This window comes from Cryptomeria japonica, chromosome 10 (assembly GCF_030272615.1).
Source record: "Cryptomeria japonica chromosome 10, Sugi_1.0, whole genome shotgun sequence".
Lineage (NCBI taxonomy): Eukaryota > Viridiplantae > Streptophyta > Pinopsida > Cupressales > Cupressaceae > Cryptomeria > Cryptomeria japonica.
In genome coordinates this window covers 280,865,729-281,154,086 of record NC_081414.1, presented here as the reverse complement: position 1 = coordinate 281,154,086, position 288,358 = coordinate 280,865,729, and the positions used below count along the sequence as shown (strand labels likewise).

Sequence of the window (288,358 nt, the reverse complement as noted above, 5' to 3'; positions counted from 1 at the left end):
CCGATATTATGCCAATAAAAGTTTGTTCTTAATTTCTTGGTTACTCTCAAACTACTAGCCAAGTAACCATTCCATTCCTATGCCTAAATCCTTAGTTTTCCTACATTTACATCTTCTATCATGACTACTTCCACACAAAATGTTAATCCTACACATGTTAGTCATGGGTACAATCTTATTAATCAATATTAATACATACCTCCTTTCATGAGTCTTTTATTTGTTTTATGACCATCTCCCATACAAACATACTATAATGTTCCCCCTCCTTATTCTCAACCTCCACTTACAACAATATTACTTCTCCATCACAATCCAATATGTTGAATTCCAATCCATCCACTGAAGCAACTATCAATAACCTAGCTCAAACTATTTCATCCTTACAATACCAATTACCTTCTTTAAATCAATCCAAATTCAATGTTCCCATATTTGATGTAGCAATCCCATTATTTGATGACATTTTCCATGCGGTTCCTCCTAAACATTTGGAAATTATTCAGTTAGAGTTATACAATAGAAAAAGTGACCCCTTGACTCATGTGAATAATTTTCAAACCTTGTGTAGTGATTTCTCTCATGATTAAAGACTCGTAGAAAAATTATTTACTCGATCTCTTAGGGATAAAGCCTTGCATTGTTATTATTCTCTGTCTCCTTATTCTATTGCTCCTTTTCAACAATTGGCTATTTCTTTCATTCAACAATTCAATATAACATTGGTCCTAAGATTACTTTGACTAATTTGATTCATTGTAGGAAAGGAGTTAAAAAAAAGTGATTGATTTTATTGACAGATATAAACATTTGCATTCACAATTTTCTTATCCCATGCCTGAGCATGATGGTTCAAATAATTTTCATTGATAATTTACAAAAGGATATATTAGAGATAAGATTCTATTTCCCGAGTTTACTTCTTTTACGCAATTGTGTGCAGTTTTTCATAATTATCAACTTCAAGTGAGTCAAGTTGAATCATCTTCTTCAATGGATCCAGTTGATAAGAATGAGAGTGAGCTCAATAATTGGTTATGAAGTTCAAACACAACAAATGTTTCATCAAGATAAATGACAATATCAACACTCAACTAGCAAGCATGACACCAGGTGTGGCCCCCTTATTAAAATACTTTAGAAAAGGATTAACTCCTCTCTCTGATTCTTTGCATAGTATAATGTTGAGGTGGATGACTGCTAATGTGTTGCAATTTCCACCCATAAAACAAATTGACTATTCTAAACCATTTCTACCTTCCCATGGTCCTAAATATTTTTCCCAATATCCTTGTCAACTAGGTTATGACATTGAGAAATGTTACCAATTGAGGAATAACATTCAAGAATTTATCGATAGCAATACTATATCCATAGTTAGTGTGAATTATAAAGGGAATAGGTTTGTAGCTCCTCTTAACCAAAAACTCCAAATATTCACCAGTTTTTTTCCTTCTCATTAAACCCATATTGTCGAGTGCGAGCCACTTGCATTCTGGCGCGGTCATGACCCGAAGGATCCTCAAAGAGAATAGTCCAGAATGCAACAAGAGTAAAAAAATGAAAGCAACAACATAAAACATATAAAATGGGAAAATCAAACATCTGCATCATCATATATTCATCATAAAACATCTGGCAACATCTGAGTTACATGTAGGCTAGCATGCCTGGTTACAGGCCATATCCTAGAATATAGACCATCTAGAACTCCAAGAAGTATCTGAATTACAATTTTTTAATCTAGATCCTCATACAAATATGATATATCCCAAAGGATCACATACAACAATATATATACCATCCACGACACATCTGGGTTGGCTAGAAAAGATTACATTTATCAAGGAAGGAAAATGAAACGTGTAAAATAGGTTGTCCCCAAAACATGAAGATCTCATTCACAAAGAGAAAACCTGAAGTACATAACACAAAGAAGGGTCGACCAAGGGCTTAACAACATCATGTGCGGTGCCAAATTTTTTCACAACCCAAGGAATCGCTCTACATAGAAGAAATCTCCAACATAGACAATAAGCTTAAAACTGCTTTGGAACCAACAAATAGACACTCCGAAAGCAATAATTTTTTGGAAAACAATCCAAATGAGCTTGAATCTCTAGAATGATGAACAAGGACAAGCCTAGAAGCCAAAAATCTGATCCGTAACGAAAAAGAAACAACTACCAGAAAATGTTGAAAGTAGCACAAAAACTACAACTAGAACAAAACTAAAAGCAAATATTTTTGGTTGATGCAAGATTGCTCATAGACCGAAGATGCTCCTGCATCAGACTCCCCATGTAGACAAATATGTTTCATGAGAGGCAACTCATGAACATCAAAAAGGATTTGGGATATAGACCCCATGCTCATTTCTGATCCAAATGTCTTCTTTGTCTGCAAACTTCTTCCTAACCTCTTTCGGAATCTTAGCCAAATTCTCTAGCTTCTGCTTTTCTTTATCTCCCCTTACTCCATACCTACACACTATCTCTAACTATTTCTTTCTTTCTTCTTCAAATCTGATTTATTTCCACCATAATATTTTCATCTGGTCTGCCACCATCACCTTAACCTTTCTTCCATCTGGTACCACCTTTCTATTAGAACTATCCACTTGATCCTTCTATAAGTCCATGCCACCATTCTGCGTATCCTCTGCAACTTGCTTCTCGGCATTGCATTTATTCATAAGACTCAAATTCTTCACTGCCTTCTCCTTCTCCTTCAAAGAATCCAAAGTAAACTCCTGCCCATCCTTCTCAATAGTGATCAAGTTTCTTCTACAATCATAAATAGCTCGTCTATCAAACTGGCAAGGTATACCCAACAAAACATGACAAACACTCGTAGGAAAAATGCCACACAAGACTTTATCCTTGAAAGGTCCAATATTAAAATTTACCAAGCACTGCTTTCTCACTTCCACCTTATGATCATCTTGCAACCAACTCACCTTGTAAGGGCTGGGATGCTCAAGCCTCTTCAAAAAAAGCTTCACTATCATCTCCTCTGATCAATACCATGTTATGTACTTACAGTATCCATAATAACCTTATAGCACATACCACCCGATTTACAAATAGTCTGGAAAATATTCTTCCTTTGAGTAGGTCTGGTATCTTCACTGTTCTGCTCCATCAAGACTCTTTTGAACAAAAAGGACTCTCCCTACTCCATTCTAACACATTCTCTCTGGTAAGTCTAGCTTCTAGATCCTCATTTTTCATGCAATTCCTTGCCATTGCTTTCTTACACTCAAAATATCTATGTTTAGTTTCTCCACACTTAAAACATCTACCTAAAAACTATCTACTACTACTACCGCTATGTTTTCTCCATGTCTTCTGATTTGGTTCTTTACTCCTTTTAGATTTTGGTCTTTCTTCAATATTCTTCTTCTCTATACTGCCATTCACCTGCCTCTTATATCTCTACTTTCCCCTAGTATTATTATGTTGTCTTCTTCTCACTTTATCCTCTTCTTTCAGAGCATATTGATAAGCCTCCTCAACTATAGAATTCTTTAGCATACTCATCTCATCCTAAATGTTAAATCGAAGTCCATTTATGTATCTAGCCACCTTCTTTCTACCCATTTCCCAATGACTAGATTTGATCATCACCTTGTAGAATTCCTCTGTATAATCCTTCACACTCATGTCCTCCTGCTTCGAGTTCTGCAACTTCTTGAAGAATTCCAATTCATAATCTCCTTGAATAAATTTATCCTTCAATCTCATGACCATCTGCCTCCATCGGGTGATTTTAATCTCACCATTCTCCACACTATCTCTCTGTAATTATTTCCCCCATAAAGAAACATTCCCTTTCACCTTAGTTTGTGATAATCAAACTCTCTATGGGTCCTTAACATCTTCAAACTTGAAGTAATCCTCCAATTCTCCGATCCAATCTATCAAATCTTCCAGATTCAATGAACCCAAAAAGTTACAAACCTCAACTTTATGAACTTTTCTTACTCATGCCACCACTCTAAGAAATCTATCTTCTCCTTTGTATGTCAGTCCTTCAGCTTATTCAACCTCAAGCTCTTCTCCTGCCTCTTCAAATTCATCCTCCAATTTTGGATTCCTCCGTAAACCAACCAACGCATTTCAGATCTCATTCCTCATCTCATTCTTGAAATCCTCCATCATCTACTCTACCCTCCTAGGGTTCATCGTTCTCGATGACATCTCCTCCTTTTATTTGGTACAACTTCCTCAACTTGGCAATCTGAATACAAGGTTTCAATTGCCTCTCTATTGGCATTCTATTGAACACACTTGTAGACTGCCTCAAATCGGCGACCCGTTCACCCAAAGGAATGCCTCAAAGTTCACAACTATCTTTGATACCATCTGACGTAGCCATGACCCAGAGGATCCTCAAAGAGAATAGTCTAGATCATGTGGTAAGAGTAACACAATAGAAGCAACAACACAAAATATTGAAAATGAGAAAATCAAACATTCACATCATCATATATTCATCATAGAACATCTGGGTTACATGCAAGCTAACATGTCCGATTATAGGCTACATCCTAGAATACAGACCATTTGGACCTCCAAGAAGCATCCGAATTATAATTTTTGAATCTAGATCCTAATACTACTTTGATATCCCAAAGGATAACATATAACAATATATATACTATCCAAAACACATCCAGGCCGGCCACAAAATATTACATTTACCAAGGAAGCAAAATGAAACATTTAAAATAGGTCGACCCCAAAATATGAAGATCTGATCCGCAAAGAGAAAACATGAAGTGTGAACCACAAAGGACATTAGAATAGGGGCGTAACAACATTGTGTGTGGTGCTAATATGTTCTGCAATCCAAGGAATCACTCCTTATGAGAAGAAATCTCAAACATAGATGATAAGCTCAAAACTGCTTCAGAACCAAGAAATAAACACTCTAGAAGCAATAACTTGTCGGAAAAGAATCCAAATGAACTAGAAATATGGAATGATGAATAAGAACAATCCAAGAAGCCAAAAATCTAGTCCACAACAAAAAAGAAACAACTACCGAAAAATGTTGAAAGTAACACAGAAATTGCAACAAGAACGCTTATAGACCAGGGATGCTCCTGCATCACATTCTCTCCTAATGACCTTGGTGTAGTTTCCTAAATTGTAGTCCATTTTTATTTGGTCCACATTTTGACTCTGCTCTTAGTGTTCATGTCCCAAAGCTGAACTAGGACCTAATTCTTCCCATGCCATTCAAATCTTGCCTTATTTTCACTTTATCCATCACATGGCCCTTTTGTTTGGCCCTAAAATGGGGTAGGACTAGGGCGTGGCACTTTGGTAGTCGTTGGGACCAGGGTGTGGAAGCTTGATCCTCTCAATTATGATCTCAATTTGGCCCTCCTAACTGTCACAATGAGTTGACGGGAATGCGATCTCTATGTCGACCTATGTTAGAAAATTAAGATGTTTTTCAATGGCAAAGTATATAAGGAGGTCCATGTGTCTCATTTAGATATAAAAGGATAATAGGAGAATCATAAAGTATCCATTCAAGCAATCTATTATTCAAGAATTGAAGCATTCATCATCAAGCATCTCTAGAGGTCTTCAAGGCTGCATATTCTTCATTCATCTATTGTGGAGAAACATTACATCATTCATATACAAGCATGTGTGTGTGATTAGAGTTTTTTCATATTCATGCCATTTCATACAACATATGTGATTACATTCAAGAAGCAAAGCATCATTACCAGTCATTGTAGATATGAGGTATACCTTTCCATTATTTATTTTTGGTATTTACAACATTTCATTCAAGTTTAATTCCTAAATTGGGGTTTGAATTAGGAAAACCCCTATTCCTAACATATTTTCCCTTCTTTTTGTGTGCGTGAAACATGTATGGAGTTGTGATCTTCAGAATGGGCATTGTTTAAAGTGAAAAATTGATCCCCCATTGGAGTGCAAAAAGTTTGGAGGATCAAGGCATGGGTGAAATGGTCACTACTTTTTAGGAGCTCTTTCTAGGAACAAGTCCAAATCTTCTTGCATTGCTCAGATCCAAGTTTGTGGATCGATCCAGTAACTGTAGCTTACTATTTGTGTATTGTTACCTTTATTTTCAACACTTTTACCCTAATTTCAACAAATTTGATTCAACTCAATCCCCAATATCTCCAATCAAAGTACTCAGTCCTAATCCTTTCCATTTTGTGACTAGATCTATTGGATTGAACCCACCTTTGAATGTAATGCTTTTAACTACAAAAATTAACGGTTTTCATACATCTAATGGTGGAAACCCTAATTTTTTACCATTACATTTTGGTGAACCCAACTCCTTACACCTTTAATTATGATTTATGTTCTCAAATCTAACTGTTTATGCAAGTTCAAATTCAAATTCCATTTACAAGTTTAATTTCCACTTAAATTTTAAAAGTTTAGAGGTTAAATTCACAAAAACCCCAATTTTTAATTCTAAAATTGAGTTTGTGGATTACTTAAATTGGATTAATTGCTTTAGATCTGATTTAGAAATATTTCAAAATTTAAATTTAAATTCATAGATCTCATTTTAATAAAGTTACATATATTTAGAGGTTTAATTCATGAAAACCCTAATTTTTTATTGGTTAATTTGGTTTGTGGTTTGCAAAATCTTTCACTTCAATTTTCAGATTTTATTTTAAAACATTCATAATGGCACTTAATAGGTCTGATTTATTTTCTATTTCACACATGATCGCTTTTCTTTTCACTTATGTTTATCATAATTATTTGTTGGATAATGGCTTCCTTCATTTCAGATTGCTTCTTTTCATCCACTACAATTTGGCATATTGTATTTTTAGAAGCCTATGTTGATTGATCCTCAACCTTCACAAGTCTTGACTAAAACTAAAAGGTATTGTTGTGTGAGAGAATGCTGCCAAAGATGTCATGCTAAGGCCTACAAGATTTCTTCACATACCCTTCCCTCCTCAAAGACACCAAATGTTGATTTGTTCCCATTTCTCCAGCCTTCACGTAACCCTAGGGAGGAATTTTAACTCAAATCAACTAAATTTAAAATGCTCAATAAAAATGATGGTTCAATTAAATTTTTTGTATCAAAGATCCTATTATGATTAACTTAGATGATTATATGAATGATGATAATAATGTTGTTCATGATAAAATTGATAATTTTAATGATTATTATGATATGTATGATCTTGTTAAGATTAATCATGAGTTATCTGAATACATTTTTTAAAAGCATTAACCCTAGCTCCTAGTGATAAATAAAGTGATTCATCATTTACAACATGGTCCTTGTTTGGAACTTGTAGTAGGTCCATGCATTGTGCTCTTGATGTGGATCCTCTTTCATGTTGTCCACCATCCCTAAATGATGTTAAGCAAGATTGGGAGGTAGATGATTTGCTTGACTAGCTTCATTCGTGTCATGATTCTCTTTTGTGTGTTTTCTTGTTAGTAATGTTCCTTCCCTATGATGTGTTGCTTGGTATGTTTTTGTGTTATGTTATCTTTTGATGACCCTTGTTACTCCATTAGTTCAAGGTAATAGCGTAGTCTAATTTATTGTGGCATTCCTCTATTTGTATCTCAATTATTATATATGTTGTATCTATTTTATGTCATACATGTGCTATTGTTTGTAAATGTTCCTTTGTGTTGTCTAATTGGGGATGATGCAAAGCATTGAGATCTCTTTTTGGTATCTTCCATTTTGACTTAAAAAGACATTTGTTTGTTACCTCTTGATCCCTTCTTCCATTTTTTTTAGTTCCACTACCTTTGGGGGATGAGGTCAATTCAATACAATTATATTTGATATACATTATTTATCACAAGTGCATTATTGACCCCAAAGTTAGTGGATCCCTTATGTTCTTTCTCCTATATGTTTTTTGACCATTATCCTTTTATTTGTACTTTATTGAGGGCATACCATTGTGGTAACATGCTATTCTTTCATATGCATGCTACCTAAAGTCTATTGTTCCTGATAAGTCATATGCAATCACTTTAACATGGGGGCATACACTACGCTCAATGTTACACTTTATGCACACACCAATAAGGTGTTTTTAATATTCAAGTTACTTTGCAAATTGAGCCTTTTGATTTTTAATTTATAATTTCAAAATATTTATTTTCATGACTCATAGTAAGCAAAAAATATTACTAGGCCAGTATAGTCATGCTTCTTTCCCTTTCATGTGTTGTCCCTTTTATCTCGATTTTAGAGTAGTGGGATCCTAAAGGCTCTAGGGGCTTGGTGTGTCTTATCTCTTTGGTATCTTGGTGAAAGTTTTTCAATGCAACTTTGTACTTTATCATGAGTATGGGTGTAGTCTCATACTCCTGCTAAAGTGGCGCTAAATGCAACGTCGTAAATTATATCTACATACAATTTCATCCTCACCTAGACCTCACCCTAGTGTTCTATCTTTCAATACCTAATGTATAGATACTAATTCTTCTCACACCTTCTTGAAACCTACATTTTTAACTCCCCTTATTTCTCCTATCCAAATCTGAGTCCTAATTAACAAGACTAGGATGCCCCACCACCCTAGTCCTCTTAGTCAGGACCCAAATTTGGTCCCATCAATAGTCACATCAAGTGGGCAGGAACTTAGGTTCTGTGTTAGCCTACTTTAGAAATTCAAATAATTTTTGGACAATTTAGTATAAAACAAGACCCATCCCTCTCATTTGAAGTGGATGACGTCTATCGAGCTTAATTACACTCTAGCAAATCCAGTTCAAGTGAGCAAGGAACCAAGTGTTCATCAAGTATTCAAGGAGAGGTTAATTCAAATTCAAGCATTCAAGAGGGCATCTATGATCAAAATTCCATGAAGACAATATACATGACATCCTAAACTATTGTGTGAGGATTCAAGCAAGCTTCATCAAGGTATTAACTTCAATTACAAGCATTCAATTTCAAATCTTGCATTACCCTCTAAAGTAAAGCATCTTGTTGCAGTTCAACTCTATTTCGTTTTTAATTATCATTTCAATTTCAAGGTTAATTCCTAAACCATTGTTTGACCCAAGGCAAACCCTTATCCACAACCTGTTTTCTCTCTTTGTGTGTGTAGAAAATTGATTCACAAGTTGTGATCAAAGATTTCGACAAAATAGATGATGACAAATAGGTTCAACTTTTATAAGAGTGAAAAACAAAGGACCAGGACAACCTACCACCTTGGTCTTGAAATTTTGATCAATATTTTGATAGTGGATACTATGTATCTTCTTGATCCAAAAAAAGATCCGACTTGCCTATCCAGAAGTTGTAGGACCAAGGTGACCTACCACCCTCGTCTCGACAATTCAACCTTGATTTTCAGCTAGAGGTTCTTATTCACTTTCTCTTCTCAAATATTTTTTGGTGGCTCTATCTAGCATTTGTAACACTCTATTATTACTATTTTACTCCAATTCTCTATTACCTTACCCTATAACTTTACAATTAAAATTTATTTTTGGCTCTAAAATGGGAGACAACAACCAAGTAAATTTAATCAATATTTTAACCCTTTTCCCTAATTAAATTGTGGCTAGATTTATTTAATTTACCCGCCTTTTAAATGTATGGTTGATTTGGTGAGAATAGTGGTTTTATTATCTTAATTGGTGAAACCTTAATTTTACCACCCCATCATCAATTCATTTATTCATTTTAATCATATTATTTTTGTACAATAAACATAGAGTTCTTAGGTCATTGAGCATATTGTTCTATCTTGATCTCTCTTATGTGACAAGTATTTTGTCTACAGATAATGTATTTATCATATGATATCCCTAGGAAAATAACATCTCCAAGTACTTTAGATAATGATTCGATAGAGTTTATTTTCATGCTTAAGAGCCTTAGAAACATCGCTTACTCATTTTTCACCCAATTAAGTCCTTATGATATAATAGTAGGAATAATTTTATTAAAAATAAGAGGCTAATATAGATTATCATAGAAAGATAAATATTTGAATAATTAGGAAGTCATTATTCAAATTCGAGGAGTATATATAAGATGTCACACCCCTAGAAAATCTCACCCTATTTAAAGGAAATGATAGAAGAAAGGAACTATTTCAACAACTTAGAAATAATTTTAAAAAGTATCTTATAGATAATATTATAGAGAGATATTAAGTAAAAAAATGAAAACATGACCTTTTGTAGAAACAAGGTAAGAAAAAACTTGGTAAGAACTATTAACGTATGTAAAATATATATTAAATATTGGGTAAGGTTAATTTTTTTTTTTAAATGGTAATAAAGTTAAAAAAGGAAACCCTAAGATATTAAGCTTATCTTAATGGGAAACAATATTGTGCACAAGGACATTGTGTTTATAAAAGAAATGAAGCTTAAAGTAATTAGGATCCAATATTTGAGATCCTTTTTTATACTTAATGGTATAACTGGTATTTTAAATGACCATTACTTCATTAAAAAAATTTGTGAAAATAGACATCTACCTGGAGTTTTTAGTTGTATAACTTATAGCACTAACCCAGTGGACTAGCTTTTAATTTTTATTCCATGATCATTTTAAAGTATAGAAACAAAACTACTTAATACTTAAATAACATATTAGTCAGATTTTAATATATATCAAATTAGTTTATATTTTTATATTTAATGACTATAAATTCTATAAAATAAATTCTATTTAAAGGTTAGTGATATTTTATAGAAATAGTTTAATAAATAAAAAGGGAAAAAAATAGGCATTCACTATTTAAATAAATGATTGCTTGTTTGTACATAAAAAATTGTTAGTTAAACCATACCTCAATATTTAATTGCTCATTATTTAAAACTCCACTAAAGCTTTCAAAATACTTCTTCGAAATCATCTCCATGCTTCAAAAAATAAAGGACTCAAATTAATATTAAAAATTCAAAATATATATTTTAGAATAATTTTAATTAAAAAAAAAAGTAAAATCATTATAATTTTTAAAAATTAGAGTATTTTCTTCAACAGGTATTTCATAATGAAGATTATGAAATTGTGTTAATTATTAAATCAACATGATATAAAAATTTAATTATCAAATACTATCATTAACCTATAATAATTGCTATTATGTGAAAGAATATTTATAAAATAGTTTAAAAGAATATATATCATAATTTTAAAAATATTAAATAATATGAAATCCTCACTCTATTATAAAAATTAATGAACAAGATTATAGGTGTCAAATATTGTGCTTACTTAACCTTATGCATAACTCTCCATTGGAAATATAATTACCAATTGTTAAAATCACATTCATATGCTCAGTTTCAAACCTAGTTCCAAACATGTTTAGGCCACATGCGAGAAAGGATTTATTAATTATAGTGATAAAATATTGTTAAACTAGAATACCACTAGAAGTAGATCACAACAAGAATGCTAATTAATCCTAAAGAATTTTTAAATTACCAAACACAAGATCAAATAATTGTGAAGCTCTAGATGCGTAAAAAATATTTTCAGACTCTCCAAATGAAGGATATTGAGTCCGCTAGATTTCCACATAAGAGTCTCTAGTTTGATAAACTAGTTGTAGACAAATGGTTAGACAATAAGAGAGAAAAGGATTATAGACAAAATCTTCAAAAGTCTACCCTTTAAGGTTTATGCAATAGTAATTGTCATTGAAGAGGAAAAGGACCTCTCAACATTGATAGTGGTTGTGCTGATCATTTCACTTCAATCCCAAGAAAAATGCCAAAATAGGTCTATAACTTCTTACCAACAATAAGATTTTAAAGCTTAGGCCAATAGAAGAGGAATGAGAGAGGTGGAAACAACTCTAGATGAAGCTCAAGAGGAAAAGATTGAAGCAACTATGAACAAGTAAGTTCTAGAGTAGACAACCCTAGACGAGCACATACCCAAGAAGGAGCAAGCAACTCTCAATCTATTTGTTGAGCCAAGATGAACAACAACTCAAGTTAGATACATGATAAGGGAAATGAAGTCTTATTATTGCTATCAATTTGGTCATTATATAAGTGAGTGTTGGAAAAAGAGATCAACGCGATTAGTGTGTAGGGTGGTATAGAAGTTTGATATTTGAATAATGGTTGCAGCAACCACATAATGGTAATGAGTTTTTTATTTTATTGATAAAATTAGGGAGAAATAGAATATTTTTAGTTGTGAACAAAGGTTATATTATGAGCCACACCAAGCAAGGTGACAAAGAGGAGATAGAAATTTTTATTTGTCCCTAGTATTAAGAATAATCTCAAGTGTTGGATAGTTGATCCAAAGAGGTTACAAGGCATCAATGGAGAAAGGTTCATGTGTCATTTCTGACAAGAATGAGAGAAATATTATTATTTTTTATTAGATTAATAGAGAAGAGCCCTGATCCCATAACAAAATAACAAAACAATCACAACAATGGAAACAACATGAGGGTGGGTGCAAGAAGTTGAGTCCCATTTTTGGGCAAAAAGTGGAAGTGTTTTCCCTATTTTTCATTTTTTTTGTCGATTGATGTCAAAATTTGAGGTACTTAGAGTTTGAATCTGAAAAAAAATTTAGTACTAGAAAATGTAGTGCTCGGAGTCTAATTTTCAAATATGTAATTTATTTTAATACCCACATGGTAGAAATTGCTTTTTAGTAGGCACATTTAAAAACCACTTTTTCAAAATTCCTATTTCAGGACTATACCACACATGTGTACGACCACCATATTCTGACGTAAATAAAAGAATTTTTGCAAATCCTTCTGGGAAAAGATACCTAATACACCAAATATTGATGAGAATATTTTTTCTTATTTTTTTATTGAATATATTTTTTTTAATGAATTTTTAATTGACTATAAAGTACATTTTCAAAACATCTGGTGTACGACCACCATAATTTGATGAAAAATTCATATTTTTAATTTTTTTTTTTTAAATATTCAAAACAATTGTATGTATATTGATGTCAAATAATTTATTTAAAAAAAAACCTAAAAACAAAAAAGTTATTAAAGTTTTACTAAACCTCACTATTTTACATTTAGGTACCACTTTTGATTAATAAATAATGCAAAAATAGTAAAACTCGTCATATCACTATGAAATTTACATTTTTGAAATTAAGACAGTGAGAAATCTAATGGGTTTTTGTTTCATCAAAAACTACAATCAGGAAGACCTTCAAAAAATTACGGCAAGGCAGAAATCTGGTATTCCAGTGCCTTAGCCATTTTTTTGGAGGTCCAAGCATAGGCTTGGTCCCACCAAGCCTAACCCAAAGCCAAAACCAAGGCATAGGTGTGTTTCCCGCTCCATCTTTTATGAAACGGGTGCCCGTTATTTAAAATTCAAAAAACGGACACCCGTTTTGAAATTTATAGTACTTTAAGAAACGTGTGCCCGTTTTTAGAAATGTGTGCCCGTTTCTAAAAATCGTGCACCCGTTTCTTTATGGTGGTCCGATCCTAAATGGGCACTCATTTTTCAAAACGTGCACCCATTTTATTTTTATGGGTCAGGGCTCCGAAGCTAAACAGGTGCCCGTTTCTTAAAAAACAGGCACTCGTTTCTAGCGGCAATTTTTTTTGCTCATAGACTTCCGCAGAATTGGGACCCAACTTCTTGCACCCACCCATGAAGCACAAACCAACTACCAAAAATCAAACAAGATAGTCACCAAGGATCCCACATAAAAACCTAAGTAGTTATGATAAAAAGATAACTAGAAACTATAGAGTATTAAATAGAGTTGCCAAGGCATGCAGGCTAGTGAAAAAACTATCATAAAATATAAACAAAGAAAAGCTAGGCAATTTCTTAGGGACTGAAATGATGTCCCAATTCTTTTGAAGATCAATAATTGTCTCTTTCCACCTAGTCATCCTCTTTCCATCCTTCTGGTCTAGACACTTTATATCTTCAGTCTAGCTACTTTCTTGATGTTTTCTATATCTTAGATTGAACTATAGAGATGCCCATAACCACCTTGTTTATGATGCCATCCCTGATAAAAATTAAGGAGGTTAAAGTACCCTCAATGTCTTTTATCTTTTGTTTCATGATGACTTCTTCCATCTTAGTCTCATTAATGTTCATTCTCATGTGAAGGTACATAATATGAACTCTAACCTTATCAAAACTATTAACACCATCTTTATTTTTCATAGAATCATTATCATTTTTCTAAACATATGGATGACAAAGAATCAGATGATTACTTTGAGGATAGAAACCTTTTTTTTTTTTCAATTTGTAGTTGCACCTTCCAAGCATAGAAAATGTACAACTAGATAACATCAATTAGTCTTCAAGACTATCATTCAAGACCCCTCCAGAATTTGGCATCTAAGGTATGGACATCTAGGCTCTTGGTTTTAGTACTTTGTCCAAGCAGGATATGATTAGAAGTTTTCCAACCATTGTAAAGAATAGTGGTATATAAGAAGTCTATTTTTTATGAAAGAAAAATAGGTAGCACTTTTAATTGGGCAACTCTAGAAGGAAGCACCGTTGGAGCTTGTGCACAGTGATTTGTGTGGCCCTATGCAAACCATTTCTATTGGAAAGAGTCAATATTTTATGAAGGAAAGTGGATATCTAATCAAGGTCCTTAGGTTAGATAGAGGGGTAGAGTATACCTCCAATTAGTTTGAATTGTTTTGAAAGAATCATGGTATCAAGAAGAAGTTGACAACCAAATACACTACAAAAGAATTGAGTGGCTAAGAGGAAGAATAGGACTGTCATGGAGATGGTAATACGTATGTTGAAAACCAAGGGACTCCCAAATGAATATTGGGGTGAGGATGTTGCAACAAAAATATGTTTGATAAATAGAGATCACACAAAGGTAGTTCATGACAAGCTTCCACAATAGGCATGGAAAAAGTGCAAATACATAGTTAAGCAGTTGAGAGTGGTCAAGTGTGTGGCATATGAGTTTGTGCCAAAAGAGAAGAGACAAAACTTGGATGACAAGTGTGAGAAGTGGATCTTCATGGGATATAGTGTATATTTCAAGGCATATAGGTTGTATAACCCAAATACCAAGAAAATAATTATCAACAAATATATTGAGTTTGTTGAAAATGAGTTGTGAGATGGCTCAATAGACACCTCTTTGGCTATCTTAGTTAGAGTGCCTACTTATGATGAAAATGAAGAGTATGAAGAGCACAAAGGTGGTACTTTAGTAGGAATGGATCCTAGTAATCAGATCCTGAGAGCTCTAGATGCAAACATACAATTAAATAGATTGTTGTAGAGCTCAATTGGACAATCCTCTACACAAATCTGGACCATTGTGCAAATAGCGAATACAAAGAACAACTAGCTCTAGAGACATTTTTCATAGTAGGGGAGTAGTAGTAGTAGTGAGATTTCATACCCCACTCTTGCCTCACTAATGCCAAGAAAGATCAAGAGTCTAAGGAACATCTACCAAAATGAGAGGTATATGAAGACTTTAATAAAAAATTAGATTTTGTATTATTTTTCTCATAGTGATGTAATTTATTTTAAGGATGTTGTATAAGAGGAGAATTTGTGTGATGCCATGGATGAGGAAATAGATGCAATAGAGAGGAATAGAACATGGGAGCTAATTAATTTATCTCCCAGTAAGAAATTTATTGGTGTGAAGTGGGTCGAAAAGAGTAATATCAATGTTGAAGGAAGAATATAGAGGTATAAGGCAAGATTGGTCGTGAAGGGATGCAAACAACATTTTGGTAGAGATTATATGAGACATATGCTCTGGTTGTAAGGATAGAAATGGTACATGTAGTCTTAGCAATAGCAACTTAAGGTAAATGCTAGGTATTTCAAATGGATATGAAGTCAACCTTCTTGAATAGAGTTCTAAAAGAAGTGTATGTGGAACAACCATCTACTTATGAAGTTCTAGGGCAAGAAAATAATGTGTATATATTGAAGAAAGCCCTTTATAGGTTGAAGCAAGCACCATGAGCATGACATATTAGGATTGGCTCATATTTCTTAAGAAATGACTTTAGTAAAAGAAATGGTGAGTGCACTCTTTACATCAACATAGCTGTTGGTAAGATTTTGATTGTTACCTTGTATTTTTATGATTTAGTTTTCATAGGGAATCATGATTTACTAATTGTTGATTTTAAAGAAGTCATGCTAGGAGAGCTTGAGATGATAGATTTAGGTCTCTTAAGGTATTTTATAGGCATAGAAGTGAAGTAAGTGGATGATGACATATTTATCTCTCAAGGAAAGTATGCAACAAAGGTTTTGAAGAGGTTTAGAATGCAAGGTAGTAAACCTACACCAACAACAATAGACATAGGTCTAAGGTTGAGCAAAGAAGATTATAGTAGCAATGTGAATCCAACTATGTATAAAATTCTGGTTAGAAGTTTACTACATTTGATAGTAACTAGGCTTGATATAATGCATTCGGTAAGTCTGATTCCCAAATTTATGGAGATTCCAAAGGAGACACATTGACAAGTGGGTAAGAGAATCCCAAGGTATATGAATGACACCAAGAGATATGGTAATTTGTATATTGCATTGAATGTGTTTAGGTTGGTTGGATATAGATCTAGTGATTGGGTGGGAAATATAGATGATAGAAAGAGCATATCAAGATATGTGTTCCATTTGGGATCGATAACCATCTCACAACTCTATAAGAAATAGCCCATAGATTCCCTTTACACAGCTAAGGCTAAGTTTATAGCAGCAAATGCAATAGCATGACAAGTTATTTGGCAAAGGAGAATCCTAGTAATTTTAAAGGAAGAACAAGTGGATGGTACAACTATATTTTGTGAAAATGTATCATCAATAACTTTGACGAAAAATCTAGTTTTTCATGGAAGAAGCAAGAAGCAAGTATATAGAAATCAGATATCATTTTAGTGAAAATGTATCATCAATAACTTTGATGAAAAATCTAGTTTTTCATGGAAGAAGCAAGTATATAGAAATCAGATATAATTTTATAAGGGAACTGGTTGAGAATGGTGACATAAAAGTCAAGTATTGTAGGTCTTTGTAGCAACTTGCAAGCATTTTCATAAAGCCATTGAGCAAAGACAGTTTCGAATGCCTAAGAAGTAGTTTGTGTATTATTGATTTGGTTGCAAATTGAGCATAGAAGACGGCTCACGACGGTGGGAGAGTGCCAGAAATTTATTTGTCTCTAAACCTGTCCGTAGCCACCTACCTATCAGTAGCCATTTCTTTGAGATCTATCTAGGATCTTCATTACTCTTTCCCCTTGATGCACAACAACAGCAGTTAATTATTTCTGGCAGAGAAGTTAATTTGGTAAGTGAATTTGAATTTCGGAAAAAGGAGGGAAAATTTATGTAGAATAGAATGAAACAAAAGGAAGGATTGTTGTATGCAATCGTAGAGTTTCTGGGCAAAGAGTTAGAAGAATGTTATGAGCAGCAGTCTTTGTAGATGAATGTTTGTGGAGCACCACCAGCAGGTAGCTTCGGACATGTAGCAGAACAGGGAAATCTAACCAGCTTCAGCTTGGTAGTGATTGGTTGCAGCCCCAGATCAGTACAGATAATTTATTTGTAATGAATATTGTAGATATTATTTTTATCATTGAATAGGAAATATAAATTGTCTTCAACCATCTCTGTAGTGTTTTGTGTTTGTGTGCATTGCCAGTTGATTAGCAAGCATAGCAGTAGCTCCGTGTAGTGTTGTTTGGGTGTTTTGGATTTTAATCCATCAGATTGGTATCAAAGTTACACATTTTGTGTTCTATTTTAATTTTATTTCTAATTCCTACAGTAACGCTAATGTTTACTTGTTAGATTTCATAGTCAACCTGTGAAATTATTCATGCATGTATTCCATTTTTTTATTAATTTATAATATCACAAATAAATAAGATTGAAATACTCTATAAAGTTCTAGTAGATGATGCTGAGTTGTTATAGCATCCATATTAACTATATTACTTGTTAGTGAACCGATTCCTCAATCTTTAAGATTTCGCTAGCTCCCTATGGAATGAAGACAAGCTCCTGTAAGTTATTTAGATTTTTTGTAATTGTATGGTTTCTGTTGATGATATCCCATTTATACCAGTACTCAATTTATGGTTCTCTGTGTTGTTCATGGCGCCCTATGCCTACAACAATCCTGGGATCCCAATATACGAACTAGTGATATGAAGTTATATTGATCGAATTCACCTTAACGTTGTGTTTCAGTTTGAAATGGGTATCTTTCATTCCAACGTGATTAGATCATCTGGACATGAACAATTCAAGTAGCCCTCGTGTAGATCTTTTGATCTACATCTGAATATTTTCTAATGAAGTCATGGTGAGCTCCTAACTCACACCAACGGTAGTCTGGTTTAGACGCCTAAGCCTTCTTTCCTTGGTCGCACCCTTATAAAATTCTTGTAAAATGAATGGTGAATTGCGGGCCAACAATATGAAGCCCATGAAGTGTGCTGTTCTGAGTTTTAGCCGTCAAATTCTTCGCTGTTGAGATCATACATGGCAAGACGAAGTATTTGTGACAATTGATCTACGTCCATCGTAGGGCAGGTAGAAATTTAAGAGTAGTCGTAGCTCTAAACCACTCCTGAGCAACCTGGGGTTGATATGAATGGAACACAGAGATGTGCATATCACTTTTATCCACTAAGGCCGAAGACTTCATTGACGCTACAAGACCCCGTATCCCTAGAACATATTGAAGTTACAGCTCGTTGCTATATTGACTTTGCTAACCCCATCCTTCAAGGATCGTGGATATTGAATTTGATCTAATTGAATGGCCCTCGAAACTTATTCCTAAAATTTGCTGGATTTTCCCTTTAAGACTCCAAGGACCAATCATTGGCCCACTTCACTCAGTCGTTAAAATCTTATCTGTGCAGGATGAAACTGAGAAAACTGATGCTACCACTCGATGACTTAGCTACGAGTGAATCAATTGCGAAGCTCATTTCATCAGGTACGGTCACAGTCTTTGCATGCTTCTAAGAGTCATTGATTGACCTGCATAAAACAATCCTCGGATCCCAGTTAGCGGAGAGAGCTCTAACACTCAATAGTTTCGAGTAATTAGATCTTCCACGTCATCCAAAGATTGTGTGTTTCGCTAGCCACATGACGCGTACTAATCAATTATATTTGTTTAGTGGACCAATGTATGAAGTGTTAGTAAGGAGAAGTCGTCTCTAGGTGGAAGGTTTATGGTGGGTCATATATGCTTATTTGGCGAAGGGCCTGAGTATTTTTTAGTCACTTTATGAAAGAATGGAGGACTATATAGCAGATTCCTATGGTATCCGATAAGCTCTTCGCATGAAGATCAAGATTAAGCAAGATCTTTCTTCTGTAGAGTGTGATTACTTATTGACCCACTTCTTGATGCTAAAAAATGATAGCAGTTGACTGCTACTATGCATAGTGCATTAGTGTGTACATTGTGCACATAATTTCATGGCTTCTACCAACGGTGAATCCTCTTAACTATAAGGTTCACCCACACACCCTTCAAGTCCTCCTACTGCTCCTTCTCTCTTCAATTCCTACCTCTAGTGTCACCACCAACTTTTTCTCCACTAGTGTTCGACATGCCTCTACCTCTAGTATCACCACCAACTTTTTCTCAACTAGTGTTCCACATTCTTCTCATCCTTCACATTTATTCATACATGTAGCTAATAGCACTATTCACCCACACGTGTTACAAATTTTCTACTCATTCTAGGACCACCTAACCTTATAGTGTGAATTCCCCTTCCATTACCATGCCATTATTTCTTATCTCTAACCCTTCTAACACATCATTTTATTCCATGTTACTATTACTATTATTTCCACTCTACCTTGGATAGAGTATTGAATGAATTTTACCAACTTAATATTAAAAATATTGGACATATTAACCATGACTTTATTACATATACTCCTCCGCAATACACATTTCTTGCATTTGAGGTCAGTTTGTGAAACCTAAATTTGAATTTGGAGAATGTCTTAAGTAAATTGTTTCCATGAACCATAACATTTTACTTCATTCAATGATTCACACTTTATGTTATATCCATTCTTTTGATGAGCTTCCAATCTTTATGTGGTAAAATAAAGTATCCAGTAGATGATGGTGAGTTACAATCTATCTTTCTTAGTCGACTCATCCTTGGCATCAAATATAGTGATTACTTGAAAATTTTATTTCTTTTATGAATTTGTGTGCCCACCTACATATTGTTGGACTTAAATTGCTTGCATTTAATGGATTGAAGTATGGGGCTTCCTCAAATTCATGTACCAACTCTTCATTTTGAAATTTCAAAATAATAATACCTTTCGAAAAGGGAGTGATGAGAAAAAATCTAAAGTGGTCCCAACTAGCTTATATGCTACTTTAAATCATATATCTTATAAGGGTCAAGGGCCAAGGAAACTTAAAAGTCTTAGATCTAATCACTGGATAATTTTCCTCAAACCAACCTTACCAATAATTTGATAACTCTTCCTCCCATTCATTTGTTGGATTCCTCTAGAGGATTTATTACCCTAAGGGTAAACATAAAAATTCTTTTTGCAATCTCTATTGAATCACCTAACAACATGATCAAATTTATTCTTTTCTTATCACTATATCCATTTTTATAACTTCATTCACCAACTTGATATTTTGTGGCTCCCTATCCTATGTAAATATCATGACATGTAAGTTTGATCCTACACTTGACAAACTTGCCCTTGAAATTTAAATTTAATAATAAATTTTCAAGTCCCACCTATTTCACTAACCATTATGACCCAATATAATACATATATGTATAATTTATTGTTAATGTCATTGACTTAAATTCATAGACAATGTACATTATTTTATATGAAAAATTAATAGAGATAAATCAAGAGCATGAACTGAAATCATAACACAAACAAATAACAATCAGGCACTAAAAAGAATCTCAATTTGCATAAAATTCATCTACGACATCTGCATTCTTGAGATTGATGTTTTTTATATTCTTCTACACTCATACATAAATAGAAAATAGTCAATAGTCACCTTAGGAAAAGTGTTTATCATTTAGATTTCAATGAACTATGTACTCTTAAAACCCCAATGTTAAACCTTACTCCCTTTTTTAGTGTTTTTGTATCTAATTTTATCATTTACTTTCATATTTCCTATGGTTTGAATTCATTTTATTATCAATAAATATTATACTTTAATTATAAGCTTGGGTATGCATTGTGGCATTTGTCTTTAATTGTAGTATGCACATTTGAATAATCTACCTTTTTATGTCTTTTAGATCAATTACCTTGGTTGACATACATGCATATATTTCACATATTGATATGTTTATATACTTTATAATAAATTATCATTTTATCCTTGATAATCTCAATACATATATTGACATACATAAGGATATGTCTTGTATAAAAGATTTGTTCTATCATGCCTTAACTCTTTCTATCTTCATTGAGGTCATTTGTGTGCATCCCTTCCTCTTAGATATTCTTATATAATTTACCCATGGGTTGAAGGATTACCTATGGCTCATGATGGTCATGAGAAAATACCTTGCAAGGATTCATCGTGTGTTAGTAATCAATCCAGCATGATAGCTATTTATAATACTACAACTACTTTTCCTGTACATAAAATTTGTATGTACATTTTTATGATATGTCCCTTATGTATCATGTGTTTTAAATGAATTGCCTTCTTTTATAAACCATGGTATGTATAATATTTACTATTTCTTAATATCTCATGTTGAATCTATAGATAATTATGATAATTTTTATAGAATCCTAATTAGTGTACTAAAAGATAAGACTAATTGTTTTAGACAAGTTGAAGCTACTATCTACAATATATATGGTAGGGGATTAAAACTTCTCTTAGTATATCATTCTAAGATTTGTTTGATGATTTAGTCTTTACCTAGTCTATCAAGACCATAAAATAATAACAATGAATGGGTTCTAAATGATGTTTAGGTCCAACTATAAAATTCTTCCCTAGCAAAGTTATTCATGCTATCTTTGGAAGATGGAATCATGATTCTCAAAGGTAGTATTTTTGACAAACTAATGGTTTGAAAGAAACAAAAAAATGTAGCAATCCTCATAAAATTGGACATTATCAAAGTCCATTTCTTACTTGGGGTTGAATCAAACATTAGATTGATCTAATCTAGGAGCCTTCACACCCTTCACATTTTACAAAAGCCTTCAGCCTCAAGGACCATTATGATTATTGGATGCATTTTAATAATAGCCTTCATATTTTAAAGGTGGCAATATCACTTTTTCAAACTACAAATTATGTAATTGGTCTTGAATTTACAATTCAACAAGATGGTAGACTCTAGTCTTCTTTTTTTTTTAATATTGTGCAATATCATATAATCAAGATATCATGGTTGCTAGGTTTAAAACCCTTAAATCGATACAGGTAAACTACTTTCTAATACCTAAGGTAAAAAAATCACCACATGGCACAATCCTACACTCCTAAAGAGCTATTAGAGTTTCTAGACTCATTGAATTATGTTCACTATATAATTACAAATGAATATGTGGATTGAAAAAACTATTGAAGGATTTCTCATATTCATCAATATGTTGTTGGCCATTGGAAAGTATAGCCCACACCAGCAATAGTAGGTTGCTTTATTTTAAATTATTAAATTAGGAGCTATATATCATGAATAAGGCTCAATATATCACACCCATACACTTCGGGGATGATGTAAAAGATTATAGGATTTTCCAATTTTTTTAATATTATCTCTCAAGAGAATCATTTAGTTCTTGTAGTCCCTAATATTTTAAATGAATATCAATGTCATAGATTTATATGAGTCATGTGACCATTTATAATTTAAATACTCATGCACTCTAGGGAAAATATTCCAATGATTCTTAAAGATAAATTACACTGTTGGACCAAAAAATAATAATCCATGTTTATATCAATTTAGGATGGCTTAAGAAAATATTTTTCAATGGACCTACATGCAACAAGTCCCAGTCTATTATTGTATTAGTATACTTGTGATATCCTTCAAGATTTGGCTAATGTATACAAATCAAATTCTCTTATTATGGAGCTTACCACCAACATGGATTGGGTGTTTACCATAGCTTTCTCTTAAGGGATTATGTCACAAAGCTTATGGATTACCCTTTAAAAGAATACAAAAGTACTTAATGTAAAGCATTGTGAACTATAGATTAGAATGGCTTACCAATTTGGAGTTGCTTGTATCCAAAAATATTTGACTAAGCTATAAATTTAGGATACCAATAGTTTTAGATAGAATACCTCATCCAAAATGAACACTTATCTTATAAATTGGTAAATTACCAATAAGTTATCATGGCAATAAATAATAAATAATAAATTACTATAAGCTTCTAGTACAAAATTTGACATACTTATTCAGTTTTTTCTAATTCTTGATATAATTCTAAGGCTAATTACATTACTTACTAGGGCTAGATTTAATTAGCAACTATATTTATCACCTAAATTTTGCAAATCATCCCATGACTTGTTACAAGATTTTACACAAGTAATTTGAATAAGGCACTATATGATCCTAATATTAGGACATCTTATACTTTTATTTTGTAATAAACTAAATTTTATATGATAATTTGAAATTCATTCTTTTGATTTCAAATGAGAAATTTAATATCACCCTAACATCATTACAAGAACTTTTTTATCAGATTACCTCTACCTATTGGATTTTACATGGCCCCAATATTGTCTTTCTCATTCTACTCGTAGGCACACAAAACAATGTTAGTAAGATTTATCTCAATCATTTTTCTCAAGATTAAAAACTTACTTGTTAGAATATTGTCAAAATTTAAGAGCATAACTTAAATTTAATTTTGAACTACTAATTGTAAGGTATATTTAACATTTCATTGTAAGAAATGTTGGCAACAACAATGAAGGAAAACTGAGAGGGGGGGGGGGGAGAATCAGTTTTCACCAGATCAACAAACTTAACCACAAATGCAAATCTGGTAAACTGCAACAACAACAAAGATAAGAACAACACACAACACCAAGATTTTGCCATGGAAAACCCGGTTAAGGGAAAAACCACGGTGTGAACCTACCCACAATAAGATGATACTTTTTAATAGTATGTGAAAATGATTACAATGGGGAATGCACCAGAAATCAGGCACACTGCCTAGAGCTCACAACTCAAGATACAATAACCCAAAAGGCTACAACCCTTAGGGAAGTCTCACTGATGTACAACAAGATTTGGACTACAATCTGGAATGAATGAACTACAATAATAGCATCTGCAAATGCTTGATGATAGTTTTGGTTAAGCACATTTATCTGCTCTACACCAATCCATGCTCAATACACCACACTAAAAGATGAATCCCTTGTTCACACATACACCACTCTTTGATAATGCAGACACAACCTTGATACCTAAATCACATGACTATACCACCTATTTATACAATTCATCAACCTTGACAACAAGGTCGACTAAAACCTCAACACCCAATTACAAAAATCGACTACCAGACCAATATAATGATATATAGGATATAGCATGGACCTAAACCAAATCTTCAAATATGCAACACCACCAAAAATCATGCCAAGATCAACCACAATACGCTACACCACCAGGAATACCACATAACACGAAGAACATCATCGGTTCAACAAAATCAGCAAAAAATTGGACAATGATAAATACGGATCATCAAATCAAATAGGAAATAATTAGAAAACACCAACAAGCATGTTATAATCATCTGTAACACCTGCACCAACACCACTTATCAAATCTTCATCGATCAACATCTCAACCTCAAAAACACTCAAACAACAACAACTATCACGAAGAAAGATAATTTGCAGAGCACCAAATCACGAACCATCTGAAATGAGGATACACATGAACATACCAACCAATCTCCAAAAAAATCAGCTCAAGGTTTGATCACACCAGAATATACTAGAGGAAATACTAAACTCTGCAAAGCACTGATAAGAAAAACCAAACTGGAAATTGGATGATATGATATGATCAATTAAGCTTTTCGGATCAGCAAAACCAATACAAAAGATATAATGATACTATAAATACTCCTTACACCAAACCATGATCCCAATAAACGAATCTGCAATCATTGGAGCAATAAATTATAGGAATATGTTGACATCAATGACAACAAAATATCCTAGCAGCAACAATCTCCAACAAGGAGGAGATCAATATGTATGGAGACCCAACATAATAACCCAGTCTCTTATTCCTTGTAGCCATCCTAATGAGGGTGACAACAATGTATGTGACGTGTCAAGGGTATAGGACTAGTCCATCATAATAATTTCTCTATTTACGATCTTATCATTGTTCATATAATATATATTTACTCCAAGATTGAGACTTGCAACCTACTATCAATAGATACTTGTGCATACAATCTAGGTGAAAAGATACAATCACTTAGCCACAACTAGACATACACATATTATATGGACATGACTCATCTTCAAATATCATCTTGACTCCTCTCATCTTCAACACTGTCAACCCTTTCTACTTTATGTTAGGAGTAAAATAGGTTCTAAATGGACCCAAAACTATTTAGAGATAATTTTTTCATGATTAGGAACCCACTTATAGAATGCTGCCAAAAGATAAACATGGGAAAAAAATACTAGACCAAAAGGAGCTAAACATTAGAAAACTATCTACAACAAGAACAAGACAAAGCTATAAAACAAATCAACTCATATAATTAATAATAAAAGGTTTTGAAAAATCTCCCATAGCCTTAAGATGATATATCTATAAGCTCTCCTTATTAAGAAAAGTCTCCACCTCAATAGAAGACAAAGGTAAGAAGCATAGAAGAAAGGCATCATCAACTTTGTTGAAGCAAAGAACTAGTGGAGGAGAAGAAACAAGCCCCTTATATCATAATAACACCTCACCTGCACAACCAAATCTACCTCAATGAGAGATGACACCAACCTAATAGGAAAGGTAAAAAAGGGGATCAGTTTGAAAAGATATAAACCCTTAGCTAAATTACCATGAAGGAACTCCACCTCCATAGGAGACCTCTTTGCCTCAATAGGAGTAGAATGATGGGAGGTTAGGATAGAAGCAATATAGGCCCTTTTCACGTAAAAAATAACAACAACAAACAAGGTCCTCTCAAAACCCTTCAAAAAGGAAGAAGAAACCACTAACCAAAAATATAGCACAATAAAAAACTACCCCAAAAAACTTAGGAGAAACAAGAAGACCCTTGAGGGGAGATTCAAAATCTATCCTCACAACAATTCTACACTATAAATAGGGTAAGTCAAAGGATATGAAAATCAAGGTCATATCCACCAGAGTAAAACCACTGAGAATTAAATAGCTGTTCAAAACGAACTAGGCGTTAGTGCACATACAATAATTATCTATCCTTTTAGTGCAATCATTATGGTTTATTAAGTGGATAAAATTGTTTGTGCTTTAACTCCTCTTAGATACAGATAAACCAATCACCTATGAAGTCAAATTAGAGATATAAGTATACATTATAAAATTATAAATGTGGATCATGTTGATATTGTAATCTTTTTCTTTTAGTATTTGATGGGTTACTATCCCAATCATCCACTAAATCCAATATTTGTCAATCCTAAAGAGGTCTCGAGACTCGAGAGTTTGGAAAAGAATCACCATCCTCTAAAGTATGACTAGAAGATAAATATGAATCCTCATAACCAGTAGGGAAAGAAGACTTGTAAAAATTATGTCCATGATTAAAATCCTCTGAAGAACTATCATCATCATGCAAAGTCTCTAAAGTGATGGTGGATGGAGAAGGATGGAGAAGTGGTATGATAGCATTTAGAAGGACTCTCTTCATATCAAATACTCCTCTTATTGAACAACTCGTGAGTGAAGGAATGGAGAAGTCTATATCCTTTGACATCAGTTGGATACCAAACAAATATACAAGTCTTTCTATGCAAATACATAGTCTTGCATTTATTGATTAGAATGTGAGGTCAAGCAAGAGAACCAAACACTCTAAAGTGTGTAACTATCAATTTTCGACCAATCTAATCTTGAAAAGGAGTTACGGCCTTTACAACATTGCTAGGAACTAAATCCTAGATATAAAAGAATAGTTCATGGAAAAGATAGGACTATATGGAACTCCATGTTGTATGTTGATACCTTTTGAAAAAAATTCTTTAAACTAATTTTTAGCATATTCATCCCCATTATCTATATGCAAAAGCTTGATGAACTTCCTAGATTGTTTGTCTACAAAAGCTTTAAAATCTATGAAATTCTCAAAGACCTTGAAGATTTTTGTTTAACAAAGTAAACCAATGTGTATCTGAAAAATTCATCAATAAATTTTAAAGCACATCTGATTATGAAGTTTTTTGAAGGGTATAAGGCATTATTTCATAAAGCCTTCCTGGTCTAGATTTTCAATATATAGTGATGAGTGATTTTAATGATTTTTTACACTGCAACAACAAAATTATTGAATCTCTTCATGATTTAATTTTTAAAATGCTGAAGTTTAATGGTACTTCCATGACCAATAATTCTAACACATACAAAATTTCACAATATAAATGCTCTCATAGTTAAGTTTAAAAAAATTCTTAATCTAAATAAAGATATATTTATAATTTTATAATGTATACTTATATCTTTACTTTGAATTCATAGGTGACTAGTTCATCTGCATCGAAGAGGAATTGGAGCACATACACTTTTATCCGCTCAATAAAGCATAATGATTGCACCAAAATGATAGATAATTTAGTCCATGTGCATTCTAACTTACACCTCCTTTTGCACAAACAACATGGCTACAAGGAAGGAGACATGAAGTTGTGGGATATACAATGATAGAATACTAACTTGGATGTGTCTACTTCCCAACATGTTACACTAGTAGAACTTGAAAGAGAGCATATTTTTAGTGCAAGTGGCAATGAAAATACTTGTAAAAATGTTCCTACATCATTTAACATCGGTGGTAATGATGAGATTGATGGTTTAGAAAAAGTGTATGACATTAAAATCTAATTGTTGAACTTTATATTATTATTTTAACATTAAATCTAATTAATAGACAATGAATGTTTTATAATATTTATCATTTATATTTTAAATGATATTTAATTTTGTGATGATTTTCTTATTACATGAGGTTATACATGGTATTTTTAACATAGTTCTTAATTTTAGGCTATAAATATACATTTATAATTTTTCAATTTGTTTTGTTTGATAAACATGATCCCAAATTTTGCCAGTGAACTTGTTGGCATGATGGGGCAGTGGGAAATGGTGGCCGAAAAGATTGATGACATGGGCTCCAGGATGAAAATGGTGGGTAGCAAGCTTGAGTTGAAAGAGGTCAAGAAAACCTAGGAGGTCCTTAAAAATAAAATTGAGGAGGTCAATTTTACTTGCAGGAATGTGGCTAGCAAGCAGAATGCCTCCCTAAAGGCTATCCACGACAAGATGGAAAGGTGAAGGGTGAAAAAAAAAAGAAAATGCACGAAGTCCTTAGCTATTGGATCTGGCCACATTGCTTCGATGGTTAAGGCCACCCCTAACTCCATGCTGGTCTCCTCAGGTTCTGTGATTGGTTCAAGTAAAAAAGAGTCTTTTTTTTATAAAGTGCTTAGTTTGTGCGAAGATTGGCAGGAAAAGGGTACCCCCACATAATAGACCATAACTTTGTGTTTTTGTTGGGTGGATGCTTAGTGTTTTGGAGTTCCTATTTTTTCTTTGTTTGCTATTCCTTTAGTTTAGTTGTTTGCTCTTAGTTCGCCCTGTTGTATTTTTTCTATGCTTTGGTTGGGGTTTTTTTGCTAGTTGTGCATCCCTCATGAGCTCTTGGTGTCGCTCTGCAGATATGTAACATGTATAGGCCTATCCCACATTTATTAATCAAAACATGATCCCAAATTCTTTTTGTCAAATCTGTGAACTCAGACCAAGATCTATACCTAAATTAGTAGCATAGGATATTATAAATAAAAATAAACATCAAAATATTAACACATTTTCATATCAATATCTAAACTATCATTGAAAATACATTAATATATAGATAATATAATATATGGTAATTGTTTATAATTATGATGTAAAATAAGTGAAAGGAATTTTTCATATTTACTTTAGTAAACCAAAACACATGTTTTTAATATTTAAATATTTTAAATGTCAGTTGTTATATTTCAAAAATATCATACTAATTACTTTTATTCTAAAAAATATTTTCCCATTTATTTTCTAAATGTCTTCTCGTTTGAATTAGGAAAGAAGAGGTTCAATAGGTTTTTAAATAAGAAAATTTTAGATAAGGAAACAAATTTTAAATGAAACATCATATTTGACCCCAACTTTTTTACATTATAAATTGTTTCCAATAAAAATTTAGGAGATATTACATAGTTGTCTTTAGAGTACCAAAATGATTGAAAAAGAAGAAGATATAACATCTTGCCTCTATTATCTCTTACTACAAATATTTTCAAAAAAATTATAGAATAATAGGTATTATTTCCTCTACTTTTATAAAATAATTATGGTTCTTTTTTAACATTATTTTTTCTTATGATACAAATAGTTTAAACAAAATGTTAGAGGAATGTGCACAATTTCCTCGATCTTTCTTTCTATTGTGGGTATTTATTTATTTTTTATTTTCCTTTAATATAAATGTTTTCAAAAAAAATTTGAATGAATGGATAAAAAAATTTCTACTTTTTTAATCTTACGGATACTTCTATCAAAAGCTCAACAATATTAAAGTACCAAAACTCTAGACTCACATTACTTCTTTAAAAAAATATAAAAAAATATATATTATCAAAAGATGAATACGATTTTAAAGTAAAGTAGCTGAAACATTAAGTGTTCCTGTAAAATAAGCTAGGTTCAAAAGAACATTTCATTTGTATAAAATGTGAGATAATATGTAGTTAAGGTTATCACTTTCAAAAATTGCTACTTTAAGCTAAAAAAGAGATGATTAGCAAAAATAAATAAAAATAAATAAATCACAATTTAAACAAAGATAGTCAAGTCTGAAATTCACATCAACATTAAAAAAAATTTTTAAATACAATTAATTTAAACAAAGACACAAGCTCTTCATATAAATATAAATAAAATACTAATTTGAAGAGTAGTGTACACATTTAAAAGTAATTAAAGAGGTTTATAATAATCAATTTTGCTCATTTTAATGCAGTTTTTTAATGTCTAGGAGAGTGCATACGAACTTTTAGGTATAATCTCAAAACGTAAGAAATTCGTTTATTTTTTTGTTTTTTAAGTCAGGGAGGAGGAAGAATACCTGGTATTGGAATACTCGAAAAGCTTACCTGTTGCAGAAAAAATATTCATGAGTGAGAAGAAAAGAATATGCTAGGGAGGCTTTATCTGTTAAATGTCGGTTGCCGGATTGATTTGTAAACTCTTTTGGGTAAGCCCTCACGCTATAAAACTATTATTCTGGTGCATAGGCTGCCCACGACGTTAAATTTTTTGTTCATTTCACTTCATTTGAACTTAGTTGTGTTAATTGTACATGATTGATTTTATTTTTCATAAAATCCACAAAGAGGCTCAACTAACTCTTCTACGGTACTGTCTACATGCCCTTTAAGCTCTGTGGTTGCGGCTATTCTGGTTTCAAAAAGACAGTACGAATTGACTAACATGCGTGTTAGTCGCACGTTTTACACTGTCGATTTTGCAATTAACGGCTGTGATTGACTAACCTGTCACTAACACGCTGTACGAAAGGTCTGCTTTGGAGCTAGAATAGCCATGGCCGAGCTTTGTAGATGAATTCTTATATTGGAGGGAACTAATTATCCAGTTTTAGAATACACAAATATATAAGTTATTCTTATACATTGTAATTTATGTATTGGTGCGTTTTAGAGGTTGGATAATCATTTTTACATTAGAATCTCTTTAGTAAACATATGCACTAAAAAGTGTATTACTTGTTGTAGTCTCTCTGAAATTTTCATAAAGAAATAGTTTTAATATTTAATTTTTGATTGATCAAAGTTGAAAGAAATGCAATGAAAACTAAAGGAAAACATTTACACTAACATATATTATACTTAATTTAATAGAATACATCATTAAAATTAAATCTGATATTAAATTACTAGCAATTGTACCTTGGTGTGCAATGTGTATGCCAAAGAGGTGTGGAAAGTTAATTATGGGAGAAATTGGTCTATTTTTTGAATAAATTTATAAAGTACATGAGGTCGATTGGTAAGCCATTTATAAAATGATTTTGTTTGTGCAACAAAGGTCTCAATGGAGTAGTGATAGCTTCAAATCAACCATGCATCCACTTATAAGGATCTAATCATAATTAAAATAAAACCACAATAAAACCTTTAAATCAAGAAAACAATCAAGTTCCATTACAAATGGGCTCATGTTATATTTGCAATAGGGTGAGAGGGAGAGAGATGTAGAGATGGGGAAAGAATGAGGGAGAGATTGATGGGGGAAGAGAAAGAGAGATAGAAGGGTTTAGAGATAGAGATAGAGAAGAAGATATAGATATAGATAGAAATGGAGATGGATATGGAGAAAGAGGAGAGAAAGATGGACATGGGAGAGATATGGAGAAAAAAGAGGAGAGATGCATAAATAGAGCTCGAAGAGAAATATAAATAGAGGGAGAGAGAAGGAGAGATAAGAAGACAAAGATAGATATAGAAAGTGATACATAGAGACATAGAAAGATATAGTGGTAAAGAGATATAAAGATAGCTAGATATATATAGAAGGATTGGTGAAAGAAGAAAATGTGGAGAATAAGATATAGAGAGGAATATAGAAATAAAGGTCTAAAAAGAGGCATATGGAGAGGGAGAAGGAGAAGGAGAGAGATGGATGGATAGATGGAGACCCATATAGAGATAGAAGTGGGGAGAGGAAGATAGAGTGAGAGAGGAAGATGTAAAAAATAGTAGAGAGATACAGGGAGGCAGAGGGGGAGAGAAGGAGAGAAATATAGGGGGATAGAGAGGGAGTGATAAAGAGGAAGAGATGGAGAGATCTATAGAGGAAGACGGAGAGATAAAGAGATATATAGATGCGAAGATAGATTGATAGAGAGATAGAGATATACTTGGTAAAGATATAGAGAGTGATAGAGAGAAAAAATGATAAAGAGATAGACAAACAGGGAGAAATAGAGATAAACAAATAGAAATGAAGAAAGGGTGAGAGGGTGAGAGAAATATGGGGATATAAAAGGAGAAATAAATATATATTGGAAGAGAAAGAGAGAAATAAAAATAGAAATATACAAGAAGAGAAAGGGAGAGATATGTAGAGATAAAGAGATAGATGGGGGTGAGGAGGGAATAAGGGAGGAAAATATGGGGAGAAATAGAGAGGAGGGGGAAAAGGAGAAAGGGAGGGAGATAGGTAGAGAAGGGAGTGAAGGAGAGAGAGTGTGTGTGTGTTCAATATATACAGAGTGATAACAAGACATATAGATAAAGGGAAATATAGAGAGATGGAGAGGGATAAAGAAAGCGATGAAGAGTTAGGGAGAGAGATTTGGAGATAAAGGTAAAGAAAAATATGGATAGAGAGAGATAGAGAGAGGAGAGATATCAATAAATAGAGAAAAGAGGGAGTGATATAGATAGAGGAAAACATAGATCGATAGAAAGGGGTAGGGAGAGAAATAGAGAGAGATATGTCTAAAAATATATATAAAGAGAAGGTGAAAGAGAGAGATAGAGATATCATACTTCAGATAGATGGAGTTAATAAGAGAGAGATAGGTGGAGATAATGATATATATATAGAGAGAGAGAGGGGGGGAGAGAGAGATATATATGAAGATAGAGATAGAGGGGGAAAGAATGATAGAGAAAGAAGGTGATAAAGAAAAGTAATCGAGATAAATATTTAGAGAGAGGGAGAAATAGAGAGGGGGAAAGATAGAGAGATAGGGAGGAAGAAAGATAGAGGGGGAAAGATAGAGAGATAGGGAGGGAGAAAAAACAAGTGTGAGTATATAAGTGTAATGCCCGCCAAAATACCCTAGATAAATACACCTAATCTAACTACAAATATAAATAAATTTTTTTAAAGCTCATATACTAAACAACACATACATTTATAACATCCATCTAATGTATATCAAATACATCATTGCAAATTAAATCTTTTTCTAACTACAACAAAGCATAGAACATCATAACACAACTACTCAAGCGGAATAACAAATCATATCATTCTTTTCCCCTAGGGTATCTCAATGTCACTAATTTTAAGAGTAACATCCTATAGACTAAGTTCATTTTAGAGCACCAATTGAAACGTTCCTAATCCCCATAATTACACATCCATTCTATTTATTATGAATCTAAATGCATATCCCTTCATAAAATAGTACTAAATCATAATCTAAGATTCACAATGCCTAACAATAGGATTACTAACATACACAAGTATATGAAGTATAATATCAATTCTTAACTATTCTAAGTGCATGATGCCACGTAAGATACCTATATTATTTCCATATAACCCATACATAATAGCATCTCTTAACACATACCATATGCAATATCAACAACACACTTTTATAATTTCCATTCTACTTCAATCTCTAAGATCATTTATGACACTAACAATGCTTCGCATTCACATTCTTACAAGAATAATCTATAATCTAACTTGCAATGAAATCACATAATCTAACATGCAATTAAATCACATGTAGGAATGGAGTGTCATCACATGATGTCCTCATTTAGATGGGAATATGGCCATCCTTACTAGTCACTCATCCTATGTGCTAGCCTTACAAAGAAGGTAATTATGGACCCATTGTAGACATGTATGATATCCTCACAAAGAATAGCAATCCATACTCCTAATAGTCATACAAGCTACCCTCACAAAAGAAGGGTGAAAACAATCCCTTAACAGACATGTGGAGCCATCTCACAAAATAGAAAGTTGTATTCATTCAAATCATGCTTTCTACTAAAAAACAAGAAAAATATAAATTTGTAGTAACTAAAATCTAATCAATTCCATTATGAAATAATTAGACAAAGTTTTAAATAAAAATATGTGTAGAAATAAAAAATGAATAAAATCCAATTTGAAATTAAACTTTTTAAATGTAAACATGCCCATTTTATCTAATTTGTTTACTATAGGCTTTTTAATTTTTCTTTCATGATGTGTCGAGCTCCTATAGTGCTACCATTGCAGGTTGCATTATTGACATAACCATCCACATAAGGGTAAGAATAATAATATTTGGGTTTTGATATATATATATGTATGTATACATGTGTGTGCATCTATATATGTGTGTGTGTGCGCACGTGTCTATGTATGTATGTATGTATGTACATATACATACATATATATACATGTGCATACATGTACATATACATATACATATATATACATGTACATACATGTACATACACATATACATATATATACATACATGTACATATATATATGTATATATATGTACATACATATATGTACATATATACATATATACAATATATGTATATATATGTATATATATGTACATGTATGTACATATATATGTGTGCGTGTGTGTATACACACACACATATAAACACACACACACACACACACACACACACACACACACACATATATATATATATATATATATATATATATGCACACACACACACACACACATATATATATGTACACACACACATATATATATATACATGCACATATATATATATATATGTGCATGTATATATATGTGTACATATGCAAATATATATACATATACATATACATATATATGTATATGTGTGTGTGTGTGTGTGTGTGTGTGTGTGTGTGTGTGTGTGTGTGTGTGTACATATATATGTATATGTATATGTATATATATATATATATATATATATATATATATATATATATATATATATATATGTACACATATGCATGTATATATATGTATATATACACACACACACATGTATATGTAACATATACACATGTATATATATATATATATACACACACACACATATATGTATATACATATATACATGTTGAAGATTGTTGGTAGTATGATGCAAATATATGCTTGAGAGATATTTTAGAGACATGTTGTCATTGATGTCAACATATTTCTCTGTCTGTGATAGTGATGCAGTGAAGTTCAACAAGTTAGTTTGTTCAGCATAGTCATCATGTTGAAGATCAGAGTTTGTGGATTAAAGGTTTTGTCGATGGTTGTCTATAGTTGATTCTGTTCAGGTTTCAAAGGTCCACATGAAGATTTGATTATGGGTATCTATGTTATAGCAGGTATTTCAGTTGTTAGTGATGACAATGTTTAGTATTTTGATTTGCATTGCTCTGTATTGTAATATCTTGATCTGTGGATTTGGAGGAATATTTGGAACATTGATGTGTATCTTCAATTCAAGTGGTTCATGATTTGGAGGTCCACAAGTTATTTTTCAAGATTGACAGTCATTGCAGTTAGTGTTCTTGAGGATTGGTATGATGATGCTAATGATTCTAAGAATGTGTGTTGATGCGAATGTTTCTATTTTAATTCATGATGCTTGTGGATGTTTTTAGATCTTGTGACTTTTGTGTTGATGGTCCGCATTGATTGTTGAGCTCATGATTGCTGATTTTTCTCTGGTGTGTTAGTGTTCTTCATGTTTTTGGCTGACAGGATGCATGTAGCATGTTGTGGATGTTAGAGGCATAATTATTGGAGGTGTGGCATGTGTGAGGAGATGATTTAGGTCCATGTTGTCTTAGCTGACATTATTTTGGTTTGCATGTGATAATGTGTATTTGATCAACAACTATATCATTAGAATTGTTTTATGTGTGTTGAGGCGACCTTGTTAATCTTTCCAAGGTTAATGTTATGTAAAAATAAATATAATAATATTGTGTGAGGTATGGAGAGTGAGTGAATAATGAATTGATCTTTCAGAAGCAAAGAAGAAGTGTGAAGAAGAGAAATTTGTTATGTTCTTAATCGTAACTGTAATTAGGAATTAAGGAGATGTTATTTTCCAGTTTATTACTTCCTAATGTGATCTGAATATGTTTGTAAGGCAGTGGGCCTTCCTTGGGTTGTAGCCCTTGTCGTAATTGAGTAGTGAAATCTAGGCAATGTGCCTAAATGCATGTGCATTCCCTATTGTAATAATTTTACACTTCTAACAAAGTATCATCTTATTGTGGGTGTGTTCCCATTGTAGTTTTTTCCTTGATCGTGTTTTCCACCTCAAAAATCTTGGTGTTATGTGTGTTCTTGATGTGTTGTTGATTTATGTTTTCATGCTTAATTATCAAATATGAGATCAAGTTCAATTTGCATACATTTTGGTGACAACTGATTCACCCCCCTCAGTTATTTTCTCTATTTCAGAGCTATTTCATCAAATGGTATCAAAGCAAGTTCCTTCGAAGAATCTTGACCACTTGAGGTGATCTGAGATGGAAACCTACAAGAAGGATAGTTCAATATTTGATGGTACTAACTACTCTCTTGGGAAGAATCGCATGGAGTGTCACATGAGGTACATTGGTGAATCTTACTCGACTATTACTAAAAACAAGTATACCATTCCTGCAAATGGTCCTTCTATTATAGATGAGATAAAGGAAGTTGAATGTAATATTAGGGCTAAGGAATCATTATTGATTTCTTTGACTGACTCTGAGATGACAAATCTTATGAAATTGTGTACTTCTTGTGAGATCTAGAAGAAGTTAGAAACTTTGTATGAAGGTGACAGTTATGTAAAGATTGAGCACTAAGTTGTAGAGCCTACAGGGTAAATATGAGATGTTAAGGATGGGTGAAGATGAGAACATCACTTCTATCTTGTAGAAGGTGAATGAACTAGTGTGCAATATCAGATGTGTCGGTAGAAAGTTGGAAGAATCAAAGATTGTTGCTAAGGTTCTCATATCCTTACCTGCATCTTACATACATAAAATTGCTGCTATTAAGGAGATCCGGACTGTGATTGATATAACCACAAACATGTGGCTTGACAATCTTTTAGCCTTTTAGTTAAGTGAATTTGGTGACTCTCTTCCTAAGGTAGAATCTGCATTCAAAGCCATTATTTTTGGAAAGGATAAGCAGATATTGTTGGCATTTGCATGAATATTGCATTAATGATATGTTATGTTGTCATTGATATCAATTAAACTGATAATGATATTGTTGATATTGTTGTAATATTGTTACTATAACCGGTAGGAAGAATTTGTGAGGAGAATCGGTAACCAATGTAATAGTGTAAACCTTATCTATTGTTGTAACTAGTAAACCCTACCTATTGTTTTTGATAAACCCTAACCGATTAAGTTTGGTGAATTGGTTATATTGGTTTATGATCTGATGATGACACACATGATTATTGTATGAAGACAATTCCAAGAGATTTTGGCGAGTTGTTGTAACATTTTTTGTCTAGGGAATGGGCAAATGTATTACATCTAATGCAAAGCGCGTGATGAGTTACTAAGTTCAATGAAGTGGTGATCAAGGAGCGAACAAGGTTTTCTTGATTGATGTGTAGAGATTTCTATGTAATCCAACGGTCATACTTGAACTGAATTTGTTTTTAATCTCGATGAGAGTTAGGTTTTTATTGTGTTACCGACCTAATTGATTTGTCTTTAAGGTCAATGAAGTTGTTTAGTTTTAAGAGAGTTGGTAAAGAGATAGACTCAGTTCAGTTGAGTGTGTGGTTTCCGAACCAAATGATGTATCTGTAGTTTGAATAAAGGGAGATAGGAGCATGAAATGGATCTGATCAAGCAAGTGTAGTGCTATTCAGACAGATCAACAAACTCCTGTTGTTTTCTAACAACTACAACATAATTGAAATCCCCTAACTGGGTAAGCTCTAACAAGCTTGGTTCTATTCAAATCCTCTAACAAGGTAGTCCATTAGATTGGATTTTCAAATCCTCTACCGAGGTTACCCCTTATAGGGTATTTCTTCTAACAAGGTATTTGTAGTCAATCCCTTTACCAAGTGATTCCTAATAGGATCAGTTCTTAACAAGATTTTTTCTAAAGCTTTAACAGGCTAGGCTCCTAACAGGGCGAACTTCAGAAGAGTTTAGATATTATCTTGTCAGTCTCATCTCACTGTGGTTTTTACCTATCTGGGTTTCCACATCAAATAAATTTGTGTCAAGTGGTGAATGTTTTTGTGGTTATGTTTTCATGGTTGATTTACTTAACTACTTAACTATTTTTGATAAGTCATGATAACCGAAAGCATTGATATATGAAGAAGTTGTTTACTATTAATTTGTTGTAACAGACAACCAATTTATCTTATGAGTTTTTATCTTGACAGAGTTATTATTCTAATTTTACTTTGAGAGATTGATTGGTGAAGTTTATTATCAGTTTTTCTATCTACTGATTCACCCCCCTGTCTCTGATGCAGAGGCCTCCTTACACCTAAGGACAAGTCCAAAAGGTTAGGGTCTGACCCTTCAAATGAAAAAATGACCCTACAAAGAAGGAATCCACATCTTAAGGTTTTGAACTACTCCCCAATACTCAAGCCTAACACCTACCCAAGATGAGTAAATGGCTTCAACTTCTCTAGCATGCCTCACCGGTGTCTCCTGCTCTTAGAGGCTTTGGAATTGGTTCATTTATGGCCATTAGAGACTGGTCCAAGCATTGGTTTTGGGTTTAGACTCAAATTCCCTATACCTCCTTTGTAAACCTACCTCCTAGGCTAGTAGCCCTATTTGGCGAAAAAATTGATCTTAACTCCAAAATGTTCCACACACTCTAACAAACTACTCACCATTCCAGATTCCCTTTTGGGAGCTACACTCATCCCCAAAATAGTTTACTCAGATCTGCACTTTCAAGGTTTGAACCCTTTAGAGGCCAAGAGACCTAATTAGGGCAATTAGGCCTAATTTGCAAAGCAAACCCCATTACCTGTATCCTAACTACAAAAAAAACTTTATGATGACTATCCTAAATTTGCCTTAGGTAGTCACATAAAGATGCCTACCTAATTTTTCTTCTTTCTCCTCACAACCAAATCTTCCTTGCAAAAACCCATGAAAACCTTAATATACATTGACCAATCTTGCACTCCACCAAAGGAATTAACTTCTAGAGGAAGGAGATGTAAGATATGGCCATTTTCAAGTAAAACCCTAGCCAAACCCTTACTTTCTGGGTAACAGTCAGAAAAATGGAGGGTTCTCACTACACAGACACAATCAAAGTCTCAGACCACCACCAAATCAAATCTAGTTCATTTCTCCATCTACTCCATGAATGGTGTGACTCAATTCAATCCGTACGAACACATACAATCATTGAAAACTCATAATTTCTGGGAAAACTTCAGTATCTCAGTGTTTATTTGCTTCTCAACTTCAAAACACAACATCATCCCCCTTGGGATTCATGTCCAGAAGGTTTATACAACTCTCCAATGGTTGCCAACTGAATTTGGAGGAGGTTGGAGCCTTTGAAAGGCTTTCGCCAACCACATTTTGAAAAGTTGCAATTTTGCACAAAATGTTGTCAAATTGTCTAAGGTGGGGATCCACACACTTGGATCAACCAAACATGCCTAAAAAATGTCAAAAACCTAACAAACACAAAACTAAACCTTCTACTACCCGTTATTGACCACATTGTCCCAATTGGCTTATCAAATTGCCTAATTGGTGACATGGGTTCACATGGTGGGGTTTATTGAATATATGAAACAAACTTGCATAAACACAAGACACACTAAGGCAACTATTAGATTCCTAATCTTCATCCTCAGAGCCATGATTTTCTTGTTGATGAGGTGCACCTACACCATACTCCCCAGAAGAAGAGATCTCAAGCCCACTTGAGATCAGAGTTTGTAAGTCTGCGCCATGGTTGGAAATTCATTTATCTATCATTCAAACTGCCTCAGAGTCTGGTTTGTCCTACTAAGCCACCAAGTACTCAATGTACTCCTTGTTCCTTGTCTTCTTTGTGACTCTAGTGTCTAACACTTTGCTTAACTTAGGTGATTCATTCCTTGGAATGTCATTGTCGGCTGCAACCTGCATTGGTTCCTCCACTTCATTGTCACTACCTTTGAAAAGTGTAAGATCACACACATTAAAAATGGGTGATAATCTAAGATTAGGAGGAAGTTGGATTTCATAGGCATTTTGTCCACATTTCTTCAAAATTTGACTTGGTCCAATCTTCCTCTGCATGAGCTTGGTGTGCTTACCCTTTGGGAGTCTCTCCTTCTTCAGATGTACCCATACCAAATTCCCAACACTAAATTGCACATCCCTCTTTTTCTTATCAGCATAGGCCTTGTACTTCTTTGTAGATTGTTGGAGATGAGACTTCACTTGGTCATGCACCTCCTTGATGGCTGATGTAAAAGCTTCACCATTTGCACTAATGGGCTCTTTCTTGGGAAAATCCCTTAACTCCAATACGCCCCTTGGGTGGATGCCATATACAATTTGGAAAGGAGACTTCCCTGTGCTTCTATTTATGTTGTCATTGTATGAGAACTTTGCCTATGACAGTATGTTGTCCCATTTTTCTCCATGTTGTCTAGTCAAACATCTTAATAGGTTTTCCAATGACCTATTGACAACTTCAGTTTCCCCATCCATTTGAGGATGGTAGGCTGATGAGAAAGCTAGGTTAGTTCCCAACTTCTTCCAAAGGGTCCTCCAAAAGTTGCCTATAAACTTCACATCTCTGTCTGAAACAATGTTTAGAGGCGATCCATGTATCTAGACTATGTCTTTGAAGAATAGGTCTGCAACATATGAGACATCATAAGAAGTCTTACATGGCAAGAAATGAGCCATTTTACTAAACATGTCCACAACTACAAAGACACTGTCAAATTCCCTCCCTGTCCTAGGCAAACCCAACACAAAATCCATACTTATGCTCTCCCATGGCCTAGAAGGGGCTGATACAAACCTGCATTAGTGGACTTCCCCTTGGCTTTCTAACATATTCCACATGTTTCCACAAACTTCCTTACATCTTCCTGCAACTTAGGCCAGTAATAGTGTCTCTTCACAAGGTCTAGGGTCTTGTTAAGGCCAAAATGACCTACCATAGCTCCATAATGCTTCTCCCTAATGATATTTAACCTCATGGAACACATAGGAATACAAAAATGTCCTCCTTTGAATAACAATCCATCTTGTATAAGAAATTCAGAAAACTAAATATGATACCTCTCACCAAAAGTTTCACATACCTTGTATATCTCTCCAAAGTCTTCATTAGCATCATACATATTCTTCAGGGAATCAATACCAATACTCTCCATCTTGATTTGGTTGACAGTTAAGACCCTCCTACTCAAAGCATTTGCAACTTTGTTCATGACCCCCTTCTTGTGTTTGAGGGTGAAGGTGAAGGCTTGTAGGGTCTCTACCCACTTCATGTATCGGTGGTTTAACTTCTCTTGACTATTTATGAAACTGAGTGCTTGATTATCAGTAAAAACTATGAACTCTTTAGGAAACAAATGTTGCCTCCACTTCTTCAATGACTAAACCAAAGCATACATCTCCAGGTCATAGGATGAGTATCATCTCTTGGAATCATTTAGCTTTTCACTAAAAAAATGCAATTGGCCTTCCTTCCTGACTGCGCACTGCCCCAATAGCCATGTGGATTGCATCACATTCCACCTGAAATATCTTGTTGAGATCTGGTAGGGCAAGGACTGGTTGTTCTGCAACTTTCTTCTTCAAGGTTTCAAAAGAATCATCTACCTCCTTGGTCCAACTAAACCTGCACTTTTGTCCTTATTTTATGGTGTCAAGCATTGGTGCACAAACATGACTAAATCCTCTTATGAACTTTCTATAAAAAGTTGCTAAACCATGGAAACTTCAGACATCATTCATGTTTTTAGGTGTTGGCCAAGATAGATAGCACTTACCTTCTCCTAGTCCATTTTAAACTCACCTTGTGAGATTACAAAGCCCAAGTAGATGATCTCCTCCTGCATGAACAAACACTTATCCGAATTGATCATTAGCTGCTCTTCATGTAACCTTTTGAGAACCATATCTATGTGTTTGAGGTGCTCTTCCCTTGTGTGACAGAAGATCATGATATCATCTAGGTATACTATGACAAACAAGCCTATAAATTCCACCAAGACCTCATTCATCAACCTCATAAAGGTCTTAGGGGCATTGGACAACCCAAATGGTATAACTTTCTACTCATATAACCCCTCGTTGGTTTTAAAATTTGTTTTCCATTCATCCCCTGGCCTTACCCAACTTGGTGGTATCCACTTTTTAGATCCATTTTAGTAAAATATTTAGCATTCCCCAAGCAATCAAGCAAATCCTCTATCCTAGAGATTGGGAACCTATACCTTATAGTTATCTTGTTGATGTCCCTTGAGTCTGTGCAAATCCGCCAAGTGCCTTCCTTCTTGGGTGCAAGGACAATAGGTACTACACATGGGCTTAAGCTCTTGCCAATTAGGCCTGATTCAAGCAACTCTTCAATCTGCCTTGCCATTTCTGCATTATGATCTGGAGTGAGTTTGTATGCTGCTTTGTTTAGGAGAGTAGATCCAGGGATCAAATCTATGCAATGACTGATGTCTCTCACCAATGGAAGGGATCTTGGCATTCCATATGAGATGATGCCTTTGTACTTATCAGGCCACTATCTGACTATAGGGTCAATGTGCTTTTGTCCTCCTTTCTCTTCTGCAAACTACTCTTTCCTTGTCACCTTGGGACTAGGCATGAGGGCATAGCAAACTGCACCTTTCTCTGCAATATCCTTCATGAACTATTTTCCTTCTACCATCAACACTTTGGCATATTTCCCTTTTGATTCCATCTCTTCCTCTATCATAAGTAAGAGTTCTATCACCTTACCATCCTTGGTGATTGAATAGGTGTTTCTCACCCATCATGATGAGCTTTTAAGTCACACTGCCATGGTCTCCCACATAAGAGATGGCATGCATCCATCTTGGCTATACCAAATAGCAATCTATCCTTGTATGATCCAATCTAAAAGTCCACCCAAGCCTGCTCTTCTACCATGGCTTGCTGACCTTGGGTGAGCCATGAGACCTTGTAGGGGTAAGGATCAGGTAGCCTTCTAAGTTTAAGCTTTTCTACCATTTCAAGTGATACAAAATTTTCAGTGGATCCGAAGTCTATCAAGACCTAGCATACCTTTCCTCCTACCTTGCAAGTGGTTTTGAAAAGAGATTTCCTTTGTGGAGGCTCCTTGTCAGGTACCTTCATGGTGGTTACTGCTCTCCTCATCATCGGAGCCTCTCCTTTTTCAGGATAGTCATAGCTATCAGGAGCATTAACACTTTGATAAGTGCTTGCACTTGCCACACTTTGACAATCAAATTCCTACATTAAATCGCTTCTCCTTTCTCCCATGGAACTAGAAGCCTTCTCCAGACATCTATTGGCCATGTGCCCTTCTTGATTGTAGTTATAGCATCTAGGAGGTCCTTTGCCTTGGGATCTTCCTCTAGAGGGTGTTCTTCTACCCCTAAAGTTCCTTCTTAGATTGTAGCCTTCTCCTTGGTTGTAACTACTCTCTCCTCTATTGCCTTCTTGGCTAGAGTCACCTTGGTATCCAAAACCATTTCCCCTACCTTTGAAAGGGCCTCTTCCCCCTCTTTGTTGTCTCCCTTTACCTCTACCATTTTGTTCTTGCCTTCTCTTCAACTTCTCCTCCACCTTGAGTGCTAATTGAAAGCACTTTTGGACTGTCTCTGGGGTGTGGAGATTCAAATCTTCTTGGATTGAAAATCTCAACCCATTGAGATATCTTGCCACCTTCTCATATTCACTCTCTTTCACCTTGGTCCTCACACACAACTTCATGAACTCCTCTATATAGGAACTCATGTCCATCTCCTTCTGCTTCAAGTTCTGTCTTCTTCTATGCAATTGGACATTGTAGTCCATTGGGACATAGGCTTCCTTCACCAAAGCCATCATCTTCTTCCATGTAGCCACTTTTCTCTTTCCCACTTTCACCCTCTCATCTTGGATGAAAGTCCACCAAGTCAGTGCAGCTCCTTTCATTTTGGATTGGGCCATCTTCACTCTCTGGTGCTCTGGTATGTCTTCACTTTCAAAAAAGTTGTCCAAGGAGTCTATCCACTCCATCACTATATCCGGATCCATCTTACCGGCAAACACTGGCAGATCCAACTTCACATCCATTTTTCTTCTTTCCATGGACTGGAGGACACTCATCAGGGGTCTCTGGTCTTTAGGAACCTCTAATTCTTCTTTCCTAGGGATCTCCTCTTCATCCCCTTCTTCAACATCTCCAAAGTCTCTCTCTCCCCTCTCCACTATGTCCTTCAATCGGTCCATTTCATCTCTCAAGGCCTTATTCTCAGCCCTGACAACTCTGCTCTCTACCATCTGCTTCTTCACCAGGACATTCAGCTCAGCATTGGTCATCCTTGATAGGATATCTTGGGATCCCTCTTATTCTGACATCTTGTCTTCTCCTTCTAACCAAAGAACACTCCTATGCTTTGATACCACTTGATGCAGAGGCCTCCTTACACCTAAGAAAGTCCAAAAGGTTAGGGTCTAACCCTTCAAATGACAAAAATGACCCTACAAAGAAGGACTCCACATCTTAAGGTTTTGAACTACTCCCCACTAATCAAGCCTAAGACCTACTCAAGATGAGTAAATGGCTTCAACTTCTCTAACATGCCTCATCAGTGACTCTTGCTCTTAAGAGATTTGGAATCTATTCATTTATGGCCATTAGAGACTATTCCAAGCATTGGTTTTGGGTTTAGACTCCAATTCCCTATACCTCCTTTGGAAACCTACCCCCTAGGCTAATAGCCCTATTTCGCGATAAAATTGATCTTAACTCCAAAATTTTCCACACACTTTGAAAAATACTCACCATTCCAAATATCCTTTTGGGAGTTACACTCATCCCCAAAATGGTTTTCTCATATCTGCACTTTTCGGGTCTAAACCCTCTAGAGGCCAAGAGACCTAATTTGGGAAATTAGGCTTAATTTACAAAGCAACCCCCATTACTGGTATCCCAACTACAAAAATAACTTTATGAGCATGTGGGGGATGGCGAGTAACCTCTAATTCTAGGGTTGCACGCTTGGTATCCACTGCTATAATGTTTTGTGATGATTGTCCTAAATTTGCCTAAGGTAGTCACATAGAGATACCTACCTAGTTTTGATTCTTTCTCCTCACAACCAAATCTTCCCTAGAAAAACCCATGAAAACCTTAATGTAAATTAACCAATCTTTCAGTCCTCCAAAGGATTTAACTTCTAGAGGAAGGAGATGCAATATATGGCCATTTTCAAGTAAAACCCTAGCCAAACCCTTACTTTCCGGGTAATAGTCAAAAAAATGGAGGGTTCTCATTACACAGACACAATAAAAGTCTCAAATCACCACAAAATTAAAGCTAGTTCATTTCTCCATCTACTCCATGAATGGTGTGAGTCAATTGAATCCATACAAACATGTACAATCACTGCAAACTCATAATTTTTGGGAAGACTTCAGTATCTCAATGTTTATTTGCTTCTCAACTTCAAACCACAATATCATCCCCCTTGGGAATCATGTCCACAAGGTTTATACAACTATCCAATGGTTTTTAATTGAATTCGGAGGATGTTGGAGCTGTTGAAAGGCTTTCCCCAACCCCATTTTGAAAAGTTGCACCTTTGCACTCAAAAGTTGCAATTTTGCACACAATGTTGTCAAATTGTCTAAGGTGGGGATCCACACACTTGGATCAACCAAACACCCCTAAAAAATGTCAAAAACCTAAAAAACACAAAATTAAACCTTCTACTACCCCTTATTGACCACATTGTCCCAATTGGCTTATCAAATTGCCTAATTGGTGACATGGGTTGACATGGTGGGGTTTATTGAATATATGAAAAAAACTTGCATAAACACTAGACATACTAAGACAACTATTAGAGTCATAATCTTCATCCTCATAGCCATGATTTTCTTGTTGATAAGGTGCACTTGCACCACTCTCAGTAGTTGACCGGATACTTATTCTTTCATCATACCATCAGAGATATGATCCGAAAGAAAGTTCTTCAAGGTAGATGTCCAACTATGAGAAAGAGAGGAAATAAATTAAAGAAGAAGAGTGAGATCTTGAGGAGCTTGAAGAACTTATTGCCAAGATATTACCTAAAGGAGTCGGTAAGTATGATGGAAAGTTGCCTCTTAAATTTTGTTCTTGCAATAAGATAGGTCATTTTTCCTTAAGGTGCCAGGAAAGAGTTCCTAGAAAACCTTACAAGCCTAAATTTTAGAAGAGATGTTATTATGTTGTTGATGAAGGTGTGTCAGATGATAAATCAAATAAAGAAAATACAAATGATAATGAATGGCTATTTATTGCTAGCAAGGAGGATGATCCAATACTTACTGATTTTGCTAACTGCATGAATGTGGAAAGAGATTTGGCTACACAAGTTGAAGAGAAAGATGAATGGGTAATTGTCATATGACAGGTGATAAGAGTAAGTTTGTGAGCTTGGAGAAGTATGAAGGAGAAGTTGTGAAGTTTGGTGATGATAAAGCTGGTATAACCCATGGGAGAGGTTCTATTTCTCTTGATGGTAAGCATAATACTAATGATTCCTTATATGTGGAAGGTCTAAAGAATAATCTTTTGAGTGTTGGATGGATGGTTGAAAAGGGATATGATCTTTAATTCAAGAATGGCAAGTGTAGAATCTTGGGTAGCTTCGGAATTGAGATTGCATTAGGTACAAAGACTAAAGGTAATATCTTTCACTTAAATAGTGTCGGTAAAAGATGTTTGATGGCTCAGGTTGATGAAAGTTGGTCGTGGAATAGGAGAATGTGTCATGTGAATTTTGATAACATTGTTAGGATAAGTTTTATAAGGTTGTGAGAGGCCTTCCTAAGTTGATGAAACCTACTTACCCTATGTGCAAGGAATGTCAGTTAGGGAAACAAAAAAGGGTTACTTTCAAGAGTAAGAATCATATATTAAATGGATTATTGGATCTTGTGCATACTGATTTGTGTAGAATTTGTAGAGTTAGAATCTTGCAAGGAGATAGATATTTTATGTTGCTGATTGATGACTATTCAAGGATGATGTGGGTTACATTCTTAAGAAAGAAGTCTAAAGCTCTAGAGAAATTCATGATTTTCAAAGCTATGATTAAGACTGAGATAGGTTTGAAGATGAAATATGTGAGATCCAACATAGGTGGTGAATTCACTTCTAGTGAGTTTAATGCATTTTGTGAAGAACATGGGATAAGAAGATATTTGTCTGCTCTGAGAACCCCTCAACAAAATAGAGTTGTGGAAAGAAAGAACATACCCATTCAAGAATCTACTAGAATCATAATGTTGCAAGGAAACATTTTGGATATCTATTGGAGAGAAGTTGTTAGTACTATGTTAGATAGTTCAAATAACCAGAAGACAACTGAGAGGGGGGTGGTGAATCAGTTGTCACAGATTACCGAACCCTTTAGAAATTTAAAACTTTAATACCGGAACCCAAAACATTAATACCAGAATGCTTAAACTAAATACCAGAATAGCAGTTAAACCAATTAAGCATAAACAACAATCATAAAATAAATACCATCAACATGATACCAAGATTTGTACATGGAAAACCTCGTAAATGGAAAAACCATGGTGGGAAGCCTACCCATAGTCAGATAATAATTCTACAGTAAGTATGTGAATTACAATAAAGGGGCCTACACTTGCAAGAAGGCCAACAACTTAGAGCACATTGCTCATCACAAAAGGAGTCTCATTGACTACATAGAAATCCAGACTACAATCCGGAGAAGTGTTGAACTGCAAAAGATAGCATCTCCTATGCCTGAGTATAGTTTCGATTAAGCTCAATACCGAAGGACTGAATCATCTTACATAAACCCAATTCGATCTCCAATGATCGACCAAATCCTCTACCTAAATGATATTACATTATTCGCACATTACATCCCCTGAACATGACCTCTAGCATAACCATGATGATCTACAATGAGATCTTACATCTATATTTACAAACCCTTGACCATAAACAATCAGGTCGGATACCAGATAATAAACCAATTACATAATTACAAACCATGTCGGCCTTAGACCAAATAAATAATATCTAACACATAAGGCATCTCGGAAACATATCAAGAGGTCCAATCCACACGTTAGATTAAAGTCGATCCATAACCTAGACCAACTGGGACCCAATATAGGTCCACATGCTACAACAATGATCTTAATCCACGAAGTCTCGAACATGATCACCAACAACATCCTGAAACTCCACCAGAAGCTGCACCAACACCACTTATGCAATTCATCAAAGATCTTCATCAAAAGCTCTGCCAATGAAACCCTCGTCGGAACCAGAAACCAAGCTTCTAAGAAAATAGGATAGCATCTGATCACGAGACCAAAACCAACTTACTGAATATGAACATGAGTATTATGAATAATCTAATTCCATAACCAAATCATTCTGGAGCCTACCAGATCATGCCAGATCCAAATCAACTAGAAACTACTCAACCTACTGGGACCAGCAGGGTGCCAATAAAGAATCCCAATAGCTAGTGTTGGCATCAATGATAAAACACCAATGCAACACACAATCAATTCCACCAAATGGCAAACAATATCCCCCTTTGGCATTGATGGCTTCACTAGATGTGAAAAACATCTAAGTAACAAGAAATGCCAAACAAGTCTCCCCCAATGGAAGACAACCAACAATATCCCGCATACAGCTCTGAAATAAAGACCAAACTCCCCTTGAGAATAATATCTCTGTAAAGCTCTAAATTTCTCCCTTTTTTCCTTTTCTTTTTCACTTTCTCTTTCACATCAATATCATTCCCCTTTTGACATCAATGCCAAAAATTTGACAAAAATATCAAAGGAAAAACATAAACCACTGAATCACAAAGCTGACTACTCCCCCTATGTAGTAGCATCCCCAAATCAGTACCGCAATGAATAGTATCTCTGATAATGCATATCAGATTGATGCCAATCCGCAACAATCAAGTCTCTACTGGAGGGGCAGAAACTCCCATTATGTCTCTCAAGTACTCAAATGATTTCTTGGGCAAAGGTTTAGTCAAAATATCTACAATATTCTCTTTAGTGTTCACATAAACCAGTCTAACTTAATTTGCTTCTACCTTTTCCTTCAAAAAGTTATACTTGATAGATATGTGCTTTGTCTAGAATGAAATATTGGTTTCTTTGATATACAATAGTAGCAAAGTTATCATAGTGAATAACTACCGGTGCATCACAATCCACCTTTATATCCTTCAACATTTGCTTCATCCATAAAACGTGTGTACAATTAGTAGCAGCAACAACATACTTAGCTTCAACGGTAGATAAAGAAGTACATGATCATTTCTTGTTGATCCATGAAACCAACTTCTTTCCAAGAAAGAAAGTTCCACCGGATGTACTTTTCTGGTCATCAACATCTCCAGCCCAATCAACATCTGTATATGCACATAAAGTAAATTTATCATCCTTAGGGTACCATAAACCATATTTTGATGTACCTTGCAAGTATCTAAAAATTCTTTTCACCACAATCTCATGATTTTCTCTAGGATCACTCTGAAATCTTGAAATAATATAAACAAAATTCATAATGTCAGGCCTAGTCTGAGTCAAATAAAGCAGACCTCCAATCATAGATTTGTATCTTGTAGGATTTATCTATGTAGAAACATCTTTTCTTGTCAATTTATCACTTGTAACCATAGGAGTACTTACTGGTTTAAAATCTCCCATACCAAATTTCTTCAATAATTCTTTAGCATACTTAGTTTGATAGATAAAAATACCTTTATCAGTTTGAGTAATCTGTAAACCTAAGAAAAATTTCATCTCACCAATCATAGACATCTCAAATTCCTAGAAAATTCTATGCATAATTTATCTTCATCTCCCAAAATAATTTCATCAACAAATACTTCAATAATCAGTGTATCATCATTAGTGATTTTATAGTATAAATTACTGGCAGCACTACCCTTAGTAAAACCAAGTTTCAAAAGATATTTATCCAATTACCAAGCTCTGGGTGCGTGTTTCAATCCATATAAAGCTTTTCTTAACCTACAAACCATATTTATATCATCTGGTAGTGAAAAACCATCAATTTGCTCAATATAAACTTCCTCATCAAGATCCCCATTCAAAAATGCACATTTAATGTCCATTTGATAAACCTTGTAGTTTTTATAAGCAACATAGGCAAGAAATAATCTTACAGCTTCAATCCTAGCTATAGGTGCAAATGTCTCTCCATAATCAATTCCTTCCTCCTGAGAATATCCTTTACAAACCAATATAGCCTTATTCCTTATAACTTGACCATCCTCATTCAATTTATTCCTAAAAACCCATTTAGTTCCAATAACATTCTTATTTTTAGGCTAGGGAACCAAAGTCCATGTGTTATTTTTCGCAATCTGATCTAATTCTTCTTCCATAGCTTTTAACCAATATTCATCTTTACATACCTCAATTACTAATAACGGTTCAACTTGTGAAATTAAACATACCTCATTAGTTTCCAGTCTTCTTCTTGTCATTACTCCGTTGCTCTTATCCCCAATGATCTGATCTTCTAAATGATTCAATCTCACATACCTAGGAGTCCTTTGACTCTCTGTTCCTCTTCCCTGATCTTCAGCTACTGTAGATTTATCTGATACTACTGGAGTAACTATTTCAACACTTTGTTCCAGTAAAGGTTCTACCAATTCAGGTATAATCACTTCTGTTGTTGGTTCCTTCTCATAAACTATTTTTAAACTTATGTTCAGCTCATCTACTTTGACATTAGCACTTGTCACAATTCTCTGCAATCTCTTATTATAACATCTATATGCCTTGCTTTTATTAGAATAACCAATAAATATATCTTCATCACATCTAGGATCAAATTTGCCAATGATAGCATCTCTCTTGATATAACATTTACTACCAAATATTCTGAAATACTTAACTGTGGGTGTATTGCCAAACCATAATTCATAAGGTGTCTTATTGGTTTCTCCTTTAAGGTGTCTTATCGGTTTCTCCTTTGATATGTACTTTATTAAATGTATAAATTGTTGTTCTTATTGCTTCTCTCTAGTAGATATGAGGTAGACTAGCTTCCATCATAATTGTTCTAGCAACATCCAAAATAGTTATGTTCTTCCTTTTCACAACTCCATTTTGTGGAGGTATCCGAGGAGAAAAAAATTGTCTTCTTATACCATGCTTCTCACAAAAGTTATTAAACTCACTCGATGTGAATTCTCCACCATGATTTGACCTCAAACATTTAATCTTCAATCCTGTCTCAGTTTCCACTTTAGCCTTAAAGATTTTAAACTTTTCAAATGCTTCGGATTTTTCTTTTAGAAAAGTAACCCACATCATTCTAGAATAATCATCAATGATTAGCATGAAATATCTATCACCTTGAAAACTTTTAAGTCTAGCAGGGCCACACAAATCAGTATGAATAAGATCAAGAACATCATTTGATTTATCTTGTATACTCCTAAAAGAGGTTCTAACCTATTTACCCATTTGACATTCTTAACATACTAGATTATAGGGCTTCATAGTCTTAGGTATATCCCTAACTGACTTAGTTGAACTAATCTTCACAATACAATCAAAATTCACATGACACGGCCTTTTACGCCATAGCCAACTCTCATCAATCTGTGTAATCAAACATGTCTTCTCACCGGAGTTTAAATGAAATATATTACCTTTTGTCTATGTACCGGTTGCAATCTCCAAACCAGATCTGTTAATGATTTTGCATTTTCTATCCTTGAACTATAATTGAAATCCCTTATCCACCAATTGTCCTACACTCAAAAGACTATGCCTTAAACCTTCAACATAATAAAAATTGTCAGTATTGTTCTTACCATCCAATGATATAGTTTCTTTTCCTTTGATCATACATGCTTTGTCATCTCTAAATCTAACTAAATTGCCATCAAATTCTTCCAAAGACAAAAACTTCCCTTTATCTCCAGTCATATAATGTGAACAATTGTTGTCAATTATCCATTCATCCTTGTCTTTAATTTTAGTAGCTCAAGTGCCTTCTCTTCAGGTACATTCTCTTCCAGTGCTGGATCATCTTCCTTGATATCTAGGAACGCACATTTTTTTCCATTGCTAGAACCACTAGCAGAGTCTTCTGTCGGTTCATCATTAGATTTAGTAATGCCTTCCTCATCTGTTATAAAGCATGATTTCTCTTTGTTTTTCCTGTACTTATATTTATTCTGATATCCAGGATTAGGATTAAATGATCTTCTAACTCTTTCTTCAAATCTTGAATTCCTTTCAGGACATCTAGTTCCAAAATGACCAATCTTATTACATGCAAAACATTTAAAAGGTGTTTTTCCTTCATACTTACTTCCTACCGGTACTTTAGGTACTCTTCTGGAAAATAGTTCTTCGAGTCACTCAAACTCATCATTTTCTCTCTTCATTTCTTCCAATTCCTTTTCATATAAAGCTTTCCAATATGGTTTACCGGTTGCGGATGTAGATGCATGAAAAGCAAGTTCAATCTTCACAGCTCCAGAAGGTCCAAATTCTTCAAGCTCAAAAGAAGATAGTATCCCAACCAAAGTATCTATGTTGACAGATGTATTAGCCATTGTTATCAACTAATTAATAGTAGTATCCTTCATTTTGTAAGCCGGTGGTAGGGCTCTCAAAATTTTAGAAACAATTTCATCTTCACTCAGAGTTCCACCACAACATTGAATTCCCATAACAATCTCATTTACCCTTTCCATGAATGCAGTAATCCTTTCATCTTCTTCCATCTTCAGGTTTTCATATCTCACCCAATAACCATCAAGTTTAGAAATCTTTACTATAGGGTCACCTTCATTAAGAGTCTCCAACTTATCCCATATAGCCTTTCTAGATGATTTGTCGGTTAATCACATTATTTGCTGATCAGAAAGTGCACACAAGAGGGTTTATCTTGCTCTACAATCATTCTCAAGCTCCTTATCTAGGTTTGTCGAAGGAGGATTGCCAGATCTTGTATTATAAGGTGTGACACCATTCTATGTGATCTCCCAAATCTCCTTGCCAAGACATCTTAGATGAGTCTCCATTTGAATCTTCCATACTGTGTAATTTGTTCCAACAAGCCTAGGAATATCTCTCTGAAAGATAGCTCCAGATGAACTAGGTGAACTTGAACTGTTAGACGCCATAGGATCTTCCTCAAGAAGTTAATATTTTTGCAAAGAGGACCAAAGATCTGATACCAATTGTTAGACAGTTCAAATAACCGGAAGACAACTGAGAGGGGGGGGTGAATCAGCTGTCATAGATTACCAAAACCATTGGCAATTTAAAAATTTAATACCAGAACCCAAAACATTAATACTGGAATGCTTAAACTAAATATCGAAATAGTAGTTAAACCAATTAAGCATAAACAATAATCACAGAATAAATACCATCCACAGACACCAAGATTTGTACGTGAAAAACCCGTTAAAGGGAAAAATCATGATGGGAAGCCTACCCACAGTCAGATAATATTTATATAGTAAGTATGTGAGTTACAATTGAGGGGCCTACACTTGTAGGAAGTCCAATAGCCTAGAGCGCACTGCTCATCATAAAAGGAGTCTCACTGCCTACATAGAAATCCAGACTACAATCTGGAGAAGTGTTGAACTGTAAAAGATAGCATCTCCCATGCCTAAGTACAGTTCCAGTTAAGCTCAATACCGGAGGACATAATCCTCTTACATAAACCCAAGTCGATCTCCAATGATCGACCAAATCCTCTGCTTGAATGATATTAAAATATTCGCACATTAAATCCCTTGACCATGACCTCTAACATAACCATGATGATCTACAATGAGATCTTACATCTATATATACAAACCCTCGACCATAAACAATCAGGTCGACCACTAGATAATAAACCAATTACATAATTACAAACCATTTTGGCCTTAAAACAAAAAAATAATATCCAACACATAAGACATCTCACAAACACATCAAGAGGTCCAATCCACATGTTACATTAAAGTCGGTCCATAACCTAGACCAACCAAGACCTAGTATAGGTCCACACGCAAAATCAATGATTTCATTCCACTAACTCTCGAACATGATCACCAACAGCATCCTAAAACTCTACCAGAAGCTGCACCAACACCACTTATGCAATTCATCAAAGATCTTCATCAAAAGCTCTGTCAATGAAACCCTTGCTGGAACTAGAAACCAAGCTTCTAAGAAAATAGGATAGCATCTGATCACCAGACCAAAACCAACTTACTGAATATGAACATGAGTATCATGAACAAGTCAATTCTATAACCAAATCATACCGGATCATGCCGGATCCAAATCAACCAGAAACCACTCAACCTACTAGGACCAGAAGGGTGTCGATAAAGCATCCAAATAGCTAGTGTTGGCATCAATGACAAAACATCAATGCAACACATAATGAATTCCACCAAATGGCCAACATACTATTGTTTACACTCTTAATCGGGTGCATATCAATGGTGATACCGATAAGACTCCTTATGAATTATGGTTTGGTAATGCTCCTACTGTTAATTATTTTAGTTTTTTTGGAAGTAAATGTTATGTCAAGAGGGATGAAGATCTAGGGAAGTTTGATGCTAGATGTGATAAAGGAATTTTTTTGGTTATTATACTAAATGCAAGGCCTACCAGTGTTATAACAAGAGACTGAGGAAGATAGTTGAGAGTGAAAATGTCAAGGTTGATGAAAGCAATGAGAGATAGTATAGATCTTGTAAAAATGATTCAGATGATCAAAATGACATTGCAAACAAAGGGAAGCAACCTCAAACTCAGAACCAAGTGTAGATCGTTTTGGTGAATCGAGCGACTCAAGAAGAAGGAACAAGTGCAAGTGTAGAAGAAAGAACTCAAGAGTCTAAAATTCAAGAAAATCCTAAGACTTCTAGGTATGTAAGGTTGAATTATTCTAAAAATCAGATCATAGGAGATAGAAATAAATTTGTTCAAATTAGAAGAAGAATTGTTGAAGATCGGGTTGAGAATTGTTTGATTTCTAACATTGAACATAAGGATGTGAATGAAGCATGTAAATATGAACATTGGGTAAAAGTAATGGAAGAAGAATTGAATCAGATTGAAAAGAACAATACATGGATTCTTGTTCCCAGGCCTAAAAACAAAAATGTAATTAGAACCAAATGAGTCTTCCAGAACAAATTAAATGAGCAAGGTGGAGTTGTTAGAAAGAAACAAAGACTTGTTTGTAAAGGATATTCTCAAATGGAAGGAATTTATTTTGAAGAGACTTTTGTTCTAGTGGAAAGAATTGAAGCTATAAGATTATTTTGATTAGGGAAAAAATGGGTTTTACAGGGACCCAAAACTACAAAGTTACAAACTAAAATAAAATAAGAAATCAAAGTTCACCAGCACAGAAAAGTTGTTGAGCAAAAAAAAAGACAGCAAGCAAAACAAGAAGCTATAAGATTGTTTCTTGCTTATGCTACTTACAAAAATTTCAAAGTCTATTAGATGGATGTCAAGTCAACATTCCTAAATGGTGAATTAGAAGAAGAGTTGTACATAGAGCAACCAAATGTATTTCAATTGACTGATCAAGGAGATATGGTTTTCCAGTTGTAAAAAGCATTGTATGGATTGAAGCAAGTGCCAAGAGCATGGTATGCTAGATTGGATAAGTATTTGTTGAAGTTAGGATTTAACAAAGGTACTGCTAATAGTAATTTGTATTTCAAGATTGATCATGATAATATTCTGATTGTTGAATTTTTTTTTGATGATATTATCTTTGGAGAAAATGATAGTTTGTGCAAAGATTTTGCTAATTAAATGTAGAATGAATTTGAGATGTCTATGATTAGAGAAATGAAATTCTTTTCGGGTTTACAAATTACTTAGTTAGAAAAAAGAATCTTTATATCTCAGTCCAAGTATGTGAAAGAGTCATTGAAGAAGTTTGGTTTGTATGATACAAAGCTAGTTGGAACTCCTATGGTAACCAGATGTAAGTTGACTAAGGATAATGATTCCCCTAAAGAAAATCAGACCAAATACATATCTATGATTGGTGGATTTCTTCATTTGACTCAGACCAACCTTGATATCATGAATGCCATTTATCTTGTTGCTAGATTTCAAGTCGATCCTAAGGAATCTCATATTGTAGCTGTTAAAAGAATTGTCAGAAATTTGAAAGGAATAGTTATTTTGGTTCATGGTATCCTAAAGATGATGATTTTACTTTGAGTGATTTTACTGATGCTGATTGGGAAGGAGATTTAAATGACCAAAAGAGTACTAGTGGTGGTGCATTTTTCTTTGGAAAAAGATTGGTTTCATGGTTGACTAAAAAGCAGAATTCCATTTCTCCATCTACTTCAAAGGTAGAGTATATTGTTATACTCGGCTGATATTTATGAAGTAGATGTTCAAAGATATTAGAGTAGTGTATGATGAGCCTATTTCTATCTATTGTGAAAATTCAAGTGCAATTAACATTTTTAAGAATCTGATGTTGCATTTAAAGACTAAGAATATATCAATCATATTTCACTTTTTAAGAGATGGTTAAGGTCAATGAGAAGGAAGTCAGATTGGAGTATGTGCCTATGAAGGAATACATTGTAGATATTTTCACAAAGCCTTTGCCTAAGGATACTTTTAAGTATCTCAGAGGAAGTTAGGGCTGGTTTCTCCTCCTGATCAGAACTAAAATGTATTGGTATGCATCAGTTCGATGCATTTCATAGTCATATCTTGTGATCCAGATTGATGAATGGAGGCTACGACTCAGGGGGAGTAGTCTGTGAGTTAGTTTTGTGGTTTTTATTGCAAATATGTTCTTTTAGCATTGATATCAAAGGGGGAGAAAGTGTCATAAGAGATTTGGGAGAGAGGGATTTTTTTGTCTTTGTCATTGATTTTTCTCACATCATATGTTGTCATCAATGCCAAAGGGGGAGATCTGAAAAACTAGCTACAACACAGATACCCATAACTCAATTAAATTTTTGTGCAGACCTTTAACACTTGAACTGAATCAACTACAGACAACCATCTATAAACCCTTTAATCTACAAACTCTTGTCTTCAACATGCTAACTACGTTGAACAAACTAACTCATTGAACTTGATTGCATCACTGTCATAGACAAAGAAATATGTTGACATCAATGAAAAGACATTTATCATGTTGCAGTGAATTTTAATGAGTTAGTTTGTTCAACATAGTCAGCATGTTGAAGATAAGAGTTTGCGGATTAAAGGGTTTGCAAATGGTTGTCTATAATTGATTCAGTTCAGTTTTCAGAGGTCCGCAGGAAGATTTGATTGAGTTATGGGTATATGTGTTGTAGCTAGTTTTTCAGTTGTTCGGTGAGGACAGTATGTTGCAAATATGTGCTTGAGAGATATCTGAGAAATGTGTTTTCATTGATGTCAACATATTTATTTCTCTTTGAAAGTGATGCAGTCAAGTTCAGTGAGTTAGTTTGTTTACTGTAGTCAACATGTTGAATATAAGAGTTTGCAGATTAAAGAGTTTGTAGATGGTTGTCTTTAGTTGATTCACTTCAGGTTTCAGACATCTGCATGAAGATTTGATTGAGTTATGGGTATCTGTGTTGTTACGGGTTTTTCAGTTGTTCAATGATGACACTATTCAGTATTTTTATTTACATTGCTCTGCATTGTAATATCTTGATCTACAGATTTGGAGGAATGTTTGGAACATTGATGTGTATCTTCAATTCAAGTGGTTCAGGCTTTGGAGAACTGCAATTTATTTTTCAAGATTAACAGTCATTGCACTTAGTGTTCTTGAGGATCGGTATGATGATTCTAATGATTCTAGTATTTTTTGTTGGTCTGAATGTTGTGATAGTAATTAATGATGCTTGTGGATGTTTCTAGATCCCGTGACTTTCGTATTGGTGGTCCTCATTGATTGTTGAGCTTGTGATTGATGTTTTTTCTCTGATGCATTAGTATTCTTTATGCTTTTGGTTGACAAGATGCATGTAGCATGTTGCGGATGTTTGAGGCATAATTATTGGAGGTGTAGCATGTATGAGGAAATGATTTAGGTCCATGCTATGTCTTAGCCAATATTTTTTTGGTTTGCATGTGATAATTTGTCACTGATAAATAGCTATATCATTATAATTGTTTTATGTATGTTGAGCCGACCTTGTTGATCTTTCCAAGATTGATGTTATGTATAAACAAATGTAATAATCTTGTGTGAGGTGTGTAGAGTGAGTGAATAATGTATTGATCTCTTAAAAAAAAAATATTCCATGGTTCTACCTCCCTAAAATATATAAATAGAACATCATACATAATCTACAAAATCCATCGTACCAAAATTATTTTTTGATTGGTTGGGGTATATTAGCACTATTTTCATGCCAAAAATTATTGTATTATATTTTTCTTTAAGATGATACTGCTTTCATGAATTTGTAATGGTCTCTCTCAAAGGGGAAAATTTTATACACTTAAATCTACTTCTCAACATTAATGCTATCATTAGTTCTATGTGTAATGCCACTTTATGAAGTAATTAAATAAATGATGTTTATTTAGTTAATAATATAATCATTTACCAATATTAAACTATTATAATTAAATAATTGATTAAAATATTAATTAAATAAATCAAGATAATTTTTTACTAATGAGTCATTTTTAATATTTTTGATATAGATAAACGTGTTTTACATGGACCCGAAACCAAAAGTTTTACAAAAGTTGGCCATCAACCAAACAAACATGAACCAATAGAAAAATAGGGGAGCACCCTAGAACAGTCACGAAAGGAAAAGAGACGCAGACAACAAGACAAAATAAAAGAAAAACACTCAGTTAAGAGAGTGCACCAGATCCTTGTTCTTCTGGATGGAAATCTTGTTGATTTCCTCGAGTTCCTCCATAATGAATCTGGAGGTACCCTTATTGCTGCTCCTACTTCTGGTTCTGGAACTAGGACCAGTGGTTTTGTTGTCTCTAGCAGCCATATGTTCACCTCCAAGATCTTTCTCCGGTTCATTGTGAAAGGATTTGTATTCTATAACCATGGCATTGATCTTTTCAAGCCCCTCTATAATGTTGCTCATGGCTTCTTTGCTTATGTCAACCAGGTTCTTAAGGTTTTTCTTTATCTCCGCCATAGACTGTTCCACCTTTTCAATTTGTTGTTCGTGATTGCATTTTATCACCTCGACGTCCTAGGAGAGCTTCTGGGTCATAATCATGAGTTTCTCATATTTGCTAGGCTTAGGGGAGGCAGTGAAGATATCAATAATCTCCTTAACCCCCACTTTGATGGTATCAATTTCTCGCTCCACCCACTTCCAGTAGCTCTCCTAGCTTCTAGTAGCTTCCATTACCAGGTTCATCAGATTACCAATCCTTTGTATCCCACTATTCTCTTCTTTGGCCACGGTTTCCTGATTTTCTTTCAGGATGTTGATTGGAATGTCCAGTTTAATTTCCTAATCTAAATTCTTTGGGGCATAGTCCTTAGCCACAAGCTTCTTCTTTTTAGCAAGGGCCACGGTCTTAGAAATCAGTTTGCTAGTGGATTTATATTTGTCGGTTGCCCATCTGGGAGGATTCTTACTACTAAACCTCCCAAAGGTGACCATCATCTCTCCTTCTTCTGTAGGCTTATAATCAGGGTTGTCAAAAGGAATGGCACCCCCACTATCCTCCAAATCCATTTTCGAGTCAAAGACATCCTAGATATTAGTCTATTGGCCTTTCTCAGTTAGAGAGGGCTCAACTTCAAGGGTCTTAGCATACTCCATGGTGAGCACAATAAGCCCTTCATGGAGAACAGGATTTTTTGGATTCTCCATATGTTTTTCAAGGCTATTTTCTAAAGAGGAGGCCAGATAGTTTGGAACAAAGATGATTTTACCATGCCTAAAATTATTCAAAAAGGTAAAATGATAGGAAAATATGTTGGCATGTCTACCATCGAGTGTAATATACCTCATGATGAACTCGACCATGTCCGCCCAGGGAGCCATAAGATCTTTCTTGTTGTAGCCACCATTGGCCATCTTGGTAACTCTAGAGCGCTCCTTGTCTTTGTTAAAGAAACTCATCAAGTCCTCCTCCCCATTTTTCTAGTCTCTAAAACTCCTTCTGTCATTCGTCCCCAGACCAGTGACCGTTGCCACTAGGGTTTCATCAAGTTGATACTTAGCTCCATAAGCCCTCAGAATCCCTTTCTGTCACCCATTGACAAAGGACTCCATGAGCAGAGGAGAAGGGCCATGAAGTCTATCCAAGAAGAGGACGATTCCCCCATCAATGATTTCCTGCCACACATCCTTGGTTTTCTTCCATTTCTTGCAAGTAGACGGTTCTTGCCTGTTCTTGCCCCCACCCATTATGCTCCTGGTCGCTAAATAGCAAGAAATGGGCCACGCTAGAGGAGTCTCTAAACAGCTGCAGGAAATGGGCCACACCAGAAAAGTCTCCAAATAGTAGCAAAAAATGGGCCACACAATAAGACAGAAAATCCAGGCACAAGGGATGTTTCTAGATCTTCAGTTAGGGAAAACAAAAAAGAGTTGTTTCCCCATCAACTCTATCAAATCATTATTAAAGATCATTGATTAAAACAAGTGGGTGTAATCATCACGAGCCAGATCGCACTGGTTTTTGGGGAATGAATCCCTACTACTCCACCATTTAGTAACCACGTAGCCCACCGCTAGATTGGCCAGTAGATCCGCCGCTTTGTTGCCTTCCCAGTATACATGCGAAATTTTTAAATCTGCCAACTCATTTATTATATCCATATCATTGATTAATGTTGAACCTTGGAAAAATAATATTTATTTACTTGATTCCATCATTTCCATTCCAAAAATAAATAACTATGAATGTTATATTTAATTATCCTTTCCCATCACATCATTAGTTGACTAACATTGATTATTTAGTTTAGCCAACCATTTCCATATCAAAATATGATTAATCAAAGAAATTATTTCTCAAGGTCTAAGGTTACTTGTTTCATAGGAAAATACTTTTGCATGTACATGAACCCATGCTTCATAAGCCTCCATTCATTCCTATCAATAAAAAATGTTTATTCATTCAGCTTATTAAATACTAACCCTTTGTGCATAACTCTAAAAAATGGACTATTTGGTCCTCTAAAAAAATTAGATAGAATTTTTTTATTATCAATATCAATCATCTTATGAGATCTTCATCATTCAAATTTTTGGACTATAGAACTATTTTTGTGAACCAATTACAAGGCGTCACTTAGAGGTATCTCATAGATCTAAACCTCTCAAGAAATCTCCTCAATAAATCTTCCCAATCAATCTTAGCCCTTGATCCTACCTCCCTCAAGTCTATAAATAGCCCATCATATTAGCTATTTTAAGAACACTTCATGAATGCATTGTTATGATACTAGTTTGAGCACCAACATCCAATCTCTCATAAAATGTAATCTTGAGCATTATCCATAGTGTGTATGCAATAGGAGGCTTTTTGGGATAGACTTATTGTAGTTTTTTATTTTGTATGTTTAATCTCTAATCTCAATCAATGGTTTCCATTGTGCATGGAATAAAGGTCTAAAGTTTATACTTTGTCTATTGTTTGTGTCTCATTCTTACTTGTTTATAAATGTCAACTATGAATTATAAACAAAAGACATAAAAAGTACATAGTACTATGAATATCATTAGAATCCTTGTTATTAGGGCTTGCTTCCTTCCATTCATTGTTCATAACTATACCATTGCTCAAAATTAAATATTTCATTGTTAATTTGATAAGCTCCTTCCTAGTTATCTTTCCTAAAGGGAAGGAGACTAAAAATATGCCTCTAAAATATTTGGTATAATTTGTCAAATTTTTCCCATGCTCCATCAGTTATTCTATACTTTACTACACATACTAAGAATTAATTTAGAGCTTCTATATATTTGAAAGTGTAATGGATAGAAAATTAAGGTTTCACAAGTTATGCTTTGTAAACTAGGAAATGACCTAACTTTCACTTGCATTACATTAAAAAGAAGGATTAACTCAATAGATCTGACCTTAATTCTATTAGAAAAAGGGTTTAATTCAGATTGGAGTTCTATTTCCTTTTTGTATGAGTTGAAATGTTATTGAAAATATGTAAATTGAATATCAAATCTAGGGTAAGGGGGTATATTCATGAACAAACAACCTAGATTGACTATGTTGTTTTATATTGAAATAAGAACTATAGGATATGCATAGGAATGAAAAGAAAATATTAAAGTGCACCTTTGCCTAATAATTGAGTGGAAATTGATGTGATGACATTGCTTGAGACATATCTGTATCCAAACAATTGAATTTTTTAACACTGGCCTAAAATTTGGTCTCCGTGACACTATAAACACTCCCTATCAATTTTGGACTTGTTCTAGGTGGACCATGGCACCAAAGTGTCCTTGTCCTAGACCATGGCACCAAAGCACCCTATTCCAGGCACTTTCTGATGAAATTTGGCTGGATGCTTTATTTCTAGGTCATGATGTTGTTCTAGTCTTTTTGTCTCCACTGAGTACATGTAAGTACACATAAGAGGAGAAAAATATGGTTGTGGATAGGATTTTTCCTTACATTAAACCTCAAGTTTGGAATTAAACCTAAGTGAAATATAAATTGAATTAGAAAATCTTACTTTTTGAGGGAAAGGCTAGATCTAAAATTGAAATACTTGAATGTAGAATATTGTACCTTCAATAGGTGATGCAATTATCTTAGGATAAATCCTTCATGTGTTGATGTCTTGATGTAGTTTTCTACTCCTTGAATTAGGTTCGCTCTTAAGGAAGAAAAATTATTCTCGAATTGGATGATAATATTAGCTTAATTTGTAATGTTTAAAAAGAATTGAGAGAGATGTCTTATATAGATATTTATAATTAAAATAACCTTTAGGATGACTTAGATTTTTTATTTATTCACATTGGAGTGAAAATTGAATTAGATAAGACCACCAAATTATCCTCCTAAAATTTAGGGAAAGAAGTGTGGGACCATGGTGGTAGGTCACCTGGTCCTAGCACTATTTTCTTGATTTTCGAGGAATGAAAGATAATGGGGTTCTAATGTCGATTCCAGCTCGATCGATCAAACCATAATGTATAGATATCTAGAATGTGTTTTGAAAGTGGAAATTAGGGTAGGATTAAGGATAAATCAGGATATTGAAGAAATAAAGAGCACACCCAGAATTAAGGGCCTAAGTAAGAGTGTTATGATGTAATAAGGTGGAATAAGACCCATAATATTAATTTAAATCAATAAAAGTACTATAATGCATATAGGAAAGTAAATACTAAAATAGGTGCTAGGAGAGTGTTAAATTGGACACACGAATAAAGTTGCACAATTCACGATGCTACAAACAATTACAAAAAAAAGTCATGCTAAATTTAAGGACATATTAAAAAATAGAAAGTTTTATTTCCTCCCAAAATGTATAGCTTAATGTTCAATTATTATTGTAAATGAGTTCTATGAGATTTGAGATGAACATGATGAAAGTTCATTATTTATCCTACTCTTGATGGCCACATCCAAAAAATCTTCAACCATTTTTTTACAACACTTTTAATTATGTTAGATTGATGAATAAAGATGGTTCTAATTCTCTATTAATTAATGAAGTTTTGGAATTCCATATTTCTTTTTTATAGAAAGATAAATGTGTGGATCAATTTTTTGTACGAAAAAATTTAACAAAAGGGTTAAAAGACCAATTTCATCTAGACAATGCCATGAAGATGAGGTTTACAAAGTGCATTCTACTAAAAAATAATGTATGAAGTGTATGGAATAAAGAGATGAGATAGTGTTAGTAACCGATTTTCTATGAAAAATTATTGGGAAACATGTTTTACACCTTTAATAAATGTTGAATATTTTGCAAAGTTATGGCCACCTTGAAGTGAGAGACACACTTTGGGTTATTAAATATTTTCTGAGGAATTTTTTTATATGATATTTAGAAAATATATTTTATAGATGTAAGTAGGTCACATGAATATATTACATCTTAAATATAAATTTATTAAGGTTTATTTCAAGATGTATTGTAAAACTTGGATATTGACTTTGAGAAATCTTACTTGAGTACATTAATTTTTATCCATCTTATGTTAGTTTCTTTGTTAACCCTTTTTATAGGCTATTGTTTAAATATTGTTGGCATTTGCATGAAGATTTCATTAATGATGTTGTCATTGATGTCAATTGAACCGGTAATGGTAGTTATGATATTGTTGATATTGTTGTTATTATTGATATTGTCTTGTAAGCGGTAGGAAGAGCTTTGAGGAAGATGTTGTAAACCGATATGTAAGTTTGTGAGTTGAATCGGTAACAGGTGTATAACATTAAACCCTTTCTATGTTATGTAACCGGTAAACCCTACTAGTTGTTTTTTGTTAAACCCTAACTGATTAAGTTTGCTGAAATGGTTATGTTGGTTTATTATCTGATGAGCGGTAATGATGGAGACACGTGTGATCATTGTGTTTGATTGTCTAGGGAATGAGAAAAGTGGATTGCATCTAATGTAAAGCATGTGATGAGTTACAAGTCTGATGAAGCGGTGATCATGGAGTAGTTGGAATTTTCTTGAAGAATGTGTGTAGATTGCTATGTAAATCCAACGGTCACACTTGAACTGATTTGTTTGTAATCTCTATGAGAGAATTAGGTTTTTGTTTGTTACTGACCTAATTGATTTGTATTTAAGGTCGATGAAGTTGTTTTGTTTAGTGTTGGCAAAGTGTTGGCTAAAATCAGTTGAGTGTGTGGTTGCCTAACCAGAGGATGAATTTGCAGTTTGAGTAAAGGCAGATTGAAGCTTAAAAGGATTTGATCAAGCAAATGTAGTGCTATTCAGACATATCAAGAAAAACCTGTTGTCTTCTAACAATTACAGCAGAATTAAAATCCCCTAACCGGGTAAGCTCTAACAAGATTGGTTACTTCTTAAATCCTCTAATAAGGTGGTCCATTAGCTTGGATTCTCAAATCCTCTACCAAGGTTACTCCTAACAGGGTATTTTCTTTTTATCAAGTCATTTTGTAAATCCCTTAACCGGGTGATTCCTAACAAGATTAGTTCTTAACAGGACTTATTGTAAAAGCTTTAACAGGCTTGGCTCCTAACAGGGCAAACTTCAGAAGAGTTCAAATAGCTATCTTGTGAGTCTCATCTCACTGTGGTTTTTACCTATTTGGGTTTTTCACGTATAAACATTTGTTTCATGTGGTGAATGTTTTTGTGGTTATGATCTTATTTGATTTGATTAACTTTTGATAAGGCAGGATAACTGGAAGAATTTGGATGTTTACAAGATTAAAGTTGTTGACTGATAAGTTGCTATAACAGTTAACCGGTTGATGTTGAGTATTCTTATGAGTATTGATCTTGACAGTAATATTCTATTGATAAGTTTACTTCTTTGTGAGTTTGATTTTGAGATTGGGAAGTTTGTATCAGTTTTTCTTTACTGATACAAGGTTGCCCTATCATATAAGTATTGATAATAATTGTCCAATAGAATAGTGGAGTATATTGTAACTTTATATCTAGGAATTTTATTATTTGAAACTCCTTCCATAATAAATATACCAATTAAATTGACCCTATATCATGTTCTACTTGGGCCCTTTGGAACATACACATCTATAATTAGACCAAAGTTACAAAAATTTGATAAAGATTTTTTATATTGTCCTTTTGAGGAACCATACTATGTCTCAATCATTTCTTTTTGCTATGCACTAGAATGAATTCTTACATCAACCTTGCTATTAATTGTTGTTTTCTTTAAGATCAATATTGCCCCTTTCAACATTATATAAGTTTGCACATATGTTATGCCATGTTTAAATATCGCATCCCTTATTGCATTTGGTTTTGCTACTCACAATTTTTTTTTTTTCAAAATGTCATATAGGATCTACTTAATTTTCTTGCTAGTTTTGGAACATGATATTCTAGTTTAACTTTTGTAATGACATGTTAACTTCTACTTTTGTATGGTTTTTATATTATTGTATTTAGGATATTAAAATCATACATTATTAACTAGTTTGAATACTTTTAATTATTGCATAGGTTGTATAATGCTAAGAAAGTTTGCTAGATTTAAACATCATATATGACTATGAGATAGGTGATGAGGATACTATTATGAATTTGTTTAATGTTTAGAGGAGAGTGTAATAGAATGGAATAAAAATTTATGAATTTATGAGCCAGGTGATTTATATGAGGTTGCCCCATCATATAAGTATTGATAATAATTGTCTAATGGAATGGTGGGGTATATTGTAACTTTATATCTAAGGATTATATTATTTGAAACTCCTTCCATACTAATGTCACAATTAAATTGACCCTATGTCATATTCTCCTTGGGTCCTTTGAAACATACACATCTATAATTAGACAAAAGTTACACAATTTTGATGAAGATTTTTTATATTAGTGTTTTGAGGAACTCTACTATGTATTATTCATTTCTTTTTTCTATGCACTAGAATGAGTTGTTACATCAACCTTGCTATTTATTGTTGTTTTTTTCAAAATCTATGTTACCCCTTCCATCACTATATAAGTGTACACATATGTTATGCCATGTTTCAATATTGGGCCCTATTGCATTTGATTTTTCTATTGAATTTCTTTTCAAAATGTTATATATGAGATGCTTATTTTTCTTGTTAGTTTTTTAACATAATATTCTAGTCTAACTTTTGTAATACCTTGTCATCTTCCACTTGTGTATGGTTTCTAATTATTGTATTTATGATAGTTAAATCATACACTATTAACTAGTTTCAATAATTTCAATTCTTGCATAGGTTGTATGATGCTTAGAAAGATTGCTAGATTTAAACATCATATATGACTGTGAAATAGGTCATGACAATACTATTATGAAGTCATTTGTTTAATGTTTAGAGGAGAGTTTAAGAGAATGGTATAGGAATTTATTTGATAGCAACATTGATTTATTGGAGGAGTTCAAAAAAAGCAGTGTACAATATGAAGATAGAATTGAACCAAATATCATAATTAATGAAATTACTACTATAAGGAAATGTATTAATAAGTTAATAGTGAATTTAAATAATTGATACACTATTCAAACAAAAAATGATGTCTCACAACTTCAAATCTAATGAATCAATATGTTTCATACTATATTATGATATTTTACATGAGAATTTAAGATATTCCTTTACACATTAAAATATTCAAACCCTAAAAAGGGAAATAAATTCTATGGTTATAAATATCATGAGCAGCATGAGGGATTCACAAAAACACACAACGAGGAACAGAATGAAGATTTATCAACTTGATAAAAATCAGCCTATCATGCTAGTAACTATTGATAATAAATTAATGCATGAGTTGAAAGGCATTTGTTACAATGTAGCATTAAATATGAAAGTTTTACCACCAACTAAGAATAGACAACATTTTACTAAAGGTTAGTGCTTGAATAACATAATATTGATGGGTCAAAGAAATTATGTTAAAAATGAGAGATAATTATTTATACTCAAAGAAGTAAAATACATTAAGAAAACGAAACACTTAATTCATTGAGAATTGATGAAGTGAACTTGCAAGATGATTTTGTCTAACATGAAGCATACTATTTATTACATGATCCTTTGAAGTCTGTAGTTACCATCATCATAGTGAGAAAATAACAATTTCCGAATAATAAATTTGATCTAAAATACTATAAAAGACTAAGTGGAAAGCGATTAAGTATATTTATGTGAGTGTGTGAAAATATGCAGCTAACTTGAATGCGATACTCATTTCAATAATGAAAATCTTCTTCAATATATCTATATAAATGAGTTTGTTTAATATGAGACCAAATCATAATTCGGTACACATTTAAGTGCTTATGGAATAAAGGTACAAAAGAGTCAAATCTTCCATAAAATATCAAATCCATAATTGAAACTACAACTAAATTTGGTATTAAGAATGTTAATAATTCTATAATTAGATCTAATGTTGTTCTTTCTAATTATAGATAAAGCGAAACATGGATAGAGATTGAAATCAAAGATCATTATGTTATATCAAAGGATCGCTAAGAAAAGATGAGCACCCATGTAAAATACAAGAGTACAAAAGATGGTTGTTTTTCCAATGAAGTGTATGAGGTTCTAAAGAAAAGAAAGTGAGTAAAAAAAATTAGACAGTTTAAATCATACATTAAGGTTTGATTTCTAGATTTAAAAGTTTTAAACACAAAATTGACTGACATTTTCTAGACTTAATATGTTGCTCACTGTATGAAATTTAAAATTGCCTCTAAAACATGTAGAATAAATGATTAATCTTGATTTTTGGCACTTTATCTGTTGCTAGTCGCAGTCTGTGTACCCTTATAAAAAACAAAATTCTATTAATGGCGGAGAAGAAGACGATATGCTAGAGAGGCTTTATATGTTAATAGTCTCAAGCAATGTACTTTTAAAATAATAACTGGAGTTTGTAATGGCCAACACAATTATTATGTGGATGATATTTTAGGTAAGATTTCTCTCTTTCCATTTGCCTGAAGTTGCCCTCTAGGAGATGTTGTACAGAACGGTGAATGTACACTCTAAGCTCCACTGTTTGGAGATGTGCACACTCCATTAATGGCCGAGCTGGAGACAATATGGTAGGGAGGCTTTATCTGTTAAAAATTGCAGGCAGTGTACCCTAAAAACAATCTATCTGGTAATAATAAAGTCGGTGTAGGTGAAAATCATTGATTGCCGAGAAGAAGAAGACATGCTAGAGAGGTTTTTATATAATATAAAATTCCATTAATAGCTGTAATGTGCACATTTCAAGAGACCAGCTGCCGCACTGAACAATAATCTCTTTTGAGCCCTTACGTTGTAAGCTATTCCGTTTCTTTTGTCTGGTCCATAGACTACCTACGTCGATAAAAGTTTTCTTTTCATTTCATTTGCAGGAAGCTGCGGTAATTGGACATGATTGATTTTATAAAGAAGCCCAAGTACATGCCCTCCCAGCATCGTGAATTAATCTGTACACGACCCCAAATTTTGTTTTAATTGTCGTGGTGCCCCGAATGTTTTCGCCAAACAATGGGTAAGATGATAACTCCCAGCAAGAAGTCCTTGATGCCAATTCTTCTTTGTTTTCTGAGACTGATAACCTTGCTCTTCTGAACCCCATTGATTTGGAGGAAGTGAAGAAAGTTGTTTTAGGCATGAGCACCGGAAAGTCTCCTGGAGCTTTCTATTAAATTTTTCTAGACTTTTTAGAATGATCTGCAGTTTAGTGTTTTGGAGGTTATCAATGAATCTTTCAGAAATAAGAGAATGCTTGAAGTTCTAAATCACGCTTTTATTGCCCAGTATTCCTAAAGTCGAAGGGATCTTTCGTCTCTATATTTAGGCCCATCTCTTTATGTAATGTGATTTACAAGATAACCATGTCTGTGGCTGTTGAAAGGCTAAAACCTCTGCTTTAAAAGATTATTTCCCCTGAACAAAGTATCTTCATTTAAGGGAGACGTGTTCTGAATGGAGTTGTTATTGTTCAAGAGGTTATTGATTTTATGCATCAGTCCAATCATGAACCGTTTCTATGACATAACTCATTTCTTGTTCGAACACATCTTAGGTGTTTATTGAAAGGAAGTTAAGGTCTGAAAAGTATTTCTTAACACTAATCTAGTGGGTGAGATAGTGCGAATTTTCTTTACAAATTTTAACTATTATAAAATAAGAAATACATTCATAAAGAGATAATGAGTATGCATAAAGATATACAATAATGAATAAAAAATATATCATGGGAAAAAACATTTTTAGGTTAAAAACTCAACACTCCAAAAACATGGTACTTTGTATTCTAGTAAACTAATGATTACAACACAATATCAGCACTTAGCTTCTTTAACAGGAGTCTACGACTAACAACCCACAATCCAGATCAATTCTGGTAGCATAACACATCACTTACAAAACATAACATGACTCATACTCTCAAGGCTACCTTATTTAGAGAATTACAACCCAAGATAGCTTCTACATGAAGATACAAGATGGGGTCATGCAAAATATTTGACCCTATTTTTCAGTCATCAAGAAACATACGAATGACACATGTACATCTCCAAATGACTCCCCAATCAAACCTCCTAAGCTAAGGACCCGAATTTACTATTTTAAGGTATGACAGGTGCTTTTATGCATCTTACAGCTATCATAAGAATATTTTATAGCTTACAACACTTATAGTTGTAAGAGAATTTATCATAACTAACTATTATTAGTTGATTCTCTTACAATCTATCATAACTCAACTTGGATATCGACCTTCTCCATGCAAATGTATCTCCTATCACTTTTCTCATTTTGTCATAGAAGCTATCATAGGTTTTCATATGTAAGTGTGTCATAAAATCTTGTTATAAAATTGTCATAATATGACACTTGTCAAGATCCCCAAAGTGGGATGTCTACCTTCACATGTGCAACATATGTGTCATATAATCATCACCAAGTAGGATGCCACCAAGGTTGTGGGTCCCATTAGATGACTAGATATTTGTAGGCAATTAATAAATTAAAATAATAAATAAGTATACCAAAAACCAATATTGGGTAGATAAATTAGACCAAATCCAAAGGAGGTTCCTTTGGTTGGGTGTAGAGTACAAGAATAGAATGCTCCTCCTCGACTGGGGTAAATTGTGCTATAATAAGAGATCTAGCAGCCTTAGTATTCATGATTCTTGCTCTTTGAATTGTGCTCTTGTGGCCAAAATCAGCTCGAGGCTTCCTTCAAAAAAAGTGGATTGGGTGCATGCCATGAATTTTAAGTATCTTTATAGAATGGACAATTACTCCCTTTTATCCTATGTGGATCTTCTAAGGGGATCTCATGTTTAGAATAAATTGATAAAACCTAAAGACATCTTTTTGAAAGGTATTCAATGGCAAATTGGTAATAGTTGAAGGGTGAGATTCTGGAAAGATCCATGGGTTTCCTTTGTCCCTTTAGAATTTCATCCAATCTACTTTGTCATTGAAGGTATCCTAATGGCTAGACTTGGAGTTCTAGTGAGTGATTACTAGATTCCTGGCTCTTCCCCACCCAAATGGAATTTGATTATGTCTGACTTTGATCTTGGCTTAAGAATGGTGACTATGGAACTCCTCAAGATTATTAACAATGTCAAGTTTCTCAGGTAAGATGTTGTGGATAAACTAATTTGGGCCCCCTGTAAAAGTGGCAAGTATCTAGTTTATTTTGGTTTTGAGCTGGCTTCTCCTTCCCCTCCCCCTAATTTAACTAGTCAACCTTCTAGAGGTGTTTCTTTTGGTGGACAACCTATCATGGTAAGATCCTCACCATTGATGACCTCAAGGGACATGGTTTTCAATTTGCTGACTGATGTGTGTTGTGTGAAAATGAAGAAGAAAGTATTAATCAGATTTTATTTCATTATGAATTCTCTTGGAAAATCAGAGAAAAGATCTCTAACCTATTACTTGTTAATTGGGGTTGGGTTGGAGATTTAAAAGATTGTGTGTCCAGTTGGTCTCCTCCCTCAAATCATCCCCTTACTAAAGAGCTTTGGTGGTAGGCATTTTTTTCATTGTAGTTGGTGTCTATGAAAAGAAAAAACAATAGATTTTTTAGGGACATAAAGAGTTGTTGGGAGGTGACTGTTGCTACAATAATGTAATGTTAAGGAAAATTTGAGCTTCTTTGAGAAAAGTAAACACACAAGTTCCCCCTCAATCTTGTACTAGTATGTGGCTAAAAAATGGGGTTTATTTGACTCTTTGGCTAGATTCATGGCCCCACCTATTGGCTCCAAAAATTCAATCAAATGGGCCCCCTGAAACTGGTTGGTTCAAGTTAAACTTCAATGCCTCGTCCAAAGGGACCAGGTTGAGTGGGTGGGGTTGGTGTTATTCGCAATCACAGGGATAATTTTGTATTGGCTTACATGGTCAATTTGGGTTCACAAACATCAAGTTTTGTGGAGGTGAAAACCATTTATTACGACCTAATTATTATCAATGAAAGGAAGTACAATCGAATCATAATAGAATGTGATTCGATGAATACAATCCTTTTTCTTGAGATGAAGCTATGTCGAACTGGAAATGTGAAGATGTGGGGGCCAAGTGTAATTGCACTCATACTGCCACAATAGATAGTAATCAATCCTATATCAAAACGAGTAGTAGAACATAACTATTTAAGTCAAATCGCTTCCTTATAAGCATGAGTAGTTGACATATACTCTTCTTGTATCATGGAAAAAGTGACTACAACTTGTCACTTACTCTTCCAAGTAATAGCACCACCATACATAGTGAAGATATAACCACTAGTGAGTCTTCTTCTATCAATGTCACCCACCCAGTTGTTATTAATCTACATATCCATAGAAACTCATTGAGTGGAAAGGTCCAATAGGATAAATATGATAGCACAAGGAATAATTTGAAGTACTTGAACACTCTCTTAATTGTATCCCACTGTATCTATCTAGTTTTAGCCATATATTGACTAGGACTCCCACTACTTGGACAATGTCTGGTCTTTTACAGACCATAGCATATATGAGATTGCAAAAAAAACTTGCATATGATACATTCTATTGTAAATACGGTTGTGTTGTCATTAATTTCAAAGTTGTTTGGTATTGTCATTGATTTCACAAGTGAAGATGAGTTTGTGTTGTCTCTGATTGTCTATAGTGGTGACAAAGGTAAAGAAGAAGTTGTAGTTGTTTAGTTATGCAGTTATGGTCTAGAAATGAATTTCTAAAGGTTGTTATGTTGTTTGGAGGTGATGTTGAGTGAGTATGAGATATTTATGTAAGGTGATAATATTGGAAGTTACAATATGCAAGAAAGAGTATTTAAAAGTCCATATGGAAGAATGTTATGCATTCCTTTGATTTTTTAAAATGATGGCTTGTGATTTTAAAATTAATGTCTATGTTATGTGGATGTTGCACTATCATATATTTTGTTCCTTATTTTCTTTGATGCGGAAGTTGGTTATTATTGTTTGTTAATAGTGAGGTTGTTTGTCATGATTGGTCTAGAGAATTCCCCACATTGCTCCACAATTTTGGTTATTGTGTTGTGGCTTGGAAGATATTTTCCTATAGTTTGTGTAGTATTCTAGTGTAGATTCCATGTGTTGGTATGCAATATAAGTGAAGTTATGTTATTTTGTTGTTTGGTGTGGTCAGTTGTGTTGGTCTTTGACCAACTTGGTTTATCTTATTTGTATCACTCTTTTGGTCAAGATATAAAGTGGAGGTTCAATTAGAGTGTGGTGTGTGAAGATCAACTTTGAGTAATTTGCATTGGGTAATTTTTCGGTCTTACTAGTTAATGTTCTTTATTGGTTATCTACACATTATATTTGATGCCAACCTTGAAGGATTTGATAGTGTCTGGTCCATTGGAATTGACCTTGGAAGGCTTGTTGAGATGTATTTTGGTCCCCTTTATTTCCTAGGGTTGACCCCATTTGATGTAGTTTCTCTTGGTAGTCGACTTTGTGTAATTTATGTATATTTTGTCTATGGTTTTCAATGAATAAGCTAGTACATAAATATTTGCAGATGTGTGAATTAATGCATGGATTTATGTATATTTATTGTGAATGAGCAATGCAATAATTAATGTGTGAGTTAAGTTTTCCATGATACTATTCACTTGACATAATGGTTCAAGGGTACTTTCATGGTTATGATATAATTTTCATTTCAATTCACCATTTCCCTATACCTGTCGGAAGATAGTATTTCCTTTTGGTAGATTGTGTAGATTTTATGTTTCCCTAGAGAAAGAAGCTTCAATAATGCATGTCCATTTTATCTTGCCTTTGGATTGTGCATCTCATTAATGTAACTCTATTGTATCTTGCCCTAAGGTTGTGTGTCTTAGTCTTGTAAGTCCAAATCAAGAGCAGTGAGATTCCTTGATGTTGAGCCTAAAACATTATATTGATTACTCATATTGTGAGTGTGATTCTTACCATGGTTTTTCTTGGCTTAGCATTTTCCATGTAAATCTAGTTTTTTCTTATGTATTCTATTATCTGTAACTTTTATGTTTCATTATTATAGAGATAAGATATTTATGGTTTGAAGTTTAAGAGTTTAAGATAAATCAACTTAAGGTTCCAACTAATTCATCCCTCCAAGTCCTATGGTATTTTCAATAATTGGTATCAAAGTGAGGCTTCTCTAAGACAAGATTAACTACCTAAGGAACTTCTAGGATGGTGTAGAAGATCAATTTCAAAGAACCAAAGTTTGATGGAACAAATTATTTTGCTTAGAAGGCGTAGATGGAATATCATTTGAATTCTTTGTTGCTTGGAATATGGGATATTATTAAGACTAGTTAAACTACTCGGGTTGGTGGTCCTTCTAGTCTATATTAAGTTGAGAATCATGAAATAATGCAAAGAGAAGAAATACAATTGTTAATAGTTTGAGAGTTCCTGAAGGTCACAGGATGCAAAATTGCAAAGGACATTTGAGATAAGTTGAGCAACATTTATGAAGGAGATCAACATACCAAGAAAGTCAAGATGCAGAATTTAAAGTATAGATTTGAGATACTGAGGATGTTTGAAGATGATAACATTGAAGGTTACCTACATCGAGTGAATGAGATAGTAAATGCAATTAGATGTATTGGTGGAAAATTGAAAGATAATGAAGTTGTGAGAAAAGTAATGAGGATATTGCCTATATCTTATAAACCTAAGGTTTATGCTATTGAAGAAAGACATAACATGGATAAATATACCTTGGATCAGCTCTATGGATCATTCTCTACCTTTGAGATATCAGAGTTTGAGGATTTGCACAGTGTCAAGAAATAAGTTACATTTAAAGCCACCAAGAAGATTGAAGATATACCTAAAACAAGCAATGATCTAGACTGATATTGAAGTGAACTTTATGAGGAGACTAAAGAAAGGATATAAAAAATACAAAGGTAAGTTTCCATTCAATTTTTTTAATTATGGAAGAATTGATTATTATGCTATTAGATGCACTTTCAAGGATGATAACTATAAGAGATCAAATAATGATAACAAGAGAAACGATAATTAAAGGAGAGATGACAAAAACAAAAGAATAGATGACAAAGATAATCCTACAAAGATTTTTTGTTTAATAGTAGAAGATTTAATCTCTCCGAAAATAACACTTCTATGGTAGAGAACCTTCTTTATCATTGGATCCCAAAGCTTGTACCCTTTTACACTAAAACCATAGCTAATAAAGATACACTTCACTAATTTTCCCCGACATAGACCTTTCTTCACTTGGATCATGAGCTTAAGCTTCACAACTAAATAATCTAAGATGTCTCGTCAATGGCTTCTTTCCTAATCAAACCTCCATATGTGTCTTATCAACAAGTGCTAACATCTATTTACCAGATAGGATGTGGTGGTTACAGCTTCAGCCCAAAACTTTTATTTGAGGCCAACACCACTATGCATACTCATAGCCTTCTCCATCAAGGTCTTGTTCATCCTCTCTACAACTCCATTTTGTTAAAGGGTTTATGGAGTTTTCATATGCCTCTAAATCTCATGGTCCTTAGAGAACCTATCAAAATTTGTTGAGCAAAACTGATCAACAATATCAGTCCTCAAACAATTAATTTTTCTGCTAGTTTGATTCTCAACAAGAGCCTTAAACTCCTTAAACTCACTAAAGACTTCAAATTTACTTTTGAGAAAACAAATGAACATGATATCTAGTCATCAATAAATGATACGAAATACACATGTTTTAAAATAGAAGGAACATTAACAAGACCAAAAACATCAAAATGCATCAAGTTCAATGACCTAGAAGATTTATGAGAACTAGAGGAAAAATGAACACATGATTCTATTTACCATAAATGTAGTGTTCATATAAATCAAATTCAAGATTACAACCATCTAGCCCTATTTTTGATAATTTAGACCCTTCTCACCAATGTGATTAAGTCTTTGGTGCCATAGCATTGTCTTATTTACTCGAAGTTTCATCTCCAAAGCATTACCACCTTATAGTACCCAAAAATCATGAGCATATTGTTAGACTTGTGTGAATAATATTGTCATTGATGTCAAACCAGTCATCCAATTTTGGACCGGACAGTGTTTGAGGCACGGATATTAGTCTGAATATTATGGACATTATAGATGTTATGGTAATGCAGTATGTATGCATGTCTAGTTCAGATTTTGTGGTATTGGTAAAAATTTATTGTGTAGCATGGACAGTCCTAGATGATAATTTGTGTCGTTTCATTGAGTTATCATTGATCTCGGCATCCCAGTTTTAGCATCTTTGGTAATTATCAAATGTATCTCTTCGATATTTGTGATGTGGTTTCCTTGGTTTGGGTGGAGTCTACTTTTTGGAGATATTAGTATTATCTTGTGATAATGGGTCCGTATTCTTGGGTCTAGATGACCCTACCCCTTTTCGTTAATCTCGGTATATGCATTGGTAATCGAAGTATGAAAAGGAAGATGTAGAAGTATTGCAAAGGTCGAAATGACCATATTGGTAACATGTTGGGCTTGGTCGATACACTATTTTGTATCTATACCCTTCGGTATATATACATATACATATGTAGCGGTATGAAAGATCAAAGAAGGTGAATGTATGATTGGAGCTTAGTGATGTGTGAAAGATAGTTGGCAGTGAAAATAAAAGAGTGTGTGAAGTGTGAGTTGTGGACAACAAAGAAAATTAGTGTTGCAGTAGTGCAGTAGTCCTTTACCGGACCTGCTTTTGTACTAAGATCTCTAATTGGATCTAGTATATTTGTAATTGGAGCTCAAACCTAGAACCGATCACATGCATTTGGACATGCAAACCTTTTCAATTTAACCTTTGTATTTGTAGTGAGCATTTCAACAGTTAGTCATCTTTTGTATATTTGCAGTGACCAGTCTGGTAGTGAGCCATTTTTGTAATCTGGCAGTGAGCCACCCAATAGTGAGCCACCCCTTTGTAAACTCAAACTATAACTAGTTATATTCTCTTTAGAGTTAACACTCTCCATGGTTTTTCCCATTTGAATTTTCCATGTATAAAATCTAGTGTTTATCTTGTGGTTGTATTCTTCACCTATTTTACATTAACTACTTTATATCAGCCAACTGTGTTTGATAACAATTATAATTAGTGAAAAGTTTATTATTTTTTAATATGTGAGAATATTGTTTCACCCCCACCTCTCAATATTTTGGTGCTTTCAACCTGATCAACAATTGGCATCAGAGCTTTAGTTCCTTGTTTGAAAAGCTTAATAGCTTGAGAGAGATCCGTATTGGTTGAGTCATGGCACAGGTATGTGCTTGGGAGAAGATTTTCAATTAGATAAAGATATGAAGACAACTCTTGAAGATTTGAAAAGTGTTGGATCAAAGAATGAAGAATTAAAGGAAAATGTGAAGATAGCAAATGAATGTGTGCAGAAGTTGAGAGAGAAAATCTGGAAGTTTAATTTGAGACATAAGGAGGTTAATAATCAGTTGAAATAAGTGAATGAGAATATCAAAGATCTGATGCAAAAGATTAAGGAAAAGGACAAGACATAGCAACTCTTGAAAGAGACATTAAAGCTGAAATCTGATGAAAGTTAAAATCTTGAACAATATGTGAAGAACTTGAAGGTAGAGAATAAGATCCTTGACAACGGTAAGCTCTTGGAACATTTGATCAGTATGCAGCAAGGTAATTCAAATAAAACCAGACTTGGTTTCCAAACCGGTATGTGCTCAGATCAGAATGATAAAGAAGAAGACAAAAAAGTCAAAGAGAAGAAGCCAGAAGATGAGAAGAAATCTCAGAGTCAAAAATCAAATACAAGAGGACCATCAGTCTGACAGCCTAATGCACAAAGGTATCCATCTTTTAATGGCTATTGTTTCAAATGCAATAAATTTGGACACAAGGCAGTAATCTGTAGAACCATTCAATATTATGGTTGCAAGATGTTTGGACATAAAGCAAGTCTTTGTAGGAATCATGTTGTGAATAAAAATTATAATCCATTTGTTGCAAACAAGAAGAGTTACAACTTTCATGGATACTATTACATTTTCAATAACTATGGACATAAGGCCACTCAATGCAGATACAGGTCACACAGTTCAGTAAGATCTAAGAGGAAGATTCTTGGTTGTTTCAAATGCAAGTAGACTAGACATTATGCTAATCAATGAAGGAATGGATATGAGAAAAAATTTGTTGAGAAGAATGTGAAGAATGATGAATCAAAGATGAAAAAAAATTAGTTTGGAGAAAGAAGAGTGAGAATAAAGGAAGTAAGCCTAAAGTACTATAATTTGGTGCAGGCACCCCTTCCTTTGATAATTAAGCTTAGAGCTTTGGGTCAGGGGGAGTTTTTGATTTGAAAGAAAAATCTTCTATCATCCTCGTTTGAATGGATCATGTCACTAATCCGGCACGTCAATGCTTGAGTGGTATGTGGTAATCAAAGGAATCTTGATGACATCATCCAAAAGTTAGTTCTTAATGATTAAACCATAATGAAGTATCTTTAGCAAGATAACTATTAGTTTTTGAGTTCATTTCTTACACATCAGTTATTTGCTTGAGAATATTGTGATTAGTATTGCAGTAGCAGAGTGAGAAACAATAATATTCAGGGAAGTAAAATTGATTGTCGAAGAATCTAGTAGTGAGGAATTTCAATCTATGGACAAGGTGCTCCTAGGAAAGTTTAGCCCAGAGAACATCAAAGTTGTCGAAGCAGGTTTGAAGGATGATGAAATGCAGAGGGTCAAAGAGTTGGAAGGCAAAGGTATAAATCTATGGACTTAATTCCCTTGGTTCGATAATACAAAGGTTATCATGGTGATTCTTATTTGTGTGCGAGATATTGCATTGTATTGGAGAAACCCTATCCAATCACGAAGGAAATAATTTCTAGGGTCATCGACTTGTGTGATAGTGGAGAAGTTTTGGCAAAGAACTTGATCTTGAATATAGAAGTGGAAGCCCTAACCAGTGTAAAGGGTGATCAGTAAGCTCTAATCATTAACACAATCATCAACCCCGTGGTGAGGTATGTTGCCTATGACATCTCTTATAAAATCTATTTCCAAAATAGGCAAGGAGACACCTCGACAATTATGGTGTATATGGCACATATGCTTGTAATGGAGAACATATCATTCGAATTGTGTAAATTGCTGAAAGAATTATTGTTTGAAAATATTAAAAGATGAAAAAAGAGAAGAATTATGCTTTCCAAGTTGGGTCATTGCTTGTGAGTTTGGTTATGTACTATTCAGAACCCCTTCCAAAAAAGACAATGTCATTTGGGAGTTTGGTGTTCCTATTGCAAGAAAGATATTTAGATATTTGAACATTTTGGCTAACAAAGAGGAAGTTTACAATGGTTATTTCAAATCATTCATGGATATGTAGAGAGTTGGCCTAATTTCTATGTCTTTCTCTTCTGATTCTAGAGATTCATCCTCGAGAAAGAAAAAAAGGAAACAGTCTATTCCCATTGATGCTTCAAAGCCAAGATGAAGCAAGGTGAAAAATTTAATGGTAATTCAAGATCCAAAATCCCCTGTAGCTAAAGGAGTTTTAGAAGCTAATGAGCAGGAAATAGGAGACTTAGATGATGAGTCTGTTTTGCTAAAATTAGTTGACAATGTAGATGGAATTCAGAATATTGGTGTGAAATGACTGACCTTAGTTAATTTAGACAGAATTAAGAGCATTTTGATGAAGCATTTGATCCAGAACAATATCAATCTAGAAGATATCAGTAATCTGCTTTCAAAGCCTTTGAATGAGGTCCTAAAAGAAAGAATGTTTGTGTAGGAAAAAGGCCTAGATATGCAAGCTCTGTTGAATGAATGTATGGATGCATAAAAGAACTTATCAACATGTATAAAAGAATTGAGAGATTGTATCTACAGTGCTATCAGAGTCTACAGATATTGTATTTCTTGGTTGACAACTGTAGTGAAGCACAAAGGTAAGATTGATGCTATTGAAGATGAACTAACAAGTCTAGGGAATTCTTTTAATTTCCTGAATGATAAAGATGGTGAGTAGAGAAAAAGAGTTAATTCTCTTCAAGTTGAGCTCCTTCTGCTACAAAGACAAAAAAAAGAATTTGTGAGTATGTTTTGGAAGGTCAAAGAAATTATTGAAGCTAAGCTAGAGCACTTTTCGACATTGCTTGAAAATGTAGTTGAGTATGAGAAGAATCCAACTACTCTGGATAATCTTTCAAATTCGGTTGATTTGTTCGTTGAGTGAAGAACTCTTTCAGTGAGTATCAAACTATCTATGCATTCTTGGGAAGTTCTTCTTCTTGATCTGAAGGAAAAGTGCAAGATTATAAATCCAAAGAAGAGAAGTTGAAAGTTTCTTTGTGTAAGGTTCAATTTCTATTCTTTTCTTTTCTTTTTTCATCAAAGGAATCCTTTATCCTTGATGTTAAAAGGGGGAGAAAGGAATTCAAGGAATGAGGTTTTGAGATTTTAAGGAATTGCATGAGTAAGGGGGAGTTGTGTCGTTATGTTTTGAATATGTTTTTCCATCAATGACAAAGGAGGAGATTGTTAGACTTGTGTGAATAATGTTGTCTTTGATATCAAACCAGTCATCCGATTTCGGATCGGATAGTGTTTGAGGCCTAGATATTTTTGTAATGTAGTTTGTATCTATGTGCAATTAAAATGTTGTATTTTTGGTCATAAGTTATTGTGCAACATGGACAATCTTGGATGATGATTTTTGTGGTGTCATTAAGCTCTCATTAATCCCAGTGTTAGGAGTTCTTATTGATCCTGGTATCAGTTATGTGTTCTGGTGTTAGTAGCTTTGGTAATTATCATATGTATCTCTTCGATTTTTGCCTTGTGGTTTCCTTAGTTCATGTGGAGTCTACTTTTTGGAGATATTGGGCTTGATATTGTGATAATGGGTTGGTATTCTTGGGTTTGGATGACCTTGCCCCTTTCTAGTAATCTCGGTATATGTATTGGTAATCCGAGTATGAAAATGAAGTGTGTGGAAGTCTTGCAAAGGCCGACATGGTCATATTGGTAATGTGTTGGGCTTGGCCAGCTCACTATTTTGTATATGTACCCTTTGGTATATATATATATATATATATATATATATATATATATATATATATATATATATATATATATATATATGTAGTGGTATGACAGATCAAAGAAGGTGAATGTATGAGTGAAGTTGAGTGATGTGCAAACAATATTTTGCAGCGAAGATAGAAGAGTGTGTGAAGTGTGATTTGTGGATATCAAAGGCAATTAGTGTTGCAGTAGTGCAGTAAGTCCTTTATTGGACCTACTACAGGATAGTTGTATAGAGATCTCTAACCGGATCTACTATATTTGTAATTTGACCTTAAACTTGGAACTGATCCCATGCATTTGGAGATGCAAACCTTTTGAGTTTAATCTTTCCAATTGTAGTGAGCATTTCAGTAGTTAGTCATCTTTTGTATATCTATAGTGAGCAATCCAACAGTGAGCCATTTTTGTAATCTGGCAGCGAGCCACCCGGTAGTGAGCCACCCCTTTGTAAACTCAAAATATAACTAGTTATATTATGCTGAGAGTTAACACTCTCTGTGGTTTTTCCCATTTGGGTTTTCGACATATAAAATCTGGTGTTTATGTTGTGGTTGTGTTCTTAATGTCTATTATGAATTAATTGCTTTATATCAGCCAAGTGTGTTTGATAACAATTCTAATTGGTAAAAAGTTTATTATTTTTTAATTTGTGGGAATATTGATTCACACCCCCCCCCCCACTCTTAGTATTCTGATGCTTTCAACCTAATCAACACATCTGATGTAGAAGCAATAGTTCTCTTCACAACTTGATTTGATGGTGAGGATGAATAATCTAGAGCCCTCTTCTTAGACTCCATAGAAGCACTATTATACTATATAGTATATGTATCTAGCTCATGCAAAGTTCCTATCCAAACACTCTTAGAAAGTACCATAGAGCCTCTAGTCATCTTGGATACACCTTGCAATAAAACAACTTGCACACACAAATAACTCAAATTACTTACAGAGATTAAATTTCATGTCAAACCTAGGATATGCATAACACCATTGATCCCCTTTACTTTACCATGAGGGAATATAATCTTGACTCTTCCACGGTCAACCTTTAGAAGAGAGTCATCATCGATGTACACCTTCCCACTATCATATTCTTTATACTTTGAAAACCAACCCCAATACGAGGTCATGTGAAGAGATGTACTCAAATCTACCAACCAAACATCCTCTGATGTAAGGCTAGGATGAATTCTTCACCATCATCTTAAGATGGTTTGTTTGAATCTATATCATATGGTTTTTATCCTCCTTACAATATTTATGGAAGTGACCAATTTTGCTGCAGTTCCAACATTTTTCTTTGGACTTTCTAGGAGATTTAGATCTCCCAGGAGCTTTGGATCTACCTCTTTCATCTTTCTTGTCCTTCTTGCCTTTCTCTTTTGATCTTCCACAAACTACAATAGCCTCCTTTATTGTCTTAGAAGTCTTCCTCTGCATGTTTTTAGAAACTAACAATGCTACCACCTCATCCATCATGAACTTAGTGGTTGTACTCCTAATAGCCAAAGCAAGGTGGTCCCATTAGTTAGGAAAAGAGAAAAATAGAAGTATACAATGATCCTCTGCCTCAATATTATCACCAAGAGAGCCCAATTGAGAAACTATCATTTTGAAACCATTGAGATGATCAACAATGGATCCTACATCTTTGAAAAAATTGCTACCCAACAATAAAATGAAAGTTGGCCAAGCTATAATACCAACTGAAAGGAACCTACGATATGGAAAACAATTCCTAATGCTATCTAGTGGGGCAGATAGGGCAAAATTTCTTTACAAATCTTAACTATTATAAAATAAGAAACACATTCACAAGGAGATAGTAAAAATGCATAAAGATATACAATAATGAACACAAGATATACCATGGGGAAATCCCTTTCAAGCGAACAACCCCACACTCCAAAAGCATAGTATTTTGTATTCTAATAAACTAATTTTTATAATACAATATCCACACTTATCTTCTTCAACAAGAGCCTACGACTAACAACCCACAATCTGGACCAATTTTTGTAGCATACCAATTCACTTGCAAAATTCAACATGACTAATACTCTTTAAGGATACCTTATATAAAGAAATAAAACCCAAGGGATAGCTTCTAGATGAAAATACAAGATAGGGTTATGAAGAACATTTGGCCCTATTTTTTAGCCATCAAAAAACATGAAAATGACACATGTACATCTCCAAAAAACTCCCCATTTAAACCGCCTAAGTTAAGCACCCAAAATTTACTATTTTGAGGTATGGAAGATTCTCTTACACATCTTACAACTATCATAAGAATATATCATAACTTACATTACTTAGAATTGTAAGAGAATCTATCATAAGTTCTCACTATTGTTAGTTGATTCTCTTACAATCTATCTTAACCCAACTTGGGTACCCACCTTCTCCATGCAAAGGTATCTCCTGCCACTTGTCCATTTTCTCATAGGAATTTTCATAGGATATCCAATGCAAGTGTTTCACAAAATCTTCTCATAAAACTGTTATATTGACACTTGTTAAGATCCTAAAAAAGGGATGCATAGCTCCACATATGCAACATATGTGACATACAGTCATCACCAAGAAGGATGCCACCAAGCATGTGAGTCCCACTAGATGACTAAACATTTGTAGACAATTAATATAAATAAAAATTACAAATAAATATAACAAAAATCAATGGTAATATTTGCAAAGGCTGAGACACCTTAATCCCAACACTTATAATGTCAAATTTTATCTGAGACATATTTGTCTACTCCTCCTCAAGTTCCTTGGCTTATGATGGAATGTTTGAATATCTAGAAACCAAAAGGGTGGTCAGAACTGAATCTTTTTGTTTGGTATTTTATGAAAAATGGCATTCTCACTTCTAAGGATTTATGACATAGAGGGGTTTTCCCATAGATTTCTAGAGAGATTAGATAATATTTTTTTAAATCATGTCGATGTGGAAGAAAATTGATGATGTGATTCAAATTTATTCTAACATAGCTCAAAATAATTTAATTCAATTTTTTTTTCGCTTAAATTATGTCTCTGCTAGATATTGGTGTCAAATCAAATAGAAAAATGTGTGATGAGGATGTTAGAATTGATCATGTTGATAATCATTTATAGATATTAGCTCATGATAATTGAGCTTTATATTTATTGTGCAAGTACTTTTGCCATGCACAACCTTTTGTTGCTTCTTTGTAGTCATTAGTGCTTGCCCCTATTTTTTCGGCATTTCTTGTATCTACCCTAGTTTTAATATATTTTTTCAAAAGTTTCCTAGAATATGGAAATATAAAATAGTGTCCATATTAAATTTCAAGGTGGCATGTTTTATAACTCCCAACGTTTTATATTTTCTGAGGTTGCATCTACTATTTTAAATTTTGTCAATGATGCTTTTGTTAGGTGCATGTCTTTTACTAACCTTCCCATCCAAAGGATCGATTCTTGATGATGGTGAAAGTCAACAAATGGGGAAAATATTTACAATGTTTTCCCTTTCCTCTCTACCATACAATCTTCATTCCTTCTTGTCAAGGGAAGAACCTATTTCATTCACAAACAAGTTGGTCAGTAGTAGGTCCCAATTAAAATGGGTTTGAATATCTCAGTGGACTAGCTAGAGCCTTCATGTAGGGTACAAGGGCTTGAAGCTGATATTCCCGATGAGCTACTGAATGCTAAGTAATTTTAAAAGAAGGCTTTCTCTGGTAGGTAAGTTTTTGGCTTTTCATCCCAATATTGATCAAGTTAGAAGTTGGGTATACTTGGTTTTGAAACTTAAAGGTAGTGTTAAGATCACTTCTATGACCAATAGCCTTTTTCTATTTAGTACTTTTCTAAGAGGATTTTGTTAAACTTTGAAAGGGTGGTCCTTTGACTTATGATGGTAACTTTCAAAACGTCACGTCCCTTACCAAATGGAAACCTAGTTTTGACCCTCTAGCTAATCTAGGGTCAGTGACTCCTACATCAAATTGCCTTCTGACTCTTCAATTAGATTTGGAATATGGGGGGCTTTAAGGGGATTTGCAGCTCATTTGGCCATCTTCTAGCTATGGATAGAATTACTCAGCAACAATCTAGGCTGATTTTAATATGCTTGGAAATACGATTCTCCCCACTACTATCCTTTTAAAATATAAGCTAGGCTATTATCATCAACCTATTGAAAATGAGAATGGTAGAGCTTTTTTCCAGAACTGTAAGAGATATGGTCATCTCAGTATTGAATATAAAAACTAGCACCTCAAGAAGAACCAAGCTCTCAAGGGATTTAATATTAACCCCTCAAGAGACACTAAAAACCAAATTATGGGAGAGAAAGCCAAGATGAATAATTCTCTATCTTGGACTAAGAGTAGCCCTATCTTGAAGGAAAAAGGAGATCAAAAGATGGTTGAGGATACTAATCCTAGTAAGGAAATACAAATGTAAAAATAAGAAGAGCTAATATGTCATTTAATAATGTCAAATTCAGACGATAGATTGAAGGATAGTGAAGGTGATCAGATCTTGTAGGAAAATAGCAAAGATAACCTAAAGTGGGTAGTAAAGAATATGAATCTATCAGAAGTTTCTCCTAAGATTAATGAAACTAATAAGATCCAAGGTCAATAGAGCAGAAAGATGGGTGATTATCAACAAGATAAAGTTAATCTTGAACACAAGCTAGACCAACCAATTAAAAATAAAGAAAATATTCCATTGGAGGCTTCTAGAAAAAATACCAAGCTACCCATATTCCCCCCTAAAATTTGATGGTGAATTTAATCTAGAGGCTATGCCTAGATCTATAGTGGGGCTAAAAGACAAGGATAATCTATCATTGTTGTAATTTTCTTCTACTCCACTCAGATGAAGCAAAAAATAGTGATCACATAATTTTCACTAATTTATAATCAAACAAATCAATCCCAAACACTCAAGAGAAATTTTGCATGTCGAGACATTTTTGTGGAGCATGAGATCAATCCAGCACAATTCAAATTTTATTCCCATATCATTTAGGATGTGTTACAATACCAAAATATTTTTAGATCATGATCATTTATTTAAATAACATCAATGAGTGTAATATACATGGCATCAACATCTAATTCATCTATGTAGTTCCTATAATTAAGTGCCTCACCTCTAATTAATTTTCCAAACATTTACTATATGTTTATTGAAACTACCAATTATGTACCATGGTTAATAAATATATTCACTTTTGCTTCATTTACATACATAAATATTCAAATAGCCAATAGTCACTTTAGGAAAAGTATTTTTCCTTTATATTTTGGTAAGTATCCCTTATTCATTTTTTCATAAACTTAGATTCACTTTGAGAAAAAGTAAGTGTCCCTTAAAATTACAAATGTAGCTTAGAAATAGAGGAATTTTTTTTAATATGCATCTTGTTGGTAAACTAATATCTTCAATCACCTACATTATGCATGTATAGAATCAAGATTGTTTCTTTTTAAGTTATGGAGAGTAAGTGAATCATTTTATTACTAGATGCTATTGGTTTCTATTTTTTAATCTTGAAAAAATAAATAATGTGTTTCTTTCATGAATATATATATATATATATATATATATATATATATATATATATATATATATATATATATTATTGTTGAAAAGAAGATGGGTTTATTTCCAACACATTTGTTTTACCAAACATAAAATAAACTCCTTTTCTTTATTTTTCTTTAATTTTTATATCATCAATTTTTTTAATTAAATTTTATTTATCTTGAATGTTTTATTTATAAACATTATTACCATACGAATTATAATGATAACTAGTTCTAGTCCATGAGTCAACCTAAACTCAAAATATATTCAATTTTTTTTGGAAGTATGTTGATATGATATGATTGGTTCTAATTGGTAGAGGTTGTATTTGGATTTACAAGGGTTGCAATGTCAAGAAATCAAGTTTATATAGTCAGGTGAAATCCCTTTTATAGAATTCCTATAGTAGGCATCAAAACTTACCTAGATATAATGGTGTACTTCTATAATTAGAGCAAGTAGTAGCATATATTAATAAATAGGAGCAAAAAGATAAACTATATAGTCATAGAAAATATCATATTTAATAGAGATAATATCCAAGGGAATGAAGCCCTATATATTCCCCATCTATTCTTAATATTATAGTATAGAGACACCAATTTTTGGCCACGAGAATAAACCAATACAAATAAGAGTCCAAAGGGGACTTTAAAAATCACATTTTAAAATGAGAATCAGGGTAATGGTAATCAATGTATAGAAATATGTATTTTTGTAAAAGGTTGACTTTCAATATTGTTCACTCATCCAACTAGCAATAAATAGTGCAAAAGAACCTAGGTTATGAGAAGGTACATGTGGTAGCTTCATGCACATGTATAGGTCAATCTTGTAAAATATTTATTAAATCTCATTAGGAATTCATGGGTAGAAATATGAATGTTAGTTACCTTCAATAGGTGGAAAGATGCTAAAAATTGACTCTTGATCAATGTCATATTACTAGTGTCCCCTATTAGGAAAATATTGCTTTTACACACATGAATTATAAGGAGGAGATGAATGATAGCCAGTTTATTGCTAATATCCTTAACACAATCATTAAGGAAGTTAGACCAATGATGTTATTCAAGTCATTATATACAACACAAATAATTGTAGAGTTGTTGGGTTGTTGGTTAAGCAACATTGCTCACACATCTTTTGGACACCTTATACAATCTATTTTTTCACTATTATACTACAAATGATTGAAAACCAAAATTGATTTGAATAAAAAATCAAATGTAAATGTTGAGGAGGTCCAAATATTCATCACCAACCACCATGTGTTACAAGACATTGAGATTATGTATATAATTGAACTAATGAAGGTAAGTGGAATAGTAGAAATTTAAAATCTAAGTTTAACTATAGTTGTTCAAAAAAAATTTAGAACTTGGTTACCTAACTAATAACTTGATTGTATATTTTAGTTCTTCTTTAAATAAAAGGAGGGGTAAAAATTTATTGGAAACAAGAAGGAGAACAAATCAAGGGCCTTACATAGCCCTATCAAGCTCAACTAAGTCAAGCAACTGTTCAGACAAATTTGGGGGTAATTGACCCCAATACGCAACATTAGAATCATAAATATGATCAGAGGCCCACTTGGCCAAACAATCAGCAACACCATTACATTCTCTAGGGATTTGGATAAAAGTAACAAACTCCAGAGAAGCATAGCAGTTAAAAATCTGCTCAGCAATTAAATCCAAATGCCAACTAACCTCATCTAAATGCCACACATTCAACAAGTTGACCACAACTTGAGAGTTAGATTCACATATGATTATGTGCCACCCCAATTTACATCTAAGACAATATTATCTAAATTTTTTTTGAAGATTCAAGATATACAATCCAATATTTTTATTCATTAAAATTTGTCCATATGGAGACAATACAACATTGAGAGGGAACCAAATATTTAAAGGATGCTCCTATATGACTCTTGGAAAGATAATATATAATATCTTCCTAGTTTCACCAAGCAAATTTTGAGTATGATTTATTATTCTAAAAATAGCAATCCTTGCTTGAGAAAGATATATGATGACATCAAGTCAATAGTTGAGATGAAAACCATCATAAATTAGAAAAAGAAAGACCAAGAAGAAACCTTCTTCAAAAAAGGTCATAAAATTATTGAAGAAATATGGAACACAATGACCACTCTACTACATATTCTTGCCTTTTCATTGAGTCAAAAATTGCATATTATTAAGATTATTTATTTACTAATGGTGATTACCTCATATAGAGATTATGAATTCGTTCAAGGGTAAAAGGAAGAACTTCATAAACTCTTCTCAAATATTGATTTCCATAATATAGTCAGAAATTAGTTTATTGATTTTGTGTAGTCCATGATCAAAGTAATGATGCTCCATATGATAATTTTAAGAAGAATGATTATTGTTAGTCGTACTTTCATGGCCAACTAGTCTAAGAACTAGAAATTCTCACAATTAAATTTTCACAATAATTATTATTTATAATTTTAATTTTATAATTTATAGATCTCTCTAATTTATCATCATATGTTACTAGCTCATCTACATATCTTAGTATAGTATAACAGCTTGCATTAAAAAAGAGCATAAAATTTAATGTATGTGCTTTCAAACATGCACCTCATTTCATATAAACAATGTGGCTACAAGAAATAGGAGGCTAGGTTATGATATATGGAGCGAAAGTATACTCACTTGGATTCTTCCACTTCCTTACAAGTTGCAGTTGAGATACTTTTAGTGCATGTGGGAACAAGACCATTTATTTTTCTTCACATATATCTACACCATTCAATGTCAATGATGATAGAGCTAACAATTTAAAAAAATGTATTTCACTAGAAACTAATAATTGAACTTTTGAAACTTGACAATTGAACAGTGAATATTTTTTAATATTTGTTAGTTATCTTTTCAGTGATATTTTATATTATGATGATTTTGTTGATTATATGATGTTATTTAGTATTTTAAACTTAATCCCTATTCTTGTTTGCAACTATATATTTATGATTTTTACATTTTTTTAATACAATAACACAATCTATGAACCTAAACCAAGATTGACACCTAAATAGAAACTTGGTTTATTATGAATAAAGATATTCATTAAAGTCTTGACACACTTAAATATCAATGTCTAAATTACTATTACAAATACATAAATTTATCCATGATATAATATATGAAAATTATTTACAAATCATAATGTGAAATAACTTAAATGAATATTCTATATTTTCTTTAATAAACTAACATATATATTTTAAAATTTAAATATATGAAATGTCAATTTTTGTATTTTATTTTTTTCTTAAATTAATTTTCTTATTAATTTGAAATATGAAAGAATAAGTAATATTTTCTTTTTTTTATATATGCACACTCATAATGAGACACAACTAACAAACATATTCTCCTCTTTTCTTCTATTTTTATAACTTTTAACAAATTTTAATGGTAAGACCTTATTTGACCTTAAATTTCTTTAAATAATAAATGTTTCCAATAATTTTTTTTGGAGAGGTTGTATACTTACTACAAGAATACCAACAAATTTAAAATAAGATGGCATTTAGAAGAATGACATGGTTTATTCTACCTTTCTATATATTTTTGGTATTTCTTTGCCTTTGAATTTTAGTATACCACAAATGTTTTAAACAAATTTCATAAGAATGTTACAATTTTCTTTATATTGTGATTTTTTGGTTTCTCTAATTTTTTGTGTACAACAAATGTTATCAACAAAATTATAGATGAATGAATATAGCTTATTCTACCTTTGTTTAAGAATAATGATTTAGGAATATAATACTTTAATATGTTTATTAGTTAGTTATTTAAACATGAATATTAATTTATAAAAACATACAAATAATTTTTTTTTAAATAATAATATTAAATGTACATGCAAAGACAATTAAAATAAAAATAATTAAAAATAATTTTTGTTTTAAATATTATATCAAAATATTAAAAAAACTATAAATATAAACAACTTAAATAATTTATGAAAAACTAAAATATTTTTGAAAGTTTATTAAATATAAAAATAATAATTACAATACAAAAATATAAACACTAAAATAATTTAAACTATAAAATTTAAATTTAAGTTTATAAGAAATAGAAAACTGAATACCATACAAAAATATAAACACAAACAATTTAAACTCTAAAAAACTAAATTTCATCAAATTTTCATAATTCATAATTGAATCACTTAGCTACTTCTAGATTTGATTATGTGTATCTTTTTTGCATCAACTCCATCATCAAGATGAAAGAGTGTCAAGAAATTTAAAAATAATAATGACTCACTTAAAGGGGTGTTTGAAAGGGGAGGTTTTGGGATGATGCGCAAGGATGAGGAGGATAAGAGACAAAAAAACACAAGGCTAAGTTTTATAACTTATTTTTCTTTCTTTTTCTTTAACCTTGTGTTTTTTGTCTCTTATCCTCCTTGGTCCTTGTGCATCTTCCCAAAACCTCCCCCAAATATCCCCTTAAGTAAGCCTCTATTGCAACTTATTATATTTACATCTTTTGACACTCTCTTTCATCCATATCTGAAACATTGACACAAAAAAGATACACACAATCAAATCTAAAAACAGCTAAGTGATTGAATTTAAGTCTTTAAGAAACACAAAACTCAATACCTAGAAAAATTACTTGCAATGTACGACTATTATTGCAAACAATTTTTTTTATGAGGGTTGCTTTGTCATGAATTGTTTTTTTCAGTGTACACTAGGGGAGATGACTAATTGTGCACCCTAACTTTGCACTTCTCAAAATCTTACGTGGAAATTTCAAATCACTCCTAATTTTTTAGAGCAGCTTACTTGGCAAGTCCCCTACTTATAACTAAGGTTTCAGGCCACATCATCAAATCTGATGGGCAACATCAGCATGTTTTTTGCTAAGATGTCCAAAACAGCCCCCAAAAAAGTGAGACCAATAGGCATGCAAAAGGGGCCCCAATACTTATGCAGCTGATGTGGCATCACATAATTGGTTTCTTTTTACAACAAATGGTATATTCCATTCAATTATTGGTACTCATCATAGTAATAACAACTTTAAAGTCACAACTATTGGTGCAATTTTATATACAAATTGGACATTAAATCAACAAGTGGAGGTATTAAATCAACAACTTCTATCACAAGAATTGAAATATGTTCAACTACTGAATCCTTTCCCCTACATACGAACTTACTTTTATGTAATGAACTCCTTTTTTTTTTTTTTTGAAAGGCACGAGAAATAATACCTAAATTGGAGTACTGGAATAGCTTCCCCGTTGCAGAAAAAATGATAAGCCCGACATCCGCATGACACATATTGGAAAGCTCATGCGGTTTTTCAATCAAACCCCTCCTCGGCTTGGTAAATTCAAACGTCTGGCCCGCGCTTTCTCTATTTAGTTAAACTCTCTTTCGCTGCCCATCTGAAATCTCAAAAACATTACCTGCAAAGAATTTTTGAAGTTACACAAATATTTACAGATCGCGCAAATCTGAACGAAAACATTTATTAAAATTGAGAAATATTTGTACCAGTGACTGGCCTATTCTGGTTATGATCTCAAGCCTTCTAAATGTACTCTATCAAAGGATAAGATATGAGAAGTGATAAAATTTTAGGTAGGTTTACCTTTTCCGCAGCGTAGGTAGTCAGATTTGTGTAAAGTTGCGCAAATTTCCTTTCTGGAATGATGCAAGGAATGGTGAACGTGCAATTCGAGCCCTACTGAATGCACTCCAAGCTCTTCGGATTGAATCTGCACCTTCCACGTTTGCTAAACCTCGCATTCCATTAATAGACTTAAGAAGATCGTAATTTAGGGAGGCTTTATCTATTAATAGTCACAGTCAATGTACCTTGAAAATAAACTTCAATTCATGGTGGAGAAGAAAACCATATTCTACGGAGGCTTTATCTATTAATAGGCTTTAAATGTACGTAAAAAAATATTAACTGGATTTAGTGATGGATCTGGTAATAACAAAGTCACTGTACCCTACAAACAAAATTATGCGAACATTGTAAGAGGTCGGCCACTGTATTGACACATAATCTCGTTTAAGCTATCTTTCTATGAGTACAATTATTATGTTTCTTTGTACGGAGTTGCAGTAATTGGACATGGTTGAAGTATTATTTTTAAAAGAAATGAATTAAAAAGCTCAAATAACTATTGGACGTGGCGGTCTGTTGCAAAGAGATTTTGAATTTTCACAAATATTTACAGAATTCGCAAAACTTAACTAAACCCTTAGTAAAATAGAGAAAAATCTGTACAACGAAGGATAAGTATGAGAAGTAGATGATATTTTAGGTAGATTTAACTTTTTCCGCATAGGTAGTCAAATTTGTCTAAATTTTCTCAAATTTCCTTCCGAAAATGTTGTACGGGACGACGAATGTGCAAATCGAGCCCTACAGAATGCACTCCAAGCTCTCCGGATTGAATCTGCACCTTCCATGTTTGAAAATCCTTGAATTCCATTAATGGACTTGAAGAAGACAATATTAAGGGAGGCTTTATTTGTTAACAGTAGCATTCACAGTGTAACTTTAAAATAAAATTCGATTAATAGCGGAGAAGAAAACAATATGCTAGGGGGGCTTTATCTATTAATAGTTTAGATAAAGAATTGCAAAGAGCTTTATAAATTCTACAATTATTTACCGAACGCGCAAAACTTAACGAAACCCTTATAAAATAGAGAAATATTTGTACCAGCGACAGGCCTGTGCTATGGTTATGATCTTAAGCTCTCTAAAAATGTATTCAATCAAAGGACAAGATATGAGAAGTAGATGATATTTTAGGTAGGTTTACCATTTTCGCAGTGTAGGTAGTCAAATTTGTCTAAAGTTGCCCAAATTTCATTTCGCAGCATAGGTAGTAGGGATTTGTCTCAAATTGCTCAAATTTCCTTTCGGAGGAACAACGAATGTGCAAATCAAGCCTTACAGAACAAACTCCAACCTGTCCAGATTGAATCTGCACCTTTCACGTTTGCAAATCCTCGGATTCCATTCATGGACTCAAGATGACAATATTTTAGGGAGGTTCTATCTGGTAATAGTAGCAGTTAGGGTACCTGAAAATCATTCATGGCCGAGAAGAAGACGATATGCTAGGGAGGCTTTATCTGTTAAAAATAAAACTCCAGTAATGCTCGTGTTGCATACATTTTAAGAGGTTGGGCTGTGCATTGATCCTTAAAACTCTTTAAGTTGTCGTGCTGAGTACAATTATTCTATTTCTTTGCACGGAGTTGCGATAATTTATTTTATTATTTTTTAAATTACGTAAAACAGATCAACGAACTTTTTGTACGCGGCGGTCTGCAGGGCCTGTGAGGTTTGTGAAATGAATGTACCACGTTATTTATTGGAGAGCCTTTTCGTGGTCCCCAGAATGCATTGGCCTAGAGACTGTCTGTTTGAATTTTTTTATTATTATTTTTTGAAAATGTATATATTAATTGAAAAAAGTAAGTATAATAGAAAAAAATTTCAAAATCTTGAAGAAGCTTAAGACTGACTACATTGTCATATTGCTTTACAACAAGAATATTACTAAAACATAGGTTGCCATTAATAATAAAGCTGATCACTACTCTCCAAGAATGTCAAGCACATGCTTATCTGCAATGATGTTCATAATTGTGCGTAGAGATCCATTGTAGTCTTGAGCAATAGCTGCCAATTAGGATTGAACCTTATATAGTTGTATCTTAAGCTCTGTATTGTAGCTGAGGTTCTCTTTCAAAGCTTTAGCAAGAGATGGTTGCTGAAAAATAATATTAGAGAAGAGACCATGCATAATTACTTTTGTAGGAGGGAAAGCATGAGAGAAAACAACTTTGCAATGAAGCAAAAAAATATATAGCAAAATACATTGATGATAAGATTCTGATACAATATTCTGAGAGCAATGCAGCCCTAACAAAACTAATTTCCAGCTTAATTTCAACTTATGACAAAATAGACATTTGGTGGACTGTATAGGTAGAAAGGAGAGGCATTCCCCTACAACAATTTTATAGTGAAATATTTTCCAAGCAAGAAACTAAGCTTTAGCTTCTGCTTTAGAATTCCAAATAGAAAGGCTTAAACTGAACCACTTGGACTTAGACTAGTTCATTCTCCATTTAAAGTTTAATTGTAGTTGAATTTAGATCGGAGGAAGATGTTTGTAATAAATTAGCTTAAGAGAAAAGTTTTTAATAATATATCCTAGAAACCACCTCCAGTCTTTAAAAAAAATTGCAAGAAATGGGAGTAATAAGTTTTAGTTGAAGACTTAGGGGAATAGCCTCTTGGATTTTGTGAATGTTAATGATTAAGGCATTGGATAGCTTGAATTCATGCTTAAGTTGCACATCATTTTTCCAAGTTCAGGAAGAGAACTCTCACATGGCTTTGAATTCAACAATGCCCTTTTTTAATAAGATCTTACCATGCAAATGAGGATGGAAAGAAAGGGGGTGATCATGTAAACATACTAATCGATTCCACAAAAAAAGATGAGGAAGAGAAACTCATCCCATGGCTAAGATCTTGTCTATTCCATTCATGAAGAGGAAACACTTGCTACCAAGCTATCCATATGCTCAAAAATTGTCTAGAAGCTTGAGGTTTAAAAAAAAATCTATTAAGATTTTATCTTTCCACCCAACTTCTTTCCAAGCATTATTGGTTGTTGTTGTAGCAATTTTGTGTCTCATAAGTGACTTCTAAGGTGTTGCTCCATGAAGAATTCTAATGATCTATTTGGAAACAAAGCAAACCCCTTGAGTAAGGTTATCAATCACACCTAGGCCCCCTTTGTTCTTTGGTTGAATACAATGTATCCATGAAGCTACCAGATGACCTTTTCTATTATTCTATTTTTCTCATATGAACTCTCTAATGAGCTATGTAAGTTGAATATAGCTACTTTGGAAGGGAGCTAACATAATGAAATGTAAACATGGTTTTCTATAAGGATTTTATTCGCAATTTGAATGCATCCAACCACAAAAAAAAAGTTTGTGTGACCAATGTTCAAGCTTTCTTTTTATTTTCTATATGAAGCACTTCCACATTTCAGATAATGAGGCTCTTATCTGAAAGAGGATGTCAATATATCTTGAAATAACTCCGTGACTGTTGTATTTCATTGTGGGAGGATCCAATGAGGTGGTTGATCAACTAAATTCATTCAAATTTTAGTTTTGTAAAGAGATATTTGGGAGCCGAAAGTCGAACAATACAAGTCCAAGATTTCAAGTAAGTTGTTGAGATCTACTTGAGAAAATTGAATAAATAAGATATTGTCATCAGAAAAGTCAGAATTAAGAGAAACTTTATCTCCATGTAGAGAAATACCATGGATGAGTTTTTGTTGTTTTTCCTAATTTAGAAGGTATCCAAGGACATCAGCAATAAAAACATAGAGCGAGGGAGCTAGGGGGGAGCCTTGCCTTATAGATCTTTGAAGACAAAAAGTTTGCAAGATATTGACTCATTGATTGCTAGGAAAGAACTAGAATCAACTAGTAGCTTAATGTGAGACATGAGCTTGATACCAAAGCCTAACCATTTAAGCATTTTTAGAACGAACTGCCACCTGATCATGTCATATGCTTTGTCAAAATCCAATTTGATGAGGAGGCAATCTTGACCAATTTGTTGTGCCCATTCCACTATTTCCCAAGACATTACTAGATTGTCTAGTATAAATATTCCTCACATAAATCCAATTTGCTTTGGCCTTACAATCTCTTGCACTATGTGTTTGATTCTTTTAGAAATGGCTTTGGCTAAAATCTTATAGGATGTATTGAGAAGCGTGACAGGTCTCCACTTTGAAATGTTGTTCTCATTCTTTTCTTTAGGAATAAATTTAATCAGCCCTTGATTGATAGATGGGCCCAAGGATCCTTGTGAAAAAACTTCCTTATATATGTCGTACAAGTCCTCTCTAATGAAAGACCACATTGTTTTGTAAAATTTTGCTAGTAACCCATCCATTACAAGACTTTTTGAATCAACCATATCCTTCAAGGCAACATCAAATTCTTTAAGAGTGAGAAAGCATCTAAGTAACCTTTTTGTTCATAATTGATCTTTTTGGGAATATAATTTCCAACCATATCTTCAATAATGTATTGAAGTTGATCACCTCCAACAAGATCAATAAACAATTGTTTTTTATTAGGGTAAAATAGGTTTTGAAGGGGCCTTGAAACTCTTTGCAACAAAGAGTTGCCATTGAAGAATAGACTAAACTACTTGGTAGAAAACCACAGGTTTTAGAAAGGACCTAAAACCTTCTGGACTTACAGGCATCCAGATCCCAGTTTAGAGGCTGCAAAAGATGGGAACAAACTAACATAGTAGCAACCACACACCAAACATCAGCCAAACATTAGAAGTGCAACATTACAAGCCAGTCTGGTAGAACAAACGACCTAAAAAAATAAACCATAGACCTAGAATACATAGATTTATGGTATATCAGGCACCCTTAGCCACCAAGAAGGGTTTTCCTAGGCTCCCATAACCTGTAACAGCTTCTCCAAGCCACAACAAAAGCCTGGACATAACCAAAAACAAGAACTGGCCAAACTGATCCCTTGAAAACTTTCAGCATCCAATCTATCCCTAGCAAAAACAGTAAACATGGGGTTTTTCCAGGCTCCCCCAACCAAGAAAGTGGGTTTTATATGGCTCTCACAACAAGAAGTAGGGTTTTTATAGGCTCCCTCAATAATGAGAGTGGGATTTACAAGGCTCCCACAACCTGAAACAATGGGTTTTTGAGAGGCTCCCATAACCTTGAACTTGAGAACGAGCAAGGTTGCACATAGAGCTCCTCTAAGATCACCACCTCCATAGGGGAAAGAGGAGAGAGGCCAATAATAAGATTATCCACAAATCCCAAGAAGCCTAGGTACAGGGAATCATCAGCGTCCCCACAACACCTCCTAACCACAACCATAGCACCCAACTCCACCTCAAAATGAGAAAGTTGATCTCCAACACTATCCACCTCAATAGGAAGAACCAAAGAAATAAGAGGAAATATGAAAGACACAAGAAGGACAGCCAGAAAAACATTAAAAGGGTAGAAATAAGATAGCAGCGAAAACAAACCACACCCACCATAATCCAAACCTCTGGGTTTTTACCAGGACCCCAGAACCTCTTGAAAACAACAAAACAGGGGAAAATCAAGGCAACCTCACCCAAGAAGGTCAACTGGAGCAACTGGAAAGCTCTAGAAAACCATCTCTCCACCTCTATAAGAGAGAGGACCACCTCAATAAGATTGGAGAACGCACAAACTAGCTGCCCAGAGCCCCCATTCACCACCAAAGAGTACAACATGAGAAAGGTATGAAAGCACAAGTGCAAAGCCTGAGGAGATTTCGAAACCCCAAAAATACTCCATCTTCCCTTCCTCAGAACCCATAAAGAAATAACATGAAACTGCTCACAGAAGAGGAAAAGGATGGAACCACTCCATCACCGAGGAAAGCCCCAGGATAAAAGATCACAAGAAACACGCCCATCAATACCCATAAAGATATGTCATGAGAGATCCCAATGTTGATGAACAAAATAGAGCCTCTATAGAAAAACTTGCAACCATCTTCACAACCAGCCACGAAAGCCAAAAAGGGCAAGAAAACACTGCAGACCCAAAGACAGACCGAGCCATGAACGACCCAGACCATAATCCAAGGAACTTAGCGAGGATCACCATTCTGACACCACATGTAGTGCCCCTCTCTCTATTGGTTTGTCAGACCTTGTGGTTTTTAGTTCTGTGTGGTTTCGACCCTTTTCGGTGTTGGTCGATTTTGGATTTGGTTATGGGGTTTGGCTATGCCTTTTGGATTCTTATGTTTTTTTCATACTTTTTCTCTTTGGTTTGTTGCAATAATGATGTACTTGTGATTTTGAGTGATGATTCATATGTCGTTGATGATGTTCTTATGAGATGTCATTCTTGTTCAGCTAGCTAGATTAGTGTGATTGATTACTCATTAGTTCTTTGCAATTATAGTTACACACTGCTTTGATGCACTTTAGGTTATGGGGATTGTTAGAACAATGATGTTTCTCGTACTAATGATTATGATATTTTTAGTTGATGTTCTCTATGCTCTGATAGTTGTATAATCTCTAGGATATAATTTATATATATTGTTAGGATTTAACCCTTATCCTTATACATGATTAGATGTTTTGATTTATACTGTATTTTATCTCTGATGTGCTTGGGGTGATGGGGAAAAGCGTCACACTACTCTGTATGGGCAAGCTACATCGCTTCCATTCCCTTTTCATGTTGTGTTGCTATATGTTATATGCAAATGTTCGATGTTTGCTTATGCAGCTGCAAGTACAGAGCATCAACTCCACCTGAATCTTTAGGTCTACGTGTGCTCATCAACCCAATGGTAAAGTGAAACCAAAGATATCAGTTTGACCTTACACTTTACCCCTCCATTAGGTAGCCTTGAGGTTGTGGTTAGCCTTGTGTGGTCAATTTATCCTTGTATCATGTGGAAGTCCATAGTTGCTCTCTATGTCAGTAAGTGTAAAATTAATCTTCCTATTAAATGACATTTTATTTCTCTTGTTTATTCACTAAAGTTATTGTAATGAAATAGTGTAAGAGTCAACTAGATTAATTAGTTCACAAAGAATTAATACAATGTTAAATTACACTTTATATCTCTGATCATTTATTTAATATTTACAGTGCATGTTCTAAATTGAATTAATTAATTTGGATATTATTCTTAAGAAATTAGGATTTAAAATAAATTTATATAATAATAATTTAATTGTTTATGTGGCTCTTTCTTAATAATTCTTGTTTATTTTTATTGTTTTTAAATAAATAGATATACAAATTTGTTTTTCCCACTCTCTAATAAAATATAGTAATAAATAGAAAAGATATTGGGACATTTAATTGTGCCTGTGCATGTTAAGAGTTACAAAAAGAATTAAATGAGACTATTTTGGTGAAGAATCTGGCATGGACAACAGGGGGCTTTTTGTGTGTTATTTTTTTGGGCTTTTTGGCAAAGAGATCTGCCCATGAAAATTTTAGGGGAAGCTTTTGGAAAATAATTTGTGCGTGAAGAAGAATAGGAAATTGATGATGAGATTTTGGGAGGGGTTATAGAGAAATAATACTGAAATTGATCTTTCTCTGGAAAAATTGTGAATGTTGATTTAGTGTTTTGAGCTCAGTCGGTTGAATTGAAGATCCTCGGTGAAGTATTGCCTCAATTTCTTCTGGGAAAGCATTAAAGGTAGGATTCTTATTTCTGGTTTTGCATGTATAATAAATTTTCTTTTCATGCTAAAGAAAAATTGTTGGGTGTTTTTGGACTCTAGTTTGGTGAAAATTGGCTTAAAGGGTTCTTAAATCTTTTTAGGGAATATTCTGTTTCTTCAATATCTGATAAAATTGATTTTTGGGGTTATTGGGAAAATCAATCAAGAAATTTGTATATTTTCTTTATTCGTCCATCGAATCAAAAATTAGAAATGGGGGACTATTATGACAAGTTTTATTTGGGTATGATTTTGTTTTTCCTCTGTAATGGATTTATTTTTCATTATTAAAAAATTGGGGTTTCATTTATGTTGTCTGGAAATTACTGGTTTTTTTTAGAATTGAAATTTTTGAATAAAAAAAATAAAAATGTCATGGAAATAGATTATTGCTGTAATGATATTATTCATGTTATGTAGCATTTGATTTTTAAATCCATTTGGGGGTTCCAAGAAATTATTTTCTTTTTTCTGAACAATAGTATCTTTGTTTGTGTATTATTATATATATATATTAATATTATTATTATTATTTTGAATTAATTAAATGTTATTTGTTTGCATGGGAGCTTCCCACAGACATTGGATAGTTACTCCCATAGTCGTGGGGGCTATCCACGTTTGTGGGTGGTTACGCCCACAACCGTGGGTGCTTCCCATGTGTTGTGGGGAGTAACCCATGGGCTGTGGGGAGTAACCCATAACTGTGGGTGCTTCCCATAGGTTGTGGGGAGTAACCCATAGCCATGGGGGTATGCCCACAGTTTCCCCACTTTTTACCATGGTTTTCCCTGCGATAAAAGATTTCCTTTATGTTGCTAATATTTTATTTATTTATTTATTATTGTAATTATATATATACACACACACACATACGCTATTAGTAATTGTTTTCTCTATGGTATACTAGAACACTTTCAGTTCTCTTTTTCTTATTTGAAGTATGATTATAATGTCTTTCTTTGGAATCAAATTAGATGTATATATACATGTGTATTGTTTCTAAAAATGTTGTCTATCCTTCTGGTATGTAAATTCCTCATTAGTTTATATTATTATTAATTAGATTGTGTAATGAATTAATTAGAGGATGTTTTGTATTCTTGAATGTAGAAACATTAAAATAGTGCTTTAGTTTAAATGGGTTTTTTAGAGGTGTCTAATGAAATTGCGGAGAAATTGAGAAATTTAGTTATGTTGTAAGCTTGATAGTTTTTTTTAAATGAATGGATTTAAGAAAACCTTATTTCCTTTATACCTTCATTGATGGAGCAATATTATCATTTTGAACATTGTTGTGTCAACTTGATGTTTGATTTAATTTCTCTAATTTTGGCATTTTGGAGTCCTTATTCCTGTTCGTGAGTCTTTTGTTCTTTTGGGTGTATTGATCAGCTCTTGAGCTTATGTTTAATTATGTTGGCCATTTGATGGAATTGATTATGTGTTGCATTGATGTTTTGTCATTGATGCCAATAATAGATATTTGGATGCTTTACCGACATGCTTCTTGTCCCTATAGGATGAGTGGTTTCTGGTTGATTTGGATCCGGCATGATCTGGTAGGCTCCAGTATAGTTTGGTGATGGAATTGGCTTGTTCATGATACTTATACTCATATTTGGTCAATTGGTTTTGGTCTGGTGATCGGATGCTATCCTGCTTTCTTAGGAGCTTAGTTTTTGGTTTCGACAAGGGTTTCACTGGCAGAGCTTTTGGTGAAGATCCTTGATGAATCGCATAAGTGGTGTTGATGCACCTTTTGGTGGAGTTTCAGGATGTTGTTGGTGATCATGTTTGAGATTTGGAATATGGAGCTCATTGTTGTAGCATGTGAACCTATACTAGGTCCCGATTGATCTAGGTTATGGACCGACTTTAATGTAACGTGTGGATTGGGCCTCTCGATGTATTTTTGGGATGTCTTATGTGTTGGATATTATTTGTTTTCTCTAAGGCTGACATCGTTTGTAACTATGTAACTGGTTTATTATCTGGTGACTGACCTGATTGCTTATGGTCAAGGGTTTGTATAAATAGATGTAAGATCTCATTGTAGATCATCATGGTTATGGTTATAGGTCATGGTCAAGGAATGTAATGTGCATATGTAATATCATTCAGGTAGAGGAGTTGGTCGATCATTGGAGATCGACTTGGGTTTATGTAAGAGGATTTAGTCTTCCGATATTGAGCTTAACCAGAACTGTACGCAGGCATAGGAGATGCTATCTTTTGCAGTTCAACACTTCTCTAGATTGTAGTATGGATTTATATGTAGTCAGTGAGGCTCCTTTTGTGATGAGCAGTGCACTCTAGGTTGTTGGCCTTCCTACAAGTGTAAGCCCCTCAATTGTAATTTGCATACTTACTACATAAGTATTATCTTACTGTGGGTAGGATTCCCATCGACTTTTCCCTTTACCAGGTTTTCCACATACAAATCTTGGTGTTATGTGGATGGTATTTATTCTGTAATTATTATTTATGTTTAATTGGTTTAACTGCCATTTCGGTATTAATATTTTGGGTTCGAGTATTAAATTTTAAATGGCTAATGGTTTCAGTAATCTGTGACAACTGATTCACTCTCCCTCTTAGTTGTCTTTCGGTTATTTGAACTGTCTAACAATTGGTATCAGAGCTTTGGTCCTCTTTGCAGAAAGCTTAACCGCTTGAGGAAGATCCTATGACAGTTAATAGTTCAAGTTCATCCAGTTCTTCTGGAGCTATCTTTGGAAGGGATATTCTGAGGCTTGATGGAACAAATTACACAGTATGGAAGATTCAGATGGAAACTTATCTGAGATGTCTTGGCAAGGAGATTTGGGAGATCACACAGAATGGTGTCACACCCTATAATCTAGGATCTAGCAATCCTCCTCTGGTAAACCTGGACAAGGAGCTTGAGAATGATTGTAGAGAAAGAGAAGCCCTCTTGTGTGCACTTTCTGATCAACAAATTAAAATTAACTGACAAATCATCTGGAAAGGCTATATGGGATAAGTTGGAGACTCTTAATGAAGGTGACCCTACAGTGAAGATTTCTAAACTTGATGGTTACCGGGTGAGATATGAAAACCTAAAGATGGAAGAAGATGAAAGGATTACTGCATTCATGGAAAGGGTAAATGAGATTGTTATGGGAATTCAATGTTGTGGTGGAACTCTGAGCGAAGATGAAATTGTTTCTAAAATTATGAGAGCCCTACCATCGGCTTACAAAATGAAGGCTACTGCTATTAATGAGTTGAGAACAATGACTAATACAATTGTCAACAAAGATACTTTGGTTGGGAAACTATCAGCTTTTGAGCTTGAAGAATTTGGACTTTCTGGAGCTGTGAAGACTGAACTTGCTTTTCATGCATCTACATCTACAACCAGTAAGAAAGACCAGAAAGCTTTGTATGCAAAAGAATTAGAAGATATGAAGAGAGAAGATGATGAGTTTGAGCAACTTGAAACACTATTTTCTAAAAGAGTACCTAAAGGACCGGTAGGAAGTAAGTATGGAGGAAAAGCACCTTTTAAATGTTTTGCATATAATAAGATTGGTCATTTTGCATCTAGATGTCTTGAAAGGAATTCAAGATTTGAAGAAAGAGTTAGAAGATCACTTAAGCCTAACCCTGGATATCAGGAAACAAGTATAAGTATAGGAAAATAGAGACAAATCATGCTACATAGTGGATGAGAAAGGCATTACTGATTCTGATGATGAATCGGCGGAAGACTCTGCTAGTGGTTTTGGTAATGGGAAGGAATGGGTGTTCCTGGCTATCAAAGAAGATGATTCGGCACTAGAAGAGAATGTACCTGAAGAGAAGGCACTTGCTACTGAAATTGAAGACAAGGATGAATGGGTAATTGAGAGTGGTTGTTCACATCATATGACTGAAGATAAAGGGAAGTTTCTATCTTTGCAAGAATTTGATGGCGGTCTAGTTAGATTTAGAGATGACAAAGTATGTATGATCAAAGGAAAAGGAACTATATCATTGGATGGTAAGAACAATACAAACAATGTTTATTATGTTGAAGGTTTAAGGCATAATCTTTTGAGTGTAGGACAACTGCTAGACAAGGGATTTCAATTATAGTTCAAGGATGGAAAATGCAAAATCATTACCAGATCTGGTTTGGAGATTGCAACCGGTACACAGATAAAAGGTAATATATTTCATTTGAACACCAGTGAGAAGACATGTTTGATTACATGGATTGATGAGAGTTGGTTATGGCATAAAAGGTTGTGTCATGTGAATTTTGATTGCATTGTGAAGATTAGTTCAACTAAGGCAGTTAGGGATATACCTAAGATTATGAAGCCCTATAATCTGATATGTAAAGAATGTCAAATGGGTAAATAGGTCAGAACCTCTTTTAGAAGTATACATGATAAATAAAATGATGTTCTTGATCTTATTCATACTGATTTGTGTGGCATTGCTAGAGTTAAAAGTTTTCATGGTGATAGATATTTCATGCTAATTATTGATGATTATTCTTGAATGATGTGGGTTACTTTTCTAAGAGAAAAATTTGAAGCATTTGAAAAGTTTAAAATCTTTAAGACTAAAGTGAAAACTGAGACAGGATTGAAGATTAAATGTTTGAGTCTGGATCATGGTGGAGAATTCACATCTAGTTAGTTTAATAACTTTTGTGAGAAGCATGGTATAAGAAGACAATTTTCTGCTCCCCGGACACCTTAGCAGAATGGAGTTGTGGAAAGGAAGAACATAACTATCTTGGATGTTGCTAGAACAATAATGATGGAAGCTAGTCTATCTCATATATACTAGAGAGAAGTAGTGAGCACAATGATTTATACATTTAACAGAGTACATATCAAAGGAGAAACTTGCAAGACACCTTATGAATTATGGTTTGGCAATACATCTACAGTTAAGTATTTCAGAATTTTTGGTAGTAAATGTTATATCAAGAGAGATGATATCATTGGGAAATTTGATCCTAGATGTGATGAAGGCATATTTCTTGGTTATTCTAATGAAATCAAAGCATATAGATGTTATAACAAGAGATTGCAGAGAATTATGGAGAGTACAAATGTCAAAGTAGATGAGCTTAACAAAAGTCAAATCAAAGTTTATGAGAAGGAACCGGTAGTGAAAATGATTATATTTGAACCAGTAGCACCTTTACCTAAACAAAGAATTGAACCAGTTACTTCAACAACATCAGATAATTCTACAGTAACTGAAGAATAGGGAAGAGGAACAGAAAGTCAAAAGACTCCTAAGTATGTGAGATTGAATCATTCAGAAGATCAGATCATTGGGGATAAGAGCAATGGAGTGATGACAAGAAGAAGACTAGAAACTAATGAGGTATGTTTAATTTCACAAGTTGAACTGGTATCATTAATTGAGGCATGTAAAGATAAATATTGGTTGAAAGCTATGGAAGAAGAATTAGATCAAATTGAGAAAAATAGCACATGGACCTTGGTTCCCCAGCCTAAAAATAAAAATGTTATTGGAACTAAATGGGTTTTTAGGAATAAATTGAATAAGGATGGTCAAGTTATAAGGAATAAGGCTAGATTGGTTTGTAAAGGATATTCTGAGAAGGAAGGAATTGATTATTGAGAGACTTTTGCACCTGTAGCTAGGATTGAAGCTGTAAGATTATTTCTTGCCTATGCTGCTTATAAAAACTACAAGGTTTATCAGATGGATGTTAAATATGTATTTTTGAATGGGGATCTTGATGAGGAATTTTATATTGAGCAACCTAATGGTTTTTCACTATCAGATGATACAAATATGGTTTGCAAGTTAAGGAAAGCTTTATATGGATTGAAACAAGCACCTAGAGAGCTTGGTATGCAAGATTGGATAAATATCTTTTGAAGCTTGGTTCTACTAAGGGAAATGCTGGTAGTAATTTATATTATAAGATCACTGACGATGATATGTTGATTATTGAAGTATTTGTTGATGACATTAGTTTTGGAGGTGAAGATAAGTTATGCATAGAATTTTCTAAGAATATGGAGAAAGAATTTGAGATGTCTATGATTGGTGAGATGAAATTTTTCTTAGGTTTACAGATTACTCGGACTAACAAAGGCATTTTTATTTATCAAACTAAATATGCTAAGGAATTGTTAAAGAAATTTGGTATGGGAGATTCTAAATCGGTAATTACTCCTATGGTTACAAGTGAGAAATTGACAAGAAAAGATGTTTCTACACTGGTAAATCCTACAAGATACAAATCTATGATTGGAGGTTTGCTTTATTTGACTCAGACTAGGCCTGACATAATGAATGTTGTTTGTATTGTTTCAAGATTTCAGAGTGATCCTAGAGAAAATCATGAGATGGCGGTGAAAAAGATTTTTAGATACGTACAAGGTACATTAGAATATGGTTTGTGGTACCCTAAGGATGATAACTTTACTTTATGTGTATATACAGATGTTGATTGGGATGGAGATGTTGATTACCAAAAAAGTACTTCTGGTGGAGCTTTCTTTCTTGTAAAAAAGTTGGTTTCATGGATCGGCAAGAAACAGTCATGTACATCTTTATCTACTGCTGAAGATGAGTATTTTGTTGCTGCTACTAATTGTACACAAGTTTTATGGATGAAGCAAATGTTGAAGGATATATAGGTGGATTGTGATGCACCGGTAGTTATTCACTATGATAACTCTGATGCTATTAACATATCAAAGAATCTGGTATTTCATTCTAAAACAAAGCACATATCTATAAAGTATAATATTTTGAAGGAAAAGGTGGAAGAAAATGAAGTTAGACTGGTTTATATGAACACTAAAGAGCAGATTATAGATATTTTCACTAAACCTTTGCCCAAGGAATCATCTGAGTACTTGAGAGATAGATTGGGAGTTTCTGCCCCTCCAGTAGAGATTTGATTGATGTGGTTTGGCATCAGTCCGGCATGCACTATCAGAGATACTATTCATTCTGGCACCAATGTGGGATGCTACTGCTTAGGGGAAGTAGTCAGCTTTGTGATTCAGTAGTTTATGATTTTTCTTTAATATTTTTGTTAGATTTATGGCATTGATGTCAAAGGGGGAGAGATATTAATGTGAAAAAGAAAAAGAAAGAAAAAGAAAATTCATAGGGGGAGAAATATGAATAAAAAAAAGTAAAAGGGAGAGATATTAACATTCAAAGTTGTATGTGGGATATTCTTGGTTGTCTTCCATTTGGGGGAGACTTGTTTGGCATTTCTTGGTACTTATATGTTTTTCACATATAGTGTTGCCATCAATGCCAAAGGGGGAGATTGTTGGCCATTTCATGGAATTGATTATGTGTTACATTGATGTTTTTTCATTGATGCCAACACTAGTTGTTTGGATGCTTTGCCGACACCCTTCTAGTCTCGGTAGGATGAGTGGTTTCTGGTTGATCCAAATCTGACATGATTCAGTAGGTTCGGGTATAGTTTGGTGATGGAATTGGCTTGTTCATGATACTCATACTCATATTTGGTCAATTGGTTTTGGTATGGTGATCAGATGCTATCCTTCTTTCTTAGAAGCTTAGTTTCTGGTTCCAGTGAGGGTTTCACCGACAGAGCTTTTGATGAAGATCCTTGATGAATTGCATAAGTGGTGTTGGTATAGCTTTTGGTGGAGTTTCAGGATGTTGTTGGTGATTATGTCGATACTTGGCGGATGTAGATCATTGTTGTAGTGTGTGGACCTATACTGGGTCCTGGTTGATCTAGGTTATGGACTGACTTTAATGTAATGTGTGGATTGGGCGTCTCGATGTATTTATGGGATGTCTTATGTGTTGGATATTATTTGTTTGGTCTAAGGACGACATGGTTTGTAATTATGTAATTAGTTTATTATCTAGTGGTCGACCTTATTGTTTATGGTCGAGGGTTTGTATATATAGATGTAAGATCTCATTGTAGATCACCATGGTTATGGTTAGAAGTCATGGTCAAGGAATGTAATGTACGAATAATGTAATGTCATTCAGGCAGAGGAGTTGGTCGATCATTAGATATCGAATTAGGTTTATATAAGAGGATTTAGTCCTCTAGTGTTGAGCTTAACCAGAACTGTACTTAGGCATAGGAGATGCTATCTTTTGCAGTTCAACACTTCTTCAGATTGTAGTCTGGGTTTATATGTAGTCAGTGAGGCTCCTTTTGTGATGAGTAGTGTATTCTAGTCTGTTGGCCTTCCTACAAGTGCAGGCCCCTCAATTGTAATTCACATACTTACTGCAGAAGTATTATCTGACTATGGGTAGGCTTCCCACTGTGGTTTTTCCCTTTATTATGTTTTCCATGTACAAATCTTGGTGTTATGTGGATGGTATTTATTCTGTGATTATTGTCTATGCGTAATTTTTTTAGCTTCTATTTCGGTATTAATATTTTGGGTTTTGGTATAATTGTTTAAATTGCTAATGGTTCCGGTAATCTGTGGCAATTGATCCCCCCCCCCTCTCAGTTGCCTTCCAGTTATTTGAATTGTCTAACAAATTCCAGAGGCCTTGGGAGGGTAATTAAGGTTTTCTCATTGTAAGGTTATGTTTCCTTCCTTGGATTAATTTTTCATTCTAAATATTAATTGAGAGCTAGATGGTAGATGGTGATTCCTAGCCTTTCCTGAATCCTCCCTGAGTTTTACTTTATTTATTCTAGCAAGAGGGTCGTGCCTTGCTATGGTATTTTGTTGTTTTCATCTTTGTGATTTTCTATTGGATCCTGGATTTTGCTTCCTAGGTACATTCATGGGAGAGTCTTTCAATGGGGGTCGGGACCCAAAGTGGTCGTTGGGTAACTCAACGAAAGTTTGATAACAAGTGATATCATAATATAATAAACTTGGGGATGGGTATTTAGTTCACACTTAATAAGATAACTATTTTGGATGCCTATCTTACACTCGAATGCTCATTCCTGGGTTCAGGGTAAGATGAGAAGGCCTGGAATGACATCCACTAATCTTATCTCCACAAGAGGTTGGTGTGGTCCACTATAGTTGTATGGGGGTCGGGGATCAAGAGAGGTGACCAGGGTAACCCAGGATGGGGGTTGAGACCTAGTGAAGACCTACTATGGTAACCCATGACAACCTAGTGATGACACTCTTCCCAGTTGCATACCTAGTGGTTTTCTTGGTTATATCTCTATGTTTGCTTGGGCCTCTGGAATCTGAAATATTGATTGTTATTCTTGTGAGTTCTTTATTTTGTCTTGTGAGTTCCTTGTAATTATGATCTTGTGAGTTCTTGATCTTGTTTATTTTTTATCGTGAGTATATTAATGTGAGCCTTGAATTGATCTCATTCCCCTTGCACCTTCCTCTTGTCTTGGGTCAGACTAATACCTCCTTGCATGGGGGGTGGACCTGATGGTACCACATGGTTGGGTGGAGTGCTATTCACACCCATTGGGTTTTGGTACGAGTTGCACCTTTATCGAGATAGATTGTGAGAAGACCGAAGATCTACCTTGCGGTCCAGTTATTGAGCTTTTGACATTTTTGTATTTTGAAGAATGTATCCAAAGGGATACCTTGTAATGTAATTATGATCATTTGTATATTCTTGGATATGTAATCTAAAACTTGTATCATGAACAAAACAGTGTAATATTTATTGTAAGAGATCCTTATTTTTTTTATTTATCTAAGTTATGTTTTAGAATTGACATTGTGGAGCCTTGAGGACACTCAATATATTTTATTTTCTCTTGACATCTTTATCTCGTGTTATTGTATATGTATTATTTATTTCTTCTTTAACAAAAAAAAAATATTCGCATTTTTATTGTTTATTTATGTATTATCCTGTAGGCCTCGTAGCAGGGGTGTTACACCACCCACCATCTCCGCCTTCATCAGAAACTTTGCCACTCAAACAAAGGAAACTTGCAGCCCCCTCAAGAGCCAGACCCAAAAGCCATGACACCATCATAGGGTGAGAGCCAAGACCATCAAACATTGTAGCATCATGACCACCGCACCCCCCACACACCCTTCTGCACTCTCCAAAAAACCTTCAAAACCCGCAAATGTAGAGGGGAAACACTATGTGTAGGGAAGAAGAAAGAACACCAGCGAAAGAGAGGCCCACACCGAGGTAGTCTACATCCACATCCTCATCATGTTTGTCTGAATCTTCGACAGGTGAATCCCTAGAAAGTTCTTGTTTCCTGTAGATCACCCTTTCTCTCTCATCACTCCATCATCAATAAATAGTTATTGATAATATTGAAAATATATAGATTTGATGTCCTCAAGATTATCATGTAGCTGCCCCTCTTGATCACATATGAACAATATTTTTTCTTGAGAGTGATTGTGTTTGAGATAACCAATGAAAAATTTAGTTCATTTGTCCCCTTGTTTCATTCAATGGAGCCTAGCTGATAATTGAGCTCCTCGACCTCGGTAAAATTCAAACTTTCAAAGTTTTGTTTTAGTAGCAACAACAACATGCTAAAGGGAGATGTTGATTGGAGCTAAATTCAAAAGAGATGCATTTTTCCAATTGATATCTTAAGGTTTTTTTCCATTCTAGATCTTTGTCTAGCCTTTCTTCTCCCATAATCTTTATATAATCATATATAACCTTTTTCTCATATTATATAAAATATTTAAATGAAACTTGTAAGGTATTTTTATTCAATATAAAGATTGATTTATTGACCTTCTATTAGGAGAAGAGTTGATAGCAATATGGTTGTAGGGAACAACATTACCTTTGGATTCGTATTGTATGATTAGGCTGGGGTCTCATGAGGGGGTTTCAAGATCTATTTTTAAGGAGTGAGAGGTCCCATGAAGTCAAATAAAAAATATTTCTGGACTAATTTGAATCTTTTTATAAAAAAATAGCATCTCCTACTTTTTAGGGCTACATATTTAAGTGGGTATAAAAGGTGGATGGTTAGAAATTCTCCCACCATCTTAGTCTTTTTTTTGCCACTTGTTAATCAAATAAAGTTTTTCAATTTTTATCAATCAATTTTTTATTTTTTTTATATTTATTTACTCACTAAAATTGAATATGCTAAATAAAAAAATTTATGAGGCCACAAACTTCCATAAATTGTGGAGCTTAAAATTTTAAGCCTCAACTACACTACAAAAATCATGAGATCACTTGCTTAAAAAATATTCTAAAAAATCTCAACAACAGCCACTCAAATTTCTTAGGAACCCCCTCTCCATGGGACCTCACCCTTAGTATCTTTCTATGCCTACTAATTCAAAAAAATATTATTCAAATTCAAATTCACTTTTATAATGTCTCTTTTGATTGACATTTATGGCAATGGTTTCTATGTCATGCAATCAATCTATACCTTTGAGATATAGACATAAATTAAGAAAGTCTATGCTATATAAAAATTTAACCACCATTTTATCTTTTAAATGTCAAATATTCTAAATTTATGAAAAATATTTTTTAATAGTATAAATAAGTAAAAAATGATTGCATTATTTTTTGTTTGGTATATCTACAAGATTCATAGCAAAACAAAAAGAAGATTAAATTAATACTAACCCTCTATTCTAAATTAAACTAGCAATCGCACCTTGGTGTGCAATGGGTACATTGAAGGGGTGTGGTAGGTTAATAGGAGAAAATTTTGATCTATTTTTTACATACATTTGTGTAGTACATGATGTCAATTGGTATACCATTTAGCAAATGATGTTGTTTGTGAAACAAAGGTCTTAATGGAGAAGTGATAGTTTCAAATCAATTATGCATCCACTTATAGGGATCCAAACATAACTAAAATAAAACCTCTAACTCAAGAAGATAGTTACTCTCCATTATGAACAAGCCCATGTTGTGTGTGTGTGTGTGTGTGTGTGTGTGTGTGTGTGTGTGAGAGAGAGAGAGAGAGAGAGAGAGAGAGAGAGAGAGAGAGAGAGAGAGAGAGAGAGAGAGAGAGAGAGAGAGAGAGAGAGAGAGAGAGAGAGAGAGAGAGAGAGAGAGAGAGAGAGAGAGAGAGATGGTTGAAGAAGAAAAGGATAGATGGATACACATGGAAGCAATAAACATATAGAGAGGGAGAGAAGGAGATAGTGGTAGAGAGAGACATAAAACATAAAAGATCGAGACAAAAAGTGGTATATAGAGAGAGGGAGAGAAAGGGAGATATAGGAGTAGTGAGAGGACTAATAGTTTTTTGAGTTTTCAATAAATAAGCTCAACAAAAATTTTGTACATTGTGGTTTGCAGGCCCTACAAGCTTTGTGAAATGAATCTACCCCATTATCTAAGTGCCTTTTAGTGGTCCCCAAAATTTATTAGCATACAAAACTAGTCTATTTGACCATTTTTTATATATTTATATTTGACACTTTAAATTATTAATAAATGGTGAAAATTACTATAATTAAATATAATATAGTATTTTAATGAAAAATATTAATATAAATGATTTTATAATATTTATTAAAAATACATATTAATTTAAATAATTTTTAAGTATAAAATAGAATTATTTTTACTTTTAAGAAGATTTTTAATATGTTGAATTTTTTAAACATGAATTTAGAAATAAATTATATAAATGAGGCAAAAATTTGAATAGAATATAAAATCAATAAACAACTATCACTAAAGCAACAACACTTGGAGGAGTGGAGGGTCATGGTCACTTGACCTATACATAGGCAAGATTCAGAGGGACATCATGGTTATCACATCCATCATTTGTATCTTTATTTTTATCTTTAGCACTCGAGCAAGTTAGAGAAATTACCAAAGCCAATGAAGTAAATCACTTTATAGAATCAACAATAGGCCACCTAGGAGCAACACTAGTCAATGTTCCAACACCCATAGAAGTGACATCTTGAGGGGTAGGAGAGGCAAAGCATCGACAACTAGATGAAAGACACTTCTATGACTATAAACATGGAAAAAAGAAGTATGAGGTCAAGGAAATTAAGCAAAACAAGAAATATGGATCCTTCTTTGTGACACTAGCGAGAAGGAAAATGACTATGATAGAAGCCAAAGATCTAGGAACTTTAGCAATAATTGCATAGGCTTAATGATCAAGCAACTCGTAAAGGTAAGCCACTTCTAGAGCAACCTTGTGGACATGCACTTAGATTTTTAACAAAACATTTGAACAAATGATAGATTTAAAATAAATTAAAATAGTATAATATGTATCTTAATGAGTGAAAATAGTAGAATCTATAAATTTCCAAATACAAAAGATAATTTTTGTTGGCATTCTACACTCTTATGAGAATAGTTGTTGTTGTCATTGATGGAAACCAACTGGCAATCATCTGGAAACCAACCGATAGTTACCGGCACCGGTAATAGACTTCTACATACATTGGCAAGCACTTCACCGACAGTGGCAACAATGCTTACCGGCACTCAAGCCGACATGGAATAAACTTTTGTTTATTGTTTTATAATGTAATTTGTAAAAGCCAACATGGCATATTGTAAAAGACTCATATATATGTATGAGATCTTATAGTTCATTTTGATATGAGAGAGAGAGGAATAGATGATATTTTGTATAAGGTGATATAGTTGACAACGAAGGTTTTGGTTTTAGACTGAGCTTATGCCGGTATTGAACCTGGCATAGTTGATGTTGATCTGAAGCAGTACATTGTATTGGACTTTTATAATCCATTTTGTAATTTAGTGAGACTTCTATCTTGTAGTTTAGCAGTGAGCTCTAGGCTGCTAGCCTTCCTACATGTGCAGGCCCCTCATTGTAAGTAATATTTATTCATTGGCCAGTAAGTGAATATTGTGGGTCACAAATCCCACCGAGGTTTTTCCCACATCGGGTTTCCTTGTTAAATATCTTATGTTATGGTGTGTTCTCTATGTTGTCTCTATTATTCTTATTTTCTCTATTAATTCTTATTTGCCGGTACACTGTTTTGGGATACAAAGTTCTTAATAAGTTTAAATATTCTCTTCACCGATTAGACACTGATTCACCCCCCCCCCCCCTCTCAATGTCTTTGGGACTGTCATTGATTCTAACAATTGGTATCAGAGCCTAGTCCTCTATTTTCAAAAGCCTAATAGCTTGAGGAAGATTATGACACCTATACAGATGGATAAATTAAGAAAACAATTGGAAGGAGCTCTTGTAGATTATGATACAGAAAAATTGAAGAATATCAAACTTGAAGATGATCTAAGGACTGCACAGGAATTCATTAAAGGACTTCAGGGGAACTTTCCTATAGCACAAAATAAAAGAAAAGAACTTCATGAGAAGATGCAGAAAGATGATGATGAAAAAGAAACTCTTAGAGAAATTGCAAACAAATTGAGACAAGAAAACACTAATATGAAGAACGAAATGCAAGATATGACTTAGGTTATGTAAAGATATTGAAGATAGGAAGAAGAATGAAGAAGACTTGACTAGGAGACTTAATGATGCTAGAAATGAAAATCTAAGACTTAGTCATGAAAATGATATGTTGAAGACATATCTGATTCACATGCAACATGATAAAACTAAGCTTATGAGACAAATGGGAATTCTGGAAAATGAGTTGGCTACTGCAAATAAACACAAAGACAAATTAAACTATTTGGTTATGATTTATGTAAACTTGTTATGTTTTCTTGTTGTTTCCATTGTGTCTCTCTTGTTGCATAAGTTGGTTGACTCTTTTGAGGGTTTTTACCGGTTATGGTTGCATCATAAAGCCATTATCTTAGGGTAACATTTTTTCTATTGATACAGATTTCAGTCACGTGCAATGCAAAGTTGCAAGATAGGGTGAATCTCATTTTGTTTGTCGTATCAACAAACCGTCAATGCAAGTGTGTCTGGATGGGAATCTTTATGCTAGGCATGCTCTTGGTTGGGTCCCCAGGTTGCCTGAACATTTGTCACCCTACTGTTGTGGTGCCATCTCTTGAGTGCCCTGAGTTCAAAAAATTTCAAAAAATTGAAGGGTTGTTTCTCAGAATTGGGCCACATACGAGTGATCCGTTTGATCCAATGAGGTCATGTTAGGACCCTCTACAATAAACTATCTTATATTTTAAAGAGACAAAGCCATTCTTTTAGGGCAACAATTTTTCTATTGATGCAAATATCATCAGTCACATGTAATGCAAAGTTACAAGATAGGGTGAATCTCATTATGTTTGTCGTATCAAAAAATCATCAACGCGAGCATGTCTAGATGGGAATTTGTATGCTAGGCATGGTCAATTTGCCTTACCACCACGGTGTCATGTCTTGAGTGTCCTGAGTTCAAAAAATTATCGAACTCTTATGGCTTGTTTCTCAGAATCTAATCCACATACGAGTGATCCATTTGAGCCCACAAGGTTGTGCTAGGCCCCTCTACAATAACCTATCCTATATTTTTAAGAGACAAAGCCATTCTCTTAGGGCAGCAATTTTTTTATTGATGCAAATATCATCAGTTACGTGCAATGCAAAGTTGCAAGATAGAGTGAATCTTGTTTTGTTTGTTGTATCAATGAATTGTCGATGTGAGTGCATCCAAGTGGACATTTGTATGGTAGGCATGGTCCTGATTGGGTCCCTAGGTCGCCCAAACATTCACGGCCTTACCATCCCGGTGCCATCTCTTGAGTATCCTAAGTGCCATCGTCAGTCATGTGCAATGCAAAGTTGCAAGATAGAATAATGCTTTAATTATACATTAACAAAAGTAAGTGCATGAATGTCAAGTAGAATCCTAGATACAAAATTTATCACAAAATTATATTTATGCATTTCTAATCATTTGGTCATTTACATATACAAAATTTGGCCCCTAAATAGTTACAAATAATCTCATGGCCATCTATATACAAATTGTGGCCTCTCATTACATACAAATGAGGTCATGGCCATCTATATACAAAATTTGGCCTCTGATTACATACAAATCAGCTCATGGCCATCTATATACAAATTTTCCCTATGATTACATATAAATCAGCTCATGGCCATCATCTATATACAAAATTTGGCATTTAAATACATATAAATCAACTCATAGTCATATATACACAAAAATTTAGCCTCTGATTACATACAAATTAGCTCATGCCTGTCATCTATATAGAAAATTTGGCCTCTAATTACATACAAATCATCTCATGACCATCTATATACAAAATTTGGCCTCTAAATCACTCTACCCTTTTCTAGAATCAATCTAATGAACCTTGTGGATCAGCTCTAACCTTTATTGTGTCAAGTATTGCCTTGTGGTCAGATTCACGAACTTTCCATTAAGTCTTATTGAGCGGTCTACCATGATATTTAATCAACTAAATATTCACTACAACAACAAGGTTAGAGTAATGAATAATATGTATGTGCTTGTCGAAGTCCTCAAACAACCAAACATCATATTTTTTCATAGGGTACCTTCGAAGCCATGTTCCTGTTATAACAACAGACCCTATTGGGTACTCAATACCCTCTTCATCAATGATTGTGGTTGTCAATTTCTTTTTTGCCTCAATATAGAGACACTATGTTAGCATGATTGGCATAACTTATGCAGATCAAGAATGGTGACTGAACCGATAAAGGACTGTTTGTGATGACATTGTGATGAAGAGATTGAGATTGCATGATCGGATGAATTTGATCAATTATTTGTGTTATCATTCATGGAAACTGATGTTTACTATGTTGTATTTTGTCATCTAAGTCCTTTTGGTCTACCAGAAATTCCTTACCGATATTATAAACAGTGAACTCAAATTAGGACCTTAACTGGCAAATGAGAAATATTTTGATCTGATCTAGTGATTAGTGATGATTGAAGCGTTGATGTTTGGAATGTGAGATTGTATCATTGTAATATGTATCTGATTGGGACCACATCATGTTTTGGTTATTGGAAATAATATGTATGATTTATGATGTACTTTTGCTAGGGTTTAAGAAGGGTTTAAGGACCGATAAAGAATTCTCTTAACTGGTAATGATTTTTAGTTTGGCGGTGATCTACATCAAGTTAAAATGTTAGTGATGATGTGGAAAAAACCACCTGAAGTTTTTGAAAGATGTTTTGTTGCATTTGGAGAGAAAATTTCTAGGGAATATGCAAAGTTCTTAGCGGAGTGTTCTAAGAGTTTGACTTTGTATCAGATCGAGATGTGATGATCATTCAATAGTTGTAATTGATTGTAATGATCCATATGATGATCTGTAATGAGTTGTATAAGATATGTGATGATCTATGTTGTAAGTCTTGGGGTTTTCTAGCCGCCTAAGTTGAAAAGGTTATTTATATCGGTACAATTGATTTTTTTTGTGTCCGTGGTTTTGAGAAAAGTGTGAAGCCAAACCAGAGTATGAGATCTTCTAGAGAGTAGCAGATTTGGAGCTTAATTGGATCTGATCAAGCAAGTAGTTAAGTGTTGTACCCAAATTATTCATTTTTGTTCTCTAACAGTTGCAACAGTCAAAATCCCTTAACCGGGTAGGTCCTAACAAGCCTTACATTGCAAATCCCTTAACTAGGTAGCTCTATATCAGAGTGTTAAATCCTCTTGCGAGGCTGATCCTAATAGTTCAAATCTCCTAATAGAGCTCATCATCTAAATCCCTTAATTGAGTGACTCCTAAGAGGGTCTACTCCTAACAGGGCATCATTGTAAGCTTCTAACCAGGCTAGGCTCCTAACAGGGTGCATTTTGAAAGAGTGCATAATTTTTTTGGGTACCAATTCCCACCATGGTTTTTCCCTATTTAGGTTTCCATGTGAAAAACATGGTGTTCATATGATGAATGTTTTTATGTGTTGATTTGTTTTACTTTCAATTTATGCATATTGATTAACACTTAATGAGTTGTTCTGATAAACTGGTTTAACAATTGGTTATCAGTTATTACTGGTAATGGTAAAGAGTTTATTACTGGTTTATGTTTGATTTGAATAAGTTTTATAAGTTCAAGTTTTAATTTTGAAATTATTGTTAGTACTGATTCACCCCCCCTCTCAGTATTAAAAGGATCCTCTAATATTATCAATCGGTATTAGAGAATAGGTCCTCTATGTGCAGAAAGCTTAACAGATTAAGGGAAAGATGATGAAGAAGGGTCCCAAGTTTATCAAGGATAACTACTAGATATGGAAAGATTGGATGTAGATATACATTAAAGGATTGGGTGCTCAGTATTGGAATGATGTGTTAACCAGGTATGTTGGTCCTACTACTAGCCCCTTGACACTGGATGAGCTTAAAGAACAACAGGAAAATATTTAAGCCTTGATGTTGGTATATTGGTATGGTTTTGTCATTGATGTCAACACCTACTAAATACACCTACTTTGGAGATCCAACAACATTCACCGGCAAATAGTAAACTATGCAAACAGTTACCGATATATAGTTAACCAACAGGATATAATGTTCACCGGTACCTGCATTGACATGAAAGACACTTGGTAATGTCGAAGACATCATGTGGACACTTTACTTTGAAGTAATAATCATTGGTATATTCTCATTTGCATATTTTCTTTTATCGACAAATAGGTCCAGGTTATCTAGGGTTACACCGGCAGGTTTGTCTTTTCCAAATCAGCATGGCACGCTATGGAGTTGATTTATTATTGTTGTAAATGCATTAAGCCGACATGTTCAATCAGTTATTGCATCAGATATTGTATTATTTGTAAAAAAAATTTATTGTAATATCTTGTAGAGCCGACCTACTAAAATTGGTCTTAGGGTATGGTATAAATGTAAGATCTTATTTGTAAGATCAAATGTGGAATGCGAAAAAGAATTGTGTGAAGGTATATGCGAGATCAAGCAGGGATATACATGAAGACATCATTTGAAGGTGAAGTTAGGTTTTTGTAGAAGCATATCAGCATTACACCGGTACTAAATCCAGCATATGAAGATGCTATCTTGTGCAATACATTTTCATTGGATTTAACCATCCAACTATAGTTAGTGTGACCCCCATTTGTGATTGAGCAGTGAGCTCTAGGCTGTTGGCCTTTCTGCATGTGCAGACCCCTCTTTGTATACTTACTATCTGCAGTAGTATCATCTGATTGTGGGTAAGGTTTCCCACCGTGGTTTTTCCCCTTACAGGGTTTCCACGTACAAATATTGGTGTCATGTGTTGTGGATGACTTTATGTTTATGTTTCATGCATTAATTCTTACCGGTATAGCAATTTTCTATTAACACTATTTACCGGTATTAAGCATTAAGTTGGTTAATAAGATTTTAGTTTGAATTTATTAGACAACTGATTCACCCCCCCCTCTCAGTTGTCTCTAAGACCTACAATTGGTATCAGAGCCTGGTCCTCTTTTTGCAGAAGTTTAACAACTTAAGGAGATCCAATGTCTACTAATTATTTCAGAAAGGATAGTCCTAAACTTGATGGAACCAACTATGGGATATGGAAAATCAAAATGGAGACACATCTGAATTGCATTAGTAAAGACATCTGGGAAGTTACTAAGAATGGTTATACTATTGTTGTAGCTGGTCAGACTGCTCCCATTACTTTAGCTAAAGATGAAGAAAATGATTGCAAAGCAAGAGAAGCACTTTTGAGCGCATTATCAGATCAACAAATCATGGGATTATCAGATAGATCCACTACAAAAGCTATTTGGGATCATTTGGAAACACTGAATGAAGGGGATTCCACAGTCAAAATTGCAAAACTTGAAATCTTACGAGTCAGGTATGAACATCTGAAAATGGAAGAAGATGAAAGGATTTCTACTTTTATGGAAAGAGTAAATGAAATTGTTTTGGGTATCAAATGTTGTGGAGGAACCTTGAGTGAAGATGAGATTGTTTCAAAAATCTTAAGAGGTTTGCCACCGACATATAAAATGAAGGTTACTGCTATTAATGAGTTGAGAACAATGCCTAATACATCAGTAACTAGGGATACATTGATTGGAAAACTTTCAGCTTTTGAAATTGAGGAATTTGGTCTTGTTGCTACTATAAAAACTGATTTGGCCTTCAAAGCATCAACATCATCTGCTCCATCTTTTGACAAATCATACTGGAGAGCCTTTTATGCAAGAGAACTTGAAGAAACCAAGAAGGAGAATGAAGAGCTTGAAGAACTTGAAGCACTATTCACAAGAAAAATGCCAAAAGGTCCAATTGGAAGTAAGTATGAAGGTAAAGCACCCTTTAAATATTTCAACTGCAATAAGATTGGTCATATGGCTTCAAGATGTCCTAATAGACATGCTAGACTAAGAGAAGAAGCTAGAAGGACATACAAACCTAATCCTGAATATCAGAGATACAGATTTAAGAAAACAAAGATAAATCTTGTTACATTGCTGATGAAGGTGTGACTGATGATTCCGATGAGGATCCAATAGACAATGGATGGGTCTTTGTTGCTATAACAGAAGATCAACCGGTACCTATTGCTCAACCAGTAGAACAAGCCCTAGTAGCTAAAGTTGAATCAAAGGATGAATGGATTATTGACTCAAGATGCTCACATCACATGACTAGAGACAAAGGTAAATTCTTGAACTTTCAAGAATACAATGGAGGTTTAGTAAGATTCAGAGATGACAAAGCCTGTTCAATCAAAGGTAAGGGTTCAATATCTCTTGATGGTAAAAATAACATTGACAATGTCTACTATGTTGAAGGATTAAAACATAATCTTTTAAGTGTTGGTCAATTAGTTGAGAAAGGCTTTCAGTTACAATTTAAAAATGGAAAATGCAAAATCATGAATAGAACTGGTTTGGAGATTGCAACCGGTAATCAGACTAGAGGTAATATCTTTCATTTGAATAACAGTGAAAAGGTATGCGTAATTGCACATATAGATGAAAGTTGGCTATGGCATAAAAGACTGTCATGTAAATTTTGATTGCATGGTAAAAATCAGTACTTCTAAGGTAGTTAGAGATCTACCTAAAATTGTGAAACCTCAGAATACAATTTGCAAGGAATGTCAATTTGGAAAATAGGTTAGAGCTAGTTTCAAAAGTATTCCAAAAAAATCCAATAATGCTCTTGATTTAATTCACACTGATTTATGTGGTCCAGCTAGAACTAAAATCTTACAAGGTGATAGATATTTCATGCTAATTATTGATGATTATTCTAGAATGTGCTGGGTTACTTTTCTCAGAGAAAAATCAGAAGCACTTGGGAAGTTCAAGCTATTCAAAGCAATGGTTGAAAATGAAACCAGTAAGAAAATTAAATGTTTAAGATCAGATCAAGGAGGAGAATTCACATCTAGAGATTTTAATACATTCTATGAAGTAAATGGAATCAAAAGATAGTTATCAGCACCTTGGACACCACAACAGAATGGAGTTGTTGAAAGGAAAAACAAAACTATTTTGGATGCAGCAAGAAGTATGTTATCAGAAGCAAATCTACCACATGCGTACTGGAGAGAGGCAGTAAGCACTACTGTCTATACATTCAACAAAGTTCACATCAAAGGTGAAACTGGTAAGACCCCTCATGAACTATGGTTTGGTAATACTCCTACTCTTAAGTATTTCAGAATTTTTGGAAGTAAATGTTATATTAGAAGAGTTGAGTATATTGGCAAGTTTGATCCTAGAAGTGATGAAGGAATATTTCTTGTTTATTCATCTAAGAGTAAAGCTTATAGATGTTTTAATAAAAGATTACAGAAAATTGTTGACAGTACAAATGTAAAGATTGATGAACAATTCAGAGGAACTTCAAGGTATATAGACTCTGAACTGGTAACAGAAATTATGACAAATGAACCAACAGTAAATCCACCAGTACAGAATGATGATCCAGTTACTCCGGTATCATCAGAGGATTCCACAGTAATTGAAGAACAACAAAAGACTAAGACACCCCGGTATGTAAGACTGAATCATTATGAAGATTAGATAATTGGAAGCAAATTTAAAGGAATCATGACTAGAGGAAGATTGGCTAATGAAGAGGTATGTCTTATTTCTCAAATTGAACCATTATCTATCAATGAGGCATGTGAAGATAAATTTTGGATTAAAGCTATGGAAGAAGAATTAGGACAAATTGAGAAAAATAATACTTGGACATTAGTTCCTCGGCCTAAAAATAAAAATGTAATTGGAACCAAATGGGTATTTAGAAACAAACTCAATGGAGATGGTAAGGTTGTCAGAAATAAAGCAAGACTAGTGTGTAAGGGATATTCTCAGAAAGAAGGAGTTGATTACAATGAAACCTTTGCACCGGTAGCCAGAATTGAGGCAGTTAGATTATTCTTGGCCTTTGCAGCTCACAAGGATTACAAAGTTTATCAAATGGATATTAAATGTGCATTTTTGAATGGAGATCTTGAAGAGGAAGTCTATACTGAACAACCTGATGGATTTTCTTTGATAGATGACAATGATATGGTTTGCAGATTAAGAAAAGCTATGTATGGATTAAAACAAGCCCCAAGAGCTTGGTATGCAAGATTGGATAAGTATCTTTTAAAGATTGGTTTTACTAAAGGAAATGCAGATAGCAATTTATATTACAAAGTAACTAATGATGACATCTTGATTATGGAAGTATTTGTTGATGATATAATTTTTGGAGGAGAAGATAGATTATGCAAAGAATTTTCTCTTGAAATGCAGCATGAATTTGAAATGTCTATGATTGGAGAAATAAAATTCTTTTTAGGATTGCAGATTTTATAGACTGATAAAGGCATATTTTTTAGTCAATCTAAGTACTTGAAAGAACTACTTAAGAAATTTGGGATGGAGAACTCTAAACCAATAAGCACACCTATGACTACAAATGACAAATTATCTCAAAGGGATGAATCTACACCTGTTAATCCAACTAGATACAAATCTATGATAGGAGGTTTACTTTATTTGACACAAACCAGACCTGATATTATGAATGCAGTATGTATAGTTTCTAGATTTCAGAGTAATCCCAGGGAAAAACATGAATCTGCAGTAAAAAGGATTTTTCGATACTTACAAGGCGCAACAAATCTTGGATTATGGTATCCTAAAGATGAAAATTTTGATCTATATGCATACACATATGCAAAGTGGGCAGGAGATGTGGATGATAGAAAAAGAACCATTGGAGGAACATTATTTCTTGGAAAGAGATTAGTTTCTTGGTTAAGTAAGAAACAAAGTTGTACATCTTTATCAACAGCAGAATCAGAATATGTTGCAGCAGCAACAAACTATACACAGGTACTTTGGCTTAAGCAAATGTTCAAAGACATAAAGGTAAAATGCAAGGAACCTATTACTATATATTGTGATAACACTGCAGTAATTGATATATCTAAGAATCTAGTATTACATTCTAAAACAAAACATGTTTCTATCAAACTGAATTTTCTAAGGGAAAAAGTTGAAGAAAAAGAGATAAAACTGGTTTATGTGAATACTAAAGAATAGCTTGCAGATATTTTCATAAAACCTTTGCTTAAGGAAACTTTTGAGTATCTCAGAGATTAGCTTGGAGTCTTACCTCCACCGGTAGAGACTTAGACAGTTGATGATTGTCATCAACTGGCAGAATTAAATGGACAAATCTTTTATTCTGGTATTTGATGAGGAAGCTAATACTCAGGGGGAGTAGTTGGCATATTGAATTGGTTGGTATTTTGTATGAACTTGACTTTTTGTGACTTTGGCATTTGATGTCAAAGGGGGAGAGATATATGGAAAAACATTAGGGAGAGATTGGTATGAGAGTTTGGTATAAACACATATTACTCCTAGGGGGAGAAATGGAGATTGTTGATTTTTGTACTTGGCATTTCTGTTTTGGCACTTTGATGGTTTTCCCATCTTGTGTTGCCATCAATGCCAAAGGGGGAGATTGTTGGTATTTTGGTATGGTTTTGTCATTGATGTCAACACCTGCTAAATACACCTACTTTGGAGATCCAGCCACATTCAACGGCAAATAGTAAACTGTGTAAACAGTTACCGGTATATGGTTAACTGGCAGGATATAATGTTCATGGGTACCTGCATTGACATGAAAGACACTTGGTAATGTCGAAGACATCATGTGGACACTTTACTTTGAAGTAATAATCATTGGTATATTCTCATTTGCATATTTGCTTTTGCCGGCAAATAGGTCCAAGTTATCTAGGGTTACACCGGCAGGTTTATCTTTTCCAAATCAGCATGGCACGCTATGGAGTTGATTTATTATTGATGTAAATGCATTAAGCCGACATGTTCAATCGGTTATTGCATCGGATATTGTATTATTTGTAAAATGTTTTTATTGTAATATCTTGTAGAGCCGACCTACTAAAATTGGTCTTAGGGTATGGTATAAATGTAAGATCTTATTTGTAAGATCAAATGTGGAATGCGAAAAAGAATTGTGTGAAGGTATATGCGAGATCAAGCAGGGATATACACAAAGACATCATTTGAAGGTGAAGTTAGGTTTTTGTAGAAGCATATCAACATTACACCGGTACTGAATCCAGCATATGAAGATGCTATCTTGTGCAGTACATTTTCATTGGATTTAACCATCCAACTGTAGTTAGTGTGACTCCCATTTGTGATTGAGCAGTGAGCTCTAGGCTGTTGGCCTTTCTACATTTGCAGACCCCTCTTTGTACACTTACTATCTGCAGTAGTATCATCTGATTGTGGGTAAGGTTCCCCACCATGGTTTTTCCCCTTACAAGGTTTCCACATATAAATATTGGTGTCATGTGTTGTGGATGACTTTATGTTTATGTTTCATGCATTAATTCTTACCAGTATAGCAATTTTCGGTTAACACTATTTACCGGCATACTTAACTGTCTTACCGGTATTAAGCATTAAGTTGGTTAATAAGATTTTGGTTTGAATTTATTAGATAACTGATTCACCCCCCCCCCCCCTCCTCCTCTCAGTTGTCTCTGGGACCTACACTTGGAAGCAATTGTAAGTACTTTATCTGATTCTGAGTATATAGATGTTCATGGATTAGAAACTGCATTTTAGGTATGGGATATATTAGAATTGATTTATGGAGGAGATGAACATGTTCAAAGAGCAAAAGATGAAATTTTAAGAGGCAAATTTGATGACATGAAAATGGTTGATGGTGAGAACATTGCACAATATGGTCAAAGGATTAAAGAGGTTGTAGGTGGCATTAAGAGTGTTGGAGGTAAGATTGATGATGATATTATTGTTAGTAAAATGCTTCAAACTCTCCTACCACAGTATGCTATTAGAGTTTCTACAATTCAAGAACTGGGATCTATCTCTAAAGATAAAGTCACCGTTGATTCTCTTATTGGAAAGTTGACTGTGTTTGAGTTAAAAAAAAAAATTGATAATAGTGTTTCAAAACCATTTGAATTTGTTTTTAAAGTTTCTATTACCAGTACATATGTTAGGAAAGGAAAGGATCATAATCATGACTGTAGGTCTAGTCATGGTGGTAGCAAAGGTGAAGATGATAACGGAGATCATCTGATGGAACTTGAGGCACTATTGGCTAAAAGATTCACTAGAGGCACTGGTAAGTATAAAGGTAAACTACCCTTGAAGTGTTTCTCTTGCAATAAAATTGAACACATAGCTGCTAATTGTCTTAATGGTGATAGAAAAGAAAAGTTTAGGAAGTTCAAAGGAAAAGGGTAGAAACATTGTTGTGTTGCAATTGATGAAGGTGTGACTGATGAAGAATCAAAAGAAAATGACAATGAGGAGATAGTGTTTTTTGTTGTGAAGGAAGATCTGACTAATGAAAAGGCATTGGTGTCTCACATGGATAGCAGTGATGAATGGATAATAGATAGTGGTTGCTCACATCACATGACTAGTGATAGAAACAAGTTTTTATCCCTTGAAGAATTTGATGGAGGTATAGTAAGATTTGGTAACAACTCAGCCTGCATGGTTAAAGGTAAAGGAACTATTTCATTAAATGGAAAAAGCAATACAAATGAGGTCTTTTGGGTTGATGGATTAAAGCATAACCTTTTGAGTGTTGGTCAATTAAATGCTAAGGGTTATCTTCTAGAATTTAAAAGTGGAGTGTGCAGGATTCTTGGAAATAATGGAGAATTGATTTCTACTAGAAAGAAGACAAGAGGTAATATTTTTCATCTGAATACTAATGTGAATAGTTGTTTGGTGGCAAATATTGAAGACAATTGGTTATGGCACAAGAGATTTTGTCATGTTAATTTTGAAAATTTGATAAAGGTTAGTAAATCAATTATTGTGGGAGGTTTTCCTCAGCTTGTTAAACCAAATAATGTGTTATGTAAAGACCATCAGATGGGTAAGATGACTTATGTATCTTTCAAGAGTAAGTCTTTCTCTTCATAAAATACCCTTGATTTGGTTCATATTGATCTTTGTGGTCCTATGAGGACTAAGAGTTGTTTTGGTGATATATATTTCATGATTTTCACTAATGATTTTTCCAAGATGATGTGGGTAAGTTTTCTGAGAGAAAAGTCAAAGGCATTATGTAAATTCAAAGTGTAGACACCTGAAATTGTCCTATCTAATTAAATAAATATTTTTATTTATTTAATTATTCAAGCCTAATTCTTCTATTAATTAAATAAATATTTATTTATTTATTTAATTCATTAATCCTTTTCTAGCCTTATTCCTCATTTAAATAAATTTATTTATTTAAATTGTCCTTTCCTAAATTAAATAAATATTTCATTTATTTAATTGACCCCACTTCCTCTATTAATTAAATAAATCTTTATTTATTTAATTAATTCATTAGCCTTTTCTACCTATGACACATGTCATTCATCTCTTAATTCCTACACTACCTACCCTCTCGTTATTTTATTATTTCTCCTACCTACCCTCTAATCCTAGTCGACCATCTATCTTTACACTTCTTAATTGTATCCTTCCATTTCCTACACACTTCGTCACGCCAAAGTTTGATAAATACAGAGGCAAAGGAGACCTTAAGTCACGTATAAGACAGTTTTTCATAGCTTGGATTGAGGTAGCAATAGAAGAAATGTACTTGATGAGATTGTTCCCACAAAGCTTAGGTGAACAAGCTTTGGAATGGTTCTCCCAACTTCCACCTGGAATTAAGTCTTGGGGTGATCTAGAAGAAGCTTTCATACAAAATTTATCATATAACATAGAGACAGATATATGAGTTACCACTTTGTGCAATACCAAACAAAAAGATGGGGATTCATTTTCATCATTCTTACAAAGATGGAGGAACTTAGCCAGTAGATTCTCTTGCGAAATTCCACAAAAACAAATGGTAGAGATTTTTACATAGAATGTCAATAGAGAAATTGGTTATGACTTGAGGAAAGCGTGTTTGTCCACTTTCAAGGACGTCATTGAGAAAGGCTTAGCAACATATAAGGTCTTAATTGAACAAGGAATCATCAAGATATTCAAAGAAAATAAAGAGGATTTTAAGGGAAAGGACAAGCCATGATTTTAGAACAAGAACGAGAACACATTAAATGATGGCATTGTTGATGCTAACATAGTGAGACCAAAAATCATTCTTTCAGGATCAAGTTCTTCTATAAACAATCAAGTAAATACTCAAGCAACTTCAAAACCATGAAGGAAATACAACCCATTGGGAGAACCACTTGAGTCGGCTTTTAGGAAGCTAGTGGCAAACAAGATTATAATTACAATTCCAGATAATCCTCCATATGAGCTAAAATTCAAACCAAATTGGTGGAATAACGATGAGTATTGCGAATATCACAAGAGCAAGGGACATAAAATAGGAAATTGCCATCGGTTGAAGAACATTATACAAGATCTTATTGATAGAGATGACATTGAGATCGAGGAACATACATCTAATCAAGAACGTGAGATGTTTAAGGAACCATTCCCTAAACATGACAAGGGAAAAGCCAAAGCCACGGATGAGCAAGCCAACTATACCAAATTTTCCTATGATTATGATTCAACCATTAATCATATTTAGATGGACAACTATGTTTCTACTATTATTATAAAGGACAAAATGCCTAAAAGTTCTGAATCTACCTTTGAATGTAATGTCACAACTCGTCGAGGTAAGGTCACCCTACAAGGTGATCTAGCTAAAACCACCACTTCCTCATCGGCCAAACCTGAGTATGACCTTGTAGAATAGTTAGGGAAGACACCCACACTTATCTCCATACTTGAGATTTTACGCATATCCCCTGCACATAAAGCCATCCTTGATAAAACTTTTAGAAAAACCTCTATCGCCACTAATCTGAATGTGGACCAATTTCAAGCCATGGTAGGATACATTTATGTTCCACATTCCCTTACATTCACCAAAGCTAACGACGCCTCCTTAAGTCAACCGCATAATGCACCTTTACACATTGAAGCTTACCTACACAAAAATCGAATAAAACAAGTCCTGATAGATGGAGGAGCCAGTCTCAATATATGCACTTTGAACACAATAATACAATTGGGATATTCAAATAAGGTTGTGAATGCTACAAACAAAATTACCATCAAGGCATATGATAATGAAGAGCATTCATCCAAGGGCACAATCACCTTACCTCTCAGAGTAGGGCCGATTACAAAGGATGTGGTTTGTCAAGTCCTATACCTCGATCTCACATACAACATATTGCTAGGATGTTCATAGATTCATGAGATGAGAGTAGTCCCATCTACATACCATCAATGCATTAAGTTTCCTCATAATGGAGTTGAAGTAACAGTTAATGGTGATCCTAATCCATTTATATACTGTAGTAATTTGAGGCCAAAAGCTGAGACAATAATTACAATTAATAGAGAGGCTATCCCATCATCTACATATATTGACCTTGATTCATTGAAACCTTCAACATCAAAGCAAGGTGAGCTTAAATAGAAATATGGACAACCATGTGCTTGCAGTAAGTTTAGAATTCACCAAAAGAATATGGACGACCACATCCTTCTAAACGGGTATCTATCATTACGCTAAAATGGGATCCTACTATATTCCAAAAGTGGGGTGAAATGGAAGAAGAAGACTTATACAAAATGCTTTATAGAGACCCTAAAGATGATACACAAGATCACATCAAGATACCATGTGAAAAATATGGCAAAGGATTCAAGATTCTATAAAAGTTTGGGTACAATGGTAAAAGTCCTCTTGGCTTAAGAAAAGAAGGTATCACTCAACCTTTACAACCATAATTGACATTTAAAAATCAATGCTCCAAGGGGCTTGGTTTCATACCTTCTAGGGTAAACACTCGAAGATCAGAAGAAGAATTGCAAATAAAAAATTCCAATGATCAACAAGAGAGCCGCTATTCCACCGAATCCAATGAATGGGAATGGGGTTCAGACAAATCATCCAGTGATTATGAACTCACTGAGACATTTAGAGAACCAGGTGAACCCATAGAAGAAGAGGAATTTTATATAAAATTCAAAGTTGGTCAAGAAACAACCCCTGAGGATCCCACATGGTCTTTGTTTTTAGGTTCTAGGTCGAAATCACGAAGAATAAGGACACTCATTCCTGAATGTACTTTTAGTGATGACAATTTGGACTCGTTCACGATCGAGACAAATGAGGAGAGTGCTAGTGAGGACCTTGACAACTACCTTGAATTACTTGAATATAACTGTATCCTCACCCTTACTCCTGCTGACTTTGAAAATATTGAAGGCCTTCCCGTTGTTCACCACCAACTCATTGATTGGGACCATGAAGGACCGGTAAAATTTGACACATTCCAAACGATGAGGCCTTCATCGACTATTTAGACATACGAGATGATCTTTCTCTTGGGGACCATAAGGCGGATACACTATAGAACTCAACATCGTGACATATTTTGGTGAGGGTGTTGGGCCTTCCAGTTGCAAAAATGTAAACATAAAAACAAATCATGGGTTTTATGATGAAAACCACATTGTGGTACTATCTGACTCTAAAAAAGTAAAAAGAAAGGACATATCTGAGGGTGGAAACCTCTCTGAGGCACTCGAAGATGGAAGGATCGACATTCTCCTGACATCATACGAAGAAAAATCATCCATGTTAGTAGAGGAGACTATCAAAATGAACATTGGTATAGAAGAGATTCCACATAACATATTCCTGACACAATCTCTAATAGAGAGAAAGACCGAAGTTCATAAGTTTCTTCACATAACGACAAATCAATTTTGCATGGTCATATACCGATATACCTGGACTGGATGTTGATCTACTAATGCATCATTAGACAGTTGAACCAGGAGAAAAACCAGTAAAACCAAAATTAAGAAAGATGCATCCATAGGTGGCATTATTAGTAAAGGTCGAGCTTGAAAAATTATTGGGTGTCAGATTCATATGACCAATTGATTATCCTGAATGGATCTCCAACTTAGTACCAGTTAGTAAGCCAAATCACAACATTAAAATATATACAGATTTCAGAGACATCAACAAAGCTTGTCCTAAAGATGACTTTCTATTGCCAAGCATAGATCTGATAGTGAATGCAATGTTATCCTTGATGAAAAGATTTTTTGGCTATAACCAAATAAAAATTGCACTTGAGGACCAGCACAAAACAACGTTTACTTGTCCTTGGGGAACTTTTTGTTGGAATGTCATGCCCTTCGGGCTCAATAATGCAGGCGCTACATACCAAAGAGCTATGACTACTATTTTTCATGATCTTATGCACGTAACTATAGAAGATTATGTTGATGACCTCTTGGGAAAATCATTAAACATGGACACACATTTGGACATCCTTTTAGTAATTTTTGATCGGTTAGAAAAATACAAAATGAGACTCAATCCCCAGAAGTGTGTCTTTGGAGTAACCTTAGGGAAGCTCCTTGGATACATTCTTTTGAAAAGAGGAATTGAAGCTGATCCAACAAAATTTAGAGCTATATTAGAAATGCCACCACTAAGGAATATCAATCAACTTCAATCTTTATAGGGAACACTTCAGTCTATACAAATAATCATAGCACAACTTGCGGATAAATGTCATCCTTTTCAACACTTGCTACACAAAAACATCAAATTCAAATGGGATGATAACTATCAACAGGCTTTTCAAGTACTCAAAGATTATCTTCTGAATCCACAAGTCTTGATGCCATCGGCTCTAGAACAACCCCTGTTACTCTACATATCAGCTACACAAATAGCACTAGGGGCACTCTTCGCACAACAATATGCTAAAGGAAAAGAAAAGGCAGTATATTACATCAATTGTACTTTGGTTGGTTATGAGCTTAACTACACACCAATTGAGCTTGTGTGTCTTCCTGTGGTTTTTGCTTTACATAAATTATGACATTACATGCTAACTCATAGAACTAAGATGGTCGCAAGGATAGATCCATTGAAGTATCTTCTCAATAAGGCAACGTTTACTGGTAGACTAGCCAAATGGGTGATGATCTTGAGTGAATTCGACATTGAATATGTGGACATAAAAGAAATAAAGGGACAAGATATCATGACGGTACACACACGAACCCTTGGCAACTGTATTTTGACGGCTCGTACACGTAGCATGGTGCAGGAGCTGGTATCCTCTTTATCACACCTCAAGGGGATTCCATTCCAAAATCATATCGATTGTCATTTCCTTTCACTGATAATATAGCAGAATGCAAGGCATTAACAACTGGATTACAAATTGCAGTTCAATGGAAGATCCAGGAACTTCATGTTTTTGGGGACTCTCAACTTGTAATCTGTCAAGCAACCGGTGACTAGCAAACAAAGGATTAAAAATTAATGCCCTACAAGAAAATGGTAGATAACTTCAAGTAATATTTCATAAATATAACCTTTGAGTAGATACCAAGAGAACCAAATTGAGCTGTAGATGTCATGACTACTATTGCCTCACTGATTGATCTACTGCAAAATGAAACCCACTATGAGTTCTTGGTGGATAACCTATTGGTTCCCTTGTATGAGATCACTCCTATTGAGATGATATGTGTCATTGGTCTTGATTCTCATTTTTATGGTTCCATTTTCATATACCTTCATAACAATATCCTTCCTCTTGACTTATCCAACAACCAATGTCTTACTTTCATTCGCCAATCTTTCTGATATGTCATTTTAGCCGATATCCTATACCGTCAAGGTCTAGATGGCACTCTTCTTAGATGTTTAGAAGGGGACAAAGCTTAGATTGCATTATGCAAAGTTCATGAAGGTATATGTAATCCACATTCTAGTGGTCCTATCTTAGCCAAGAAACTCATTAGGACTAGATATTATTGGCCCAGTATGGAAAATGATTCATATCAATTTGTCAAGAAATATAAGCAATGTAAAATTCATGGAGACCTTATTCATGCGCCAACACAAGAACTTCGACCAATTGCGACTCCTTGGCCCTTTTGTCAATGGGGACTCGATCTCATAGGCAAGATTCACCCTCCTTCCAATAGGCACAAATTCATTATCACTACCACAAAGTATTTCACAAAATGGATTGAAGTTGTGCCTCTTCCACAGGTCACTGGAAAATAAATTGCTACATTCATTCTTAATTATATCATTTTGTATTATAACCTATTCCTCTTTCCATCATCACTAATAACGGACATCCTTTCAAGAACCAAGATGTTCATGAACTTTGTGATCTCTTCCATATTAACCATCATTTCTCCACTCCATACTACCCCCAAGGTAATGGTCAAGCTGAGGTGTCTAATAAAACAATTCTTAAAATCCTCAAAAAGACAGTCGATGACGCTAGCCGAAATTGGCACATCCAACTTAATCCTGCACTTTGGGCTTATCGCATAAGTGTTTGCACACCTACAAGATCCACACCCTATTCACTTGTCTATGGCGTCAAAGCTATCTTGTCTATTGAGGTCAAGTTACCATCTTTGTGAGTCTCTTTGCACAACATTATCAATGATGAAGACTATAGGGTCTCTCACTTACAAGAACTAGAACTATTGGATGAACGAAGACAAACTGCTTTTAATCACCTCAAGGCTTATCAACAAAGAATGGTTCACAGTTACAATCATAAGGTTAAGCCTCATCTATTTGAGGTAGGTGACTTAGTTCTCAAGGAAAATCCCAAAAAATAGCAAGATGGAGAGAAGAAGGGCAAGTTTGAACCGAATTGGCTTGGTCCTTACATCATCACAACAGTTTATGGATCTAGTGCATATTAGCTTTCGACACTAGAGGGAGAACCTTTGGAGGATCCTATCAACAACACACACCTTCGCAGGTTTTACACATAGCTCTTCAGAATATCCTAATTCAAAAATACAAAAAAAATCAAGAAAATATCAAAAATACAAAAAAATAAAAATAAAAAAAAATAAAAAATACAAAAAAATAAAAAAAGCTCAAAAATACAAAAAAATCATTGCTTGGTGAAAACCTGGAAAACATGCGTCTTGTGACACACAAAAAAAAAAAATAAAATAAATAAAAGGTAAAGAGAAATAAATTCGTCCAACAGTGAAAACCACTTTGGTGGCGCCTTGGGCAAGTACCATGGTGAAAACTGGGTTATCAGCACCATACGTAGAGACATTTCTCCTCCCTCCTTCAGGATTCAATCTCATCCTTCACTTTGCACACACTCACAGCCTATCCGTCCATAATAAACTTACCCATTCCCATCATGGCTTGTTATTGATCTACCTAAGATTGGTTAGCCATTCATATTAATCCTTCCTTTGCACCCCTTTCCATCCATAATAAATCAGCTCATATATGTGGCTAAGGCAAATCCTAAGTCTAGTGATGGGTGTGGAACTAAGCGCATCACACGTTCAGAGGAGTACAGTTTCTTCCAGCCTATCCATGCACAATCCATAATAAAGCAACACTTGCATCACGGATCCACAATAAAGTTCCGTCTTCTTTGCAAAAAAGTATCAGTTTCATGGATTCAGTCAGTTTTAGATGAGACACAACAACAATGGGCTTCAACAAATCAACTCTTTCAATAGACTGAGACAACATTATGGTTCATTTCTATCTATCCTTTTGTGAACGAAAACATTGTGACCACAATCAAATAGACTTATACAAGTGACAAGAGACACTAAACTTGAGGACTATAGTGGATGTTGGTGTTGAGTCTTGGTTTTCTTTTGATTTTATCTTTTTGGTGACATGTCTTTTAGCTTTTTTAGGATGTCTTTGACTAGAGATTCTATCTCCAGGATGTCTTTGACTAGAAAGGCAAGGATGGGATATGTTCACCTATCGTTTTATTGTTTGAGGATTGTCTCTTAGTAATGCTATGACTTGTCCAAGGATATGAGGACACTATGCGTCTAGTCTGAACTGGGGCATTCCTTGTTTGTGACTGTCTGATCTCCATGTGAACGGGTACAATGACTTTCTGGGTCGAACCTATACCTCAATTGTCATAACCTATTTGTCATAATAAAACTCAGTTATGATAAAGCACAAGAAGCTCTTTCACTTCCATATCTTCTATCTTCTATCCCCCTTTCTTGAATGACCTCTATCATCCTTCTTGAGTCCATGTAGCCTTCTATCACATGACTGAGTATAATGACATGCTAAAAATATTTGCATTTTATATAGTTTGCACCTGCATTACCACATATTAGCATTTCATACATACATATAGATATCACAATTGCGTCACTTCTTGTACACACCACTAATTAGTGTATCATATACGCATCATACATCTCATCCTACACATAATCATATCATATCACTATCATACATCCATTTATCACTGATTCACATTTGCATCATGTATAACATATTAAAATATAAAAGAACAAAAATATTTCATTTCATCATGTACATATTTGCATCCATATCGTAAGCATCATATAGAAACATGCATCACATAGAAGCAATATCACATAGGTACACATGCATATAGCTGCCACAAGGATGAATCATCTCATATATATATCTCAAAAATCATAATTGTCATGATACAATGATGTCAAAAGATATATGGCTACAAAATCACCCGAAGGTGTCTACATCGTCATACAAAAATGGTACAAAAATGATACATAGGGAGCCCTCTAAGGCTATGATGAACTCCCTCCCTCGAAGCCACCTAGCCTCGATGGAGTCTGAGCCCTGGAAGTCCCTACCCTAGGATCATCTCTCCTTCCCCCTCTATTTGGTGGTGGTGGAGGACCTGTGACCCCACCACTAGATGCCTATCTCTTGTCTCTCCCTCCAGTGGTCGTCATAGTCCATGATGGTCTCTGAAAGCTCCTATCTCATTGATTTGGCTACACAACTCCATAATATAGGTCTCTCTAGTAGGCTATCTCCTCCCTTTCCCATAAAGCATAGGCGTATCTGGTCGTTGTGTCCTTTGCTGCTTGCCTGCCCTCAGTGTTGTCTCAACCCCCAAGTAGCATTGAGTAGCCTTATCTCTCTCCTACTCAATGTCCCTCAGTTGTCTCTTGAGCCTAGCTACGTCCCTCTCTAGGTCCTAGATATCATCTGCCTATCCCTGGAAGATCTCTCTCAATGATAGTAGCTCCTCCTCCTCCTCTCCTCCCTCCTCCCCCTGTCCCTATGTTTGTCCCTGTCCCTGTCCCTGTACCTGTCTAGGAACCTGTGTTATTGGCACCTATAAAGGTAGCCCACCTCTACCTCTGACTACATGAGCCTGCCTCTCCTCTCTGCCATCTCTCCTCTGATCCACTCTCCTCTCTGCTACTGCACCTTACCTCCACCGCCAGCCTCTGCCTCCACCATCCCCACTATCATCTCCACCATCTCCACCATCACCCTCTATCGGCTCTCCTGGATGTATCTATCATGGAAATAGATGCTCTGCCCAATATGCATTGTACTCTGCATCCATCCCTGCATCCTTCACATCTAGCAAAATATCCCAAGGCATGGGAACCATCTCCAGCTTCTATGTCATTGCCTAATCATAAGACAATAATGAACCTAAATGTACCTGATCTCTCACTGCCCGCGCATACATCCCTGAACCCCTTGGCATCCGTTGTATCCTACCAAACTACCTACACACTTTGTCAATCAACTGCCTCTCAATAACATATGGTGTCCACCCAATCAAATGCCTACTCCTGAACACATATGACAGCTCCACTATGTCATCCTACCACTCCTCACAGTCTCAATAAGGCCTCCATATTACACTGTCTACCTCATCAATCACTCAACACTAATACTCTAACCTCCCAATCTATGGCTGGGAAGTAATCATATCATATAGATGCACATAACTGTGCCCATGTCCCCTGCCTCTAAAGTGTTTCAGTCATGTAACCGAAAGATGCTCATATGCCCATACCTGCAGCAATGTCACTCCACACCCCAATCTCGCTGATCCATGATACATAAACTGATGCATCTCATAATACAAGTGTGCCAACAGACATGTCCCCCATGCAAACCTGGTATTATTTGTTACCAATGTCTTCAGAGTCCTCCCCTATCCCACAGCCAACCCTCGTGTCGCCCTGTCTGGACAAAGGAACCCACTGATAACTCCTGCCAACACCATTGGAAGCACTTATCTTGTCATTGTCATGGTGTCCCAAGCCACATGTCCTGCCCTCATCTCGAGTCCTAGACCCTAGAACACTCGTCTCAGTGAATCCATGTCTCCCTCTCGATCATAAGGAACCAACTCCCCATCGATCGGTATTCGGAGTATCCTGTACACATCCTCTAAGGTGATTGTCATCTCACCCATTGACAAATAAAAAGTGCATGTCCTTAAGTGCCATCTCTTAGCTAATGCGGTTAGCAACCCCATGTTCGCCTGAAACTCAGGCATATACATAATGTATCACAATCCCATGGCCTCAACTGCTGCTCTATCCTCAAATGTCATCTCTACTCATAACCCTTGAGTCGAAGGCAATCTCTCTCATGACTCTAGCATAGGTAGGTCCTCCTGCAGTCAAGCAAATCAACTGTATCAATCCTAGTAGTACTCCCTGTTCATCACAAAGTGATTCTCTTTTATCCTAGTGCTTATATCTATCATATGGCGCTCTATCCTAGTAGTACTCCATGTTCATCACAAAGTGCCTCTCTTTTATCCTAGTGCTTATATATATCATATGGCACTCTATCCTAGTAGTACTCCCTGTTCATCACAAAGTGTTGCTCTTTTATCCTAGTGCTTATATCTATCATATGGCACTCTATCCTAGTAGTACTCCCTATTCATCACAAAGTGCTGCTTTTATCTAATCTCCTATAGCCTCTACTTGAGTGTATCCTCTTGAGTAGTTTCCTGATTGGAAACATATGTTTTATCACTGAATTGTCAATCCTAGCCCTATCTGTTATCCTAGTCTTCCCCAGAGGACTTGTTTAAGTGTATCCTCTTAGCAACTTATCCAATTTATAGCGTATATTTATCACAGAACTGTCGATTCAACCTTGAATACATAAACGTGCATTCATGACACAAATGTGCTTACATACTTCACAGATGTTTATGCATTTCACAAATGCTCCTGAAACACACATATGTGCCTCAAATCTGCATAGACGTGCCTGCCCTATATAAATGTGCCTGCATTTTGCAAATGCACTCACATTTGACATAGATGCCTTTGAAACCATAAACGTGTTTCAATTCGACATAGACGCACCCAACCTACCCAAACATGCCTGACACCAACACAGACTCACCTTAACATTTTCCCCCCGCTTGACATTTTTTCTTGACCTACCTAACATGCATTTATTACAACAATTAATGCAACAAAGTGCAATGAGGTTTAGTGGTACTCACTGGCTCTCCTGCATTTGCTAGCCTCTGATATTGGCAAACGCAATCGAATTTGTGCACCAATGCGATCGCTGTTGACTGCTCTCTGCTCTCTTAGCACTCTGATCTCTTAGGTTTGTGGATGATAATGAGGATATTTTCCCCCGTAGTCTATCTTATAGACTACCCTAGCCCTAGTCTCCCAAGTTAGTCTTCTTTATCCCATGACTTTGTCACTCTATCCTATCCGGTCAGTCCTTTCTAGCCTTTCTTTCTTATCGAGAGATTGTTTGCAATCTTTCAGACATTTTCATCCAATCTCTCGAGGGGGCATATCATTCCCATCCTGGGGCAACTTTGTATCAGTTTATCTTATCTTCTTTGAGCCAACACGACAAGCTACATTGTCTCAAAGAGGGGCAAAATGTAGACACCTAAAATTGTCCTGTCTAATTAAATAATTATTTTAATTTATTTAATTATTTAAGCCTAATTCTTCTATTAATTAAATAAATCTTTATTTATTTAATTAATTCATTAATCATTTTCTATCCTTATTCCTCATTTAAATAAATTTATTTATTTAAATTGTCCTTTCCTAAATTAAATAAATATTTCATTTATTTAATTGATCCCACTTCCTCTAGTAATTAAATAAATCTTTATTTATTTAATTAATTCATTATCCTTTTCTACCTATGACACATGGCATTCATCTCTTAATTCCTACACTACCTACCCTCTCATTATTTTATTATTTCTCCTACCTACCCTCTAATCCTAGTTGACCATCTATCTTTACACTTCTTAATCTTATCCCTCCATTTCCTACAGTGTCTTCTATATAAGGAGATACTTCCTTCATTATAAACCCTCAACTACACATTCAAACTTTCATATGCAATCAAGCTTACTTGCAACCACATTTCCATTCTTTGTTGAGCTCTTGTGCACACAAAAAATCTAAGAGCAAATATACCAAGCAAGATCAATGGAGATAGGAAGAATGGATATTCAAACCCTAGTGGACATGTGATGGTATAATCTTTGTGATTTTGTTGATTTGCATTGTCTTAGGTAATCTTCATATGTTATGGTGGATCTTTGTTGTTGTTAGGCTAGGGTTTTGTGTTTGAATCTATTTTATTCTTTCAATATTATTGTTTCCATTTTTACCATAAACACAAAGCATTCAAAGCTTTAGTTGAGAAAGAAACCGAGAAGAATTTGAAATTTTTAAGATCTGACCGGGGTGGAGAATTTACTTTTGATGAATTTGTGAAGTTGTGTGATGAACATGGAATCACGAGGTAGATGTCATCTCCTAGAACTCCACAATAGAATGGGATAGCAGAGAGGATGAATAGAACAATTGTTGAAGTTGCTAGAACCATGTTGATTCAAGGTGAAGTACCAAGAATGTTTTGGAGAGAAGCAGTTAGCATTGTTGTTTACACTTTGAACCGGGTACTTGTCAAGAGAGATAACAACAAAACACCTTATGAATTATGGCATGGAAAGACTCCTACTATAAGTTACTTTAAAAAAATTGGGAGTAGATGTTTCATTAAACGTGATGATTACACTAGAAAGTTTGATGCAAAGTGTGATGAAGGTATTTTTCTTGGTTACTCTACAAAGAGTAAGGCTTTCAAATATTATATCAAGAGAACACAAAAGATAATTGAGAGTGCTAATGTGAAGGTAGATGAACTCTAATAAATCCAATGAGACCAGCATATCTGAACCTAAGAAAGATGAAGATAAAGTTGTGTTTATTGAATCGAAGGTACAAAAGAATGATGAGCAGAACAATGCAAAAATAGGTGCTCAAACAGTAAACGAAGATAGCGATGAAGAAGATGAACATGAAGCAGAAGGCACAAACACTGGAATGAGTAATACCAAGATATGTATAACTGAATCATTCGGAAGAACAAATTATAGGTGATAAAAATGTTGGTGTACAAAAAAGAAGGAAAATCAGAGAAAACTCGTTTCTGATTTCAACTATAGAGCCTAAAACAGTAAGAGAGGTATTGAAGGATGATGATTGGATTAATTCCATGAATGAGGAATTGGATTAGATTGAGAAGAACAAGACCTAGACACTTGTTCCAAGACTGGAAGACAAGAATGTGATCGAGACTAAATGGGTTTGTAGAAACAAGTTGAATGAAGAAGGCAAGGTTGTGAGGAATAAAGCAAGGTTGGTATGCAAAGGCTATGCACAAGAAGAAGGAGAAGACTATGGAGAAATATTTGCACCAGTGGCAAGATTGGAAGGAGTAAGAATGTTACTTTCTTATGTTGCATTTAAAGGATTTAAGGTCTACCAGATGGATGTTAAATTTTCTTTTCTTAATGGCATCCTTGAGGAAGAAGTGTACATAGAACAACTAGATGGATTTTCTTTAACTAAGGATAAAGATATGGTTTGCAAGTTGCATAAGGCATTGTATGGATTGAAGCAGGCATTGAGGGCATGGTTTGAAAGATTGCATGCACATCTGATCAATATAGGATTCCAGTGTACCAGTGAGGATAGTAACATATATCTTAAGACTAATGGAGACAAAGTATTGATAGTTGAAGTATTTGTAGATGATATAATTTTTGGAGGTGATGATGATTTATGTATGGTGTTTGTTGAGGAGATGAAGAAAGAATTTGAAATGTCTCTTATTCGTAAGATTAAGTTTTTCATTGGGTTGCAGGTCTAGCAATTGGATGGTGGAATATTTATCTGTTAGAGTAAGTATGTAAAGGAAGTGTTGAAAACATTTGGCATGGAGGATTGTAAACCGGTTGGTACTCCAATGGTGATAGGTTGTAAACTATCTAAGAAAGATGATTCACCCTATGTTGATGAAAAATAATACAAGCCCATGATCGGTAAGTTGCATTATGTTGTTCACAGTAGGCCTGATATTGCACATATTGTTGGTTTGGTTGCTAGATTTTAGAAGGATTCCAAGGAGACTCACTTGGTAGCGGTGAAAAGGAAATTCAAGTACTTGAAAGGCACAAGAGACTATGGTTTATGGTATCCTTATAAAAATGATTTTTCTTTGGAAGTGTTTACTGATGCAGATTGGGCAGGCAATGTTGATGACCAAAACAACACTCTCGGTGGAGCTTTTCTTCTTGTAGGTAGATTGGTTGCTTGGACAAGTAAGAAGCAAACTTGTGTATCATAATCAACAATAGAGGCAGAGTATGTTGCAACATCAATGAATTGCACACAAACAATCTGGATTAGACATGTATTAGAAGGTTTTAAACTTGATATGTCTGAACCGGTAACTATTTATTGTGACAATACAAGTGCTATTAATATTTCAAAAAATATTGTGTTACATGCAAGGACAAAGCACATAGAATTGCAATATCATTTTATGAGGGAGAGAGTCCATGATAAGCAAGTAAGAATGGAGTATGTGTCCAACAAAGAACAGTTAGCAGACATTTTTACTAAACCATTATTGAAGACTACCTTTCAGTACATCAGAGGTAAATTAGGTATCAGACCCCTACATAAGAAGAACTAAGATGCAGGAGATGCATCAATCCAGTGGGCTTACTGAATATGTTTCACTAGGGATTGGTGAAATGGTGGCTACTCCATAAGGGGGGCAACTTAGATGATATTTGATGATCTGCGATGCATATGCACCTTTGGCATTGCTGTCAAAGGGAGAGAATAAATATATTAGCCTAAGGAGGAGAAGATTTGTAACAAAAAGGGGGAGAGGAAATGAAGATTCAGTTCCAGGTGAAGAAGAACTGAGAGAATCGGCAGAAGAGTGAAGTACATTAGAGAAGTTTCAGAACTGAGTAGCATGATTTTAGTTGAATATGTTGGAGTTTATGTTGGTATTTCCATCAATGCAAAAGGGGGAGAATGTTGGCATGATTGGCATAACTGATGTAGATCAAGAATGGTGACTGAAATGGTAAAGGATTGTTTGTGATGAAATTATGATGAAGAGATTGAGATTGCATGATCAGATGGCTTTGATCAGTTATTTGTGTTGCCATTGATGACAACTAATATTTACTATGTTGTATTTTGTTGGCATTTTTGTTTGTTTATGTTGTGATTGTCATTGATGGACACACACTTGTATTGAGATCCCCTTTATATGTATGAGCTCAAGCTCAACCGGTATTTGTTCCAATTGGTGTGTTGTATTCTAGTCTTTAGACTAGTGGTGATTTTGCAGAATGTGTTTCCCGGTCTGAAGCGGCATGTCGACCCCAAGCGGTTCATAGATCACAAGCGGTACAAGGAAGCAAAGCAGCACAACACATTCTTACCAGTCTTCATTTTTGTCAAACCGGCTATCGGTATTTTGTATGAACCGACAATGCTCTATGATGAGTTACCAACTAGCATTTTGTGATGAGTTACCAATCCACTGATTGTTTGACAATGTCGACACATTGACGGTGCTTCTTGTGTCGTGTTACTGAGTATGTCTAGATTCATTGAACCTACGAAATTGTAATGTAATCCTATTGGACCAACATGAAATCAGATTCCTTTAAAAGGACATCATGTCTAGGGTTTTAAGTTGCTGCTAAAAGGGTTAATGTCGTGCTAGGGTTTAATGTGGAAGTTGAGTTGTTGTGAGAACGATCTTATCTGAGAAGATCAAGTTGTAACTGTGAGAGAGATAGAGAAGAATAAAGTAATGCTGGAATGCATTAATTGCGAGCAATACTGGATCTAACCAAGCAGTTTGTGCTATCTGATAGATCAAACACTTGTTGATTACTCACATCTTTGACAAGTCTGTAGCCCTTAACTAGGTAGGCCTCAAAGCCTTTGTAAAATCCTCTAACAAGGTGGTTCACACATGTGAATCTAAAATCCTCTAACAAGGTAGTCTTTAATCAGACTTATCTCCTAATAGAGATTGAGATTCCTAACAGGATCTGTTCTGGTGAAGAACATTATAAGACCTTAACCGGTCTGGTTTCTATTCTACAGATAGTGAGTTGTGAGTTCCATCTCACCGTGGTTTTTCCCAGTTGGGTTTCCACGTCAAATATCTTGTGTTATGGTTGTATTGCTTTTGTGGGTGAATGCTTTATTCACATTTTGGTTTGCATGTGTGGTAACCGGTCTGACTATTAGACTGCTTTATCGGTTTATCTTTAGACTGTGTAAGTGTTTTAGTGCAGAGATTTTTGGCATACTAATTCACCCCCCCCTCTTAGTATTCATCAATTGGTATTAGAGCCTACCTTTCTATAAGTTTAACCACTTGGAAAGAGATATGGGGAAATACACCATGAGGGAACTTACTCAATGGCTCACTAAGTCTGAGCAAGCCTATGATGATCTTATGGTCAAATACAAGACATCTCAAGCAAAAAGGAGAGAACATGCAGAAAAGTTGATGGAGCTATCTAAAAGTAGTTCTGAAGATGAAGCTAATATGGAAGCCATGATTGCTGAAGTAAATAAGCTGAATGATTCAAACTCCAATCTGAGAAAGGAGTTGGAAGGACTAACTATTCGGTTTAGTCAAGAGCTTGAGAACCAGAGAAAAGCTGAAGATCAGATAAAGGATAGAGATCATGAGATCTCTAAGTTGAAACAAGAGATTAGTGCACTGACTGCTCACCTTCATGAGAGCAGAATGGAAAAAGAAGACATGCAAGGAGAACTGAACATTGCCATCTCTAAAAATGCAAGTCTAATGGAGACAAACACTGCCATTTCCAAAGAACTCTTTGAGTCAAAGGAAATACTTGCTAAGTTTGGCAAAAGTACTGTCGAGCTAGAGCAAAAGCTTGAGTCATCTAGACCAGCAAAGAATACCAATGGTCTTGGTTTCTCTAGACATGAGGAAGGAGAATCCTTAGGAACAAATGCTAAAGCATCAAAGAAGCAACCGACACTCAAAGGAAAAGGTAAGCAAAAATTCAAACTTGTTTTCTTTAACTGTCTTAAAGAAGGACACACTACCAATGTATGTAGGAGCAAAGCCTACAATAATTTTCCTTATTTTATCAACAATGTACCTAGATCCAATAAGTTCAATGGTCATTGTTATGCATGCAACAAGTTTGGGCATAGAGCATTTGAATGCAGGTCTGTGATGGATAACACTGGAAGATATCCTCAGAGGACCCAAGGAACTGGTCCTGAACCTTTTGTGAACCGGAATCACAACCGGTTTAATGTCTTCAATCATCAATCAAGAAGTGGTGGTCATCAAGCGGCAATTGGATGGAGAGAAAATTGTATGATCTGTCATGATCATGGTCACACTGCTGCAACATGCAGAAGGAAGAATGGAAACATGTACAATGGACCTTGGAGAGCACCTGGACTTGTTTGCTATCACTGCAACAAACCAGGTCACATTGCAAGATTCTGCAGAAGTAGAAAAAGTATATCTGATGATATACCGGTCACTCAGGAAGGAGAAATCGATGTTGAAAAAGTTCAAGGGGACATGAAGAAAACATGGAGGAAGAAACCAACAATGTTGGAAGAGGAACCAATTTCTGCACCTAGTGTGGAAATATCAGAACCGACAAACTAAGCCTTAAAGGCTTAGGGGGAGCAAACAACGAAATGCTTTCGAACCCCCAGTTTACACTGGTAAAAGACATTAACTGGTATGCGATACCTGTCGCTTGGCAGAAGACCGGAAATGGTAAAAAGGCAAATTAGGGTTTACACCCTAATAGAAGAGCATTAATGATGGTAGGTGAGAGACATGTATAAATGCATTTTTCAAATCATTTCTCACTATCTATTTTTGAGCGAAGAAAAGTTTTCAAGTGCAAAGCGAACAAAAGGTGATTTGAGCTTAGATTTCAAGAAATTGAATAACCTTGAAAGAGATTCAAATCCAATTTGCAAGCAGTAGTGGAGAACACAAAGTGGTGATTTGGCATCTGACGGAGAGTGGAGTGAAGCAGAATCAGGAAGCCCTAAATTCGCATTTGAAAGGTATTTTTCGTGTTCTTGAAATACTCTACAATGGCTTCCGCATCTCATACCAGTTCGAGTACATCAATTTAGTTGGAAAGTTTTATTCAGAGGAAGTCTAAATATAATGCTTTGTCACAAGTTCCAGCTAGAGTCATAGTTGAAGAGGGAATTTCTGATTATATTGATTGCAAAATAGAAGACCTAGGGTCTTTAGCCATTCACACTCAGTTAGGTCTATTTTGCGGCAAGGATAAAAAGATCAAACCGGAATTTAGTATCTTAGAGAAGAAGAAATTCCATAACGCAGTATATTTTCTGGAAGATTTCACGGAGGATCACATCAGAATTATTTCGAGCAGAGTCCACGGTGACAAGATGTACCTAGAGAGGATGCATGACATTACGCCTCAGGCAATTCATGCAGTCACCGGCTTTTATAACACAGGGAAAGTGCCAACCCTGAGAAAAGTGAGCAAAACCGAAATAGCCAAGCTCACTAGTTCAACCAGTGACTCGTGGGGTATAATAGTGAATCCTATCAAGGATGATCTAGTGAAATATGCCTACATGGTGATAGGATACAGAACGTTTTCAGCCAGTAGGATAAATTCTGTATCTGTTGCAATGATAAATGCCACTTACCGAATGACAAAAGAGGATGCATCTTTTGACTTATGCCCTGGCATGCAAAGGCAACTCCTGTTGAATCTTAAGGCGATCAAACAGGACAATTCACTAAGGTTTAAGTTTGGACAACTACTGGTAGGGTTATTCTTCTATTTCCAAGGCTACTTTCCTGGTGTAGGAGATGTCTAGTGGTCCCCTGACCAACCGGTAACCAAGCAAATAAAGGAAAGCATACAAGCCATTGGAACCAGCTACCCTGAAGTACTAAACAAATATTTTGATGAGTTCAGAAGAAAGATGAGTCAGAGGTTAAGAATCTCAGGTGACATAGTGAAGAAATACGAAGATGACATATGTTTCACTATTCAGGTGGACAAATGTTTAATGGAGGCTGTTGAGCCTAGAACAGAGGAAGTAGAGCCAATGGGCTATGAAGTTATGTTTGACATGCTGGAAGGGTATGCCTCAACCCTTATTGCCTTGCCTCTTGATCCAAAGGCTAAGAGGACCGGAACCTACTTGGAGAGGATTGCACCAGTTAAAGAACCATCGGTGAAGAAAGGAAAAGAACTGGTAGCAAAGAAAGCCAAGGCAGTGCCTGCAGCATCGACATCGGCTACCACTGCAACTCCAAGAGTGACCAAGCGGTCACCGGAAAAGAAGAAACCAGAGGTAACATCGGCAAAAGTCTTTGAAAGAAAGAGGAAGACTAAGACAAATGAACCAGACTCCGAAGAAACCGAGTTTGATGAACAGCCAAAGAAGGCCAGACAGACAAAAAAGGTGAAGAAGAATGAACCAGCAACATCCGCACCGATAAATATAGACATCTCCTCATACAAACCTTTGACACATTGTCAAAGAATAGTAAAAAATATTAGGAGAAAATTACTTCATGATTTAGTAGACTATTATGATGAATTTAATAGTGAGGAGAAAGATGAAGTACTACAGGAAATCATTCTTTATTTGTGTAAAAATGACCAGTCACCATCAAAGATTAAATCTCAGACACTAGATTCATTATTTAAAGCATTAGATAATAAATGGCGCATTGCCATTGAAAAAGAACAAGAGATTAGGGAGAAAGTCTTTGCATGGTACTTTCTCGAACTCTCAAATTCAGAATTATTTGATGCCCTGGATCAAAATAATGGTCTCTTCTTCACAAGGAGAAGAAGACTCTAGATGTTGGAGGGGAGAATTGATGATGTTGAAAAAGATACTCATCAGCATATGGCTCATGCTATCAACTCTCACAAAGAACGAATGACCAACCTCCAAGCGGAAAAAGAACCAGTTATTTCCAAACCGGATGAGGTTTTTGATGAGGAAGGAAACTTGGTGGAAGAACCAATCGACACTATCGATGTCGATGCCCTAAACGTAGAAGATGTCACTCAGGACATACCTTCTAAGGGAACTGGACAGGGGCAACAAGTTGAACAGGGCGGTGAACAGGCTAAGGACACATAGGAAGCAGCAAAAGAATGGGAAGAGAAGAAGATGAGGGATGAAGATGAGAAAAAGAAGAAAGAGGAAGAGAAAAGAAAAGAAGAAGAAGAGAAACGAAAAGAAGAAGAGAAGAAGAAGCAAGAAGATGAGAGGAAGAAGAAAGAAGAAGAGGATAAGGAAGAAAAGAGAAAGAAGGAAGAGGAAGAAAAGAAGAAGAAGGAAGAAGAAGAAAAGAAGAAGAAGGAAGAGGAAGAACAGAAGAAGAAGAAGGAAGAGGAAGTGAAGAAGAAGGAAGAAGAAGCAACGAAGAAAAAGAAAGAAGAGGAAGACAAGAAGAAGATGGAAGAGGAAGAAAAGAAAAAGAGAGAAGAGAAAGAGAAAGAAGAGAAGGAGAGGAAAAAGAAGGAAGAAGCAGACAAGACAACTGAAGCAATGAAGAGCACACAGATGGAGACTCCTAAGGCAACCGGAAGCCAAGCCAAATCGGCTGCTATCTCGAGTCCTATTGATCTCCAATCTGCAAGTGAGTCTGAGCTTATGCAAAGCATCAAGGTTGCCCAAGAGCGCCTTGAAGTCATTCACAGGAAAAAGGAACATGATATTATTCAGGCAGTTGTAGACACACTTACCGATTTAATCCCGGGTACTAATCTTCCTGACATTGAATCATCACTAGCACTGCTCAAACTTCTATGTACTATAGTGGATGATCAGGTGCATAGTCTAGAAGAAGCAGCAGAGGCCAATGTCAAGAAAGAGCACCAAAAGGCTCTTAATGTTGCTCTAGTGAAAAAGATGAATGAGCTTAGGACTGAACTGCTGAAAGATCAAAAGGACATAAGAAATGCCTTGGATAAGGGAAACTTGCTACTCAGCAAAATCTATCAACCTCATCTATTCTGTGATGATGTGCTAGCCAAGAAGCAAAAGCTTCAAATGGACTTACAGTCCTACTTGGGCACATTTAAGACACCTTATGATTCCTTTGCAGCATATGGGCAAACCGTTCACCGGTTTCAGATCCAGTCAGCCAAGATGGAGCAAGAGATCAGTACACGGTCTAGGGATTTGTAGGAGCTTCAACTGGTTTTACTTCCATGACTGTAAATTCTTCAGAAGTGTTATCTGAACCTGGATGCCCTGACAGTCACACAGGAACTGAGCACAGTAGATGCCATGGAGGAACAGGTATCCTATATGCAAACAGAGAAGGAAGTAGCAACCTCCCTACTTGAGTCCTGGTCTCTATCCATGAAACAATTTTTACAGGACTATAAATTGGTTTTTGACAAGTATTATTCATTATTGTCATAAACTTATATATATATGGAAACGGGGTTTCTTCAGAGATACTTTGTCATTGTTGGCAAAGAGGGAGAAGTATATCTGGTTTTTGGTTTTAAAATTTTGATCTTCTGACACAGGGGGAGAAGTATCTGATTTTGAAATTTTGATATATGCTGTGATATATGCTATATGCTCTGATGATTATGCTCTATATGCAAAATTGTTATACACTATGTTGTTTAAGGGATAGTGTATATGCTTAGGGGGAGAAATTTTGTTAATGGCAAGTTTTTGTTGTAAAACACTTAGATGTCAAAATTTTATTTTCCTAAGTGTTGCCATCAATGCCAAAGGGGGAGATTGTTGGCATTTTTGTTTGTTTATGTTGTGATTGTCATTGATGGACACACACTTGTATTGAGATCCCCTTTATATGTATGAGCTCAAGCTCAACCGGTATTTGTTCCAATCAATATGTTGTATTCTAGTCTTTAGACTAGTGGTCATTTTGCAGAATGTGTTTCCTGGTCTAAAGCGGCATGTCAACCCCAAGCGGTTTGTAGATCACAAGCAGTACGAGGGAGAAAAGTGGCACAACACATTCTTACCAGTCTTCATTTTTGTCAAACCGGCAACCGGTATTTTGTATGAACCGACAATGCTTTGTGATGAGTTACCAACCGACATTTTGTGATGAATTACCAATCCACCAATTGTTTGACGGTGCTGACACATTGACAGTGCTTCTTGTGTCGTGTTACTAAGTATGTCTAGATTCATTGAACCTAGGAAATTGTAATGTAATCCTATTGGACCGACATGAAATCAGATTCCTTTAAAAGGACATCATGTCTAGGGTTTTAAGTTGTTGCTGAAAGGGTTAATGTCGTGCTAGGGTTTAAGGTGGAAGTTGAGTTGTTGTGAGAATGATCTTATTTGAGAAGATCAAGTTGTAACTACGAGAGAGATAGAGAAGACTGAAGTAATGCTGGAATGCATTAACTGTGAGCAATATTGGATCTAACCAAGCAGTTTGTGCTATCTGATAGATCAAACACTTGTTGATTACTCACATCTTTGACAAGTCTATAGCCCTTAACCGGGTAGGCCTCAAAGCCTTTGTAAAATCCTCTAACAAGGTGGTTCACACATGTGAATCTAAAATCCTCTAACAAGGTAGTCTTTAATCAGACTTATCTCCTAACAGAGATTGAGATTCCTAACAGGATTTGTTCTGGTGAAGAACATTGTAAGACCTTAACTGGTTTGACCTTAACCAGTCTGACCTTAACCGGTCTGGTTTCTATTCTACAGATAGTGAGTTGTGAGTTCCATCTCACCGTGGTTTTTCCCAGTTGGGTTTCCATGTCAAATATCATGTGTTATGGTTGTATTGCTTTTGTGGGTGAATTCTTTATTCGCATTTTGGTTTGCATGTGTGGTAACCGATCTGACTTTTAGACTGCTTTACCAGTTTATCTTTAGACTGTGTAAGTGTTTTAGTGCAGAGATTTTTGGCATACTAATTCACCCCCCCCCTCTTAGTATTCATCAGTATTTTTCATCTAAGTCTTTTTGGTCTACCAGAAATGCCTTACCGGTATTATAGACAGTGAACTGGAATTAGGACCTTAATTGGTAAATGAGGAATGTTTTGATCTAATCTAGTGATTGGTGATGATTGAAGTGTTGTGGTTTAGAATGTGAGCTTGTATCATTGTAATATGTATCTGACTAGGACCGCATCATGTTTTAGTTATCAAAAATCATGTTTATGATTTATGTTGTATTTTTTCCTAGGGTTTAAGAAGGGCTTAAGGACCGGTAAAGAATTCTCTTAACCAATAATGATTTTTGGTTTTGCGGTGATCTACATCAAGTTCAAATGTTAGTGATGACGTGGCACAAACCACGTGAAGTGTTTGAAAGATGTTTTGGCGCATTTCGAGAGAAAATTTCTTAGGAATATGTAAAGTGATTAGCAGAGTGTTATAAGGGTTTGACTTTGTATCAGAACGAGATGCAATGATCATTCAATGGTTGTAATTGATTTATAATTGATTATAATGATCCATATGATAATCTGTAATGAGCTTTAAAAGATTTGTGATGATCTATGTTGTAAGTCTTAGGGTTTTGTAAGCAACTAAGTTGAAAAGGTTATTTATATCAGTATAGTTGATGTTTGTTGTGTCGATGGTTTTGAGAAAAGTGTGAAGCCGAACCAGAGTATGAGATCTGCCAAAGAGTATAAGATTTGGAGCTTAATTGGATCTGATCAAGAAAGCAGTTAAGTGTTGTACCTAAATCATTCATTGTTGTTCTCTAACAATTGCAGCAGTCAAAATCCCTTAACTGGGTAGGTCCTAATAGGCCCTACATTGTAAATCCCTTAACCGGGTAGCTCTATATCAGAGTGTTAAATCCTCTTGGAAAGTTGATCCTAATAGGTCAAAGCTTGTAACAGGGCTCGTCATCTAAATCCCTTAGCTGAGTGACTCCTAACAGGTTCTGCTCCTAATAGGGCATCGTTGTAAGCTTCTAATTGGGCTAGGCTCCTAACATGGCACATTCCGAAAGAGTGGACAATTTTTTGTGGGTACCAATTCCCACTGTGGTTTTTCCCTATTTGGGTTTCCACATAAAAAACATGGTGTTCATATGGTGAATGTTTTTATGTGCTGATTTGTTTTACTTTCAGTTTATGCATATTGATGAACACTTAATGAGTTGTTCTGATAAATCAGTTTAACAGTTGATTATCAGTGATTATCGATAATGGTAAAGAGTTTATTATTGGTTTATGTTTGATTTGAAGAAGTTTTATAAGTTCAAGTTTTAAGTTTGAAATTATTGTTAATACTGATTCACCCCCCCTCTCAGTATTAATTGGATCCTCTAAGATTATCACACAAAAAGTAATAGGTCCCTTCTTCATTGTTTTCATCAGCAATAACTGTGTACACATGACCTGCATTTTATTGAATGACAAATAAGTACCAAAAATAGTAAAATGAAATAAAATGAGTTAAATTTTCCAATAACTAAGTAACATTCAACAATAAATGGTTGCACTAAGTCAGATACATGCTCAAAATCCACATAAACTTCCATCTAGTTCAACTGCAGTGGTTTGGGAAGTTGATATGTATCAATTGGAACTAAAGGTCTACAAGACCATCCATCAACCGACTCATATGATTCACAATCATCCAACATTAAATCCATATACAATGAACAAAAACATACTATCTATCTAATATATTTATAATTGGTGAGCTTGCATCTGAGCTTCTAAATGAGTGCAAGTCACTTGATCCTGTAATTGTGCAACAATCTATATAGCTTGCAACATCAGATTCATGTACGATCAACCAAAATATTTAGAAATAGTAGAATTATCTTGATTACCTGGTTCGATTATCTATTTACACCATTGCACAATGGTTGTTGCATCTATTAAATTAGCACCACCTTCATACTTTAGATATTCTCTACCAAGAGCTCTTTTTACACATGCACCCACACCATTGTTCTCTCCCTTTCCATGTCTAGCCTCAATAAAATTCCCAAAATGGTGTACATCGGTCCTCATATGCATCCTACTCAACCAATAAAATATCCTTGCATTCTTGAATTGTGATGTACATTTATCTGGCTATATGATGTGTTGGTTGTATTTGATATTCCTTTCCCTTGAATTATTATAATAGAGTTGAAAGCATCCTTGCACAAACTCTGGTGAATGACTATGCTCTTTGCTTATGTAGAAGTGATATTCTCTTACTATCTTTCTATCCTGCTTTGTGCTATCATGTGCTTGCATGAATGCAATGTGTACAAAAATAGTTACCTATTGAGAATGGTAATATTGGATTGCACTTCATTTTGAGGTTGTAGCGTACAATTCACTGCAAAATCTACAATAGACACTATGGTATCAAGAGAAAATGTATCCTTACATATCTTGAATTGCTCATCCAACCACCGTGCTCTATGTGTATGTATTATGTAGTCATAAACTAATTTCTCCTCAAAAACATGCATAAATTGTGTTATGGGTAAATCTTGACTCACCAACGCACAATTCTTCAACTCTTTTCCATCTTTAATCCCATATGTGATCGACTTGTATTTTCCATAAGAGATTAGTGTCTTTCTAATTTCATGTGTACTCTCTAAATGTATATATTTTTGCAACTTTTACAGACCACCACATGTAAAACATAAGCCTTTCAAACACACAATCTTATAAAAGGTGCATCCATCATCTCTTTGACATAATACACTTGAAATAAATTCTCTTGATGACTTTGGAGGTTCTTGTATACCACATTCCCGCAAAACATCATTAGTGTACGAAAAACAACATATATGATGATATATATCATAATACATGAAAAATTCAATATACATTCTACAACAACACGTAGTGTATACATGATTTATCTTAACATAAAAGGGTTTTTCCATTTCAAAAAACCTTTGGGTAATTCTTATTTGACGATATGTTTGAATGAATTTCTCGAAAAACTATGTTTGAGTCATATCCAAAAAGTGCTTTGAATGTGGCTCATGATTTATTGATCTGATTCTCCTTCTAACAACATCTCTTTGATTGGGTGAAACTCTTGTGTTGTCATTCCAAAAAATTTCAACGAATTGTCTTAATGCATCAACAACTTTGTCTTTTCATGAAAGTCTACTCAAAAAATTCCCAAAGAGAATTATTGTTAGGATCCTCAAGTTTGTCATGCCTCCCTAAGGCATGGTGTAGTGTTTTTCTACTTATCTTTAATGACTTACTCATTTTTCTTATTAAATGAGACTTTTTAGTTCGGTTGCTGATTATGGCTGAAATAAGAAAACGTCGAGTAACAAATGCATCTTTAGAGCATGACGTTGAACCAATTGCTTGATATGCATCAAATAGATTTCTTATTATATTTTTTTCATCATTTTTAGATGATCTTAAGAAAATGATTTTCATTGTCTCTCTAAAATTCACATTTCTTATCATTTCAACAATTATATACTTTGGTTTTCTATGAATAATTCTAGGTGTTAATATTGTTGCATTTTCTTGTCTTGCATTAAGTACATTCATTTGTTCTTTGATTAGCACTTCTTCTTGGTTTGCATTTGATTCTTTTGATCCATGTAATTGAGCTGGTGTAGATGGCGTATCTTCTCCTCCCAATTTTCTCATTTCACGTAGTCTTTTTCATGTGCTCCCTTTGCCTTTCCTTTATTGCCTCTTGTGATTCAATGGTTCCTTGCTTGTTCCTTCCCATTGTGATTATGAATTATTCTAAATAACATCATATATGTTAGTAAATATTACACAAATTAAACAAACAAAACATTTTATTATACTATGGTCCAAATCAATGAATTTGACAATCAAAAGCATAAATGAAACAAAAAGAAAACATTGAAAATATCAAACTAATAATGCATTTCAATCATTTGAGATCATATAAAACAAAAGCAATCATACACTATCCAAGAATGTCATGGGTTAAGACAATTTCATTGGGTCCTTCTCCAAAAATTATGTTTTTTTGGCCGTTATGAAACCACCTATAATGTAACAAAACTAGTATGTGTTCTTTTTATAAAAATCCCTTGTATGATTTATTGATAATATAGACAAAAGGAGGGGATCATTGCAACAACTATATATAGTGTCAATAACTCATACATAGTTTTTCCACTAGAGACATGAGTGTATAGCGAAAGAAACCCATACGAGGTATTGGCACTATAAAAGAGGGGAGATTAGTGGAACATCTTTAGTCGTGAAACCCGTATAAGTTATTGACCATACACACAAGGAGAAAAGAGAGAAAAAGGGAGAGAGGGAGAGAGTGAGGGGGGTGGAGGGAAGAAGAGAGGGGGAGGGAGGGGAAGGTGGAGAGAGAGAGAGAGAGGTGGGGGGTAGAGGGTAGGAGAGTGAGATAGAGAAAGAGGGAGAGAGGGATAGAGAAAGAGGAAGAGGAGGAGATAGATAATGAGGGAGAGAGGGAGATAAATAACAAGGGAGATAGGGAGAGAGATAGAGAATAAGGGAGAGATGGAGAGCGGGTAAGAGAGATAGAGAAAGAGGGAGAGGGAGAGAGAGAGGGAGAGAGGGAGAGAGATTGAGAAAGAGGGAGAGAGGGAGCGAGATAGAGAAAGAGGGAGAGAGGGAGATAGAGAAAGTGGGAGAGAGGGAGGGGTCATATGAGGTCCTAAGGGGCCTCGCATGTGTTAGAATACCATATGACCTCGTAGGACACCACATGACCTATTAGGACATCATATTGCCCTAAGGAGTAATATGGTGTCATAAGGGGTCATGTCGTGTACTAGGATGTTAAAGTGGGTCATATGGTGTCTTTAGGGGTCATATGGTGTCCCAAGGGGTCATATGGTGTCATTAGGGGTCATATAACCCCTTTTAACATCCTAGTATACAACATGACCCCTAATGACACCATATGACCCTTCTAAGATAATATGATGTCCTAATGGGTCATATGGTTTCATTAGGGATCATATGGGGTCTTAAGGGTATACACATGTGTTAGAACACCATATGACCCCTTAGAACACCACATGACCCATTAGAAAATCATATTGTCGTAAGGGGTCATGTGGTGTCATAAGGGGTCATGATGTGTACTAGGTTGTTAAAATGGGTCATGTCATGTACTATGAATATAGAGAATTATGGAGAGCGAGAGAGAGAGAGAGAGAGAGAGAGAGAGAGAGAGAGAGAGAGAGAGAGAGAGAGAGAGAGAGAGAGAGAGAGAGAGAGAGAGAGGGAGAGGAGGAGATAGAGAAAGATGGACAGAAGGAGATAGAGAATGAGGGAGAGAGGGAGATAGATATAAAAAGAGGGAGAGAGAGAGAGAGAGAGGGAGGGAGATTGATAAAGAGAAAGAGGGAGAAAAGGAGGTAGAGAAAGAGGGAGAGAGAAAGAGGGAGAGGAGGAGATAGAAAATTAGGGAGAGGAGGAGATAGAGAATGAGAGAGAGAGGGAGAGAGATAGAGAATGAGGAGAGAGGGAGAGCGAGGGAGAGAGATAGAGAAAGAGGGAGAGGAAGAGATGGATAAAGATGGAGAGAAGGAGATAGAGAACGAGGGAGAGAGGGGGATAGACAGAGAAAGAGAGAGAGACAGAGATAGAGAAAGAGGGAGAAAGAAGAAGAGAGAGAGAGAGAAAGATGGAGAGAGGGAGATAGAAATGAGGGAGAGAGGGAGAGAGAGAGGGAGAGAAAGATAGAGAAAGAGGGAGAGAGGGAAGAGAAAGAGGGAGAGGAGGAGATGGAGAAAGAGGAAGAGAAGGAGATAGAGAATGAGGGAGAGAAGGAGAGAGATAAAGAGGGAGAGAGGGAGATTGAGGAAGATAGATAGAGAAAGAGAGAGAGGAGATGGAGAAAGAGGGAGAGGAGAGAGATAATGAGGGAGATAGGGAGAGCGAGGAAGAGAGATAGAGAAAGAGAGGTGGAGATAGAGAAAGAGGGAGAGAAGGAGATAGAGAATGAGGGAGAGAGCGAGATAGATAGAGAAAGAGGGACATAGGGAGATAGAGAAAGTGGGAGAGAGAGGAAGAGAGAGAAAGACAAAGAGAGGGAGATAGAAAATGAGGGAGAGAGGAAGAAAGAGTGATAAAGTGACAGAGGGAGAGAGATTGAGAAAGAGGGAGAGAGATCTCCCTGGGTGTGTGTATCTCTCTCTTTCTCTCTATCAACCTCCCTTCCCCCTCTTTCCCCATCTCTCTCTCCATCAACCTCCCTTCCCCCTCTTTATGTGTGTGTGTGTTTATCTCTCTCTCTCTCTCAACCTTCCTTCCCCCTCTTTCTCCATCTCTCTGCCTCACTCTCCCTCTATCCCTCTTTCTTTATCTCTCTCCCTCCATCCCTCTCTCTCTCTCTCAACCTTCCTTCCCCCTCTTTCTCTATCTCTCTCCCTCTTTCTCTATGTAGATATATAAATATAAATGTATGTGTACTTATATCAAATTATGTGTACTTATATGAATATATTCTATGTGAACATATGTGAATTTTAAAGAACATAGCCCATATATGCATTATTATGGAAATAAAACCACGTACGACTTATTATTATGTACAAAAACTTATACGCATTATTATACAGAGTAATAACCCATATGCATTATTTAAAAAAATGCGTATGTGTTTTGCCTTGTATAGCCTTGGATAACAAGGTTGAGGCTTAGGTGCCTTATTTCCCTCTTTTTTATGTGTTTTCTTCTTCCAATTTGGTTTCTTAACTTCATCGCCCTCAGACATACACATACACATACACATACACATACACATACACATACACATACACATACACATACACATACACATACGCATACACGTAAATACATACATACATACATACATACATACATACATACATACATACATACATATGTATGTATGTACATGTGTGTGTGTGTGTGTGTGTGTGTGTGTGTGTGTTTGGTCTGATGGCTATTTACATGTCACATGTCTTTCTAGCCGACTTCATAATGTATGTATTTAATCTAGATGATAGAAAGAGGTCAAAATTGTTTTTTAATAGTGTGTACAATGACATGGTGACAAGAAAGACAGATAGTGTGAAGGTGGTGTGAATCAGATGAAGATTAGAGGTTCAGGGATTTATCAGTAGAGTCAAAAGAGTGCTTAAATTGAGAACTATTATCAACATTGGTAGATGTTCTTTTTATTAAAATTCAAATTATATTGTATATGCATAGTTATTTTTATACCTCTCTCTAAAGAAGTGATCTTCAGTTGTGCAAGTCCCCTTTTTGTATCTTGCCTAAGGTAGTGCACCTTTGTCTACAAATCAAAGTAGCAAGCTCTCTGGTCAGTGGCCATATATATTGTAAATAGTAAATATACATATTGTGAGTTTGAATCTCACCGTTGTTTTTCCTAGTTTGGGTTTCCCACATAAAAAATATGGTGTTCTTGGTGTTCTTGTATTGATGTATTTTTACTATTTCCGTTATTTTCTTTACTGCATAATTGAAGTGAACACATAATATATTTTGGGATCTTTAATTGGTAATATATTTGTTCATGTTGATTCACCCCCCTCTCAGCACCTGGTAATGTTCAACAATACACACACATACATCATTAAAATAGAAAATAGAGGTAATAGACAAGAATATTCAATGTCAAGAAGATAGATTTAGACCAAGGATACCTGACTACTTGATGATACTAGAATGACAAGATAACTCTAGGTCCACATCATCTATAAGGTGGCATAGACCTTTCTCAACCAACGTCAAGGTGCTCAAAGTATACATCTGATTAACCAGACCCAACACTCATTGGCAATGTTATTTTCTAGTATTTGTGACCCTCTCCTTAATGATACTCTCCCCCCATCTTGAGGGTATTGCGTTTCCTGCATCCACTTGGTTACATGAAAAACCAGTTACTCAAAGCTTAACCAATAACAATTGAATATATGAAATATCAATTTCAAAATAACTTCCTCATTTAATTTTTAATCATTAAAAGTTTTCATCCATATGAGAAACAAATAAAAAATCAACGATTAACTAATTACAAAGCATAATAAGAATAATTTCCAAAGTAAGAAAAGAGGAATGTAGCAATAATTTCATGATAGTGACATCACAGTCATTCATATAATTGTGACATGTATCATATTCCTTCTCGTGATTTTTTCTCATAGGCTAGTCCCACAACATAGAATTTGCATATGCCATAAATTGTATGATCAAACTTTGCATGTGAAATCAATCTAGCTATAAAGTATTTAGTGGAAGGAAGGAAGACAAGTAAATTGAAATTGAGCCATTTGCATGTAGGGATCTTCGTTAGAGTAGATACACAATGCTAATAACACTTAAAAAAATATATGCTTAAACTAAAGTCTTTACTTTCTCTATTTTTTTTTGTGAAGTTAAGCAAAAATGTTCATAAAAAATATTGTTCTCCTATATTTACCAAATATCTTTCATGTTCAATTGGTAATATAATCAAAGAATGACATGTCTCACAAATACTATACCCTCATATATCTTTATATTGAAAGAATCCAAGAAACTTGAACTATATAAATAAATTGCAATATTTCAAAAACAAGAATATATATCCATCCCAATTGTGAAACTATGTTTTTGATTTTTTACTCCTATAATATTTCTTCTTACATACATAATTAAATGATGATGGATCATAGAACATGATCTGAAACATATGAAAAAGCCTAACACAACTAAATCCAAAAATTATCAAACTAAACCAACTAGATGCTACACCACAATTTAATCGTTACACGATAGACCCTTGAACTATAATTGATGACATTGATGACGTGGACCCTTGAACTATAATATTGATGACGTGTCTCTTCTACGTGTCTCTTAGACCACCTTCAAAGTTAAACGCCTTACAATCCTATTTAACATCACAAGAGTAAACGGCAACAAATCAAAACCCAAATATTGTGTTGTTTTTTGAACTTTTTCCAAAAGTACCGCCTGTGGACATCAATTACACACGTAATGAATTCACGGGAGCACAAGAACCAACTAATTTTTTGGGTTCTTGCATTCATTACAGATTCATTGCACAGAACCGCTCTTAGGGCAATCCACCTGTCCCTCCGGTACAAAAGTTATCTGAGCTTTTTATGCAATTCTTCAGCAAATAACAAAATCAATGCTTTCTGTTGTCCAATTAGCGCAAATCCGTGCAAGGAAACAGAGTAATTAAAGAGATAACACAGCCATTGATGGAATGTTTATTAACTACTATTTTGTGCGGCCATTAATGAAAGAATTTTATTTTTAGGGTACATACAGTGACTGCGACTCCTAACAGATAAAGCCTCCCTCGCATATTGTCTTTTCGGCCATTAATGGAAAGTGTACATTCCCAAACGTGGAAGGTGCAGATTCAATCCGGAGAGCTTGGAATGCAATTTGTAGAGCAATTTCAGACAAATTAGCAATTATATCTTTCGGATACCCTGCGAAAGAGATAAAACCTACCTAAAATAGCATCTACTTTTTGTATCTTATCATTTGAGTGAACACGTATGGCTGGATTTGAGAGGTTTGAGATCATAACCAGAGCACGGCTCAGTCGCTTGTATGGACATTTTCCTGTATTTTAGTTAGGGTTTCGATAAGCTTTTTGCAGAGTGTAAATATTTGTGAATCTTGAAAGTTCCTTGCAGGTAAAGTTTTTGAGACTTGAAATGGGGAGAGAAAGAATAGAACTGAAGAAAATAGAGAAAGCAGCAGCGAGGCATGTCACTTTCTCGAAACGGAGGAAGGGTTTGATAAAAAAGGCGAAGGAGCTTGCCGTTCTGTGCGACGCCGATGTCGGGCTAATCATTTTTTCTGCAACGGGAAGGCTCTTCGAGGACTCCAATTCCAGGTATTCTTCTTCATTCTTGCTTTTCTTTATTTAGGGAAAAAAAAGTACAGTTTTGACTAGAAATTGCGACAAGGAAGTCTTCATAAATATTTGCACGCAATACAGACGTACAATGCATGTGGTTTCTCGGGACTTATGAATAGTGGTTTTCGAGAGTGGTATTCTTTTAAATAATGCAAGTGGTTTTTCTGGACTCACGAATAATGGTTTTGGAGAGTGGTATTAAATTTAGTTTTTCAAAATTATTTAGGAGTGATTTACATTTAGTTTTTTAGAGTTTTTGTTTAAATTGTTTGTGTTTATAATTTTTTATTTATCTGTATGTTTAACGATTTATTGTGAAGTATTATTTTGTTTGTATTTTAAAATATTTATCAATCTCAAAACATTTTTGAAGATCTAATGTATCTTCTAAGAACACTTAATGTTATAGATTCTATTTTTCATTTAAAAATTAAAATATTTTTTGATAATTTAACAACTTTCTTAATTTTTTAAAAGAAGAAATGTAAATCTAGAGTTTAGATATTCTCAAATTGGTAATCTTTAATTAGAAATATTCACAATATAATTTAGATATTCTAAAGTTGTTAATCTTTAATTAGAAATATTCACAATATAATGAAATTTAGAAGAAACTATATATATTTCTTCCCATTTTTTTTTAAAGTAATTGTATTATAAAAAAAACAAGAGGTTAAGAAATACTCATAATATAAAGAAGGTAGAGGAAACGATGTCTATTCTTCTTATGATTTTATTGAAAATATTTGTAGTTTGTGAAAAGTCTAGGTAAAGAAATTGCCATAATATAAATAAGGTAGAGGAAATTATTTAAGCTTTTATAAAATTTTGCTGAAAACATTTGTTGTATATCAAAATTTGAAAGTAAAATATGTTGTTATGTTAGCTTCTACAAGAGGCAAGTATAGAAAATATTTATAATATTTATAATATCTAAAAATTTATTGAAAATATCTATAATATAAATAAAATTAAGATCAATATGGTGTCACCTTTAACATTATTTTTTTTAAAATACCAAAAATTGAAAGAAAGTGAGACAAGTATGTCTCATTTTTTCAATTTGGTTATAGGCATGTCCCATCTTGAATTTTCTTTTCTTAAATTATTGAACTTTTTCTAAAATAAGAATGCATTTCACTAAGAAATTAAGTATATTGTAACAATAAAAATAATCAATAGGTTTTTTTTAATAAATCAAGTTCCATTGATATTTTTTAAATATTTAAATAGATGCATGCTAGTTTACTAATATGAATATACAAGTTTTTTTTTTTTCACATCATAACTTATAATCAATTAACATATAAGCTATAATGCACGTGCTTATCTAAATGTCATAGTAATTTATATTTTAGTAGTTAAATTTATCAACATTTTGATAATTATTTTTAATTATGATCAATCAACTATCACTTTGGTAGGAAGACTATTTTTTATGAAATAATAATTATTAGTATAAATATTATGATATATAAAATTATACTATATATATTAAACCAAATCTTCTAAGCATTATAAAATTATTTTTTTTAACATAAATACATATTTTTTAATAGATAACATTATATTATAATGGTATAGTGCTCATGTTGACATGTTCTTGTGGCCTAACAATCATTTTGAATTATTCATATGTATTCTTGAAATATCCATATTATTTTATACAAATATATTCCACTTAGATTTTGCCATGATTACAAGGTTAGAAAGCATGTAAAATTCAATCTTGATTAGTTTACTATCAAGATGCAAATGAAATGTTCCCCATTATTCCTAGGTTGGATATGTAGGTGTACAAGTAAAATACTTATTCCTCAAAGCAAATCTAAGTTGACTAAATAAGTGAATATACATGTAAATTAATAAATAGGAATTGGCAATTGTAAAAGTAATAATAAATGTTTATAAAATTAATAATAAAGACTAGGCATTTAGTTGTAAAAATGATGGTAAAAAATTAGATATTGATGTTTTATAGATTTCACTTATTGATGATATAGAAATTAGTTCTTATAACTTGAATATATTTCAAGATTGGAATAGATCTCGAATTTATACTTGGTCAAATTTGTTTTGTGTAGGATCAATCACATGCTTTGCAATTGTCTTAAAGTGAAAAATCACTTTGTAACATGCAAGATTGATTTGGTTGACTATAGGCTTTGTAAATTATGTTTCCCATATCTCTAGTATTGTTAATGTGTAAAAAACTATGAGGATATCACTAAATTGTAAGTGCCATATTCTTCTACCTTGATCCCCTTTATTAGACCCGATCTATTATTATGGAATAATATGAAAGACAACAATGTCAAGCATGTAGGCATTCCAGATGAAGTTAATGTAGAATAAGGTTCCTTTGAGTGCTCCCAAGTGAAATGTTCCTAGTATGATATTTTCTTATGCTCTTTATATATTCATATATGAAATAATGAACATTGAACTCTTTTGAATATCAAAAAATAATAATAAATTATATATACAAGTACCAAGTTGACTCTTAACAATTAGTAAATTAGGTCAGTGCTAACAAAAAATAAATTTGAAAATTAAAATTCTAGGGGTCAATGTCATGTAGTGTGAGATTGCACTTACATGCTATAAAATTGACTCAAGACAAGCGCATAAATATCAAGGTAGGGTATGAATGTAAGAAATTGATACATTGACAGGAAAATAATGAATAGTAAGGAAAAATATATAGGAATATTTATCAATATGATAGAATGTGTTTAAGTATGTGTAAATAGGGATGGAAAAAGGATTAGGAATGAACCCAACTTTGCACAAATCTACATCATATTTTGTTATGTAATTATATTAGCAAATTCCAAAAAAATGGATTCAAAACTAATCGGGATTCTAAATTTCACTATTAGATTTCAAAGTATATGAACCACGTAAGAAAAATAAATATTCACATATAAAAAAGCTATGGTGTTCATGTACATAATGGATATCTTTGTGTGTTTCTCCTCCTAACATGTGTATTCTAGGAACCTATAAAAGTGAGAAAATATATGCAATACATTGCTTCTATCATGAAATAAATGATATAAGAATGACAAGTTGATTTTACTATTAAAGAGAGAGAACAAAAGATAGTATACTTGTACAAAATTGGCAATTTGTCATTATTTTTCAAATGCAACAATAACATAGTGATACAACACAACCATCTCATGTGGTCGGAGTCTATTTGGACATAGTGATAAATCTTTGCATATGTATTTGTGGCTATTTTTATAGCATATGCAATGAGTTTCTCTCATGCATGTAACAATAAGTACACATGCAATTTTATTTTACTATCTAAGAGAGAGATAGAGTTGTTAGAAAATTTTGCATGTATAAAAGTGGTAATTTATGATACTCTATGTAGTGTGGTGATAGTAGAATTATATGAAACTATAGGCACAACCATGTAACATGGTCAAGATTCAATTGGATATAATGATGAGTCTATATATAAGAATTTGTAACAATTTACAATCTAAACATAATATAGTGTTAGCATAGAATAGACCACTTTAAATTGGTTGCATATGAATGTGGGAAGATAGGGAAAACATGACATAAATAGTAAATGTAATAAATATGAACACAAAATCAAGTAAAGTAATAAATATCATAAATGTATCATGCTACAAACAAGTAAGGCATGAAACAATGAATGGAAAAAATATATAGATTGGAAATGATTTTGACATTACCTTAAATTTCTCGAGTGTAGGAAAATGAGAGGGGTGAGGTAGCCTTGATGATAAGATAAAAATCATGTAAATACATATAGCACAAAGAAAGGAATGCACCCTCAAGATGTAGTTTTAGGCACACTAAGATGTATATGTACACAATGGTATAAGTAAGGCACAAGGCCCCTAATGATTAATTATTCCTAGGCGTCGACCAAAGCATGTGAGCAATTGGTGGTATAGGGAAAGAAATGATGCCCCCAATGTGCCTCCAAGAACGTGATAAAACATGCAACCACATAATAGGATGGAGAAGATAAGATGTTCCTAATATAAAAGGAGAGCTCTAGACACATGATCAAATATGCAAGATCAACTATGTAATATGTGGTCCTAAGAAAAATGTCAAAGTAGTTTCTACACAAAGGTAAGATAGTTAGATGAGGCTCAAAGAATGCCATGGGTGTGAAGAATATCATAAGTGATGTATAGCCATTGAAATAATAAGGTAAAAATTTCCCTCAAAGAACAAACAAATGATGTCTGATAGTCAAAAGTTATCATGTCAATGGATAGGTATATGTGCATATGTGAGTATGATGTGAGCATGTCTAGGCATGTAAAAAATAGAGGTAAATATTTCCTTTAAAGGCCAAATAAATGATGTGTGATAGTCCCAAGTAAGTAATTTTTTCAATGGATAAGTATATTGGCATGGGTGAGTAAGATGTGAGCATGTATGGGCATGTACAAACTTTTCTCTGTCAATTTTGATTGTAAGGTTATATTTGAGATTACAATCAGTGCAATAGGCACATGGTGTAAAGATAAATCATGTGAAAAGAAACACATGTTTGGTCAAAGAATATCTTGTGTCATCAATCAATGTAATCAATAGTGGATTTTGTATGCTATATTTATCATTGATGTAAGACAAGTGCCATAATAAATGCATGACAATGAGATATGGATTGAAAATGTGATTAACTTGTCACCATTGAAAGGTTGTGACATCTTGACATGATGTAATAGGGTATGTGTTAACATTGAGTGGGGTGAGCAATTAGAGGTGGTAAGCTATATCTTTTTGTTCTTGATTTTTATTTTTTTTTGAAAAATATTAGGTTTTTCCCAAAAAATAGTGTAGGCTTTGTTGGCTTATGACATTCATGAATTTCACCCTCTAGGCATGGGATTAACTTTAAATAGAATTATTTTGTGAGCTTTTAGTGATTTTTTTATATTAAAAAGTAGTAAAACAAGCGTGATGTCCCAATAAAAACAACTCAACAGGTGTAAGTTTAACAGAGCATTAGTAGCACATTAACAACACATTAATATCTAATTAATATCAAAAAATAACCATCGGTAGCCTATAACAGAGCTAATATCTTTAGAAATCCTAATAAGAGTCTTAATACTAGGCCACCTGTTTCCATAAACATAAACAATATCAAAATATGAAACGGTCTTAACAGAGGGCCTTCTGTGGCCATAACCAAAATTAACAACATCGACAATAAAATTTAAAGAAAAAATACCCCTAACAACCATCCCTAAATTTTGCAACCAACCTGGTGGAGAACATTAGACCAGTACTTTGTAAGGAATTTAAAAAGCTCCTTGTAGTTTCCCTCCTCTTGTTTGTCCACTCCGAAGATCTTCTTCTACATTAAACATAGGCATGTGATCGAGCTATGCATGACCCTCAGACTGAACCAGAAAACGCTCCCCAATTTCTTTTCAAGATCAGAGTCCTTAGCTTTAACCTTCTCTATCTCCATGGTATTCAACTAACATCTAGAATAGGTCCCTTCCTATTGAGAGTTACAAGTCCCTTCAGCCTTCAATTTGTTTATCTCTATTACATTGGGCATCATATCCTCTGTGAGGTCAATTAGGCTCTCTGAAATATGGGTGGAGCTATCATCATTTGTAGATATTTCCCTCTCCTCATCTTTAACCCATCCTTTATCAATTTTAGCACTCTTTCTTTCCTTCCCCTCTTTGCTACCTAGTTTAGCCTCATCATCTGTTTCTTAATCCACAATATTTTTCGGCTTTCCCTTTTCAGTAGAGTATGGTCAGCCTAAAGGACTGCCATCTAGGTGTATTTTCACTTTTACTCAAGTCCTCACCCTCATCTTCCTCCTCCTCTCACTTCTTGGATAGACATTTTGAGCTTTTTAGCCGAGGGATAGGTTTTTTTGCCTTTTTTGTTGCTAGTAGCAAAGGCCAAGGCTTTGCATTTGGGTCTTTTTGTTTACTCTCAGTCATCGAAGGAGATTCTAGAGATCCAAGTTGAGACACAATTTTGCTAGCACTTGGGAATCTGATGCATTTTTTTGAACTGGGTCCATGGATATCGATGGGGTTGGCCTGGGGCAGAGTAGAAGGGTGTAGAACTTCCTGCACAACAATTTGTCTAGGGGGCACATAGCCAGGTGAAAATGGTAAAGGTAAAAAATCAAGCCTTGATGGAGTACGACAAGCTTCTTTCCCTGGCTCTTGGCACTCTCAACAACCTCATTCATTGAACATTCCAACAAATTGAGAAGGAAAAAAGGAAAAGAAATGAGGCTACAATTCCTAAAGTGATTGAGCAGCAACAACTGATAAAAGTAAAAGGTTTAATATCTTCCTTCTATTATAAAATACTTCATGATCATGAGACATATTTGGTTCCAAGGAAACAATAGTTTCTCTCTATCAATCCCACCATGCAGCTTATCGAGTCTTTCATTTCCTTTGAACAACTAGTTGAGGCTCTCATTGTTAGAGACATGGCTTGTTTTTTTTTTAATTTCCCGCTAATAGTTGGCAATACCATAGCCTAGGCGACGACCTCTTCATTAACCTCAAAGGAAATTCCCCCATTGAAACCCTTCTATCTACCCAAGAAGTAGCAAACTGAACAAAGAGGCCCTCATCGTAGCCATTAATACTCTCAATAAATTGGGACACACTGCCCTCATAATAAATGTGCCAAACTGTGCCATCATTATTGAATTCATCACATTTTCTTGGCTCTATTTGAACCCTGTCCCCACCCATTATGTTGCATTCAATCACAATAGCTTTTAGTGATGTTATTGATTGATTATGGCTTGATATAATCACATTTATATTATTTATAGATTCAAATTAGAGTAGATATTATTGAGTATCCATGGAATTAATAGCTACATAATATGATATTGTATGATGTCAAATACGAATTGGGCCTTGCTAGAGGTAGTTGGGGTAAGGCATACGATCTATTTCTACCACCATATTGTGATGTGATGCTTACAACTTTGGTTGAGAAGTGGGATTTATACAAACACCTTTCTCCTTCTCATAAACTAGATCACAATGACACTAAAGAATGTTTGAAGGATCATACACCTCCCCATTATGTGTAGGCACACAAAGGTGTGATGCAAGACATAGAAAGAGGATAGAGAGCTAAATAAAGTAATTTAAATTTAGATGCCATAAAGCTAGTGGTTATTGGATATATAAAAATGTAAAATGTAAGAAGTGTACAATGTGTTTATGTAATAGAGTCATGGTTAATAGGCATAGTATCCTCTTTATTCTTAAGTTAATAAAATTCATTTGAAATAGTTTACGCAAGGTAGAGGTTGGAATAGAAGTGTTAGGTGTTATATAGGATTTAATGAAGGATGTGTGAAAAGGGTGATGGATAATGAGTAATTATACAAATGGAAGGATAAACCACACTATGAGGTATGGTGGTCTTAGTCTATGAGGTGAAAATGTATGAAGAACATAGGTATGGGGGAATAATGCTAGTATCCATGTGTATCACTAGATGTGGAAGGATGAGAGGAAAGTGGAACACTAATAGAAAGAATGTTGGAGGTGGCAGTAGAGGTAGGAAATAAGAGAAATAAGTCACTAGGAGGGACAACATGGGTGTTGGAACCCATGGAAGTGGAATAATTTACACAATGAGGGGAGGAAGGATCAAAAGATTACTTAAAGGAGCAGGTGGGCGAGTCAATGGGTTGAGACGATCCAATGTTGGTAGAAGCCATAGGATTGTCAATATTATGAATAATATATGTGTCATAAAGAGTACACACTAATACATTATGCAAAGGAGTAGCCAACTATTGAGGAGATATAGTTTGATGAAGTGCATCAATAAGTAATTAGACCCTATGAGGGAAAAATCTTGCTTAGTCTTGTTCTTTTTCATGTTCCTCAATATGATTCTTAGTATGAATTTTATTAGCACTCATGTTGTAAAGGGAGTTATGATCATTTGAGTAGATATCTATGTGAGAGATAAGATTATCACTCCTTCAAAAAAGAAAAATAAGGTTTTGCATATCATGTAGCATAAGCAAACCCTAGATTGGTATGGTAAAGAGAAATATATAAGATTTAGTGAAATAAACCACTCTCAAATTTAAATAAAAAAATTAATTAGAAGATAAGATCTTAAAGGGTGTACAAGTGGAGGGGTTCAATAGAATTAAAGATGGAATAAAATATCTTTTATGCGAATCTAGGATAAATAAATAACATAAGCATATCACAAAATAAACAAGTTAAAAATATAATTAAATATATTAAATAAAATCTTTTGAAAATAAAATATTAAAATAACAATAATTAAAAATATTGTAGTAAATGACAAAAAGTGATTTGAGGTTGATCCTCAAGACTATCAATCGTCATTTCCAATTCCAATGGAGGCCACCTCATCTCAAGAATCAGGAAATGTAAAATGAAGGTTTCTTTGGCTGGGGTGGCAGGTTCGTATGTTGTTAGAAGCAGGGTAGAATCGAGCATGACAACATCAAACATTGAAGTTTTTTGATAATCTGCTCCTTTGTTTGTAAGGGGTTAGTTTTTGCTGTCCAAATTGGGTAAGGATTGGTGTCATACAACCACTGTTCAGGGCTCTTTTTGTTTACCTTCATTTCAAAGATCCCATGATCTTCCATAAATGGGGGTTGATCAATCATAAATGTATCTAGTAGGGGTTAGGAGGTAGTGTCATTTCCTATTAAATAGTATATGTAAATCTTCAATTATAATTAATATATTATAGGCCATGGCCTTTTGCTAAAAAACAAACAAACTATAACACCCCAATTAGACAACCAAAAAATAGACCATTTTTTTTAGGAACATTTTATTTGAGTTATTGCTTAAAATATTAAAAAACATTTTGCTTGAGTGATTGCTTAAAATATTGACCGATCAGCCATGGTTACTAAATAACACAATTTCAATCACAAAAATCATAAAATATTCATAGAGGTGAGATTTTATTTTAAGAAGAGATCGAGCAAAGATGTAGTTTCCGGAGAGATTCTGGTCCGTGGGGACTGAAGTCCGGATGGAATGAGGTTTGGATTAGTGCAGAATAGTGGAGACTGCTACTGGAGGCCTATTTGTCGAGCAATTGTAATCTTGGGCTGTGGTCCAACATGTGTAGCCGCTGAAGGCATATGCAATTCATTAAATGGTTGTAATGATTGATTTATCTGTTTACCGGTTATATCATGTGTTTCTTCTACCGAATAGGTTGCTCTTTATTTGTTTATCGGTTAGATCTTGTGTTGTGTTACCAGTTGCCGGTATCTTGCATGGTGTTTTGTGTTATGGGTTGCAAGGCGGGGATGTCCTCCTTTGGATCTCCCTACCTTGATTGCGTCAAGTGGTAACAGAGCTGGTTTGTGACCTTGTTGATAAAAGAAGACTAGTTTATGTACCGGTTGGTTGGAAAGGAAGTTGAGGCAGCTTGTGGACTTGTTCATATTGCCAAACATGAGGCAGTACAAGGCTTGCAAGTAGACTGCTGAACCTAGAGCTTGAGCTTGAGGCAGTTAGTGGGTGGAGAATTGAATAGATGGCTGAATTGAGGCAAGCTGTAGGCTAGACTGGTAGATCGCTGAGAAGAGGCAACCAAAACCTGTAGTCAGATTGCCAAACCCCTTAGGCAGTTGCAAGTACCTATTGACAAATCGTCGAACTAGATCAAGTGATAGGACTCACTTTTCAATTAACCCCGAGAGTCTGATGCAGGAGCACCAGGGTAGTTAAAACCAGCATTTGGATTTGATCTCGGTGAGACATTGATCCCGATATTAGCCCGATATTGGTATGTTCTTATCGGTTGGTCTTGCAGTGTGTGTATTGACAATGAATCGGGTTGCGGGTGGTTCCCGTAACTTGTGGATCATTGGGCGATGTTGTTTTGGGCCTTGTTTGATGTTTCCAAAGGACCGCGTGAAGTATTATACATTTGAAGATGTTCTTGGTGATTTGGGCCGACAGGTTATCATTTACACGTTTCATCATGAACCAGTTGGTCTTTGGTCGACTTGATCGAGTTGTTATCGCTTCAGGATGGTATAAAGGGAAAGCTTAGAGATTCATTTTGGAGGGGACAGAGGTCCGAGGAAGAAGAGATCGAGGGAAGATGTAGTTTCCCGAGAGATTCTGGTCTGGGGAGAATGAAGTTCAGATGGACAGAGGTCCGAATCAATGTAGACTGTTATCAAAGGCCTATTTGTCGAGTAGAAGATCTGTGGATCTTATATGTGTGTTGTATGGATTGTTTTGTAATCCTGGGCTGCGGTCCAGCATGTGTAGCCGCTGAAGGCATATGTAATTTATTGAGTGGTTGTAATGATTGATTTATCTGTTTACTGGTTATATCATGTGTTTCTTCTACCAGAGAGGTTGCTCTTTATCTGTTTACCGGTTAGATCTTGTGTTGTGTTACCAATTGCTGATATCTTGCGTGGTGTTTTGTGTTCTGGACTGCAAGGCGGGGATGTCCTTCATTGGATCTCCCTACCTTGATTGTGTCAACTTGTCAAATAAAGACATACAACCTCTCCTTACTTCCCTATGCACATACCTATAATATCCCCTACTAGGTATAGGCCTATTTAACAATAATTAATCTAGATTTCTATTCTTAGTTCTTTCTTAACATAAATCAAATTTGTGATGTTCCCTATTTGAATCTATCATAGTTCAAATAATATATCTCACATTAATGAATAAATTGTCTATTTATCATACTAGATAATTAATTCTATCATCCCTAATCCATAATTCTTAATGCAATGTTAAATCCTTGTTACTACTTATTCCTAAGGAAGAAAGAGATGATTATGTTGCCAAAGCGCTTAAATACCAAAACACAATAGGCTCCCTCAAAGTTTACGGATGCAGGCCCTTATCCTATCTTGGGACCTTGTCCTCAAAGTTTATGGGATACTGATCCTTACCCTCCTAATAGCTGAATTTAGACTACCCCTCTTTGGAAACAATTCAGTCCCTTCTTTTTGGATACTAACATTAGTAACAATAATGAAATCATATATACATTCTTCTTAATGTTTACTACTTTAAGAGTTCTTGCTGTTATATAATCTATTATTGATTCTGTTATTTGATTGGTTAGTTACTTAAGGCATTATATACATTTTTTCATTTAAATTTCAAAATTAATTATAAATTTACTAAAAGAATATTAGAAAGAATTCTCAATGCTGTAATAAATATTGATTCAGCATACCGTTTATAGCATCAAGATGAATTCACTTACTGGCATCGCCCACAGATATCCCTTTCTCTTCTTTGATGATCCTTAATCCTAGAGCCCAACCCTATTTAAGTTAGTTGAAGGGCCGGAAGAAAGAGTCATGCCCATTCATAAGGGATATATTTGCCCAAGGGGTATGTCTCGTAACAAATCGTTATTTATGCCATTTATGAATCGATGCCAGACACAATCTCTGTCCAAAGCAGACACTACCCACTGTTTGTACACAAATGGAACCTCCAGTTCAATTATACTGAGGCCTGATTTCTTTGTTTCCATCTTCTATATCCCTCCTTGGTATGAGACTATACTTTATACATTTCTCAAAATCTAACGGTTGTGTCTCCTTGAAAGGTAGAGACAATTCCATTCTTCACGTGTCCCCACATAACAAATCGGTGGTATTCATTAACTAAATAGAATCGCTACATTAGTCAATATCGTGCTTCTTGGACGTAAACATAATTTATTTCATTAATAAATAATTACTTATTAAATAAAAAAATAAAAAATAATTACTTATTAATACATTAGTATTGATGTAGATATCGGTTTTGTATTTATATCAGATTAGAGATTGATCTGCTTAGGGCATTTACATTATTAAAGATTTAATCAGTCAGTTACGATTATCTCTTAAAAATGTTTTTAAATAAAATAAAATAAATTAACAACTAGTAATAGACCAAATGAATATTAATTATTATTAATAAAATTTATTATATATCAACTTAATACGGGGACATGACAATACCACTGTTTAGACACTTCACACATTGGTCCCTTGAACTATTAGAAAAGAAATCATTAGGAAATCGTTTCGTGTAATTTTTTTTTATGTTCGAACTCGCATAGACTGACTGATCTGATAAACGTCAATAAGTTAGCTATAAAATCTTATAAGTAAATATTGGCTTTACTAATATGTATTGAGGATCATGAAATAAAGTTGCAATTAGAGTCATTAAGGCACCCAATAGAATTATACATTTTTCAATAGTGTATATGACATACACATGGTACAATTTTTATAGACATATAGACATGCAATTAAGAGATTTTTTGAGAGCAAGTCATGTGAACACTGGGCTATTACTTACATAATGATTACTATTCAATCCATGGCATCCAACTTTTCTATCCTATGGTAATACAAATTGGTGACATTCAAACCACATGCCTTGCAACTCTAAAGAAAGTTATCAAAAGTTAGATTTGTGGAAGTATGTTGATCTAGATATAAAAGATTAAACTCATGATTATGCTATAAGCGCTAATTTGCGCCAACCAATAGGAGTGAGAAACTCCCCTACATAATTAAACAGAGATAACAGCAACACATTAGATCCTTGTAAGTCATGCTAGTGTACATTTGAACCTCAAAGACTGGTAAATAAGCTCCCAAATATATTGAATTGCTATGGCGAGACCTATAGATCTCTACTAAGAAATTGGTTATAAGTTTGAGTATGTAACTAATGATGTGAAATAAATATGAATCCATTTTGATGAGCCCCTTCACTTTGTGCATACACTTATACAACTTGGAATCCACATAGGCATGGCTCTCTAAACATATTTCATATTTGAGCTCTCTTAAAATGACCAAGAATAAAATATTAAATCATGTAAATAGGAAAGACATACTTTAGTCTTAAATTATTAAAGGAATAAAAGAGATAAATTTTGGTAAAATATTTGGTCATTTACCATTCAAGAATCTAGTGCATACTTATTTGGAGATAAAGGAAAGGTCTAGAAGAGAATAGGATCACTTATATAGATCAACATATGGAGCTGGAAATATACACATGTACAAATTAAGAACTCAAGCGATAAATGTACTAAAGGATCTACTCTAAATGATAAAAAATATCTCATATGCATTAATGAGAAGAATAACACATAATCTTTTACATTAGTTTTACAATGATTTATCACTAACTAATTCCCAACACAATTAACCAACAAATATGATTTCCAATATTATATGACACACTTATTATATCCCTTGAAACATCTTATCTAGCCATGGAGGCAACCAAAATGTAGGGAAGATTGCTTGATTATATCTTCCTTTGACTTATAATAGTGAATTCAAACCCCTTACAAATAATGACACACATCAATTAATTTCCTAGAGTACCATCAAGATTAAACCTATACAAGAAGTGGCTCAATGACCAATAACCATTTCATCATAAAATATGTATACATGTAGCTATAAAGAAGCCCAACAACTCATGGGATTTTGACACTCATCATAAATCAAGGACTTCATAATAAACACTAGCTCTTTGTATCAAGAAATAAATTATTTTCAATACTAGGACAATATTGGATACCATCTTGTAGACAAGACAATCTCGTTATATATGAACTCTCCATATAAATAAGGGAAACAACTCTACTTTCACATACTCAACCTCTTCCAAAAAATCCATATAGTTTCTAGTTTTTATTAAGTGTAATAATAAAAACCATACCATAGATCTGGTTTATTCTTAACCAAATTATACACAACATAAGGAAAATTAGTACAAAATTCTATTCCTAACAATATTGTGCATGATATACGGCCCCAATAGGTTTATTTTTCGTTTAGGGAATTGCCACATCAAAGTAAGGTGGCAAATAGCCATTAACATTTTATTGATCTCATGGTGGTCATTGTTGTTAGAATTCATGAAATACGAATCCCACAAGCCCAATTATCTTCTGCAAGAATACCTGTCACAGATAAAGAGAGATAGGATAAATTGAGGGAGAGATGGAGTAAATAAGAGAGATTTAGAGACAATGAGATATGGATAGATATTCATGAAGATAGAGATAGAGGGGATAATAGTGGTGGAGAAAGGAGGTGATAGAGACAATTAATAAATTGGTTATAGGTAGAGGAAGGTAGAGGGGGAGATAAATATAGAGAAGATAGATCATTAAAGATATATAGAAATAGAGAGTAATAGGGATAGAGTGGGAAGGGGAGATATGTGTAGAGATAGATGTAACTCGGGAAAGATCTGGATGAGATGAGAAAAGGAAATAGATATGTAGAGAAGGAAGAGATATAGGAAAGATATAGATAGTAGAGTAAGGGAAAGAGAGAGAGAGAGAGAGAGAGAGAGAGAGAGAGAGAGAGAGAGAGAGAGAGAGAGAGAGAGAGAGATGGAATTGAAAGGGAGATAGAAGGAGAGGGGGAGAGAGTGAGATATACCTAAGTAAATAGAGAGAAGGACAAAGAGGTATAGAAGGACATTTTTGGCTATGTCAACTTTGGCAAAGGCATGCATAGGATCAAAGAAAATAACACAACCTTCTATGATGATTTATGTAAATTTTTTAGTCTCATTAGTACGGAAAATTGAAGTGCTTCATTATTTACTACTTTTTAGATATTTCAATTCTTTTGAGAGGAAAAAATGAAAAAGAAAGACTTTGTATGCAAAATTTGTGAGAATTTAATGATTTAAAAAAGAAGGATTAACTTCAAATGATTATAGTTATTTTTTGATGTATACTCTAATAAAATTACCTTATCCATTTTATAGGTCTCTGAATCACCTTTCCAATGCTTGTAAAAAAGTATATTTTTGATAAGAAGCACAAACGTTATGCCCATTTTACTAGAGTACGTTTTTTAGGCTAAACAAAACAGATATCCATTTTGGTTTCCAAAATGGATATCGATTTTGGAAATCATGACATCACAACAATGATGTTAGGAAATGGATATCTGTTATTAATGGATATCTATTACTAACAGATATCCATTTTAGTTTGGTATTAACAAACCAAATTCAATTTTTTCTCAAACCATACAAAAAGTTAAAGTGGAATTTAGCATGTTTGGAAAAGTAAAAAACACATTTTGTCCCCTTTTCCATGTTTTGGCATACCATGAAGAGATACCCTAAGATAGTATCTAACAAAAATCTTTGGGGCTAGTTGGGTGTAATTCTCATTCTTCATTAGAAGACACTTCATCACCATCTTCTACAACTTTGAAATATTCATAGAAGGAAGCTCTTTCTTGTAGAGACAACAACTGATTCCCAACTTGTAACTATTGGCATAGAGGATTTTGTGGCTATTAAAGACAAAGACGCTCAATCAAATTTATCATGTTGTGGAGGGAAAGAATTTAGATCTCAAATTTATGGGAATAATTAGTTTCATCAAATCGATTAGTTCATATGGACTAAATCCTATATTTTCTTTCTATGTGATGTTGTAGGCCCATATTTCTTTTGGTAGTTTATTTGCGTAATTCTTTCTATTAGTTGTCATTGTGTTTGTTAATATATTTTGTAACTCTTAATTGGTGACTTCGGCCCGTTTATTGAATTGAGAGTGGTAAATATTTTTTTATGTGACTTCATTCTGATCAATAAAGGCTTGAATAACATTTGACATGAATTATGGTCATTAATAGGGTAAGTGCACCAAGATGGTGAACAAAAAGGGGGCTATAAGTGGCCACTTTTTTTTTTCTTCTAAAAACAGGAAAACCTGAACTTCAAAGATATATTTGAAGGTCATGCATTAAAAACTAGGAGTTGAGAAAAGAATAAGAATTGTAGTGCTTTGAATTTAGTTTCTAAACTACTAATTTTTTTTAAAAATTGGATAAGATTAAGAGGCCCAAACCTCTCGCGCACGAAAAAATGTTCCTGATTTTTTCAGAAAAATATAACAGCTATTTTCGTGTGCAGCACAAAATATATAGTCAGGTTTATTCTTTTGCAAAACTCTTTGGTAGGATGATAGGTAAGAGTGAGATCTATAAGTTGTGTATTTTTTTGTAATTTTCCATCAAATATTTATTTTTTATGATTTTTTGAAGTGACTGCATCCTGAAAATTTGGTACCTGTTCGTGCGCTGGGCATAACTTGCATCAAAATAATTTAAAATACAGAATTCTTTTTTTAAAAGTGTATAGAATCTAGTGTAGAACAATAATATGTAATTTATTTTTAATTTGGTCAAGTATATCAAAAGTTATTAAAAAAATGGTAGACATATGTCTGTGAGGATTGTCAAGGCACTTTTAAACAAAATTAAAGTTTACTATGCTAATGTTGTCTAAAAATAAAAATAAAATATATGGTCAAAAAACTGATAAGACGTGTGAGATTATGGTGGTAATTTTAGAGATACCCACTTGATCATTTGTAAACCTGATGATGACAAAGTCAAGAAATCATGTAGGAAGATGAAAAAACGTGTAAAGGGACAAAAATGGGGGGAAAATAAGCTTGCAAGCTTTAGGGTGATTTTCCAACCCTCTTACCAAGCCAAAACCCGCATGGGTTTTGGAAAACAAAAATACTATTCACAGTTCTACATAACCCGCACGAGTTTTAAAAAACAAAAAGTACTATTCACAGTTCTACATAACCCGTACGGGTTATGAAGACATAATAATGTATGCTTGTAAACATAGCATTTACTACACATGTATATACATACATATATAATATGTGTTTATGTATGTATATATGCATATTTATAGTTATATATATATATTTATATAGATATATGTATATATGTTTGTATACATGCATGTCTCTCTTCTTTTCCTCTCTCTCTTTCGTCTTCCTTCCCCATCACCGTTTCTATCTATTTTGAGCCCTAATTATTCTCCTTGAGTTCTATCTCATCTCTCTCCCCGTCATACCTCTCTCTGGCGAGTCTCTCACCCTTTTCTCCTTCTCGTTCTCTCTTTATCTCATGTCTCTCACCCTCTCCTCCTTCTCCTGTGCTCTCTCTCTCTCTCTCTCTCTCTCTCTCTCTCTCTCTCTCGTTATCCTATCCTATTCTCACCCTCTCCCCTTCTCTCTCTTTCTCTCCCCCTCCCTCTCCCTCTCCCTCTCCCTCTCCCTCCCCCTCTCATTATCTTATCCTACTCTCCCTCTCTGCCTCTCCCTCTCTCTCTCCCTCTCCCTCTCTCCCTCTCCCTCTCTCTCTCTCCCTCTCCTTTTCCCAATCTCCCTCCCTCTTCCCTTATATCCTACTCTCTCTCTCTATACTATTTTCCCCATCTCCACCCTCCCTCTCCCTCTCTCCCAATCTCCTCTCTCTCCCCCCTCTCTCCCTCCCCCTCTCCTTATCCTATTCACTCACTCTCTTCCTATCTCCTATTCTCTCTCATACCCCCTCTCCCCTATTCTCTCTCTCTCTCTCTCTCTCTCTCTCTCTCTCTCTCTCTTCCTCCTTTTTCCAATCTCCCTCTCTCTCCCTCTCCCCCTCTCCTTTTCCCAATCTCCCTCCCTCCCCCTCTCCTTATCCTACTCTCTCTCTCTCTCTCTCTCTCTCTCTATTCCTATCCCCTGTTCTCTCTCTTACCCCTCTCCCCCTACTCTCTCTCTCTCTCTCTCCCATCTCTCTCTCCCCCTCTCCACCTCTCCTTTTCCCAATCTCCCTCCCTCCCCCTCTCCTTATCCTATTATTGTTGGAATTCAAGAACACTAAGAGAGGGGGTGAATCAGTGTTCTACCAGAATGTTCAATTTTAACATTATCATAACATGCATTCACCAACCAGTAAACCAATACATATATAATTGAAAGAAGTAAAGCAATCAATAAGCCAATCACACAAATGAATACCATAACACAAAGAAATATAAGTGGAAAACCTCAAAGAGGAAAAACCACGGTGGGATTTGTGACCCACAATATCAATCCACTGGCCATATGAAAAGATATTACATAATATGGGGCCTTGTACTTGCAGGAAGGCTTACAACCTAGAGCACACTGCTCATCACAAATGAGTCTCACTGACTACAGTCACTTTGAATAAGAAAACATAAAATGGAACTCACTTAATGCATCTGCTATGCCTGATAGAGTTCCAGTTCAAGCTTTGACAGTTCTGATTCTGAAACCCTAAACCCTTACCGGAATAAACTCTTACATAATCTTCGCATTATAACATCACAATCATATCCTTACATATCTCTCTATACATATCACAAAATGATCTAATCAACTGACCTATATACCCTTACAATCCTTCACGCCTTATGTCATCTTACATAGATAATTACAAAATGAATATACATGTCAGCTCAATTATGTATATACATAAATATCAAAATCAATTGTCGATTGTCGGATCTCCCAAATGATGTCAACCTCCAATACCGCTATCTTGGTGTAAGTCATGTCGACCTCTAATGCCGGTACCAAAAGAATCCTTCCTACTGGTGAAGATATGATGCAAAGCTCTCCTTGTATCCTGCCAAACACTTCAAGATGTATGACCTTGACCCCTCAAAACAACAATAGGATCATATCAAGGCAAGGCTCTACAACATTAGTTCAACATCTCACAATCTCCAAGACTCATACTTACTCAAATTGGGTAATTTGCTCCATCATGCACCATGAAGCCTCCAAGGGTTCTTGACCATTACCACACCTGTTTTGGGTCAGGCATGACTCAAATGGACCAGATCAAACACTATTTTTAAGGATTCAACACCATATCCTATAGCGCCTTCACAATTAAGCCTATTTGCTAGTAGCCCTTTGGAACAGGTAAAGGGACCTTAAGTCCAAATTTCCCAAACACCCTTGCAAACCATAATAGATTCAAATACCCTTTTAGATCTTACACAATACCCCAAAAGGAAAGGTCAAGTTCTGACAAAAAAAAGGTTTGAACCTGGTGAAGGTCAACTATCCTAAAGGGCTAATTAGGCCTCCATTTGTGAAGCAACTATATCCAAATGAACAAACCATACAAGCACAACCCCATGAGAATGTGGGGAACCATAAACCATCATGGATTCTAGGGTTACACACTTGAAATCATCGCCATTTGTCTTCTAGGGTAGCTTTGTTGTTTAAGGACTAGGTAGCCACGTAGAGATGTCTACCTATGGCTTGATCAAACACACACCTTCCTTGCTCCTCCTACAAAATTCTTTTGAAATCTTAGAATGCACAGGCCATACTTGCATTTCACCCAATCCCATGAGCTTCAGATGGATAAATTCCAAGTTATGACCATGGAGAAGCAAAACCCTAGGTAAACCCTGGTTTTTCGGGGACCTACAGCAAAATTGGAATAACAAAAGTAAAAAAAATAGTCTGAAGCTTAAACTAAAGCCAAATCAAAGGTGATTCACTACTCTGACAAAATCACATCATTGGGGATTGATCCCAATCCGTACAATGCCGTACCCCATGCCAAAACTCCAAAATTGCAGGAAAAACTCAGAATTTCATTAGTTTGCAGTTATCAAAACCTTCCTCTGTACAATCTAACCTTGGGAATTGGATCCTCAAGGTGTATATGCCTCTCCACAAATGCTCTCAACCGAAAATAAGAGGTTAGAGCCGTTGGAGGAGTTCAAACAAACAAAAAATTCAAAAATTGCATAAAAGTTGCTTATGACAACTTTTGACAAAGTTGTCAAAATGTCATTCCTCGCCTCCTAATGCCTTGGGTTAAGACTAACCATTCCTAAAACACCCTAGAAGCACTAAAACCACTAGGATAACTATGTCGTACACACACTAGATCCCCTTTTGTCCAAAAGTCCTAATTGGCTTATCAAGATGCCAAAATAGGAGTTTGGCTCACAAGATGGGGTTTTTTATTATAAACACACAATGCATGATTGAAACACATGTAAAAAATCCTAAGACTTGTTTGATGCCTTATCCTTCCTCCTCTGAGCCTGATTGATCAACTTGAAGGGTTGCTCTTGCACCATACTCCTCGGAAGAAGAAATCTCAAGTCCACTTGAGATGAGAGCCTGTAGGTCTGCACCATGGTCTTTGATTTGCTGTTTTGTCATACAGATTGCTTCAAAATCAGGTTGCCCCTTCCAAGACACCAAATATTCCATATAAACTTTGTTCCTTGTTGTCTTTGCAACCTTGGTGTCTACAACCTTATGCAACTTTGGTGGTTCATGTTTGGGAATGTCATCATCTGTCATAACCTGAATTGTTTCTTCTCCTGCATCAACACTACATTTGTAAAGAGTTAAGTCACATACATTAAAGATAGGTGACAAACCAAGATCAGGTGGGAGTTGAAGTTCATTAGCATTTTGGCCATATTTTTCAAGATGGTACAGGGTCCAATCTTTCTTTGCACAAGCTTTGTATATTTGCCTTTTGGAAGTCTTTCCTTCTTCAAGTGAATCCACACCAAGTCTCCCACATCAAACTCGACCTCCCTCTTCTTCTTGTCAGCATGAGCTTTATATCTTTCTACAGATTGTTGAAGGTGAGATTTAACTTGGTCATGGATCTCCTTTATGGCAATAGCAAAGGTTTCCCCATCAACACTAATGACTTCTCCTTGAGGTAGTTCTCTTAACTCCAACACACCCCTTGGGTGGATGCCATGTACAACCTGGAAGGGTGACTTACCAGTACTTCTATTCACTGTATCATTATAGGAGAATTCTTCTTGAGACAATATGCTATCCCATCTCTCTCTATGTTGTCTAGTCAAACACCTTAGCAAATCTCCCAATGACCTGTTTACAACTTCAGTTTGGCCATCCGTTTGGGGATGGTAGGCTGAGGAAAAAGGCTAGATTTCTACTAAGCTTCTTCCAAAGGGTCCTCCAAAAGTGTCCAATAAATTTTACATCCCTATCAGAGACTCTGGTCAAGGGCAAACCATGTATCCAGACAATCTCCTTATAGAACAAATCTGTAACATAGGAAGCATCACAAGTGGTTTTACATGGCAAGAAATGTGTCATTTTACTAAACCTATCCACCACTACAAAAACACTATTATATCCTTTCCTTGTCCTAGGCAATCCTAAAACAAAATCCACACTTATACTTTCCCATGGTCTTGAAGGAATGGGTAAAGGTTGGTATAGGCCTACATTTGTGGACTTCCCCTTTGCCTTTTGGCATATCACACATCTCCACAAATCTCCTGACATCTGTATGTAATTTGGGCCAAAAGTAGTGTCTCTTCACCAAATTTAGTGTCTTGTCAAGGCCAAAGTGGCACCATTGCTCCACAATGTTTCTCCCTGATTATATTTAGTCTCATAGAGCATTTGGGTATGCATAACTGTGCACCCTTAACAACAATCCATTTTGAATAATTTTTTTAGAGAAATCAACATGAAACCACTCATCAAATGAAGTGTCTTGTCAAGGCCAAAGTGGCCTGCCGTTGCTCCACAATGTTTCTCCCTGATTATATTTAGTCTCATAGAGCATTTGGGTATGCATAACTGTGCACCCTTAAACAACAATCCATTTTGAATAAAAAATTCAGAGAAATCAACATGAAACCACTCATCAAATGAAGCACATACCTTATAGATATCTCCAAAGTCTTCATCATCCTCATACATGGCTTTCAAGGAGTCTATTCCAACACTCTCCAACTGGATCTAGTTTGTAGTTAGGACTATTCTGCTCAAAGCATCTGCCACCTTATTCTTGACCCCTTTCTTATGCTTAAGAGTGAAAGTGAAGGCTTGTAGGGTCTCTACCTACTTCATATGCCTATGGTTCAACTTTTCTTGGCTATTTATGAAACTGAGGGCCTGATTGTCTGTGAAAACTATGAATTCCTTTGGTAGAAAGTAGTGTCTCCACTTTTTCAAGGATTGTACTAAAGCATACATCTCTAGGTCATAGGATGAATACCTCCTCTTTGCCTCATTTAACTTGTCACTAAAGAAGGCAATAGGCCTTCCTTCCTGACCGAGGACTGCCCCAATAGCCATGTGACCGGCATCACACTCCACTTGGAAGATCTTGTTGAAATCAGGTAGGGCAAGGACCGACTGCTCTGCAAATTTTTTCTTCAATGTTTCAGAGGAGTTATCTGCCTCTTCTATCCAATTGAACCTGCACTTTTGTCCTCCCTTTATGGTATCAAGCATAGGAGCACAAATATGGCTAAAGTCTCTTATAAAATTCCTATAGAATGTGGCTAAGCCATGAAAGCTTCTAACATCATTCATTGTTCTAGGCGTAGGCCAAGACAATATGACACTCACCTTTTCTTGATCCATTTTCAACTCACCATATTATGAGATTACAAACCCCAAAAAAATGATCTCTTCTTACATAAACACACACTTTTCCAAATTGACCATTAATTGCACTTCATGCAATCTCCTTAGGACGAGGTCTACATGTTTTAGGTGCTCTTCTTTGGTTTGACTGAAAATCAGAATGTCATCTAGGTAGACTATGCCAAACTTTCCTATGAAATCCCTCAAAACTTCATTCATTAACCTCATAAAGGTACTTGGTGCATTAGATAAGCCAAAGGGCATGACTTTCCACTCATACAACCCCTCATTTGTTTTAAATGCAGCCTTCCACTCATCTCCCGACCTAATCCTAATATGATGATAGCCACTTTTCAAGTCAATTTTTGTAAAATATCTAGCACCCCCCAAGCAATCTAACAAATCGTCAATCCTAGGCATTGGAAATCTATACCTGACAGTAATTTTGTTGATAGCCCTTGAGTTGGTGCAAATCCTCTAAGTGCCTTCCTTTTTGGGTGCCAAGACTGCAGGGACTGCACATGGGCTCAAACTTTTGCTAATCAGTCCAAACTCCAACAATTCTTCAATCTGTTTTTCCATCTCAACATTTTGTTCAGGTGTGAGCTTGTATTCTGCTTTATTAGGCAAGGTGGATCCAGGTATAAGATCTATGCAATGGTTTATATCCCTCATTAGAGGTAGTGACCTTGGCATGCCATCAAAGATGACACCCTTGTATTTGTTTAGTAGTTGCTGCATTGCAGGGTCAACCAACCTCAATCTATCTTCTTTCTTGTCTTCAAACTTCTCCACCTTTGTCACTGTTGGACTAGGAATAAGGGCATAACAAACAATGCCTTCATCTGCTATGTTCTTCATTAATTGCTTTCCTCCTAACACCAACACCTTGGCCTCCTTTGGTTTGGTTTCCTCCTCACTCACTTTACTATCTTTAGTGATGGAATATGTGTTCCTAGCACCATCATGTTGTGCCTTCAAATCAAATTGCCATGCTCTCCCAAATAGGAGATGGCAAGCATCCATCTTTGCAATGTCAAACAACAATCTATCCTTATTGGTTCCAATCTGGAATTCTACCCAAACCCGCTCTTCCACAACAACTTGCTAACCTTGGGTGGGCCATGAGACCTTGTAGGGGCAAGGGTGAGGTAGTCTCCTCAACTTTAGCTTCTCCACCATTTCTAGAGACACAAAGTATTCAGTTGAATCGGAATCTATTAGAACCTTACATACCTTTCCACCAGCTTTCCAAGTGGTCTTGAATAGAGACTTTCTCTGTGGGGGCTATTTGTCAGCCATCTTCATGGTAGTTACTTCTCTTCTGATCATCAAAGCTTCACCTCTTTCAAGGTAGCCATAACTATCAGGGGTATTGACACTTTGGTATGTATTTGCACTTGCCACACTTCTAGAACCAAGTTACTTCTCCTTTCCCCCATGGAACTAGTAGGCTTGTTAGGACATTTGTTGGCCATGTGCCCTTCTTGATTGCAGTTATAACATCTGACTGGACCTCTACCTTGAGACATTTCCCTAAATGGTGGTCTTCTTCCTCTGAAGTTACCTCTCTGATTGTATCCTCCATTGTTATTGGAACTACTCTCTCCTTTAGTGCCTTCTTGATTGGTTTCACCTTGGTTTCCAAAACCATTTCCCTTACCTTTGAAAAAAATTCTCCCCCCTTTCTGCTATCTTCCTCTTCCTTTATTATTCCGCTCTTGTCTCCTTTTGATCTTCTCTTCCACCTTGATGGCAAGTTGATGGCATTTACCAACGGTATCCGGGCTAAGGAGGTTTAGTTCTTCTTGAATTTTGTACCTTAATCCATTTAGGTACCGGGCAACTTTTTCACTCTCTTCCTCCTTTGTCTTAGACTTCATACATAGCCTTTGGAACTCCTCAATGTAAGAGCTCACATCCATCTCCTTCTGCTTGAGATTTTGTCTCCTCTTACAAAGTTGAATTTCATAATCTTTGGGTACATAGGCCTCCTTTACTAAGGCAACCATCTTCTTCCAAGAAACAATCTTGGGCTTGTTGTCCTTCTCTCTTTCCTCTTGGACAAAGTTCCATCAAGTTAGGGCGGCTCCCTTCAACTTGGACTTAGCAATCTTCACCTTCTGGTGTCTTGGAATTTCTTCACATTCAAAGAAACTAGACAAGGAGTCTATCCAATTTGCCACTACATCTGGTTCCATCTTCCCAGTGAAAGTTGGCAAATCAATCTTCTGCTCTATGGTTCTCCTCTCTATGGATTTGAGGTTATTAAGGAAGTGCCTCTGGTCAAGAGGAATCGCCTCTTCCTTCGGCATAGGGATCTCATCTTCATCCCCTTCTTCACCACTACCAGTGCCTCCATCTTCCTTCCCATCTACTCTACCCCTCAACCTCTCTAACTCCCTCTGCATTGTCTTGCAAGTAGTGGCCTGCTCTCTCACAATCTTTGCCAATTCCATGTTGGTGATCGGTCCTCTAGGGACTTCTTCTTCTCCATCTACCATTTCTCAAATATCTATCTCTTTACAAAATCCATTACTAGCTTTGATACCACTTGATGCAGAGCCCTCCTTGTATCCTGCCAAACACTCCAAGACGTATGACACTGACCCCTTAAAACAACAATAGGATCCTATCAAGGCAAGGTTCTACAACATTAGTTCAACATCTCACAATCTCCAAGACTCATACTTACTCAAATTGGGTATTTTGCTCCATCATGCACCATGAAGCCTCCAAGGGTTCTTGACCATTACCACACCTGTTTTGGGTCAAACATGACTCACATGGACCAGATCAAACACTAGTTTTAAGGATTCAACACCATATCCTATAGCAACTTCACAATTAAGCCTATTTGCTAGTAGCCCTTTGAAACGGGTAAAGGGACCTTAAGTCCAAAATTTCCCAAACACCCTTGCAAACCATAATAGATTCAAATACCCTTTTAGGTCTTACACAATTCCCCAAAAGGAAAGGTCAAGTTCTGACAAAAAAAAAAGGTTTGAACCCAATGAAGGTCAACTATACTAAAGGGCTAATTAGGCCTCCATTTGTGAAGCAACTATATCCAAATAAACAAACCATATAAGAATAACCCCATGAGCATGTGGGGAACCATAGACCATCATGGATTCCAGGGTTACACGCCTGGAATCATCGCCATTTGCCTTCTAGGGTAGCTTTGCTATTTAAGGACTAGGTAGCCACATATAGATGTCTACCTATGGCCTGATCAAACACACACCTTCCTTGCTCTTGCAAAATGCTTTTGAAATCTTAGAATACACAGGCCACACTTGCATTTCACCCAATCCCATGAGCTTCAGATGGATAAATTGCAAGTTATGGCCATGGAGAAGGAAAACCCTAGGTAAACCCTGGTTTTTCGGGTACCTACAACAAAATTGAAATAACAGAAGCAAAACACACAGTCTAAACCTCAAACCAAAGCCAAATCAAAGGTGATTTACTACTCTGACAAAATCACATCATTGGGGATTGATTCCAATCTGTACAATACCGTACCCTGTGCCAAAACTCCAGAATTGCAGGAAAAACTCAGAATTTCATTAGTTTGCAGTCATCAAAACCTTCCTCCATACAGTCTAACCTTAGGAATTGGATCCTCAAGGTGTATATACCTCTCCACAATTTCTCTCAACTGAAAACAAGAGGTTAGAGCCATTGGAGGAGTTCAAACAAACAAAAAATTCAAAAATTGCATAAAAGTTGCTTATGATAACTTTTGACAACTTTTGACAAAGTTGTCGAAATGCCATTCCTCACCTCCTAATGCCTTGGGTTAAGACTAAACCCTCCTAAAACACCCTAGAAGCACTAAAACCACTAGGATAACTATGTCCTATACACACTGGATCCCCTTTTGTCCAAAAGTCCTAATTGGCTTATCAAGATGCCAAAATAGGAGTTTGGCTCACAAGATGGGGTTTTTTATTACAAACACACAATCCATGATTGAAACACATGTAAAAAATCCTAAGACATGTTTGATGCCTTATCCTTCCTCCTCTGAGCCTGATTCATCAACTTGAATGGTTGCTCCTGCACCAAGATACCTGCCAGTGCCAGTGCTAGTGTCGTGCCGGTGCCGGTGCCGGTGCCGATGAAGTGTCTACCGCTGAACAACCAAACCAAAGAATGAAAGTTGGAACATGTTTCCATCAATGACAACATATGAAACAAATAAAATGAGTGTCAATTGCCAACAATCTCCCCCTTTGGCATTGATGGCAACACTCATGTGAAAAATGATAATGGTTTCCATTTGTCGTTTTCACCCTGAGACTGCTCCCCCTGAGATGAATATACATATGTGATCATGATTTGTACAAAATACTCCATACCTCCATATCTCCTGATGTCAAGAATATATTTTTCACCTGTATCTATATCTGTAGTAATTAAACATGTGTTGCAACATACTCTGTAAATATTAGTACATTGCCTTAAACCATTATCAATTAGCTTCAATTTACTAGTAATCTCTTTCTTCTCTAATTCAATCATCTGATCAAAATTAGCTCTCTTAGCTTGTGTGAATCTCTCCAATGCCTGTCGATTAGATATCTGTTGTAAAGATTGAAAGTCCTTAGAAATGTGCTCTGTGATTATTTTGAGCTTGCCAGATGGGCTTGCTCCTTTGTCAAAATGACACTCTGGGACAAGTCTATGCAAAATTGGGATTGACTGATCTATAATTCCTTTGTCCACAAATCCTTCCATCATCATCTTTTGTGCAACCATCATCATGAGATTAGTAGATGTCATCTCAGTTATGCTTTTCTACTCTACCTGTGAGGTGTCAATTGACAACAATGATGTGCTCGCTATTGGTTCCCTGTCGGATTCCTCTACCTTCTCCTCTGATGGTTTGTTTTAACCTTATTATAACATGTATTCACCAACCGATAAACTAATACATATATAATTGTAAGAAGTAAAGCAATCAATAAGCCAATCACACAAATGAATACCATAACACAGAGAATTATATGTGGAAAACCTCAACGATAAAAAACCACGGTGGGATTTGTGACCCACACTATAAATCGACTGGCCATATGCAAATATATTACATAATATGGGGGTCTGCACTTGCAGGAAGGCTTACAACCTAGAGCACACTACTGATCACAAAGGAGTCTCACTGACTATAGTCACTTTGAATAAGAAAACATAAAACATAACTCATTTAATGCATCTTCTATGCCTGATAGAGTTCCGGTTCAAGCTCTGACTGTTCTAGTTCTGAAACCCTAAACCCTTACCGGAATAACCTCTTACATAATCTTCGCAATACAACATCACAATCATATTCTTACATATCTCTCTATACATATCACAAAATGATCTAATCAACTGACCTATATACCCTTACAATCCTTCATGCCTTATGTGGACTTACATAGATAATTACAAAATGAATATACATGTTGGCTCAATTACATATATACATAAATATCAAAATCAATTGCCGATTGCCGGATCTCCCAAATGATGTCGGCCTCCAATACCGGTATCCTGGTGTAAGTCATGTTGCCCTCCAATACCGATACCCAAAGAATCCTTCCTACTGATGAAGATACCCGTTGATGTCGGTGAACAACCAAACCAAAGAATGAAAGATGGAACATGTTGCCATCAATAACAACATATGAAACCAATCAAATGAGTGTCAATTGCCAACAATTATCTCTCTCTCTCCCTCTCTCTCCCTCACTCTCACACACTCTCTCTCTTTATCCTATTCTCTCCCTCTCTTCCTATCCCCTATTCTCTCTCTTACCCCCTCTACCCCTACTCTCTCTCTCTCTCTCTCTCTCTCTCTCTCTCTCTCTCTCCCCTTTTCCCAATCTGCCTCTCTTTCTCTCCCCCTCTCCTTTTCCCAATCTCCCTCTCTCTCTCCCTCTCCCTCTCCCTCTCCCCCTCTCCTTTTCCCAATCTCCCTCTCCCCCTCTCCTTTTCCTAATCTCCCTCTCGCCCTCTCCCTCCATCTCTCTCTCTCTCTCTCTCTCTCTCTCTCTCTCTCTCTCTCTCTCTCCTTTTCCCAATCTCCCTCTCTCTCCCTCTCCCCCTCTCCTTTTCCTAATCTCCCTCTCTCTCCCTCTCCCTCCATCCCTCCATCTCTCTCTCTCTCTCTCTCTCTCTCTCTCTCTCTCTCTCTCTCTCTCTCTCTCTCTCTCTCTCCCCTTCTCTCTATCTAACTCTCTCTCCCTCCCCCTCTCCTTATCCTATTCTATCCCTCTCCCTCACTTAATCCTACTCTCTCTCTCTCTCTCTCTCTCTCTCTCTCTCTCTCTCCTATTTGGTTTATAAAAAATATAATGTTCCTCAAAACCTGAACGGGTTTTGGGGAACTTTTGATTTTTTATTATAAAATATACGGGTTTTGAGAAACTTTTTATTTTTTAAATTGTTTTTGACTAGGCTTGATGTTTCCAAGACTAGCACGTTTTTGAATTTCAAGAACATGCATGGGTTATGAATTTTTTTTATTTTTTTTTGCATGTGGCCACTTTTTTGTTCATCATCTTGGTGCACTTACCCAATAAGGTAGAATATATTTGGGTTCTACTAATGATAAAAGGCATTCCAATACATGAAGTCAATGACTTCTTATATTGAAACTCACAAAGCTTGTATTCTTGTCCATTTGACCATACAACCAATGAAAACCAAAATATATTTCTTTTTCTTTTGGTACTAGGTTGATAGACCTAGTGAAATCCAATCCCAATCTCCTCAAAGGTCATGCAACTAGTTGAGGAAGGAACAATATTTTATTTGAATGAGTGGTTTTATGGGTCCATTGGCATTGGTTAGACTCCTTAATATATTGTGTGATGTTTTTATACTTTAAGTGGTAGCAATTCTAGATGTATGTAAGCTTGTGCATGGTTATTTTGGTAGAGCAATACTCTTGAGATGGCTACATATAGTTACAAAGTGTTGGGATAAATAGTTGCAATAAATGCATGAGTATTATATGAGAATTAGGTTTGTTATATTTTAAAATTAATCATGGAAGAATGGTGTTGAATCTCCATAGAATCAATTTTTTTTTTTAATTTGTATCCTTAGTTTGATGATAGATCTTATAAACTATATTATCTTAAAAAACCATATGATTCAAATCTTATTACTATAGGTTTTATTTTATTTTCCACGAAAATTATTTAATGCATGGATATAATTTTTGTCATGTGAGAATGATATGTTAGAATGTAAATTGCATTCATTTAGCATATTGATATGTGAGTTTATCAATGTAGTGTCTAGAGAGACCGTTTAAGAGTTTGTTAACTTGATGGGTGAATACATTGTCATAGTTCAAACTCTTTTAGCAGGTTGGACATGTGGTGATGATCAATATTAAAGGAAACATACACAAACATGCATATGGCCTATATTTAGATGTGAGTCTTGTGCCCCTAAGTAATTAAAATATGATCTAACAATTTCCTTGTTTTTATGTGTTCATAGGTAGACCAATTAATTATGTATTGAATATCTTTAAACTACATGAAATAGAAGCATGAATTGTACAAACATGTGTTAAGTTATCATGACAACTAGTAGAAGAGGTTCAGAGACTTCGAATTTGACTTTGAAAAAGTGAACTTCAAGTTAATTAATACTCACCTTAAGATTGAACTCAAGTGATCTTGAGCCACTAAAAATAAATGTTTAGAAAATATAATGATTTTGTTGTAATGATTAAATATATGGAAGTACTTAAAAGTGAGGGAACAATAATGATTAGTAAATACATAATATATGAGAATAGATGTAAATTAATAAAAATAAATATGGACATGGATCAATTAATGAACTAAAATTAACACGAGTATGCCAAGTATTAATATGTTATATGTTGTTAACATCACAACAAAATAAACAAAACTAAATGGAAAATAACATAAGTACTAATTCTATTATTATAATTTTATCAAAATTTTATTAAATATATATTATTTTACATGCTCGTTGATTAAAATTCTTGTAAGTTCATAATTTATAATTAGTGAGTCTGTAGAACATAAAGATTGGGGCATTGCATTTTATAATGACGTGAAGTTTTCATATCATTTTATGTTTTTACGTTATGATATATTCTTTGAAATTGTTTTATAAATTTTCTTTCATAACTTTTTATTTAAGAATTAACTTAAAAAATATTTTGTGTATTGATTTGTAAAAAATATATAGTTAATTTTTTTTTATTAATTTGACTTTTTTTTTTTGTTTTCTAAAGCATGAAGATGATCTTGACGAAGTATTCTAAAAGCTTTACTGGAATTTTAAATATTGAGGTAAGTTTTCACTACCATTTTTAAATATAAATGACATAAATGAATAAAATATATGAAAATTCATTGCATGGATATCAATATATTCTTTAAGTAAAGCATTTTTTGTTTCTACACTTGAGGAATCTCTTTTATTTATGGTTAAATGAAATCAAAGGAAAATGCAAGTCATTAGATTAGTACTATAAGTTAGGCAACTGAAACCTTGAGATAGATGCCTTATTTGCGAAAAAAATAATCATGAAATAGTGGACATTTAAATTGTTAGTTGTACAATTAAGTAATAAATAGAATTAAAAATTAACTATAGATAAAAGTCTAATTATTTTGAGCTTCATTTATTTGTTTAAATCTTAGTAAGTCTTTTCTTGCCCTAATTTTTCAAGTGTTTCCATCAATGACAAAGGGGTACATTGTTGGTAGTATGATCTTGTATGGTTGTCATTAATGTCAAACCTGGTTATCCAAATAGATTCTGATCTAGATATGCTCCTGGTAGAAGTGTTTTGTGTTGCAAATTGAGTTTAGTATTTTTGGTGTTGGTTGTGGTATTTTGATTCAGATGGTTATTTCTCTTTTTTGGCAGTAAGTGTGTCTGTTCTAGACTGGTCCAGAAAGTCTTTGGTGGCCTCCATATATATTACATGTTTTGTTGTGGTTTAGTGGACGTGATTTTGTGGCTCATGTAGTATTATCGGTATGCTTGTCTTGTGGGTTCTTTGTTTCGCAAGAGAGCTTTGTTGAGTTATGATTGAAATATTCAATTGTCTTATGGTTCAATGTGTTCATTTGGGTCATCCTGATTGGATCATATTCCTTTGGTCCAAATATGCATTGGAGGATGTATTAAGGAATTATTATAGGTCTCACCATGGCGTGTGGAGATCCATGTGAGATATTTCACATCAAAAGATGTTCTTTAAGCGATTGATTGCTATGAATACACATTGCATTTGGTAACCACTTTAGTGGATGTATTAGCATATGTGGAACATTGGAATCATGTTAGAAGGATGTATTATGATGTGTTTTGGTTCCCTCTTTCTCTTGGAGTGGATCACATTGAGTATTTTTTATTTGGGTGGCTTATTTTGTGTTATAATGTTTATTCTATTGTTGGTTGGCCCTAATTCAAGTTTTCAATGACCTATCTCATATTTAAGGAGTGTTGTTGGAGAAGTTGTGTGATGGATGGATTATGTGTGAATTTATGATAAGTTTATGCAAATAATATGCAAGCAGATTTGAGATAGAAAAAGTGCAAAAGTAGAGCTTTGAAGGTGATATATTTAGTGAGATAGGGCATTGTGACAATAGTGATTATCAGAGATGTTTTCCATGATGTTCGCTTGATCCAGTTGTTCAAGGATAATAAATCATGTTCAGGAGATCTTTCTTAGTTTTAGTTCTAATATTTGAGAAGAACATATTTAAGAAGATAAAGAAGATGATATTTCCTCTGATGAGGATTTTTTACCTGAAAAGGATGAAAATAGAAAGGAATCTATAAATAAGGATCTTAGTGAGCGGGAAGAGGAGATTGAGGATATCAATGGGGAAAATATTGTAGTGGAAGAAAAGGAAGACGCTAAAGAGGATTATATGGAAAAATAAGTTGAGACCTTTGGTGAAAAGGGAGAAGAGACTAAGAACAAAATGACGATTTCTAGGAGTTGACCAATGCATAAGACGTAGATAATGGTATGGTTACTGACTTGAAATTCCAAGTGGTGGATCTACAAATTAGAATGAGGGATATGGAGATGAGGGTAGAGGAATCCATAGTCAATAAAAAACTTTTGGAAAATGCTATAAAATGTTTATCAATTGTTATTGATGATATTATGTGAAAGGTGATTGGGAGTTGTATCTTTCCAAACTAAGATAAAGAAATAGCTCAAGAATACTCTAGGGATCAATGAGGAGAAGATTACAATGACAAGAAAGGAAAAAATTCTCCATAGGAAGATTGGAAAGAAATTCTACACGAGTTGTCTAAGAATTAGGGAATCATTTCCTCCCCCAAGAATTAAGGCTTTTGATGGTTTCTGTGTTTACTTTTTTATTGCTCCTAAAGTTGTGGCTTGTGTGCCATTTTAGTATAATATGTATGATCTTACTTTTAGTTTCTATATTTATGTCTAATGGTATTTCTGATGGACATATGGACTGTGTCAATATTCAAACTTTATATAGGCTAAATATTTAAGGCATGTATGCCTTGATATGCTAAGTTTAAGTAGGTATAGTGCTAGTTTAAATTTGAAGTTAAAAGACTTGGCTGAAAATAGTGTTAGTTATATTATGTCTAGCAATATTGATTTTGTTTGTATAAAGGAGGGTTTCTGAAGGGTTTTTTTGGTAGAATACCCTATCTTCTATTGGTTGTTATTTTATGGCCAATTTGGCTATTTCTCAAGATTCATGTTATAAACTATTATTTTGTTTAAGGGATCAAGGACCTTGCCTTGCTTATATAATTAAAAACATTTAAATGTGATCAAAATATTTATAGTCTTTCGCTTTTATTATGTAAATTATTCCGCTACAACATTTATTCCTAAATATTTGTATAAAAATAAACATTTTTGGTGATGTAGGATTGCCATTACACCATGGATGCTCGTGCATCATAAAAAAAACTTTTTTAACAAGTTTAATATTTTTTAGTTCAAACCCTCCATTCATTTTAATTTGACATACTTGGTCCTAGTAAACTAGAAGTAAACTAGAAGTAAACTAGAAGTAAACTAGTACCAATCTTATCATCTTCTCGATACCTAATCACGAGATTTTGTTTTGGACTTACTCTATCCTATCACCTTGACAAGCAATAATTTTAAGAAGAGAAAGGTAATAGTTGGAGATGCTTTGGAGGTAGGAATTAAGAAGTAATTTTCTAGCATGACTTAATAACTTACCATTCTACCTTGGCAATCTATCTTGTGTTTTTTCAATTATGCCAATACAAATGGATGCATTAGCCTTTATAAATAAAAGAGGGAGACCAAGATACGTAGTAAGTAAAGAGTATATTGAACAACCCAAAATTGAGATTATTTTTCTTGATTATTTTTTATATGTTGAAGAAGAAAACTTTGCTTCTTTCATATATAGTTAAACTTTGCTATGTTATTTGTTGTATATGTTTTTTAATGTATGCGAGTTCGATTATTATAAATTGCAGTGTCCATTCATGCAAATATTTTTCTTTAGTAAGTTTTTTGTGATTGTTTATGGTGGTTTGGATGTGTGAAAGGATAGAGATACAAATTAGAGTAAAAACTCTTATCACTAAATTGGCAAAAGGTAGCTTTTAAATATTGTACACTATCACTCACAATTGTATCCAAGAGACATTATTGTAAATGTAATGATATCTAAGGTGGATAAATATTAGGGATTGAGGTATAATTGAAGTGTTTTGGTCTAAAAAAGTGTTAGTATAGGGCATACTAATATCAAGAAGTGTTTATGTGCCAAATAATTTTAAAGGCACTATTACAACATTTTTTAAACAAAAGAGTTCAATATAACTAGTAACCTATAAAAAAGTGCTAAGTACACAATTATTATCTCTACACTTAGTTCTATCTCTATTAATAACAATATTGATTAATATTAAAAATAGATATGTATCTTAAAACCTATGTATTCTTATCTTTCATTTTGGATTATGTAATATCATATTTTTATAACCCATTATAATAAATACATTAAATTATACTCTAACCTCATTATAATAATTTATAGTAAAAATAATATCGTATTGTCATTATCAAATTAATTTTTTATTAATAACTTATTTTTTTATTATAATATTTATCAATAATTTATATTTAAGTTATTATATTTTTACTAGTAAATTAATATTTATTCATTTTATCTATATTAAATATTTTAATATTAATATATAATAGAAATGATAACGTAACATTTTGTATTATGTTTAAAGATATACCGGCCTTAAATATTTTACTAATTTTTTTAAGGTACTTGCAGGTTGATAATCAAGACCTCGGAAGGATAAAACAAGAAATGGAAAATATTAACTATAATTTGAGGTAAAACATAAATAAATGTTATTGAAAAATATGAAGCTACTATTTATTGTGAGTAAATAGTTTTTGTAAACTGAGAATTTGTTTGTTGACTTCTCATAGGCATATGGATGGAGAGGACCTACAAGGGCTAACCATAAAAGAGATTCAATTCCTAGAACAAATGTTGGAAGTTGGGTTGCATAGAATTCGATCAACAAAGGTATATTATTATTATATATTATTAGTAGGGAAAATAACATGTTTCACATAAATAATCAATCAATTTCTAATGATCAAATAGTTCAATTTAAGATAAAAAGTTGAGTTAAATTATGTTATGTATATAATATTTATGATTTAAATACGATGTTTAGTTTTTAATTTGATGTGTACTTAACTGTAATATTTATGTTATAAACTGATTTGTCGATGTGTTAGAAAATTAAAACTTTTAAACACTTTTTTAAAATATTAAAAATAGTTTTATTGTTGTGGTTCACTTTTATGATTATGAAATTGACCTCCTCCCCTACTGATTGAAACCTTGTAAGTGGATCTAAACATTGCTATTTTTTGTTTACAACATATTTACTTTGATGCCCACAAATCATTTATAAAAAGGGTGGTATTGATAGGCATTGATGAGGAGTTTCCTAGTTTGAGTTTGTTCTCCTCTGGTTGAATTTTAGTTACTATGTCAGCAATATGATATAATGATCAAATATAGCTAGTAATTATGCAATATGTCGATACTACTAATGTAATATTGATGTCACATGATAATGATTTGTTGTCCATCGATTCTTTGTTCTAGATATGTTTAATGATTCCTCTCAATTTCTAAATCGTAATATTGAATTAGGGTTTCTACAATCATGATCAAGTTTTAGCATTCCTCCATGATGAATGCATGCATTAACATCAATCAAGCAATATAAAGTCTTGTGTGAGACTTCAAGCCAGTGCTTTTGTATCAAAGGTAATATTTATCATTTCAAGCATTTTTACTAAGGTTTCGGTCTTTGTGCTTTCTAGTGTCAAGCTCTATTTTTTATCAAACATTATTGTAATACAGGTGGAAACACCAACACAGGGTTTGTCTTAGGAAAGCTCCTATACTATTGAATTTTCTGGACAACTGACAGAGGGAGGTGAATCGGTAGTAAATTATTACTTTTTTACAAAAACAAATCTGATAATTTCAGATTTTTTAACCATGAACAAAGAGTAACATAAAAGAACACACACAAGAAACACCAGATATGGCATGGAAAACCCAAGAAGGGAAAAACCATGGTGAATGTTAGTTCTCAAAATAAAAAAACTTGTTAGTGTGACACCGGTTAAGGTGATTTTTATAAGATGGCTCACTGCAAGTGGACTCATTGCCTGGCTAAACCACTAGAAATAGGAGGGCTCACTACGTAGAGGAAGAAAGAAAGAATCCACCACAAAGGCACAAATGCCCCTTTGATACAATGCTGGAAAAAACCTTAGGCTCACTGCCACTGGTAACAAACAACATTAGCACATAATGATGTTGATCAACCACTTTGCATCACCAAAGATAGATCTTCCTTTCACAATCAACTTCCTTCTACATACACCTTATTATTTTTGTTACAGTACAACCATACTGTATATATATACCAATCTCCAAGATAGATTTTCCAAGTCAGCCAAGACGATAATAAAATATAATTCAAAATAGGTCTTCACTAAGTATTCCCATGGTGGAGAGGAATGAAAAGTGGACCACACCACAAATCAACATGTTATCCAAATGCCGCAATCACCAAACCAAGAAGATAGAGCGTTTGGGGTTAATTGGACCAAGTAAGAACAATTCTGGAATACAACAAGTGTCGAATTAGAATAACAAAGATACATGCATTAGAAGCATAAATCCATAAATGCAACAAGAGAACTAAAGATGTAAAGCAATGCAAAGCTTTGCAAACTTTGTAAGACAAACATCATCAAAACAACATAGACTTCCGGAGAACACCTTTCGAACCATCAAAACATGAGAAGAATCTTAAGACAATATCCACCAATGTGCCAACATATCATGAATATATCTGCAATAAGTCAAAACATCTAGAGCAAAAACTAAACATTGAGACAAAATTAGTACGTTGACATCAATGAAAACCATATTGAAACATCAAGCAACTTGAAATTTGCAACAATCTCCTCCTTTTTCATTGATGTTAACATTCATCAATGACAAACATTTTCTCCATCATGTTCAACAAAATTTCTCAAGAACACTTCTCCCCTTTAGAAAGAAAAACTATACACTTCCAAACTTCTTCAAACTTCTCAAGCACAAACTTCTCAAACTTCTCCTCATTTGACATCAAGGACAAAAGTAAATAACAACACAACTCAGAAATCATAACTCCTAAGATGAAGCCCTAAACATTAGCCCAAACAGAAATATGCATGAACTATGCTGGACTAATGCACTGCCAAATCTACTTAGTTTAAACTAGGAAGGGAAATAACCCCTAACAACTATTGAAGATACTCAAAAGTATCTTTGCACAACGCCTTTGTAAATATATCTAAAAATTTCTCTTTGGTAGGTACATATTCAAGTTTCACTTCATTGTCCAATACTTTTTCTCTCAAGAAATGATAGCAAATAGAAATATGCTTTGTTTTGGAATACAAAACCGGGTTCTTAGAGATATTGATTGCACTTGTATTATCACATATGATTGAGATAGGTTTATCAAACAATACACCAATATCCTTCAATTTTATTTCCATCCATAGTACTTGAGTGCAACATGAAGCAACTGCAATGTACTCATCTTTTGTGGTTGATAAAGATATAAAATCTTGCTTCTTACTTACCCATGCAACTAATTAGGAGCCGAGGAAAAATGCTCCACCTCTTGTACTTTTCCTGACATCAACACTTCTTGCCCAATCTGCATTAGTATAAGATTTATGAGTAAAGTTTGATCCTTTGGGATACCACAGTCCAAAGTCTTTTGTTCGTTCAAGTATTTGAATATCCCCTTTACTGCAACATGTGACTCTTTTGGTTCCTACAAAAATTTGGCTACAAGACAAACAACATATATGATATCTAGTCTTGTAGCTGTCAAATATAACAATCCTCCAATCATTGACCTATACTTGCTTGCATCAATATTAGGAGATTTATCATCATTAGTCAACTTACTTCTAGCAGTCATGGGAGTATATATGGTTGGTTTGAAATTCTCCAAACCAAACTTTTTCAATAATTCTTGAACATATTTTGATCGAGAAATAAAAATGCCTTTACTGTTCTGATTTACTTGCAATCAAAGAAAGAAATTCAACTCACCAATCATAGATGTTTCAAATTCCTTCTGCATTTCACTAGCAAATTTCTTTCACATATCATCATTGTTGGCTATTTGGTGGAATTGATTATGTGTTGCATTGATGTTTTGTCATTGATGTCAACACTAGCTATTTGGATGTTTTATCGACACCCTTTTGGTCCCGATAGGTTGAGTAGTTTTTGGTTAACCTGGATCCGACATGATCTGACAGGCTCCGATATAGTCTAGTAATGGAATTGGCTTTCTCATGATACTTATACTTATATTTGGTTAATTGATTTTGGTCTGGTGATTGAATGCTATCCTACTTGCTTACGAGATTGGTTTCTGGTTCCGGCGAGGGTTTCACCAACAAAGCTTTTAGTGGAGATCTTTGATGAATTGCATAAGTGGTGTTGGTATAGCTTCTGATGGAGTTTTAGGATGTTGTTGATGATCATGTTCGAGATTTCACGTTTGGAGATTATTGTTAAAGCGTATGAACCTATACTTGGTCTCGGTTGATCTACGTTATGGACCGGCTTTAATGTAACGTGTGGATAAGACTTGTTGATGTATTTCCAGGATGTCTTATGTGTTGATATTATTTGTTTGGTCTAAAGACCAACATGGTTTGTAATTATGTAATTGGTTTATTGTCTGGTGGCCGACCTGATTGTTTATGGTCAAGGGTTTGTATAAATAAATGTAAGATCTCATTGTAAATCATTATGGTTAATGAAAAAGGTCATGGTCAAGGAATGTAATGTTCGATTAAATGTAATATCATTCAGGCAGAGGAGTTGGTCGATCATTGGAGATCGAATTGGGTTTATGTAAGAGGATCTAGTCCTCCGGTATTGAGCTTAACCGGAACTGTACTCGGGCATAGGAGATGTTATCTTTTGCAGTTCAACACTTCTCCAGATTTATATCTAGTCAGTGAGGCTCCTTTTGTGATGAGCAGTATGGTCTAGGTCGTTGGCCTTCCTGCAAGTGCAGGCCCCTTCATTGTAATTCACATACTTACTGCAGATGTATTATCTAACTGTGGGTAGGCTTCTCACCATAGTTTTTCCCTTTATCGGGTTTTCCATGTACAAATATTGGTGTTGTGTGGATGACTTTTATTCTGCGATTACTGCTTATGCTTAATTGGTTTAACTACTATTCCGGTATTATTGTTTTGGGTTTCGGTATTAAAGTTTTAATTGCTGAATGTTCATGTAATCTGAGACAACTTATTCACCCCTCCCTCTCAGTTGTCTTCCAATTATCTGAACTGTCTAACAATTGGTATCAGAGCTTTTGTCCTCTCTGCAGAAAGCTTAACTGCTTGAGGAAAATCCTATGGCAACTAACAGTTCAAGTTCATCCAGTTCTTTTGGAGCTATCTTTCGAAGGGATATTCTGAGGCTTAGAGGCTTGATGAAATAAATTACATAGTATGGAAGATTCAGATGGAGACTCATCTGAGATGTCTTGGCAAGGATATTCAGGAGATCAAACAGAATGGTGTCACACCCTATAATCCACGATATGACAATCCTCCTCCAACAAGCGTGGACAAAGAGCTTGAGAATGATTGTAGAGCAAGAGAAGCCCTCTTGTGTACACTTTTTGATCAGCAAATAATGGGATCAACTGCTAAATCATCTAGAAAGGCTATATGGGATAAGTTGGAGACTCTTAATGAAGTTGACCCTATAGTAAATATTGCTAAACTTGATGGTTAGTGAGATATGAAAACCTGAAGATGGAAGAAGATGAAAGGAACACTGCATTCATGGAAAGGGTAAATGAGATTGTTATGGGAATTCAATATTGTGGTGGAACTCTGAACGGAAATGAAATTGTTTCTAAAATCTTGAGAGCCCTACCACCGGCATACAAAATGAAGGCTACTGCTATTAATGAGTTGAGAACAATGACTAAAATATTTGTCAACAGAGATACTTTGGTTGTGAAACTATCTGCTTTTGAGCTTGAGGAATTTGGACCTTCTGGAGCTATGAAGACTGAACTTGCTTTTCATGCATCTACATCTACAACCGGTAAGCAAGACTGGAAAGCTTTACATGCAAAAGAATTAGAAGATATGAAGAGAGAAGATGATGAGTTTGAGCAACTTGAAGCACTATTTGCTAGAAGAGTACCAAAAGGACTAGTAGGAAGTAAGTATGAAAGAAAAAGACCTTTTAAATTTTTTGCATGTAATAAGATTGGTCATTTTGCATCTAGATGTCCTAAAAGAAATTCAAGATTTGAAGGAAGAGTTAAAAGATCGTTTAAGCCTAACATTAGATATCATAACAAATATAAGTAAAAGAAAAACAGAGACAAATCATGCTACATAGCGGATGAGGAAGGCATTACTGATTCAGATAATGAACCGACAGAAGACTCTGCTAGTGGATCCGACAATGAGAAAGAATGGGTGTTCCTAGCTATCAAGGAAGATGATCCGACATTGGAAGAGAATGTACCTGAGGAGAAGACACTTGTTGCTAAAATTGAAGACAAGGATGAATGGGTAATTGAGAGTAGTTGTTCACATCATATGACTGGAGATAAAGGGAAGTTTCTATCTTTGCAAGAATTTAATGGTGGTCTAGTTAGATTTGGGGATGACAAGGCATGTATGGTCAAAAGAAAAGGAACTATATCATTGGATGGTAAGAACAATACTGACAATGTTTATTATATTAAAGGTTTGAAGAATAATCTATTGAGTGTAGGACAATTGGTAGGTAAGGGATTTCAATTACAGTTCAAAGATGGAAAATGCAAAATCATTAATAGATCTGGCTTGGAGATTGCAACCGGTACACAGAAAAAGGTAATATATTTCATTAAACTCCGGTGAGAAGACATGTTTAATTACATAGATTGATGAGAGTTGGTTATGGCATAAAAGGTCGTGTCATGTGAATTTTGATTGCATAATGAAGATTAGTTCAACTAAGGCAGTTAGGGATATACCTAAGATTATGAAGCCCTATAATCCGGTATGTAAAAAATATCAAATGGATAAATAGGTTAGAACCTCTTTTAGGAGTATACAAGATAAATCAAATGATGTTCTTGATCTTATTCATACTGATTTGTGTGGTCCTGCTAGAGTTAAAAGTTTTCATGGTGATAGACATTTCATGCTAATCATTGATGATTATTCTAGAAGGATGTGGGTTACTTTTTTTAGAGAAAAATCTGAAACATTTGAAAAGTTTAAAATCTTAAGGCTAAAGTGGAAACTGAGACATGATTGAAGATTAAATGTTTGAGATCAGATCATGGTGGAGAATTCACATCCGGTGAGTTTAATAACTTTTGTGACAAGCATGGTATAAGAAGACAATTTTCTACTCCCTGGACACCTCAACAGAATGAAGTTGTGGAAAGGAAAAACAGAACTATCTTGGATGCTACTAGAACAATGATGATGGAAGCTAATCTACCTCATATCTATTGGAGAGAAGCAATGAGTACAATGGTTTATACATTCAACAGAGTACATATCAAAGGAGAAACTAGTAAGACACCTTATGAATTATGGTTTGGCAATACACCTATAGTTAAGTATTTTAGAATTTTTGGTAGTAAATGTTATCTCAGGAGAGATGATACTATTAAAAAATTTGATCCTAGATGTGATGAAGGCATAATTCTTGTTTATTCTAATGAAAGCAAAGCTTATAGATGTTATAAGAAGAGATTGCAGAGAATTGTGGAGAGTGCTAATGTCGAAGTAGATGAGCTGAACAAAAGTCAAATCAGGGTTTATGAGAAGGAACCGAAAGTGGAAATGATTATATCTGAACCGGTAGCACCTTTACCGGAACAAAAAGTTGAACCAGTTACTGCGACAACATCAGAGAACTCTACAGTAATTGAAGATCAAGGAAGAGGAACTGAGAGTCAAAAGACTCCTAGGTATGTGAGATTAAATCATTATGAAGATCAAATCGTTAGGGACAAAAGCAATGGAGTGATGACAAGAAGAGGACTGACAACTAATGAGGTATGTTTAATTTCACAAGTTGAACCGGTATTAGTAATTGAGGCATCTAAAGATGAATTTTTGTTAAAATTTATAGAAGAAGAATTAGATCAGATTGAGAAAAATAACACATGGACTTTGGTTCCCCAACCTAAAAATAAAAATGTTATTGGAACTAAATGGGTTTTTAGGAATAATTTGAATGAGGATGGTCAAGTTATAAGGAATAAGACTAGATTGGTTTGTAAAGGATATTCTCAGAAGGAAGGAATTGATTATGGAGAGACTTTTGCACCTGTAGCTAGGATTGAAGCTGTAAGATTATTTCTTACCTATGTTGCTTATAAAAACTACAAGGTTTATCAGATGGATGTTATATGTGCATTTTTGAATGAGAATATTGATGAGGAAGTTTTTATTGAGCAACCTGATGGTTTTTCACTATCAAATGATACATATATGGTTTGGAGGTTAAGGAAAACTTTATATGGGTATAAACAAGCACCTAGAGCTTGGTATGCAAGGTTCGATAAATATCTTTTGAAGCTTGGTTTTACTAAGGGCAGTGCTGACAGTATTTTATATTATAAAATTACTGATGATGATAAACTGATTGTTGAAGTATTTGTTGATGACATTATTTTTGGAGGTGAAGATAAATTATGCATAGAATTTTCTAAGAATATGGAGAAAGAATTTGAGATGTCTATGATTGGTGAGATGAAATTTTTCTTAGGTTTGTAGATTACTTAGACTGATAAAGACATTTTTATTTGTCAAATTAAATATGTTAAGAAATTGTTGAATAAATTTGGTATGGGAGATTCTAAACCGGTAAGTACTCCTATGGTTACAAGTGAGAAATTGATAAGAAAAGATGTTTCTGCATCGCTAAATCCTACAGGATACAAATCTATGATTGGAGGTATGCTTTATTTGAATCAGACTAGGCCTGACATTATAAATGTTGTTTGTGTTGTTTTAAGATTTCAGAGTGATCCTAGAGAAAATCATGAGATGGCAGTGAAAAGAAATTTTAAATACCTTCAAGGTACATCAGAATATGGCTTATGGTACCCTAAGGATGATAACTTTACTTTATGCGCATATATAGATGCTGATTGGGTTGGAGATGTTGATGACCAGAAAAGCACTTTTGGTGGAGCTTTATTTCTTGGAAAGAAGTTAGTTTTATGGATCAACAAGAAATAGTCATGTACTTCTCTATCTACTGTTGAAGCTGAGTATGTTGCTGCTGCTACTAACTGTACATAAGTTTTATGTGATAACTCTGTTGTTATTGATATATCAAAGAATCTTCTATTTTATTCTAAGACAAAACACATATCTATCAAGTATAACTTTTTGAAGGAGAAGGTGCAAGTAAATGAAGTTAGGCTAGTTTATGTGAACATTAAAGAGCAGATTGTAGATATTCTCACTAAACCATTATCCAAGGAATCATTTGAGTACCTAAGAGACAAATTAGGAGTTTCTGCCCCTCCGATAGAGACTTGATTGATGTAGTTTGGCATCAGTCCGACATGCACTATCTGAGATACTATTCATTCATGCACTAATGTGGGATGCTACTGCTTAGGGGGAGTAGTCAGCTTTGAGATTCAGAGGCTTATGTTTTTACTTTGATATTTCTGTCAGATTTCTTGCATTGATGTCAAAGGGGGAGTGATATTGATGTGAAAAAGAAAGATAATTTCAGAGCTTTACAGAGATATTATTCATAGGGGTAGAGATGTTGATATTCAGAGCTATACGCGGGTGATTGTTGGCTGTCTTCCATAAGGGGAGACTTGTTTGGCATTTTGTGGTACTTAGATGTTTTTCACATCTAGTGTTGCCATCAATGCCAAAGGGGGATATTGTTGGCCATTTGGTGGAATTGATTATGTGTTGCATTGATGTTTTGTCATTGATATCAACACTAGCTGTTTCTGGTTAACTTGGATCCGACATGATCCAGCAGGCTCCGGTATAGTCTGTTGATGGAATTGGCTTGCTCATGATACTTATACTCATATTTGGTCAATTGGTTTTGGTCTGGTGATTGGATGCTATCCTGCTTGCTTAAAAGATTGGTTTCCGGTTCCGACGAGTGTTTCATGGGTAGAGCTTTTAATGGAGATCTTTGATGAATTGCATAAGTGATGTTGGTGCAGCTTCTGATGGAGTTTCAGGATGTTGTTGATGATCATGTTCGAGACTTGGCATTTGGAGATCATTGCTGAAGTGTATGGACCTATACTTGGTCACGGTTGATCTAAGTTATGGACCGATTTTAATATAGCGTGTGGATAGGACCTATTGATGTATTTCTGGGATGTCTTATGTGTTAATATTATTTGATTAGTCTAAAGGATGACATGGTTTGTAATTATGTAATTGGTTTATTGTCTGGTGGCCAACCTGATTGTTTATGATTGAGGGTTTGTATAAATAAATGTAAGATCTCATTGTAGATCATCATGGTTAATGAAAATGGTCATGGTCAAGGAATGTAATGTGCGAATAAATTTAATATCATTCAGGTAGAGGAGTTGGTCGATCATTGGAGATCAAATTGGGTTTATGTAAGAGGATTTAGTCCTCCGGTATTGAGCTTAACCAAAACTATACTCAGGCATAGGAGATGCTATCTTTTGTAGTTCAACACTTCTCCAGATTTCAGTCTGGATTTATATCTAGTCAGTGAGGCTCCTTTTGTGATGAGCAGTATGCTCTAGGCTGTTGGCCTTCTTGCAAGTGCAAGCCCCTTTATTGTAATTCTATTGCAGAAGTATTATCTGACTATGGGTAGGCTTCCCACTGTGGTTTTTTTCTTTATTTGGTTTTCTACGTACAAATCTTGGTGTTGTGTGGATGGCTTTTATTATGTGATTACTGCTTATGCTTAATTGGTTTAACTGCTATTTTGGTATTATTGTTTTGGGTTCCAGTATTAAAGTTATAATTGCTGAATATTCTTGTATTTTGAGACAACTGATTCACCCCCCTCTCAATTGTCTTCCGGTTATCTGAACTATCTAACAATCATTGCCACGAAAGATCATGTCATCCACATATACATTAACAATTAAGATCTTACTTGATTAAACTCTGAAATAGAGATTGATGTCAATAGACACTTTTTGAAAACCTTGATTCAATAGATACTTATCTAACCTTCCATACCAAGCTCTAGGTGCTTGCTTCAATTCATACGACGCCTTCCGCAATCTGAAAACAACATTCAGATCATTTGATAATTTGAATCCTTTCAGTTGTTCAATGTAGACTTCTTCTTTCAATTCTCCATATAGAAATGTTGACTTCACATCCATTTGATAGACTTTGAAATCCTTATATACTGCAAAAGCCAAAAACATCCTAATAGCCTCCATTCTAACAACAAGAGCATACGCTTCTTCAAAATCAACAACTTCAACCTGTGTGTAACCTTTGCATATCAACCTTGCTTTGTTTCTCACAGTCTGACCATCTTCATCTAGCTTATTGCAAAATACCCACTTTATTCCAATAACATTCTTATCTATAAGTCTAGGGACTAGTTCCCAAGTTTGATTTTTCTCAATTTGATCTAGCTCTTCCTTCATTTCTTTCATTCAATTTTGATCTTTGCAGGCTTCTTCAACTATCTTAGGTTCGGACTAAGAAAGCAAACACAAAAGGACTTGCTCTTCAACAATTTTGGTTCCTCTAATAACTCCTTTATTTTTATCTCCTATGATTTGATTCTTAGAATGAATTTTCTTCACATACCTTGGGGTTTTTGATATGCTTTCTAGAGCAACCTGATTTTTTCTTCTTCTTCTCTTCATCTATATTCTTTTCTCCTTCATCAGATACCCTACTTGAATGACAACTTCTTTTGAAATGTTCTCATCAACCTTCACATTTGCACTTTCAACAATTCTATTCAATCTCTTGTTATAATATTTGTAAGCATTTCTTTTTATATAACCAAGAAATATACCTTCATCTCTCTGCTATCAAACTTTCCAAGATTCCATTCATCTCTTTGAATATAACGTGCTTCCAAAAAATTGAAATACTTCATAGATGGGATCCTTCTATACCATAACTCATATGATGTCTTCCCAAGCTTCTTTCAGAATAGAACTCTGTTAAGGGTATATACAATAGTATGTATAGCTTCTCTGTAGTAAACTTCTGTTAAATTTCTTTCCTTGATCATAGTTCTTGTTGCCTCTTTAATAGTCTTATTCATCTTTTCAACTACACGATTCTGATGAGGTGTCCTAGGTGCTGATAAATATCTTCTAATTTCATATTTCTCATAGAAAGTATCAAATTTATCATAAATAAATTCTCCCCCTCTATCAAATCTCAAACACTTAATTCTTCTATCAACTTTATTCTCAACTCTAGCTTTAAATATCTTGAATTTCTCTAATGCTTCTGACTTTTTTCTTAGAAATGCAACCTGTCATTCTAGAATAATCATCAATTAAGAGCATGGAATGCCTCTCACTTTGTAAACTTCTTGTTTTGGTTGGACCACATAGGTTTGTGTATTAGATCCAACAATATGGTAGACTTGTTCATTTCCTTTGAATGTTCCCTTTGTTTTCCCACATAAAATTCTTTGCAAATACTATTATCCGGTTTAGTCAGTCTTGATAAAACTCTCACATCTTTTATCATTCTAATTTTCACCAAATTGTCAAAATTGATACGACACATCCTTGAGTGCCACAACCAACTCTCATTGATTTGTGATAATAAACAATGTCCTATAGCAACTTCCGGTTGATACGTGTTTCAACTGGTCTTTTCCCCCGCAACAATAATAGTTCTAGATCTCTTCCAGATCTCATAACCACCATCCTTCAAGATGACATTGTAACCATTTTTGCACATCTATCCAACACTCAAGAGATTATGATGCAATCAATATACATAGTAAACTTTGTCATTGTTATTCTTTCCATCAAATGTAATAAGAAGAAATTCCAACAATTTGAGTAGTTTGATCATCTCCAAATCTAACAGAACCACCATCATACTTCTCAAGTTTTATGAACTTACTTTTGTCACCATCCATACGATTTGAATATCCACTATCAATCAACCATTCATTCTTATCTCTTCTAACATGCAATACTGAAGCAATAGTTTTAGCAATTTTAAAGTAATTAGATTTAGGTCCATCTTTCTCTACCATGAACAAATAGTCGCCATCATAATCTGAGTCACCATCTGAAATACCAGCATCATTTCTAACATAATAGGCTTTCTTATTGAATTTTCCTTTGTTATCATTAAACTTTTGTTTTGATTCTCTTTTCAGACATCTAGATGTATAATGATCAATCTTTCCATATTTAAAGCATTGAAGTGGTAACATACCTTTATACTTGGTAGTTCCTCTCTTTAGTTTTCTCACAAAGTTTGCTTCCATCTCATCCAAGCTCTCATCATCTGAAGCTTCATCAAAAAAAATTTATGCTTTAAAAGTCAAATCTGATTTTGCTTTGTCTCTACAAAAATTCCACATCTCAAATGCAATCAAGGTGCCAAACAACTATTCTCTAGTGAAGTTTGTTGAACCATAGGTCTCCTTAATAGTTAATGTTTTATCACTGTAACTCTCTAGTAAAGTTCTCATGCTCTTCTATATCACATCCTTCTCATCCAAGATACCACCAAGATCTTTGATCTTGTTTACAACACCATCGACGTTCTGAAAATATCTTGCTACACCTTCACATTCTTTCATTTTCAAATTCTCATAAGTGCCCTTAGCAATCAACATCTTAGATAGCTTGACTCTTTCATTTCCTTCATAAATACTTTTTAGTCTTTCTCAAACCTCATAAGCAATGTCTAAAGCAACAACCTTCACCAATTCAGTTTTAGATAAAGCACTAAAGGTAGCATACCTTGCTTGCTCATTTTCTTCATAAGCTTCAATCTCATTCGATGTAGTAGGTCCATTTGCCGGTGCCTAATACTCAGTCTCCACAACATTCCAAGTCTTGTAACTCAGAGAAATCAAATATCCTCACATCTTTACTTTCTAGAAACTATAGTTACATCCTTCAAAGTTAGAAATAGTTAATTTACGTACCATCAGATCTTCTTGAGCAGTTAATCTCACATTTTGGGAACCAAAGCTCTAATACCAATTGTTGAATGTTCTAGATAACTAAGAGGGGGGGGCATGAATGAATTATAAATTAAAATATATTACTTTTCTACAGAAAAAGATCCGATAATTTAAATTTAAATTTCGGTCGCGCAAAAGGCATTTGAACGAAGGTGAATCCAAAATTCGCAGAAACGAGAGCAAAATGCCCAAGTTCAAAACTCGAAAATTGGTTGAGTACGCTGAAATACAAGTAAAGGGCTCACAAAACATGTAGAAGGCCGAAAACTTTAAAATTCCTAAATCATGCCATTTTGATTCATGTAAGCCAAAATCTTCTAAAAGACCAAAATCGCGAAAAGACATCATTTTGGCCGAAAAGTTCAATATCTCCCAAAATTGCACATTTTCTCTCCAATAGCTGAGTTTCTTATTTTACCTAAAGAGCTTGAAATTTATCAAAGGGTATTTTAATAAGTCATATTTCGATCAAATAACCCGAAGCTAGGGAAGAAATCATGCAAATCAGCTCGATTAGCCAAAATTCAAGAACAAAAGGGAGGTGTTTAAACAAAAGAAAATCGCATGCTCCTTATAAAATGTTTGAATTTTTCTAAGGTGGACATTTTGAAGGTTAATTTGTAAGTTTACGTTCACTCATTTTCTTCAATATATCAAGGGTAAAATTTTATGAAAGAGGTTCGTTTAGAATAAAATCGCACATTTTATCTTAAGCAATTGAGTTTTGCCATCCTGAAAGCAAGTCAATAAGCCAAGAGGCTTTAGTGGACTCAAATCACCCAAGCATCATCAAGGTGAAGGTTCAGATTTCATGTTTGAAGAGAAGCATTCAAAAGATACATCTCATAAAGAGCTTCTCGAGCCAGGCGTTAAAAATTTATTGTTTGTTAAATTAATTTAATTAATTTTTCAAATTGATTTATTAAAGTGATTGATTATTCGCAAGTCGAAGGCATCGTCCGGAAGAACCAGGTGAAAGCTTGAAACGTCAAGGAGCCAAGTGCTAAAAGTTGAAGAAGAAGATGCAGGAACACACTGAAGGAGTGCAAGATCTGAATTGAGCATTGGGAAGTACACCATTGAACAAGCAGCTAAAGTCCACCACCAGGACCCAAGATCGAAGAACACTCCAAATGCTGCAAGTGTATGCTTAAAAAATACACAGTTGGATTAATTCCAAAAATTCAGTTTTAAAAACCGAAATTGTTGTAATGTAAAACTGCCTATGGGTTCTGCTCAAGGTATTTATAACAAAGGGAACATAGGTCAGTTATGTTCAACTACCGGATAGATCCCAATTGAAGCCAAATAATGATAAGTAGTTGAGAAGGTGGTTGGGTAGGTAACTAAGAATTGAGTGGGCATGGGTTAAGGTTGCCAACTTCTCAGAGGTAGGTTGTAGCCCTTGGATGCAATCAATCCTAGCCACCGGTTCGACATGAAAAATCTATAAAAGGCAAAGGCCTTTCTTTTGTAAAGGGTTAGAATTTTGTAGTTTGATTTTAGAAGTTAGAATAGGCTAGAAGTTAGGAAGTTAAATTTTAGGAATATTATAGAGATGCTGCATAAATTATTGTAATAGGCATCTAAAATCAATATATAGAAATTGATTTGGTGTTTATCATCTTTTATTCATTTTGTTTGCATGGTTTCTTTTAGGTAGTTAATATTAGAGTGCAGGGATTTTAATGGTGAAGTGTAGAGGGGTATTTGATGCATTTCTGGTTCATACCATTGGGGGTCTGTTGATTGTAGGTCACCGTGCATGGTTAGTCTGAACCCAAACTATGCTTAGTTCAACTGCAGGTGTTCGTTTTAGGCTGCACCAGAATTGGGTGGCTAAAACGAGTGTCTCCGGTCTGAAAATCCTTCATCCCTTGGAACTTGCACCATTCTTGTCTAGTTGTGAGGGTGTCTCTGGCAAAACAAGAACTGGTTTATCGAAATATGTCTACCCGTTGCATCAGCTGTTATCATCCTTGTCCTTAGGTCTCCTAAACCCTTCATCTTTGCTTTTTATTTTGTAGTCTAAGAATCACAACAGACCAGCTCATTGCAAAATGTAAGTCCCCTTGTGCTCCCAACAAAACACATCGATCACTGAGTTATCCCGCAGTCAAACCTTGACAATTAAAACCTTGAGGTCATCCCCATTGATCAACTAAAATAACATTAGGGCTTCCTTACACAAGAGAGGATAGGATACTCAATGAGATCATTCTATTCTGTGTTGGCCGGATGGAGTTGTAGCAATGGAATTTTAGCCACGTCAATAGAATTGGTGCTAGAAGGAGGCCCCTTGGTAGGTTCCTTGCAAGAAGTTATCTTTATCATACCCTTCCAATGCTATATTTGGGATATGCCACATTCCTGTTAAACCAGAAAAAACCAAAAAACCAAAAAATCAGAAAATTTGAAAAATACAAAGAAAATTCTGAGTCAGCCACTTCATGAAGACTGTCCGCAATTCGACATTTTCCAAATCCAACAAAGGCTGAGTTTGCAGCTGTATCCAAGGCAGTTATCCGAGTTCACATCTGCAGCTCATTGCAGGATTCATGGCACAACTGAGCATAATGAGTTGAGTTGCTTGACGTTTTTGTCAAGGGTTGAGTTGGCATTGCAAGGGCAGATATTCTTTTGTGATATCTCCAAACCAGAGGAGTTAGCACAGTTGGATATCCCTTTCTCGCTATGCATGGAGACAGTTAGTCAAGTTAAAGCCCAATTTGGACTATCGGAAGAACCAGAAGAGCCCATCACCAACAAAGAATGGAGTGCCTATCTTGCTGCAGATGACTACAGAAGATCGCAAAATCAATGTAGCGCCGCACTCCCCGATGATGTTAGGATGGAGCTATCAAGTGCTAAGCAAGATGCACTAATGAATCAGACTAAGGAAACAAATGAATTTATTATCCCTGCAACTAATGAGGACAATGTTCAAGAGGATGATTGAGTGAGCTTTGTGGATCAGCCACAAGTTGAAGGGCGATTTGCAGCAGCCTCACCAATGGAGGATACGGTCCAAGAGCTTGTCAAGGACATTCTAAAGATCAATCGATCAAGGAGTTCCTGTTGTTTGAAGATGTGTTGATAGAAGTGTATAAAGACACATTGTTCATACAATCTGACGATGCACCAACAAGTGATGCACCCCTCTTTTCTGAGTTTGAGTTCAGTTTTGAGATCGATTTTCAGCCTATACCACCTGACAAAGAGTTTGATGCTGACTTGCACACATCATATGCAATCAAGATGCTGCACCACCAGTGGTGACCTCCAGATACAACTGTTGAAGCTTTCCCGCCACTCGACACCCTGCATGACTCAAAAACTTGTCAGGTTGTTTCTTTCCCTCTTGCTGTTAATTTTAAATATACTTGGTAAACAACCTGTAAATGGATTAACCATGAACCTAATGAACTTCCCGAGCTGATAATCCTACCCGATACCTTGGTTAAATCCGACAGTGGTCAACTAAAAATTTTCTTTTCAGAGTACAAAGGCAAACAAGCTAGACTTAGAACTATTCCCGTTACCCTGTTACTACTACACAAACTGAGAAATCACCCAAGGTCGAGAATGTATTCATATGGTCCGCATTTTGTACAATCGGTCTCTTCTTGTATATAGTTAGTTTATGCTTTTCTTTTCTGTTTTAGAGTAGTTTGTTTTCTGTTTTTAATTTAGTTTCCCTATTTTTCTACTACAGTTTAGTTTTCTTTCCGTGGTATAGGTGTCCTTTCGGAAGGGGTTGTTTCCCTATCATTTTTGTAAGGGGTATGTTTGTTTTTCCTAGCATTGGTGCGTGAAGTCAGGAAGTTTTTTCCAATCTGTTTCATAGATGTCAACTTTGGTAAAGCACCTAATTGACGGTTGCCCCTGTAATCAGTCCATTTGGTTTAAAGCATAGTCATTTTAAAAATTTAGTTGCTTATTGCGTTTTGTCATCAAAATTGTGATCACTATACTTTTAAATGCTTAAAATTGCTTAAGTCTATCGTTTTATCAAAGGGGGGTCAATACAAGTGAAAGTTTGAAGCTCTGCTTCAACGACCACTATAATGCTCAATCCCACGTAGGCTTCACTGCTTACCAGGCAATAGAAAAATCAAAAGTAAAGAAATTGAAAAGCAAAGAAATATCAAATTTCTTGGTTTTGGGAATGTAGACACCTCTGTTGGTACTCAAAAAGAAAATTAATCGGAAACAAAGCAATCTCTATGAACTTACAAGCGATAACCTTGTCGGGGCTATGAACGCTCGCTAGCAACGAGGCAATATCCAAGTTGCTTTTGAAGTTAGACTCACCCCACATAACTTGTCTTGATTGAATAATGATATTTCAACTTTCTCTATGCTGGAATGAACTTCACTGCACACACTTGATTTTCAAGGTTGGTGACTTGATTCAGTTTGCGACCTCATTTTTACTTTGAATCCATCTTCTGTCATTTGGGTTGTTTTGTGGGGTATATACTAGAGATTCTGGGGTTCGATCCAGATAGTCATCCTTGAAATGTTTAGGAATATTTCCCAGCCGAGTCACTATTTGTTGTGCTTTGCATTGCACACCCCGTCTTTTTGACAGGGACCCCCATGGTTGCAATCTGCCTAAGCGGTAGAGAGGAGTTCCAACCATTGGCTTTCAAAGCTAAAGGTAAAACCCAAAACATTGAAGGCAACAAAAGGAGTGAAGTCACTCGAATCCACAATACCCTCCAATCGTCGAGCTAAGTAAACCCAAAACTGGAAAAACTCGGCAATTTTGTAAGTTTTGTGAGGTGCCGAAGTATGGAGGGAGGCGCTCAAACTAAATCGTGCATTCTTGCAAAAAGGCCCGAAATTCCTAACGCAAAGTTCAAAGCCCACAAATTGGCTCAATAGGGTGAAATGTGAGAAGAGTCATGCGAAAAGGGCTTTAAAGAGCTGAAAAAGGAGGCAAAGTCCAAATCGCGTCAAAGTTGGCACAAGGGCCCTCTGGCCCGAAAATGGCATAACTCACGAAAAGGCTTTCTGAGCTGAAAACTCCCCAACTCATGAAATCGACATTTAGGCCAAAATTCCAAACTTGCAAAGTAAACCAATCTCACGAAGTTGGCTAGTAGGGTTTAGATCACGCCAAAATGACTCTTTGAGCCGAAAATTACAAACTGTAGAAATCACACAAATAGGTAGTCTGGTCCGAAATTCATAAACTTGACATCTAGCAAAGGGGAAAATAACCGAAAATATTAATGGACTCTTGAATCGTACAAAATATGTATTCAAGCCAAAATGGGAGTGTAGAAATCACGCAAAATACTTTCATAACCCGAGAATAGGAAAGAAAGAGTGGAGTTCGCGTTTTAAGTCTAGTAGGCTGAAAACATCAAACTCTCAAAATCTTCAGTAAGCCCAAAGTTGCGCAAAGGGCATTTGAACGAAGGTGAATCCAAAATTCACACAAACGAGAGCAAAATGCCCAAGTTCAAAACTAGCGAATTGGCTAAGTAGGCTGAAATACAAGTAAAGGGCTCACAAAACATGTAGAAGGCCGAAAACTTTAAAATTCGTAAATCATGCCATTTTGATTCACATAAGCTGAAATCTTCTAAAAGACCAAAATCGTGAAAAGACATCATTTTGGCTGAAAAGTTCAATATCTCCCAAAATTGCACATTTTCTCTCGAATGGTCAGATTTCTTATTTTACCTAAAGAGCACAAAATTTATCAAAGGGCGTTTTAATAAACCATACATTTCGGTCAAATAACCCGAAGCTAGGAAAGAAATCGTGCAAATCGGCTCGATTAGCCGAAATTCAACAACAAAAGAGAGGCGTTTAAGCAAAAGAAAATAGAATGCTCCTTATGAAATGTTTGAAGTTTGCTAAGGTGGACATTTTGAAGGATAATTTGCAAGTTTACGTTCGCTCATTTTCTTCAACATATCAAGGGTCCAAATTTTATGAAAGAGGTTTGTTTAGAATAAAATCGCACATTTTATCTTAAGCAACCGAGTTTTGTCATCCTGAAAGCAAGTCAGTAAGCCAAGAAGCTTTAGTGGACTCAAATCACCCAAAGCATCATCAAGGTGAAAGTTCGTATTTCATGTTTGAAGAGAAGAATTCAAAATATACATCTCACAAAGAGCTTCTCGAGCCAGAAGTTAAAAATTTATTGTTTGTTAAATTAATTTAATTAATTTTTCAAATTGATTTATTTAAGTGAGATTGATTGTTCGCAGGTTGAAGGCATCGTCCAAAAGAACCAGGAGAAATCCTAAAACGTCAAGGAGTCAGGCACTGAAAGTTGAAGAAGAAGATGCAGGAACGCGCTGGAGGATCGCGTGATCTGAACTGAGCACTGGGAAGCGTGCCACTAAACAAGAAGCTAAAGTCCACCACTGGGACCCATGACCAAAGAACACTCCAAATGTTGCAAGTGTATGCTTCAGAAATGCATAGTTGGATGAATTCCAAAAATTCAGTTTTAAAAACTGAAATTGTTTTAATGTAAAACTGCTTGTGGGTCCCGCTCAAGATATTTTATAGTAGAGGGTACACAGGTCAGTTATGTTCAATTACTAGATAGATCCAAATTGAAGCCAAACAATGATAGGTAGTTGAGAAGGTGGTTGGGTAGATAACTAAGAATTGAGTGGGCATGGGTTAAGGCTGCCAACTTCTCGGAGGCAGGTTGCAGCCCTTGGATGCAAGCAATCATGGCCACCAGTTTGACATGAAAAATCTATAAAAGGCAGAGGCCTTTCTTTTGTAAAGGGTTAGAATTTTTTAGTTAGATTTTAGAAGTTAGAATAGGCTAGAAGTTAGAAGGTTAAATTTTAGGAATAGTATAGAGATGTTGCAAAAATTGTTGTAATATGCAGCTGAAATCGATATATAGATATTGATTTGGTATTTATCATCTTGTTTTCATTCTGTTTGCATGGCTTCTTTCAGATAATTAATTTTAGAGTGTAGGGATTTTAATGTTGAAGTGTAGAGAGGTATTTGAAGCATTTCTAGTTCATACCATTGGGGGTCTATTGATTGTAGGTCACCGTGCATGGTTAGTCTGAACCCAAACTGTGCTTAGTTCAACTGCAGGTGTTCATCTTAGGCTGCACCAGAATTGGGTGCCTAAAATGAGTGTCTTCAGTCTGAAAATCCTTCATTCTTTGGAGCTTGCACCGTTCTTGTCTAGTTGTGAGGGTGTCTCTGGCAAAAAAAGAATTGGTTTATCAAAATTTGTCTACTCGTTGCATCAGTTGTTATCATCCTTTTCCTTAGGTCTCCTAAACCCTTCCTCTTTGCTTTTTATTTCTCAGTTTGAGAATCGTGGTAGACCAGCTTGTCGCAAAACGTAAGTCCCCTTGTGCTCCCAACAAAACACATCGATCACTGAGTTATCCCACAGTCAAGACATGACAATCGAAACCTTGAGGTCATCTATATTGATCAACTAAAACAACATTAGGGCTTCCTTACACAAGAGAGGATAGGATACTCAATGAGATCATTCTATTCTACGTTGGTCGGATGGAGTCGTAGCAATGCGATTTTAGCCACGTCAACGGAAACGACTGATCACCTTTTTCCTAAATGTGAGATGGCACAAGCATGTTGGGATAAGTTTATTGGATTGCTTGGCTTTGTGGCCCAAGTATTACTTAGAATGGGATGACCAAATGTAAGTATGAATACACATGACACCCTTCAAAGGTCATTTTACCAAATCCAAAAGTGATCAAAGAAAGAAAAAATAGATGCTTCCACCTTCGGGATGATTAACGCTAAACTTTGGTGGCACATCTAGGGGCAACCCAGGTATCTCAACAGCCAGTTACATCACTAATATTGTTTTAGAGGCTTATATGGGATGGCTTGATTAATCTCCCATATGGCACAAACAATGATACAAAGAATTATATTTGAACTATATTGACAAAGAGAGGGAGAAAACAACTTTAGCTCGAGCAATGCCAATTAATGACAGACCAAGTTGGAAATCTAAAATGTGGACATATTGTAGTACTTTACTAGAAGGGATCAGTGGTATATGATCAAACAAATTTACAGGGAGGAAAATGTGCCAGTAGATTATATTAATTTTTTTTCCATTGATCAACCTATCCCTTCCATATCCTCGTATTATGGCCCATCTTATCTCTCTCCAAGATATCATTGCCAAGGAAGGTTAAACGAAGAGTCCAAAAAGATGATAGAGCCAACATAGATTGAGAAAAGTTAAAGAAAATATAAATTCAAGTTTGATTCAATGGGAAGTCTGGTAGGATAGAAAAATCTGATGGTGTTGTTACATAGTAAAGACTTGACCTAAGTACAATACTTGGTCCTAACTAGATAGGACTTCCAGTAATCGCATTCTAAAAGAGGAACTATGATCGTGGTGAATATTATTTATACTTAATCTGGGCCTTTCTTCACAATGTTGTATCAATTATGGCTAACACATCCAAAGCCTCAAGCTCAAGAGAAGAGGAATATATCAGGATCGCAAAAATGTGAATCTTGTTGGAATCAAGGAACATTGTGAGGGGGGGGGGGCATGAATCAGTGTTTTGCAAGTTTTAACTCTGATAAATTATTCTTTCAACCACTTAATGCATTGAACCAAAAGAAAGATGCAGAAACACAAAAAAACCAACCATAGCACCATAATATACATATTTTATATCTGGAAAACCTGGTTTAGGGAAAAAACATTGTGAGGATGAGACCCACAAATGAGTATACTCAAATATAATGTTTATAATGGAATACACATGCATTCAAGCACACTACCTAGAGCTCATTGCTCAAAACAAAGAAGGGCTACAACCTTCGGAAGACTCACTGTCTTACAACTACTTGTTACAAATGATTACAAGAGAACTTCAACTATTGAACAATATCTACAAATTCCTGGGTATAATTCTGATTAAGCACAATATATAACTTTTTCACACTCTGCCACAAATTGCTTTGTTCCACTATTTTGCAATATTCCAAAGCATAAATCTTCATCTTGTGCACGTGTAACTATGCACAATCGATCATGAACATCTCTCACATAACCACCGATATCCAAAATGGTCATAACAATCGACCTTATATATCTATAACAAGAAATTAGGTCTATTACATGTCAGCTTCAAGAACACTTAACAAATAATGAAACATGCATACATAGCCGGCTCATATGAGCTTATAAACCGATGCAGACCAAAATAATTATCCACACGCTATCAAAAAAATCTACCAAAACATCTAGACCACGAAATTGGTCATCAAGGTCAATCCACATTAATCGACATAAGGATTATTCACATGATATTGTTGTACTGCACTATTACACTGAAGACCGATATATCGGATCACCTAACGCATGAACCAAACATCACCAGAGGTTGAAGCTCTAGAATAAGGCTTTCCAAACATCCATCTACCTTGTCTCAACACCACAACACAAAATAATGATGTGAAAAGATGTATCAACCAAAATGTTGAACTCTACTGAATACTCTGTTCTAGCTCACCAGACTGAAACCGATCTCCAACTTGACTTCTTGTAGGATCAGACCACAAGTTGTGGATGGGATAATTGACTTGGGTTGCCATCAATGACAACACCTAAAGATCTGTGCAGTGTCTCTTGCCAACAATCTCCTCATTTGGCATTGATGGCAACACAGTAAAAAATGACTAAGTGTTGGACCAATTATAAACATACACTGCAACACTCAAAAACTCAAAATTCTGAAACTCCCAAAGACTCCCCCTGAGATGATTGTAACATTTTTTATTTCCCTACACTCCCCTTTGACATCAATGGAAAAAATGGGGTGCCGCAAACCAAAAAATCATACAAAATGGCTATAAACAGATTGCATATTTACAAACTAACTTCTCAAACTTACACAAACTTGAATAAATCTGCACAAATGGTTTTCAATGAGATCAAATAGTTGTCCCAACCTTTCTTGACACTCTCCAAAATTGAAATGTGTCCACTGAAAACGAATGCCCGCATCTCTGCTGATTGGAGATCTGTCGGTTCATCAACTACCATGGCATCTTTTGCTTCCTTCAAAACACCGAACAAAGTCTCCATCTTGGGACCAATCAAGATTCAGAGCTCACCAACTCTATTCACAATCTTGTCCCTATTGTGCATTAAATTCTTCATCTTGTTAAGCAATTCAACAACCTGACCTTTCGTTAGGATCAGATCACATGTTGCGAATGGGATAACTGACTTGAGTTGCCATCAATGATAGCATCTAAAGATCTATGCAGGGTCTCTTGCCAACAAATTTGATTGCAACCAACAATGTGTAGATGATTTTCTAAAAGAGGTTTTTGTCATAAAGAATGATGTTGAAGAGGGAGTGATTAGAAGGATTGTTGGAAAGAAGCATATGTTGAGTGCCCACATTCACAATGGAGATGTTGTGGAGAGTTTTGTTTATAATATTATGTACAGCTTCATAAACTATGAATGGATTGTTGGCATTATTGGCATTAGGTTGTCATTGATGTCAACTGGTTTGGCATGGTCATCGGTGAGTAAGTAGTGGTGACTGGTATGGGTGAAGTAAGACATGATTATGTCAATACATATGTGTGTAAGCAGACAAACAGGTATGTTACCGGTACATATGAAATGCATCATTGACCAGTAAAACAGAACCATCGACAATGCAAGGCAAGCAAGCAAAAGAAAAACTGAAGGATGTGAAACGGTATACCCAGAGAAGTTTAATTCTGCCGATAAATGGACTAAGTAGTTGGACAATCATGTTTGATGGAAGGCCAAGTTGATCCACCGACAGAGAAATAGTCACCAGGTGTGAAGGTCCATTGGTGAAGTAAGGTTATACCAAGTATTAGGAGATGGTACTTTCATAGTTCATTCTTTCCGAATTGTAGTCGGATGTTATGTAAGTCAATGAGACTTCTCTTTTGTGACAAGCAGTGAGCTCTAGGTGGTTGGCCTGATTGCAAGTGCAATCCCCATTATAATTATTTCACATACTGCTACAGAAGTATTATCTGATTGTGTGTAGGGTTTCCCACTGTGGTTTTTCCCTTTATCGCGTTTTCCATGTCAAAATATTTGTGTCGTGTACTGTGCTTTCATGTTTTATTCTTCATTGTGTTGGTTTCTGTGTGCTCCAATTTAAAGGTTTTGATATGCAGTAGTTCTGATTTCTAATAGTAAATTGATTCACCCACCCTTCTCAGTTTACTCTCGGTATCAGATCTGTCTAACAGTTGGTATCAGAGCATTGGTCCTCTCTGCAGAAGCTTAACCACTTGAGGAGATCCGATGGCAACTGCATCTAGTTCTACATTCAACCCCTACTAGAATGAGAGTCCTAGATTTGATGGTACAAACTACAAAATATGGAAGGAGCGAATGAAGATTCATCTAAGATGCCTTGGAGATGAAGTTTGGGAGATAGTGGAGAAAGGGTATATACCTAATGATCCTAATTTTGGAACACCGACACCTGCTGATGAACAGAAGAGAGCTGAAAATGATGTTAGAGCAAAAGAAGCATTGTTAAGTGCCCTATTTGATGAAAAGCTATTGAATGTCATAGAGTTGGAGAATGTAAAGCAGATCTCGACAAAGCTTGAAACTCTTTATGAAGGCGACCAAGAAGTAAAGATTCCAAACTTGAAGGTTTCCTGGTAAAATATGAAACTTTGAAGATGGAAGAAGATGAGTAGATGAGTTCTTTCATGGATAGAGTTAATGAGATTGTTATGGGAATCAAATGCTGCGGTGGATCAGTTAGTGAGGATGAGATTGTGTCTAAGGTTCTGAGAGTTCTACCTCTAGCTTATAAGACGAAGGATACTGCAATCAATGAACTTCGGACAATGTCAAGTACCCTTGTTACCAGAGATACACTACTTGGGAAATTGACTGCTTTTGAACTTGAAGAACTTGGAGATCAGAGTGCTACTAAAACTGAAACTGCATTTAAAGCATCTGCCACTGGTAAGCAAAATATAGATTGAAAGGAATTGTATGTTAAAGATTTTGAGGACATTGAAAGGGAAGACAAAGAACTTGAAGAGCTGGAAGCCCTGATTGCTAGAAGAATTCCTAAAGGACCTGCTCGAAGTAACTATGAAGGAAAAGTGCCTTTTAAATATTTTTCATGCAATAAGATTGGTCATTTTGTTTCTAGATGCCCTAAAAGAGCTGCTAGGAATCATGAAAGATTTGTGAAGAGTTATAAGCCTAATCTGGAATATCAGAACATACTTAGATTTAGAAGGAATAAGGATAAGTCATGCTATTATGCTGGTGATGATGATTTTGGTATTGTTGTTGTTGATGATGATGATGATGATGATAATGAACCTGTAAGTGGAACCGGTAATGGAAACTCAAGTAAAGATTGGGTCTTTATTGCTATCAAGTGTGATTCTTCAGAACCTGTTATTGAAGCAACTCATACTGAGGAGAAGGCTTTCGCGGCTAAAATTGAAGAAACGGGTGGATGGGTCATAGACAGTGAATGGTCACATCACATGACTGGTGATAAGAGAAAATTTCTATCACTACAAGAATTTCATGGCAGACTAGTCAGATTTGGAGACAACAAGGCATGTAGGATCAAAGGCAAAGGAACAATATCATTGGATGGTATGACTAATACTGATAATGTTTATTATATTGAAAGCTTGAAGCATAATCTTTTAAGTGTAGGTCAGATGGTGGATAGAGGACTTCATTTGCAATTCAAGGATGAAAAATGCAAGATCATCAATAGATCTGGATTGGAAATTGCTTCCGGAACCCAGACCAAAGGAAACATTTTTCATTTGAACTCCAGTGAGAAAGCTTTTTTGATTGCTTAGATTGATGAAAGTTGGTTATGGCATAAGAGGATGTGTCATGTAAATTTTAATTGCATAGTGAAGATCAGTTCAACACAGGTTGTCATAGATTTGCCAAAGATTGTCAAACCTCATAATCCGGTATGTAGAGAATGTCAAATGGGTAAGCAAGTCAGAACTTCTTTTAGAAGCATACATGATAAATCTAATGAAATTTTTGATCTTATTCATATTGATCTGTGTGGACCAGCAAGGACTAAAAGTTTTCAAGGTGATAGATATTTTATGTTACTTATTGATGACTACTCTAAAATGATGTGGGTTGCATTTTTAAAAGAAAAATCAGAAGCTCTTGAGGAATTTAGAATCTTCAAAGCTATGGCTGAGACTAAGACAGGATTGAAGATAAAATGCTTAAGATCAGATCAAGGTGGTGAGTTTACATCTAGTGAATTCAACAACTTTTGTGAGAAGAATGGAATCAGAAGACAACTTTTTACACCTAGAACTCCACAACAGAATGGATTGGTGGAAAGGAAGAATAGAATGATATTGGATGCGGCAAGGACAATGATGACTGAAGCTGAATTGTTTGATATCTATTGGAGAGAAGCTATCAATACTGATGTATACACTTTCAACAGAGTACACATAAATGGTGATACATGTAAGGCTCCTTATGAATTATGATTTGGTCATACTCCTATTGTTAGATATTTCAGAATTTTTGGAAGTAAATGCTACATTAGAAGAGATGATGCATTGAAAAAATTTGATCCTTGAAGTGATGAAGGAATATTTTTGGGTTATTCTACTAAGAGTAAAGCATATAGATGTTATAACAAAAGATTGATTAGGTTAATGGAGAGCATAAATGTTAAGGTGGATGAACAAGGCAGTAATCAGATCAGATCATATGACTGCAAACTAGAAGATGAATTTATTAGACTTGAATCGATAGTGCAAGAAGTTGCTCAGAGCATTGAATCAGTGACTCCGACAACATCAGAAAATTCAATTGTGATTGTTGAACAACGGAAAGAGTCAGTAAATCAAGAAAATTCAAAGACTCCCAGGTATGTGAAACTAAATCATTCTGAAGATCAGATCATTGGAGATAAAAGAAAATGTGTGATGACTAGAAGAAGGCTAGCTACTGAAGAGGTATGTTTTATTTCTCAAATTGAACCGGAATCATTTATTGAAACAAGTAAAGATGGAAATTGGATGAAAGCAATGGAAGAAGAATTAGATCAGATAGAAAAGAATAAGACATGGGAATTAATTCCCAGACCTAAAGATAAGAATATTATTGGAACTAAATGGGTTTTCAGGAACAAATTGAATGAGGAAGGTTAAGTTGTAAGAAACAAGGCTAGATTGGTTTGCAAAGGTTATTAACAGGTTGGAATTGATTATGGTGAGACTTATGCTCTGGTTGCAAGAATTGAAGCGGTAAGACTATTTCTTGCCTATGTTGCACACAAGAACTACAAAATATATCAGATGGATGTCAAATGCGCATTTTTGAATGGAGATCTTGAGGAGGGAGTCTATATTGAGCAACCTGATGGATTTTTCTTTATCAAAAGATAAGGACATGGTTTGCAGATTGAAGAAAAGATTTATATGGATCAAAACAGGCCCCTATAATATGGTATGCTAGATTGGATAGATATCTTTCTAAGATCAGTTTTAGCAAAGGTAATACTGACAGTAACCTATATTATAAAATTGAGCATGATGACATACTAATTATTGAATTCTTTGCGGATGATATCATTTTTGGAGGAGAAGAAAGCCTATGCATGAAATTTGTTGATGATATGAAGAATGAATTTGAAATGTCTATGATTGGTGAGATGAAATTTTTTTCAGGTTTGCAGATTACTCAGACTGATAAAGGTATTTTCATTTGTCAAACTAAGTATGTGAAGGAATTGCTTAATAAATTTGGAATTGAGAATTCAAAACCTGTCGGTACTCCTAAGATAACCAGTTGTAAATTGTCAAAGGATGATGCATCTCCTAAAGTGAATCCAAGTAAATACAAATCAATGATTGGTAGATTGTTGTACTTAACTCAGACTAGACCTGATATAATGAATGTTGTTTGTATTGCTTCTAGATTTCAGTCAGATCCTAGAGGAACTCATGATATTGCTGTCAAGAGGATATTTAGATATTTGGCAGGAACAACAAACCTTGGGTTATGGTATCCAAAGAATGATGATTTCAGGCTATGTGCCTATATAAACTCTGATTGGGCGGGAGATGTGGATGACAGGAAGAGAACCGCCCACACTGCATTCTTTCTTGGAAAGAACTTGGTGTCATGGCTTAGTAAGAAACAATCATGTACTTCGTTATCTACTACTGAAGCAGAATATGTAGATGTTGCAACCAACTATACTCAAATTTTATGGATGAAATTGATATTGAAAGATACAAGGATAAGTTATGATGAGCCTATTGTTATTCACTGTAATAATACTACTGCTATTGATATGTCAAAGAATCTGGTATTTCATTCCAAATCAAAACACATTTCTATAAGATATAATTTATTGAAAGAAAAGGTTGAAGCAAAGGAAGTCAGATTGGTTTATGTGCCTACTAAGGAGCAGATTACAAATATTCTAACAAAACCATTGCCTAAAGATAATTTTGAATATCTCAGAGATCAGTTGGGGGTTACCAACCCTCCGGAAGAGACTTAGAGATACAAGAATGCATCAATGCAGTAAGCTTATCAGATATTTTCTTTGGTCCGGCTTGATGAGATGATGCTACTACTCAGGGGGAGTAGTCAATTATTTGGTTTAGTATTTCTGGTTTGGTATCCGTCCTTTGTCATTGATGTCAAAGGGGGAGAGATGGCATTCATGTGATATATCTTTGGGGGAGATTGTTGGCATTCTTTGGCACTTGGATGTTTTTCACATTCAGTGTTACCATCAATGCCAAAGGGGGAGATTGTTGGCAATATGATAGATTTGGTTAAGTGTTATCATTGATGTCAACACTATATCTCGGTTGAACCTATCTCAGTTTATCTTGGTCTTTATCTTTTTTTTGGCTTCGATTCTGATTCGGTATGATCAGATCCTTGGATGTGGTTTTGGATGCTTATTCTAGATGGTTATATGCTTGTCATATTCTATTGGTTCATGTTTTGGTGCTCCAGTAATTATCGCTTATGTTCATGGTTGGTATTTCCTGGTACTGGTTAGCTTTACCAGTATGTGATATTTGATGTTTTGATCAGATGATTTTGGCTAGGCTTATGGAATCGGTTTCTATCATGTTGAAGGTGCTTCTTGATCATATTCTGAGTATTTGGTGACTTTGCATTGGCTGGTGTCTGTTATGGTGGTCCTATTTGGATCCGGTTAGACTTTCGGTGTTATTTCACTAAGGGTTTCTACCGGTTGGTGAAATGTGTTGGATTTTGGTCTTAAAGGAATTTCTGACGGACATAATTGTTTGGATATTTGAATTAGGTCCATTCTATGTAATGTAAATCATAATATTGGTTCGGTGATACCGTGTGATGTAATTTTTGTTATCATGGGTTTTTGGGTTTAGGGTTTAGCCGACCTTATGATAAGGTTGATGATCTGTATTTATAGGTGACTTATTCATGTAATATGTATGAGGCATGGATCAATGGTTATGTCTGCATTATTAGAGGAAGGTTTATGTGCGAACAAGTGATATATCATTCAGTAGAAGGTTTTTGGTATTGCAGGGTAGACATCTGTGCTTAACCAGAACTATATCAAGCATTAGGAGATGCTACTTTCATAGTTCATTCTTTCAGGATTGTAGTCCGATGTTATGTAAGTCAGTGAGACTTCTCTTTTGTGATGAGAAGTGATCTCTAGGCGGTTGACCTGATTGCAAGTGCAATACCCATTGTAATTATTTCACATACTATTGCAAAAGTATTATCTAATTGTGGGTAGAGTTTCACACCGTGGTTTTTCCCTTTACCAGGTTTTCCACATCAAAATATTGGTGTTGTGTGTACTGTGCTTTCATGTTTTAAACTTCATTGTGTTGGTTTCTTTGTGCTCCGGTTTAAAGGTTTTGATATGCAATAGTTTTGATTTCTGATAGTAAACTGAATCACCCCCCCTCTCAGTTTACTCCTGGTATCAGATCTATCTAACAACAACATGGGAAGGAGAGGAGATTTTAAAGCATCCTAGTTTATAAATGCTTGAGGGTAAGCATTCTAATGGGGAGGATTATAATATCCCAACTTAGACCATGAGGATTAATGGCACATTGGTTGTCCTTTCTTTGGATTATCCAAGTGTAAGAGGACATAGAGCATTATTGGGTATGGAGTAGTATTCCATGGGGATGCATCTTCCCCAAAAAACCAAGTGTTTCTGAGACGGGGACATTTCCTGGATGAGGAGACACGTCCAAAACGTCTCTTTGTCACCCCTCCACTGTTGCCATGTCTCTAAGCCACAAAAGAGATGTTTCTTTCATCTCATTGTACGAGAGAGACATCTCTCTCAGAAGAGATGCCTAGACATCTCTTGGACACCTAGATGTCCCTCAACAGGGAAGGAGACGCCTAGGCGTCTCCCATGATGGAAAAGCAAAAAAGGTGTTTTTAAAATTAAAAAACAATTTTACATTGGTAAACGTAACCCTAAAACACTAATAAGCTCATAAAAGAGACATTTAGTCTCATTTCAGTCATTTGCAACAACATAAAAGATTAAAACATCTGATTTGCTCTAGCTTGGAAACCAAGGAGGTGGATTGCAAGTTTAATCAACAAGCTTGGAAGAGGATTAGAGGAAGCTTCTTCATTCTTTCTTCAAGATTCAAGGTAGGAATTTTCCATTCTTAATTCCTTAAAAATAAATTGTTTTAATGGTTTAAATGTTTTGATTCAAGAACCAAATTGCAGCCATTAGAAACAAAGATTTTTAGAAAAAAAAACTTAGAAATTGAATTTTTTTTGTTTGCTTGAAGTTGAATATTAATAATCAGCATCATCTGATTATTAATATTCAATTTCAAGCAAACAAAAATTTAAATCTAGTTTTACTTACATTTTTAAGTTCTTTGGAAAAAAAATTAAAAATAGTTTGCTTGAAAAATTTCTGAGTTTTTCTTTTAACATTGTTTGTTGCAACATCATTATCACTGTCAAAATGAGCTCTAACACCATGAGTGAAGATGTGGATGTTGAGATTCATAGTGAAAATGAATCATCTGATGAACCTAGCACAAAAGAAGTGGGGGAAAGTCAAAATGAAACAAGTTCTATTGGGAGTGGAAATTTCAACTGCCCTTCTCAAAACCTCAAAAAATGGGCCAAGGGTTCCTTTGATCTAAAATCACCCTTAAAACAATTTGCATCTAAGGTACCAGCAGAACCTGGGACAACTAGGGGGACTAGAAAGTGGAAGTGCAACTTGTGTAATCTTTAATGGTTTGGCAGCATTACTAGAACTAATACTTACTTCCTTTTTGTTCAAGGCAAAGTTGTAGGAGTATGCCAAAAGGTGAATAAAAACTTGAAGTATAGGGCTGAAATGTTAAAGTTATGGGGCTGCAATGAAGATGAACTGCCTACATCATGTACTTTGTCACACAGGATGTTGGCATATGCACACTCCAATGAGACATTGCATGTGATTGAAGGTTTTGTCATTGATGGGAACCTTGAAATCCTATGGCACCGGCAAAGGCATTATACTGGCATCAGCAGATCACACTCTACACCAGCACTCAGGACACCGACATCGGCACAGAAGAAAGGAAGTATACCGGCACAGAGGTCGACAGGATTTGTTTTATTATATTTTGTTTATTATTGAAAAACTTTGTAAGCCAACTTGGCAAATTGTAAAATGACTCTTATATATAAAAGAGATCATTGTAGACATAAGTGAAAGAAAAAATAAGCATAAGGAAAATATTAGGCAGACTTATTGTGCGAAATTTAGGTTAAGGGGTATATGTAAAGAACAGAGCAGGAACCGATACTTAATCTGGCATTGAAGATGTTATTGTAAAGCAGTACAAGTTATTGGATTTGTATAGTCAGTGAGACTTCCCATTGAGCAGTGAGCTCTAGGCAATTGGCCTTCCTGCATGTGTAGGCCCCTATTGTAAGTAATATTCTTTTATTGGCCAGTGAGTGAATATTGTGGGTCACAAATCCCATCGAGGTTTTTCCCACACCGGGTTTCCTCGTTAAAATCTTGTGTTATGGTGTGCTTTTCATGTGGATGTTCTTGATTCTATTTATTACATTATTTCTTGCATACCGGTACACTGTTATATTATGTTCTGCATGTTGTAAGTTAAGAAATTCCATTCACCGGTTAGATACTGATTCAACCCCCCCTCTCAGTATCTGTGGGATTCCTAACAATTGGTATCAGAGCTTGTTCCTCTATTTTCAGAAGCCTAACAGCTTGAGGAAGATCTTGACACCGGTAAAGATGGAAAATCTAATGAAGCAACTTGAAGGAGCTCTTATAGACTATGATGCAGAGAAATTGAAAATATAAAACTAGAAGATGACTTAAGGGCAGCTCAGGATATCATTCAGGCACTTCAAGAAAATTTTACTGTTGCAAGAAATAAGAGAAGAGAACTTTGTGAAAAATTGCAAAATGAGAATGATGAAAAGGAATCACTTAATGATATGATAAGCAAGTTGAAACAAGAGATCATGACAACAAAGAATGAGATGCAGGATATGACTATGAGATTTTGCAAAGAGATTGAGGATAGGAAAAAGAATGAAGAAGAATTGACCAGAAGACTAAGTGATGCAACAAATGAGAACACAAGACTTAGCTATGAAAATGACATGTTGAAGATAGATCTGATGCATACTCAGAATGACTCAAATGAACTGATGAGACAAAAGGAAGTCTTAGAAAGAGAACTAGAAACTGCAAATCAACATAAAGAAAAATTCAAGAAAATCTCAGAGGAACTTGGCACCTTGCTGAAGAATAAAAAACCTAAAGGTAACACTTTTGGAATTGGCTTTGAAATTGGTGAAAGCTCCGGTATTGCAAATACTCAGGATCACAGCAAACCGGTAAGACAACCTAATGCTTATAAATTCGATGGAAAATGCTTTAACTGTAATAAGTATGGTCATAGAGCAAATGAATGTAGATCTAGAAATTATCAGAATATCAACACACCCACCGGTCAATGTTCTAAATGCAACAAAGTTGGTCACAACTCTGAAAACTGCAGAATGAATGTGAGATGTTACGTTTGTGGAAGATTTGGACATTTATCTAATCAATGCAGAGCACAAACTGGCATAGGTTATGGAAAAGCTATTTAGAAGAATAATGTAACTTGTTATGCATGTAACAAGATTGGGCATATTGCTAAATTCTGTAGAAGTAAAGGAACACGGGTAGGCAACAAAAGTTCTAGCTTGAAAGGTAAAGAAAAAGTTGAAGAGGTTAAGCAAGAATTCTCAAAACAATGGATTAGAAAAGCTGATCTAAATATTGGGAATACTCCTCCACCAGTAGAACAAACCAATGCTTCACTGGCACGACAAAGTGATGCTTCATCGGAAGGACAGAGCAGTGCTCCACCAGCAGGAAGTTCTTCATCCAATTGAAGAAAGTTTCTTTGAGGGTTTGGCAATCTATTGACACGTGCTATTATTCCCTTGGTTAGAGATAACAAGTTGAAAATTACTTATTACCGGCAAACAATGTTAAGTGAATACTTAACCAGCATGCAATTAATGTGGTAGATGGTGAATAGACACTATAAAATTAAGGTTTTGGCTCCATTTCATTTCACCGAGATTTCAAATTTACGAAGAGCACGAAGATTCCGAGCTAAGGCATTTCGAGCAAGAAGCAAGAACACTCCAAGCAATCATCCATCCTAAAGGCAGTAAAAGGTATTTAATCATGGCATCCACCTCTACAATTGAATATATAGCAAACCCTACTGTTGTTGAAGTGATAAAAAGACCTAGGCCCATATTTCAGTTGGTTCCCGAGATAGCAAAGAAAGATGATACCTTAGGTGCTTTTTCTCAAATTCCTAAGGGAGTTGTTTATGCTGAAGACCCCAGAACGTACATCCATTGCAACATTGAGGAACTAGGAGATGAAGAAATTAAAACCATGTTTAAAACTATGATATGTGATAAAACCAGCAATGTAAAAGATGAAAACAAAATCATTGAGACCCTAGGATTTACAGAGATCCTTAGTATTCCTGAATTTCCCAAGGATGTGATTAGGATAGTCTTAAGCAAGGTACATGGTGAGTTTTTCTGGTTAGATGTAGTCCACAAAATCACCAAGGAAGCTGTGAAAGCTGTCACAGGGTTACCGACCACCGGTAAAAGGCCAGATAAAACCAAGAAGGTTTCCAATGACCTAGTTATAAACCTAATTGGTGCAACATTTGACAAGAGGTCCCTAAGAGTTAATGATGTAACATACATTAATGTGAGATTCATCAGCATGATATTAGGGTATAAAGCTACTCATGCAAATAGACTCAATTCAGTTTCAAGTTTATGCATTAAGAGTGCTTATGATATGGTCACAGATAATGAAAAAATTGATGTATGTGAGTGGTTAAAAGATGAATTAATTGACAACCTTGGAAAGATCAAGAAGGACAAGAAAGGAACTTTCAGGTTTGGAAATCTATTAGTATGTCTGATGCTACATATAACAAAACAGGTTCCCGGTATAGGCTACAAAGAACTTGGATATGATATACCAGTAGGCAAACAGTTAACAAAACTATTCAATAACATGGGAGAAAACAAGGAAAACAATATTCATGACTTTTTTCAAGCATTAAAGGCCAAAATGAAGAAAAGAATAAGGTTATCACAAAAGATTGTTGACAAATACAAAGATGAAATATGCTTTGTAATCAAGAAAGATGAAATCTGGATGGAAGCAGTCATCCCTAGGACAGTTTGGGTAACCGAGATGGGCTATGAAACAGGTGATCACATAGTTGAAACATATGCTAAAGCACTTCTGGAAGCCCTTAGAGAACCTAAGGAAGAAGTATTTGGTAGTGCTGAAACCATTGAAAGTCAAATACAATCTAAGAAGAGAGTGAAAAAGGTTGAAGCAGTTGTGAGAAGAGGTTCTAGATAGGCAAAAGCCATCAAAGAAGATGTATTGAAGAAAACCGGTATAACAGAGGATGAGTTAGCAACCCCACAACTTGAAACTCGCCTATCACCGGTAGGTACTTCTTCGGAAGGTGACATGCCTGCAACTTTCAAAAGAGTTGTAAGAAAAAGAGATCCCTCACCGGAAACCACACCCTCACCCAGGAGGACAAGGCAAAAACAACAAGCAGTGAGATCTCCTGTAAGAAAGGCCACACCAAAGAAGAAACTGACACCCAAGAAGAAGAAGAGGACAAACAAAGACTTGGCCCCTCTTGATATACTGCTGAATGAAATCACAGAGGAAGGTAAATTGAAGAACATAGAGAAAATATATGACACCTTAACAGCTGATGAAAAAGAGCAAGTTGAAAATAGTGTTATATTGCACATGGATATGTAGAAGAAGTTTTTGATGGAAGTAGTCAATGAAATTCTAGATGAACTATTCAAAAGACTAGAAGCAAGAAGACAAGCAGTAATAGAACTGGATAAGAAAATAAAAATTGAAAAGCTACTTGCTGTATATTCGGTAAACTCTCCCAAAGAAATTGATGACCTAATTGCTCAAGCCAACCGAACAGTATTTTCTACTGCACACCGGCACATTGCTTTAATGGTTGGAAGAGTTAATGAGGTGACTGAAGAAACTAAAAATGGATGGGACATATTCCTAGTTGAGAAAGAAAAACAAGAAGAATACAGGAACCCCAAACCCATAAAATTTTATCAGAAAGATAGAGACAAGGGGAAAGGAAAAGTTGGTGGACCACCTAGTATCAAGGTTAGAGACAACTTACCTCCACCTTTGATTACTCCACCGGTAAAAACAACTACAGATGATCAACCGGCAGCTGAGAGTATGGATGTAGAGGATAATAATCCTAATCCTGAAGTCCTATATACTGTGGATGTTGATACTCAGAAGATCAACATAGTGGTAGACAAAGATACAACTGATAAGACTAATATGGCTAGTGAGCCTCTAGTAGCTAAGGAAACTGATAACACACAGGAGAAACCGACAGAAGATAAAGAGCAAAAGGTAGAGACTCAGACACAGACTGAGACAATACAACATACAGAGGAACAAACAGAGCAAAAGGCTCCAGAACAACAACAACAACAACAACAACAGGAACAGGTACATAAGGAAACAGTGCCACCGACAACTAGTGAAGTAGAAAAACCATTGCTTAAAGAAATGCAGACACAAACAGACCTACCAGAGGTCAATACAAGCTTGGTTACTTCCACCAGTACTCAGATTGTTGATTCATCATCAGGATACAAATCAACTAATGTGACTGAGGTACTATTAGGTTCAATCAAGAAAATAACCAACTGCAGCTCACAAACTTACAAAGCAATTGATGATACCATACCAATTTTGAAGGTAATTGCTCCTAACTGTAATATAGACAACAAAGATTCTTTAGGACAACTTGATACACTATGTAAATATATCACAGCAAACATTGAGAAAATAAAGGAAGAGTCATTGAAGGATAAGATAGAAATTGAAAAACAGAAATTCTTTGATGAGCAAATAAAGAAGTGTAACAGAGATTTTGACACACTTCTACTGGAATTATGTAATTTGTTGAAAGAATACAAAAATCTGTACAAAGATACCTATAAAACAAACTTTTTTACTGTAGATATAGACAAGAAAATGAGCAAGGTACAGGATGAGATCAATAAACTTGTAGATAGTTTTGTCAACTCACCTTATACACTATCAGTTTTTGAAGAGAAGATAACAAATTTTGAGGAAGAACTACTTAAATTGGAAAGAGAGAAAAAAAGAATAGTAAATAAGGCAAAACATTTGAGATCAAAGCTAAGTCCAAGATTGGACTATCTAGCATCTCTACGGAAGGAAGTATCTGAGGCATTAATACAGGAAAAGAAAACACCGACAGAGTATTTGTAGCATCTCACCGGTACAGTGAAGAGAACAGAGACAGCAATAAAGGATAGCAAAAAGTTTATGGACAGTATAAACTTGATTTTGGGAGCTTTTTCAAATTGTAACCACCCAGTTACAAGGTTGAAACTACAAACTCTACTGACATCTTGACAACCTTTGTCATTGATGCCAAAGGGGGAGTAGTAGGATAAGAAAATTCAATATCATAGGAATCATATGCTCATGGGGAGCACACACATTTTTGGTAACATTTTTGGACTACACATTTTTTGGATCATTTTTGAAATTTCTCATGAGTGTTGCCATCAATGCCAAAGGGGGAGATTGTTGGCATATGCACACTCCAATGAGACATTGTAGTACCCCTGCCCTAATCAATTTCTAATCTTGGTTAGTTTATCTTAATACAATGATTATAGTCAGATGTTTGATTTAATGCATAGCTGTTGATGTGGTTTTCACACTAGTTGTATGCAAGTTGTTTAGTATTCCTATTTTGTGGTATTAATATCGGGCTAACGCTTTCATTAAGTTTATATATATATGCATGTATGACTCTTGGTTGCAGGAGATTTCAGGTACAACGCCGCATGAGTGCGAGGTTCGTCTTCACCTGGATTTGTAGGTTTGAGTGTACCTCTTTAATCCTTAGAGTTGGATTAGGTGGTCGTAAGACCCTAGTTGACCTTAGTCGTGCTCAAGTGAGCATCGTCAGTCGCCGTCGGTAATCCCTTTTTGGTTGGGTTTGCGAGTCATCTGTTTGGTTGACTTTCTTGGTTTGCATGCTTGGTGTGTATGGCTAAATTGATTAATTAGTCATTAGTGTTTAGTTTGATTATATATGTGTTTGTGCATTAGAGTTTAATGGACTAAATTAATCGGGATTTCGTTATGCGATTATCATTAATTTGGATTGCTCGTTTTAAATTGGGAGTAAGTTCAATTAAATGGTTGATTTTGAATATTAAATGCATTTTGTATATGCTGTTGAAAAAGAAAGATTTAATTTTAATTGAAATAGAAAGGTTAAATTTCAGTTGAGTGAGGAAATCAATTTGGAATTGAAAGGCAATTTTAATTTGTTGTTATAGATAGAAAAGAATTATTTTTGGGAAGATTATTTTAAATAAAAATTTTAATTCCAAAAATGGAATTTTGGTCAACTCTTCCTTATAACCTAAAATTTTTGGGAAATTTTGGGGGAGGCATGTTTTTGGAAAAAGGTTTGTTGAAATTTGGGGGTTTTGGGAGGAAAGAGTTATTCTGGATCTGGAGGTGGGCTCTCCTTCAGCTCTTCCAGGAATGTGTATGAAAGTAGGAATTACCTTAACTGTTCTTCCTTGTTGGCATGGAAATATATTCTGTTGGTAGAAAACAAAATGCTGGTTGTTAAAGATCTAATCTGTTAAAATTGAATTTTAGTTTTAATTTTGGACTTATGGGTTTAGATCTATGCTTATTTGCTTATGATCTTCAAGAAAACAATTTGGTTGCATCATTGTGGTAAAAATAGTTCCTTTTTGGCCCATTATGAGTTTGGCTGGCAATTTTATTTGAGGTTTTGTTATCCCTCATTTCTTTGCTTGGGTGGTTTGAAATCCCATTGTGTTTGGAGAAAATGAATACCAACAAAAGATACTTGATACCAAAACATGTTTCTTTGAAACTGGATCTTATATTAAACCGAAATTATAAAACAAATTTTGATTTGTTGTTTTAGAATACAAAAAAAATAAAAATAAACGAACTGTGGGTAATATAATTAAGTTTATTTTGGTTTGGGGTTTGGAGGGCGGGGAGCGGAGCTCCACCCGCCTCCTCCTCCCCTCCCCCTCACTTTGTTCTACTGCGGCGGTCGCAGGCGCACTGCGGTGGCCGCAGGGCGCCGCGGAACCTGCGGGCACCACAGTGGCGCCGCCCGCGCGGGTTTCTCCTGCGGCTAGGGTTGGGCGCCCAGCCATCCGCGTTGGGAGGTGGGCCCAGCCTTCGCCGCCCCTTTTTAAAATGTTTTTTTTTTATGTATTTTTTTTATTCAAAAAAAAAATATATAATATTTTAATATTAATTAATGGAAATTTTTAATTAAGTCTTCATTTATGATTAATGTGGCATATTTCTATTTAATGATTAATTTGATATTAATTTATGGTATAATGGAATTTATACGTTAAGTAATATTCAATTTCATTTTAGGATTAATGCACTTTTTTTTAATTAATTTCTAGAATTGTTAAATTCGCAATGGAATATTAATTGGTTATATTTTGATTGATCTTGGATTAATAAATATATACTTGGCCTTATAGCTAATTTGAGTATTTGGCTAACTGAGGAAGTATTGTTAAAATAAAATAGAATATTAGGTTAATGGAAAATTATTGAAATATGATATAATTACCAATTGATGATGTTAAATATTATTCAAGAACATCATTTGAGTAATTGAGAAGTAAGTGAAATATTTTATCGTTGCATAATTGAATTTAAACGATGTGCTTTTGGGAATTTAATTTAGTATCATTTGGGAAATTGTTTAGTTACTGATATGCTCATGTAGTAAAATGAATGGTTAATTTATATTTTCCCTTTGTTTGAGAAATAGACAATGGTACTATTGCTAATTGTGGTATTGTACTCACCTGGTAACGGTGATTTCCCGTCAATGCATTTTGAAAACTTAGATCAATCAGAGAATTGGATCAACTTTTATGCTTAAATCAATTTGAGAAAATATTGTCTTTTCCGATTATTGCCTATGCGAGTTTAATTTCTGTATTCGCTTTTGATTATGAAATGGCAAGTCGTGTTTGTCTGATAGGACCCTGTCGTATGGATTTACTTGGGGTACCTGTTTCAGTCCTCTGTCCCGAGTTGACTGTTGTATTGTAGGTGTGTCGTAATTGGTCATATCCTTTGTGTGGGTGTTGAATGATGATTCGTGTTTGACCAGATGGTTGTTCCTCCTTCTTGAACTCCGTTCATTTGACCATGTCTATTCCTTGGTTTTTGAGTTCGTCTGAGTATAGTCTAGTGTCGTATGGGAAAGTGGCTTTCGATTGGGGGCCGCGCCCAAAGTGGCTGCTGGGTAACCCGTCGAAAGTGAGTCTAATAAGTGATAACCTAACAGTAGATTAGAATGTAATCTCTAAGTAAGATAATTGTGCCTCACACATGGGACGAGTGCTAACATAGACTCGACATGCTGTGGGAAGGCCTGAAATGGCAAACCACCATCCTTGTCTTCACGAGAGGATGTGTGGGTCCACATGAGGCTTGGATGGGCCGGAGGCTCGGATTAGGTTGCCAGGGTAACCCAATGTATGGGGCCGGGACCTATGAAGACCTACCATGGTAACCATACCAGGTTGTGTGATGACACTTGTTCCTACGTTTGCTAGTGTGTTGTCGTTTTGTCCTGTTAGGAGTACCTTTGTGGGTCGTCCTATTGTCTATGCCCTTGTGAGTACTTGGTTTCATGTTAGACCTTGGGTGGTGATGACTCAGTTTTGTGGATGCTCTCCTGGACCTTTGTTTTAGCTTTGATTATGTTCGGCTGGATCCTGTTCTTTTCAGGGATCGTTTATGTATTTATTGACCGATGTGGTCGTTTGTATATTGTTTATATTTCGCCTTGATGGCCGGATTGTAATGGTGTAACCTCTTGTATTCTTAACTTTATTATTTATCAGAGGGGTCTTGCAGTTGAGCAGACCCGGAGATGTAGCCCTTTAGGGGTGAACTCCGAGATCATTATGGTGTTATGTGATGTTATTCTCTTATGTTTCCCTTATTCAACTTTATCATGTATGAATAGCTTATGTTAGAATGTATAAGTGGATAAGATGGAATTAATTTTAAATGCTTATATGCAGTCTTTCTTGAATGCCATTTTGATCAAATGCATAAGTGGTTTAGATGAGATTTATCGTAGATACATGTATGTAATCGTCTTTTAAAATGCAAGAAATTGGAATATGAAAGAATGTAACTTAGAGTAATGAAATATATTCAGTTGTTGTTAAGGAAATTAAGTATGCTTGAAAAGATCTCATATGGTTATGATGAAATTCTAGTGTGTTAGAATATTAGATGCATGGTTTGTATTTTAATGAAAAGCTTGAATGAAGATTATGAATAGATCTGAACGGATGAACCTTTGCTTGTGATTTATATTTCCATCTTCTGAAAGAAATTATCCTGATTAAGAATTATCTCGTTATTACGATAATTAGCTTATTGGACTAATTGTGTGAGTTAAGTGAATTGTGAAATTTAAGTAATCTCGTTGGGAAACTCTTTAGGTGTTAGTTGATGTCTTCCGCTATGTAATTCTGAATCTTTGATATCTTGTTGTATCTTATGTGGTGTATCTTTTAAAAAAAAAATTATTGCACTCTAATCTTGTATTTTGGCTTATCCCTTCGGGGTTTCCTGGCGGGGCATTACAGACATTGTATGTGATTGAAGGTTTTGTCATTGATGGCAACCTTGCAATCCTATGGCACCGGCAAATGCATTATATCGGCATCAACAGATCACACTCTACACCGCCATTCAGGGCACCAGCACCGGCACAGAAGAAAGGAAGTATACCGACACAGAGGCCGACAAGATTTTGTTTTATTATATTTTGTTTATTATTGAAAAACTTTGTAAGCCGACTTGGCAAATTGTAAAATGACTCTTATATATAAAAGAGATCATTGTAGACATAAGTGGAAGAAAAAATAATCATAAGGAAAATATTAGGCAGACCTATTGTGCGAAATATAAGTTAAGGGGTATATGTAAAGAATAGAGCAGGAACCGGTACTGAATCTGGCATTGAAGATGCTATTGTAAAGCAGTACAAGTTATTGGATCTGTATAATCCTCATTGTAAGTCAGTGAGACTTCCCATTGAGCAATGAGCTCTAGGCAGTTGGCCTTCCTGCATGTGCAGGCCCCTATTGTAAGTAATATTCTCTTATTGGCCAGTGAGTGAATATTGTGGGTCACAAATCCCACCGAGGTTTTTCCCACACTGGGTTTCCTCGTTAAAATCTTGTGTTATGGTGTGCTTTTCATGTGGATGTTCTTGATTCTGTTTATTACATTATTTCTTGCATATCAGTACACTGTTATATTATGTTCTGCATGTTTTAAGTTAAGAAATTCCATTCACCGGTTAGATACTGATTCACCCCCCCCTCTCAGTATCAGTGGGATTCCTAACACAGGAGTAGGGCTTATCAGGTTTCTGTAGTTTCTTCTTCTAGTTTGCAAACTCAAAGGCCACCAATTTTATCCAGTTCAGGGGCAACAGAGGCTAGGGGTAAACGTAAGATGGCTAGTACAACCATTGGCTGATTTATTTAATATGCAAGTAAAAGATGAGGCATATGATGCTATTGGCAAACTCTTCTTTTCCAATGGTATTCCATTCCACGTGACCTGCTCTCCTTATTAGAAGGAAGTTGTGGCAAAGATAAGAAGGGTAGGACCATCAAATGTGCCACCCTATGAGACTAAATTGAGGACAACAATCTTAGATCAAAACTATTCCAAGATTAATATTTTGATGGAGAAGATTAAGAGAACTTGGGTCTCAATTGGTTGCAGCATAGTCATGGATGGGTGGACAAACATTATACATCGTCCATTCATCAATATCATGGCTACATCCACAACGGTCCCTTATTTACTTAGGGCTATTGATTTTTTAGGGCATACCAAGGATGCTCATTTTCGGTTCCAGATCCTCAAGGATGCTATAAAGGAGGCTGGGCCATAGAATGTGGTGCAGGTAGTGACAGATGTGTCCCATGTGTGTAAAGTAGTAGGGAAGATGATTGAGGCAACCTATTGACATATTTGGTGGAATCCTTGTTGTGTGCATGCCATGAATAATGCACTCAAGGACATGGGTAAAATCCAATGGATCAAATCAACTATTAGTGATGCTAGAGATGTGCAGATGTTTATCTGCAACCATCATACTTCACATGCACTCTTTAGGACCTTCTCCAAGAAGGAACTCCTCAAACCTATAGAGACTCGGTATGCATCATACTTTATTCTCTTGGAAAGGATGCTTGAGTTGCAAGAGCCATTGAAACTAATGGTTATGACAACAGAATGGAATAGGTGGCCTAAGTTGAGGACACAACATGGGTTGAGGATGATCTCTTTTAGATGGATGCTAAATATATTATCTCCATCATTGCTCTAGTATTCACAATTATTAGATTTGGGGATTCTAATGCATCTTCCCTAGGAGAGGTGTATGAGTGCATTGATTCTATGCTTGGTCAAATGAAGGTTGTTGTGTGAGAGAAGGACCCTACAATACAATTCTATAATGATCATATTCAGCCTATCATTCATCGTAGATGGGAGAAGCTCAACATTTCCTTACACATGGTTGCCTATGCATTGAACCCGAAGTGGTATTTGCCAAGGCTAGGCAAAGTTACACCTATAGAGGATCCTGAGGTGAAAGATGGTTTCATTAGTGCAGTTAACAAAATGTATGTTCCTATAGAGGCTAGCCAGATTTGTACTGAGTGGAAAAAATTTACCACTCTATGGGGATATTAAGAGGCAGCGAAGATAGATCTCGAGATTATTTGACAAGAGGACCCCAAGTTGTGGTGGACTATAAATGGGCCTAAATCTTTGATAACTACTCTAGCCATTTGTTTGTTATCCCAAGTTTCTGGTTCTTTTGTTGCTAAGAGAAATTGATCTACTTACAGCTTCATCCACTAAGTTGAGAGGACCAAGCTTACTTTTAGGAGGGCAGAGAAGCTTGTGGTGCAGTACATAGTGTGTTGCGTCTCATTGACTACAACACATCTACATAAAAGGAGAGTCTAGCAACTAAATGAGATGTAGAGCCAGAAGAGCCAACACAGATTGATGATGATGCTACAAAGACAATGCTGGTTGGTATTGGTATAGATAAGCTTGAGAATTTGGGGTCCAACAGTTCGAGTGATGAGGACATTGATGAGTTTGGCGAGGATCTTGGGGATGATTAGAGTCATTAGACTCTACTTCTAGTGCTATAATTCCATTTACTATTTAGTATTTTGTTTTTGAAGTTCGAAGTTTGAACATTGTTGAATCTTGATAACTTGATCGATTGATTGTAATTTTGATGAGCATTGGATCGTGATTAAGATGATTATAAAATGATTTTTTTTAAAAAATTCTTGTTCTAATGCCTATATTTGATATTATGGCATCTGTTGTTTGAATACTAGACTCTACTTATTATGTTATGCATCTTTATCTTTTTAAAACTAATTTTTCAAGTACTATATATATTATGTCAGCACCACTCGCCCACCCCCTCGTTGTCCCCCCCGACGTTCCCAAAATTAGGCCCCAAGTACCCCCGTCCCCCAAAAGAAACATCCCCAAACCTCATGGAACTTTGGTATGGATTATTAGGCTTGTATTCTATCCTATTCATAAGTTGCAATCATATTTTTTAAGCAACTTAAGTGACTCCTAGCCAAAAGACTTAAGTTGTCCCCTTTTCATGTACTTTAAGTGATATTAAAAATCATGTGATAAAATGGCAATGGGGGCGTGGGTTTTCTGGATCTAATTGGCTCACATTTTAGGGTTTCAATATGAAACATTGGATTAAGAGGTGTGTTGATGTGGAAGTTACTCGCAGTTTAACGAGATAGAATTCCTAGTAATCAGATCTATCTTTCTTGAAAGATTAATATTTAATTAATCCCAAGGCTCGAAAATGTCAATTCTCGACTTACAGTATTTGCTTAGGGTTTGTTGTATTTATTATTTTCACAAGGGACTCCAATATGTTTTTCTCGTATAAACCACAGTAATGACTATAGATTCTAGGAGTAAATTCTATTATACGCTAATGAAAGATATATGTGCCATTTTATTCCAACCTTATAAGAAATTTCAAAAGATTTAAGGGATAGGAATAAAGCCAACTCTATATTTCAGTTTCTCAATCTTGTAATTCCTGAAAGATCAAATCGAAGAGATAACAAATTTTACAAACAACCAGAATAAATTCATTTAATTACTTGCAAAATTGAGTGAGCTTTCAAAGTAAATCACTATTAACAAATGAATATACACAACACAGTAGAATTATTGCCTATGCATTATTATGTATTCACGTGCTAATAGCAACACATTGTTTGATTTATCTAGCCAAAATACCTATAATCTCTTTAATTCAGTGATTTGCAAAGGAAATAGAAATTATAAATCTGCTATTGAGAAGAAATCAAAAGAGACCGAACTTCAGAAAGCATAGCTTTTCTAAGTTCTTAGAGTTCTACAATTTCTAATCTATGTTAAATGACATCAAAACTTTTTTTAATAGACGATGACTCCAAAAGAACCTGAATAAGACAAATTTTGCCAACTAACAAGCATAAAGATAAAATATTGCCTAAGACTTGATCTTGTCAACTTTGTTTATTGTTTGCAGTCTTCAACAATCTTGGCTATTTTAAACACTTCACCTTTTCATTTATTTTTGTGATTGGGAACCCACAAAACTTTGTTCCTCCAACAAATATTCTTCGAAAGGCACTACGACCTTCAATATTTCTTCCTTAGCAAAACCCTCCACTAGGGAACAATTTAATTCTTGGGTCGTATATGAAAATTTTCTCTGCAATCTCCTTATACCTGTAGCTAGTGAAATTCTCATATTCCTTTTCTGTATATTCCATTTGAGTTAAGTCTCTAAGAAGTTGCAAACTTGCATACTTTTTTATATCTGAAACTCGTTGAGCCCAACAATTTTCAAACTTTGCCACTAATCCTTCGTCGATATTCTGCATGGCATCTTCAATCAACTGTTCCATTAGAATTTCAATGAGTACTTTATCCTACATCAAGGATTGAATCATAGTTTCCATCATCCTTTTTACTTTACTCCTGCATTCGTTCAACCTACTTAATTAACATTCTTCTTGTATCTTCCAAGATTCCATCTCATTGATCTATTTTTCTTTCATTATCCCATTATCTACCAGCGTACTTATAGTTACTTTTCCCATCTCATCTATTCTTTCCAATTCTTCTTCTATCTTCTCCAAGATTTCCCTACATCTCTATTGTAGTTTACTAATTTCATCTAACAACTATGAAAGTGTTAAGTATCGGGTTACTACCTTCTTCAACACTTCTTGCACCCATTCAGCCATTACTCCTACTTTACACTTCAAAATAGTCATGGCATCCACTTCCTCTTTTGACATCAAAACTAGATGTGGAGGTATCAACTGCGGGATTGGCCCGAGTTGTATAATTTTTTTAATAAACTAAGTTAATTATTCAATATGTCCTTTCTGCTCTTTTAGTTTCTTTTGATCTTTGTGAAGTTGATCTTCCAACAATGCTACACCTTCTTTGATAATTCTTGCACTATCATATCTGGAAGGCTTTCCCAAACTGATAGTAGTAACCATATAATCCTCCATGTTGATATTCTGTGGATCTTTATCTGCCATGGGTTCCACAATATGCAATTCTTGATTTTCTTTTGCATCAAGCCTTGTAGCATATTTAATCTTGGGTTTCCTCCCTTTGTTTACAACTGGAATATCCTTCAGTAAACTATTGAAATCAAGAGGTACAAGTTCAATCTTGTCATTTGATTGCATTTTTTTTGCTGAAACCATTCAGGTGCTTGGCTTGAGCTAAGCTCTGCTACTTGCTAATTCTTCTGCGGAGTATTCTTTTCTTTTTCTTCTCCTTACTTTTCTTGTCCAGTTTTAACTTCTTTAGTGACCTTTGCCTCTAAATAATGAGTTTTATTTCCTATTTTCTCAGTCTCCTTTTACCCTACAAAAGATTAAACTACATCTCCCATTTCCATTTCATGAATTGGGGTTTCCCTTGTCCATTCCTCTTATGTATTCTTTATTGCTTCCTGCAGAACATTCTCTTGACGCATTGCCATCTCAATCTCACTCACTTCAGGATTTTGGTGTTCTTCTTCCTAATGCTCTGTCACAATATTAGACTCTTTCCTTGTATTTACTTTTTGTGTTTCCTTTGTAGTAGCCTTACTTTCACCTCATACTTGCTCTTTGGTCCTAGTTAATAGTTTGGTGGTTTCTATTCAATATCTATGATATCAATTATTGTGATCTTTTCCATTTGCTCCTTCAGAGGCACTAATTTCTCTCTTTGCTCAAGGACCTATGAAGCTTTCCCTTCATCTAATTTTAGTTGCATTCTCTCCATTTAATCTTGTTCTAAGTACTCTGAGAATACCTGATGCACTTCTTGATACATCTTTATCCTAGTAGAGTCACCATCAGATTTATTTTATGGAACCATCCCCATTGTTTCACTCATCACGTTACTCACAAAAGGTGGAGAAGAAAACAAATAAGCCACATTTTGTGATGATGCTATCAGTATGTCTCTAAGCACTTGGCAGGATTGGGTTATCACAGGTGAATCCCGCGACTGTCTGGAAGTCTAGGCTTCTACATTTCTGCTCACCTAATCTTGAGGCTCTGCCATTTTACTTCTAGCCAGTTGATTTAGGTCCTTATCAATTGTCACGACCTCAACTCCTACCATGTAGGTTTCAAGGTCTTCTATCATAGATGTTGCATCAACAATATTAGCCATATCTATACTCCTTTTATGTATTAAGATGTAGTCATAACCCTCATCTTCCTTCTCCCTTCTCTTCTTCTTCTTCAAGGTTGTAACCTTTTCCCCCTTTTTCCTTAGGTTTGCTTTATATTCTTCTAGATCCTCCTCTGGTTGACCCTTAGAATGGGTTCATTTACAACCTCCAAAGATAATACCTTAGGTTGATTTGGATATTTCTTCGTGATAGTGTAATATTCAATTCGACCTCTTATATAACTAGGATGCAATATTTCCTCATCATCCTCTGTTATTTGGGGTGGAATATCGAATCTTATAATATCTAGACCCAAATTTAGCATTTTCTTTAAGTTCAATCTTTGATGTTATCGCCTTCTTACCTCTTTATCATCTTTGCAATCTGTCCAGTAGTCTTCCATATCTAGAATGTGTATCACTATCTTTGTGATGAAATTGTGTATCTTTTCCAATGGGTCAAAACTATTTCTCTAGTAATCAAAATATGGTAAATGTTTGGCTAAGAGGTTTTCTTCTATCTTCCTTATTCTAGCCAATGAGTCACATACAAAATTTCCCATTTTAATGAAAATTTGAACCCTAATTTACATTGGGAGTTTTGGTATAAGTCATGGAATACCATGATTTTTCTATAGAACTCGATTAACCATACCCAATTGGAAGGATGTCTAGGCAATTTGAATGGCTTCCTGTAAACCCCTATACTCATATATAGGACCATATGGGGAATTGAATGTACCATCCACCATAAAACCGAATCACTCTCTATATTTCCTCGGGTACCTAGTCACCAATTCCCTATTGACTGGCATTACAAAGAAATAATTAACCTCCCTGTAACTAAGGTATGACTGCTCTAAGGTAAGTCGTGGAGAATATACATATACAAGGTTTTTCCATGGCCCATAATCCAGGACTCTGTTGTGACGTTTTCACACATCGCCCCATTGCAAATGGGGACCCATATTTTTTTTTTTTTGCTTTTTAGGGTTTGTTTTTTTGGTCTTTTAGGGTTTTGTTAGTTAGCCTTTGCATTTTTGAGTGTTGTCGGGGAGATCAATAGGATAGAAAGTTCGGCTTGAGTGAAGTCCTGATCCTGAAATTTGGCTAAGTCTGAAAGTCCTGATCCTGAAATTTGGCTAAGTCTGAAAGTCCTGATCCTGAAATTTGGCCAAGTCTGGAATGTCCTGATCCTGAAATTTGACTAAGTCTGGAAACTGAAAAACCTCAAAAAACTAGATTTTGCAATATAACTCCTGGAGGTCTGAAACCACTCTCAAACATCCTGAAAGTATATATGGAATATAACTTAAAGTAATATACTTAAATGTTATATTCCATAAAAATTATCCTAATAGAGAGTTCGAAAAGTCAAATTTTGCTCCTGTCCTTCACTGAGGATCCAGAGCGAATTTCGCTCCTGTCCCTCTCCAAGGGACCAAGATGAATCGCTCCTGTCCCTCACCAAGGGTCCAGGGTGAAATGGCTTATTTGAGTCATTCCTGACCTTGTTTGGTCAAATTGAAACATCAAAGACACAATGAAGGACGAAATGAGCATGATAGAGCATCAAGACAAGACAATAAAATGATGAAGTTTTTTGCCTAGAAGGTCAAATTCGCTCCTGTCCCTCACTGAAGGACCAGAGCGCTTTTCTTTATATGCACAATTTTAGACCTTTTTTGGACATTAACTTTTATTCATAGCATGAAGTAAGGTGAAATCTTCCCTAGCAAAGGAAATTTGAGATGAAAATTGTAGTGATTTGGCCTTGAGGACAAAAATCGCTCCTGTCCCTCACTGAAGGACCGGAGCTTGATTTTCAAATTTGCACTGTTCTTGCAGGATCAGGACAATTTTATGATTGGAAGAGATCAAGGAGGGCATGTTTTGTCCATTGAATATAATTTAAGCAGTCTACAAAGGAGTAAATCAACCCAAATGACAAAAAGTGCTCCCGTCCCTCACTGAAGGACCGTGCCACTTTTTCAAGTTTCTCCTATTTGTTTGATATTTTATGGCAAAACTTGACTTGGATGGGAAGGACGAAGGATGTTTTATGCCTTGGATGCAATTGAGAGATTTAAAGAACAAAAGGGTACGCCAAGATGTCAAAAGTGCTCCCATCCCTCACTGAAGGACCGTCCCACTTTTCCAAAAGTGCTCCCGTCCCTCACTGAAGGACCGTCCCTCTTTTCTAAAAATACAAATTTCTTGCAAAGGCAAGGCAAGTTGCGCGATTGAAATGAATGAAAGAGGGCAAGATTCATCCATTGAAGATAATTTGGAAGACTAGCAAAGGACGAATTGGCTTAAAAATGAAAAAGTGCTCCCGTCCCTCACTGAAGGACCGGAGCTTGAATTCCAAATTTGCATTATCCTTGCAAGATTTAAGTGATTTCGCGATTTGAAGAGGTCAAGGGAAGTGTGTTTTATTCATTGAATATAACTTGAGTGGCCTACAAAGGAGAGAATCAACCCAACTTGCCTAGGCGCTCCTGTCCCTCACCAAGGGACCAGGGCGAAAAACACATTAACAAGCCTTCCTCCCCAAATTGGGACGAATCTAGGTCAAGGCACAAGTTTGGAATGATACTTAAAGTGCTTCAAGGTGGAATGGAGTTGCGAGAACCACAAATTTTAAGGGCAATTAGCTAAGGCGCTCCTGTCCCTCTCCAAGGGACCAGAGCGAAAGTTATCAAAATTCATTATTTTTTTGCCTTATTTTAGCAAATCGCACTAGATGCCAAGTTCGCCCAAAACTTCGAAATATTTAAAATTTTTTTAATTAAATTGGCATTTAATGAAAGGCGCATAACATATAATAATTAATTTTGGAGCCTTGGAAAATTGTTTTTTTAATTAATTGAGGCATTTTGAAATTAATTATTATTAAATTAAAGTTAAAAGAAGAGCGCTTGAGTTATCCTTTTTATTGGTTAATTAAGTCGGCCTTATTCTTTTATTAATTTTTGTTTATTTTGGCCTATTTTCACCAAGTCGGCCTATGGGAGATGTAGAAGGTGAGCGCTCTATATATTGGAGGTGTTGTTTCACAATTCAAATCATTCAATCATCCTTTCAAGTGCGAAATTGGAGAGAAATTTGAGGAGTGAAATCCAGAAGCTAAGGAAGGCGAAATTCATCTTGAAGGCTATTGGAGAGGCATATTTCTTGCTAGATTGGAGGATAATTTCCAGATTTTTGAAGACATTTGAAGGCGAATTTCCAGATCTTGAAGAGGCTAGTGGAAGATGGAGTTCTTTTCCAAGCTAAAGGGGGCGCATTTTGCTAAAGGGAGTCTTGATCTACATTTTGCCTAGCGAATTCTCCTATTTTTGCATCATTTTTTAGAATTAATTCCCAAGTGGAGGTATGGTGTAATCACCTTGGCACCATTTTTGAAGATTTAAATTTTGCTTTGAAAATCCTAAATTAGGAAATGATAACTCAAGATTTATCATGAGGTTTCCTAAATTAAAATCTTGAATCTTCCTTTTAAAGTTTAATTTTTAGATTTCAAGATATATTATTAATTGTGAAATGTTGTGTAGGTATCAAGATGGCGACTCCCAAGCTCGAAATATCTACAAGTCGAAAGACTCTTCTCAAGGAAAATCAAGCCAGATCAAGGACGGTCTCATCAAGGACGATCAAGCAAGGACAAGGGCGACCTCCTCCAGTCTAGCATTGACAAGGATGACCTTCTTCGATCCAGCATCATCAAGATAAGGGCGACCTCTTCCAATCCAACATTCCAAGGCGAGGTACATCATCATCCTACAAATCAAGGACACAAGAAGTCAGAGCAAAGGGTTCGTTGAAGAAGCAGATAGTTCCAGATGAATTAATTAAAGCTAGCTTCTCAACAACATCAAGTTGAATATCTACCAAGTTACAAGTGTCGGATGAGGTGGCATCCTAGTCATCGCTCATCCAATCAGTGTGGTCCACCTCAGCATTTCCAGATTCAATGTACCTAACTCATGGAAGGTGGCACAAACTTCTATGTACCTACCCCGGCTATTCATTGGTCGAATTTTCTAGAGAGGACATGTGTCCAAGCAATACAATTTTATCATTGGTCAAGCATTAAATGTTATGTAATGGTTGTAACAAACCCTAATTAGGGTTTTCATTGTAAAATCTTGGCCATTGATCTTGAATTGATCTAAGCCATCGAATTGTATTGAGGGCACTATATAAGCCCTGGCATTTCATTTTGTAAAGGCAATTAGAGAGAGTTAGAATAGTTAGTAAGTAGTTGGAAGTATTAGAATAGCAATTAGAGTAGAGTAGAGAGAGAAGGCAAAGATTGTTGCCAAGATGTTGTTGTAAAAGACTTGTAACTTCATTGAAGAAATGGTGAAATTTATGGGTCGATTCGACAATTTGCATGGTCTTTATACTTCTCATATTTGATTTCATGTTAATAAATGAGTGGAAGAAATGTGCTTGATTGATGGTGGAATTCCTATATCCATACTACTAGCAGTTTGTTGATTGCAGACTTGCCTTGTGTAGTAAACTGGAATCATTCAGCTTAAGCTTAACTTCAATTGTCGCTTCTTCATTGATATGCATCAACCTGATGGTGTCTATGCCTGCAGTGATGATTTGAACATCATAAACCTTTCCTTCGAAGATCGCACTAACCTTGTGGAGATGTTCCTGTGATGTCAAAACGAGACTTAGTTAGAATTCCATCAAAGATCATTCATTGCTCTTACATTCTTAGTATTAGGATTAGATCCTCTCCTCGCCCTCGTCTTTTTTCCTTTTTTCAAATCAAAGCTAGCAAGAGCCTGTGTTCCAGCAATATTCAAAGCAGATCAGACGTTCAATCATCAAATGTAAGTCCCCTTGTGATTCCAACAAATCACATCATACCACAGAGAGCTTATCCACACGTAGAGACCCTACATACAAGAACCTTGAAGTCATCCTGATTGATCCTTTTTCGCGATATCTTCAGCAATCAGAGGCTTTACTCAAGAGAGGATAAGGTACCTTTAGGTATTTTATTCTGTGTTTGATAGTGTACAAAATACACGTCAACAGACTCCCACTGTGTTCAGACGTTGGATGTTGGCTCTAACTCTCCAAGCATAAACCACATAGGATGACATGTAAAAACTCTAAGCAGGTTCCATTACAAATTTACAAATCGAATAACTGATGAATTGTGCCCAACCAAAGAAGCCTTTGTTCCTTCTAAAAACCTAGACAAATAATAACATCCAACCCTCAAAATATCCACTTATTTCCAGGCCTTGCTACTTAACTCATAAAAGTGATTGCTCCATATATTTTATGGTGGAAATCTGTCCTCCACTCTCCCTTATGACTCTTTAACATGCTGCTTTTGATTGTAAGAAATTCTTTGATGCCTAATCCTTAGTTATTATGGTGACCTTTTTAGGTATGTAAATTCCAAATACTGTCACAATGCTTCCGGGGTTAGGTCCACATACATTGGGCCATTCTTGCTTACTATGCACTGCTTTGAATCATAGTTCAACAAACATTGTTGCACCAACTCATGTGCTTCAATAGCTATGGGAAACCTTGTTTCTTTTACCAATCCACTCTTCCCAAGATTTTTCATCTCGTCAATAGCTATGGGCTTGTAAAGGAATGCTCTCCACTGAACGCCTCAAAAGAAACCACCATGGAAATCTTCTAGCAAGCAGCAATGACTAAGTGAATATGTGTCCCATTCCAATAAAATTTCGAACCGCCTCCAAAGCTGCGCGATGTCGAAAGAAGACTTCAAATTCTCAAAATTAACAATTTGATTTTAGTGACCACCATAAAGGGGTGCGCTAAGATACTCTAGGGCATCTCTTGATCACGCAATTAAGAAGTTTGTAATTTCAATTTGAATGAATTGTTAGTTTTATTTATTCTTGTGTAAATTTACTTGCATAAATTATTTTTTTCATTTGATATCAGAGTCATGTTCAAGAAATTATCTGGGTTAAATCGCTGAAGCTGTAGAAAAATTGGAGATCTGACTAGTAAGAAGGAAGGTCGATGAGATGAGAATATCGTTATTTTTAAGATGAAGCTTTCCTACCATATTCAAAGTCACAAAAAGATCGCAGATCAAACAAGTATGATTTGCATGTTGAAGATTGTTGTTTTTAAGAACAAAATACTATCCGTAGGTAGCCACTAGAGGAGATCAGCTAAGATCACAGCTCATTTTATGTCATGTTCACCCTCCAAAGAGGAGTGTAGTCAAAATGACATTTACTTGTCAACAAGAGAAGGAATCGAGGTATTGATTAACCTCATGTCTGAAAAGGTGTAGCCAACCTAAACAAACCAATGTTCCACGGGTGTTGGGGATGGGGGGATGCGGGGATGGGCTTTGGGGACAGGGAGACAAAGGGCTTAAGTTTCGGGAACGGGTTTCGGGGAAGCGGGGACGTGGGCTTGTGGGGGGGGAGACGCATCCCCGTGGAGCACTGAAACAAACAAATAGATTGCTAGGGTAAAAAGAGATTGCCAAGGTATGAAAAGATCATGTTGATGTTGAGAAGATCCAACCATCACAGTAAAGTTCGAAACCACTTATGAAATAGGTGAAGCCCTCAATTTGTGAGGAATCCAAACAAATCTTAGAAGAGGCCATAGTTTTTTTTGTCAAAAAAAGAGAGAAACTGATCCAAAGGCTTTCGAGAATGATCCAGATCAAGCCAGAGGTGATAAAATTGAAAAATATTGAAAATCTAATTTTTCGGTATTTTCTACATTTTAGTAAATCACATTTTCGGAGGCCTTCGAAGCGGAATTTGAGGTCGAAAGTGTTGTTGGCCCTTTAAATTGATAAGCCAAAGACCATGGTGTTAAGGGACTAAAATTAGTTCTCTTCGAGACCTTCCCAATGCTGTAAGCCATTTTGAATTTCTAGTTGTGAGTTGAAAGTTATGGCCCCGCCAAGTTGGGGTACCTAAATTCCAAGTTTTTTTTGAAAATTTGCAATTTGTTTGTTATTTCATTTTGCATTGACCCTTCATTTTCGAATCTATTGGATTCCAGAGACTATTGGAATTCCATGTTGATGTTTAAAACTCAGTTTTGGATAATATTATGGGACTTTTGATGCATACAACTCTGGCTTTTCGAGTTCTTGCTATTGTCCATTTTCTTGAACAATACTTGCAGGTTTCTGCTTACCTTGTATTGTTACGAATTCATTACTGAATTCAAATCAGAAACCCTCTATGGGAAAAAAGCAGATCACAAGTATTGTGAAAGCTGCATAAATTATTTTAAACCACTGATAGGGAAATCATGTGAGGAAGTTAGATCCAAGTCTTCAAAAAAGGCTTGAAGGAGTTAAAAGCCACACGTTTCCAATCCAAAAGGAGATCGCATGTTTCCAATTGAAAAGGAGATCATTGTATGATACCCCACAGTAGGAGAAATCTCATTGAAGCCAGAAGAAGATATCAATTTTTTTTTGTTGAGGCAATCTAGTAGTGGTTGAAATTAAGGGAGAGATTGTTGGTACATCAATTTCAACACTTAGCATGAATAAATGCATGGGGAGAACTATTTGTGTAGTGTCATATAGAGATGGAATATTAATTTCTCCCACTTGCATGGGAAGAATTGTAATTAAGGATATGTTTTTCTAAATTTATAATTTATATTAAAAAACTAATTGTAGTTGTCCATGAATATGCATGTTTGTTTTTCTATTTTTATCTATCCATTGATTTATCTAAGACCTTTATATAAAGAAACAGATTGTAATGAAATTTTTGTCTCTGATCATTAGATCACTTGATCCTTGATAAAGGAAATGACTATCAACACAGGCCTAGATCTTTCGTGACTTTTTAAAATGATCACTTGATCCTTGATTAAAGGAAATGACTATCAACACAGGCCTAGATATTTCACGACTTTTTAACTATCCACATGGCACTAATACTTGGGAAGACCTGTTAGCATGATGTATCCAACGTTTTCTTGCCTAAATGACTGTCATAGAGGAAATTTTATTTTTACGCCACCCACAGCTCAGTGTTCTCGCTGTCTCTTAATGGAATTCTCTCGCTCAACTTGCATACTTGTTGATGACAGTCATATTTTAATGACAAAGTATGGGGTTCTTTTCCTTAAACGTGCACTTCGACTTGTCTCTCTTGATAACTGAGATGTTCCACTTCTATTCCCTGTCACCACGGTCCCTGCCATCACCTGCTGAGACCTCGATGGCAGGGTAGGTGATGGCAGGGACCGTGGTGACAGGGAATAGAAGTGAAACATCTCAGTTATCAAGAGAATGAAGCTCATGCATACTAAATTGTCTTAAAAGTACTCCTCTTCCTTGCTGTCCATAAAAGACACTATGACTATTCTTTTTCTTGCTTCGAACTATCAAAGGTTTAGACATGCTTACTGTCATCTTATCATTTGACATAAATCGTTAACCATCCTCACCACTGTACATTAATCTTTGTTATTCTTCTCACATGCTCTTTGTGCCTAGGTCTTTGTAGTAGGCATGCAAACATTAGGTCTCTGTGCCCCTTCAATTCCTTGACAATACATTGTTTCTTCATTGTAGCCACCTACCCTTTTGTTTGCACCTCATGAGACTGTCACTTGATATTGCTAATGTCTCATATTTGACGCTTCAAATCTCCCTAAACACAGTCATGATCTTTTGGTCTTTGAGGCATATGACTGTTATCTTATAGTTTCTATATATTGGTCACACTTTAAAACCATTGCTTTGTATTTGTTTTCTTGTAGGGATTCTTGTGTATCTTATACTAGACAACCTATTTACTACCAAATTTGTTGCACTTCTATCAATTGAACATTATATCAAACAGTTTGCATAAACATCATTCGAAGTTTTCTGTTTATCTTCATGTGTTGATTAGTTATGCTAACAAAGGCATGTATTTAATATTTGCTATGCAATTGACACTTCCTATTGAACTCAAACACTATGTTTTGACTTTAACTCTCAGATTTGAATTGTGAGGTTCACATTGACATTAACTCTCAGATTTGAATTGTGAGGTTCCAATTGACATTGTTGTGCGGTTCAAATTGACATTAATTTACAACAAGAAATAACATTCAACGATATTCCTTTTAATTTCTTGAGTAAGAACAATACATAGAGATAATTTCTGACCTTTACACATTGCATATACTATTCAGAATGAGTTTAAAACCATCTACAGCCGCCAGAAAACTTGGTAAGTATGCAGCCATCAACTATACTTCTAGTGTAGCAAATCGACCTCTAGAACATCTCCCTTAGTATGCAACAACAAACCTGTCCCTCAAACTCCTTCCAGAATAACTCACTTTCGACAAGCAATAATATTCTTAACCCTTGGTAGAGCTGTAATCACCTTTTAACATTTACAATTTGCTATGAAATGATCAACCACTGTAATGAGACCTGTTTCAGGAATAACTCCTTTCAACCTCTCACCCAATCTTTATGGAGACTCTTAATGCCCAGCAAAGAGTTTAATCGACTCTACCATTCCCATCAGCTCCACAGCAGTAAGGGGCCACTCTCCACTAAACTCCTCAAAAGAAACAACCATGGAAATCTTCTAGCGAGCAGCGATGACTAAGTGAAATTTTGTCCCCTTCCAATAAAATTTCGAACCACCTCCAAAGCTGCGCCAAGTCCAAAGAAGACTTTAAATTCTCCAGATTAACAAGTTGACTCAAACTCAGATATCAAATAATAACCTTATTTTATTTGAATTCTCACCACGACACACTGCACTGTAAAATTTAATCTTTTGAGCATTTGTACACATCTCGCACAAATAATTTAACTATTGCTGTAAAACTTAACCAATATGTATTGCAAATCTGGCGAATGTGAGGAATGATGAAATCTTCAACTCTGAATCCTTGCAAACTTCTCCTTTTCTCACAAGCTAAGACCCTGGATGTTTCTCATTGCATCGATCAGGGTGGATTCACTGCATTTATCAGGGTGGATTTCTCACCATCACCATAGTAGTCAATCTTCTTTGAAAGGGGTTTCCACCTTCTAGAAAGTTGAGACAAATAATTCTCAAAAATTCCAAGGGTTTTATTAGAAACAAATAAGCATAATATCAAATGAGCCCCTTAAATATCTTTTATATTTTTTACCATTTTTTTTTAGAAAGTATTTAAAATAAAATTTTCATTTTGAATTCTAAAGGAACATTTTTATTAAAATAATGAAAAATTTGACATGCAAAGCCATTGTTTTATGTATTTATGATTTAAATTGTTTTGCCCTAATTCTAATGAGCTTTAACACTGAGATGCATTTAAAATGTTTTAATATAATTTAAGCATCTTTAATAAAAATAATTAAAATGAGTTTGGGGTTCTTCCCATAGTGTGTTGGTTAAGTGATTTGGTGTTGTTGTTGTTGACCACCAAGGTTCAAAGTCCCACTGGGCCATTGTGATCGCAAGTTTGTACCTTCATTGATCTAATATGCTCACAAGCTTGAGACTCTACATTATTAATTGACGATGAGGTCTCTTATTTGTGACCTTGCCAATTCATCGCTTCAAGCCAAAAGTGTTTTAGTGGCGTGATCCTGATGATGATTCCTCCAAACTACTTGAATTCATTGAAAATATCAAATAATCCCTTGAGCAAGATAGGCACCCACAAAAATATTTAGAACCAATTGCACTATAATAAAACACTAATATGCGGACATTACATCTTTGTCATCTCATCTTCCACTTATTTGTCTTTCTAAGGTTCCTTCACTATGTACTATCAATCATAGATGATACGGCATTTGTTCACAAGAGCTCGATCACATTGCTCACAATGAGTGCTATCTTATTTCTTATTGTTCATGCTTATTTGGCTCGAGTTTTCTATCTTCTCTAGTAGTGTCATTACACTCCTCCAAAATACCTTGTCTTCTTTCTTGGGCTCTTGTTACAAATTTTACCAATAACTTTGACAGATAATGATTCATTAACGATGACAACCCCTTTGAACTCTTTAACAATAGACTAATCCTACTTTCCAAATTGTCTTAAACTCTTCCTTTCTTTCCATTTCACACGACTACTCAAGTAACATATACCTTCAATGTTAAACTCACATGGACACTTGACTCAAGATTTCATAAGGTGCAAAATTTTTGTTCATGTATTTCTCAATGACAATGATGAAGGCTTGATGGGTTACACTAGATTCTATTTCACCCAACAAAGTTAGTAAGACCACAAATGTGAACCAAAAGCTACTCTTGATAGTGGAATAAAAGGTACACAAAAACAAGAGATTATGATCAAGACAAGGGCTAATGAGTTTCGATGCCAAGGCAAGGTTAAACAATACAAATAAAGGTAATATAAACAACAGCATATGATGGGGCTTAACACAACTCAAATTCCTTTTCTTTTGATGTAAAACTCCCTCATTTTCATGCACGTGTCTTTTGAAATATTAAATTTTTGACACTTAACAAGATAAGGCCATTTGTCAATGTATAAAATTAAAACAATTGCTAAAGCCATTCTAAGGCAAAAGACATCTATATCATTTCTCACCTTAGAGATACATTATTGTAACATTATTCGATTTTTGAATCATGGTTATTTTATAAGTTTGTAAATATATTTTCTCTCATGGGATTATGTAGCAAATGGTTTGATCAACCTTGCATTTTTTAGAATGATTCGCAAGAAGACTTAGTGCACCACTACTTTTGTGTTACTAATTGGGAAGGAGTGATGAATGTAGTGCATATAAAAACCTTCGAAGGAAGATACCTAGAAGAAGGAATAAGATATTAGTTGTGGGAGTTTTGAATTTGAAAAATGAGGTAGACAATTATGTGTTTTGATGAAATAATATATATTTTATGAGGAATTTTAATCATATGTTTAAGTTAAATAGGGTTGTTATTACAAGAAGAAGGAAAGACCATGTTTTATTTAAGTATGCTAATTGATCAATATGTTCCTTAATTTGTATAATAAACTTTAAAACTTATTACACAAATTAAATTAAATGAACTACATGCTTTCCTTTTAAAGTGAGAGATAACTGAGAGATTAATATGTTCATCATAATGAAATTCATGCATAAAGGCAAGAAAGATTTTAGATGCGAAAGAGGATATTTGTTGTTAGTAAATGCAAGTAAAATTAAAGAGTTAAGAGCATAAAGAATATAAAGTGAATGTAAATTGATCAGCAATACCCATTATTCGTTTTTTTCGTTTTTATAATATTATTGAAAGAAGTAAAAATAGGCGTTTCATGAACATTCTTTGTGGAAGCTTATGACTAATCCTATCTATGCTCCTTGGTGTATAAATCTTTCCAAATGAATCTCATGGCAATGCCCTTCCATAAGCTAGAAACAAAGCATCTAGACTTACAAATATATAATGAGTGAATTGTAACATTTTAATTATTTTGTGTTTTCGACTAATGCGGACATGAATGCATGTCTTGCTTACCTTTGTTGCTGCCGTGGTGGAGGCTTTCCTCTTGCGGTGTTGTCAGTTTTTTGTGTTTGCTTTCTTCCAGTTTCTTACATTCTCTATTTGATTTATTGCAATCTTTAATCAAACTTATAGACAATAACCCTGACAAAATATTTTTGTTTTAATACATTTTTCGTGATGGTTATCTATTTCGTCCAATATGGAATATCAGCATCGCAACTGAACAATGGAATTTTGACTCAAACGATTGCCTTGCTCATTCGTATTTTAAGCAGGGAAAGCAACTTGAAGAGGAGAATGCTAGACTTCGCCTGGAGGTTGAGCAGTTGAAACAGCGTTTCAATTTGGAGAATAACTCTGCAGTGGAATCTTTGTTGATTGAGCCTTTGGAAACTCGTCACCATTCTCAGTCACCTGAAAGTATACATAATTCTTACACTCCCACGAGCCAACACAAAACAGGCATTCAACACAATGAAGCTTTAGATGCTTCCTTGCAATTGAGGTAGGCTACTTATACTTTTTCTATTCTGCTTGATTGGATTTATTGGACATTATTGAATTTATTGGGCATTATTGAATGAATGATAAGATAATTAAAAAAAATAAATTGTTTTCTGTTTCAGGTTGTCCATTTGATACCTGGTTTGGTATTCACTCACGAAGCAAATTTGATGGTATCTTAAAGTTTAAACTTATTATCTTTTCATGAAACACAGCATTTATTCATATCCCTTGTTGATTAATGACTGGTTAGACTGAATTTTAAGGAGCTTATGACCTGAATTGTGATAAGAATCGTTTTACGATAAATGGTAACATAATATGCCACTAGTATTGGAATTATAATATAATTTGCCACGAATATTAAAATTAGAATATAATCATAGATTAAGGATTTGGGGTCAACTTTAAAACGTTAATGTGAATTCTGATTATATCATGTGATAGGTGACATGTATTTCGTTGGCAAAGATTCTCATATTCCTAATTTCATATTCAGCTGAATTATTAAATAAATGTGATGTCATAACAAGTTTGTATGTGTATAGGTGACTGTTTATATGGACGTGCTAACCATGTAGAGGGGCAAGGCGTACTGAAGGGGGGGATGTGGGCAGGAGGGAAAGAGAATATGATTTTATGGGAAATTTCTGTCAAGTGTAGAGAGAAAAGAAACAACCAAGTGTGATTATGCGTGAACATATGATTTTGTGTAGGCTAATTCATGACTCTCATGGTGTCAAGTCAAAGTTGTTATTGTCACTGGCATGTATGAACATGGTCTATTTTAGTGGTATGAATGTGGGCTACTGATAAGTAAGAGTATAGATTAAAATGTTGATTTTGAAGTTTATAGTTGATATTATTTAGATAACAGAGTTTTAGTCTTTTGTTTTTCAAATTACATAATAGTTGTCTTCACTAATCTAAAAGATAGATGATGGTCACATTGGTAGAGATGGAATCATAGTAGTTATCTTAGTTAAAGAAAAAAAATGTTGTCTTATGATAATGAGGTGGTGTCTTGAATATCAAGGTGTTTCTAGGATGATAGTTATTTCAATTAAAAATGTATAATGGTTCCTTGTCATAATGAGGTGTTTTCTTGTTCATTTGTGTTTAGGCTCAATTCAAAGAGATTATAACCCTCCTTAATTAAATCATGATTGTAATTATAAATCAGATGTTAAAGATGTGTCTCTATATATGCTTGTTTGTATGTATGAGTATGGGATGGTCACATCCAAGGACTATGAATCCTAGAAGAGTTGAGTGGAAGAAGTTACTATTATAGAAGCAGATGACGAAAAAAATTCATTATTAGATGGGTTGTCAAAATTCCTACTTATCATGCACCTCAACAATGTTGTTGTGATGTTGAATACCCCTATCCTGAGGGTGTTTTGGCTGAAAGGAAGGATTGATCCTTGAATTAGTCCTTCAAGTTAAGAAGGTTGTATTTAGTGAAAGACATAGGTGAACTTTGATACATTGCTTGTAGATATAATTGTATTCATACTAAGAATAGTTATATACATTATATTCACCTATGATTAAATGCATTTGAGTTTCAACATATAGAAATATTTTTTAAGGAAAACCCTTGGATTGACCTCTTCTCATATGTAGGCCATAAGTAATAGTTGAAGTTTGAGTGTGCCAATTTTTTTCAAAAGAGTGTAGCAAGATCATGATTTCTTTGAAGTAGGGTGGATGATTTTTATTTTTGGACAAGAATCAAGGCATTTGTTAGCAAGCTATCTTGACAAATTCAGTTTATAGAGTTTAGAGAGCTATATAAGATATTATTATAGAAAGGATCTTAGTATCTAAGTTGCATGATTTCCTTGTGTATACTATTTCTTGAATTCTTGAGATTACTTCTAATGCACAAGGAAAATAATAGTTGTAAACTAATTGATTTCCACTAAGTGATATAATTAGTGTGAGGCATGCATTTAAGCTTCTTGTAATGGCTTATTGAGTCTATGGTTGATTTTGTTATAAGAACTTGTAGTGTCTTGTTATTTATTAGTGAATCCAATCCGATCATTTGGGATTCATAATAAATTAATGAGAGCACACATATTTTCATTCCTTTACTAATCTATACTACTATTGGTAAACAATTTAAAGTTGCTCTACAACAAAAAAAATAGTGTCTAGATGTATTGATTAAAATGAGAAATTTGTGTCTTCTACTTAATGGTACCTTTTATCACAAAAGCTCACACCCTTGCTGAGCTATCAACTCAGCAACCTTGTGAAACATGGAAATAACCTCCAAGTGTGGGACCTTGCGCATGGGGTTGAATCTCTGAAGAAGGCTGACTTCCTTCTCAATCCAGGTGCAAGTGTTGAACCAACTCAACACTTCAAAACTTACTCCTAAGCCTATCCTAACAACTTGCAGAGGTAAAGGGAAGAGAGAATTGCTTGAAATAAAAATGAGGTGATGCACCAAGAAGAGATTGTTTCTCTCCCTACTGAAATGGCACAAGGAACCAACTAAAAAAAACCCAAGAGATGCACAACTTCAATTGCATAAGTGATCCAAATGCATGTAATGGAGGTTAGAGTTTGCTAAGTGTCGAGAGGGAAGAATGGTTCCTACAAGTCACACTCAGATAACAAGTTAACACACCATATAAGGACAGAAAATCCACAAGGCATACACCTATAATGAAGGTAAGAAAGCATACACAACATACATAGGTTAGAAGGATACAAGCATTGTGATTTTCAATTAATCATAAGGCCAAAAGCCAATCTTATAGTTGCAGAAATGCAAAAATAGTTACAAGCCTTCAAGAGAAGAGAAAGCATAGGAAAGCTCAAGACAGAAGGGAGAGAACCCTTTACAATGAGGCTTAATAGCCTATATATAGAAAAATGGGTTACAATGGTGATCATGACCCTTGCATGTCAGTCTGGAAGTGGAGGGAAGTGCATGCACTTGGCTTGTACATGAAAGAAACCTAGCCATACCACTAAAGGCAAATCTGAGGAAGGTGGACTGACTAACCTTCCAATGTCAGTCATGACATAAGTCACCAAGCATAGCCCTGTACCTCCTTGATGGAAATCTTGCCAAAATATTTAATGCGCCCTTGTTGCTCCACAAAAGAAAGTGCACAAGTCACCAAAACTGTCGGAGCATTAAAAGCCTTGAGTGTTGATCACGCCATCAGAAGTGTCGCCATTCGGAAGGAAGTTCAGACTCACGAAGTGGGAAGACAAGGGAAGAACTTCAGAATCTCGGGGTTTTAGAGTTTCGGGATAGGAGAAAGGAGGGCAGCAAGGAACCTCAGAGTTTCGGAGTTCCACAGAACTTCAAAAAAGGCTAAGGAAAGAACTTTGGAACCTCGATGTCCCGGAGTTCCGGGATAGAGAGAGGAAGAGAATAAAGAAGGAACTTCGGAACCTCAGGGTTCCAGAGTTTCAGGAAAGGGGAGAAGAAAATAAAGAACTTCAGAATCTTGGGGTTCCAGAGGAAGGGCTAAGCTAGAGAAGGGAACTTCGGAACTTGGGGGTTCTAGAGTTCTAGAGAAGGGAAGGGGAAGGGAGAAAAACTTCGAAACCTCGGGGTTCCGGAGTTCTGGAGAAACTGGAGAAAAGCTAAGGAAAGGAAAGGAACTTCGGAACCTCGGGGTTTCGGGGTTTCGGAGTTTCGGAGAAGGAAAGAAGCGGCTAAGGCAAAGAACTTGAAAACCTTGAGGTTTCAGAGTTCCAGAAAAGGAAGAAGGAAAGAGACAAGGGCAAAGAACTTTGGAACCTGAGGGTTCCAGAGTTCTGGAGAAGGGAAAAGAGAGGGCAAAGAGAAAAAAACTTCGGATCCTCGGGGTTCTGGAGTTCCGATGAAGTTTCGGGGAAGAAGAAAAAGCCAAGGGAGGAACTTCCTCCGAACAGGGCAACACTTCATACTTCATGATTCTTCTGTCCTTGATCAACTGGGGCCGTGCTGGTCCATGGAACATATCTCTAATCAGTTCTCATTGATGGACTAAGGGTGTCATAAAATGACAATAGTACCCATAATATGTAGCTAGACTAAAACCTTTATATTTAAGGGGAAAAAAAGTAAATGAGGAAAAGCCAATTTGAATATAAATTTTTGATATTTTATGTGAAGCACTAAATTATATGCTTTGTAATTTTAATATAAGCATGAGGTCTTTAGGTAATAATGATCAACTTGTTTGTGGAATGTCAACGACACCAAGAAATGATTTTATTATGATTTAAAATACAAGGGGGTTGATCCAACATAAAATGATGTCAATATATAAAACAAGATCAGTTAGATGTTTAAAAGGAAAATAATAAAATTGAGCCTATATCTTATTTTGAAGGACCTTTAAAATGACATGAAGCACCAAATGGAGTGGCATTGCTCTTTTCTTATACTTTATTTCCAGTAATGTAGAGAAACTATCCTAGTTACCCTACTTACTTCCTCAAGTTTGTTGTTCATTTGAACCTTTCATCTTGGTGGATTGCACCGTGCTTATTAATTTCATGATGTTATAATATCATTTTAGGGTTGGACATACAACAGTGAAGAGAAGAGGATTTTTGTTCATTTTAAGGAGAGGTTGGTTATTTGGTGGTGATTGACATTAGGTGCAAGTATTTGTCTAGGGCTTCAATCATGCTATCTCCAATTTTAGAAAAGTAGTGAAGCACATGAAGGATATAATGAAATGAGTAAATTGTGTAAATGTTTTCAAAATGGTTTATATATATTTAAGTGAATATTAGTTGTACTTCCAAGTTACTTCTTGACATATTTTATGACATGGTTGTCTTGAGCATTTGAAAATGTGATAATATTTTAAAATATTACAAAAATTGAATAATTATCTATTCTTTTATAAATTATTAAGTATGTTTAATGCATAATACCTATAATATGATGTAATATCTCCATAGATCAATTCTTCAATGTTTCTTTTTGTTACTTATGTTTATATTATATGTGACTCTACTCCAAATAAGATAGGTATTGGTCTTGGTTCCACTTGACAAATCTATAATTATTAAAACAAAATCAACTTTATATACAAGTGATCTTACAAGACTAAAATTACCGGATTGTGCATCCATAACCCCATAATATAACCAAATATTTATCATCAAGAGAGTTGTAAAATGATTTTTTTAAAGAAGGTTATGCCTACAAATTTTTATTAGCGATGATAGTTTTGAAAATTGAGTACTCTTGCAATTTCACCTACACTTTTGTATCTACTTTAGTGTCCAATCCCTTAGTATTTTTGTACGCTTATTTCAACCTTGCATCAACCTTTTCATCTCTCAATATGCTTAGATATCTTTTCAACGGCTACCTTTTCATGTCACTTTTGTTAACCTTATGCTTTTCTCATCCCTTATCATTTCTTAGTGTAAATTTCTTGGACTCTTGCACATAGCACAAACATACATATGTATTGTTAGTCTCCTATGATATTTTACTATTCAAAAGTTATTTTGAAACTTGTCACCTATCAAAGTTATTAGAAACTACTCACAATGACTTCTAAAAGCTCAACAACCATTTTTTCCCCTCCTCTTCTCTCTTTTTTTTATATATATCTTTCATTTGCAAAAATTCTCTAGGATATTACCTAAAAATTCTCTTGGGCTCACACAACTCCCTAAAAATTTCTACAACATTTTTACAATAACCTCAGAGCTTTCTCTCTCTCTAGCTTCCTCAACACCTGCAATTAATTTCTATTTGTATTGTGTCTTTGAGTATGCTTGGTATTAGGCGACGAGAGAGGAGATTGACTCTAGGAGAGTTCTAGAGGGGAGATTTGTTAGATACTATTTGGATTCATATGAATTTCTTCACCATTTAAACCGTATCTATGTTCCATTGTCAAAGGGACTACACACCTTGATCTTGATAGAGGCAGATTGTGCACCTTACTTGAGACATCCAGGTGTCAAGAAGATGCATGTATACCTTTGATAGTTATACCATTGGTTTGGTATAAGATGTGATATCGTGGATTTTGCATCCAAATATTTGGAGTTCTAAAGAGTGAAGGCTGAGCATCATCATTGCATAGGGTTATTGCAATTGAAATTGGTTCCAAAATGGAAATGGGATATCATCTAGATGGACTTTATAGTTGGGTTGCCAATCTCATCTCGCAGACATGATGCTATCATGGTCATCATGGACAAGTTGACCAAGGTGACATGTTTTTCTCCAATTCAATATTGCTATACAAGGATGATGGTGTCTCGAGTTTTCATGGAGGACATCATGAGATTGCATGGGATTCCCCACCAAATTATATCAGGCCAAGATCCTATATTCACTTCAGCTTTATGGACCTCTCTTTAGCATTCCTTGGGGGCTCAGCTAAACTTTAGCTCAACATAACATCTTGAGATGGATGGGTAGATAGAGAGGGTGAATCAAGTACTTGAGGATATGCTTCAGATGTATGTCATGGACCAACAGTCTCGGTCGGAGGATTACTTATATCTGGTGGATTTTGCTTACAATAATGGATATCATAGTTCCATCGGTATGTCCCATTTTCAAGATTTGTATGGTCGACCTTGTTGTACTCCTCTAAGTTGGTATCAATTAGAGGATCAAGTTCTTTTAGGACTAGAGATGCTTTGAGAGATGGAGCAACAAGTGACTCATATTCATGAGCATTTAGTGGCATCATAGGATAGTGGTGTAGGAACACCTAGTTGAGTTCATGCCTCAACGAGGCCATTTTGTCAAAGTTTATTTGGTTTTGTGTTTTCATCATGTAATAAGGTCTTCTAGACTATTTTTGGTTGTTAGGAGTTTGGTTGGAGTCATTTGAGGTTAATAAGTGCAATCATGTAAAATTTATTATTGTTGTCAAGTAACTTTCCTTGCTAATGTTGCCATAAACACACAAAGTGATGTTTGTTATTTTGTAATTCAAAAATTAGTTGGTAGCCATTGGAGGAGGTTGAAAAACCTATGAAATTTGTATCATCAACCTAGGGTTGGTCGATGGATTTTGATAAAGTTTTAGGAAGAACCAATCAATAAAGAAGTTCAAATTCTTGCATTTTTGAACATTACTTTGTTATTATTGTGAGTTGTACAATCCTGTACAGCCTGTAGGTGATCTATCATGCATTTTAATTGATGAACCTATGAACCTTTTCTCATTTGCAATTGGTTTAACTCGTTTTCATTAATTTTGAAGGATTTTATTGTATTTTTATGCAAAACAGTCTTGAAACCCCAGTTTTGAGGGTTTGAAAGAGGAAAAATGAAGTTTTGAGTTATTCCACTGGTGAAATGGCCTAAGAACTAGTGGAATGGAAGTAATTAGGTTGTGTTTTATGTTTGTGAAGTTTTCAAGGATAGGGAATAATATTTGGTGAAGAATAGGTGATGCCCTAGGTTGTTAAGTCTTAAGATTACACCTAATTGACAAAAGGACAATCCATTTTTGAGGAATACTTTCCATATAAATCTATTCCATTTTTACATTTATTGTATAAAGACCAAATTAATATCCAAAAGTGGTCTTATATTTTCTAGATCAGTTATGGTTTGAAAGTTATGGCCAAAATACACGAATTGTTGCTCCCTTTAGGCCTAATTGTAGAATTACCAGTCAATTGTTGAGTGTGTTGGTCCAAAACAACACTACCTAAATTTTGGATATTTTTTAGAGGGGCATAAAGGGTATCTCAAAAGGTAACCATATTATGGAGATAAAATATTCCTAGGAAGATATGGTTGAAATACCCAATTTAATGTACGCCTAGGAATTGAGAGTGTAGAAAGCAGTAATCCACCATTTAAAGGTTTGAAACTTTCATTTGATATTTGAAAGCCTTCATAGTTGTGAAATATGGTATTATTGAAGTCATAGCCACCCCTACTCTGCATTAGATAGACAAAAGAAATATGTGGATGCTCACTATGTGGATCGTTAATTTTCCGTAGGTGACAGGGTGTTTTTGAGAGTTAACCCATTAAATAGTCTTATCTGTTATGGAAAAGGCAATAAGTTTATGCATTTCTTTGGTGTCCTGTTAGAGATTTTCAAGAGGTTTGGTGATTGGTCTTGTGGCTTATCGTCTTTCCTTGCTGCCCAACTTGTCTCGCATCCATGATCAGTTTTGAGGTCTTATTTCCCCAATGTGACCCATGTGTTGGATTGGAATGCCTTATAGGTTTTTGGTTAATAGATTTGTCACTTCTGTTTTATACCCTCTTGCCCATGTTAGTGACAATCTGACCAATAGTTGAGTAACTTGCAATGGTATTTGCAAGTGCTCTCTACTTATTTTACAAGGCGTATCTACCTTCGAAGGATATGCAATGAATGACAACATAGTGTATGATTTTCACTAGAACTTGTAGAAAAGGCAAACTAACACCTACCCATAACCATGAAAGTAGATGCAAAAGATTGGTTTTAGAATGAAGTGAATGTACGCAAACAACACAATTTACTTATCCCACACTCATGAATGATATTCAGGAAAAGGAAAAACAACAAACCCTTTTCAACAAATGATTTAATATAAATTCAAAGCTTCATAACTAAATACATACACAGTTCAATAACAAAATAACATTGAAAGTAATTACAAAGAAGCACAATTCATTGCAATTTCAAGAAAATATTAATAAATTCAAAGACAAAAGTATTTTCCTTATTCCTTCATTGCCAAAAATATGAGTTCACAGACTCAACATCCATGTACCATAAAATTATGCAGAAAAAAAAAAAAAACACTGTCTTTTTCCCCTCCCTTTTTTCTCTCTTTCTAATCTATTCTACCATCTATTTATATCTAACACTGCTTTTCTATTTCCAAGAAATGGTTCTTTCAATAGCAACTATATTTTAAAACATGACTATTTTTAAACATGATTTAAAGAAAACAAAAATATTAAAAACCCTATCATTAACATTAATCCTTGCATTATAAACAACTACCAACTCCCCACTTCTTCTTCATCATGCGTTGGGTTTCGACCTACAATTTGATTGTCAATTGCCTTGGCCTTTGTCTCCTCCTTGATAAGTACCCAGAGAACTGTTGTAAATTTATCTTCATCTTCTATAAGTTCCCAAGCAAGGTCAGTTAGGTTGAAAAGGATGTCATCTTGCATGTGATCCATATCTAACTGAATCATGGGTCCCTTTCCTTTAAGAACCATGTCTTAAAATTAATTACCAGATCCCCTTCTTGCAACAATCTCCTCATCTAGATGTTGTTCATGATTTCTAGCTTGCTCCACAATCTTTTCTAGCAGAGTGATAGTCTTTCTATATTTGGCAGATTTAGTTCGCTATTTCCATGCAAGAGATCACAATTCTAAGATAATATTCCATTGCTTAGTTGCTGGTTAATTTAGGTCTAGATTATCAAATGGCAGCTGACCATCATGAGGGAGAACCATCTGGGAAAAGAAAACTCGTAATGGCATTTATTACTCTGATCGACTCTTAAGGGTGGTGCATTAAATTTCCTGCAAAAAGATGATAGTATCAATTTTATGTCCTTCGCCTCCATCTTTACATGCTTCCAACCATTTAATCTTTCATTAATAACAGTACTTGCGAATCTTTCCTTGATTTGTTTCAGGGAATTTGGGTGTCGCATGGTGACGAGATGAGTTGGAACCGTGACAAACAAAGATTTGAATCCTCTAATACTCCGACATTGGGTTGCAAAGGAATGTCAGGTATTGGGATAGAATCACAAAATGATGATCCCAACATAAGGTTCTGGTATTTTAAGGCTTTAGCAATAAACAATCAAGGTCAATCCATACATGTCACTTTACAAGGTGGTGGCACTCGCAAACTCATGTAATGCTTGATCGTGAGAAATTAGAACTTCAGAACCAATGATCAAAACTTTTGGACTTTCAATAACTTCAACCCAAGGAACCAAGACAAAGATACTAAGGAGACAATCTGGGCAGTCAGGAACTTATAGAGACATATATCTCCATGACATTGTTAAGAAAAGAGACAGATCGCCGATTGGATTTGAAAATGCATAAAAGCCATGACTTACTTAGATGTTTTGAAAATAAAGAAGGTAAAATGACATCTTCTTGTGCAATACAGGTAGAGGGAATGCAACTTCATTTGGAGCCCATACACATACTTCAACATCGGGGGCTCACATCAGGGGTCATGACATAGAGAAACTAAGGATCCAATGGGACCTGAATGATGAGTCTTTTGTTACATGGGAGGATGCAGGATGGATCAGAGAGATCTTTCCCTCTTTGTTCCCAAGCTTCCAAGAGTACTTGCCTAGTTCTAGGGGGAAGGTTCTAGTGCCCTTCCATGATACAATATTTTATTATGCTTATGATAGAAACTTATGGACTGATTTATGTTTCTGATACTATTTGCTTGCTCTTAGAATTTTTATGTTGAGATTCTTCATTATGGGATTTGATACATTATGTTACTATGTCAAATGATGTAATACTCACGACTTATGATGATGTTAGGGTTTATGTTGGGTTACTTGTGTTTATTCATTATCTAGATGTGGTATATATTTATTAATTTTGATGACTTTTCATGTCCTAACCCTTATTCCACAATTCATCACCAATCATGAAAACCAAATTTCTTCAATATTTCCTTCACATACTTTCTCTAAGAGAAAAATTCCATTTTCTGATTGAATAACTTTCAACCCAAAAAAGAAAGATAACTCACAAATCATTGATATTTCCAATTCTTTTGGCATCTCTTTAGCAAACTATTTACATAAACTATCATCTCCTCCAAATATATTGTCATCAACATATACTATAACAATTAACAACTTGTCTCAATCAATCTTGAAATAAATATTAGTGTTTATTGTACCTTTCCTGAATTTTTGTTGAATCATATTGAATCAAATACTCTTCCAATCTCGCATACCAAGTCCTTGGTGCCTGTTTAAGACCATACAATGCTTTCATAAGTTTACACACCATATCCAGATCCCCTGTCAATCTAAACCATTCAGTAGCTCAATGTAAACTTCTTCTTCTAGATCTTCATTCAAAAATGTTGATTTGACATCCATCTAATAAACTCTAAAGTTCTTGTAAGTAGAAAATGCAAGAAACATGCATATAGCTTCCATCCTTTCTATTGGAGCAAAAGTTTCTTCAAAGTGTATGCCTTCTAATTGAGAATATCCTTTACATACTAGTCTTTCTTTATTCCTTGTCACTTGTTCTTGCTCATTTAACTTATTCCTAAATACTCACTTCATTTCTATTACATTTTTGTCCACTAGTCTAGGTACCAGCTCCCATGTCTTGTTCTTCTAGATCTTATTTAATTCTTCTTCCATTGTTTTTTACCCAAATTTCATCCTTACTTGCTTCCTCATAAGTCTTCGACTCAGTCATAGATAGAAAACAGTAATAGGCTTGTTCTTGATCTTCTGCAATCTTTCTTCTTGTCTGAACACCTTTTGTCTTGTATCCAATCATCTGATTTTAGGAATGATGCTTCTAGGAATAGTAGGAACTTTCACTAAATCTTCCTCTTCTTCTTCATCATTACTTTCCTTCTCTTTTATTTCTTCTAGATTACTTGTCTTCTCTATAATAGTTGGAATAATCTTAATATTAATCTTAGTACTAGGTTCAATCTAACTCCATTCTTTGCACACCTTTACATTTGTACTTTCCACTATTTTGTTTAGGCTTTTGTTGAAACACAGGTGTAATGTGGTGAAATGTGTGAATGAGAGATCAAGAGGAAAACTACCCTTTCCCTCTAAGGAGAGATAAGAATTTCACTACGGATTTTCCTTCAACCACTTTTCATCCAATTACATTAGAAGGGGAGAGAAGAATTAACTAGATTCAACCTTCAAAGAAGAAGATATAATTCAGAGTGAAATGGGAATGATGAGCTAATCCCCTCTTCCTATTTGAAATGGAAAGGAATTGATTGAATTATGTAGTGCAAAAGTGACAAAGAACTGATTATAGCTTAAGATCAGAATATGGGATGAAGTTGTGCACCTGGATCTGGCAGTAATATGTGGAGATGAAGTCGTCCTGCGAATTTGAGGAAAAGTTGTCCGGACCGTGGTGGGAATACATATAGTCCTCTGAAAAATCCATGAAACGAGAAGGGTTTTTCTGCCTCTGCAAATGGAGCCCAAATTCGAAAGTAAAGCTGCACACTGCAACCTACACATAGAAAAGAGAGTAAAATGTGTTGGGATTGGGGGTTTGCTTTTAGGTAAAACCCTAGTTTTAGAATTAACCAAGTGATGAAATAAAGTACTTGCAAGTACATGTAAATGAAAGAATTAATTGTAAATCACCTCAAGGGAGGTTGTTATAGCAATGTTGATAGAAATGCTTGTATGGAGTTGAATGTTGGAATCAATCTCCTCTTCAGTGGTTGTATCCTTGACTTGAATGCAACACCTAGCCTGGAAGGAAGACTTGAGAATGCTCAATGCTGGAAACGATTGCTTGAATGCTTGATCGCCAATTTTCACTTTATTGAACCTTATACAAATGAGAGGGAAAATTCCTCTTAAATACATGTCAATTAGGGTTAATGAAACTGATTTTTGTCATAGGCTGACATCGGGTAAGTTTCCCACTCACTGCATAACCTACAATGTATGCTCCAGGAAAGGACTTGCCCCAAAATAGGGTAGGGACATGGGTGCCATGCCCCTATCTTGGGAGGAAAAGGGCGCCACACCCTTGTCCTAGGGGGGACAAGGGTGCCACACCTCTGTCCTACCCCTTTCTCCAGGGAATAGTGCAGACAGGGTAGTGCGGAGGCCCAAGGAGAAGCAAATTTTGAGGGTTGAGCAGTCTCTGGTCTCTGATCAGGCTAGAGGATTCTATTTCACGTGCATGAGGACCCTAATGCAATAAAAAATTGCTAGGGTCGCAATTTTATGACACTACAACTGGTATGCCTTACTATTTGTAGCATATCGCAGACAAATCCCTTCATCTGATCTGGAGTCAAAATTCCCAAGATTGTCCTCATCTCTTCTAATATAGCATTTGCTTCTTCCAAACATTTTAAAATACTTCACAGTAGGTGATCTTCCATTCCACAACTCATAGGGTGTTTTGGTATGATTTACTCTAATCTACACTCTATTAAGAAGATATATAGTAGTATGCACTACTTGTTTCCAATATACATTCACTAGATTACAATCTTTCAAAAAAGTCCTAGAAATCTCAATAACACTTGTATTCTTCCTTTGTACAACACCATTATTCTAAGGAGTCCTCAACAGAAAAAAGTGCCATCTAATACCATGAATTTTACAAAAAATATCAAACTCCCATGAAATGAATTATCCTCCTTTGTCTGATCTTACACACTTAATCTTAGCATCTACTTGATTTTCAACCATGAATTTGAAAATTTTCAATCTATCCAAATCCTTAGATTTATCATTTGGAAATGTAACCCAAGTCATTATAGAGAAATGATCAATAAGTAACATGAAATACCTTTTACTATTGAAACCTCTTGTTCTTGTAGGTCCACACAAATATGTATGAATCAACTCTAGTGGTTTCGATGTAGAATACTCCTTATTCTTGAATCATCTCTTTGTTTTCTCTCTAAATAGACATTCTTTGCACACAATATCAATAGGCTTCACAAATCTAGGTAAATCTCTAACTACATCAAATCTGCAAATCTTGATTCATTACTCTGATTTACAAAATACTTATTCTCCTTTCTATCCTGGATATAGTTTACATTCCCACATGTTCTAACTCGTTATGCAAATCTTTTACTAGTCTTCTCTTTTCTAATTAAATATGCAGTGCTACTAAACATTACTTCATATCCTTTTCTACACATCTGACTAACACTTAACAAACCGTGTCTTAACCCTTCAACATAATAAACATCATAACGTTTATGCTTACCATTAATATAAACACTTTAAATACCTTGAATAGCCTCACCATCTTCTCAGGAAAAAATCACTAATCCTCCATCATACTTTTTTAGATTAATAAACTTGTCTTTATCATTGGCCATATGATTGTAACATTTGGAATCTATAATCCATGTACTTAGTTCTATCTTAGAATGCAATGTAGTCTTAACTATTCTCTCTTATTTTGGTTTCTTCAAAGCACCCTCCTTATCTCCAGTTGCCAAAAATAGGGATTCTTCATTCAAATCATCATAAACTTCTTCTTCAGATGTAAGCTCCTCAATTGAACATAATCCATCTTCTCTCTCCTGTTAAAGTTGTATCTCTTAAACTTTTTTTTTCTTCTCATCATCATCCGGTCTCTTATAGTCTTCTATGTAAGTGCAATTAGAAGCATATGATAGTTCTGATACTAATTGTTAAGTACAGATGCCAAGCTAACAAGATGAGAGGGGGGCGGTGAATCATACAAACTTAAACTTTCATGAAATCAACAGATTCAACCTTAGTAGCTTTAACAGATATATGTAACCAAAAATGTAAAACATGCAAACTCATAAATAGATAACATCACAACACATTCAACACCAGATTTAATGTGGAAACCCAAATAGGGAAAAACCACTGTGGGATTTCGGACCCACTAAGAAATATACTCTTCTAGAGTATGCTCGGTTAAAAGAAAATCCTATTAAAGATTACAAACACATTGCTAGATGTGACCCAGTTAAGGGATTTCCCTCAGATCTGCTAGGATCTTCACTTTGTTAGAAGTGACCTTGTCAAAGGATTTCAAACACTCAACTAGAATGTTACCTTGCTAGAGGTTTTACAAATAAGACTGTTAAGTCCACTCAGTTAAGAGATTTTCTATCACTTTACAAAATAATAGTAATAAGAATATATTTGCAACTTTACATCTAAATGGCTAAAGCAGATTCTTATTTGCTCAATACTTCTTAGTCATAGGACTTATCTTGTCCCTCTGCTGGGCTCTATATTCTATTAATCAAACAGGTCTTCAAGCTTATGTGCTCGGTAATCACTGTGTAGCATCCCTGTGCTTATATTTGCCCACATACATTGTTTATCAATAGTTCCTTATTTATAAATAATTTGCTAACCGCTTAATCTCCTTGATCACATTTCCCATGATCAATCTTAGCCATCAGATCTCCAGACTTGACCAGGTTCAATGTATCCTTCAATCTAAAAATGTTTTACCTCACCTTAGAACTTGCATACATTTCTTGGAACTTGTGCTAGGGTATTGCGGTTCAATCTGAGTTGTAGATCTTCCTGGCGATCTTCCATTGCCATAGATCCTTAACAAACTTCATACACGTTGTATCAATCATTTAATCATATCCAGCTCATCAGCTTCCTTCATTAAATAACGCATGTATTCATCCAATGCATTCTGTTATTACTCGGTTGCAACTCGGTAGATACTAGACTTCACTCAGTAGACATTCTGCCTTCAGTAACCGATAGCTATAACCTTAGGGTTTACCGACTAGGTTCCTTGCTCGGTAACATAGTATAGTATTAACCTTACAAACAATAGCATATGTAGGATATCAAAACAATCTAAACATCATGATCTCATCATTGTCTAACTCGGTAATAGTTGCCCATTAAATAACTTATTCCTCCCCTTATTCATCACATTCTTTCTGTGTCTTTTACCGACATCTTAATTCTCTTCAAAACATACTTCTTAAGATATGGCAACATCATACTAAATTAGAAAATCAATTTCTTGACATCAATGACAAAATAATATAGTTAAGACAGTAAACATCCTTAATCAGTTATATCCATAATCATCAACAACCTTCTCAATATCCTTATTGAAATGCCAACAATCTCCCTTTGTCTGTTATAATGCTAACAATCTCCCCCTTTGGCATTCATGGAAAAACCAATTGAATTGACCTAATTGATTCAGATTCAGATTGCTGTGAGATTCTGAAGTGCTCTCCCCCTATCATCAGTCTTCTCCCCCTTTGACAACAATGCCAAAAGAAAACTAATACATAATTTCTTCCTGTGTGAAGTAATTCCTTTGTTGTTTGGTATCAACTCAGTCTCGGTCAGAGCATTGTCTACAATTCTTGTTCCCTGTTTTGTTTCCTGCACACCTTTAGAAAACCTCCTAAAGTGTGTAAATCAGCATCAACTCCTAAAAGGTATTCTTTAGAGTCATCGAATTGATGCTTTCACCGAACTCGGTCAGTGAGTAGAAGATAGGGGTAGGACCCCTAACTTGCTTATGAGATACTCAAAAGTGTCCCTTAGTAGTGGCTTGGTGAAGATATCTGCTATTTGTTCCTTTGTGCTAACATACTCCAACACCACTTTCTTCTCTTGAACTTCTTCTCTAAGATAATGATATTTGATAGAGATGTGCTTTGTCTTAGAGTGCATTACAGGATTCTTTGAAATGTTAATGGCACTAGTATTATCACAGAATATAGTTACTGGCTCGGTAACTTTCTCATTTATGCCTTCCAACAGTTGTTTGATCCATGCTATATTGGTACAATTCAATGCTGCAACAACATATTCAGCTTCTGTTGTTGACTGTGAAACACATCCTTGTTTCTTCCTAAGCCAACTTACTAGTCTTTCTCCTAAAAAGAAAGCTCCACCACTTGTGCTTTTCGTGTCATCTATGTTGCCTGCCCAATCAGCATTAGTATAAACTTTTAAATCAAAATCATTTCCTTTCCGATATACTAAGCCATAATCCTCAGTGCCTTTCAAGTATCTGAAAATTCTCTTGATTGTTGTCATATGTGTTTTCTTGGGATCTGCAGAAAATCTTGCAACTATACCTACTGCATGTGCTATATCTGGCCTGCTGTGAACAACATATTGCAACTTTCCAATCATAGATCGGTAAAGTGTCTCATCAATAGATGTAGATTCATCATTCTTTGATAGTTTACAGTTGGTAGTCATAGGAGTAGTTACTGCTTTTGAATCCTCCATTCCAAATTTCTTCAAGATTTCCTTTATGTACTTGGATTGAGTAATTAAAATATCATCTTTCATTTGCAATATCTGTAGACCTATAAAATACTTTATCTCACCAATTAATGACATCTCAAATTCTTTGCTCATTTCATTTCCAAAGTTCTTGCATAAGGAGTCATTACCACGAAAGATAATATCATCAACAAATATGGCTGAGATTAGTATTCCTTTGTCTTCATCATTCTTCATGTACATATTACTATTTTCACTAGTTCTTATAAAACCAATCTTGATTAAATAAGAATGCAATCTCTCATACCATGCTCTAGGTGCTTGCTTTAGACCATATAAAGCTTTTTTCAGTTTACATACTTGATCTTTATTCTCTCCTTCAACAAATCCTTTAGGTTGTTCAATAAAAACTTCTTCTTCTAATATACCATTCAAAAATGCAGATTTGACATCCATTTGATATACTTTGAAATTCTTGTAAGCAGCATATGCCAACAATGTTCTTACTCCTTCAAGTCTTGCCACAGGTGCAAAAGTCTCACCATAGTCAATTCCTTCTTCTTGAGCATAACCTTTGAAAACTAGTCTTGCTTTATTTCAAATGACCTCACCTTTTTTATTCAGCTTGTTTCTGAAAATCCACTTTGTACCGATTACATTTTTGTCCTTCGGTCTTGGGACCAGTGTCCATGTGTTATTCTTCTTGATTTGATCAATCTCTTCTATCATAGCATTTATCCACTCTTCACTATTAAATGCCTCTTTCACTATCCTTGGTTCAAATTCAGATATCAGACATGTATTCTGTCTCAGTTTGTTCCTTGTCATCACTAGATCATTCTTATCTCCTATAATCTGACTTGATGCATGATTCCTTTTGACATACTTGGCTAATATAGGCTCGATAGATTTTGTATGATCTTCTTCATCACTTAGTAACTGGATATTATCTTCATTTCCTTCAGCAGTTCTCTCGGTAGGACTTGTCGGTTGAACATAGACAAATTCATCATAATCTTCTGGTTCCTTGGAATTTCCTTCATCATTTCTTTCTGCAAATTCATCAATTTTCACATTTTCCCTTTCTACTATTTTGTTAGATGATTTGATCAGACATTTAAATGCTTTGCTTCTAGAAGAATAACCTAGAAATGTTCCTTCTTCACTTTTCTGATCAAACTTTCTATTTCTATCATCTTTGTGAACATAGCATCTACTTCCAAAGATTTTAAAATAACTTACATTAGGTTTCTTGTCATACCAAATTTCATATGGTGTCTTCAAAGTTCCTTTCTTCAGTTGTACTCGGTTCAGGGTGTAAACTGTTGTGCTTATTGCTTCTCTCCAAAATGTTTGTGGCACTTTCTTTTCAATCATCAAGGTTCTGGCACAATCCACAATAGATCTGTTTCTTCTCTCAGCTATCCCATTTTGTTGTGGAGTTCTTGGTGTAGAGACTTGTCTTTTTATACCATGATCATTGCAGAATAAGTTGAACTCATCAGAGGTGAACTCTCCTCCTCTATCAGATCTAAGACATTTCATTTGTCTTCCTGTTTCATTTTCAACTCTTGCCTTGTACCATTTAAACATTTGAAAAGCTTCCAATTTTTCTTTTAAAAACATAACTGACATCATCCTTGAATAATCATCCACAAATAATATGAAATACTTATCACCATAATAACTCTGAACTTTCATAGGACCACAAAGATCATTATGCACAAGCTCTAAAATTCCCTTAGAAGTGTAGGACTTACTTGTAAAGCTTGACCTTGTCATCTTACCCATCTGGCATCCTCGACACATAGCATTCTTAGGTTTCTCAAGACTCGGTAGACCTCTTACTCAGTGCTTCTTACTTATTTTGACCAGATTATCAAAATTTACATGACAAAACCTTTTATGCCATAACCAGGTATCATCTATCTTTGCATATAGACACTTATTCCGAGTTGAGTCAAGGTGAAATGTGTTACCTTTTGTTTGTGTCTTGGTAGCTGCTAACTTTCCATGCTTGTCATGAACTTTGAGAATTCCTTTCTGAAACTCTATTCGGTATCATGTATTGTTTAGTTGTGCTACACTCAACAAATTGTATTTCAAACCTTCAACCCAATAGACATCATTACATTTAGCATTGTCAAGAAGTGTTATGGATCCTTTACCTCTTACTAGACATGGTGCATCATTACCAAATCTTACATAACCTCCATCATAATCTTCTAACTTAACAAACTTGAGTTTGTCACCTATCATGTGATGTGAACATCCACTATCTATGATCCAAGAATCATTTTTACTTATGTGAGATACTAGGGCTTTTTCTTCATACCTTTCTTCATCTGATCCATCTTTGATAGCCACATAAACTACTTCCTCTGTATCAGTTTCATCAGATTTATCATCATTGGATTCCTCATCGACTATTAGGCATGACTTTCTATCTCTTCTTTTGAAATCTCGGTATCCTTTGTAATGATTATCTTTCTGTCTATCATCTCGGTGATCTCTCTTTTCACTAGATTCTCTGTCAGGAGAGTTAGAAGCCATATGTCCTATCTTATCACAATTGAAACATTTCAAAGGTAGTTTTCCTTTATACTTACCTTTGACTCTTGGTAACCTTCTGGCTAATAGTGCTTCAAACTCTTCTTGCTTCTTGATTTCCTCATACAGTTTGTGCACTTTTTCCATGTTCTTATGAAATCTCTCACTTGCTCCATTGTGATCCCCTTCAGTGTACTTACTCATTCTATCATTGTAATCATCAGATTCACCAATATGAAAAGAACTGAAAGCAGATTCTACTTTATTTACTGAAGACCCACTGTTATCAAAATTACTTAACTCAAATGCATGTAGCTTATCGATAGTAGCATCTAAAGAAACTGGCATATTGGGTACAGACCTCTATTCATTGATTGCAGAGACTCGGATTGCATAAGCTGGTAGAAGGGTTCTTAACAACTTACTTGTTATATCCTTTTCTTCAATAGTTCCACCTGCTCCTTTGATTTGATTGACAATTTCTTTTAGTCTTGTACTGTACTGGGTTATGTTCTCACCTTCATTCATCCTCATAGATTCAAGTTGTCCTCTTAGACTATCCTCTTTTGCTCTTTGAACATGTTCATCACCGCCATACACAGATATGAGTTTGTCCCACATTGCTTTTGCATCACCGCAACCTTATAGATCATTAAACTCTGAGTCGGTCAATGTTGATGATATCTCAATCATTTCTTGAGTGTGTTCTTGCTTTGCCTTTATCTCTTCCATTGTCAATGGATAGGTGCTCGGTGTAATGAAATCATTCTCCAGATAGTATGTTGCATATTCTCCAACTCCTGATAAGTGCAGCTTCATCCTTTTCTGCCATGTAGAGAAACTAGATTTGTTCAGCTTCGGTGCATCCCTCTTATACATCTTTGGATCTTTGCCTCAAGTACCTTTAAACTTTTCTTTCGGAGTCCAAAGCTCTGATACCAATTGATAGTTCTGATACTAATTGATAAGTACAAATGCCAAGCTAACAAGATGAGAGGGTGGGGGAGGGGTGAATCATACAAACTTAAACTTTCATGAAATCAACAGATTCAACCTCGGTAGCTTTAACAGATATATGTAACCAAATCTGTAAAACATGCAAACTCATAAATAGATAACATCACAACACATTCAACACTAGATTTAACGTGGAAACCCAAATAGGAAAAAAACACCGTGGGATTTCGGACCCACTAAGAAATATACTCTTCTAGAGTATGCTCGGTTAAAAGCAAATCATGTTAAAGATTACAAACACATTGCTAGATGTGACCCGGTTAAGGGATTTCCCTCAGATCTGTTAGGATCTTCACTTTATTAGAAGTGACCTTGTCAAAGGATTTCAAACACTCAACTAGAATGTTACCTTGCTAGAGGTTTTGCAAATAAGACTGTTAAGTCCACTCGGTCAAGAGATTTTTTGTCACTTTACAAAATAACAGTAATAAGAATATATCTACAACTTTACATCTAAAATGCTAAAGTAGATTCTTCTTTTCTCAATACTTCTTAGTCATAGGACTTATCTTATCCCTCTGCTGGGCTCTATATTCTGTTAATCAAACAGGTCTTCAAGCTTCTGTGCTCGGTAATCACTATGTAGCATCCCTATGCTTACATTAGCCCGCATACATTGTTTATCAACAGTTCCTTATTTATAAACAATTTGCTAATCGCTTAATCTCCTTGATCACATTTCCCATGATCAATCTTAGCCATCAGATCTCCAGACTTAACCAGGTTCAATGTATCCTTCGATCTGAAAACATTTTACCTCGCCTTGGAACTTGTATACATTTCTTGGAACTTGTGCTAGGGTATTGCGGTTCAATCTAAGCTGTAGATCTTCCTGTCGATCTTCCATTGCCATAGATCCTTAACAAACTTCATACACGTTGTATCAATCATTTAATCATATCCAGCTCATCAGCTTCCTTCATTAAATAACGCATGTATTCATCCAATGCATTCTGTTATTACTCGGTTGCAACTCGGTAAATACTAGACTTCACTTGGTAGACATTCCGCCTTCATTAACCAATAGCGATAACCTTAGGGTTTACCAACTAGGTTCCTTAGGGTTTACCGACTAGGTTCTTTTCTCGATAACATAGTATAGTATTAACCTTACAAACAATAGCATATGTAGGATATCAAAACAATCTAAACATCATGATCTCATCATTGTCTAACTTGGTAATAGTTGCCCATTGAATAACTTATTCCTCCCCTTATTCATCACATTCTTTCCGTGTCTTTTACCGACATCTTAATTCTCTTCAGAACATACTTCTTAAGATATGGCAACATCATACTAAATCAGAAAATCAATTTCTTCACATCAATGACAAAATAATATTGTTAAGACAGTAAACATCCTTAATCAGTTATATCCATAATCATTAACAACCTTCTCAATATCCTTATTGAAATGCCAACAATCTCCCTTTGTCTGTTATAATGCCAACAACATAATGCCCAATTCTACCACAAGAAAAACATTTCAAAGGTAACCTAGCTTTGTATTTTCCAATGCCTTGCTGCAATCTTCTCACAAAATTTTCTTTAGCTTCATCTAGATCTCCACTACATTCTGAATCATCATGTATTGAAACATTAAATGTTGCTTCTTTCTTTTATCTTTTCTCTTCCTCCATTCTAAAATCTCATAGGTTGCTAAAGTACCAATAAGTTGATCAATGGTATACTTACTTAAATCATTTCTCTCTTGTATAACACATCTTTATAGCTTGTAGGATCTACACAAAGTCAACAAGATCTTATGAACAATATCACATTCTTCCAAATGTCAACTGACAACTCTGATGCCATTAGCAAGATCAGTCACTCTATGAATATAGTTCTCAATACTTTCATTTTCCAACATTTTTAGATACTCATACTTATGTTTTAGATTTATTAGCTTGGCTTGCTTTCTCTTTGAATCTCTTTCACATAACAAACACAACTTTTCCCATACAAATTTTTCTTTCTTCAATATTTCTACCCTTCCAAACACTGAGTCTCTTATACAACTAAAAATCATAGCTCTAGCCTTCACATTACTCTCCTTCAAATTTATGTCATCCAGGGTTTGAGTACCACCCTGCAGAGGTATATGTCTAATCTGAATGATTTCCCAAACTCCATTCTGCAGTGTCTCCAAATGTGACTCCATTCTCTCCTTCCAGTGCATAAAGTTTGTACCATCAAAGATCAAAACCTTGTAATGCATGTCCCACACCACACCACATCTACCTCAAGTGGTTAAGCTTACTCAAGAGGAACCTTGCTTTGATACCAATTGTTGAACCCAAGGTAGGATTGACAGGGGGGAGTGAATTAGTCCAAAATAAAAATTAATTTAGCACAGAAAAAATAAAACTTCAACACACATCCAACACATGAACTATTGGATATTGCTGCTACTAGGATATGTTGTTGTCATTGGTGTCAACATATTCTTGTGTTTTGGTGATTGTTGAGATTTGTTTGGTGTTTCAGTGATCATTGAGTTTATCTAGTTGGTTTATCTATTTGGGATGTTGAATCAACTAGAGATACTTCATTCTTTATTGATTCCATGATTGTATGTGGTGATTTGGTTGAGTTGTGGATTCTGATATAAATACTATTCTTCTATGTTCAGTGTTGTAGTGTTTGGTATGTTGTGCTCTGGTATGACTATATCTTTGGTTGTGGATTTGGGAGCGTGTTTTATATGTTCATGTGTATCTACATTTCAGATGGTTTCCGATTTGGTGCTCCACAAGTTAGCTTTCTAGTCTAAATTACTGTTGTTAAGTGTTCTTGAGAGTTAGTAGGTTGATTGATGAAGATTTGAATAAGTTGTGTTGGTGCAGCTATTGCAGATGGTTTTAACATGCTTGCTAGTGTTTCTTGATCATGTTCTATTTGTTTTGTTGATCCGCATTGATCATTGTACGTGGTATTGGTGATTTGGTTGATCCAATGATATTCTTCATTTTATGTGGTATTTTTGGTGGTGTAGAGTGTTGTGGTTGATCTTGGCAAGATTTTTGATGGTGATGTGTGTTTATAGATTTTATTCAGGTACATGTTATGTCATCTATGGTATTGTATTAGTTTGATGGTTTATTTATGTATTGTGTGATGTAATTTTGTAATTGAGGGTTGAAGGTTTGGTCAATCTTGTAGTAAAGGTTGATGAATTGTATAAATAGGTATTATACTCATATAATTTGGGTATCGATGTGGTGTCTATATTATCAAAGAGTGGTGTATGTGTGGATAAGAGAATCCATCCTTTGGTATGGTTTATTGAGAAGATATTATTGTAGGGAAGATAAATGAGCTTTATTAGAACTATCATAAACCATTACCAGATGCTATCTTTGTAGTTCATGTAAATCGGGTTGTAGTTCTATCATTAATGTAAGATAGTGAACCTTCCCCGAGGGTTGGAGCCTTCTAGGTCATTGTAATTTGAGAAGTGACCTCTAGGAACTGCCTCTGAATGCATGTGCATTCCCCATTGTAAAATTTACACATACTACTGTAAAGTATCATCTTATTATGGGTAGGTTACCACCATGGGTTTTCCCTTAACCAAGTTTTTTGCTTCAAAGTCTTGGTGTTATGTGTGTTTCTAGTATTGTCTTTATCTTTATTCTTGTTGCAGTTGATTGAAATATGAGATTGTTCTTAATTGGTTTGATTTGGTGAAAATCGACTCACCCCCCTCTCAGTTTTCCTTCATTGTTGTTGCCAACAATTGGTATCAGAGCTAGATCCTCTGAAATAATCTTGACCACTTGAGAAGATTTGAGATGGAAACCTATGCATTCAAGAAAGAGAGTCCTAGATTTTATGGAAGCAATTATACTGTATGGAAGGACCGGATGGAAGCTCACTTGAAGTGTCTTGGAGATGAGTATTGGAAGATTATAAAGAATGTCTACAATGTTCCTCAGAATGGATCGGTTACTACTAATAAGATTAGAGATGTTCAACATAACATAAAAGCTAATGAAGTATTGCTGAGTGCCTTGATTGATTCAAAGATGACTAATGTGATCAGTTTCAAGACTGCACATGATATCTTGAAGAAGTTGGAGACCTTATATGAAGGAGATGCACAAGTCAAAGTAGCTAAGTTGGAGAGTTTGAAAGGGAAGTATGAAGAATTAAATATGGGAGAAGATAAAAATATAACATCCTTTATGGCTAAGGTGAATGAGCTTGTCATGAATATCAGATGTGCTGGTGGAACTCTTGAAGAAGATTAGATTGTTGTTAAAGTGTTGAGATCATTGCCTATTTCTTACAAGCATATGCTGGTATTTTGGATGTGTTGCATTGGTTTTTTCATTGATGACAACACTTATTAACACTTGTCAACACTTATCAGTACTTCGAGATATTTGGTTATGTTCACCGACATGTTTAGTGACTTATGCACAGTCACCAGTATTTGGTTAACTGGTAGGTTATATTATTCACCGACACTTGGAATGACTTGAAGATTACTTGGTTATGTCGAAGACATTATTTGATCACTTGGTTTTGGCGATTTGATTATTCACCTATTTGGGTTTGCATATTTTCTATTACTGACAAATAGGTCTAGGTTATGCACCGACAAGCATATCTATTCCACATCAGCATGACACGTTATGAAGATGATTTGTTTTTATTGTAAATGCATTGAGTCGACATGATGCATCAGATATTGATTCATTTGTAAATGATTTTATTGTAATATCTTTAGTGAGCTGACATACTCAATTGGTCTTAGGTTATGGTATAAATGTAAGATCTCATTTGTGAGATTGATATGGATTTGGAAAAAGGATTGTAATAAGGTATATGCAAAAATAAGCTGATATATACATGCAAACATCATTCAAGATTGAAGGAAGGTTTGAATAAGGCATATTAGAGCTAAACCAGTACTGAATACAACATATGAAGATGCTATTTTGAGCAGTACATTATCATTGGATTTAACCATCCAATTGTAGTCAGTGTGACTCCCATTTTGTGTTTGAGCAGTGAGCTCTAGGCAGTTGGCCTTTCTACATGTGCAGACTCCATATTGTACACATATACTATCTACAGTAGTATCATCTGATTGTGGATAAGGCTTCCCACCGTGGTTTTTCCCCTTACAGGGTTTCCACGTACAAATATTTGTGTTATGTGTTGTGGATGTTATTATTTTTCTATTTCATGCATTAATCTTTACCAGTATTGCAATTAACTTATAAAACTGTCCACCGACATAAAGTTTGGTTTACCGGTATTAAGCATTAAGTTTTGGAGAAGTTAATTTTGGTTTGAATTTATTTGACAACTGATTCACCCCCCCCCCTATCAGTTGTCTCCGGGACCTAACAATTGGTATCAGAGCTACTCACAGATTTCATCACTTTCCCTAGTAAGCATTAGGTGATTTTGTGATCTAACGTTTGTTTTGTAGGGTGCGGTTCCTAGCTGTGTACTGCAGATACCGCTGGGGGCTTCATTCGACAACTTATAGATATATCCTTTTTCAAATAATGTTTACTTTTCTATACTTTAGCTTGCATATGCACGTAGTACTCATATGACCGCTAAAGTGGGGGCTAAATGTAGCGTCGTAAATTGTACGCACTCGCTAGGGTGGTACAATTTCACACCTAGTTTAGCACTCGCCTTAGTGCATTTTACATTCTGCATTGCATTTCTCCTTAAGCACTTAATTAATCAAATTAATTAGGTCTAAGGTCCTATTTCATCATTCTCTACATCATAAAGTTGGGCCCTTTTCACTAAAGCGTGCCCTTCGCATTTTATTCCTTCAATACATCACTCAATCAAAAACCCTAATTAGGTCCTATTCCGAACTTGGGGGCTTGGTTTCGGGGTCAAAACATCTCGAAATCACCTGTAACTTCGGGATTCTCTCTAAAATCATCATATCCAACGGCCCTGAAAATTTGGTGAAAAGTTGCCGGGACCGTGGCGCCCGGTGCACATGGTCCCAGACATTTTTCCCGAAATTTTAGGAGCGCAATCCAATCATAAAATAAAGCTTAACCCCAAGAAATTGGCGGGATATTCAATCTCTAGGTCGGCCAAAATACGAATTTATGACCTAGGGTTTCATACATAAAAGCTCTCTTTCCTCATTTGAAGGGATGGGATTTTTGTTTCCAGGAACTTCATATGCAGCGAAAGAGCAGATCTTTGAGGACTTCAACAACATTCAACATCATTCTATCAAGCATCTATCAAATTCATTAATCCACTTAGGGCTTGGAAGACATTGAAGAACAATAGGAGATTACCGATTGAAGATTGGCTTGTACTCCTCCCTTGAGGGTTGGGTATGATTTCGTATTGTTTTCATGTCTTTGCATAAGCTTTGATACATCATTTATTCATGCTTTAGATCACCTTGCATCTTGATTTAGAGCATTTACATTATCATTTGCAGGCAATTAGGGTTTACTTTCTAGGTTGCTCTAGTTTGCTTTCTTGCATTTTGGACCTTGCACACACACTAGGTCTGTACACACAATACATTTTACAAAACAACTTGGCTATTCGTGGAGGTGGAAATCACCGAAGCGGGGGTTTGACTAAGGCAAAACCCTATATAGCCACCCCTCCCCCTTTTCAAATATTATTGCAGGTTTCGAGATTCGGACGACGCCGCGGGGTACAGATCCGGAGAGAGAAGGTTGGAACAGCACTCTGTGTGAAATTGTAGAGCAGGAGACTGGGACAGGGGCACTGGGCGCCCTGGTCCTACCAGGGCAGGGGCGCTAGGCACCCTGGTCCCTGGGACAGAGGCGCTGGGCACCCTGGTCCTCAGGACAGACAGTTGCAGACAGTTTCCAGGCAGTGTTTTAGAGTGCAGAACAACAGTTTCCGGTGCAGTTTTCAGGACAGTGGCGCCCGCGCCCCCATCCCGAACATTTCCAGTCCGACTTCGACTTCGGGTACATATCTGCATTCTTATTTTATCCTTGTACTTACAGTTGTTCATTGTTTAATCTCAATTCTGCAATCTTGTTATTGGTTCGTACTTGCATTTTGGGATTAGGGTTTGAACTTGCATCACTTGATCTTACAATTTCAACAAGGGAATAGAAATCCTAATAGATATCCCGTGGCTCTCTCTTTCGCCAAAAGAAGTAGCCAATTGTGCGATATCTCTAGGCTCTTTCGTATTCTGTAATGTGTGTCAAAAGGTAGGATTAGGGCATGATTAACCTAGTCTCGCTTTTTCCCCCACACATTTTGGTGAACCCGACGTGAATCTATCATTGCTTCCTCTTGCATTGCATTTGTTAGATCTAGATCTAGATTTAGTGTGTTTTTCATTTCATTTCATTAAAAGAGAAAAAGAAAGAAAAAAGAAAAAAAAAGAGGAGTGTGTTTCTTTGCATTGTGTGTTTAAATTTTATGCAATCTTTTCAAAATGTCAGATTTTTATTTGCAAAATGTTCATGCTTTTGAGGATTATTATGAGTATAGCCAAGATGAATTAGATGAAGCTTTATATGAGTTTTTGAACCCTAAGGATGCTAAACCTTCATTTTACCAAAAACTCATAAACCTTGTTACTATGCCATTTAGGTGTGATGAGAAAGATAAGTCGAATGGTTCCTCTCAAGGATACATTCCTATCCACTCTTCCCCTGAATTTAGTAACATGGTTGTTTTCAATAATCCCCTCTATGAGGAGATGTCTCCTTTTGAATCAAAAGACAAACCTTTTAACCGATATGATCATGCTTTGTTGGATGATGCTCTTGATGACTTTGTGGCTTTGTCGAAACCTTTAAACAAAAACAAGACCTCTAAATTGGTTAACATGATAAATTTGAATGAATATAACAAGCCTCTCTTTGAAGTCCAAGGTGCTTATCCTTCTCCCACCTTTCAAAGTCCTAAAACACCTCTCCTGACTGTCCAAGGAAGGTATGATCATGATTCCTTTCATACTCCGAATAAACAAATCATCACCGTGCAAGGAAGAAAACCTATAAGTCCTTACAATTATGCTAAGCAAATAACTAGAGAGAGTTATCATGCGGTTGCCCATACCTATCATACCAGAAATAATAGGCAACCTAATCCTCCTCCTGTTATTCCAGTCTCTCTTCCTAATCCTCAACCAATTCTTCCTCAAGCTCCCCGTATTTCACAAGTTATGGGTAAGGAATATGATCTCATAGAACAGCTTAAAGCTACCCCTGCTAAGATATCCCTTTGGGATTTGATTCAAACTTCTTCCACTTATCATGGAATGTTACAAGATGCCTTGAAAGATTTGAATGTTCCTCCACCGAATACATCTAGTAATATAGCATCTTTTGTTAACTCTGTGATGAATCCTAAAGCTCAAATTGTGTTTACCCAAGATGAGTTGCCTACTAGTGAAATTCAACAACAATATGATCCCTTGATGATTGTGGTTGTCATGAAAGACACTGCTATAAGACGAACACTAGTAGATAATGGCTCTGGCCTTAATGTGTGTAGCATTAATTTATTGCATAAGATGAATGTGGATACATCTCTTATGGAGCCTGACTCTCGTCCCATTCATGGCTTTGACAATGTGGCTAAGACTTCATTAGGTATCATCACCTTGCCTCTCACAGTGGGACCTGTTACTTTGCCTACTCCTATCCATGTTATGCCTGGAAATTTAACATATAACTTGTTATTAGGGAGGCCTTGGATTCACAGCATGCAAGCTGTCCCCTCTACATTGCACAGACAAGTTAAATTCGTTTATAACAATAAGACATACACCTTGATGGGTGATACTAATTTTCAAGCTTGTCTACAAACATCTAATTCCAAAGGAGATTCTTCTAAGCCATCCTCGTCTAGTGATGACTCTTTAAACAAGAAACCTATCGATGAGTCTTTGCTCTCTGGTGATCAAAATCCTTCTGATGAGTCTGGAACTCCTGAAGAAGATCCTTCTCGACTTGAAAATACACATAAAAAGGATTTTGATCCTGAGAAGGTTCTCGCAGAGGATGATTGGGGATCTCTTGATTTTAACCCTACCTTTGTAGGTGAATATAAGGTTCCTTCTAGATAAATTAAAGTTGGAAAGAAGGAAGAAGCTGAAAATCATAAAGTTGAAAAGAAAGAAGAAGCTAAAAATCAATCAACCTTACCTGAATCTATGAGTAATAATTTTGTGGCCGCTTCTCAAACTTCTTCTCCTCACATCTATAATTATGAAGAGTTTGATTCTTTGTCTTATGAAAAACCACCTTCTCTTCCTAAAATGGCTGATCGTTATGGTCATGGTTTTCGCATTTTCGCTAAGCATGGGTATCATGGAAAAGGTTGTGGTGCTAATGAACAAGGGATTAGAGTTCCTCTAGAGACTAATTTTCAACATTATGCCTTTGGACTTGGCTATAATCCCTGCAGACGTACTAAAGCTTCTAAAAGACCATGTATTAGTGTTAATGCTATCTCTACATCTTTATCAATACAACACCCTGAGTATATTGATGAGGATTCTTCGGGTGATTGTGCTTTGGATATCTTCCCTACTGACGATGCTTTAGCTGAGTTCTTGGGAGCCTATGACACTCTTCCTCGTTATCATCACAATAGGGGACTCCCTTATTGTTTGAACACTGAAGCCTATTTTGGAAAAGAGATTGATAACGATAAGATTGTGAAAGAATTCCCTCAGTTAAAGGATACTCCTCAACAAAGTAATCTTCTCATAAGTGACACCACTGATGTTAAGATGGATCCTTGCAATAAAGAGAAAGTCATTAAAATTGGGAAATGTTTGGATGAAGAAGAACAGAAACAATATGAAGAGCTATTGCATGAATTCCCTGAGATCTTTGCTTGGGCATATTCTGACATGCCTGGTATAGATCCTAAGATCGTTACTCATAATATTGTCTTAGTTCCTGACGCTAAGCCCGTGAAACAAAAGATTCAAAAAATGAATCCTAAGGTGGCTCTGCTTGTTAAGGCTGAGATTGAAAAATTATTGGAGGCTGGATTTATCCGCCCTATTGACTATTCCCCATGGATTTCAAATATTGTCGCTGTGGCTAAACCAGACAACAAAATAAGAATGTGTACTGACTTTCGAGATTTGAATAAAGCTTCCTTGAAAGATGATTTCCCTCTTCCAAACATTGACATGATAGTTGATTCTACGGTAGGAGATGCCTTGTTATCCTTCATGGATGGTTTTTCAGGTTACAATCAAATTTTTATTAACCCTCACGATCAATTCAAAACTGCTTTCACCACTCCTTGGGGTACGTTTTGTTGGATAATGATGCCTTTTGGACTTAAAAATGCCGGTGCAACTTATCAATGAGTGATGACCCTTATCTTTCATGATTATATGCATAAGATTTTAGAGGATTATGTTGATGATATTTTGGCCAAATCCTTTCTTCGCATGGATCATGTTAAAATCCTCCGACAAATTTTTGAAAGAATTCATAAATATCACATGCGCTTGAATCCCCGAAAATGTGTTTTTGGTGTGGATAGTGGAAAACTATTAGGATTCATAGTTTTGCATCGTGGGATTGAGGTGGACACTAAGAAAATAGATACTATTGTCAACATGCCACCTCCTAGAAATGTGTCTCAACTTAAAAGCTTACAAGGAAAGATTCAAGCTATTCGTAGGTTCATGTCTCAGCTTGCGGATCGTACCTTTCCTTTTACTCAACTTCTTAAAAAGGATATCAGTTTTCAATGGAATGAGGATTTTCAGCAAGCATTCGAAGATTTAAAAGTGTATTTGGCTAGCCCTCCTATTCTTCAACCTGCCGAACCTTCTAAACCCTTCCTTCTGTATACAGCTGCTTCCTCTCATGCTCTGGCAGCATTGTTGGCACAACATGATAAAGATGGTAAGGAATGTCCGTTTTATTACATAAGTCATACCTTACTCGATTATGAGACCCGATATTCTTCGATAGAAAGACAATGCTTGGCCTTGGTATTTGCGACTCAGAAATTGAGACATTATCTTTTAAATTCAGAAGTCCATGTCATGGTTAAGTTTGATCCTTTGAAGCATCTTTTCTCTAAAACTGATTTATCAGGACATCTAGCTAAGTGGGTTATGATGTTAACTTAATTTGACCTTAAATTCGTTTCCCAAAGAGCAATTAAAGGGCAAGCGTTGACCGATCACTTAGTTGAGGCCCCTTCACCTTTCTCGTTCCCTAACCTTGAGTCTTTTCCTGATGACTTCATTCTTTCTATAGAGAAAGATGAAACTTGGGAGTTATACTTTGATGGCTCTAAGTGTCGTATGGGATCTGGGGCAGGTGTTGTTCTGATTTCTCCTACAAAGAAGTCCATTCCTTTTTCATATCGTCTAAATTTCCTGTGTACCAATAACATTGCTGAGTATGAGGCTCTTATAGCAGGAATAAAAGCAGCCTTAGCTCTGAATATAAAACACATACATATCTATGGAGATTCACAATTGATTATAAGACAAGTAACAGGAGTGTATCAAGCAAAACAAGACAAATTATCACAATATAAAGATCTTGCTATCTCTTTATTACAAAATTTTTATTCTTATACCATGGAACCCATTCCTCGAAAAGATAATCGACATGCGGATGCAATGGCATGTGTGGCTTCTCTAGTATCTTTAGAGGACCCTATGGTCGATCTTAATTTCGTTATTCACAATCTTATTTCTCTGGCTATTGTAGATGATTCTAGCCTGGTAACATGTTGTGACTTTGTAGACTCAGACGAATGGTACTCGCATATCGTAAGATATTTGACTGATGGTACCTTTCCTGATTCCGCTAATAGGAACACTAGGGCTAGAATCCGCAAGCTGTCTGCTAGGTATATCATTCTTTCTAATGTCCTATACCGAAGGGGTTATGATGGTCTTCTCCTTCGTTGTCTTAACAAGTCGGAAATCCCCGTTGCTCTTGAAGAGGCACATTCAGGTGCCTGTGGGGGGCATTTTGGGGGCAAATCCCTGGTTCATAGGTTGCTTCGTATGGGATACTATTGGCAAACTATGCAGAAGGATTCCTTT

At 35.1% G+C, this 288,358-nt stretch overlaps 1 protein-coding gene and 1 long non-coding RNA gene across 8 annotated transcripts; one reads left to right on the top strand and one right to left on the bottom strand.

Annotated features, from left to right (window-relative positions):
• Nucleotides 1–92,302: 92,302 nt before the first annotated feature.
• LOC131075928 (uncharacterized) lies at nt 92,303–94,376 on the bottom strand. The gene is made up of 3 exons (XR_009113286.2): nt 94,046–94,376; nt 92,854–92,998; nt 92,303–92,668 (listed from the first exon to the last, which is right to left on the bottom strand). It is a non-coding gene; the product is annotated as an uncharacterized LOC131075928 (long non-coding RNA).
• A 64,735-nt stretch (nt 94,377–159,111) lies between these two features.
• On the top strand, nt 159,112–256,659 carry LOC131075878 (MADS-box transcription factor 23). Of its 7 annotated transcripts, none has more exons than XM_058012816.2 (8): nt 159,112–159,745; nt 159,824–160,036; nt 190,647–190,704; nt 194,704–194,765; nt 194,865–194,964; nt 255,564–255,796; nt 255,918–255,968; nt 256,344–256,659. In XM_058012816.2, exons 1-7 carry the CDS (start codon nt 159,693–159,695, stop codon nt 255,928–255,930), a joined length of 732 nt encoding a protein of 243 aa, XP_057868799.2. In that variant the 5' UTR covers nt 159,112–159,692; the 3' UTR covers nt 255,931–255,968; nt 256,344–256,659. The 7 variants fall into 7 exon arrangements, with proteins under 7 accessions (XP_057868799.2, XP_057868792.2, XP_057868818.2 ...); XM_058012835.2 differs by lacking the exon at nt 256,344–256,659 and having other exon boundaries at nt 159,114–159,260; nt 159,446–159,542; nt 159,834–160,036; nt 255,918–256,091; XM_058012819.2 differs by lacking the exon at nt 256,344–256,659 and having other exon boundaries at nt 159,115–159,260; nt 159,446–159,745; nt 255,918–256,091.
• Nucleotides 256,660–288,358: the final 31,699 nt, after the last annotated feature.

Coding starts and splice junctions, on each gene's coding strand:
- LOC131075878 (XM_058012816.2), top strand. CDS start 159,693: ATGGCTGGATTTGAGAGGTTTGAGATCATAACCAGAGCACGGCTCAGT. Junction 190,705..194,703: donor CTGGAATTTTAAATATTGAG/GTAAGTTTTCAC, acceptor AGGTACTTGCAG/GTTGATAATCAAGACCTCGG. Junction 194,965..255,563: donor ATAGAATTCGATCAACAAAG/GTATATTATTAT, acceptor TCGTATTTTAAG/CAGGGAAAGCAACTTGAAGA.